Here is a 239,568-nt window from a genome sequence, read left to right as displayed (position 1 = left end):
ATTTTATTTCCGCAGCCAGCCGTCGAAGCTGGGAAAAGCACTTAAATCTATGTGAGCCAACGACACCTCCAAAAAAATACAAATGAAAAAACGTGCAAACAGTCAAGGCAGCCAAAATGAATGTCGTGCCGAGCGCAATGATAAACGAGAGCCAAGAGGAAAGTTTTTTCCAAGAAAAATGAAAGGAAATTGCCAAGATTGAGATTATACCTCAAGAGATGCTCAGCACCTTGAGCAGAACTAAGGCTGCTTAAATGTAATGAAAATGTTGTTAGAAAATGTTAATATGTTTTAACTCAACTTATATGTGTTATTAAATTTGTAATTGTGTTAATAAAATTAAGAGCTAATAAAAAGTATAAAATAGTTTTCGATTATCATCCTGAAATATGAACAAAAATCTTTCTTTATAAAGATACATAACTTCTTTATTATTTATAAAATTCAAAAATATATGTTGCCACCTCTAATCTCACCTGATTGGAAAAAGTTTGCTTCAGATAAAAAATAAACATCGTTTTGTTTTTTGCCCGCAGATAAATGCCAGAAATTGATGAGACAACTCTCGTGCTTCCACTTTTATTTGGTTTGGCATGAAAAATAAACCACTTTCTTCGCTCGCACTTATTTCAACTTGGCGGTGCGGCGCTTATTGCAATTTACTGACTCCGCACGTGACAAACGAGCAGCACGTTTTGCTCATTGTACGCGACATGCTGCGGATCGCACATACGCACCGTTGGCCGACTGGCTGATTATTTATGAGCCCAGTCTACTAAATGAGCAGAAATTCTTGCTTGCAGTGTAAGGCATAGACATTAATTTGGAGCTTGCGGCAACTTCGTTCGCTCGGTCATATTGCAAATTGATTTTATCCTACGCATTAATTAAAACCATGGTCGTGCGGTCAAAATTGGAATCACAGACCGAAATCCTGAATTTCTGCAACAAGCGCTCTGATGGAGATAAATCACAATGGAAAATAACTTGGAATGTCATCCGTATTTGATATTTTGACAACAAGCTCACATATAAAGGGAGTTACACAGGAGAAAATGTTTAAGTCAAATTATTAGTTTTAAATTCAAAAATAACACCAATCGTATCGAAAAACGGAAATTCTTACTCGAATAAGTAATCTTTTTTGTATGACATACTAACTTTCAGTTGACTATTTTCTCACCGTGCACCTTGTTTACCGACTACAAAATTCATTTTGGCCCCAAGAAGACGCACAGAGATGCAAACATGCATCAGCATCTTTGGCTAAATTGCCGTATTATGTGATACACATGGCAGCTTGTTTGCCGTCCAGCTCTCATTTCTGTTTATCTTAGCCTCGTCGATGCTTCAAAATCATTAATTTGTGTTACGGATTGCAGCTGCAGAATGCTAACTACGTGCCCCAAGCAATGGCGAACAGCTCAGAGACACATTAAAGGCGTTAAATTGCGCACTAATAGTCACGTTGCTCCGGCACCGAAAACCAATGACAACAAGAAAGAAGCCAAATAAAAATGTTGCCGTATCTGGTGTTAGCCCGAGGAAAAGCCAGAAATTGGCCCCACTATTCCGGCCGGAACGTGTGAATCGCCAGACGCGAAAAGTCACGGAGCAGCAAGCCGAAACGAAAGGGCAAGGCGAAGAGGCAAAGGAATCCGGGGAAAAGACGACGTGTCTCTGAAATATATTACCAAAGCTGAAATTGAGGCGAAACAAGGAAAAACTGCCAGAGCAGAACTAGATGCCACCAAGATGGTATTGGAAAATGGAAGATAACCGGATTATATTGACAAAGATATTGCCATCGGTACTTTAAGCCAAGGATTCAAATGAGTGAAATATTAATACTTAAAAATTAGTTAATTTTTTAAGGATTAAATTAGTTAAACTAAAGGAAATGTAAGAACACATGTCAATCTGAGTTTCAATATTGTTTGGCATTTGTACTCAAAGTTGAAAAATTAAAAAAATAAATAAAGTATTTTAAGAATAATATTTTTTATAACAAAATGGCGCTCAGAGCAATCGAGTTCAGGAACCGCAACAGCATTATCGATCCGAAAAACCCTTATGAAACATCTGCAAAACGTAGTCAATCAGCTGAAAACCCCAGAGGAACGGCAGGGTCAAGTTCTCCGAAGAACTCTATTCGGATTCGTAGATTGGCCAAACGCAAATGCAAGATCCTTGATCTATTGTGTGCAGCTTATAAAGATCGAAGAGAAAATCTTAAGCAGCTAAATGAACTAATCAAACGAAGGAAGCGCGAAAGGAAAAGGCACTCAAACAGGCGAAAGAGGCGACACTTTCATAAGCTATTAAAACAAATAGAGTTAACTATAGTCAAAGACCTGACGCTGAATCAAAGTTCTTTGAGCATAACAAAAAGTAAGCGATTTTACCTCAAAAATGAACTGGAAAAAATCAAGAATCTTGCCAAAAAGTCACCCTATTCATGGAAGCACTTGAAGACTTATATAAGAAACATAGAAAATACATTTTCTGGACTTCTACCTTTCGAGAAAGCCCTACAAAGAAGTCCTATGCAGACAGACACGAACTCATTATTCTCAGTCTATCAGAGTATTTCAAAACATAATCCTACTTGTATTAGAAGCATTCCACCTACTTCTCACATCATCCAGGGACCATATAGTATCCCCAAAACCTTTGAAAATGATGACAACATAAAATATAGTACGCACTCATTAATAAAGGAAAGGAGTAAAAAGGTTTCAAAAATATCACTAAAAGCCTTTGAGGAAAAAGAAACACGGAACTTAAGATTATCGATGTTGAGAGAAGCTTTAAGGAAGGACTGTCGCATGATATGTCGCCTCGAAGAATCTCTAATCTCGATAATAAATAAAATCCAAGGAAATCAATTTAAATGGAAATTTTTTAGAAAGACTCTTAACAATAGTTATAGAAGTCGCAGTCGAAGTCGCAAACGAAGTCGCAGTAAAGTCAGAAATCAAAACCGCATTAGAAGTAGCAGTAACAGTCCCAGCGAAATCCGCGGCCACACTAGAGCGCGAAGTCAAAGTAAAAATCGAAGAAAAAATACGAGACTAATTAAAGTTCGCCATCAAAATCGCAGCCAATCCCACAACCATAAAAGTAATATTCAAGATCGTAAAGAAAATATTCAAGATCGTAAAGAAAGTAAGAGAATTCAAAGTGAAGAAAGTAGTCACATTGTCCAGAAAAAACCCAAAAAAATAAGTAAAATACACAAATATAAAAGTCACAGAAAGAAAAACATAGATGGAGACCTTTTTCAAAAATCATCGAGTCACGAGATGAGCAAATCTCTGGAAAAGATCAATTTGTTGAGAGAAAGAGAATCCAGAACCGTGGTCTTACCAATAAACCCTCGAGGCATATTAAGAAAATCCACGGACTCTTTAGACTCAAACAGAATTGGTAAAATGGGAGTTACTCAGCGAAAAGGATCTGCCTCGAATGATAAAATTTCTTGGGAACACCTTATGGTGAAGAAAGGAATGGTAGGACTTGAACCAAGCATTGAGTTCTCTGACCACATTAACGAAGATGAGGAGGTCGATGAAGAGCAAGATGAAGTATCCCCTGAACTGGGAGCTGGCGATGGTCTACAATCAAGTCAGTCAGAAAAAACTAAATGGTTGCCATCTCATAGGAATTCCGTACCCCTTCCGTTCCTTAAGGATCTTGAGTCTGGGGTTCACGATAGCGACCTTGCCGAACTTGCGGGGCCAGAGGCTACTCAGATAAAGAAAGTATTTAGTTTGCTGCTGCGGGAAAAAACACCCACCGATCCCAAAGATTTATGGTTACTAAAAAAATATGGTGATTCGGCCAGGGCTTCTGATGGTATGCTGCAACAGCTTCATAATATACGATTGAGTCGGTGCAGTACTGCCTACCAAAGGATCTTAACCGAAGCGGAGTTCGGGGGACTTAAAGAAAAGATGGGCTCCAGACTGAAACGCGCTCTACGGTCTCAAACCTCTCTAATAGAAGTTAGTTCAGCTGATGAAATAGATGAGTTAGTGTTTGACAAGGATTACAATTTAGAAGGTAGGAATTAAATAAAAAACTTATAAAATATAACTATACCTATACCTTCTACCTGAAGCAATGCTTAAACGTTGGCAAAAGTTCTTCGATGAGCAGGTCAAAACTCCTTTTCAACTGGAACTTGAAAAGAAACGTAAAATTAAAGAAAAATTGGAACATCAAAAGAGTCGGCGATCCCAAACTCGGGAAAGATCTCGTTTTCGCAGCAAAAGTCCAAAGCGTTTTGACCTGGAGAGGCATTACAGTCAACCGCGTTTAACGGCCCGCCAACAAAAAGTTGAAAAGCGCATTACACAGTCCCTTCACTCTCTCAAGTCATTTAAAAATAATTCAATGTGCTCCATTTGCGGTTTGGGTCGTTGTAGTTCCAATATCAGTCAAGCCAAATAGCACCTATGTTCCAAAATATTTATAAAATTGAGTAAGAAATACTATTTAAATTTGTATGTGCAAAACAAAAAATAAAAAGTGAATTGTTTACGTTTTTTCTGAGCTTTTATATATCTAATTTAATTAATATATAATTCCTTAACAAAGGATGCTGATTCTTCCTTTAATCATTTCAGGTTTCTAGCCCTTTATCTTAACTTAAAGTAGTTAGCAAAAGTTATTAAATATTTTCTTCTGATTTATAAGATTTCCCACATCCATCTTCAAATATTCCGTACCTTTGATTTTTTTAAATCCAGTTAAGTGGATAGAAAACCTTTAATTCACCAAAAAATTGCCCAGCAATCTTTAATGTCTTTAGCTTAAACGTAAGCGACCATTGTATGGCTTTAATGCAATAATGCTGTGCGCTACCACATAGTTGCCGCTTCACAGTTTTCGGGATCGCTGGATATATGCAGGAGTAAAAAAAACGTGCCCCCATAAAAACAGCACCGGAAAAACGAGGAAAAAGTGTGCTGACCATGTCTTCAATCAGCGTAGCAGCTGAAGGAGATGTCGGCAAGCAAGGGGAGTAGGAGTGATGGAGGAGGTGGCAAGGACGTTTTGCACTAAATTGAAATACTTTTTACGACTTCCGGTGTTTTGCTGAGCTGCAAACATTTCTTTGTATTGCACGGTACTCTGTGTGTGTGTGAATAAAGTATTTTGAGAGTTTGCTACATGACAAATAACTGCTTATGTATGTCTTCTCCACCTCTCTCACAGGCACACACGCGCGCGTCTAACCATTTGCACACACCCATACATAGCCCCACCAACACACAGACGCTGATTCGTCGCTTTGGGGCCGCAGCAACAATGTGTCTTCGTTTCCGTCATGGCTGCCATTTCCGGCTAGCGAATTTCTGTAGAGCTTCCCCACCAAACCTTTATTAAAAAAAAGTTGAATCCCGTCCAGCACTGAGAATAAAAACTTGAGAAAACAATATCCTTAAAACCAATCGAGTTTATATTAATCGGAAATAGGTCAGAATGCATTAATAAAACCCTTTCTTGATTGCTTTAAGCGCTTTGAAAATATTTTCAAATCTACATTTGAGTAGTTAAATTCTCTCAGTGCACATACACCGCCATGCATGTATGGAACCATCCGTCTGTAGCTGCTCATGTGAGTGTGTTCGGGTAAATTGATTGAAATGACCAGCAGCGGATGTGCCCGGAGCGGAGCTCTGGCGCCCAACGGAAGAGCATCAACTGCTGCTGGTTGTTCATTTTGCCTTTTGGCCGCCTTGGAGGATGTAGCTTGTATCTCGTAGGTTGTATTTCGTATTTTGTATCTTGTGCTGCTCTTTGGCTCATTGCGGGCCGGACTTTTATTTTCATTTGTCAGGCAGTTTATTGCCTGCTTGGCTCTGTTGATTTTCTGTTCGCTTTGTCGGCATTTTCCTTAGGCCCTAAAAACATATATATATATATATTTTCTGGGTTTTCTTTTTGCCCGTTTGAACCATCCCCTTCTCCCAGCTCTTTTATACTATTTCTTCTCCTTTGTTCTGGGCCTAAACTTAGCTGTCCAATTTCCATGATTGCCATTGATGTGTGGGGGTTGTGCTGTTCGTTGTTGGCGTTGTTTTGCTGCTGTTTTCCTGTTTCCGGTTGCCTGGTAAATACCCATCATTACCATCGACTGGACACCAGCTGAGACTTGGATTAGGGACCAAGTTTCGACTGCTTAATTTGTTCGGAATTTATGAGCTTTGATTGTTTGCAGAACCTTGTAGTTTTGGCTTTTGTTACAAAGGATTTGTCCGCAAATTAATTAACGTTCGCTCCTACTCTTGTTTCAGTTTCGGCTCGTTGTCAATTTATGCTAACTGCCTGAAATGTTAAGCTCAATTAGGAATTTGGTAGCAAATACCCACGGCCAGCTAAGCTGTTTTCAGAAACAGTGGCTAATGCGTGGACTTACGAATACCTTTCTTATTTGAAGTAGAAATAAAAAATTAATATATAAAAATACGTATTTTTTGAATAACCTTTTAAAAGAAAAAAAGGAATTTTCTTTATTTCTAATAAATGATTTGTAATATAATATTTTAAAAATATATGTATAGACCACTCTTTGTATTTATAACCTAATCTGTGCAGTAAAAAATCAGTAAAATAAAAATAAAATCCGATTATAGGGAAACATTCTAAAAACCCCCTTCTCAAATCTTCTCTAACGTCGCTGGTTGGGCCTGTATTTTATGGATCAACAAGAAAATAAACAAAAATAATGCCGAAACTTTATCGTGGCCTTCCTCTGCAGAGGCGGAAAACTCAATTGAAAAGTTTGCTGTTCATTTCCGGTTGCGAGTGCGGAAGGCAATGGGCGGGTAAAGGAGAAGAGGCAAAAGAGGGGCGGCGCCCTGGCACAACCGGAAACGGGAGGTGTCGACCAACAGGGAAATGCATTTGAATCTAATATGGCGTTCAGTTTTCCGTTTCCACAGTTCAGCGACAGTTGCAACCATTCCGTGCCGCCCAGTCCCATTCCTGCAACATCCTTGTTTGTATCTAGTTGTGCATAAATTAACTTTGTCGCTTTTTATTCCCCTTTTAATTCACTTTTTGCGCGGACATCGTCGACGTCATTTAGCTCGTTGTTGGCGCTTTGTTAATTCAAAAAGTTTTAATAATTTTACTTTTCAACAACTCGTGCTCGGGCTGCAAAACCGAAGCAACAAGTTGCTATCTAAACATATATATATATATCCATGTAACGCCCTTAACCCAATCTTCTTTTAGCCTGTTTTGCATATTCTAGTGGGGCACTTTCTTTCACGCATATCTCTCTTTGATGACTTCTGAAACTGGGAGTGTCCTTAAATGCCGCATAGCGAAAAGGAAACTTTTCGACTGGCTGAACGCCAAAGGAAATGATAAGACTCAAACTACGGAACTCGGCTAAAGCTGCACTTTTAGAATAAAGTTTTCCCATTGGGAAAATAAAAAAATATATACATACATCCTATTGAATTTAAAAATAAATGAAATCTTTTAATCTGTATAATTATTTTAGCAAAGAATTAAAAAATTTTATCATTAAACAAAACAAATATTCTAGCTAAGATAATTTTATTGTTACCGCCCAACAAATATTAAATTAAACTAAACTTTAATACCTAACTTAAAATATGAACTAGTTGGTTATTTCTTCTGCTTCACATGCATTTCCTTCTGCATTGAATACCAGTCCTTGGTTCTTTTCAAAGTTCTATGGCAGTTGCTTAGCTAGCTTGATCCATCAGTAAATGAAAACACTTGACAAATGTGCTAGCTCTGACAGGCTGATCCATAAATGCCAGCCACTGACCACACGAACGCCCTCGCTAGCCGACCACTCAAGTTAATTCAATGCGAAAGTCTCACACATTGCCATAAAAACAACAAGTAAGCACTCGAGGCTTAAAGTCCTTCCAGTAGCAGACATAGGAGTAGTTCAGTAATAGGAGCAGTAGTAAGGAACATAGTAACTAGGACTGGAAGTTGACGTGGATGTGAGTGTGGATGTGGAGCATCTGCTGGACGGAAGTGGCTGCCACTCGTGTAAGTGTCGCGTGCTGCATTTGTTGTTGCCGCTCATGTAGTCGCACTCGTTCTTGTTGCTCTTGCCACTTTTTATTGTGTCCATAATTTGTTGGAGTTAGGACAGCAGCAACTTGACACTGACAGCCGGCGTTGAAGAGGACCACACACAGCAAGAAATTAACGACTGGCATTCGGTTTCAATTCGGAATTGCACCATCCATGGGTTAAAGAAATTCCAGAGAGCTTAAAATACTAAATTTTAATTGCATTATTTCCTAAATATTTTATTACAATCAGTCATTCTTTCTTTTAGACATCTCAAATTATTCATTTAGTCTCAAGTAGAACTGAGGAACACCCTTAAGGGTTATTATTGCATTATCCCTTCATATACCCTTGACTTCCCAACTGCGGCAGTTCGGTGATTCCGTTTACCCAAAACTTCGACCAAGAGTGTGACCTAATTGCCTCTCGGCTTGGCCAACAATCAGACGTTGATTGGTTGATCCACTAAATCGGCAAAAGGCCAATCCAGTTCCAAACGCAACTCAATCAGCAATTAGTCAGTTGGGAAAATCCAGAGTTCATAATTCAAAATTGGAACATGCAAATGCCCAAATGCATCCGCACTAATTGAAATTTATGGCGCTGCGGTTGAGTGGTGAGTAAAGTTTTTTCACTGCCATCCGCGCATCAGGTCGCATTAGAATCGTCCAGCGAATTTTGCCAAATTCACAATTTCCAGAACACAATGTGCCACCGAAAAATGATACTCCTGCGGATGATGATGATGATGAAGCGGACTGGTCAGCCCATAAAGCTCATCATGGGGCCATAGATTAGCGTCCAAGTGCACGGCTTCCGCTAGTTAACGAGCTCCAGTCCGTTGACAGGATGAATTAACGATTGTCCAGCTCTCCAATTGACCATTGCAGTAACTGCTCACCGAACAACTATTCATCCTTTCGACGCATCCTTATGTGGAAGTACATGTGCGAGCAAATGGGAAGCTCTGGCTTATTATCACTTATCGATTTATGGAAATTCTCTACCTTAATAAATACATTTTCTTTTTCCTGCAGAAAAGGGATTTTATTGTTTGATTGAACCTTAAGCCAAGGTATACTGTGAAGAAAATAGTGTAAAAAAAACGAGAATGCTATGATCTCTTCTCTTTCAGAGAAATCAAATAAAACAAAAAATCTATATTTAATATGATGATAATATGTTGATATGATGACGCTCGTTATTTATATCCCAAATGTTTAAATTTTTTCAAATCCTAGTCCTTAGGAAAGGGGACTTTTCCAAAGCTTACATTCCAAAAATAATAACATAAATCTCTAATCTAGCTTTGCTTTTATATTTAACCTTTCGCCAGCACTTGTGAGGTCCTTTTCCCAGTTCACCCCACTTACCCTTTCGCTTGGGCAATCCCAACATAATTCGCAGCTGATGTCCATTTGTTTATGCATTGATAAAGAGAATGCTCAGATGCCAGCTCCCACACACTTACACACTCGCATTCGTATAAACAGAAACATAGCATACATTTCGGCTGTTGCTATTTTCGCGTGGCCTTTGCATATTAAGTTTATGCTTTATCGTTTATTGCGCACACTGACACAGGCATAAACGTATATTACCCACATAATTCAACAAACATTTTCATTTATATGCGCATCTAAGTGTGTTTGTGTGGGTTTTTCTGTGTGCGGATGTGTAACATTTATGACCCCTGGGGTGGTCAAGAAACACAAACAGAGAAAAAAAAATAGTACTGATATATTAATATTTACCAATATATAGAAATATAAATAATTTATCTGAATATTTTAAGAATAATCATTATACTTTGGCATAAGTATATAATTTAATCTAGAATTTATTTTATTTTCATATTGCCATATTACACCAGCACATATAATAATATTAAATAAATAAATAAATCAACATTATATTGAAATTTAAAATATCTTAATAACAAATTTGTAATATATTTATATTTGCCGTGCACGACTCACGGCATTAAGGCAGTTGCAGATGGCCAGCGAACTTGGGGGCACATGCCCGCCAATGAGACGTACTTAATGATTATAGCATTTGTTATTTTTATTTATTTATATTTATTTATCTGACCGGCCATGTCTTGGCCATGGGCACTCGGTTTTGTTTTGGCCATTATTTTTATGGCTCAGTAGGCCGACTTCCTTCCCCTTGCGACCATTGAATTGCCGTTGACCACTCCATTTATGTTTTGTTTTCGTGGGCTTACTCGCGCATATTTACTTATTTGCTCTGGATAAGCGGCTTAGCCCGGCAGCATCGACATTTATTGCCGTCAACTAATGTCCTGCAGCCATTTGTTGGGCATTTAAGCCGGACCCGGCACATTTGGGGATTTGTTTTCGGTTGGCGAACAATGAACTCCTTGGAATCCAACGCCACTGACCTCTTTTTGGGCAACTGAAGCTTATAAATGCCATGAACAAATGAGCAAAAATTGCACATCCGCACGAGCATCAAAAGGATAAAGCGGAAATGCAGGAGACAGTTTGGACTTTGGTCTTTGGAGTCCAGTCGCCAACTTGGTGGGCACTCAAAATACATTTTCGAGCAAAAAGCAGCAAAAGCGAGTTCAAAATACCCGCCCATCGTCACTACCCATAAAAATACTTGATGACACTAGCAGAGAGATGTTTCGGTTATGGGGTCTGTGTGTCTTCCATTTTCCTTGCCATCCGGGATATCATTTAATGCTCGTGGGTTTCTCTCTCTTTGTGCAACCAAAATTGGCTTAAACTGTTGCAAGTTCATAAAACAAACAACCAAATTTGAAAAGTTGCAACTGCCAGCCGCAGTCGGAAAGTTTGCCATGCTGCATGAACTTGAATTTCACGTTAGTTAAATTATCAACTTTACCGTCTGGCCAAAAAACTTTCATCACAAGATGAAGTTGTCCATTCGTTTCATTTTATTTTTTTAAGGAGTTCACCGCAGCTGCTGAGTAAGCGGATTCCCTATTTATGATATTTTCGGCAATTTCGAATAGAAAACAATAACTTCACAATACAGAAAATAGAAAATATAATTTTGATAAAGTAAAAGTAGTACCCTATTTGTTGTTTGAAATAGTGGCTTATTTCGCTTTATTTGTTGTACCCTTTGACTCTCCCTTGCTGTATTTTTAACTTCCAGGACATAATTTGTTATAACAACAGGTGCCATAATTCACCACAACCAACAAGGTTGGTCATTCCTACCCAACTTCACCAGTAATAAGCGTCATGTGTGTAATTTTGGCTTAAGATGGCCAACAAAGTAGCCGCAGACTTGTGGGCGTGTTAAGCGGTTTAAATGTGAAACATTGTTAGCCACCCTGGCATCACTTTATTGGATTTACTCGTACTCGCCGAGAATGAGGGAAAATTATAGTTGGCAGCAGGCGACTTTGCTTCGAACTTAAGCTGCTTAGCCAGCGTAAAGCCAACTACAAATTACAACGTATTATATAAGTTGAATTAACATCGGGAAATTTCTGTTGGCTGGAAGTTAAGATCCATTTTAATAGGAAGAAACTAACAAAGTTGGCTAATTTGTACACGAGCTCATATGTTGCCGTTCTTCTTTATTCATTTACAAACATATTCCTGGCTTCATTCACGTTGCATTAAACTAGGCATTAATAGTAATGAATACATAACAAAACAATTTATAATTTTCACAAATTGAGTTTAGAAATGTGTTTCTGTGTATCAAGTTGTTATTGCCAATATATTCAGACTAAACAGCGATCGTGGGAATAGTGGGGAATGGATGGCGGGGCCTGAGGCGGTCATTTTTGGGTTATAGCAGGGTCTGTAAATACTTCTCAAGCGGTACTGAATCCACGAAGACTACTTTAGAGTAAACTATATTAAATATGCAATCGCATACGGATGTGTAACTATATTTGTATATAAATATAGAGGCGGTTTCGTTAATCCTATTCCTGATTCAGGTTCTTGATCACGTAATTAACAATGAGGGCAAATATCGCAAAGCAGATGATGATCACTAGGTTTGAATAGACGGACTGCCAGTTCAGATAGGAATTCCGTGCACTATTTTGCAGTGCTGACGCTCCACCGCCACTGGCTAAATCCACTTGACCCGCCGCTCCATCAATCGCATCCGCTGTATTATGGGGATTAGCCAAGCCTCCGGCTGCTAGATTGCCTTCTCCAGATGCCAAGGCTCCATTGGCCAGCCCATTGGAACGCTTCGCCCCGTTCGAAGTGGACGCAACTCCACTTGCCGCAGCCGCCGCCTGGGTTCCCTGCAATCGCTGCTTGATCTCATCTACCATCTCGGGAAACAGCTCACAGAAACTGGTGTTGCGCAGGTTAAATGCTAGCGATTTTTGAGCAAATACTTGCTTGTCATAGTTTGATGACTCAATGGATCCCAGTGTGGGTGTGCTCTCCAGCTGCGAAATAAGTATTATTTTAATTTATGTATACTGATAGAAATACTAAAAAAGAAAAACTTACCATAAAGCTCAGAAGTCCAGTGAGAATAGTTCCAACACACCAAGTGGGATTCCAAGTGTCCGGATGAAAGTCTAAAATGCATAGAAAAGATCATTAGCTAAAACAAAATAGGTTTCTTTCATTGTTTACTTCTGATTCATATTCTGAAGAAATTAACACATTTTTATTATTGCAATTATCGGTTATTGGCAAACGGCTCAAAACAGAAATAAACACTTTTTACACACATTGTGTACAAAGTATATAGTTAACGAAAGGCAAATGAATATTGTTCCAAAGTAGTCTACCTCGATATTAGCTGATTATATAAATTTAAAAAGCATTTTTAAAATCATTTTTTAGTTACTACAGATAAGATAAGAAATCAATATTATTCGTTACTCGTTATCAGAATTTCTGCTGCCAAATGTCTATCTAACCTGGAAAGCTTGAGTAGTAAGTTATTACAGCACATGTTTGGATAACACTAAGATAAACAATGGCATCTTATATCAGAAGTGCTTTAATCTTTGAGAATTATTTCTCTTTTATAATTGATAATGCAATTTCCGTAGAATTCTCTGTAATACCTGATATGCTTAAGCACAGTCTGGTGTTGGTTTTAAAGCGTCCGTTCGGCGTCAGCATGTAGATAGAGGGCGGCTTGAAGGGGAACTCGCGCGGGAAGAGCAAGGTGCCGTGGTAATAGCCGCCGTAGTATGGCGAGTCCTCCGGTCCCTTGACGCAGTAATGCCATTCGAGGATGTTATTGGGCAGCGGTTCGGCGGTGATGTATGGCAGGGGATCTCGCTTAAGGCGCATATAGTCCTGCTTCATGCGCGACACGGCGGTGGGCTGCTTCCGGCCGCCAGACGCCGACGACGTGGACATGATTGTTTTTGTTTTGGTTAATTTTAGGAAACTGTGTAAATTACTATTGCCCGAAACGAGGGACTGGAAATTTGGTGGCAACGATCGGGCACGACTGGCCTACTGGCTTGCTTTTATTCTTTTCTCTCAGTGCAATTGATAAGCGATAGCGACGTGGCCCTGTAAATAAATTTGCAAATGAATTAGGTCCGTATCTGGTGTTATAAATATCAATACGTACCCTCCTTCCTCAGAATTTTGGAGCTGTCGAAGGTTCTTCGTCGTTTTGTTTATCATGCAATTTCCAGTTTTTCCAACTCAATTCTTTATTGTTTATTTTTCTAGTATAAGCAAACAACCTCGGAAATAAATGCGTTTCCTAATTGTTTTTGCTGTTGTTACTGCGCTTTTGTTGATTTTTTTTAAATTGCAGCTAAATTGTGTGAGAAAACAACACACACACAAACACACACTGGCGCACTTGTACCCACACGCACACAAGCACTGGCACTAATACACGTGCAGGTAGATAATTAAGGCTGGAATTTGATTGATTTGATATATCCTCGATTTTAATCCGAAGCAATAGGTAAGTCGCAATCCGTTATAAAAGGTTTTGGGTGTGTTTTGAATCGGTTTCTTGCGCTCGACAATTGCTAAATTACTATTTCGTCGATAAAAATTTCTCTCGACTAGAGATGAAACAATAATTGCCATTTAATCGATATTGTGGTGACAAACTGTGCTAATTACGAGTGTCTTTCGCTGGCGTGTGTACTCGCTAGATATACGAACGCACTAACGCCAAAGCGATTGTTATCTGTTATCGATTTTCAAATTTTAAAAATCTTTTTAACGAAGATTTACAAGTGTTTTTTTTTTTAAATACAAGTACTTAAACGGTTATCCTTTTTTTTATTATTTTCCTATAATTTGTTCCTGTGATCTCTGTTATATTATAATTTCCAGAACCAAATAATAATTTTTCAAGTTCATTAAAAGTGCTCTTGTTTTATAAAACTTCAAGTTCATTAAAAGTGCTCTTGTTTTATAAAACTTTCCGAACTTTCAAGTTTATGAAAAGTAGAAAGTACAATAATTTAACAAGTAATATACGCGTCTACATTGTATCACTTTTTCTTATAAAAGGGTTATTTTTGTTATTCGTTACTGTTATCACACTCAACTGATAACAATCGTTATCTTTTAAAGTGCGGAATATTTTTGAATCTTGGTAAATAAGCAGAACCAATTTGACATTCCCGTGATGTACAAAAATAGAACTCCAAACATCATAATGGATCAATGGACGATTAGAGGGATTACAGGGCCACCGGAATCTCGCAGAAATTTGGACTTCGTCATGGCAGCTAATGGGTGAATGAATCCCAGGCCACAAGCAGCTCCAACAGATAAAGGCGACACAACTTCGGTAAGAATATTAGCACTTGACCGTATCTTTAAACAGTTCAATATAACAATCAACACATTTATATTAAACAAATAATAACCTTCTTAATTAATTATTTTTCATTTTATATAAATTACAAAAGATTAATTTTTATAGATTATAGTTTATAGTTTGCCCTATTAATAAGCTACAAAGAAATCATTTGTAAAGCTTCAATTTTTAATTACTAATATGGTGTGAAGTTGTTATTTTTTATTGTGCCCTGTCCGTACATAAAACCAACACACAGGAACTCCCACTGATAAGCTTTGATCGTTGGGTTTGTTGTTTGCACATCGTAGGGGGTTGGGGGAGGTGGACCGAGCCAGATTTCTTATCAGTCTCCTCGTTCTGTTTTCGGTCAACGCCGGCAGCGGGAAAACAGTTCTAAATCCACCAGCACAAAGTGCAGTACTCAGTCCACAGAATTACCCCATCATAACATAATGTCGGCCATCGGAAAAATCGGATTCCTGGGCGGTGGCAATATGGCCAAAGCTCTGGCCAAGGGATTCCTGGCAACAGGTGAGAAAATCTATTTATAGCTCATATGTAGGTACTCTTCATGTAACCTTCGGATATAGTTACAAGATAAGAAATCTGATAGGGATATTCTTTCGAAGTCTTTCATCTTTTAAGCTGATGTTATGTCATTAAAATTTCCAGATTTGGCCAAACCTAACACCTTGATAGCTAGTGTTCATCCGGCGGATAAGCTCTCCCTGCAATCCTTTCAATCCCTGGGAGTGGAAACAGTGGTTAATAATGCACCTGTTGTTGAAAAGTCGGAGGTAGTCTTCGTTTCAGTAAAACCTCAAGTGGTCCCCGCTGTCCTATCGGAGATTCAGCCACTGAGCTCCGGTAAACTTTTCCTATCCGTGGCTATGGGTATCACCTTGTCATCAATCGAATCCAGTCTCTCACCGCAAGCTCGTGTGATACGCGTGATGCCCAATCTGCCGGCAGTGGTGTGCTCTGGATGCTCGGTTTTTGTTCGTGGAACCAAAGCCACCGATGCAGATGCAGAGGTTACGCAAAAACTCCTACAGTCTGTGGGCACTTGTGAGGCGGTAGATGAATCCCAGTTGGACGTAGTTACTGCTCTAAGTGGCAGTGGACCTGCCTATGTGTTCGTAATGATTGAAGCTTTGGCAGATGGAGCCGTTCACATGGGAATGCCCAGAGATCTGGCTTATCGCTTGGCATCCCAAACCGTCCTAGGAGCCGGTCATATGGTGCGGGACAGTGGACTGCATCCAGGGCAACTTAAAGATGGGGTCACAAGTCCGGCTGGATCGACCGCAGCAGCCCTCAGACAACTTGAGCTGTCAGGTAAGTGGTGATGATGACGCGGATGACGTACTCTCTTATCGCCGGCAATTCAACCTTTGATGCCGATTGCAGGTTTTCGAGCTGCTGTGTCTGGAGCCGTGGAGCAAGCGACGCTGCGATGTCGGCAAATCTCAGGAAAGACGGTTTAGGTTTCTATTTATACCATATTTAGTTTATAAACTAATTATAGTTTCAAAGTATGTACATATAAGCAAATCTTATCAGATCGTAAAACTGGGGAATTAATATGTTATTTTATGCTTTGTCCTCAGGGAGTTAATTATAAGAATAAATTTTTAAAAATCAATTCATTATTTCTGATAAAAAATGTATGTTGCCTTGACAAGGGCCCAAAATTTGCCAACTTAATTTAGTTCATTAGGGGGACGTATATTTATAGAAATTAATCAACCCACCCTGTTGTTCCTAGCATAATCTAGGTTATTAGATTCGCAAGACTATATATGTATTTACAATTTTGAAGGTCGATTTTGTGATTTTAAAATGGGAGCATTAATGCTCTGTTCTTTACTCTCAGCTTTATGTATAGTCTAGCTAAAAACTAATTCAAGATCAACCTAACTGGAACGCGTCTAGAACTTCTTCTTCTTTTTGGCACGAGCCAGCTCGTTGAGCTCGCCCTGCTGCATGGATGCCTCCTGGTAGATCCGCTTGACCTTCTCGTGGCGCTCCTTGTCGCTGTAAAATTAGGAGACATTTTTTTAGATAAATATTTATCCCCTTAAAAGTAAAATACTCACCTTTGTAGTGTCTGCTTGAGCTTAAGCTCCTGGACGAAGGCTGTATCTCTGCGAATCTCCCGGATGGCACCCTTCTTCTCGCGCTTGATCTTGTGCAGTAGCTTGGCCCGCTCTTCTTTGGCCTTTGTCATCTTGGGTCGCCGTTTGTCATCATACACCGCCTCGAATCTAGGTTCCAGAAGCCTTAGAGCTTTTGGTTTCCGTTCCGCTGGAGCCAATGGTTTCATTTTCTGCGCAGCCAGCTTTTCCACTAATTCGGTAGCTTCCTTTTGGTGCAGATGAACATGTGCCGGGTAGGATTCCAGTGGTAGGCGGGTAAGCAATCTCAGGAATGGTTGGGCCAGGTAGCAAGCACCAACCTGCTCTTCCACGAGGTGAAGAGCTTCCTTGATAAGCAGAAGTGTTGTATCTAGTGCCCTTACCTTAAACTCTGACGTTACTGTTTGGGTTACCAAATCCACAGGCTGTAGCCGCTGCGGCTCGAAGTTCTTGCATTCAGAATTGCTTGGGAGTGACAGCAGTTTGCTCAAAGGACCATCGCGCTCAAAGGGCGGCGTAATCTCCAACTGTTCTACGTCCCTCTTGGGTATGGACATGTGCAGAACACCCTGGAGGAAATTAAAAACAGCTGGGAGCACTCTCTTAGATTGGGAAACAAACTCTAAGGCCACGGTAACCAGAAACAGACCCATGGATATATCCTGACGCGTTCGCACTCGTGCTCTGGACAAGATGTGCTGCATGAAAATAAAGCAAGGAGTTGCTACTGGATGGCGGAAGTCTGAAGTGGAGTACAAGTTGGCCACCAATTTGAAGTAAATTAGTGTGTCTAGTGAAGGATATATCTTGTGATTTTTTCTAAACTCTCCATATTTCTCCTTGATTACCTCCAGTAAGGTATTGGACATGCGTTCAGGATTTAATTGTGTTAATTCATATAAATGGGGCATGAACTTTGAGAGCAGTTGGAAGTGTTCACGAATGTCTTGCTCGCTGGCATCCTCAAACAAATCCTTGAGATATTGCAACAGGAAAGAATACAATTTAACTACATTCTCGCGGTTAACACCTTCCAGTTTGGGATGATTACATTTGATGATTCTTTCGATAATGGTGGCCTTCTGGGTAGGTGCGTGCTTGGAAAGAAGTTCCGTGAAGTTTTCATAAGTCTTGGGCATCTTAATGATGAATGGGATACTGGTGTCCAACGAGGCAGTTGTTATTTCAGTTGGTTTCTTCACTTTCTTTTTGCTTGCCTGAGGAGTTTCTTCCGCTTCGGATTCACTCTCAGATTCCTTTAAATCACTTAGGTTGTCGATCTCTGAATCGCTCTCCTCATCGGAGTCCTCATCCTCCTCTTCTTCACCCTCTTCATCTTCCACTTCTTCTCCGTTTTCTTCCGCCTTGGTTTCCTTCTTTCCATCTAAATGAGTTCCCAGATTTCCATCCAAATCGTAGGCCAACGTACCATCATCCTCGTCATCTCCACCAGCCAAAAAGTAACCATCGTCTAGGTCATCGGCTGAACGATGTTTAGGCTTTACAACGGAGGCTTCCTCATCCTCTTCACCTTCGGCTCGCATACGACGCAATCGTTCGTTTTCGAGCTTCTCCAGCCTAGCAGCCTCTTGTTTTGCAAGCTCGTCGGGATTGATGAGTTTATCGGTGACACTGCCACGCGGCTCGAAGATCATCTCCTTAAGCAATTTATCATAAGCATCTGGAGGTGGCTTGGCGTCCTGTTCATCCTTTGTGGCCTTCGCCACCAGCGGCAGAAGGAGCTTGTAATTGGCATCTAGTTTCTCAGTAAGGTCGTACACCTCGTCTTTTTCCTTGGCTATTTCGTTTTTGCGGCGTTTTTGTTCCACGATCATCTCGTCGATGGCGGTTTGTCGATCCTGGGGAGTGTCACCATCGCCGCCAAAGTGAGCAGCAGATGTAAACTCGGCTAAAAAGTTATTATAATTAGCTGTGAATTTAAAAGATAAAACATTTAGGTATACCATCTAATGCCTCGTCGTCCAGCTCTTCATCATCAGACCTTTCGTCCCTGTACTGTTCGATCTCCTCTAGAGTTTGTCCCCTGTGCGTCAGCAGTTCGTCGTCGTTGAGATTGAACTTCTCTGCCTTCTGGTTAGATCTCACCTGGGACATCTTTTCGGCCAGGTAGCGGGCATTCATCACTGACTCGGTCAGCTGATCGCCACTTAAATGTTTGCCAATTCGGTTATCCCTGAACCGATTTGTCTTGTGCTTCACGGCGAACTGTTGACCCAAGGTTTGAGCTCTTTTCTGGAGGGCCTTGGACCGTGATACACCCGGCATTCCTCTGTCATGCTTGCAGATCCTGCCCAGAATCTTGAACTTCTCCTTGTTCACATGAACATCGAACGGATTTTGATTCTGGCCCCGCTTGCTCGACTGTGCCACAGAGTTGTCGAACGGATTCGATGACTTCACCGTCTTTTTGGCATAAACCGCATCGGCGCTGGCCTTTTTCCCCTTGGCCACCATTGTTTTATATCGAATTTTAATATAAATAAATTAAACCGAGCTCATGGAGCAAAACAAAACACACCGCACACGTGCAAGCTAAAATGTACTAACGCCTTTTGAAAATGCCTGAAGTAGTATTGGCTAAAACTAGGAACAGTCACCGTTATGGGAAATGGGAACAGTTATTAAGAGAAACCACCCATTTAGAAACCAGGTAATTTCCTGAATTAAGAAAAAAGTAGGAGAAAAAAATTTATAATTTTTAGCCAACGATCACCGTATTCATGATTGTGATCAGTGATTCACTGATCATGATAAATGAAATAATAAATATTTCAATAATGATTTAAACTAACATTTAACAGTGACTTCTCCTCACGCCTAACGGCACGTCTTTTTCAACACTGTACCACGTCGCCATTTTCGCTTCGTTCCCTGTCACAAAAATTTTCACACGCAACGCCGGATACTGAAAATATCGGATTTTAAAATATAAAAATTGGTTGGATTTATTCTGACTTTACGTGTTTATAATTAGCGTGTTTTTGGTGTACGGGTTGTAAAGAAAATATGAGTGCCACGCCGCCGGACTTACTTTCGTTGGCGGTGGCCCGAGAAGCCTCAACCGCTATAGCGGCCTCTGCCAACGGCGGCAGCGGCAGAAGCGCTGATAAGGAGCGCTCCCGTTCCAAAGATCGTGGAAGGGACAAGGAGAAGGATAGGGACAAGGATAAAAAGAGGAGGTGAGTTATTCTTAACTGGGAAATGCTATACATATTAAATTTTTTAATATTTATACCTTGTACCCTATTAACAGAAGTTTTGAACAATTTCAGTTCCTTAAAGCATGCATACATAATTTTCATTGTGTATATAAAATAGGGCTTTGAGATCGTTTAAAAGTTCAAAGTCGTTGGTCTTAAAAAATAATCAATTAATTCGCTTTCGATATGGTATTACTTAAACTAATACCAAATTATTGTATTCCAATCTGGCAATATATATATACTTTATGTTATAAACTCGTTTCATGTTAAAGCCTTAACGTATTTTCTATAAAACATCGAAAACCATTAAGCATTTAGCATATTTATCATCATATGAATTTTAAGTAACCTTGTCTTCGACCACATTTGACTTTAAACTAAACTACTTTTTCTTTATTATTTATTAACAGGGACAGCAGAGACCGGGACAGCCGCCGAAGGGATGACCGCGATCGTGATCGCGACCGTGATCGCGAGCGTGAGCGTGACCGGGATCGGGATCGTGACCGAGATTCCCGCTCAAATCGCAGCAAGTCGCGCAATTATGATGACCAGGATAGGCGTAGAAAACGTTCACGCAGCAGGGACCGTGATCGTGACCGCAAGCGGGATCGTGATCGTGACTCACGTTCTAGGCGTAGCAACTCGCGCGGTGGACGCGATGATTATGACCGCAGTCGTCGTCGCCGCTCACGCAGTCGCAGCTACGAACGCCGGCGTAATGATCGAGGCAGCCAGAGGGATCAGCGGGACCCGCCAATACAACGGATCACTGGAGAACGCACTCATATTAACCCATTCGACCCGTCAAACACTCGGCTCTTATTGAATCAAGATCACGACCATCCGAGGATTCCTTCGCTGTTTGACAGGCAGCCACAGGGATTGGAAACCATCAGGGAGGAAGCAAGAGAGCCTCGCTTTGACCTATCTCAGACCATTCAGGAGCTGATGGGCAGCGCGGGAAACACCAAAGGATTCGCTTCGTTCTTTAACAACCAGAACAGCAATGACTCCAATAGCAATGGAGCATTCGATAACTCATGTGAGTATAAGAACAATTTACTTTTTGAAATATATTTTATGAACTGAAATTGCAATTGTAGTGGACAGCGCTGCAGAACGGAAGAGAAAGCGCAAGTCTCGTTGGGGTGGCAGTGAAAATGACAAGACCTTTATACCCGGGATGCCCACAATTTTGCCCTCCACCCTGGACCCAGCTCAGCAGGAGGCCTATCTAGGTAATATTATGCTCCATATAAATTCTGATCGCTACTGATCTCGCAACTAAGTTAATCTTTAAGTACTACAACTAGTCGTAAGTCTAATGATAAACATGGAAAAAACAGAGAGTAAGAAACAGAGCCACATTTCAGAATCAGACGCTGGCGACGAGCAGTTGGCGCAAAGATCGTAAACCAATCCTAAAACTGAAACCAACAAACGGAATTGAGCAACATATAATAATCTCTCGTTCTCTTTTTGAAGGGATTCCGGCGTGGCACACAAACGAAACGATACGACATGAGTTGCATTACCAAATCGGCTAGAATACTCGTATACAGAACACTTATATGGCTGTTCGGCTTATGTTTATTTTTGCAGAGATTAATGCGCAATTAAACTAATCAAATTACCCCCCACTGAAATAATTAATGAATTAACTCAATTGTAACGATCACAGCATTTTCAGTTAGTTTAGGAGCGGACACACTACGCGATACAATTCTCAATAGCCACAATTTCATTTGAAGCATCCATTTAATTGATATCTCTCATTCTCTAGACAAATCAGCATGTGACGTTTACTAATGTCGAGGTTGCGCTCGATTTTCTTCCTTCTTTTCTAACGCCTTCTAATTGCAGTTCAATTTCAAATCGAAGAGATCAGCCGCAAATTGCGAACCGGCGACCTGGGCATCACGCAGAATCCAGAAGAAAGGTTTGAAACAGTTCTATCTTCTCCACTGAGTCTCTCAATCAAAGGTTTTCCCCGTGAAAGTTACCAGACACCTAATGAGCAGCAATATCTATCCGCAAAGTCAAGGCGACCGGTCTGGAAGGATGAGTTCATGTGTCCAACAGGTTTCATTGTGGCATGCCATTGATTTGCGGGTTTCCACAAATATCTTTATTACCATTTAAGATCCGCGGAGTGTTGTTTCACTCTGTACCTAGAAGTTAATACAGTACATATCGGTAACAACATTTCTTTCAATACATTCATTTTATAACTCAATTCTGATGTACATATTAGAAATAATGAAAGAAATTGATCCAGTAACCGATAAGTGCTATATTAATTATTATTATAACTTAAATCGAAGACTCAGCGAGTAACGTTTATACCTGTAAAAAGTTTTGTCCTATCCCGTGTATATCCTAACTCAACTTAAGCTTGACGGCGAACATGTCCCATAACTCCAAAAAGGGTAAAAGAAGGCTGACTGGAAACTGGGTTTTTTGTAGATAATTTGTTTATAAAAATAATATTTTAAACTAATGATACTCTTCAAGGGATTCTAGAGACAGCGATCAATGTCTGTGATCGATTGAATGATCCCATCCGAAAAATAAGTAAGCGCCTGCAGATAACCGGAATAGATTCTATATTTTCATTAATGTCAACTCTTCTTTTCTTCCACTAAGCGTCCCGATAGTTCGGGTTTCTCGCAGAGAAATCCTGGGTGCGAGACAAACACAGAATCGAAATAGAAACCGCTACCGAATCGAACGAATTAATCAAAATTCTTCTTTTCTCAATTCCCCAGCGAATAATTATTTTCTGCTAATGCTAATTAAAAACTTAATTAATCAATTTGATTTGCAACTTACAGCATATTCGATAACAGTTTTTAGTCAGTATATATGTTAAGATCACTAAGTCTAGTGCCAATAGCATCCTACCGTCCAGAAGATCAAGATTAGTCTCACCAAAGTCGCCTCTTCCCTTTGCTCTTCTCGTCCGCAGGTCCCCCTCGCCGGAGCCCATTTACAGTTCTGATGGCAAGCGGTTGAACACGCGCGAGTTCCGCTATAGAAAACGACTTGAAGAACAACGTCACCAATTGATAGTCAAGATGCAGACGGTGAACCCTGAGTTCAAGCCACCGGCTGATTACAAGTAAGTAGTGTTGTGGAATGTTGTTTTTTCGATAATGTCCAACTAAACTGTATCTTTTAGGCCGCCCGTTACCCGAGTCAGCGACAAAGTGCTAATTCCACAGGAGCAACACCCGGATATCAACTTTGTGGGTCTGCTGATTGGGCCGCGCGGCAACACGCTCAAGGCTATGGAGAAGGATACGGGGGCCAAGATCATAATTCGCGGCAAGGGATCGGTGAAGGAGGGCAAAGTGGGACGGAAGGATGGCCAACCCTTGCCTGGTGAGGACGAGCCTCTTCATGCCTTTATTACCGCCCCGAACCCTGAAGCGGTGCGAAAGGCTGTGGACAAGATCAAAGACGTCATCCGTCAGGGTATCGAAGTGCCCGAGGGTCATAATGATCTGCGCAGGATGCAGCTGCGGGAGCTAGCTCAATTGAACGGAACCCTTAGAGAAAATGACATTCAACGCTGTACGTGCGGCTCAACAGACCATAAATCTTGGCAGTGTCCGGATAAACCGATTATCACGAATACGATTGTGTGTACCTCATGTGGGGGTACGGGACATTTAACAAAGGATTGCCGGAACAAGCGCCCTGGATCTGGAGCACCGGGCATGGCCTGTGAGGATACTCAGGCAAAGATCGACGAAGAGTACATGAGTTTAATGGCAGAGTTGGGAGAAGGTCCGCCGCCAGCAGCGGCCAAACCGGATCCGCCGACCACCAACGGGCCGCAGTTGCACCGAGCTAGCTATAGTATCTTCGATAAGAAACCGTCCCAGATGCAGGCCATCCAGTCACCACCTAGCTCCTCGTCGCGAGATCACCAACGCGACCTGGGCGGTTGGGGAGCGGCGGCGCACGATCACGGCATGGGCATGGAGCACGGTATGGGATTGGACCAGCATGGTCACGGTTTGGCGATGGATCACGGCATGAGCCTTGGCATGGAACACGCTATGGCGGCCTATGTGCCGGCACCTCCGGGTACACAAGCAGTGCCCCCAATGCCCCCGCCGCTGATGCCGTGGATGAGCGCACCTCAGCCACCGCCACCGGCTACGGAGCCACTGAATCCCCCCATACCGGGCACCTTGCCACCGCTTATCCCGCCGCCACCTGGCACCAGTGCCCCGCCCATGCCGCCGTGGGGCGGAGGCGCTTATAGTGGCTGGGGTGGCGGCTATGCGCCGCCTCCACCTCCGCCCTGCGCCCCGCCACCAGCCTTGAGCCTGTCGCAGCCGCCGCCACCTCCACCGCCATCCACTTAAGCTTTCGGACTTTAAAAGAATCGATTCTGACACCGCTCAGATTTTTAGACGATAGTGCTCCACTGCATGAGACTGTCCCTGCAATCAATTATGAACGTAATCCTAATCCCCGACTATATTATTCGCTTTCATTATAATTGATAATCGAGACAAGCCTACAAAACACATTTGTATTTTACGATGCTTCAAATAAAGGACGGAATAAAGTAATTTTATTTGATTTAACCACTAAATGTTTTGTTGTTTTTAATTCTGTATTTAAGAAACAGGATTAAAAACTTGAAAGTGCTTCGTTTGAAAAACAAAGAAAATGATAAGAAAAAAAGACTGGTAATAAGCGCCTCTGCTAACAGTTGCCACCGATTGTTTGTTTCTTAATTATGAAATGTAAATTTCCAATCTTTTACCTCTTTATTTTTCGAGTCTTTTTTTCTGTGTGGTGAATGTTTCAGATGTGTTAGAAATAATCAAATAATATTTAACCGTGCTTGTTAAAGTACTTTTTCGACTCCTCAACATCGGGCTTAATGGTGGCCGGGTTCGACTTGGGGTTCCAATTTGCAGGGCAAACTTCTCCGTGTTGCTCGACGAACTGGAAGGCCTTGATCAGGCGCAGGACTTCGTCGACGGATCGACCAACGGGCAGGTCATTGATGGAGTACTGGCGCAGGATGCCATTAGGATCAATGATGAAGGTGCCGCGAAGCGAAATGCCCTCCTTGTCCAGCAATACATCGTAGTCGGCAGAGATCTTCTTGGTCAGGTCGGATAGAAGAGGATAGCTCAGCTGACCTACTCCACCATTCTTGCGGTCAACATTGCACCAGGTCAGGTGACTGAAGTGGGAGTCCACGGACACGCCCAAAACCTCGGCATTAATGTCATGGAACTCCTTGATCCTCTCGCTAAATGCAACGATTTCCGTGGGGCAAACGAATGTGCTGCAAATGTGAAGATGTATTAGATTAGATATCAGTAGATACTGATAAGTGGTAAAAACGGCTTCATCTTACAAATCTAATGGGTAGAAGAACAGCACCAGGTATTTTCCCCTGTAGTCCTCGAGCTTCACCTCCTGGAAAGTGTTTCCTACCACCGCCAGACCCTTGAAGTCAGGAGCGGGCTGCTGGACACGAACTGCGGCTAGTGGAGTGGCTAAAAACAAATTAAAGATTATAGATCATTATGTATTTATGAAAAACACATGGATGCCGAATCACTTATAAACTATTAGTATTATCTAAGAAGATAGTCTTGCCTTTCTTGTGCTTTGAAAGTCTGATTAACAATCATAAATTGTCTTTAAATTTTAAATGGAAACTCTTCTCCAGATTAAAAAGACGGATACACTAAATATTTCTGAATGTAACGGGTAGGCAATAGGCACTTTATATGGCAGATATCACTATGCCCAGTAAAAAATGAACTTCAAACTTTCATCAAAGTGTAAGACAATTCATAGTATTAAATTATTATAGATATTAACTCACTCTGATGCAGGAGACGGGCGGCAAACTGTTTCTGCTGACTCAGGATGGCCTTGCCAAACAGCGGCACCTGTAATGCATAAAAATGATATCAGAATGCATAATATTTATGCATTGGAACGCGGGTACAGCCAATTACGTAATCGTTGTGGCATGTTTTTAAAAGTTTCCCATTATATCGATCCTCTTACGTTGCGAATGAGTGTGCGTCCCACGAAAGACATCTTGTTGGACCAAATCACGTAATGGTAATGCTTATTTTATGTCAGAATTTGACAAAAAACCGGCAGAACTTTTTCCAAAAAGAGGGAAAACAAACTTGACAGCTGTGAGTGACCAGCGGCTTTTGATGACATAAATACAAAAAGTTCTGGGCACACAAATTTCGATTTCGCTTATCGATATGTTTTGGCGCGATTTTCAAATGTATATTATTTACATGGTTTAAAACATTTAATAAAATATACACGCATTTTTAATGTTTATTAATATTTCTAGTTGCCAGTCCCCAAAAACTTCTTTATCAGGTTCTTATTATTTAACTATTTTAGAGGTAATTAATTTACAGAACTTAAACTATTTAAGGAGATAGTCGGATACCAAATAATTTTTTTAGTCTCCTTTAGCAAAAACCACAATAACGCATATTTAGTGATGATTTCAGCCCTCGTCATATGTGTAGTTTAGATTTCATTAAAGACCATCGCCCCATATCCCTCAGAAGCCATATTTGCTCCGGTCCATCTTGTCGTCCTGCCTTGCCCTTTGTGCATTGTCCACGGTGGAATAAGACCAGGCGTGGATAATGGAAAGTGTAGCAAAATATTTACCACGCACTGCACACGCCGCACAATGGTAATGAGCCTCTTACCCGTCCAACCAACCAACTATTTGCACTACATGTGTTTTGTTCGCCGCTCGTTAATCCACTAAATGCCCGAAAGCGGCTCAGATCCACAGGCTTTGGATTCTCTCCCTCGAGGAGGGTTTGGTTTTGTCTTTTCCTGGCTACAATGCCTGATCTAGATACTTTTGTATCCAGCTAGATGCCGCCGTGTTCGAATATAAAGATCCGAAACAATAAGGAAAGACGCATGTGTGTTCCAAATATTTTTGCATATTTGGCCTGAAGTTGGCAAAACATCTGACGGATGGCAAAACGCCCACACACTTAGTTTCCGAGTCCGTTTCCATTCCAAAAATCTGAACCCATATCCATAACCATTTCCCCCATCTGATCTTGACTGCTACTCACCCTGCACTGATGGTCCGCCAATGGCGCTCGACTCTCTTGCTTTCCCGCAATTAGTCAATTCCCATGTTTGCAATTACGCTCGTGCCTCCCCCAATTTCGCATCCCCCCGAAGAGGAGTGGTACCTTCCAACTCAACTCCCCACCTCGTTTACCCGCTTTTTACAATTTTCGTTGCTTTTCATCTGTAATTTGGCGCAAATTACGCGCTCCAAGTGGCTACCCACCTCGGCGTCCATCAGCACTTTTCTCTTTCCTTTAGCAAAAAAATCACTCGAAAAATTCTTTTCATTGAAAACTTTGTTGTTCATATTTTTATACTATATTGAAATATATTTTTATAATATAATAATTTTTCTTGGGTGTGGATTAATGGATCATACTATTTAAAGTATATAACATAAGCACTTTTTTACTCGAAAAGGAAATCCTGTTTCTAAATTTTGGGCTTTTACATAAAATGATACATTTCAGACTTTTAACTTTGAAGTTAATATTTCTTCGAGTGCTCTTGGTCGTTAACTTGTTTATGAGTTGGGGCCTCAGTGCTGGGGTCGTGGGATGCGTTAAAAGGCAGCGCTAAGTAATTACGGCCAGCTTGCTGAGGGGGCCCCGAAAATGGTGAGTGTGTGTATACCAGGGATTTCCAGGAACTCCGCGGGCACGCTTAGCAAATCCGTGGCCCTGCACTAATTCCCAGACAGTTGGACTACTTTTACCAATTAAAAGTGCACGTCGCTTTGTCTGCAAGGGTCCAGACCATTCCGGATCGGGATACGTATCGCTATTTTGTCCACTGGCCCGCCCGCAGGATTTGCGCAGATTTGCATAATTTAAACAAACACTTGAGCACTTGCAGCAGTGCTCGCTCGTGTGCCGAACTCGAAGAATCTCTTGAAGATGAGGAGATTCGGGGGATTCTCGGGATTTGTAAAAGGCGTTGCCGACATTCACACGCACCTCGCCATCTCTTTTCATTTCCTTAAGGGAAACATCTCCCTCGCACTTTCATTGTCAAACAGATGCCGTCATATTAGCACAAATCTGCTTAGGTTTTTGTTAACATCTCGAGTGCTGCTGGCCCAGATTCGGAGGATCTTGATATGTGACAATCGTCACAATGCCGGGGCTTAAGGTGCCGAGTGCTCCTGTTCGGGGCAACGCGTAATCCTGATGCAAATCTAGCTAATGTGATTCATATCAGTCGTATCTATTCTATATCCTTTGCCATATCCTTAGCCATCTTCTTGGGCTTGCAATTCGCCGCCTTGATGTTCTTTTTTAACACTTTTGAGTTTGGAAATTCGATATGTTCGCCAGTTAATTAACAAAGTGTGCAAGGATAAGAAAAATACAAAAGGCGTGAGAAAAAGGTTCCGTCCATAGGCACTTCACACCTGCCAATGTCTCTAAAAAGATTAAATATTCCTCTAACTTCTAGAACAATCATTTATCATTTCATCTCATTCTAAAAAATTATTCATCTAAACCTCCAATTTCTATAACATTCATACTCCGATAAAAAGTGAGATGCATTAAAATGGCGTTGAAATTACTGCCATTGATTTCTGCCATTATAGCCGGCGATGACTGCCTACGGAATCCATTCTCTTATTATTGCTACAATTTGAATACATTTATAAAAAGATCCCGCTCGACCATTAATAATAATTGCTGTGGTTTAAAATTTTAATGGCAATTGTTGGTAAACAAAAGCGATGAACGGCAGAAAGTGGGCTGCACTCGGATGCCAATGGAGCTTCTCTCGACCCGCTTAATTTGTATTTATTGCAATGGAGAATTATGTTCAATCGATGTGTGGCAGTGGCAAACAGCTAAAATGCATTTGCCACTTAAGTCGTGGGGAAAATCGGAAAAGAGATTTTACATGACATATAAATGGAAAATGGAAATCGATTAAGGTATAACAGTGACAAAAATTTGTACTCTTTAAATATCCTTTTTATAAGGCATAGGAATTAAAGAAGAATTGCTATTTTTTTAATGAAATATTAGAGGATGGAAAGGAATTTGAATGGTTACTTTTGGGCATAAGATGGACATTGAAAATATTTTATATTTTATAGCTTAGAAACCAATGTTAAATATTGTAAGTATTGCTGAACAATCCTGATTTTCCGATAAAAAAAAGCCAAGACAAAAAGGATTCATTTGTGATGTTTACAATTCTTCTGAAAGAGTTTTCAACTTTAGGCGAGAAAAAAAGACAAACTCAACTTATTTTTCCTGTTTCGCGTTACAAACGCTGGCAATTTTAATTTAATTTACATGTGAAAATGGTTCGTGTGACCCCTCTCATTGAAAATAAACACCTCATACCCTTGACGCTTTTCTTGATTTTCAAAGCAATCGCAACAATTCAATCACTTTGATGTTTTTAGCCCACAAAACGAGCGCCTGGCGAGTCACGCCCCCGCCCCCGTCCCCAACACACAAGCGACCGTATGTTAACGCCCATTTCCAGACATTTAAGCGCCATAGCCATAGTCGTCGCTTTTTAAACATCAATGCGATTGCATTTACCCCATCTGCCCGGCGTTCCAGCGGCACATCCTTCTGCTTCGATCGCCCAACACCCTCGGCACTCATCCATCCATCCATCCTGCGGACAGGAGCTGCCGGCAACAACATGTAATTTCTTTAATGGTTTTTCCCTCGAACCCACTCCCTTCCCAGAGTCTCACTCTCCGGGGCCACAATTCAAAACGAATGTGTCCGAAAATAAATAAAATCAAATTTCAAATGCATTAAGGTGTAAAAAAAGTACGAAGGAAAAAAGGCCAGGAAAACAATAGGAAAATTCGTAGGACGAAAGACGAGTGGTGCGGAAACGGAAGTTAGGAAACCATTGCCTAATAAAGGCAATTTTCAGAATGTTGTATATGCCAAACTGCAAGAGGCTTTCATATTATTTTTGCTTTTTTGTTATTTTTAGTAACCAAAATCATATTTAAAATAAATTTATTTAAACCAGAATCTTGCCAAAACTGATAATTGATTTGATCCTTATATTACATTAAGTAGAAGGTTTGATTTTCACGTAATCTTGTTAAATTTATAATATTAATATTTATCTGAGCATTCACATCACAAAATACAAGTATATCACCAACTCAGAAAACTTTTCACCATTCCCATTAAAAAAATCGTTCATTATAATTGAAGTATATCAAGCCGTAAAATGTTTACAATTTAATTATACTCCCAGATACTCCAGCCATTCCTGAGTTCCTGTGTTTGTGTGCCTAAACGCATTAAAACACTTCATTATGGGTAATCCTGTGTGACGTAACAAAAGCCAGACACGCACGCACTCTCAAGCTTCGCCCGAAACCCTTGCCTACTCCCCGGACCAAACATATGCCACTCGACTACACTTGAGCAACTTTATTAACGGGTCGAGGATGAGGTGGTGGAGGGGGTAAAGGACGAGGTACTGGGCAGGGGTGAACGAGAACGTGAACCCATTGAAACTAGCATCCGGATCGGGGCTCGTTTTAATGGCAACCAAGTTAGATGTGACTATTTGCATGAAAGGCAAATAGCAGGAATCACGGCCTGTCAGAAACCATAAAGTGAGTAAATACCTTGTTTCAACTATTAACTCATCCCCTTTGCACTGAGAATAATCTTATAACTTTTTATTCATTAAAAAATATTCTTAATTATTTCAAATTTTATATTAATATTTAGATTTTAACCCTTAACTGTATAATTATTGAAAGTTTATTTAAAACAAAAAAACAATTCAAATGTGATTGGCTTATAGTTCATAGGAATTATCAAAAGAACGAGATGAACTTGGTAGTTCGATCAATTATTACATTAGATTTAAATATTACCTATGTAATGGTTAGCAAAACTTTTAACAGTGTAAAATCAGCAGGAGTAGCAATAGCCTGTATCCTTAACATACAGAGTGCGCGCACGTGACGCGAGGCTTTCAACCACTTTGATTTCCTCCTTGTTTCCCCTTAATTTTACGCCTGATTACAGGTCGAACTCCTGACGGTTGCTGATTGATAAAAATCTCACGGTATGCCGCTGTTAGGGTACGGACAACAAACCAAAATATTCATAAACATATTCATTTGATTTTATTTAACTGATAGTCGGATCCTCCAAGTGAACAGTATTTGTTTGACCAACAGGCAGCACGCCCCTAATTGTACATTTCGCAGGGGAGAACGACTATATCTGACAATATCTGGCTATATCCATCTGCAGCTAACTAAAGTTGAGCACATAATTGCTGGAATCTGGGCGATCAGCATGAAGATTTTTAGTTTGGCTCAGACTGGCGCCAGGCGACTCAGGAATACGAGTATATGAAGTCGAGTACCGTTCTACACAATTTTAATTGCAGTAATAATTCTTTTGTGTAAGTGCCTGCGATGCAAATGTGGTTGGTCAGGGAAGAGAAAGTAGGGAAACTCTGAGATGGAAAAATCTGGTAAGGAAGGGAGAAAAGGGAAGGGTGCAACAGTAGCAATCGCACATATCTTAAGCCGATCTAACGCCGTTCTCCCAGGTATATCATCATCACCGTTGCTACTGTTTTTCGTTTGGCTACCCGTTGTGTAGGCAACAAATTGGATTACAATTAAATTGCATTTACATGCACCACTCCACCTTTGTTTGCCCCGATCTCAATTAAAGCCTTGCCATATTTTTTCTATATTTGATATGGAAACCTCTCGTGGCCTCCAGCTGCGTTTGGCTCGAGATTTGCAAGATAATTGGTGCAGGGCGACCATCGGTATATTATGGGAAACAGTATCATTAAGGCCTCGCAGTGCTCAACAATAAACTCCCAATAAAGATTTGATGTAAATATTTGGGATGATTTCGGAAAGTGCATTTAGAGAAGGGTGGGGGTTGAAATTCTACCTCTTCTCTATGAAAAAATATAGATAAAAATTGTTATGGAAATTATGATAATTTACTTATTCATTGGTTTGGAATAATGTTTAAATGAGATAAACCATATTTTATATCATTTTAATTTTCTGGTAATTGTATTTTCAAAACTAAAGCTTAAGTGATTTTCAAGGGGTTCCTAAAAGGATATCACTGGCTTTGCTTAAAGACATTTCTTTATTCCCTTGGGTAATGGGATTTCGTTTGAAATTATTTTCCAATTTCAGGTATTCCCTGTCTATCACCTGTATTATGATAATCTCGTACACGCTGGTCTAGTTCATTCGAACTGAGCCTTGTGGTTTCGACTGTGCGCAATAGCCTGGTATAAATCCAGCCATCATTAGCCAAGTCAGAGGACCCTTTGGCCACCGCCCTTTGTGCCATGATTGCGTTGGCTTTTAACATCGCCCCAAAAATAATTGAATTGTTCTTCGTTATTTATTTTATTATTTTGCTTGTCTCTTATTATTGTTCAGCTTACTTTGGCGCAACCGCACGCGTACAAAGCCACCGGCATCACTATCATCATCAGGGGCAGCTCTATGAGCCATTGTTTCAGCTTCTGTGGGGCAAGCATCAGTCGGTGGTACGAAGGGGCTCAATGGGGATGTAGACGAGGATGTGGAGGAGGATGTGAATGTGGCTCTGGACTGAGAACTTGGCCAGAGAGGTGGCTCTAGATGGGTAGCACTTTTGCGCCATCAAAACGGCGCGTCATAAAATACGCGAATTGCATTTGCCATTTACGATGTGATTCCCGTTTTATCTTTTTACTTTTTTTGTTGTGTGTGCTGCTGTCTTGCTTTTGCTTGCCTTTGCTATTGTACTCCTTGGTTAAGGCTTTGTGTGGTTCACTGAGAGAAAATATTGCATATTTATTTAATATAAAAAAAACTCTCTCAATAAGATATTCAGACAATACATGATTGAATAGTCTAAAAACCTTTAAAACTACTAAGTTCTTAAACCACTAATGCCCCTAATAAAATTTTGATAAATATAAGATTCATGAAACCCTGCCATAGTTAAGATTTTTGTTCACTGGATAAGGACTCCGTGGTGATTCCTTTGGGGATTTTGCGCACAAAGCAGTGCGAAATTGAATGTGGGATTTGGCAGAGATATAGACGGGTGGCATCCCCCAGCGTTGGAGTGTATTTGCGTGGGGGGAGGTAATTTTATTGCACTGCTTTTTATGATGTGGCGACAAATTGATATTTCGCTTTGACCAGAGAACAGAAGGTGGAGCTGGTGAATCGTGGGGAGGGGGGACAGAAGTGACTGACTGCCTTTGAGGGCCAATTGAGCTGCACGAGAGCAACCGCAGAGAAGGCAAAGACTTCTTGTTTTAGCCAGGACATGTTGAACACTCTGGGCGGTCCACCGCCCGTTGAGTTCGAGCCCCGTCTTATAAAATAATTAAGTCTCAGTCCCAGTATTTGTCCCTTTTGTCCGTCGGCGGTTTTGTCTGTTGTTCGAGTGGCTGTGTTGTGCGTGCGCATCCTAGCGAAATTAAGGACTTTAGCGCGATTTTCGCTATGTTTGCCGACGCCTTTGTTTGCGCCGCCGACACAGGCGGCAGCTACCGTTAAATTTGAAACTTTTACTTTTCATTCAGCATTCCCCATTCAGACGGTTTCGCATTATTCTGTTCTGTTGTTTCTCTCTCTCGTTTTGCTCCTTGAAATCAACTGTAAGTTAATCGCATTAATCCGCGATCGTCTTTCAAGTGCGATCCTTTGCGATCCTTTTGCCGGCGAATTATTCTGTCGGGCAATCACAAAGGGGTGCTGATCGTAAGACATAAGGGTTCGTCTATTCAACTGCCTACGTTTGATAGGAAGATCTGACAAGATGGCTGATTTATGCTAATTTCAAGGAGTACGTGGCGTATGCGTGCTTTTTTAAGGCTGTTCTTTCATATTCATTAAAAGATCTAATTATGGAACTTTATAAGTTATATATTCAGTTTACCACACTTTTCTTAAAAACTTCCTCATCCTTTAACCTTTAAGTTTAATGACTTCTTTAATTTGGCTACATATACCCCGAACCTGTAACTCAGAATATCTTGTTTTGTTCCTTTATTGCCCCCTTTGGGCTGAACAAATTAAACCAATAATTTAGCTGTCAATTTTGCAACGCTGCGCTGGCGACACAGGCATATCAAATTCATGGGCTGCCTTTGGGCTCAGGGGCTAAAACCACTCCTTGGCCATTGATTTTACTCATGGATTAAGGATTGCCGGCAAAAAGGATTCAATTTGGCCAACAATCGTAGCTGGCTCGTTGTATCCCCTTCATTCTACCAATTCAACTGTATCTTCCCATGCCACATTTTTGGCTGCCTCTGTGAGGATGCTTACTGCAAATTCTCCCCCCGTACGACTCCGCCATTCCTTCGGTCCGATTGCTGCTGCAAATTGGTAATTTTATACGGTTGGCGGCGTTGCCTGTGTTTGCTCGGTTGGTCCGGCTCGATGTCGGTCTCTCGATTGTAGATAATACAAAATAATTGTTTAAAATTAAAACGTAAATGCTTTCATCCGCACTTGTCGGTTTAATTAGTAATTTGAGGAAACTCAAATGGGGGAAAATAGGTTGTTTTGACTGCATTGGGAGGGAAAGGATTCTCCCATTAATCATAACGAATTGAAATAAAATCCCGAATTATTATTATCATCACTGTCCAAATCGTGTAGGGAAAATCATAATAACCCTATAATTTACACAAAATATTGTTCTAGCAAAATAACCAATATGGTTATCAGAAAATGGAGGTTTCACCAAAGAAAAATTATTTTTAATTTTTGTCTTTTTGGTTTTGAAGTTATTTGATATTGTTATGAAGAATTAAAATTATTTTCATGAATTTTATTGTTTAATTTTTATTTTCGATTTTACTGATGATAATCTTGCTAAATTTATGCGCCCAAGAATGGCACTCAATCAGCGAAGGTAGAAAGGATATATCAGAGAAAGGGCATGGAAGTTAGGTAATACATAATATATATAAGTACATAAGTAAAGCACAAGGAAATCGGAACATAAACGAAAACGAAAACTGTTGAACTGTTGAAATCATAAAATATTACCGTTCGCAATACAATTTATTTAAATCAAAGTCTAAAGCGTTATTTACGAGCACTGTGGGGTTGGTTGGGTTCCTTTTCAATGGGACTCAAGGAGTGTGAGAGGGTGGATCGATGGGTTTTGGGGGTTTGCGTGTGCGGTCTTTTATACTCTCATTCTGGCCATTGTTTGCATTCTGAAAGAAGACAAAAGCCAAGCCCCCAAAAGCGAAGGAAAAGCGCGTCACACAAATTTGGCTGACTAATAGCCGCAAATAGCCGAAAGGATGATAATGATGTGATGGGTGGTCAGCATAGTATAGCTATGTTATGCTCTATATATATATATATATATATATAGGTAAGCATGTATAGGGGAAAAGGGGTAGGGGGATTCACCAAGGATCGGGGACTACAACTCCATTTGCTTTTAACCATTCCATTTCACGTTCTCCACGTTTATTGTTTTGCCATGCTTTCTGCCTATTATACAGAATGCTACAACAGACAGACAGACAAAAGCGTTCTCCATTTGCCTAATGTGTTTGTGTGTGTGTGTGGGTGTGTGGGTGTGTGTGAGTTGGAAAATCGAAATTCGGAAAATTACAAAATTGAAATGGAGTGTGTCTCGGGAATTTAACAGGAATAATGTTAGTTTTTGTTCGACTACCTTCAATTGCCAAATTAATTGCAGTTAAGTCGAGCAAGCTAAGCCCAGCTAGTGTACCCATCTCTCTCACTGCCACTGTTTCCCTCTCTTTCCCATGCAAAACTTTTCTGTCTGTGTGCTTGTGGATGTGTTTTTGTTGGTGTGAGTGTGCAACCTAAAGTGGAGTCAATGAAAATTGCAACTCCCACTTTGCTCGTACGTCAATTAGACCTCCTGCTCAACCACTCTCTCCTGCTTTCTCCTCCTTTCACTCACTTGTACACACACACACACACTGCCAGAGGCTCTTGCTCCCTCTCTTTCCGTGCTGGTCTCCCCGTCTCTTTCCATTGCAGCTTTAGCTCTTTTATTGCAGTGCAATTTGTTGTAGAAATCGTTTTGTCCGACAGTTGAACAGTTTGTTATTTCTTTTAAATGTTACCAAGCAAAGGAGCTTTTCCGAATTTTTGTGGCTTGCCTTGGCCAGCGGTCAGGCATTGAGATTAATGGGATTTGCCCTCTCATTCCCTCTTTTACAATACACATATAAGAAATATTTTTGGGAACTGTAAATCAATTACCTTTCTAATATACATATATCTTTATTTGGTCAAAAACTTATTAGTCTTAGTCTTAAGAGGTCCTGTAATATGATAAAATCCATAAAAACACATTTAAACTTTGGTACCTTTTTCAGTGTAACCTAATGCTAACCCCTTGGTTAACCCCTTTCCATTTGGCCAAATGAATGCAATCAAATCCAAGTTGAAATTTCGTTGCGAAAAGAGCGAGGAACAAATGAAATCACCTGGAGGTGCTGAATAAACGCAATTTCCATTTGTGAATTGAGATTGAAATGAAAGTGGGGCAGTGCCTAAGTGTCACTATTTTTGAAAACGTCGACGTTGCGGCAATGCCCCCAATTCCCCAAACCATTGTTACCCCCGAAGAAGTCTCAACCCCTAGTCCTTTTTTTTTTGTGTTATACCCCCATTCCCACTCTAAAGTCTTACACGAAAACGAATCAAAAACAAGCAATGCACAGAGGGAAATTACGGAAAAATGTGTTACGGACGCAGGTGATGGCTCTACAAACACACGCATACGCACATATACCAGCTCCTATGGGGGAGAATTGGGTGAAAAATAGGAGGCGGTGGATGGTGGGTGGTGCCATGCCCTCAGCACTCGGAGACGCACTTTGGTAAAAGCAATCTTCTAAACAGGATAAATGTAATTGCGCATGAATTTCTACGCATATTTCGGCGTCGCTGTCTGAGCTGCAAATGTTTGTTACCCATTTGTTTGCTGTTTTTCTTTTTTTTTTGATTTTGCTTTCCCGTCGCTGAAAAGCGTTCTCCGGCGTTTTGAGGAGCGGCCACCCCATTGGCCCTACGCTGGCCACGCCCCCAGCAAGAGAGCGCTCTGTCTCTCTTTTTTTGGCCAGTCTCGCCATCTCTCTCTCGACGGGTAATTGACTCGCATAATGTTTGTTTTGTTTCGACCAAATCGTTTGCAACACTCTTTGAATGCCTCGTGGTTGTCTCATAAAAAGCGAAAGCATTTAAAAATTCAATTTGCCCTCTCTCTCTCTTTTTCTCTCCCTCTCTCTTTCGCTGAGTCTCGGATGCTCTCTGTCTGCAAAGTTTGCAGAGTTCCTTGGCAAAAATGGCCGCCTGTACTGCGCTTAGGGGAGGTTTTCTCTTTGGAGAACGGAACGTCCCGGAATGGAACATGCTATAAGGTAAAAAGCTCTGAATCTGATTCTAAAAAACAGAAGAGATACGAATGCAGTTGAGTTCTTTGAATAACTTAACAAACTATTTATATATTATATTATTTATTTTAACTTTTTATTAATTTAGATTATTATTTAATCTAAATTAAAATACCAAACATATTGCCTTAGCTTGTATACCATTTAAGACAAGGTCATGTTTATGCACATAAGTATGCAATAAAATTTAACATATTATTTGATATAAGAAAAAATATTAAATATTATTCGATTTTGAGAACCTGCTACTGTTACTTACTTATAGTGTTGTGTATGAAAGCACATATATGTCAGCATCTTAAAAACTTAATTTTCTTTCCTTCATTCTATATATAATATACATTTTCTAAGATAACATTCATTAAATCACCAACATCTTACAAAATGTAGATCCTTTTCTAAATAATTGAGTGTCCTTATGGTTTTCATAAATATTTAAAATACTTTATGCTTTAGTACTGCTACCATATACCTACAAGCTCCTTCAAAGGAACTCTAAACCGTTCAATCTGTTAACCGCAAAGTTGCAATCAACTGGTACATTTTCGCCAACACTTTTCTGGTCGAAAAAGTTTGCATCTGGCTGGCTGGGAAATTTCAATGGCGCCACAGAGCAACACTTGACCCCTGTTAGGTGGCAATTGATTGATTTTATATTGGCATTTCAATAGACACCAGCCGAGCGAAGCGATTCGAGTCCATTTTGCGAGCCGAGCCGAGTGCGCCCCCACTTTAGATGCGTTCCAAATGCCAAGTGTTTCCCGTTTGAGGGGGTGGAAAAACACCCACAACCTTCTCACCACACAAAAAAGTGCACAAAAAAAAAAAAGGAAAATCCGAAAAGTGTCTGTCGATGCGGTTGCAGTGCAATTGTCGAAATAAACGAAAAGAAATTTCAAACACTGCAAATGGAATGGAAAAGAGCGGCCAGAAAGGGAGGGCATCAGGCGGTGAAAGAGAGAGGGCTACACCCGAAGAGAAAGATAGAGAGAGAGAGATAGAGAATGAGAGCATGGGACACACCCTCCCAAGAGGGGTAGAAAATATACGCAAAGTAAGTATGAGTGTGTGTGCGTGGGCTTGAGAGTGTGGAAAACCATTTAGCGCAAAGACCAAAAGAATTTGCAGGGCTGCCAGCCAACCACCTCAGTCTCAGTTACAGTTCCATGCTCTCCGGACACGAGACCGGGGGTTAAAAATCCAGAGACTGAAACAATAAAAACACTAAACGATCGCTTTCCCACACACAAACGCAAACACAAACGCATACACATACAGAGACAGAGACAGAAAGGACGAAGCACTCAGTAGTCAGAACTCAGGACTTGTGCGTCTGTTAACAGCGGCATTTGAATTTAAATGCGAAACGTTGATCAAACGGTGCAGACGTGTTTCTCCCAACGGTAGCGCTCGGCGTTTTCCCTTAACGAGTTTTTCGTGCCACAACTGAAAAGTGAACAAAGTTTCCACAAAATTACTAACAAAATTAAACAGAACCAAAACACAAGTGAAAACTAAAGACCAAAAGTGCTTATCAAAATCATTTGAACTTAGATAAAATATAAATATAAAATAAACTATGTCTTCCTCCGAGGCTGAAGTCGATATCAGTGTGGTCTCCAGTCCGGAGCCAAGTCCTTTGGGCGCCGCCGCCCGCGAAAGTCCGATGTTGGCCCGCTCGCCGGCCCGCTCCGCCGACGGCAGTTCACCACCGGCCACGCCTACCCATCGCTCCAATACGCCCAACACGGCCGCCGGCACGCCCACCACATCCGCATCGGGCGGCAATCACTTTCATCACAGCCCCAGCGGTGGAGCTGTACCGCCGGCGGTGTTGCATCATCATCTGCAGCATCACCTGAGCACACTGGGCGGTCATCCTGTAGCGCTGCATCATGCGCTCCACACTTTTGGACATCTGCATCCCGCCCATGGAGCCACACATCCCGCTCTATTGCAACACGCCCTCACGCCCACTAGCCAACATCAGCAACAGCCACAGTTGCAGGTGCAACAACAACATCAGTCCCATGTGGAGCGTCTTAGTCCGCCGATGAAAAGTCCGGAGCGGAATGGAGGCGATGAGTTGCAAGGACATAGCCTGAACAACAACAACAGCAAGGCCCTAAATCACAACAATACTTGCGCCTCGGCGGCTGCAGCGGCCGCAGCAGCTGCAGTGGCAGCGGCCAACCTAAGCACCAACAGCAATGACAGTAATGGGAGCAGCGGCGGAGGCGGAAAGAGTACCACTGGATCCAATGGATTCACCAGCTTCTCCATCTCCAGCATCCTGAGTCGCAGTGAACCGGCCAAGAAGAACGGCACCGCCGGTCTTATAACACCAATCCCGCAGTTGCCACAGCCAGGTGCCGGCGGACCACAAGATGCAGCCATGCTGTCCAGGTGAGATAATATATTCCTTATTTAAATGGGAAATGGGGATTTGCTCAAATCAAGACGTAAAGTTTGCGTAAATACAATTAAAGTCATATTCTTATGATAAAAGTCATATTTGTTTTTCTAAAAAGTTGGTAAAACGAAGACAAACTACGAATTTGTGATTACTTCTTTCTCTTTATTAACCTTTGAATAATAAGAAAGGTACTTCTAGAAAGTTTCTGGATTTGTTGATATTAAAATTATTGGCATATCATTACAAACCTTGTTAAGTTTGCCCAACAATTTCCATGAATTTCCCACAAATTGTTTTATAAACAAAATAATTAAAAGAAAAGAGTTAAAACAGTTTCAGGGATGGTATTTTAGAACAATTTTCATTAATCCCAAAAAGTTTTAAAATAAATTACAATTTTCTTTTATAATTTCTAAATTTTTCTTAAATGTTACTCCTAAATACTGATCGCTATCTGGAATATTTTTTGTGGACCCATTTATTGCTCAGTGTAGGCGACCCAGATTAGGATGTTCGCTGGCGAACTGAAACCAAAAAGTCAAGCCTTCCCTCAATGAGCCCAAAAGAGGCTGCCATTCCACTTGTTCGCCCTCGGGTTGGGCCAATTTTATATAATCGTCCTAGGGGAAGACAAAGGAAGGTGACACAAATCCCTTCGCAGGAAATGCACAGAAAGACGAGAGGGACAGACAAAGTAGCTGGGAGATGGTCGATAAGACCGAAAATTGTTGGGCAAACGTTACACGAGACATTAAGTGGGTGAAGATGCAAATGGCCAAAGTACCAGTCCATTGTCCTTACAAAGGATCTAACGATTCCAGACAGATAAAACCAATGGAACGGTGCTTAGTAGCATTGGACACTCGATGACCTCGAATTTATGCAGAAAAAAATGAGAATGTCGGGGTTATTATTTTTTGTTCGGCAATTTGGTCAGCCTATCGAGTTACATAACATTTGCCAGATGAAATTCAATGCACCGTTTTGGGAATTAATGTAACTGAGTGACTGACTGATTGACGGACTGACAATGCTCCAGTATCGTATGCAAAACGTAGCCGTTCGATGAATGAACCCTCAGGTACTCCAAACTGACCCACAAAACAGGAACGTTCTTACAGCTGTTTGTCCTGCAAATGCAACCTATTGATACATAATATGCACTGGAAGAAATCAGAAATGTTTTAAATATAATTAAAGATATTGTTAACTTTAGTAATCAAAATGTTTAACAATCCAATTTTCCCACTGTAACAATAAAGTTATATAAAGAAATCAGTGAAAATTTTAAAATCAGTTTCGCTAAAGACAAGTTAAAATGCAATTTAGAACTTTCCACTTTCCTTTCCTTTTCATTTTCTCAGTGCATTTATGTTTTTTCTGCATATTATATGAAAAAACGTTGGCATATTAACCCCACTTAGCCGGCTTTTTAATATGCTGCATACCGAATGAGAGATCGAATTTCCAGGCAGCTCGATTAACGCATGTGTTGAATTAAAAAACAACAAAGAGAATTTATAAGTTGCACTTTCATTTCAAGCGAGGGGGACTCCCCCAGACGTTTTAGTCTTTTTTTTTTTAATAATGATCATTTTCATTTCATTTACGCGTGCCCGAGCCGCTGATCGTTTCGATAAGGGAAGTTAGTCAGGTTAGCCGAGGGTCACTACTGTCCCTATAGGGGATATAGTTGATATATCTATATGACTGCGTCTGTGTGCCCTGTGCGTGGTTACCCCAATTAAGGACATCGTCCCGTACGAGAAGTGTCGCCTCCTGCTGCTTGGCGCTTGCCCAGCTGACGTGTGGCTGCCTATGTGACTGGTTTATCAGTTGATCATCTGGTGGCATGATTAATGCCACGGGGATATACAAATATTTTGCTGAGTGATCGTTTAATAGTTTGAGCTGCATTTCTCCCCGAACTCGACTTATTTTGACAGTTGCGCTTACGTTTTTTAATTAGTCCTTGGGCTTTCTCCTCAGTCTGTACTTAATTACAATTCAGTGGGAAGGTGGAAGGAGAACTTAAAAAAGTTCGAGAGAGCAGGAAAAAAAAACCATTCAAGAGGTGTAACTCGATATGCTTGTGAGTGGACTGGAAACAATGGGATGGCAAGCGGAAAGGGTGCTCCTGCATTGTCCTTTTCTCCCAGGATGATGACACAAAAAGCAGACTATGACATTATAATTACACACACACACACACACACTCAGAGAGTGAGAGAGAGGTACATAAAACCAGAAGTAATTACAATCCAATTGCAATCGCAGTAAAGGACCTAACCAATCCCATAATATCTCTATCTGTATCTGATTTTCGGCGCTGAGGGGATTAGCGTTTAGTGGTGAAATGCCTTTGATTTCTTATCGAGATGACGAGTGCTGGGAATTTCTATGGTCGCAATTTAATCAAAACATATTCTGCGGACCATCAGTTGCATTCAATCTCGATCTGAGGCTTGACTTTCCCTTGGTTCTCCGTTCTCTGGTCACGTGTCATTTGGCGGGGCTTCCCATGGTGGTAATTCGACAAAAAAGAAGTGAAAAACTAATATTATGCTCCTTACAAATGTCACCATTTTTGGTTATATTCAGTTTAGCCATCTCAGAACAGTGGGATATATCCTAAGCCGCTCCCCAGGCTCTGTAATATTGCTAATAATCCCGTTTAGTGACAAAAGCAAACTTCGCTGCCCATTCGAGTGTTTAATATTTTGCCTACTTTTGCGGCCAGGTCGAGAACCCCTCTAAAACCCGCACTGCTAAATGTCAAAAATGTAAAATAAATTCCGGGTTACAAGAGGGGACTCTTTTTCGAAAAGGGGAATCCCGCAAGGGATGGACCAATTAGCGTGTGCAAATCTTTTATGCATGAGTGATTCCTAAGCGGTGTTAGAGCTCACTCACAGATCAGTCTTGGTCTCCCATTTAAATCTTTTTATATATTTATTTAAATCAATTTCGTTAATGCGACAATTGCCATATGAAAAGTGCGGGTAATTCTGTTTGAATTGCTTAATTCCAGTCATTGCCGCAATTTGCTTAACTTAACCCCAGCCATTCATTCAGACACATTACTTTGAACTTTCACTTAGATCTGAGGACAAAGAAAAACCCCACAGATAGCTCGAGGACATCAAAGGCAGAAAGTCAGACTCATCCAGAAACCCATGTTGAACGCCATGTTAAACAACTCAATTGCATAGCCCACTTTTATTCCTTTTGGACAAAAAGCCGTCTCAAGATGAGAAATTATGATGGGTGATCTGGGGGGAAAAGGAGCCCAAAGCGAGAACCGCAAACAATTCATTAAAAGCTAAATAACAAATGCATCAACCCCCCAATTCGCCCCACACTTTTGACAGATACGAGGGTGATTGGGGGTTCGCAGCGGTCTATGAGGGTCTAAAAATGGGGCAGGCGCACCCACTTTTAAAACATGGCGGTCCGTCCGCTTCCGCCGCAGAATGACACCAATGGAAATGGTTGTGGAAATGAATACCCAGCTGTCCGCGGTTTGCCGTGGGCAAATTTATTTTGTATTTATTTCATTTACCCTCGTCGAGCTCTTGATTTGCGTAATTAGTCGAGCAAATAGGTACAAGCTTTTGTTTTGATTTGTTATGCTGGCCAACGTAGCACAGAATTAGCCCAGTAATTGAGGCAATTTCTTTTGTCCTTTTTTTTCTGATTGCCCTCGAGGAGCTGGGATGATGAGTACACTTGGAAGAAAACGGGAGATAAATTCAAGAAAAATGCCCCAATTTCTAATCAAAATTACTTTGATATCCTTCTAAATGTTTGTCCTATGACGTTTCAGACTTTTATATATTCGATTATTGCTTAATTTTTTAAATTTCTGCTAGGAATTCCTTAGTATATTTGACCTTACTAACTACTCCTAAAATCAATACGAACATCTTTATTTAGCTCTTGATTTTTCTCTGCCTGCTTGTAACTTGAGAGGAGTTCTTCTTATTTTCGCCTTTTTGTGGCTGTTTGGGGTCTGGCTTCTGGCTGCCACGAAACTAGCCGAAAGCCAAAGCGGCTTTCTCTCAATTGCCGCTGTAAACATGAAGCCCATTAGAAGTGATTTGAGCTGGCAACTTGGGGAAGCCCCTGAAGAGTCCTCCTCATAATTTGCCAACCCAGGGCTGAAAGTAAACTTAATTGAAAATCATTACTACTGAAAGAGAGAGAGAGATACAGTAGCTCTCTTTCTCTGTTGTCCACCTGATGGCTATTGATTTCCACACCTGATGCACCCTTGGCCGCAGCGAAAGAGGTCAACTAAATGTTAATGTCACACACACACTCGGTGTAGTTGCTGTCTGCGTTGGTTGGGCTGTGCAGTTACACCCTCGAAAAGAAATCACAGTCCGAGCACGGGTCACCTGCCCAAAGGGTCAAAGTTTGTTGGGGGGAAAAGCTTAGCCCAACCGCCCGTTAAAAGCGAAATGCGAAAGCAAAACGAGCTCAAGGGGTAGCCACTATACAAAATGCAATACCATACCCAAACATTATAGTGCCAACTGGCATTTTAGAACGGTGAGAATGCATTTCGTGCGGCTTACATTTAACACCAAAGTTCAGTGGGTGCGTGAGAAGCTTAAAAGACGGCAAACAAACAAATAAAAAACGTAATGAATCAATCACAATCGAAAGACAAAAGCAACTTTGGCCAATTACGTACGGCCTGTTTTGACAAGTTCCTTAAAAAACGAATCGGAAAGGGAAAAACTCACCCCAAGAGAGCTCTCTTCGATTCGAATATAGAACACATTATAACGAAGTGTTTCGTCTTGCCAGCATAAATAAATAAAATGTATTTATAAAGATGCTTTTAAGCCAAGAAGTTAACAAGGTAACACACACATATATGCAGAGAGAGAAAAAAAGTATTTTTAATGCTACAAAAAAGTAGGTTGATCAGAAAATATATAAAATTGTTATGGGTATTAAATTTATATTTTAAATAAATAAAAATCTTCAAGAAGGATATTTTTCCATAAATCCTAACTGACTTTCTTTTCCAGTGCATTTTTCTATATACCCTCTGAAGGCAGGGTTGAGTGGGCCAAATTCTTAACAGCTGTTGTCAGTTATGGGGTTGTTAAGGGTCGCTAGCCTCCTTGATTTTACCTCCTTGCCCTCCCGAAAACTTTGATGCTTCAACTTTCTTAGGCTGAACAACTTTTGGCCGTCGGCGAAATGCCAGAATGCCTAATGGCCTCTTAAGTTTGGCCCGCATCTCGGAATGGGCGGGCTCTTTTCACGTCTTGATTTTCGGGCAATCATCAGAATGCATAATTGATGGCGTTATTAATCAATATTTTTCGTTCCTCTTTGCAGATTGGGTTTCATTTCACAATGGGGAGCTCTTGCGGGTCGTTATGCCGCCCTGTGTCCGCCCGGATGGCCCTGGGCACCCCAGCGTCTGCCCTTCCACAGTCCCACTCATGGTAAGTTGATTAAAAATGGCCAACGGAGTTACCGACTTTTCCTCGGTTCAAATTAAGACGACTGAACGAAACTGAACTGCACTGAGCACATGCCACAGCGGCTTAGCACTCGTTGCATCCGCCTTTATTTTTATTTGCACCAGGAATGCGATGTGTCAGGCATTCTTCGCAGTACACTAAAAGAAAAGTCAGGCTAGGTTAATTCTAGTGATATTTTAATATTGAAAACTTAGGATATAAGGAGATACTTGCCTAGACTTTAGGTTAAAGGCAGAAAGTTAAAAAAAAATGTAAAAATTTGAAAGCTCACTAAACTAAAATTAAGACACTCTTCGGAATCCCTTTATCTGCTAACATAGTTCTAACTTGGAAGATTTTTCGTTAGTGCTATGGAATTCCTACGCATTCGACTCAAAGCTAAGTTGTTTAGTCCACGACAGCGACTAATGCCTCAAAGAATTTCGCCCCAGAAGCAGACTACGCAAATGTCTTAAGCTCACCCACACAGGCAAATGAAATGGAAATGGAAGCCAAGTGAGACGACTGCTTTAATCGTCATTTGCAATTAATTGCAATTTGTAATCGAGTATCGGGTTACGAACAAACCGTTTGACATGTTTCGCGTTGAGTGCAACTGCAACTGCAACTGGAAATTTCAACTGCAAAGTGCAATATGGGAGAGTGAATGCAGTTTAAGCCCGTTTAATTGGCCCTTTTGGCATTAAGAGTCGTTGCAATTGCATTTGTTCATGTAAATTGGCCTTAAGTTCTTCACCTTTTCCGTGGCACTCCAACTGTGGCATCTATCCTCACGACTAGTTGAGTTTTTCCCGTTTTTCCGGATGAAAGTTTTGCAGTCAGCGTGCTATTAAGAGATTTAATTTTTTTTTTCTGCTGCCCGAAATCCATTCAAGGCAAATTACGGCAATTTAAACTTTTCAAATGAGATCAAAACTAAAAGCTTCGATAAAAAGAAAATCGGCCAAGCTGACTGACAGCCATTTTAAATGGTAATTTAATGCGCAGACAGAGCAGGGATTGCTATGCTATATTATACCATAAGTATCAGTATGGGTATATGCATATATATATATATCTATATATCTATATATGTACACTCTCGGCGTCTGCGCTTTAGGAACCCACAGCAATCACGAATGACACAAAAAATAAAAACTGTGGGGCGACAAGTGTGAGGTTAAGTGTTGCAGCTTAAATCTCTGCACACAGATACATAGATATACGGTATCTTGGAGCAGCAACCCTTAGGAGGAACCACCCCAACAGCCACCCAAAACACCCACTGAGACTGACAAATCAACTAATACAATTTAAGCTCTCGCTCTCTCTGCCAGACTCTCTTTCTAAAGTTCCTTCTCTCCCGTTTTTCTCTCTCTCTTCTTGCAGACAGTTCCTCCACGAACACTACCGAGAATCCGCCATCGCCCACTTCCATGAGCCCGAATAATAACAATAACAACAGCAACACCACTGCCAACTCGAACCAGGCCAGCAAATCGCCCTCACACCACCCACTCCACCCCCTGTACCACCCTCACGGTTCGCAGCAGCAGCATCAGCAGCAGCAGCAGCAACAGCATCCACAACAGCAACAGCATCCACAGCAGCAGCAACAGCCACATCCACACCAGCCCACCACGCCCACCAGCAGCAGCAGCAGCGGAGGCGGCAGCAGTCTTGCCCACCATCAGCATCCGCACTTGACCAGCTCACATGGCGGATACTTGCTGCCCAGCAGCTCTAACGAATCGGATGATGAAGGCGAGGAGATCATCGAGGAAGATGATGGTACGGATGGACCCTCTGATAGCTCCTCGCCACATGGCGATGGCAATTCCAAGCGTAAGAAGAAAACCAGGACAGTGTTCTCAAGGGCTCAGGTCTTCCAACTGGAGTCCACCTTCGATCTAAAACGATATCTCAGCTCCTCGGAGCGAGCTGGTCTGGCTGCCTCTCTGCGTTTGACCGAAACGCAAGTTAAGATCTGGTTCCAGAATCGCCGCAATAAGTGGAAACGCCAGCTAGCCGCCGAGCTGGAGGCTGCCAATATGGCCAACATGGCGCATGCAGCACAGAGATTGGTCCGAGTGCCAGTCCTTTATCATGATGGGACCACAGCTGGATTTGTGCCACCACCACCGCCACATCATCATCCCATGCAGTATTATGCGGCGGCACGTAACACCAGCCCCCCGCGACCACCACTCTCGTCGCTGGTATAGGGAGTGGGGTGCCTGGCGTCGGCGCCCATGTCGCTGCTGAAGCCACCCAATCCCATGGCACATCCGCCGCAGCCGCCGCCGCCCAGCATGCATCGCCCATTCTTAGCCTGCGAGCCTATGGCAGAGGCGGAAATGGATTCCGATTCGGAGCAGGAGCGAACGCATTTGGATGATGAAGATGCCGCCATCGATGTGGAAGCAGATGAGGAGCAGGAATCTGGATCACCAGTCCCATCATCAGCCATGCCCTCAAAGAGCAGTCTTTGCCTGGAAAGCAAGGAGAGTTGTGGTCAGCACAAGGAGGTCACTGCTCCTGGACAAGCGGAGAAGTCTGCCAACCAAAAGGCCTACTGAGCCAAATCCAACCAAGTGGCAGCACGGAGAGGGAAACATTCTAAAGAGTTAATGACTTTAAAAATATTAAAAGGATATTTAAAGGTTTCTTTTGATGGGAATAATTTTCAAGAATTATACCAACTGATCATTTTCATTTTCAAAAATATCTAAAAATATTCTAAAAAAAACTTTAGATCGTGTTTCTCCACTCCGTGCTAGGCCACATCAATTGGTTTCAAGTTTTTATGATAGTTTGTTCCTAAAGGCCCTCATGTAAATATAAACAACACAAGATCCTTGTAAATTTAAACGTCTCTTGCTCAATAAGTTTTAGGCTTAAAAAAAAGAAACACACCCACACCATGTATATAAACCGATGAAAAATGTATAGTGTGGGTTGCTTGATTTTATATATCGTTTTTGTTTTTGGCTTTTGAATCTTTAAATTGCTGGTCAAGTTAAGTACTAAGTTTAGTTTAATATGCTAGGCCTAGCTCCATTTTGGGGTGATGGCGATTAATGTTAGTATAGTGCTAATCGTAAGATGTGTGTCAAGCAATTACCAAATAATTAGTTAAATTATTTATATTTTTAATCGAATGTTAACATAATCCAAACTTCAACTGAAACCAAACCAAACTCATAAACGTACACAGACACATTCACAGACATGAAATGCTTATAAATATACAAATAACAAATTATATATATAAAGATATTAATAAATTATATAAACATATAGAAAAAAACAAACACTTAATGGTTGTTATTACTTAATGCATTAAGCTCATTAGGGGAGGTTTTTTGTATAGATTTTTGCAATTGCAATAGAGGGAGGTATTTAATACTTCACTTTTTTATTAGCAAGATTATAAAATTATTTAATAATATTTGTGGTGAGTGCAGTTCTCTTGATAATCGTATTCAATATCATCTACTCCTCACCTAAAGTTAAGCGAAAAGCAAACTTTTCTCTTCCAGTTTTTACACAGATCCCAACCCTTTTGTACGAATGCAGTCGACCTTTGGAAGCATCTGTCCACATATATTGTCTCTGTATCGAATCTTGTGCCCCAGCACTCATCCTGGTATCTATGCGTTGTATAGCAATTTGCTGGCATTTGATATAAATGTTTTTCCATGGATTTATCCCGCCCATTCCGACTTCGAATGAAAGGCAACGGCAAGCGCTTATTTGCGTTTAATTGCCAACGCAAATATATATATACAGATAGATATATATATATATATATATACTCGTATACAGGCATATAGACCTGGCTATAACAATGCCGGAAAAACAGAACAGAACAGAAGAGAACAGCTTTTGCCACAATTGCTGGCAATGCATGTTGGCGATGCTTTTTGTTTTTACTTGCATTGCAGGCGTTTTAAGTTGCCATTTATTGTGCAGTTTGTTGCAATTTAGTCGCGTCGAGCCCCCATTTCCTGGCCCTGTCCTGGTCCTTTGGGCCATTCCTGTTACGAGCTTCGAGTTTTACATTCTCTGCCACCGCATCGCGTGTTAAATTGCAAAAATAAATTGCGAATTGTGCGCCGGCAAATAAATGGCAATAAAAATGCATAAAATGCTTTTTTCGCTATGCCTAACAAACGGCGGCAAGTTTGAATTACCAAACGTTGGCATAACTGTGATTCAGTGGATATATCTGCCCCAAACGTATATATATATATATAGATATATTTGTGCATAATTATAGGCGATTGTGTGGAGTGTTGCATTTCACACGACTGCGCATAAATGGAGGGCGTTAAAATGTTTTTATTGTACGAATAAATGAATGTATGACTGTTTGATGCGCTTATTTTGCAGGCAATCGTTTGTTTATTGGCTTGTATTTCATCCGGTTTGTTAAATCGCTGGCCGAAGGCTTGGTTTTAGTTATCACTTTAAGGATTGCTTATTTCTGAGAGTTTTGTAATCAAAAGGTTGGCCAATTTCGAGATCGGATAAAGCTGCTCTCGGGGATTAGGCTTTCCATTTTCGTCCTCAAAATGAATTTCACTACAATGGGACCACCGTGGCATTGTCCATTTGGCCCTCTGTTAAAAGTTCTCTTAAAAAAGAAAGGGGTTCAGCCTTGCTATTTTTGTTTTGTTGATTTTTTTTGTTGTGCAAGCCAACTGAACAAATTAGGCAACCTTTTATTTGGCATTCCTCGCTCTGCCATCGGATGCTATCCGCAACATTTTTTGTATGGATGCAGTCAAGTGCTTGAGCATTTTATTTAAGCGCATGAATGGATTTGATGGCTTTCCTTCGCTGAATGCGAAATGTGCCCGAAAAAAGAGAAGAACCCAAAAAAATATATATTTCAATTCATCTCATAAAATGCCTCAAAATTGTAGCGAAATTATAAAAATTGCCTGCCCCCAGACAAGGAGCACTTTGGTTTGGATGTTGCTTTTTGGCTGCTTTCCATGAATGCAGCCTCGCCTTTCGCTGGTCCTTTTGGGCCACATTTGCTCATATGTAAAGTGAATTGTTTGGCCGGATTTGGGGAGTCAGTGTGAGTGGCTGGCTGGCTGGATTATGAGATCGCTCTTTTTTTGTAGGGTAGTGAAAAGAGGGTATAGGTTATCATTTTTATCAATATATAGTTAATATATCTTAAACTGTTATACAAACGGGAGAATCACACTTTTTTATTACATTTTTAAACTAGTTTTGGATGTCTAATACTTACTAACATATATTTTTATATTTCCCTTTGAGTTCTCCCTTTTCTTTTATATTGAAAATACAACAAAATATTTTAAACGCTTCAAATTTTATTTTTATAGGCATATCACATATTCGATTCATTTTTCCTCTCCTTTCTTATTCTCGTTTTTTTTGTAACTTTTTAGGCTTTTTTTGTTAATTTCATTTTCCGTTCTCATATGTGAAGTGGTTTTTTGCAAATGGCAGCCACCAAAAAATGAAAAAACGAGAAATGGGGGCCAATTTGGAGGGCTGGTTTTGGCGCTTTTGGCAGACGCTGTTTTGCCTGCAGTAATTTCTTAATTAGCTTGCGAACACAATGTGCTTATATACCATATAGTACGGTCTTTGTATATATACTTCAGAGTTTTGGTAGTCCTTTTTGATTTTTTGCTTGTGCTGGTCCTGGTGGGTGTGGTGGGGCAGCATTTGGCGAAGCCAAGCGGCCGGGTACTTATTTTAATTGCAGCCTTTTTGGGCATGAAGTGGCGCAACTTGGTGCACAGTTTCCACACTATAAGTTTATATATATATATTTGAGTGAAAATGTAAAAAGGGATGGCAAAGAGATAAAAATATATCTGTCTGGGATAAAGTCAAAAATTATACTTTAATGTTACATAAGTTTTGTTTTTAATATTTTATACAAAAAATAACAAATTGATTATTACTCAAAATGTTGGCTCTCATAAAGTATATATAAATATCAGATTTTTCAACATCTTTTTTCTGATAACTTCAGTTTTTTATTGATAACATTACTAATCCATTTAGGTTTTATGATCCAGGACTGGTTACAGCATAGTTTTGACAGCTCTGAGGACTCACATAAATGGAATTGACCAATGGGTTTCACTCGACATGTTTTCTGCCTCACTAGCCATTATATTTATCTATTTTCGTTGACAGTTCAATTAAGTACAATGGCCACAACAGTTAAATTACGCTTAAAAAAGGACTCGCACACATACACAAGGATTGCCATTTTTGTGGTTCGTTTTTTGGAGTGTCAGTTTGGACATTATGCCTGTCGCTCTTTGTACTTTATTATCCATTTAGCACATTTATTTTTATTTCCCATTCGCCGTCTGTTGTTGTGGTTGCTTCCCAGTGTCCTCGCATTATCCTTGTCCCTTCCTCCTTCCTCCCTCCTACTTATTCTCTTTTCCTGTTTCAGTCGTTACGGCCGCTGGTCAGCCCGCAAATGTGGGCAATTTTTCGCTCATCGCGATGTCCCTTTTTTTTATGGACTTTATTTTTTACCATGTGTGTGTTTTTGTGTTTTAGTGCGTAGTTGTCGAGGGGGTGACGGCGCTCCCCTCCCTGCAATCCCTGTCACCATAATAGGCTCATCAGCGTTGCGTCTTTTTTTATTGTAATGCCGCTTTTATTTGCGATTGAGGTGCTTTAATCAACTGACAGTTGTGTATCTGCAAATGTTTTATGGCCCTAAATGGTTGGCGACAGATACTAAAGACAGCAATTTCAATTCCAAGTTGCCATTATTTTTCTTGTCACTGTTCTTCTCTCTAATGTCCTTCAAAATGCTTCATATTTTACCAAATAGATATCAAATATCAGAAAAGAATTTCACACAGGTTCGGATATGGTTAAGAACAATCAAATTTAAATAACAAATATAAATATTAAATATATAATATTTAATAATTAACAATACTGATGATCGTTATCCTTATTTTAACCCCTGAAGTGTATTTAGACCAAAAAGTGCCACAAAAAGGTACGAAAATGGAATGTCCCAGCTCGCAGAGCTTGTACTTTTATGACAAGCCGATTGGGATTTAAATTTGGAAGTTTTATTGCTTGGCCATTTTTTTTATAAATTTATAAATCAAAAATATGAAAAATAGGAAAAATAAAGCAGTCATTGACGTTGCTGTTCTTATTATTTTAACCAATTTTCTGACTTTAAAAACTAGAAAAAGCATTGCAAATACAACAACAAAAATCAGTGTTTTGAATAAAATAATGCCATAAAATGATAAAAAATACGAAATGTAATGCCTCATTAAACTCGTAATTAAATATCTTTTTGATCTGCTTTTACACTTAAAAATGTAAATTTTTGAAAATTTTTTTGCTGTCAAAATTTGGCCAACAAATGAAATTTTCCAAACTCGCCAAAAAGGGATTAGTTTGGTTAGTTCTCGTCATTAAAACCACAAAACAGTACTTATTCAAATGTTGTTTAGTTTTCGCAGATATAATATAAAAATATTTTAAGGGTTTTTTCATAATATTTTCCTATTTCAAAAGTTAACGCATTTTCCCATCATTTCTGAAAATTCTCGCATTGCAAGATGAGCCTAAGCCGTTTAGCTAGTAATTAGGACACACAGGCACTTACGGCCGGAACGGCATTAGTTTCCAATTGCAGCGAACTGAATGGCGCTTACAATGGCATAATCAAATTCCATCTCATTACGCGCCATATTGTTGTAAATTAATGCAATAACACAAACAATGTCTCGCATGGCGGCGACCTGGAACTCGAATTTCAAACCGAAACCGGGAACTGGCAGCCAAATCGTGTAGAAAAGTGCAAACGGGGCAAGTCGCTGGCTAATTATGTGCACTTTGCCACTCGAATTACATACCCGGCTCCTAGCCACGGAGGCCACCGGAAGCGTCCTGTTTGCGAGGCGTCAACTGTCACACAACGGCAAACACTCTCTCAACTCAACTCAACTCAGCTCTCCCATCGCCCAGCTAAATTCGAATCCAATTGAATAACAATAAAAATTTGTACTGCGCTGTTTGGTTATTCGATGCCCGATTCCATTGTGTCTCTCTCTCTGGGTTTTTCAACTCCTGAATGAGTGAGTGTACCTACAAATTATGTAGGCCGTGACGATTGCGAAACGACTGCATTGCGTAACAGGAAGTCAACAATGATGTACCCAGAAGCAGGAGGAGCAGTGCATCTACATCCACATCCATTGCCAACGGATGTGCCCAGGATACGGTGTGTAAATGGTTGTAAAACGCTTTTCAAATCTCACCTCCTGGCCCGCTGATTTTGCCCCTGCTGTTGTTATTGTCGCCGGGGTATTCGTGCTATTTAATGTCACTTAGCCTGCGGCCAAATCAACGTGAAGCATAGCCTAGCTCAACCCATTCCAGTACACAGCTAAAAATGATTTGTAAAATTATAAAAAATATGACTTCATTTATAAATAATATTAATGAAAAGTAATAAAAGGGAAGCTCTTTCTTCATTAAATGAATAATTCATAGATGCTTTTTGTAGGCATTCAACATTTGTGGAGACAAGAGTTTCATATTCCAGATGCATATTTCTAGAAAGTGTTTCAAGATTCGATTTAAAAACTAAAAATCACAAAGAATTAAGAAATCAAGCAACCTATTATCTACATTTTCCTTGTGCATTCTGACTAAAATTTCACTCCGAACAGTGCCCACTTCCCCAGATCGGTAGAACACATCCGTTGTTGCCTTGACAGCCACCGGAAGGGCTTCATTACAATCACACTCACCCAACCCTCTAACACCCCCTTCATACACACTCTCAAGCACTCACACACACTCTCCTTTACACACATCCATAACAGAATCATTTTAATTGCAAAAAATTGAACAAAACTTTTTCGCCGTCTCGTTTGGTCCGCTTGTTGTTACTGTTTGTTGACGCTTCTGGTTAACGGCAAGTGGGTATCATGGCAGTCCATCTATAATGGCTACCCCACTGTGATCTCCCCTCCTTCTCCATTAATATATCGTCAAAAGAATTACATATTTATACAAAACTGCCGCAAGCACACGTTCGGTTAACGCCCATTTCAGTTGGATATTGAATAAAACGAATTGCAAAATGAATAAAATGACATCAAAAGCGTATGGTAAAGGCAGCGGCAGGGGGGGGAGAAATGGTGTGAAAATTACAGGTTACGCGACATGTTCAACAATTTCGGTGAATTGACTTTGGCAAGGGTTGAGAGTCGGTCCAGCAAATGGGTTGCATGCCGGGTGTAATTATATAACAACGGGCCAAAGGTTTTTATTTCGCTTTGGGATATATGTAGCCGTGCTTATAGCAAATGTTCTTTCTTTAAGTTAAAAATTCAAAAATATAAAAATATCTTTGGAATATTAAGCTGAAAGAATTATAAGAATTATAAGAATATTGAATGACTTTCATTCACTCTATCAGTAACGACTATAAAAACCATCCATCAATCATCAAAAAACATTATATTTTTCATATTTTTTAAGAGTTCATCCGATTTTTAAGTCAATTTTAAGGCTGGGCGCGTCCAAGTGTGAAATTGAAGATTGCCCTTGCCAAATCTTTTCATATTTGCTTAGCTTTTTCCCCATTTTTTCCTGCTCTGTTGACAGTCAAATTATGAAAAGTTCTTGGCCAATTCCCTGGAGATGGCAACAATTTAATGTAATTTATTATCATAAATGCAAAACACTTGAACTGTGCCATGAATAATTCCAACACTCTGCTGTTTATCTGACCGTTGGAATCTTTGCGGTTTTAAATTACTAATTTTCCAACGCATAAATTGGCATTTAACCAATCGGAGTTGCTGAACCCAAAACCAAATCAGAACCCAAAACCCGAACCTGATTCCGAAATTGTGAACCCAAAACCAAAACCGATTCCCCAAGCGTCGACCCGGGAAATAGTCGAGTCGAAGACAAGCAACCCACTTATCATATTAAACCATGGACAGAAGCCAGGAAGCATTTAGCAAATCTTCACGTCAAAGCCAACAAGCAACCCCCGGCACCTGCAAATGGTTTGGAATGGATTGGGATCTGATGGGTTGGGTTTTGGGCTTCCTGTCTGGGGTGGCACTGGGCGGTATACAACCCAATTAGAAGTACCCGAAAAAGCAGCAGCAGAAGCACCAACAACCGAGTCAGTCAAAACAAAATCAAGATAAAAGCGAAATTCAATCTGTCAAAAATAGATTACAGACCAATTATGTGCTCTTTAAGAGTGCCTTACCCCCACTGTATCCATATGACAGCAGGGAGTGCTTTCCCATCCATCTATGTTTGGCCATCAGGCAGGATTTTTATATCCGAGCACTCGTATGCCAACTTGTTTTTAGGGTCTGCGGCATGTAATTGTGACTGCTGCTCGGCAGGGATGCGATAACCTCGTAAGTTGTGAGTTCCTGTCTCTATTTTTATTTGGGGTTGTCCTGTTGGGCTGAGTTCATTTAATCGACACCAGACAACGAGTGAGTAATTTGCCATTTAATGGCTTGACAAAAGTTTGTCATATCAGAGAAAATGCAAGATGACAAGGCAGGCTCCCTTAACAGCAGGCACTAAAAGAAAATCAAAATTTGGCTTACTAACTAAGGGCTAATTGCAAAGGGATGTACATTTTTCAGAACATCAAAAACTACAATTCAAAAAATATTTTAAGGATACAAAATGTATTTTGATTGCTAACATATTTTTGAATATTTATATAATTTATATTAAATTGCATTTACATTTTGGAAACTTATACCAGGACTAGTTTGGAGCTGTTAAAAATTCACAAAATAAAGTTTTAGGTTTGGTTATTTCCCCAGGTGTACAGTTACCTCTAATCTAAGCATAGCTCCCCATTTTAATTACAATAAACCATTTCCCGCACTCGATTCTCTAATTCCTTGCTTATTGCCTGACCAGCTCATCACCGCTCCCTTGGATCGGAATGGGAAATCACGGCGAAAAGTTAAACAAACATCGCATACTAATCCCGGGGATATACACACTCGACTTGAGGTCCCAAACCAATGTTTTCATATGATATCAGCAGGACTATAAAAGCACACACACACACACACACACCCCTTATCCCTCTCTCTCTCTCTCTCTACCCTCGACTACTTTGTTTCCCGACTGCAGGAGCAATCTCTCCGGTTCCGAGTCCTGCCAAGCAGTTCAACTGATTTGAGACTCTGGAGGGCAGGAGGAAGAGGAGGGGAACGGGCACCGGTTCAATTCTATTCAATGCCTGGCATTCTTTGTGTGTGTAAAGTACCATTTAAGGGTGATAATCGTTCGCCATTTGAGGGTGCAAAATGGAAAAATCATTGAAAGCGAACATCAGCCGGGAAAGGATGAAGGGGAGGAATGAGAGCCAAGATTAAAAGTGCATTTAATAATAGGGCAATGGGTAGTGCGGAGGCAGGTGGCCTTGGGGAAAACGCGACTTACGTGCAACGGCCAAGGGGTATTACACGGGAAACAAAATTAGATCAAAGGCCAATACAAGTTTATATATGAAAATCGTTTGGAATTGATAGAATTTGTTAGCTTTTTATAATTTAAAACTAAATTTAATCAAAAAAACTTCTGAAAGGAACATTTTTAAGACCAAAAAAAGATTTTTACTGTTCAAAAATCTTAAATAGGAAGGAAGTTGCTTTATTTCTAATATTTATCTGCCATATCATTATGCCAAAGTTTAATAAAAGTTAAGTTAAAGATTAATCCAAGATTAGCCTATAACATATTCATTTCTTTCAGTGCACTTTCCCCCGTTAAAGCTCCGAGTGGATTATAATGAACATCCAGTTGAGCTAAATGTCTCAATAGAGCCCGTTAGCCACCCCTTCGTAAAAAACCTAATGATTCAGAATTATTTGATTGCGTGGGCGGTCTGTTGGTGGTTGGAGATTGGGTGTGCCAATGGGTGGTGATGGTTGATGGGCGATGATTCTTTGGGATCGGGATGCGACGCCACCCCAAAAAACGGCAGTTAGCGACATATGTTGCCACATCCGCCGACTGACTTATGTCGCTATAACGTGTAAAGTTGATATAATTCCTGCGGTTGCCAATGTCTCTCGATTTTCCTCAACCCCTCCCCGTGGACACAGTTGCACCCGAAATATATTTCATTTTAAAGTGCAGTGCTCCTGGCTTATCCTGGATGCCCTCTGCTCGATACGTACGGGTGGGTTGCTTTCAATTAATTTGGTCTTTGATAAATCCCAGACACTTCCTGCTTGGCTCTCTACTCTAAATTGGAAAGTAATTAACTTGTATTTGTCAATGATTGTCTTTGAATGATTAATAGCCACAAGTTTGGCCATCAACTCGAAGTGGGAATGCATTTAGCTAAAATTGGCTAATTAGATGTGCATGTGGTGGGGTATCTATCTAACCACATTAAAATTTGACAAATTTAAAATTTAAAATGGTTTAAAGTAGGATCGAATGTATTATATATAGATCTTTGTTACATAATACTCATCAAATTTCTCACCAAGTTTAAGAATTCAAATCCCAGCAGCTTTACTCAGCCATTTCAAAGTACAAAATCTGTCAAAGGAGTTGATTTGGCTGCTGGAAATTTTTATCCCTTTCCATGATTTTTTGATTTTGCGCACTTTTTGATTGATGACAGGCAGGGCCACGCCCACTACCCAATCCCCTAGCTCCCGCTCCCGCTCCCGCCCCCGCATAATCATAAATGAAAGCTATCAAAAGTGTGCGTCTTTTTTTCCCATTGAATAGGCAAAGAAATCAAAAGATATTTGCGCGCCTTTTGGCGCACGGCTTAGACAAAAGGACAATGGCACGAGAGCAAAAAGGGAACAGCTGGGCCGGGACATACATTTTCTTTTTTTTCGGGACACAGCCTTAGCCATAGCCATAGCCGTTCAATTGTTCGCGCTTCAATGGCACTGGCAAATGCAAATTTCTGTGAAAAGGCAAATCCGTTAAACAAAAGCTCGGCACACTCACACTCTCGCACGCACCGGGCGTTTTAGTCTAATGAAACTACGAGTTCCTTCAATGGGAGCAAGGCCAGCGGCGCAGGATGAAGGATTTGCAGAGGGGAAAAGGGATATCAAGGATGTTGTCAATATATAATACTATGTCAATATTGGTATATAAAATAGATTTTATTATACTCATCAGAAGTAGTTTCTTTGATTAAAAAAGTTCTTAGAGTATTTTATTATTTATTATTACAAACTTCATGTAAGTCATTGTCTTATATAAATCCAACCTACTTTTAGATAAAGTATTTATTATTTTGTAACCATTAAATATACCTTAATTTCACCCATTTTCTTCAGGTGTTTTTTTCGAAAAGTGCAGTAGGAGCGTTGCAGGTAAATATGACAAATGCGAGGAGCACTTGCTGTTTGGCGCTGAGGCGTGTGGGAATCTCAAGGCGTCGCCGGCTGCCACTTTTCGCTGTCATTAAGTAAATAGAATGAGACGCCTAGATAGGGCCAATGTAGGCGTTCTGGCCTAAGTGATTAAAACGCCGCACAAGTGCAATTTGTCAAAGGATCTGCAGTAGCTGGAGCCGGAGCTGTAAAAATAACCCAGAGGCATCCTTACCCAATGACAGGCGGCACAGTCGCCCCCGCAGTCCTCAATTGTTCGCCTTTTTTCACGCTAAAGCAACTGAAAAACCACTTTGGCCAAATTGACAACAGGCGGTGATGTGGGGTGGTGGAGATGGAGGTGGGTCGGAAGTCCTGCCTGCTAACAACATTTCGCCCAACAAATAACAGCCTTGACAGCATACCCACAGCCACACCCACACCCACATCCAATTCCAACCAGCGACTCCCGCATGCGTTTAAGACCGCGAGTGCGAATTCTTCACTTCAATGCGCCATGTTCTGGCTTTTTGTTTGTCCTGAAATCCATTAAAAAATGCACAAAGTCGAGCAGGTAGCCCGGAGGCTGTCTCTCTATAAACAATGCAGTTGCCGCATAATGCCGAACAACAAGTCCTGCAAAAAGCCGTTACAGAATGTTAAAAAAAATGGAAATATAAAACTTGGGATTACAGGAAAAGAACAGCCCCTCTATAGCCTTTGGCTTTGGATACACTTTTGTTGTCATTTTCTTGCCCTGCGCTTTGGTAATTCATTTTTCCAGGGACTCCATGTGACTGCGGCCTAGGCAATTGTTTTATGGTTGTAAAATCTACACTAACTTGGGGTATACTGAAATATGGTATAATAATAAGTCATGCGAATGATAGAACAAATGATAAACAAATAGTAAAACAATAAGTTAGGCCATCTTTATTGCCCAAAGTAAGCTGGTACCAAAAGTAAGCTATTTTATTGAGAAGTCCTTCATCATGGATACCTTAAACTTAGACGTTTTTTATATTTTAGATATTTTTATAAGGAAAGTGTATGCTATACCTCACCATTCTCCCAAAACTTGTTCAAGGCCTTGGCTATTTAAAATAATGGCCTTTCCGCGAACTACTCACCATTGTTATTGCTTGCTTTTCCAGAAATATTACGCATACGCCGCGTGTATTAGTTTTAATTAGCATACAGCTTGCAGGTAGTTTTTTCACGTTTTTCCCCATTTTCCGAATGACTTTCAATGCGTTTGTGGTTTGTTTTTTGTGTTTGTGTTGGTGGGCAGCTGGCTTTTGACTGTCATCTGGCTGGGAGGCACATTCCTCAATTAATCAGCAGAAGGCACCCAGAAAAAGATGCGAGCGGCAGGAAAACACGGAGCTAACACAGCTTTTCACTTTGGCATATTGTGAGGCGACACGCCCCGACCAGTTGGTTAATGTTCTCCCCTTTGCCTTTTTTTTTTAAGCCGGAATATAACTCGCGTCTGTGATTTGTGATTTTTTTCTGCAGCAGCGGCCTTGCTTAGATTTTTTGGTGGCGCACTGCAATGCGTCATGGTTGGGCTTCCATGTTCCATGCTTTTTTTATGCGGGCACGAGCAAGCAGCTTACTTTCATCAATGGTATTTTGCCATTTTTCAGCATTTTCGCTGACAGCTTGCCCCACAAAAAGCAAAAAACAGGGGAAAAAAAAGAGTCATGGAAAAGAAAATCGGAGAGCAGACGGAGAGGTGGAAAAACGGCCAACAAATGCCGTAATACGTGCCGTCGGCCATGGCAAAAGAATTGGCCAAAAACTGGTGCTCGGGAAATGGATTTGATTTATGTAGCTGCCGGATCAAGAGCCGAAGGGTGTGGTCCTGGGGACAGACGCCAGGTGAATGCTTTTTTGATAGACTCGAAATGGATACACGTTACAAGATGATAAAGCAGCAGCTCCAGGTACGGATGAAGCCCCTCCACCTGCCCACCACTCCACTCTGCAACCTCCCGAATCTAGCCATCCGAGTGCGCCCACAAATTATTTAGGAAATCTGCCACTCATACAGAGCATTCCATATTCATTTGGCTGCCGGTTCGTTGACATGCCTAGCCAGATAAAAAACATTTTTTCCATAGTATTTTTTATCCCGTTTGGCTCCCAAGCCCCCCTCCAGCATGTATCTGCCTCTGTCCACGGAGATATCTCTGGTTGGACGTTCTCAAATTTGAAATATTTTTTGTATGCTTGACGAACCAATAATAATTTGCATCGCACGGCTTTTAGCCATTTCTATGCCAACAGTTCGAGCTCTGTGAGGTGGACACTTGGAGAAAATAAGAATCTCTCTTGTTAAACATTGCAGATTGAAATTAATATATATTAAAGATATATTTGCATTATTATTATATTAATTGTTTAATATTTTCAAAGATTTTTTAAGCCAATTTGCTTTTGCTTTCAGATATTTCAGAAAGGAAAATTCTACTTTAAGCTATCACTTTTTGATCCAAAAGTTAATATAAAACGAATTTAAAACTAAGTGAAGTATTTAGATTCTCAATGTAGATTTTCTTTATATCTATTTCTGATATCTAGGTCTCAATTTCCAACGTGCAGGCCCAATGTCCTGGCGCACGGGCCTTATGACATGCAATTTTAATGGCATTTTCGACATGTCATACTTTTTACGCTTTGTTTTTTCTTCGGCTTTTGATTACCAATTTCGTTTGATGTGTTTTAGTTACTGGTCTATTTTAATTAACGAGCACATTTAGAAACTGATCCGTGGACTTTCCATACCAATGATTTCACCACACACACACACACTCTGCCACACACCATATATATGTTTCCGCTCATTAGGTATAGTGTGCTAATCCAATCGGACAGTCTGCCCTCGATAGACACGCCGATTGGATGAAAGGATGCGCTGAGGCAGCAGACAATCCTCCTCCCCTCCTACTCCTCCCTCTATTGTAAGTGGGTTACCTTAACCATCAAGTGGCCATTAAGAGCTTAAAACCCGACAAGGGCAACCATGACCATTAGGAGCCAGCAAGTCTGCTATATAATCATCGGCTTTTTGACGCTTCAGACGCGTGGCGATGTTGATGTTAACGTTGTTTTTGCTGCCATTATCGATGTTGTTTGCTGTCATCGGGCTTTAGCTGACACGCCCACTTATTATATTGAAACAATCCAGAATTTCTAGGGCTGCCGAGAGTTCCGCAAAGCGGAAAAACTCAAGTGGAAAATACCGAACGCGGCCCGCCCCTTTATTTTTCATGCACGCGCCCACGAGCGTGCGATAATTATGTTGTTATGCATTTGCGGCACGTGTTGGTGTTGTTGGGAAACAAAATATATACATTCATATGAAGAGGGGTGCGCGGGGATATAGCCGCAAGTATCCATATCCGTATCGACTTCCGCTTGCATAATTGCTACAAATATTTACCCAGATTTGGCTGCAACAAGAGGGTAAATATGCTTTTTGCCGGTTCAAGTGGTACTCGAAGAGGTCTCACTGGAAAGAAAAAGTTCATTGAAGTGGAGGAAAGTGCTATGAAAGTCTCTCTTATAATGAATATATTTTTTAGAATTTTTGCAATATGTTTTAATATTAATGAAATTAAGTTTGTGTTTTATTTTCTAATATTTTACTTTGAAGAGTTGTTTTTCCTCAGTGAACCAGCACCGTGAGAGCCTATCGAGAGCTCTGGAGTTCAAGAGTTCGCGGCCTCTTTCAGGTGAATGTGAATAATCGAGACCTTTTCGGGTCGCTCTTGTTGCTGTTAATTGCACTAATGTGCGTAATTTATAAGGAAGTGAGTGGCGTGCGAAAAGTTTTCGCCCTACTCTCGGTTACTGTGGGATATTTATGGATCGAGGCGAAAACATTTGGCCAGGCAATAATGCTGAAAGTGCCAAGCAGAGACTCGTAAATAGCGCCTCCCACAAATCCCAAGCCCTTGGCCAAAAATAACCCACCCCCATTACAATATCCAATGCCCCTGCCCCCCAAAAAGTTTCGGGATAAAGACCATTCGTGCCACCAACCACTGGCCACACACCCCCAATTCCTGGCTAATAGCAGACAATGCCGCATTGGCCCCCGGGGAGCATACAATTTCAATAAATATTTCACTGCATTAGCCTGGTTCTGAGGGCTTGGCCAAATCCTGGCAGCGCGTAGCTTCAAATTGCTTTTTTGGTTTGGCAATAACGTGCATTAAATGTTTTGGCCATTATCATTTCTGGCCAACATCTCCATTAGCCAAAGCTAGCAGCGCTAAGCCATATGCTGAATCAGTCTGGAAGGAGAATGAGCTAACTATAGGGGAATGGTTTTTATTTGATTTTATTTTTGGAAATTATCTATTCTCTTGTTTTTCGATATTTGAGTTTCAAAATTAACTGGTTTTTTATTTAAAAAAACATTTGGAACCCAATTTGTAATGATTAATATCTTAAATCTTTTAAACAGCCAATTATCTTTGCATAAATAACAAAAGTAGAGAAAAAACTCAGGATAAAAACTATCTAACTATTATCCCTTTTCCTAGACTAAAACTATCTCTATTTTTTCGTTCAAATGCCAGTTACTTAGGAACCCTTTTGAGCCACAAATCGAGAGCGATTCCAGAAACAATGATGGTGGGCAATAGAGAACTGCAATTGTTGCACTCTTTTTGCTTGGAAGCCAACAGGGTAAGAAGACGCACATTGCGAATAGTTGCCTTTTGGCCAACAAAGAAGCACCTTGATTGCCAACGAACACTACCAACTGGGCTCAACTGAAACGAACTAAGGGGAGAGCTTTCTTTCATTTACTGACAATAAATTTTCATTTTCTTGGTAAATCGTTTCGTTGTTGATGCCAGGATATATATGGAATCCTGATGCAGTTGCTTTCCTTTCCTTTGCCTTGCCACCGTCATGGCTTTCCTCTGCTTGGCACATATGCCGCATTTTTGCACCACAACAATTTGGTTGGCACAGCTCATTGTCTTCTTCGGTTGGTGTATTCCCGTAGTAGTAGTAGTGTATGGCCATGTCTATATGGTCCTGGATCCGGCGGCAATTGCAATTGCTCACAAGTTATCCCAAGTGGAAATTGCTCGCTTTGCCACACGTTTTGTTGTTGGTGTCTGGGCTGGCAAATCGCAATAAAACAAAAGTGATTGTCAAGTGAATGCGTTTGTACTCCCACAACACATTCATATATAGAGAGAGCTATATAGACCCTCATCCTACAGATTGTGGTTGATATCCCTCTGGCCGTAAATATGCAATTCATCATGTGCGCTCTGCTGCGTAATTCGGAGTGATTAAAAATGTTATTCATATGCACTTGATTGATGGCTGCAAGGGATTATAATCGACAGATTTGAGCTTGGTTCGGAGTGGGTTTGGTAATTGAAATGTGCTGATATTTCTAGGCCCTATTTTCACGCTTTTTTTTTTTGTATGGTAAATGGTTAATAAACATAATTCCGTTTAGGCAATTCCTTCCGCCGCAAAAGCCACACGCAATTTTCGACCAACACGCAGGTAGTTAATTAAGGGTGTGAACTGGTTGAGTTATGCGTGGACTCCTGGACTTCTGAAGAGACCCCATTTCTCCCCCGACCGTCCTGTCAGGAGTTCGGGCTTAGAGGACGGCCAAATGGGCAGTAAATAATTCATTAGCGGCTTTTAACAATACATTTTTGTTGGCCAAGCTAAATGACCTTTCCGGTCAGCTACTCTTCGTTGCACAGAGAAAAAAGAGAGTTATATTTTGTAGATTAAAATATTTACTTAGTACAGACAGCTTTTAGTTGGTATTTTTATGGATCTTATATCATTCATATCATTATGATAGCATCAAATTGCAAGCAGAACCTTAAACCTTAAACTTTTTTAGGCATTCTTTAAAATCAACCATGAAACACCACCTTCGATCTTTCTTTCTCTCAGTGTACATAACGCTCTTGTATTTTTTAGTTGGGCACTTATTTTAATGAAGCGGCAGCTAATTAGTTGCATCTGCTGTGACCTCTGAACCGGCGGCTTCATTAGAGCTGGAATTCCACGCTTTGTATTTTCTCGCATTGCCGCGATAAGAAATGTGGATAAGAGATTGTTGAACCACCTGCGCATTACAACAAACCATATTGTTGTTCGTTTTTGTTTTTTTTTATTTGGCACATTTTGCAGCGGCTGGCAAATTAAAATGCAATATCTCTTCATCAAGGGGGCTTCCCCTCGTCAAACCAAAAAAAAAAAAAAAAAAAAGAGCAACAGAAGAAACACACACGTTAACCGAGGGCAGGAAATGTGCTATAATTGAAAAATGTGGTAACAAGACGCTCCACCATCGCACCACCGTAGCACCGCACCACCGTGTCGGGCCTAATGAATGCCTCACTTTTTCCGTGTCTTTTTTGGTTTTGCCTGGTTTTTGCATAACACGCGAGGAGTGTGTCAGGTCTTTTAGTAAGACGGCTGATGTTTGGCTCTGGGCGGGGTGATAAATGCTCATCAGGCTTTAAGGCTGCGCTGGCAATTAACTTTTACAATGTTGTTGAAACGTAATCAAGTTGTCAGCAGCGGCAAAAAGCCGACTTGCCTCGCAAATTATACTCCTAATTACGCAAAACTTTTCTCAGCGCGGAAATTCCCTAGGCCACAAGCTGTCAGCAGTCTAAAGACAATACGGCGAAAAGCTGAGGAAAGCGGGTGGTTTGTCTTTTTTTTTTTGGTGATGAAAATCCACTCTCATTGGCTTATCCTGGGGGATCCATTCGACTAATGCCTGTGCCCGGAGTCGCCTCCCTCCAAGTGCTCGATTCAAATGTCTCTCAGTTGTCATAACAAACTTGGGACACTTCCATCAGGCAGGGTCTATAGAGATATACAGAGAGAAATAAAATTATGAAAAATAATTGCAATCAATCATCATAAAGGCGAAGATAAAATTTAAAAAAAATCATGAAATGAAATCATGAAAATCAAACTAGCCACTGTGAATAAAACCTCTTTTATGATAGGCTCGCAACCTCTTTTCCACCTTAGCTTACAATATGCTACATAAATATTATTAGAAATATCTATCTTTTTTAGAGTATTTTTTCTCAATGTGCAATTTTTATTTCCTCCTCCCTTCCCCCCTTCAAACAAAGCTGAAAAGCATTAGCTTTCCCCTTAAGTCTTGAGTTACAGTTGCCGGGAATTGACAATAAGCGGCATAAATTTTAAAATTTTATTTTTATCGCATTGCAATTTTCCTTCGGCCCGCTTTTCATTTTTCCTTACGCTTTTCTTCATCGGCTGTCTGTCTTTATGTCCCTGTGTGTGTGTGTGTGTGTGTGTCTTTCAGAGTGTTTGTGTGCGTTTTAAGCCACATTTAAGATACTTGGCTGGTATTATTGACTTTCGAGTTGATAAAGTGCCATAAATGTCACCCCATTAAAAGCGGGGAGCAGTCGAGGTAAAAGGTAAAGGTAAGTCAAAGGTAAAAATACGCGACGCTCCTGGGGGTTGTTGTTTTTGTTACCGGTTGTCCTGGCTGGCAAATAAAGGGGGAGGGAGATAAATGCGGTTGCTTGCCAGGATAATGCGCCTCAACTCAATTGGGAATTTCAAAAGTAAAGTTGAATTTCATGTTCGGCTGCGGCAATTGTCACAGATGGTTTAATTGAAGTAATTACATACGAAATCCGTCAGGATTTGCCCCTCTCTCTCTCTCGACGCTCTTCGTTTTTATTATTTTATTATATTATTATGATATACTAAGCAGCAGCAGGAGCAGCAGCATCATTATCATAATCCAGCCATTTGGGGCTTTTGCTGGAAAAGGGTTAATTGAGTTGTTTTCCATTGTTTTATCTGCTTTTCCGCCACTTTGCCTTCTTGACTCGTCTAATGAGCTAATGACAACAGCGTGTAATTATTTACCAACAACCGGAAAAGCGAAAAAGGTGAACACGTATTTATCCCACAAACATTTTAAGTGGGTTTTTGGCTATATTTTATATGAGCCTTTCTTTCTGGGAGGGTTTTGGAAAGCCAGTTAAACTGGTTACTGACCTATTAGGGATCATCAACGAAAGCTGTCGAGGTTAGCTAAATATATTTGCCGAACTTATTATTGAACGTAATTTTCCTACGAATTGAGCAAACATTTTAACAGCAATTACTGGTTATTAATATGCTGTTTACCTGTTTATCAATAAATTCGTACATCTGAGCAAACAAATGGATATCCGAGAAGCATATAAGACCGAGCACAGCAGCCGAAACACCAAGCAGTAACTGCATCCCTACTTCCAACTACTAATCCTTTCGATATGATAAAGTTTATCCTTGTTGTAGCGACCTTGGTGGGCGTGGCCCAGGCCATTATTATTATTACTCCCACAAAACCTGTGGAACAGACCACCAAGTGCCAGATCTATTGGAGGAAACATTCCTGGGCTCTCGAAGATTGTGTCTGCCGCGTCTACCAGAATGATTGTTTAATGAGGGAAGAAAATGATAAGCGGGAGAAGGCTGGAAAGACGCGTAAGGATGTTATTTTAAATTATAAAAATGTAAACCATAATATCGATATTCCTTTTCTTGTAGCTCTAATTCCTGTCTCAGAGAAGGTTTGCAAGAAGTTCATCAAGGCCAAATGCCTCCTTGGATGGCCTGTGGTGGCCAAGTTCCCCGTTCCCTCGCCTTGTGGATGCAATGGCAAACCAGGCAGCCTTGAAATCAAAAAGTTCAAGAGCTTGTGTGAACTGCAGAAATACGCAGCCGAGTGCTCGAAACGTAGGTTACTTTTTAAAATCTAGATAATCATTAACTTTTTAATATTAACTTTTTCAGCCTACATCAGCTACTCAAAGTGCTAAAACGTGATGACCAAAGGAACTAAGCCGACTACCTTGAAAGACTTTTGTTATTGTTAAAAATAAAATATATACGAAAATTGCAAATTTTAGCATACTTTTAGCTTAAGCTTGGGTCCTACCAAAACGCCTAGAAGGTTTTCAGACTTTAAATTTAGTTTTTTAATGTCTGTTTTTAGGAGACTAAGTTGTAAAAGCTTTTTTTTATAAATATATATATTTCTCATAGGAAATTTCCGATTCTGCAGTTCGGTCAGTCAAGGTTAGGCAAACACATATTCGCGTGCAGCTAAAAGCGCACGTTCTGCAAACATTTTGGGACATTTCGAGTGTCTCTGATGCACCAAGTCAACAAAGTGGTTTGGGACAACTGCTAAAACAATGGAGTGTATTTAATATAAATAGCCAAATGGTTCATATTCGAGAGGCAGTTATAATCGTAGTCAAATTAAGAAATGTTCAATTTTAAGTTGCTAATTTTGTTGTTGGGTATTTCGGTGCTGTCCTATGTACATGGAGTCCCGGAGCCTGAACCGGAACCCGAATCCGAATCAGAAGTTGAGGAAGAAACCGACGTGGAACCGGAGTCTGAGGCAGAGCCTGAGACTGAAACGGAAACTGAACCAGAACCAGAAACCACAACTGTTAACCCAGTAACAACGACCACTCCGAGGGACTGTAATATCTACTATAGGAACTATCAGTGGGCTCTGCAAGACTGTGTCTGTCGTTGTTTCCAAAATGGATGTCTTATGGATATTGAAAACACTCGTCGAGTTAAGGATGGTGAAACTCGTAAGTAAATAGGAACATTCGAAAATTTATATATATTTATGTTAAAATATTTCCAGCTCTGGTGCCCGTCTCAGAAGAACTTTGCAAAAATTTCATCAGCAAGAAGTGCAGCGTCGGATTCCCCGTGGTAGCTGAGTTCCCCATTCCAGCTCCTTGTGGCTGCAACAGAAAGCCAGGATCAATTGCCACAGAGCGATTTTACAGCCTGTGTCATCTGCTTAAGTTCTCATCTGAAAACAGAAAGCGTAAGATTACATCTAAATCTATTTAGTAAGTATAATATATATATTTTATATATCTTTTCAGCATTCCTAAGCTACTCCTATTGTTGGCCCATCTAATTGGATTTCTTGTATTTCTCATTTAGATTGAATTTATATTTATTAAGGGGAATTGGTAGTTTAAAATATGATGATTCTTGTTGATTAATAATTTTAATAAATTAAAATCTCTTAATAAATCTGCAAATCTAAATAAAAATCTACTTTGAATTGTTTATTATGGGATTTAAACAGGAATTTAATATATTTTTATATATGATACGTGTTTGGACCAACTTGAACCTACTCTTTGCCCGTGTTTTTCCAGAAGAGCAGTGATGAGCTATGATTGTTATTGTGGTTGTTGTTGTGGGAGCTGTTATTGTTGTTGTTATGGTTGTTGTTAGATCGCCGAAACAGAGACACTGCATCTACATCGGCCTCCGCGGCTCTTTCCAGATCTATGTTAACACTATTCGGTGGTTTCTTTTCATAAAATGAGGTATCAGCTGTTAGCTATCAGCTAAAATCGACAACAGTCGGCTGGGATTTGGCTTGCTGGAAGGTGGCTGCTGCTGTTGGGGATGCTGTGGAGGATGGTTCTGTTGCCAAATAGGGTTGCTCCAGCCAGGGACCAGATAGCCCTTGTGTAGGTTGCTATTCACACTAAAGTTCTGTGGGTTGGCACTACGTTGTGGAGCTCCCGGATTGTTTTGAAATTCCCTGGGCGAAGGATTTCTTGGCTAACCAGGACAAGAAATAATCTCAATTTATATTTTGCGATTTGTTTTAATTGATTTTTTAAAACCACTAATTAGTAGTTATTATTAGTTATTTCCTTTAAAAAAAAGCTGCTTACGTCAGTATTTTTTAATGATTTCCTATATTAACTGAGTAAAAATTTAAGCCAAATTAATTTTTCAAATATTATTAATGACCTTAAGCAGCTTAAACTTATACTTAAACTGATAAATATATATAATTTGTTTTTTAATGACAAAATGTTTTTATTATGATTTATTTTTTAGTTATTTATTTACTTATTTATTAACCAACAATTAGTTAAAACTAAGAGCTAACATTTGGTTAGGAGCCTTAACAGCTAAGGCATTCAGCTCGTAGAAGTTATTAGTTTCGTTATATATTATTACTCTATTTAAAGTAAACTATAAAACTGTTTATTGGTCTGTTTTGTGGCTATTTAGTTTAACTTCTTAAAAGGTTCATTCACCAAAAATTACCTAAAATAAATACATCAAGCAATAATATATTATGGTAAGTGCATATGGTGCAGAACCAATATGTTTACTTAATCAGCAGTGATAGCCAAAAATAGAAGCACAAATCAACTGATCAAATACAACTTAACACCTATAAAGAGCTGTTCATTATTCAAAATATCAACAGTTTCAAGAGCCTAGCAGTTTCTTCACATCGATAGCCATGTTCAATATCAAAGTTCTTATCCTGGTTGCCCTGACCATCTCCATGGTTCAGAGTTGTTGCATCGACGAACCCGAAGAAGTCCAATGTGGATGCAACAAGCCGTCATGCCCCTCATGCGGATGCAAGTCCTGCGGATGTGGATGCAAGCCCCGTCGTTGCGGCTCCTCGTGTGGGTGTGGTTGTCAGGACTAGACCACGAAACCAAGTAAGACCTGTACAAAAAAGTGTATCAAAAATATTTTATTAATCTTTACAAATTCCAGAACAGGACATTCAGAGGGCCTTCCCCTCAAGGATACATTGTTTTTAAAATTATTTGTTTTTCCTTTTCATTAAAGTATTTTTACATTTTTGCAAAACTTTCATCTTTTTCGCACTTTGTGCACTCAATTGTGAAGGCAGCAGCGCTACAATGAGCAGACAATCATTTTCATTGCATTGATCACTTTTTTATTCATATCCGTTCACTCGTTGGCAAAGTAATTTCTTTGTTCTTTTCTGCCACGCTTTCTTGATTTCCCCAGTTCCGAAATGGAAAACAAAAGGAAAAGTAATCATATCGGTACCTCCATCTCTTGTCTTTTCTTTCCCCCCTGGATATATATCCTCATTGCACTTTTCTACGTGAATTGGTTTTTTGTTCTTTTCGCTAGCTTTTTCAGTATTCCATTTCATTTGCCAGATTCTGGGATACGGATAGATAGCCAGGTTGACGAATTTTGATTTTAGACCATTTCAAAAATGCCTAAAAATTGTTTTAGAAATCCACCTTTCTTAAATCCGAAAAATAGAAGTGCATAGATTCTGACTCATTTACCATCTTTAGATTTTCTACATTTTATTTCCGAAAATTTCAACCTAGTCAATAGGCTCGTTGCTGGAATCCTTCTCATATAGAGATGTAGATGACCCACCTGGACGCCGAGTTGAGCGGCAGAATGTCTCCGTATAATAACCCTAAAAGCCTTATCGAGTCATTTAGTATGAAAACAAGCAATTAAAATGATGAATATGCAATAAACGTGGATTGTGTATACAGGACAGACAGGCACACTCTGGCACCCAACCACTGCCTCTCAAATAAAGGACAACCTCTTGCGGCCCATCCATACATTTTTTATGCTAATGAGCGGCAGACAAAAAAAAATAAAAAGAGTGGAATTTTTGGGGAATAAAATGAAAGGAAAAAGACGAACGAACATACATTTGCCTAATGAAAATAGCGCCATTAAAATGGGAAAAACAACTTTAGATACCGAAATTCGAAACACGGCGAGTTTTCGGCAATTAAAAGGATACGAATGGGACAAGCTCTCCTATCAACTACCCGCTGTGTTGTTGAATATGTATGTGTTATGAGGTATATAGTATATATATATATATATCTCCATGATCGCCTAGCAAATTAGAGATTAACACGCATGTGTCGTCCTTTTTCGGGTAGTCCTCAGACTTTCAGTTCATTGACCGTTGCCACTGGGGCAATAAAAGTAAATGACTCTGAAAACTTGGCGGCCAGTTTTATAACTTAACGAATTAGAGCAATTTGAGAAGACTATAAAAACGTCCGGAAAACCGCAGAGGTATGTTGAAATTTTTTCTCTAAAATTCTTTCAACGGCGCGTGCCAGCTCAGGTAAAGTTGGCTAGAACGAAGGGTGTGTTTAATAGGCCACAGCGGGCATTAGAACTGGGAGAGGGAGTTACGTATCAGTGGAAAATTAAGTGCATTTTGAGGAGTTAAAAATTGGATAGACACACCCGTGCCAGGTCATAATTATAGAACTGCATCTTGTTCTATACAAACATATTAATTAATTCGAGGCCTATGCGGCTGTCAGTTGTCAGTTGTTGTTGTTGTTGGGCATTGCAATCGGATCTTGGCCTTTAGCTATGCGAATGGATGGGTCAACCTGGGGTCGGGTCAACAACTTAATTATAGTGGCACTGGCTCTCTTGTTTTGCATTTCCACATCCAATTTATTATTTGTTTCTCCAATTGTTTGACCCGCCACGCCCTCCACTAATTTGATAATTGCAATTGCGTGTGTGTATGCTTGCATTTTGCGGTTGGCGGCGATGGCGGTGGCGGTGGCAGCGGCGGCTCGTTAGTCCGTCTGATGGGTTAATTGGCCTTTAATTTGTTGCAAATTTACCTCAGGGCCTATAATGGCCATCCAATAGTGTCGACATAATGTTCGAATTACATTTACAACTGTAACAGCAGAGAGCCTAGCTAATATATTATGATTAAGTAGCAGTGTTTTAAATGTGATTTGCATTTGTGATTGGCAAGGGTTTTGGCACTCTCTTTACCCGGAAATTAAACCGCACAAAAACTTGATAAGCCAAATAAAATGGTTGAGTGACAATTGGCCAAACGAAATTGATTGATGAGGCAGCAGCTCTGAAATGTAGCTAACACTTTGACAGATTGCCGGGAGATAGCTTGCAGGATGCTAACTTCGAGTAATATATAAAGAGGGATCCTTATCAGGCGAATGGCACGAGTCGAGCAAATATTGTGACAGGAAAAAGGGGTCACAAATGTAAATGCGTGCAGCTTATTGACATTAATGTAACAATTGTCAAAGGATTTATTAACAGTCCGAAGGGGATGATGGTGTGCCAAGGGGTGTGGCAACTTTCGTGGTTGCTGTTGCTGCTGCCTCTAAGTGCTATCAATCATTTGATTGATATTAATGAGCTGAAATTTGCATTATTCCAATGAGGATCACATGTTTCTAGTTCGAAATTGACTTTTAGAAATGAGTGTGTTGTCATGCCAAATGTTTGCATAAATTTCAAGCGTAATTAAGTTTTCCTAACACGATTTTCCATTACCAATCACTGAAATTCCATTCAAAAATGTATTTGCAATCAGAAATCATTCTATCTGCTGGCAAGCAAATAAATTATAACGAATTTGCAAGGACACACAAACACACAACGGAAAAATCCTCAAATATCGAAAAAGAAAAACTCAAATGTAACAAGAAGATCAACAAGAAAGCCACAGGAATACAAATTACCAGGCCACAAAAAGCCAGACAGCACCGCTCACATCCTGAATACACAAACATATTTAGGTATATATATATATATGTAGAGGAGATATATGTATATACCGCTCACTTACCCAGCCATATAAATGCACAGTTTGTGATGCATATAAAAAGCGGAAAGCAAATTTGAATTTTTAAATTAGTTTTGTTAACTTTGGCCGTTGTTGTGGAGTCGCTCTGCCAGAGCCTGGAAATGTTTAACGACTCGTAAGGAAATTGCAAAGTAAAATGTCTTCAGGAATTTCACATTTTCCGTATACGTAATAAAAAAAGCCGAAGGAAACTGGCAACAAATGCGGCAAAGGAAAGCCACAAGATGGCGTTGAGTGGGCGGATGGCTGGTTGGGTGGATAAGTGGGTGTTCCTTTATTTTTTTTTTTTTTTTTTTTTGTAACTTTGGAAGGTGGGTTCTATGGCTGAAAATGGCGAATTAAATTTGAAATTGCGGTCGGTTGTTAGGGGAAAGGGAAGGCAAATACCAAAGGAGAGAGATAGAGAGAGAAAATGTCACAGCAAGTTGAGGTAAAAGTTGCGTCTGGCATTGCTTTTGTTGTGTGTAAAATATGGAAAAAATGTCTCCTTGGCTTGGATAATGTGCGGCAAGGTATGCGACTGCTGCTTATGCATACCAAATGTGTGTGACGACAACGCCCCTGTCGCGCCCTCCATTCACCCACCGTCCCGCCCATGAAGCGCATCTGAAGCGGCAGCAAGTTTATTTGTTTTGTCAGTCGCTGCACGCAGCTCGGAGACCAGTTGATGGCTTGGAAAATAAGCTAAGGGCTTTCTTCAGAAATATTCTCCCCATCCTCTCAACTCTCAGCTCATTTGAAATGCAAAGCAGCACTTTGCTAAAAAAAAAAAAATTAAAATTATGTTATTCCCACTGCATTTTAGAGTAAAAGCAAATTATGATTAACATATCATATAAAAGAACCTTTAGTAATATTTTTGGATTATCCTTAAAATGAAGATGTTGGAAAATGTTGCCTACTTTTTGGCAAATAATTAAAATCTTTGCTTTTCTGGTTTGACCTAAAAGTTAAAGATTTCTTGAAATCTTTCAAAATAAATAATTAAATTTGTATTCCTGCTTTGTTTATTTAACACTTCTATGGGCTCAAAATACGAAACGAATTAGTATAAGAAATTCATATTTTACCACACCAGCTAAAACCAAAGAAATAAAACTTAAATGTTGACCAATCAGTACAAAGGAAAGCTCCGTAAACACACCCATCAAAAACACACACATGGCGACCACAAAGCCATTTCAGACAGCAAAAAGGATAGCACGACAAATCGCAAAAAAACGACTTTGTGCAATTTATTTTGCCAAGTAAAATTACTTGTCGCCTGGAGGGAATGATTTGGAACGTAGTATGGGTATGGGTATGGGTATCCACTGCACTTTATGTATATATGTATAAATGGAAATATAAGCATGTGGATGGGTGGGCGTTGAAATTGGACAAACAACAACAAAGGCGGTGGCACACTCAAAGTGAACGCCATGTCACGGAAAATACGAAAATTAGCTTTAACATGTCTTCGTTTGTGTGCAGTTGCTCATATTTTGCCTTTGGTGCGAAATGTTGCAATCAAAAATTGGCTGAGGACCCTCCTCATCTTTCTCTACCCCTCCAGTATGAAGATGAAAGGCATAAAGGACTAGATTGGAGCGGGCTATATAGTAAAAGCCGGAAAACTTTTGATGCTGTTTGCTACTTTTCACATTTTCCTGTCAACATCGTCCTGACCGCAGTGTGTTTCTTTTCATTTAAACTTTTTTTTTGTTTTTCTGCAGCGCCGCTTTTGATTTCAGGACGGGTCGAGGACATGGACACTTTTTCATTTCTCTCGGTTTGTCAGTCAATTTCTGCAGATTCCAGTTGATAAAAACTCTGATTGGCTCTCGGCATTGGCCAACAAATTATCATATTCTGGGTATTTTATTTATGACTTTTAGAAGGGCAGCTCCTTAAGTATTCCTCCGAAAAGTTTTCCATCTCGTGCTTTGGCCTCTGCTTTGCATACAAAATGTATAAGGTTAAAACTAATTAAATGTGGCAAGTAGGCGACTTGTTCTTGTTGCTCAGTCGGTTGGATTTTATTTTTCATTCCATTTTCGCTGTGGCACAGATTCAGATTGGGGCGACGTCTTGACAAATGGATGTGGGTGTCAAAGAGCTTTGATAACTTGCCGGCAATGGCGGCTCTAAACAAATGGCGCCATCAATTTCGAGGTGTGGCCTGTCCGGAGTTGGCGTGGCCCTTCCATTGCCAGGGAAAACCGGAGGGAAAAATGCCAGGAAAATGTACAAGCTAATTTTCATGCTCGGCACGCGCACAAATACCAGAAGGTGGTTGATTCACTTGGTTGGCTGACTTAGCTGACTTGGCTGACTGGCATATTAGAGTAATTAAATGGCAAACGCAAACTTAATTGGAACGACCATAGCGAGTGCGAGGGAGTCGGCAATAAAATAAAAAAAAGTCCCCATAAAACTTAACTTTGAACGTCGACCATTTTGCGGGGGCATTACTTAACATCGCAACATCGCCAAGAGCGGTGCGTGTGCCTATTTATTTAACAAATTAGCATAATTGTTCACAAAATAAAATTCAACTTAAGTACAAATGATGGCCGGTGCTGTTTAATTAACATGTGGGTGCAGGCAGGACATTCGAAAATGGAGGCGGAGCTATCATCCCGCAGCGCAAATTAGTTGTGTACGCCAATGCTAATTGCCAAATGGCATGTCCTTGGGCAATGAAAAAAAAGGACTCCCCGTTAACCGGGAAAAGAGGGAATATATATGAAAATTGTTTTGACTTTAGATAAGCGACAAAGTCGGACCTGGGCTGGGCTACTCAGAATGCCGTGATAGTTAGGGCAAAGCAACGACAATCAAATTTATGACCTGCAGTTGAAGATGGGTCTTAAGCGCCACTTGCCGAGTTTAATTACCATTCTGCAGGCTGTGAACTAACCATAGTTATCAACTGTAGGACAGCTGGTCGAGTGCCAGATCGCATCTTCATCATCCTCATCCCAACCCCTTTTCGTTCCATTGTAGCCAAGTATCTCAATCTGACTCCGACTGTGCGGTCTTTGTGTGTGTCCATCTGCGATAAGCTTTGTCGCCAGTTTGCTGACAACACGCAATGACAACTTTGTCGAGCTACCTATGAAGTTGTCCTGCCCCTGTTTTCTTTTCTTTTTATTTCTTTTTTTTTTTTTTGATTTTCAAGCGGCAGATACATATATCCAGACGTTCAAAGGCAATTTCAAGCCGAGCACAGCACACATACACAAGTGTTCTCGTCATTATTGTCAGTGTCATTGTCCAGGGATCGCCTTCTATTTTCGTCCTTCTCCTTTGTTTAAAGTGTTGGCCGGCGAACCATTGTCCTTGTTGTTGGCATTGAAAAGTCGCGGTTCTGCGACGCTTATCGCGCAAACAATTTAACAAATGGCTCAAATTATTGGCTAATATTATTGAGTTTGATAAGAAAAGCGAGCGGAATTGCCAAAGAACTGTTGGCCCTAATCGAAACAACTATAGTTTTACTAAATGGAATTCAGTTTTATCTAAATAGTTAGGTGGAGTGAAAACAGTATTTTGAATGTTCTTATTGATCAGATAAGTTACTGAAACTAAACACTAGTCTTTTATTTAAACATTAATATAAATGATTATTATGTTTTTTCATTTAAAAAAGTAAATTTACAAAAGTATGCAAAACTTTTTCCTTTTCACTATTCAACTTATTTATAAATCAACCTAAATTGTAACTTATTAAATTAATTTTAAGGATATTTAACTTATATTATATTAATGAATGTATGTAAATAAGTCTATTTTTGGTAAGATTTATTGGATCTACTACCATAAACTTATATCTTCTAAGGTTATGTTTGAAATACCTTAAGTAATAAATTTTTATTTAATTTTTTATTTGAGCTTCTCTGAAGACTATTATCCTTTCCCCGAACCAGAACCTGAACCTTGCTGAGCTTTTCGAGCTTTTTCGAGCCATATCCAATACCCAATGTGGGTTCTAACCAACCACCCTATGAAACATAGCGAACCACCCCCTTACGTACAAGTATGTTGCCCTGCACGTGTGTATGCGTTTAGCGCACGCATACTGATTCCATTAGCCGCACACACATGGGCAGCTGTGCGTTGAATATTCGGAATTATGCTGACATGTTGCTCCGCATCCCTTAAATCATGTTCTCCTGGTATGAAATCTACCACGAAAGAATGTGTACGAGTATGTGACGGACGAATACACGTGTCGCCTGAATACACATGAGGAAATTGTTTGAGTATGCGAGATGCTGCAACGCACACAAGGACGAGTCGAAAGACACAGGAGCAAGCTCTCTTTTTGCTCTTCGTTACAGTGTGTGTGTGTGTGTGTACGTCGCGACCTTGAGCAGGAATAGCGCACTTAATAACAACGCAAGAGCAACCCCTAAATCAGGGTTGAGCATAAACATTTGGGGTCAAAATAATAATATCGATAATATTATCGAATGATAATAAGAAGTAAATTCTTAATAATTTAAATACACTCTAAAGTTACCAAAAAGTATGCTACGAATTAAAAGCTTATGCTAAGTATTTAAAATAAGATTTAAGAAGTTCGAGAATGTGTTGGTATTTTAGAAAATCAATGTCATATACAACAGTATAAAATATATTTAGAGCTATATTTTTTACCCCAATTGTAGCATCATCCGCCCGGGGTGGGTGCGTCAATGTAAAGACGTAGTAATGGACGCTCCGGCTGGTGATTCTGTTCGCCTGGTACACTAAGGTTGCTCCTAGTTACGACGTAACTGTTAACCGGTTTGGCCCGTCGTTCGCACTACCTTAATATGTTACCGTTATGTAATGGCCTCGACAGTGGTAACGTCAAAAACGCCAGCCCATTCAGTGGGTGGGCCAGAGGCCGGCTAAACACTATACTCCGCCCCGTAGATCACGCCCTAGATGTTATGGGTTGCTCGCTCTGATTCCTGGTTGCCTGGTAATCCTTGGGCGTTACCTTAAGAAGGGTTAAACCGCTGATGGACACGTGTCTGTCTATTTGAATGTGCTGCCGCTGCTGCTGCTGCAGAGGTTCTTGGCCGGGTTCTTTGCAAAAATCACAAAGAACCAGTACGGCTGTGCGACGCTCGTTTTGGGCGCCACCCAATGCCCGTACACGCTAATTGAAACGCTCCGCAGTATTTGGAGGTTGCCGGTGCCTGTGACCCACCCACTTGGGCGGGCAGAATAGCGACCCGCCATCCACAGGGGCGTAGTCCCTGCTTTGTTGTCCCTGATTCTAGTGGTTGTCGGTGTTGCGTAATATCTGGATGGAAATTAGCTAAGAAGACTGAAGAAAAATAAACTTTAAACCAAAATGTATTTCGACGACAACAAGTAATACGATTTTTGAACTAAATGAAATAAATTACAATATTGTAATATTGGTTTGCATTTTTATGCGATTTTAAATTTAAACACTATTTAGAAACATAACTAATTCTGTTTTTAAAATTTTCAGTTTATATTTAAAAGGCCAGAACGACATCGCTGTGGTTTTTTCAGAGCTAAGGACACGCCACAGCCATCGAAACCCACCCCTAAAGTAAACTGTGGCAATGTCAAGCGACACACCCCTCGAACACAAACACATAGGCAGTCCTCCCAGTCCTTTCGATTTCAATTCATTCTTCGGCAATGTCCTCTGAGTCACACATTCCACACTCCTCTTTAGTTTGCTGTGCGCCTGGTAGCAGACTTAAAACGGAATTTCCTTTCGTTTGACTGTAAGTTTTATTTTGCTTACATGGAACATTTTTCTATGCGGGTGAAATCTTTGTTAAACACCTCAAATATAGAAATTAAAAATCACTTAAAAGCAAAAACTGTTATTTTTAGTACGTATAAATCAAACCGGACCTAATAAAAATATTCTAAAACTAAAATTATAATCTAGGAAGCTCTTAAAAATATTTTATTTTGAAATTCAGTTTATTTTACATAATACAATATTTCTTCTTATCAAACTTTTAAATAAATAACATATTTAAAAATAATAATAATTAATCTGCAATTTTTTATAAAAAGGTCAAATTCCTAATGATTTAAAAAAAAAATTAAGCTTAAGAGTTTACGCGCCACTTTTTGAATCGCATTTGAACTGAATATATCGATAATAAGTAATCGACAAATACCATCTATGAGTGTTCCTCTCATACAGGGTCACTACTCGTGATTGCTTATAAACTGTTTAGTATTTTTTTGTGCTCAATAGATTTAAAATATGTTAGTGGCCATTTTAAGTATTTCGTGAAATTATTTAAAATAATAATAAATAACTGACACCCAAGATAGTTTTAACAATAAATCGAAATGATATCCTAGTATAGTATCCAATATCATGTGTCCTCCATGTGGTAACACTAATCGATTGGTTCAGGCACCCTGAAATATCGAAAAACGATTAAAACCGATTAAAGTAATTATTCTTTTTTTGGGTTTGTTAACAATGGGGCGATCTAGACTGTTTGAGCAGCTGGCTTGAGAGCCGGGTGCCCGAGTCCAAGCCCCCGGCAACCCACTCTGTCTGGTGTCCAAAACAGAACACCTAAAAGCTCCAAACGCACCGCACGCACATCTGGCAGCCGACTGTAAACAAACTGAGGCTATGGTAATTAGATGATCCACTGATTTTTGGTGTGTGCAAATCATGCAAAAACTAGTTTCAGAGCCACGCCGGTTGTTGAACTCTTGACACTTGACTGAGAATAGATAATCGCCCGCGGGTTCAATACGAATCAGCGAATCTATCGAGTCAGCACTACTGGGAATTCAATCCGGGAGAGTCAACGCAACGCGCCACATGTATGCCTATAAGATGGGTCGAGTTCCCGAGCTGGTTATATGGTAAATATTCTAATAAATTACTGATTAAACTAAACTAATATCAACTTCAATATTAAAAACAGCTCCTTCATAGTGGTCAGCCTGCTGGTCATACACTTCTTTTCCGACTTACTGAGAGCCTCTTTAGGTGGCTACTACAACAAAGATGTGACTCTTTCTCAGCTGGTAGAGTCACAGAGTTCAGACTACGCCTGGCTGCTAAAGCTAATAGTCAATTGCTTTGGTTACAGCTGCGTCTTTGTGCCGGGTTACTTGATCTACAAATATGTGGGAAGGATAAACTATCTGGAGAAAGGCAACAAGACCTTTCTGCACAGAGCCATAAACATGTGCATCACTGGAAACTCTGGATACGATCAATTGGATGCGGGAAGTAGTTCGGCAGATAAGGAACGCCCGGCGGCATCTGTTGCGCCGAAACGAACAAGTTCACAGGAGGCAGTGCAGCTTTTATGGTGCTTTGGCGGTTTAATGATCTCCTATCTCACTTGGGGCGTACTGCAGGAGAAGATAATGACGCAAAACTATCTAAACTTCGCTGGAGAAAGTGCCAAGTTCAAGGACTCCCAGTTCCTAGTGTTCTCTAACCGTTTACTAGCCTTTCTCGTCGCCCTGGCCTATTTGCAGTGGCAGCCCTCACCTGTGCGACATCGAGCCCCATTGTACAAGTACTCCTACGCTTCGTTCTCTAACATAATGAGTGCCTGGTTCCAGTACGAAGCACTGAAATTTGTCAACTTCCCCACCCAAGTTCTGGCCAAATCCTGCAAGATCATACCAGTGATGCTGATGGGTAAACTTATGTCCAAAGCGAAGTACGAAAGTTATGAGTATGTGACGGCCCTACTCATTTCGCTGGGCATGATATTCTTTATGAGTGGCTCTTCGGACAGTAGCAAGGCCAGTGGCGTGACCACGCTCACGGGCATTTTCTTGCTCTCTATGTACATGGTCTTTGATAGCTTTACCGCCAATTGGCAAGGATCGCTCTTTAAGAGCTACAGTATGACGCCACTACAGATGATGTGTGGCGTTAATCTGTTCTCCTCCGTCTTCACTGGAGCCTCTCTGTCCATGCAGGGAGGATTCATGGACTCGTTGGCATTTGCCACAGAGGTATTTATATAAACAAATTGGTAAACGAAACAGACACATAGTATTTTGTTAATCTACTTACCTCAAAACATATTATTTATTAACTGCGATTGTTTCTATTGGAGAAATGTTTCTTTTACCGATGGATTGTGTAAATAACTTACCAGATGGTCCTACCTCACGTAATTTTTATTTATTTCCAGCATCCAAAGTTCGTGTTTGATATGGTTGTGCTTTCGGTTTGCTCAGCGGTCGGCCAGTTGTTTATCTATCACACAATTGATGTTTTTGGACCAGTTGTGTTTACTATAATAATGACACTGCGTCAGGTAAGTGGAATGGGGGTTTGTTTAATCAACTGCCTGTTCACGAGTTATTTTTTTCTGCTCCTCACAGGCCGTAGCCATTATGCTCTCCTGCTTCATTTACCAGCACAGTATTTCACTGCTGGGAATCTTCGGCGTTCTCATTGTCTTTGTGGCCATCTTCCTAAGGGTCTATTGTACCCAGCGTTTGCGGGCCATACGCAAGCGAGCCGAAGCTAATAAACCCAAAATGGCTGTCTAAGGACGTGGACATGCCCCGAATACAACGCACAGACTTCCTAGCTCAGCCTATTTTATTGTACTGATAGTAGCTCATGGTAGAACCTACTTCCAAAGCCTGAACCGAGGCTACTTGGTGTCCCCAAAAATTGTACAGTTTTGTTTTCATAGTTCTAAGTTGAATGTATACTTGTATCCTAATCGTAAGTGTAGACGCGTAAACAAACGATTTGTGTGCTTAAATAAAATTTTTATATGTATGTATAACGCAAACAGTATGCTTTTAATCGGTTTTTTGTATTTTGTATCTATTTTTCTTCACGTTTTAAACAATATTCAATTTTAACATATTTCTGGGAATTCGCTTTCGATTTTTTCTTGTTTATATCAACCATTTTTGGTAAATTGTTTAATATAAAAACAACATCGCTAAATTGTCATAAAATATCAATGGATTGAATTCACTTAACCAAATTTGTGTTATTGGTGAGATGATTCACAGTTTCAAATTCATTTTTTTTTTAAAGTTATTTGAAATGTTTAAAGCCACTTAATATTTGTCTAAAAATATGTAATTTGTAGTATACAAAATATAAATATATTTTTTAAACATCTTAATAATATATATTTGGAACACCGAAAGCCTCATAAATTGGCTTGTCACTTAAACAAATTACCTCAAACTACAAGAAAATTGATTAATGTGAAAAGCATACGTGCATCCCCTTAAAACTAATTAGGCAGACTCCCATATTAGCGCCAGTTGGTGCAGTCGGTAGACTCGACATTGACCCACTTTCGGGTTACATTTTTGGCAGAATTGTGGTTTTCGCCAACAAAAAAAACAGCGACGGGTGAGAGCTACCATCGTTTGGTTCAGGTCAATGCACATGAGTTGCCGAGTGTAACATGCTTTTTTCTACGCTATTGTTGTGCTATGTGGGCGATTATACTGATGATGATGATCAGGTTGACGATGCCGGTGGCTCGAGTGGGCGGCCTGAATTACCATATCAAAACAATGCCCTGGAAAAATTCGAGCCAATAAAAAAGGGCATTATGCAATAGTGCCGGTGTCTGCATGCCTTCTAGGGGAATGGCCACCAATTTGCCAAATGCGAGCTAACTTTTTTTGCACACGGGCAAAGGTGATAAGTTGGGGCGTACTCCGCATTAGAGGAATAGTTTGTGCCCATTCCGCCGAGCGCGCAGAAGTCTTTCAACAATCGAATCGCGTTTGCCAAAATGCAACTGTTCCTTCTACTCCTTCTTGGAGCCTTGGGCTATTCGTTGGCCTATCCGCGCACCTATAGTTACGAGTATCCCCGAAGAAGGGCTTACTCGACCTCGTACTCCGGTAATACGTATAGTTCCCTGGCCAGTCGTAAAGCCAGGGATGAAAGTACCACCACTAAATCAGACAAGGAAAATGCCAAGTTTGCCGGCGCCTCTAATCAGGAATTGGATGAAACCGGTGATGAACGAACTCTCCTACTGAAAAAGAAACTCAAGAGATTGGCGAGGCCTTACTTGGGATATGGTGGATACGGGGGTTACGGAGGATACGGTGGATATGGCGGTTATGGAGGGTACGGCGGTGGTCCCTGTTCGCCATTTGGTCGAGATGCCAAGGGTGGCCAAAAGGATCCCGATGAGCAAGGACGTTTTCTGTTCGACGTGAATGTGGTGAAAGTTTACCCCGGCGGATGTCGTGGTTATGGTGGCGGCGGCCTTGGTGGTCTTGGCGGAGGTCTCCTATCAGATCCCCTGCCACCGGTTCAACCCATTCCCGTGCCAGTGCGTCCGTATGCTCCGTTTGCCACCTGGCTGTCGCTATTTGCTCCGGGAATCCTCAACTCCGCAACAGTGCCTGGTGTTCCAATTAGAGATCCACTAAGAGATCCCGTTCATCCTGCTGGAGATGCACAAAGTGATCCTGAAGTGGATCCCAACTATGCGGCACCGCCACCAGTGCGGCGACCTGTTCCAAATCGTGTATACTACGACTCAGCCGGAGCGGTAAGTGAAAAATTTAACTTGAAAAATATGACAATTTTGTTCAAAATTTAACATTTTGATATTTAATTTACATTTTATTTTAGCCTCCGGTGACACCTGCTCAACTAGTTGGAGGCGTGGCCACTACCGTGAACGGAATTATTCAGCAATTGACGGGACAGGTTCAACCAGTTTACCAAACGGGAGCCTATCGATCAAGGGATCAGCGAAGCAGCTATGGATAAGCAGCGCCAAACGAATTACTTATGTATAGCGATTTATTTTTAATGTAAATAGGTTTTAATAGATAATAGGAACGATTTTTTATACGAAACATGTTTTTTATTCATTTGAGTTTGCTTAATTGGGATTATGGGAAAATTAAGATATTTTGTGAGCTATAACAACTGTTCATAGTTTCCCTTTTCTAAAAGGTAGTTCTTATTCATTCCTGTGAAATGGTTAGATGGTGATGTAAAACGGTTTTTGTTAGACATGAAACCCCAGTACTCTCGTAAAATTCAGAATATTTCCAATCCTATTCCTGACAAAATATTTTATGAAAACTTGTGTATGTTGAACTTGCGATAGTTACAATTTTAATATCGCTGAAAGGTGTTTCTATTTGATAAAAATCATAGCTTTTTACGTGTTCAGGTAATAGTTCACTGTATCACCAACTTAGATCGGCTCTTGTCATGGGATTGCCCAATTGTTCCTTGCCATTTGTGAAAAATACCTCCCAGCAAGATTGAAGAAAGGAATTCCCCAGACAATTGTCAAATTTGATTAGTCAGGCCTTAGCATAAATCTCGGATCTGTGGCCATTAAATTTATGCACGTCGCGTCTGCTTCATAAAAGTAAGTGAGAGAAGAGCCACAAAGGCAGCGCCAAGGACAATATTCCCCTACAGAGAAACCGGATTTCGAGTGTCTTAAACTGAGCTTATTATTTCTGGTTTTCATTTGTTTTTTTTTTATTGTTTATTTTACAATCTACAAAATGCGAATCACAAGTACTTGACTAGCTTGGCGGCAAGATTTATTAGCCGAAGAAGCCACCTCCTCCATAACCACCACCTCCATAGCCACCGCCGTTATAATATCCATTCGAGTACTGCGACTGGCTGTATTGACCGCCATAGGATCCACCCTGGTTGTAATAGGAGCCACCGCCTGGGTAGAAGCCTCCATGATGATGCGGCCTGTGTCCGAAGCCAGAGTAACCACCTCCTGGATAATAGCCACCTCCATTGCCACCGCCGCCATAGCCAGGGTAGCCGGAGTAGCCGTCATAACCGCCCGGATAGCCACTGGCGTAGCCACCAGGATAGCCGCCTCCTCCAAATCCGCTATACAGTCCACCGCCAACTCCAATGCCAGCACTTAGTCCTACACTGCCACCGAATCCGCCGCCTAGAAGGCCCAAAGTGCGACCTTCGGCCTTGACGGGCGCCGCCTGACCTTGACCGGCGATCAGCAAAAGAGCCAGCATCTGCAAGATGACCAAACCAATAAAATGCATTCCATTCGAAGCGGAAATAGCAGCCGGACTTACACAACTCACGCGAACTAGAGCCATTGCGATTTCGAGCGTTTCTTGGACGAAACTAAATTGCAATTGTTGAGTGCCCGCAGCTTTTATACCTCTGTCTCAATCTCGGCAAGAAGCTCAAGTACGCGCCACGCATTGCCAAGTGATTCTACGCAAATTGCAGAACAAACACGGCGAAAGCGAAACCAGTTTGTGACAAAATCTCGGAGTTCCCCCAAAAACAGCAAAGAGACAATTTACCTGGCGATGCTTCACTGGGCCCCCAGAACGCGTTAATTTTTAAAGCCACAGCCCCAAAACTAAATTATCATTTTTTTGAGGGTTACTACTTTAGTTGCTGGCCGATCAAGATCGTGGAAAACCCAATAAAAATAATCACTGAAGCGATCGCATACTACAATCACCGGGCGATTTTCAAGACCAACCAGAATAGCCGGTACCACGACTAGTCAATTGTACTCTAATTTATAGATGATGTTGCAATTTTAAGATTCAACTTTTATCAAAAACTACTGTAATTATTAAAGATATGAGAATCTGGATCCAAAAACTTTTCACTATATTTTTTAAATTATATATTTAATAATTATCCAGAAAACGATAAATGAATGTTCCCCATAGACTGCTCTTTGTTAGGGTATTTAACATAAACTCAATCCACTGTCAACATGCAAAACAAATGACTTAGACAACAAGCTTCAGCGAAGAACGTGTAGCGAAGCAGATCGGGATGATATGATGATATGAGACTGGCCCGCATTTGTTTGGCTCATTAGCACTTGTTACTGCTGCTATTCCGGCAGATCTAGCCAAATGACTAACTATGCTTTTGATATACGTATGTGGCTAACTCCCCTTGTTTATTCTGGTCAATTGTTACGCCTTCACTTTCGCTTTCAGTTTATTCACCTCAAGTTGACGTCAGTGGAGTTGCCAAAGTGAGACCAACCCACATCTTGGCTAGCACGGAAATTATAGCTAGACCCGATGACAGCGTGGATGAAACACAAAGATGTGTGACTTTGATAGATGTACTAAGTTGCATTTAACAAGTATAAATGGTGTTTGAAGATTGGCATTATATTTAAATTAGGTTCTCATCAAAATAGTGAACTTAAGATTAGTAGAAGAGGTTTTTTGAATAAAAGTCCATAATATAAGGTCTTTTCTTACATTTTAAACTAATTATAACATAAGACAATACCTTTTTCTTTATTTGTATGACTTTATACTAATAATATAATATAGTACTACTACTTCTACTTCGATTGATTGAGGTTAATGAACCACAATAAGTATTTACCATATTCAAAGTTATATAAATCTGAAGCTCTAAGTGACTCTGTACTAATGATTATAGTCTCGCATTTGTTCTATAATTATGCTAAATCTCATTATTGTAATTACTGCGAACTATACTTCCGTTTTTTCGGCGACTATAAGAATGGCGAACTTTAATCAGTTGCCATTGAGTTGTTTGCCAGCCATGAAGGTGGGAGTACATTAAAAATCTAGCATCTCCGCGATAAATTGCTAATTTCGATTCTTTGAAAACGTTTGCAGAATTACGCATTGTCTTTCCTGTTCTGCTGTCTGATTGCCGGAGTTCTGAGCGCCCCCCAGTGGCCAGGATCAGGATTTGGCTACGGATTCGCACCTTATGGAGGATACGGAGGAGGATATGGAGGAAGCTATGCCTCATCTAGTGCAGCAGCAAGCAGCAGTGCAGGAGGATATCAAGGATTTGGATATCCAGGATACGGTGGCTATGGAGGATTTGGAGGAGGAGGATACGGAGGAGGCTATCAGCAGCAGTACAATCAGTACAGCAACTATAATAACTACGGATCTTCAGGCTATGGCGGTTATCCATTTGGCAGATGAGTTGGGAAATAACGACTCGTAGCTGCTGGAAATTTCTGGCCCTGTTTTGTTTGATTTCTTTATTTGGCTTTTAGTGTGTGCTGGAGGTCAATAAAACTTAAAAAACCCCAAATGATTCACCAAAGTGTGCATTAATTTTTCTATTTGCATGTTTGCTATCAGATATTTTTTAAAATGCTGAGCATGTGAAAAGTGCGTTAGGTTTTGTGAATTTATTTCTACTTTTTACTTATTAAAACTTCTAAATTGGCAAAGTATTTGGCACGTTTCCGATTGACATTCATTGGTTTCCAGTTCATTCATTTTTTTTACATTTCTTTTCCCATGCCCAATTTTTCTCATTTTGCTCTCAAAAAACCTGAATTTTTCAGGGGCAAATCATGTGCATATGGCAAATATAAACCACAGCCTGAAGTTCACATCGCCAGCAACAAGAAAACAAAAAAAAAACCAAGACAAACAAGACCTCTTCAACGGCTGATTGCATAAGGGCGATTCGAATCGCTCACAAAACGCGTCAACGAGATAAAAACGCGTCGACCGCCGTGCAGCCGCTTCAATTGATCGCGCGTCGTTGTCCAAGTCCAAGTCCAAGTCCAAGTTAAGAGACCAACTTCGTCATCGGCCCACACAGTTGAACTTGAAGTTTTTATTTTACAACAAGATATAATAATTTTAAAAATATAAAAAAAAAACCTGTGCTCATTTCCCAAAACAGATTTAATCAATTAAAGTCGCGTTAAATCTTCATAAAAAGACAAAATGCAAATCATTGTAAGTGATAGATTGTGATGGGTTTTAATTGGACAAGAAACATTTATATATTTTTTAACTGTGTGTTAAAAAAAGTGAATTATAATAATTAAGAAAAACACAAGACAATGTATTTTTGTGACTTGAACTCAAAACTGTAAAAATGGTTTTATCTCTGTAAATTAAGATGCTCTTATTTGGAATAATTCAAAACTGAGCTGAATGTATTTAGTTTTGAAAGTTTTTAAATTTTAAATATGATTGGATTGTACTTTTATCGAGACTACCATATGTTCAAACATATTCCTATATTTTCTAAATATTTTCAAAATTTTGAATATTAGGAAAAGCATTTCTTCTAACAAATATGTCAAATTAACTTTTTATTCAAATTACAGCGTTCGAGTGTGCTCCTTTTCCTCGGAATATGTTTTATGTTCCTTCTCCAAGATGCCTCCGCCGGTAAAATTAAATTGCTGGCCTTTAAGGGACCACGTGCCGGCTTTGTAGGTCTCAAAGTACGCACTCCAAAGCTGCTTGGCCTAAAGAGCGGATTGGTGGGAGGAGCAGCTGGCTTTGGACTTGGAGCGGCTGTGGGAGCAAAGCTGGGTGCTGGTCTGGCAAGCAGCCATGGCAGTGGCATTGGAGGCGGTTACGGCGGCGGATATGGTGGCGGATATGGCGGCGGATTTGGCGGAGGATACGGTGGAGGATACGGCGGAGGACTGGGAGGGGGGTATGGAGGTGGCTTCGGAAGAAGCAGTGGCTATGAACATCACGAATATCACCAGGAAAGCCATTACAGCGGAGGAGAAAGTTTTGGAAGTGAACAGTGGGGAAAATAGGCTTTAAGCTGTTATTAGTGAATTATCATTTCCTTGCCATCAGAATGCAAAATTATTTGTTATTTAGTTATAATTCATTTGTTCATCTTTGTTAGTAATAAAATTGTAGTTATAAACAATTCACAATCGTCCCTAACATACGTGCATTTTTCATTTTGAAGCGACATCTAGCGGTATCTTGTGGAGGCTGTCAGCTTGCCAAGAGCAAAGTAAACTATAAAACCAAGTATAGGTGGCGGCACTGATTTAATACGAATAGGGTATATTTTATGGTTTATTATTGGCTAGATGTCAGCTAATTTATTTAATTTATTGTTGTTAAAAACTAGATAAATATATTTTATGGCATCAGTGGCTAAAAATAACAAACACTTTACAATTATGTTGAAAAAAATTTTGTTATGATTAAATCTTTAATGAAATTTAATTAATATAAAGCTTAAGTGGCCTTTTATTACTTAAATATAATATAACAAAAACACATATTGTGATATTAAAACCATCATTTGAAAAAATGGTTTCGTAAACATAATAATAAATAAAAAGTTACGTCGGGCTCAACCGGGATTTGAACCCGGGACCTCTCGCACCCAAAGCGAGAATCATACCCCTAGACCATTGAGCCTCATGCCATGTCGATTGCAGAATGGTAGTTTTCAGCCAGGCAGAGCAAATTTATCTTGTGCGCAATTCTAGCTAAAAATGGAAAGAACCCATACATACATATGTATGTGTCTTACGACAATGATAAATGCATACATCAAGTAATTAAACTAAGTAAAATAAGTGTATTTAATAAACAAAATTAACAGATTAACGTCTCTTAAAGATGCCACCACCGAAGCCCCCATAGCCTCCGCCAAAAGAACTGGCAGAGCTGAAAGACGAGGCAGAAGCAAAGTTCTGATAGCCACCAAATCCACCTCCATAGCCACCGCCAAATCCACCAAGGCCACCAAACCCACCCTTCCAGCCGTGCTTAATGGGAACCACAACGGGCTGGGGCACTGGAACGGGAATTGGTTGAGAAATAGCCACAGGGACTGCAACAGGCTGCGCCACTGGAATTGGCTGGGCGACAGGATAGGGAACAAAATTGTTGTAGACTGGTGCATAACCTCCTCCAAGCTTTCCACCAAATCCGTGGGAGTTCACGAGTCCCAAGCAAAACAACAGGGTCAGACCCAGAATCGTTATCTGCAAAGGGGAAAAACATGTCATCCAAGGTTCAGATATGAAAGTAACACAACTCACCTTGTTTTGTCTCATGTTCTGTCTTGAATCTAAGCATTGCCAAGTTAAGAACGGCCGTATTTATAGCAACCTCTAGCACTTCCTGTACTTCCTTTTCTCACCGAGTTCAAAGAACTGTCAAAAACTTGATCCACAACCAGTTCTCGAACCTATCAATTTTTATTGTGCCAAAGTTTAGTCGCAGCAACTAACACAAAAATATAACAAATCGTGAGAAAAACATTGAAATCGGTTAAGTCCAGTAGAGTTGAAGGTCGTCTATCTGCCGTGTTCCGGGACAATGTGGGCGTTAGTTTTTAAGAACATTGCTATAAAAACTGAAACAATCGATGGCTAAGCAAGTCAGTCAAGTGCAAGACAAACTAGAAACATGGTCAATATTAGCTTCTCGGTTAGTTGTGCCAGATTATTCCGCTGTTCGGATGTTTTTAAACTTATTTATCTTTTTATTAGGTGGTGGTGCTCCTTTCGCTCTGCGCCTGTTCGTATGCTCAGTATGAGTACCCACAGCAGAGACCCTCTCCGGTAGCTGGGGCTCAGCCCGCTGGTGGACCAGTGGACAATCGAATCCTTGGAAATCTTCTTGGTGGAGGAGGACTTCTTGGTGGCGGCGGTGGTGGTGGCGGTCTCTTTAGTAACTTATTTGGCGGTCTCTTGGGAGGCAATCGCCCACAGCCGCAGCCATATCCCGTGCCGGTTCCCGCCTATGGTGGTGGATACGGAAGTGCATACCCAGGATTTGGAGGTGGATATGCTGGAGGTTTACCTGGTGGCTTTGGTGGCGGGTACGGCAACCCTTACGGCGGTTTTTACGGCTAAAAACCATCAGTTGTTGGACTTCCACAAGTATTATTTGATTTTTAAGTTGTTGACATTGACTATTAAATTAAAATTCATGTAAAAAACTTGTCCGGCATGTTTTGATTTTGTCTGTCCAAATGACACAAGGGGATGTAGCTCAGATGGTAGAGCGCTCGCTTAGCATGTGAGAGGTACGGGGATCGATGCCCCGCATCTCCAAATAGTATAACTTTTTGTTGAGAAAACATTTAGTTTTCATGTTTTTAACCAAATGGATTTTTCTTGTTTATTTACAATCTGATTTTGTTTTTAGACCTTTGCATAGAAATGAAAAGTTAACACTGCAATTTTCTTCTGAGCTGCCAAGCGGCTCAATGGTCTAGGGGTATGATTCTCGCTTTGGGTGCGAGAGGTCCCGGGTTCAAATCCCGGTTGAGCCCGTCACTACCTTTTTTAGTTTTATATTTTTTTTATTTTTTATTTTAAACTTATACAATTTTATTTAAAAAATTTATATTTTTTAGATTACAAAAAACTAATTTCAACTGGAGATGCGGGGCATCGATCCCCGTACCTCTCACATGCTAAGCGAGCGCTCTACCATCTGAGCTACATCCCCGTTATTCCCGTTGGTGGCAAAAAACCAATTTGAAGGTCGTCAAGGTACAACTACTGTTATTTTGGACATTTTAATTTGCTGACTGCCCAACATAACTTGTTTCTTGGCCGAGATATCTGGTTTCAACCTTGAGTGCTTGAAATAGATAAGACATGAGAAGTGTAGACTATTTGAAACAAACTTATGCATTTAATTTCCGTTTCCGGTCAGTGAAAGTTGACCAAAAGAAAACACAAACACCTGGCAAATGAGTCTAGGACAACTTCTCGTCGCTATTCCTTGTTGTCGCAGCACAAACACAAATAAACTCCCGGACCAACCCATATGAAGTTGTAGAGAATTGGACAGGAGTCAACCAAATGCCTCAGCATATGGGAAAGCAGATTCCGGTGGTCAGATCCCTTCACTATCTGCACTTTCACACTTCTGTTTATTCAACTGTCCCTTGGTTGTTTGCCTCTGCCACGCCCTTGGGCATGGGCGAGAGCTCTATTATTATTTTCGCAAGTTATATAAAAATAATAACAAGAGCGGACATGGAAGCTGACCGACCAAGCCAATGGATGGCCATCCATTATGCTGCCGGGCATTTATTTGCCAAACAATTGAATCTCTCCCCGGCTCCTTGGGCAGCTTGCAACCACTTCATCAGCCATCCTCGTCTGCAGCTATCTTATGGTTTATGATGGAATCAAAACAAATGCCGGAGCATAGTGGCCTCAGCTTCTGCTCGTCCGGAACCTCGAGCTTTTCCTTTGGCTGGTAAGGATGATGAGGAAGTTGATGATGATGAGTTTGTTTATGCAGATTGCTTGTGGAGTTCTTCCTTTGGCGTTAATGGATAAATGGATGTGTGAGTTGTGTGCGTGGGTAACCCTTTTTAAGGTTTTTTCACGGAACTGCACCACTTTCAAATTTTAGTTTGTTATGTAAACAAAATGATTTTAATTGCTCAGCTGAATGGGTTTTGTTTAATTTTATTGATTTGAGGCAACTGAAAGATGTTACATTATAATTTTAATTTTGTTTTATTCAAATTTAATCGATCCTTACGTTTTCTTATGTAAGGCCACAATTTTATATATAAGTTTAATACGTATTGTAATGTAAAATTTGTTGTACACGCTATAGGGATATTTGCTATACAGAAGTCTGTGTTTGGGTACCTTGATTTTATCTCTTTTTACTTAATTTTTTCGACGAACACATTTCAATTAAAATTGTATTGTTTTCTTTTACTTTGTCTGCCCTGTTTACTTAGGCGAGCTTTTCTTCCGGCTCCTTGTTTTTTCCGTTCATCCCAGCTGTGGCAAGGGTATCGGATATGGCCCTGGCCGCTGTCCAGGTCCAGGTCCTGCTCCAGGTCCAGAATAGCCAGTGGCAGTAGCAGATGCCGTTCCCACCGTCGGAGGCGGGGTCATTCCGGGAGGCGGCAAAGGCAGAGGAGTGGCTGGTGAATATCCATATCCATATCCAACACCCAAGGGACTTGCAGCTGATGCGGAATTTTGATCACTCTGATAGATATAGACATTGCTATTTCCTTGAGCCTGTTGACCCTGGCTTAATGGCATAGTGTAGAATCCAGCGGGTGTGGCATAGTAACCAGGTTGAGGACCAATAACCGCCGGATTGCAGCCGTAGGCGGGACAATTGTAATAACCAGCTATAGGATAAGCGGGGCCAGCAAACATTGGATCAGGATTGTGATAGGCCATCCATCGATTACGCCAGCGGCGAAACAAGGTGCCCAGAAAGAAGAAAGATTTCCCATCGATGGGTTCTGGTCCTGAATGATTCAGTTCCTCAGTCATATACTGATCCAGATCCTCATCCATATCCATTTCTATATCCTGACTCCGACTGCTTTTGATCAAAATCAGCAAAAAAACAAACTGGAGCACTGACATCTTCCCAACTGCATCTATTGAAGTCTCTGGGCGAACTACTTTAAATCTGATCTCAGCTCCAACTCGGGGAGTCCCATGAAGAAAGGCTGCCTAATGGGCCTTGTAATGAGCATTCGAGTGCTGTAACTTCGTTAGAGCCAACAAACCATGAATATTTATTAATATTATATGCTTTCAAGGCTGCCCTGGTTACCTTTGGAAATCTTTTCAAGTTTAATACGTTACTTTTTTATTTTTACTCCCCATCAACTGCATGTGCTTAATACATCCATGGTATAGATTAACAATATTACACACTAATTTAAAATTTAGCTCTTTTCTTTCTTTATTTACATTAAGTAATCAATATATATGTGAATACTTTTTTTTTTATTTGTTATACTAGTCTTGTGTCTAAAAAAATAAACTTTAATCAGATATAATAAACATAGCTACTTAAATGAATTCCCAAAATAGCAATTCAGTGTCCAACAATACAATTGGTGTAACCAAAACTTAAACTAATCTAATTTCAATGCTCTATTACTAACCAATGATGCGTACGGTGCGAAAAAGTCAGCGCGGCCCACATCGGGGATGTAGCTCAGATGGTAGAGCGCTCGCTTAGCATGTGAGAGGTACGGGGATCGATGCCCCGCATCTCCAAAGGTGTTTATTTTTTTATTTACAAAACAATCTATAAAAATAAAAAAACATATGTACTTAATCACAGAATGCATTCCCATAGGCGCTGACTTACGTATTCTTTTAAGGTTTTAACTTTTCTGAGATAAATGCTTGAACTTCCAACCCGCACGTTTCAGCAATTTTTCATTATTAAATATAGAGAAAAAGTTGAAGTTTTTAACTCTTGTTGCTGAATTTTGCTTTGCCACATTACATGCTTTTGTGGGGGCACAAAAAACGTTTTGAGTTATGAGTTCTTCGTGCCAGGTGTACTAAAAATATACTGAAATTCAGATTACACGACACGCAAACACCCTGTAAGGCAAGCCGCCAAAGGACTCAACAAACAAAAATCATGAAAGGCATGACGTATACAGCAGAAGCCTTATACCCCTCATTTACCTGGAGAAGGCCTGCGAATAAAGTGTGCAAAAAACAGGTGACAACAATCAGTAAGAGTTGAAATGGGGAGAGGTGCCCGTCCGTGTCTGGAAAAACAAAAACAAGAACCCATAAGGGCTGTGAAAATTCACGCGCCCGTGAAAATTTCGCACGTTTTTATGGCCCATGAACTCCGTACACCCCGAACCAGATATCCTTTCAAAAATTGAGTAATGGCCACATAGATTAGCAGGCGACCATTTGATTTCTCCAACCAGAAATTCATTTAATTAAAAAAATACGCAAAGTCAACAGAAAAACTACAAACGAAATTATAGTCTAGAGAAACTTTCCATAAACTTTGTTGCCATCAAAACAATAAAAACCGCAATCCTCGGCCAGACTTTTGCCTTTGTTATCGAAGCTCGAAACGGACAATGGAGTGTCCTTTTTTACGACAAAGCCAAATCCGGCGGAACCACATAAATTATGTTAATGCCTAAGCTATGTACACGCCCACTGTGTGCGACTCCGGCCGGACTGTCCGTCCAGGATAATCAGAAAAATACACAGCACACATAGAGGGACATTTGCTTAGTGGTTTTGTGCGATAGTTTCTGGGCTGTCCATTGCGAAAATTGCTGACAATTGCTAAAAACCTCGGGTGACGATGAGGTCTGGATCAGCATTTTTTGGGGGTGGGCGTCATAGCATTGCAAATGATATATGTTTGAACACATGTTTCGGGGCAGCTAGAAATGAAGCTTATTCGGTTGGGGAAAGCAAGTCTGGGCAAATATTGGGTGGATTGCCAAACTTTGAGATCATCAAATCGTACCATCCAACTAAGTTTCGTATCCGATAAGTGAAATTCAACAGCAGTCGCAGAGATATTAATTCTCGGGAGGAAATTAGAAGAGGACATTGCTGTATCCGACTTACAAACAAAAAGGACGCTGTAAATTAAATTCATAAAAATAATATAGCATTGTTCAGCTTGTCAGAAGTTTGTTTCTCCCCATTGTTACATAATTATATGCCCCGGAGTTATCGGTGGGCTTGAGTGCGTTTGGGTATAAAAAAGCAAGATAAGCCGGAGGCGAGTGTATGTAAATAAATTGAAACAAATAAGCTGGCTGCTGAATGTTGGCTGTCGGCTAATTGCAGGCAGTCCCCTTTATCGCGAAAAACGAGTGAAATTGAAAAGCCGTTCGTTCCATTTGCAAGGCAAATATGCGAAGCCCCCGGATCTCCGGACGGTTTTTTCTTTCACCTTGCGGTGGACAACATCGCAACATGCTGTCGAACATTTCCGCCGGACTGTTTCCGTTATGCAACGCCGTTGCAAGGACAACAACAGGTGGATGTGTGGAAGTGTGTGAGAAAGGATGGCGAATCTGAAACCCTGGCCACTGTTTACGTCGACCAAACTTTTTGTCAGCTGTCATCGGGGCAGACATATGTACAAAAGGAAAACGAGAGTTTTCTCTTTATTCTGATTCCAACAAGTCGCCAGCACCAAGAATGACAGCTGCAACGTATTGCACTGGATGTGTGGCAGACAAAAAAAAAAAAAAAAAAAAGTACTTCAACACACATGTAATGTATTGTGCTCGAAAGGCCCCGGCGAGATTCGAACTCACGATCTCCTGTTTACTAGACAGGCGCTTTAACCAACTAAGCCACGGCGCCACTTGCGGTACACCCGAAAATTTCGAAACTTCTGTGGTAAGAATTTTTAAATATTTATGGGTGGCTACAAAATACTAAATTAGTTAGGGGTCAAATATTGTTTTTCGATTTGATTATATATTTGAGTTATTTGTTAATACTGAATATAAAAAATCTTTCTAACATATAAAAAAAAGTTAACACAATGGAACAATGTGTAGGCCCCGGCGAGATTCGAACTCACGATCTCCTGTTTACTAGACAGGCGCTTTAACCAACTAAGCCACGGCGCCATATGATTTTGGAGGGACCAAAGAGCAATTATTGCCGCGTCCAGTTTAATTTTAAATCGATATCTAAATATTTGAAATGGAAAATAAAACATATTCTAGTAATACATTAATTTCGTAGTTGTAGAAAAAGTTTAAGACTTTATGAAATTTTTTTAAATATGAGTACATTAAATTTCGTTTTAATGGGAAGAACCTATTTTTTTCAAAGAGTTGTGGTTAGTAAACGCTATAAAATATGCAGGGAGTCCCCGCTGAGTTAATTGACACTTTTTAAAGGGGAACAACAAATTCATATAGTTGTGTATCATTGGCTGATTAAGATATGGACAAATAAAATTCTAGGGGAATGTACCAAAGATGCCTGGGGTACTTTTGCGGCAGAAGGCATCTGACTATAAAAGCGAACTTGCAGTCATTCAAACTAAGAAAAACAGTCAAAGTAAGAAGATTAAAAGAAAAAAAAAGAAAATGGATTGTCAGGCCACAGGAAACCCAAAGACCGGAGAGGCGATCGCCCGATGTGGAGTGAGTGTGGGAGACGATCTGAACAATGCTCGAGCTGGCGTATTCGCTTCCACTCCGGGCGCTGGAGGACCCGTCACCAAGGGAGTTTACGGAGCGGTCAACGCGTAAGTTAACTCTTTCAATTCAATTCAATTGCCTAACAAACATATATTTTTCAAACGTGAATTTCCCATCGCACAGCAATGGCCATAGTTTATCGCTGCAACATGGTCACATCGAGGGCGTGGGCAGCACCACCACCGCCGCTGCTCAGGCCAATCTCCTACAGAGCCAGAGCACTTCACTCAATGCCACTGGCTTCCACAGTCACAGCAGATCCCATGATCAGTTCGGAGGCGGGCTTAATATGCAGACGGCAGCGGGTCACCAAGCGGCACTGGGGGTCACCAGGGTTCCTCAGTTCGATGTGACCACCATTCAGACTTCTGGCAAGGCCAACCTGTACACTTCCCCAAGTGGCAACCTCAACCTAAATGCCACCGGGACTGCAAACCATCATCTGAGGGGACCGATGCGTGGCAAGACCGATTTTGGAACCGGACTTAACTTGCGATATGATTTCTAATTTATTTGGAGTGGATTTGGGTTTCGGATGGCTCTACATGCCACCTCGCAAGATCGATGCAAACGCCAGATCGTCGTCCTCTATCCAAATGTAAACCCCTTCGACGATCTGAACAGCGAGTTAAGAGCCTACATGTTGTTTAATACTTATTTAGAAAAGAGCAATCCAAACTTCTGGAACAAGCTAAACTTCCTAGAAGTTAACATTTCAGTAGAATCCTTATACTCAATAAAAAGGTTTTCTATGCTGCACTATTTATAAAATCGATTTTCTTAGTCACAATGCAATATCAGTCAACTACCATCGATTTCCCATAATTTATCAAGATAAAATTCACACAATAACCGAACCACTTGGAGGAAATCCTTTCGAGTGCTAGAACTCATCCTTCCACAGATGAATTTTGCCTACGAGAAACCAATTTTTGACTAGTCAGCTTTTTCTGGTTCTTTTTTTTTTCCTCGGCAATGTGTGCAGGCAGCGCGACCGTTAAGTGCCATAAAAATAATTCAAAATAAATTGCTTTACATAAAAATTTGGTTTCGGCAAAGACGCGCAACTGTTTTATAAGGTGTATAATTTGGCCATAATAATGCGCATCATGGCAGCACCCAACGCGGGGTTGGTTATTAATTCTCGGTCGGCGCGTCGACGGGGACGAGACATAAATAAAACGCTTTATTCGTGAATATACTTTGCAGACACGACGGAGTCCTAGTTAAGCCGTAAAAATTACACCAACCAGTCAAGAAGCCCTGACTTTGGACTTTTTGGAAGGGCCAAAGCAAGTCATGTCAGCTGGCCTAATCCCCAGGTAGATATCCGCCTTGATTGGCCGCAAAAGAAAGATGCCAAGTCAATACATTTGATACGCCCAAGGGATCTTTGTGGGCGTTTGGTGAGTGCGGATAAACGCTGACTTGTAATGTCATGTAATTAGGGTAATAATCGGCTTGCCACTTGCCTTATCCCGCGGCCAAAACGACTTCGTTATGCAAATTTCGAAGGAATAAAGAGAATATCTTGCGGTTTACACATTTTTCAAGGTTAAGAAATTTAAATTTTGCAGACTTGAAATTATCTTTAAGGGCTATGGATTTTCTTTTCCATAATTATTGGTCACAAATCGTTTTTATCATTCATCTTCCCTTTAGAGAAAGAACCCCATCATAGCACCCTTTGCAATACTGAAATATCAACAAAAAGGTCTTCGTTGACAACCGTTTCCTGGCAGCCAAAAAGCCGGACTAATAAACATTATTTATCTTTCAACTATATCACTCTCTGAAGTTTGCATATTTCAAGAAACTACATTTATTTCAAAATGGATTTCACGTACTGCGAGTTCCCCAGCACCGTTTCCATTGACACCTTCAAGGCCTATTTCAATCTCGCCGATGTCAAGTTGCCCAAAGTCGGCGGTAAATCATTGGACACCATCCAGATCCCAAACGAAATCCAGGAGGGCCAGGCAAATCAAGCGAAAAGTCTGCGACATCTTGTGCTCGATGCCATCGTTGAGAATTGGAGTGGTGAGCAAATGGCTATAAATTCGCCATAATGTATTAAATTAAATTAAAAAATATTTATATTATTATTTGTTTAACAAGCCAAAACTTAGTTTGCTTTAGGGGAAACTATTTATATTCCTGGATAGTATAGTATATCGTATCTAGAATAAGTATCCACACTGACAAATTCTGAAGGAATTTAAAATATTCAGACATTGCTCATCCGCAGAGTTGCCGCTGTATCGGCAGCTGAGACGAAGGGAGGACCGCAACTATCTCCTTAGCCACCTGGACACACAGCTGCCGCTGCAGATGCTCAGCGCTCACATTCGCGAGGACTTCTTCTGGCAGCGCTGCTACGGCCAACGCTGGCGGAGCGCACCACTTCAGGCGCGGGGCAGAGAGCGGCCCTGGATCAACATCTACATGGAGCGACATGTGCAGGAGTTTATTGAAAACATGCAGACGGGCGACTACGAGCAGGAGGGCAACGTGCAGGTCGTCCTGGACATCTGTGCGGCGTACATAAATCAGTTGGAGATAAGTTTCCTTCAGCCTGCCCCGCCCACAACCGATGCGAATGGTGAGTGGAAGGATCTGGAATTGAGATTACCGTGGGATTATATAGAAGATTGGACTTAATCTGATTCGCTTGAAGTTATATCTTTAACTTATTTAACTCTAAGCTTGAATAAAACCCTTAATGTTTGCATAATTTCTTGATGAACTGATTTAAGATAGTTTCGATATATTCACCATATTCCAGGGTACATATTCCTCGTCCTTAAAACAATTCTTTGACACCCTTTTGCAGATCACATTCCGCTTGATTACCTGCTGAGCAATCTGCCGGATTTACGCCAACTGCGACTGAGTTACAGCACCAAGACGGTCGGCTGCAATTACCAAATGGGTTGCAATCAACTGACTGTCAGGGATATTCTGCATTTGACCAAGGGACTCAGTCAGTGCCACGAGTTGCGGAAGTTCTGGTGAGGATTGACTTCTCTAAAGGTTCTTATTTAATTTCTTTGCTTAACAGCCTGCACAATACCAAGCTGATGCCGTATCAGCTGCAATTCCTGGCCCATAGTTTAGATAAAGGATGTCATCACCTGACCGAAATGTCCTTGCTGCACTGCGCGGTGGGGGATGCGGGAATCCGTTGCTTCCTAGAGACCTGCGGCAAGGAGTCCTTTGGCACGTTGACTGTCCTTGATTTGACCAATAATAAGATTAGTGGGTGGAAAATCTGTAGAGATATATGATAAATATGTTATAATTTATATGTATCTTCCAGCTGAAGAAGGTGCTTACATCCTAAGTCGCACCTTGAGGCATGTTCCTCTCAATCAACTGGTATTGCGTTTAAATCCCATCCAAAGCGATGGAGCTGCCGCCATCTTCAACACCCTTCAGGTCATGCCAATCAAGGAGTTGGACTTGGGTACCTGTGGTATTTCGGAGACCATCACCAAGCTGTTCATGATGCTGATCTGCCAGCACACCACCTTGCTAGATATTGATTTATCGAATAATTCCCTGGGAGAAGACTTTGGAAAACATCTAATGAAAATCATTAGCTGCAATAAAATTCTTGAGAAGCTAGATCTTCGGAACACTGGTCTATCGCTGGACATGCGTCGGAAGTTTCAAGAGTTTCTAATCAAAAACGTGGAACGCAAGAAGCACGAGGCTTTAAAGCAAAAACAACGCGATAAGTTTAAGGCAATGATGCAGCTATAAATAAATATCTTTATGTGATATTTATAGATGTTTTGCTTATTGCTAGGGTAAAGAAAGTATATATAAGATAAAATAAATTGTAAGGTCTTCTATTACAAGAACCAAACTGTTGATAAATCAAAAATACAAAAAATTATTGCAACTGTTTCCGCCCGGGATTGAACCGGGGGCCTTCCGCGTGTTAGGCGGATGTGATAACCACTACACCACGGAAACTGCGATGGCTACCGTTTCCTCCCTAGACAATTTAAGTTAAGATATCAAATAAGATAAGATATAAAAAATAAATATAGATTTTATTTTTTAAGTATCCACATACGAGTACATAGTGGCTTCTTTTAGCCCTTTTCCTCTCAGAGGTATGGCAAGAACTTGAGCAGCAAACCGTGAAGCCACCTCGAAGCTTTCAAGCCAACTTTCATTAACCCTCGACCTTGTTGACTTAAGTCAACAAAAACAATGCTAACCCCATCAAGATTGCCAAGGGCCCAACTCCCTGAACCCAGTTGTCCCTTCCTAATGGCTTGGCCCAGCAACTACAACAACAGCCAAACTAAGTGGAAACACTTGAAAATGAGTTGGAAAAAAGGTAAAAAGTTGTTGAGAAAATAAACAAAAAAAAAGAAAATTCAGTTTGTTGCTATTTCAGTGGGTGTTGTTGCTCTTGTTTTTGTAGGGCTAGTTTGTTGTTGTTTGCTTTTGTTGCTCTTCTTGGCACGAAAAGTGTAAAAATTGTTTGTGCTTTTGTTAATGGCATTTTAAGTGCGGTTGGGTTAAGGGATACGACGGTGCGAAAAAGGGGCTAAGGTCTGGTTAAAAAGTATTTCTCATTAATTGGATTAATTTCCATAAGCTTCGAGGTCAAAGGTGGCAGCTTCTAGCCGGAATTTTGTTAGTCCTTAAAATCTTAATTTTTATTCACATATCCTTTTAGTTTTCCATTCTTTAACACATCCACACATATCCCACCCATCTGCACCTTTATTTCCCATTTTCCGGCTTGCTTATGCTGTTGTTGCTATTTTTCAATTAAAATCAAATTGTATTTTTGTCTGGTGGAACTTTTTACTCATTTCGTGCTTATTCTTTTTCTCATTTTGTTTATTTAGGACCTTGTTTTGTTTATCTGCGCAAGTGAAAAACAACACAGAAGAAGAATACAGACTCTTCGGCAGGATACAAATGTATATTCAGAGCAGCTATCATACAGACTTACATACATATATGTATGATAATTGCGTTTTAAAGTTTGATATGTGGCTAAAGTTTTTTGGCTAAAATGTCCTGGCCACGACCCTCGCCTGTTGTTTCTCCAGCATATTTAGCAGCTCATAAATCTTCCATGGATTCAGCTTGTGATTTATGCCAAGCCAAAAACTTGAGCCAGCCAAACAATAAAAAATATCTAAAGAAAGAATTAGATTGGGGGTGAGAAAAAGTTTTTGAGCTTTAAGGTGGACAAAAATTACACTAAAAAGTTGAACATTCTAGAAAAACATCACTGGACAATTTTAAAAAATGTTAAATAGTGTAAACCATTTAATTTATGGTTTGACCTTAAATTAGTAGGTATATTTCCTAATAATATCTATATATGTCTGTATATATTTAAGAAGGAATCATTATCAAAAGGAATATAATTTACTTTATCTAAAATTTCCCCTTTCCTTCAATATCCAATTTAATTTCTTCTTTCCTCTTTCTAATCCTTTAAAATTTCGCCCTGCCTTCCCCAATTAGTTTTCCGCCTAATTGTCATATTTTTCTTCTCGGTTTTTGCCCTCTGTCCAGTTAATTGCATTTGGTGTGGGCGTCGGGAGTGGCTATTTGTATACAGAATGCCTCGAAAACTTTAGACAGTTATCATCATTATTTATGATATTCCTTTCCATTTTTTTCCATCTAATTTTTTTTTTTTTTTTTTTTGCCCCTGAGGCCACGCAAGGGGTTAAATGTGCCAAATGGGCATGCAAAACTTTTTAAATTAAATTAAAAGCATGCCAAAAGCGCCGGAGACAAAACAAATTTTGATGAGTCAGCTGCCGTGCTTTGGAAAATAATGGGGGCCAACAACTGCAGTGTTTAAAAGTCAATAAATCAGCGATCCACTGATGAGGGTAAGTTGCCCTTCAACCGTTCTACCAACTCTAATTAAATAAAAATAAAATGCGGATCTGATGATAGAAAAAAGAATATCCTTTGGAGATGCGGGGCATCGATCCCCGTACCTCTCACATGCTAAGCGAGCGCTCTACCATCTGAGCTACATCCCCTTGATGAATTTCGCTGATTTGGAGGCCTTTAAAAGAAAAACTATAAAGGTTTTATAGTTTTATGATGCTTAACCCTTTATGGGTTAACAAAAACAAAATTTATTTTGAAATGCAAGTTTGTTTGTTAATAGAAAGAGTCATTATGCCTTTCCCAAGGAATAAATAGGTCTGAAAATAGATTACGTTTGGGGAACTAATTAAAATTTTTAATGATCTTAACTTAATTTGTTTTTTTAATTTTAACGTAATCTTTAGATTGCTATACCCAACAGTTAGTTTTCAATTTCCTTTTTTTATAATGTCTAACAACCTCATAATATTTCCAAGCATTCAAAGTCAGTTATTAAGAAATAATCAAATATTACCACACACACTCGTATTACCATGTATGAAAAGGGTATTGTTTTTAGTTTCAAATAAAATGGGTTAACATTTATTGAACCAAATTATGCATGCATTCAGCTTGTTTAAAAGAAACGATTGAAACCGGTTGACCCTCATTTCAAGTCCATCAATTCACTTAATATGCATGTCGAAAAGGTGTCTTTAGATGACCAAAAAGGTGATATGAATTTCAGATTTTGAAGTTGAAAAACCCAAAAATTTTCACCTTTATCGTAGGCGGCTCAATGGTCTAGGGGTATGATTCTCGCTTTGGGTGCGAGAGGTCCCGGGTTCAAATCCCGGTTGAGCCCGTTATTCAACTTTTTGCTCCTTTTTTCCCTACCAAGGATGCTGAAAGGGAAAATATAGGGAGAAGGGTATGAGAGTAAACAATAATCATTTTATACATGCTGTGACAATGTGACTTTATTGCCAATACAATAGATAAAAATTCAATTCAGGCTTGTATCAACACAACCAACTTGGAAGCCTGACGTTTTTATGATTATTTCACTCCTTTATATGTGTTTTCTGTTTGGTTTACTGGATGACAAATTTGCATATCCCTCGAGTCTCGTGTGTGTGTGTGTTTGTTGTCCCCGCATATGACAGCCCTGGGAATTGGCCGATACGAAAGACGCAATCTCAATGCCAATCGCATGATGTGCGAATTGCCACAAGGACTCTCGTCCTGCTCGTTTTTTCATGCCATCATCTAAACAATAAAGAATAATCTCCTAGGGCTCTGGAGTCTTGTAGCAGAAGTTTGCCTAAGCATTGGAATGTGCCACGTTTTATTGCTTGTAATTTGCATGCAAGTTGGCATTGAGAAAGTTTTTTCTTTCTTTTATCGCTGACTTTAAGACGCTCAAATCGAGCGTGTGGCTATGGATGAATTGTTACAAGGAGTTAAGGAACGCTAAGTCTGATCGGTTGGCATGACCCAACCTTGGTTTGATAGGGTTAAGGGTTTTTACTATGTTAACAAACTACTAACTAATATATAACTCCAAAAACTATGATAATAACATATAAACTTTGCAGATTTTGATTTTATGTTTAAGGGATATATTTTGATTTATTCGCAAATACCCTTCTTCTGACAGCTCCTTTAAACTTTCCCCGGGAAGTCCTTTTTCCAGTTGAAACCCCCTTAGAAAGTCCTTTTTTCCTTTAACCCTGACTTGCTGTCACTGCGTATTAATCAACAAACCTTTTCGCCTTAACCATTTGGCCGGACAATATTTGCCAATCAATTGCCACAAACACAAATTGTCCATTTTCCTGTGGCCCTTCGCCTGTCGCCGGAGCGGAAGGAATTTTAAAATTCAAATATAAAATAAAATGCCCAATTGAAAGCGGTTACAATGACAGTGTCAGTCAGTCACCGTCCGCAGTTTTCCACGATTTCACACCCACAATGGACCCAAGATGATGGTAGCAGATGGCCAAATTGGTGGGGGGTAGAAGGATTTTTGTATATCGGAAGACCGCAGCAAATAATATTGAAAATCCGTAGACAATTGTATACACACCGAGGGAGACAAAATGCCGGAATGCCGGTCGAAACCCGCACTTGAGGTCGCTGGCTAAATGGGCAAATGAAAATGAAAATGAAAATCAACTGAGCTGGAATGAAGAGAGGTTCGGTTTTATTTCGACTGGGTCTTTATTAAAAAACTTTCACCCAAACCTCGCCCACAAAAATGCCAATTAAATGCAAGAATCTGTCCAAAGCTTTGGTTTTGAATTTTCCCATGAAATTCTAGATGTAAAATCGCCCAACCCTCTGTCCTTCACTCATTAGCACAAATCATGGCTGAAGCATGCTGGCGCATATATCATGGCCTAAATAAGCAAAAAAAAAAAAAAAAAGTGGACGAAAATATATGCAGGCCTCGCAAATTATGAGCATTATCATCAGGAATCAGAAGTTGATGGTCAGGGCATAGAAGCTGGCCAAAACCGTAATCCACTGTGGAAATGTACAAATGATTTGCCAGCAAATTGCAACAGCTTTGGTCCTAGCCTGGTCCTGTGGTCATTCCTGCTAAGTGGACAAATCTACCACAAATACGAAAATCACCCTCATTATGGCCAAGAGCGTAAAATTCCTCCTTTTTTTTTGTGCCATCTTTTTTGTGTGTATGTTTTGTTATCGCAATGTCGACAAGACCACTGGCCATGTTAAGAGACAACAGCAGAGTCCAAGCCTCAACTCCTCAAATCCCCCATCGGGCAAAACAAAAAGGCGACAATGTTCACGAGTCGAGGCTGGACTGGACCGCTGTCAGCGGGACTGACACTAAAGTGGTTTAGGGCGATAAGATGCCCGTGGCTAGCTGACTCTTTCCATCTCTCTAACCAAATGCCACTGCCACTGAGTCCGGGCTGTCTGCGGGTCTTTGTGTTTTGGGGGTAAGCTGCGGATCTGGACAAGGATTCCGCTACGGCGCTTCATATGACACGTTTGAGGAGGATGCATGGTGAGGTTGCTGCCAGTGAGTGAGTGGATAAACCAATAGAAAGGTGTTTGAGCAGACGAATTTGAATATTCTATTTTGCATACAAAGAAGACATTTTTTTTAGCAAGAGGTCTGCTCACAATATATTTGTTAATCAATATTAAAAACCAACTCTAAACATCTATCAATAGAAATTTGTTTCATTGAGCATTTACATAACTTTTACTTAATAATCTTTCACTCGAAAAAGAAAAACCTCATCTCGAACAGCATTCGACACGCACTTCCTATATCGACAACCCCTGAAAATGTTTTCCCATTTAATGACAACTGTAAATTACTTATTGGGAAAACTGCTTGAGCAAGCAGAAATCAATCGATTGCCCTTAGTAGCTATCCTAAAATCCAATTGCTAGACCGGCTCAACCGCCGCTCCTTCCCCTCTAAGCCCCCTAAAGCCGAACAGAAATTATATGCAACGCATTGTGGCCAGGACTCTTCGTCTCTCTCTCCCGCTGCTCCTTGCGTTTTTCCATTTATTACAACTAAGTAGACACAACAACACGAGTTGGACCAGTAGGTTGGGGGTCTTAAGGACTTCGGATTTGCTCTTTCTACTTTTTTGTGCTCTTCTTTTGGGTAGTTTCTGTGGCTAAATGGTTTGAGCGATAAATAATGTCCGTTTGTACTTTTAAACGACTTCCTTTCATTTGTTTTTTTTTCTTTCTTTTCGTTTCCCCTCTTTTCGTGAGACGCCGACGACTACTGTTGTTCAAATTGTTTCAACGCCAATACATAATAGCGGCCACGCCCCCGCCCAACGCTCAGACCCCGGATGGGCAGGAAAACAAGCCGTCAAAGATAGCAATCTTCGATTTTACTTCGGCATTTTTTTCCTGGATTTTCCAGGGGTTTCATTTACTAGATGTTGTTGCTGTTGCGGCTGTTCGATTGATGTTGGTCTGGATAAGGAGAATAAAACGACAGGATTCGCCGTATAGTGATGACTACAGTGAGACAAAATGTTGCTATGAAAATGTTCTTAATAATATTTATGTTTTTAAAAATGTTCAAAATTATATCGTTAGGATTCCTGTGCCATTTTAAGGTCTTAGAATATTAAAAAAAAATGGTTATAAATTTGAAAATTCTTTCGTTCTCCAAGTGCACTTTGGATATCTGTACCTCTATTGGATTTTTGTTGCTGTGGCATATAAATCGTTTTATTTCCAAAGCGGTATTATTGAGGATTGGATGACGCCTGTAAGTAGTGATTGTTGTAGTACCCTGTTGTTGCTATTGCTGTTATGTCGCGCTTGAGGTTCCACCGAAGATAAATGGCTCACTTAGCCATCCGCACTGTGGAACAACAACAACAACAACAACAACAACAGGAGTAAGAACAGGAGCAACCACAGAACCAAAAAAGAAAACAAAAATAAGAAAGGGAACATCATCATCATCGTGATAGGTGTGTGCGGTTTAACGCTTCAGGATTGCAGGATTGCCTGAAAGAAAGGCCAAAGGAACGTGCTTCCTATAAAAGCAGGACTTGACAGTTGACTTGGGGGAGCCTAAGACTGACAAATAAAGGTGACTTTATCTGGGGTTTCCCTTGACTGCTATTGTTGCTTAGTAGGGAAAACTGATGGCGGAGGATTAGCCAGGGAAAGATGGTGAGAGCCTGAAGAAGGTGGACCAAATTAAGCCATGAAAACTCAAAGTTCTGAGGAGTTTTAAGATGAGTTATGGGTTGAGCTCTAAAATTTATTTAAGGTTTTGATTTAAGTGTTATATATTTAGAATTATTAAATTCAAAAGCTAAATTTTAATAAATAATCAGGAAACTTATATTGTACGACTGGTTTTGGCTAGTTTATGGACTTCTCAAAAGCCTCAGTTTTAAAAAGCATTGTTATTCTCCCAAATTTATTCAATTAGTCTCATAACAACTCAATTAAACCAATGATATGAAGAGTCTGTCAGTAAGAAAGGATCTTCTCTTCCATCTTAAAACCAAAACACATAGCTCATCCTTCGCCTGGGCAGCTTTGTGCATACACAGACACATAAATCAAACAATAAGTACTCTTTATTATTATTATTTGCACTTTTTGCATACATGGGCACACGGTATTTGCTTAAGCAGCTACGGCCCACAGCCACCAACAAATATATAATGGAGCATACTTCAACTTGGCTTATTGAATAAGTCAGCAGTGAGCAGTCGACAGACGCCACCTAGCCAAAACTTCAATAACAAAACACTCCCCCAGTGGTACTCCAAAAACTTTCGAACGACGCCCCGTCGTTTTGTGTGAATGCCACGCCCCCCCAGCACCCAGCGAGACATCCTCCTCCCGCTTAAATGGAAATCTCCAAGCGAAACAACATAATTTGCATAAAATTGACGTTAAAGGTTACCAAACAGCCGCAGTAGCAACAGCAGCTACAAACATTTACTTAGGCATCTACGGGAATTCTTTGCCTTTCTCCATGTTACATTTTTCTTTTTTTTTTGGGTGCCCAGAGTGCTCATATTAATAACCTTAAATCAATTCCATTATGCTGGGACCCAGGAAAAACACGCGTTAAATTAATTTTGCCTTTATTTGCGGCAAAAGTATGCGAAAAGTGCAGGAAAAGGGTTGAACAAATTTCCCACAAATTACATGCGTGTAAAAACGCGCGCGTGTTTTCGCTGCTCCCTTACTTTTTTTTGGCGTTTTTTGCCGCGTCTCTGTGAGTCACTCATAAAGGCATTAAATTAGGGATGTTATACAGTATATCCTTACGAAAGCAAGTGAAAATAATATTAGATATATGGAACATAACTCGATTTCCATTATAATTACATCTTCGGTTAGCCCTTCTTGAGCATTTAAACTAATTAATTAGCAAATTTGCAGGCGTTAAAATGTTCGCCGACAGAAAAAGAAAACATACATAAATCTTGTCGCACACCAGGACATCAACCCATACACATACTCATATGCCACAGAGAAAATGCCCACGGGGCGTATGTTTTTGTGTGTGTTTCGAAAGGGGAAGCAGATTTCTCATACGCCGTGTGGGCTGGTCCAACATTTCCGTTGATGCGAGCCAATTTCAGATGGGAGAAACGCTAGCTAATGAGAATGGAAGGCAAAGCAGACAGAACATTTGGAAACCTATACTTTAGACTAAAAGGAGTTTTGTGGACCGGAAATTGCTAACTAAAAAAGGTTGATAACCTTTAATTTAACTATGAAAATACTTTATTTTTAACACCAAAACCATTGTTTTTTATTTACTATGACTTTTTGCTGATCAAATAAATAATTATTTTACGAAAAACCTAATTTATTTAGCTAACCTTTGACCTCAAGCCAACCCGAAATAAATCTCGAACCCGCAGCTAATTTCAGCTGAAGTCAAGCGTGGAAAAGCGATTACCAAAACGGATTTTTGCTACTGGTTAAAACAGCTTTTTGGCCAGCAACAAAGCGATAAGCGGGTATAAAAATAAAGGACAAAATAATAAACTCGCTGACCACGGACCAAAAGTGTTTCGGTTCGCTCAAGAGTGAAGGAAATGCGATGATAACGCGCTGATTGGGCACAAAAAGGGTCCCTTCGCTGGAATATATATATAAATAAATAAAGATACAGATAGAGAAACAGGGCATAAACAGTTTTCGGGGGCTCCCCGGGGAACCATTTCAGCCAATTAGGGGGCAGTCAGTATCCTTTAGACCCATGCAAATGTCTGGTCCTTGTGCGTGAACAGATTATCAAATTAGCGTAAATGTTATTGGCCTCCTTGGGAATCGGAATCGCTGACACTTCGGAACCCAACAAACACACACACACATGACTTTTTGGTGGAAATTTTCAATTTCCTGTCAACTTCTGGTGAGGTGATACCACCAAAAAGGCGATGGAAAACCCAAAAGCCTGCCCCGAGACATGATAAAACGCAAATCCTTTACATGATTTAGGCAGCCTAGTCTCAACCTTGCCACTTGTCAGCCATAAAAAATAAAATTCTCGTTCATTTTATTTGTATACCAACATATGAAAAACACTTTTATATAGAATTTACAGAGGGGCATCTCACTCTGTAAGCCAGAGGCTATCAAATGGCCCACAACTTTTGCCCAAATCCGCTTAAATGTTATAGTTACTTGGACCGCACTTTCTCCACTTCTCTCATCTTTTCTGTAACATTTTTGCTGGACAAAGGTGCTTAAGGGGCTGTGTGAGTGAGTTGCAAATGCTGGGATCAGAGTGTGACGGTGTTGATAGCAACTGTTATTTAAATACATATTCATTTTTATTGTTTTTCCCTTAAGGGTACTGCTGAAAGGGTTGGAAATGCAAAGAAAAGTTGAGGAAGAGAAGTAAAACTAGCTAATGTCATAGTAAAATGTAGTTATGGCGAATTATCAGCTTTAAATTGGACTACCTGAAAGGCTTTTATATAATATTTTATTGTGGTTAGAATATTTTAAGGAAAGTAAATTTTTTTTTTTTTATATAAACGTCTTTAAAATTAACTTAATGACTTAATCAGAAATATGAAACCATCTTAATGAAATGATTTCTTTTTTGGTAATAACGCCATTGTTCTCATTCCACCTTTTCTTTTTCCTTTTTTTTACCCCATAGGTCCTTTACAAAATCCTAACATTTCCCCCTTTTCAACCATTTCCTTCTGACAAAACAATTAAAATTAATGTTCCACTATTTGCACAACAGCTGTGCTGCATTTGATATTTTTCTCGTACGTCCACAAAACATTCGTCATCCTCTGCTGGTAAACTCTCTTTTTTGGCAACTCCACAGGGAAAAAAGGTAAGCACTGTGGCTCCCTTTGGGCCAACAAAATGCAAATGTTGGTAAACAGAAACCTTTTGTTACTCACTCGCGACAGCTTCCACCGTTTCGGTGTGACATATGAGTCGAATATGTTGCAAATTCAATATTTGCCAACAATTTTGCAATGTTTCTTCTTGTTTTTCGTACATTTTTTACTCCGACGTTACCTTGTTTTTTCTCTTCTTTTTTTTTGATTTGGACCTTGTCCCAAAACGACAGTTGTAGCTGGCAAACAAAAGCAGCAGCGGCAACAACAACAACTCCGCCACTGCCATGAACAAAAAATGTTTTAAACAAATAAAAGTTAAAAGCATTTGATGGATCATTTACAAAAGATGTCCAATGGGGACTTGGGTTTAAAGAAGTCGAAATGCCCTAAAATTTGTGTATTTTTTTTGAGATTATCTAAATTTTTATTTAATTTTTAGGAAATATTTTGTTATTAGTATTGATTTGGATTTTTATAAAATTTTTAAAGACCCTTTATGGAGTTGTGCTTTCTTGTATTTAACTATCATTAATTTTATGATTAAATATAGCTTTTTCCTATAAAATTTACCTTAGTAAATAGTTTAGTTTAAAATACAAAAGGCTTAAGTCTTTACGGTTATCATTTTAAATCTTAATTAGTAAAATACTTTTCTTAGTTTTCCAAATATTCACATTAAAAGTTAACCACAAATATTCGAATATTTCTTAAAACAAAATAGTTATCCTCTAAAATCCTTAGAATTAATCACTAAGATTTTAATAATTCCTTCTTTATTACCCAAAATATTTCATAAGCAAATGTGTTGCCAAAGCCCTCTCACATTAACCCTCTGATGGCCGGCGGGCAACTGCTGAAACTGACCGGCCGAAATGTCTGTTTGTCCTTACACCGCCCCCTGACCACCACCCAGCCAACGTCCTTCGGTTTGCTCCAGTTAACGTGTGCTTTGTTTAACGAATCGTGCAAATGCGGGTGGAATCGGAATCGGAATCGGAATCGCATTTGGGAATGGGTTTGTTTCGGGGATTGTTAAGGGACCCGGAACTGCAGGCCTGGAAAATGATGAGCAGTTTATTTTGCACACTTTTTTTTTTGGGTATTTTTTTCCAGAATGGCTGTTGTTGTTTGGGCATTTATTTGATTATGGCGAGTATTTTATTTTTCAATCAAAGTGCGGCGCCGCACATTAAATTTTGATTGTTTTTCGGCTATGAAAATCACAGCAAAAAGTTTCCACCGCAACAACAAGTTATTTTGATGGCTACATAATGGGCATGAACTCCCCAAAGACAAACCTCCCTCGCCTTCGATGCCATTGAAACTTCAGAGCATAAAAACCCTGACCAAGGCAAATTGCTTCAGGCATTTGGCCAAAATGATGATAATTAGCCGGCAAGAACCGAAAAACCCAGCAAGTACAAAAAGTAAAAGTCAAATCAAAAACTAAACAAAAGTGGCGAGGAAATTACCGCGACTTGGGGTGTGGAGAGAGAATGGGTGTCAGTCATGTCCCAATGTGAAAATTAACTTGTAAGGATGACTGGAGAGCAAACACCTCCGAACTGGAGTCCTGCGAGGATAACGATTTACAATCAGGAGCCAGCACTGAAGGCGCCAAGCGCCAAGCACAAAGCGTCAAAATAAAAACTTTTGCATTTCATGCTCGACTTTCTGGCTCGCGAAGATTTTCTCGAGTGCGATTAAATTGTTTTAATGGTTTTTGTTTCTTGGCAATACAAAAATGTTCGAAGAAAGTGGGAAGTTGAGGTGGTAAGCCGCTTAAAGTTTTGACTTTTTAATGGTCCACATTTTGTGGTTGTTATGGGAGAAGGGGAACTAATTGTGGCCAAAACAACAAAATCGTTTAGAAGCGTCGCCGCGTTAAATTATCTTTTATTGGGGAAGGAGTATTAGGTAAGAAAACGAGGATAGAGGAAAGATTTGCATAATTTTTAGGTCTTAAGATTGATCGAATTAATTGAGTTTAAAATGTCTAAAAATATATCTAAAACTGTTTCTTATGTTTTTTTAATTTAAATTATATCCAAATTTAAACAAAGTTTCGGTATATCCTTTTAGCCTCAAGAACTCTCTTTTATTATTATAACATTCCCTGTCAGGCAATCTCTGGCAGTGCCAAGTTCATTAAAAGCAACCAGAATTCTTTTACCCTTTTGTGTAGTCATCTTCAGTGACCAGACTGACCATTCACATGCACGACTCTCCTCAATCTTTCCACCCTTATGAACAGGACATCCAGCGTAGCAGCAGGACATTCAGTGGAAGCAACCCTGGCACTTGGCTCTTAATTAAAGTTAAGCCCCAAAGAAAATGCCAGCAAGTGTTGGCAACGCACAACAGAAATTAACAATTATGAATTTAACAAGAAATTATACTACAACTTGGGTCAAATTAGATTTTTATTGTTTAGAGCAGAATTATGCAAATGCGACAGAGACAAAGGCAATTAACAAAGGCTGCAAAAAATAAAAAAGCAAAATAATTAATGTTACTGGGCAATCGTGCGTATGAGTAATCTACTCAGTCAGTTCTTCTCCTTGAAAATCTCAACCATCATCATCATCATCATTATAGCCATCGTCTTGGCCTTGCGGTTAGCCTGGCTTGAGGTTTTGTCAACCTTTTTGGAGCAGCTGGTCAAAGTTTTTGCCACCACCAGGAATTATTCATGGCAGGCCAGGACCAACAGGACCAGCAAGACCAGGATATGAAGGCACGCCTCGAGCGTGTAGCAAACTAATTACCCCCAACCCGAAGATATCCAGGCACTATCCCATCCCCTATGTTTGTTTGTTTGCTTGTTTGTGAGACATGTGTGCCTTGTCTGCTCGCCTTTTAATAGTTTCATAAGCTCCATTTAAGATTCGCCGACACATGTCCTATGGAATGGTGGCGAGGTTCGCATACATTAGACCCAATCTCCAGCGAACAACAAAGAAACATTTACATTGACATAAATTGATATCAGAGCGTTTATGTCTTCATTGAGATAAGACAGACAGACTGAATGGAGGGCGGAGGGCGTGCCATTAATTGACATATTTATGAGGGTATCCTTGTAGCCCTGATTTGATTAAGACGTTGAGTGTTGGTTCTGCTGGTTGGGAAGGTAAGGTCCTGGACAGAGAATGGCTTGTTTATCTTTTTCTTGGTACTAAAATAGTTTACGTTTTGTGATTAATAAGAAGGAAGTATATTTAATCAATTATATTTTAGTATATTATTGCTTTTAAATAAGAATATTATTGTCTTAAAGAACTTTTAAGAACCACCAAGAACATTTTTATATATTTTTTAATTTGTATGTGCTTAGATTCTAAGCTAATCCATGCCATTCTTAACTTTCTCCTTACTAAATCCCTAATATTAACATTTAGCAAGCCCCATAAAGCACGGTCCCCAAAGGGACACAATAATTGCCCTAAGCCGAGACGTTATTAAACTAATAATTTACATGGACACACATTGTCGTTAAAAACAATTTCGTGCACATAAAGATAAAACCTTTGAGATTTATAAGCGAGTTGGTCGAGTGCCCCCTCCTCAAATCCAAGTCATAAACATATTTAAAGCGATAAAAAGGTCGAAGCTCACTCCACTTATATTTTTTTTTGTGACTGTTGTTCAGTTTGGCGTAAGTAAACTTATTGAATGTCTTAAGTTTAGCTTTTCCCGTTTGTTGACCGCCTTCTGCTTGTTTTCATTTCATTTTTATGACAACGTTTAGAAATTTGTTGTACATTTTCCTGTCGCTGCTGTTTGTCTTTCCACTGCCGCCTCTTTTGGCCACATTTAGCCGAATCTTCGACCCCCGGATTCCGCTTGTATTGACATTTGATCTTTATGTTGGTCCTGGCTCTATGCTCGTGTGTCGCTTTGTTTGTCTGCAGGCATCTTTTTATGACTCGAGTGTGTTTGCCTTTTGGCTTTTGTGCATGCCATAAAAAGCGGCGACAAGAAAAAGCGTCTTCGAAATCAAACTTCTGGCCAGAATGCTCGGAGGGTGTGGGTGCCACAAATATGAGGTCATCTGTTATGAACGCCTTCGGATGGCTTGAGAAGCCCTTGGGCAAATACAACTTGGGGTCGAGACGAAGTAAACTGACTAAAGATGGCAAGGTTCAATGAGTTTGACTGCGGAAATGGAAGCTTATTGGGGGCTTCCAAGAATCGATGAAATTTATATACAAGAATCTTAAAAAAAAAATCATATGGTAATCAACTAGTTCCCTAACAACACATAGCTTTACAATAAGTAAAATAAGAAATCTACATTTCACCAGCCCCACACCAAGCTTTCAAAACTTCGTTTTCAATTAATATGAAATCAAGCATTAAAATTGAATTAGCAAACCGAAACTAAGAACAAATGTTTTCTCGGTCTGTCTGGTTTTTGGCCTGGGCGAAAAACTTGGCAGCAACTTTGGCCAATTAGAAAATTATGTTGTTCGGCGTACAAGGACAATATGTTGCCCACTTTGGCAGCGTCTTGAGACATCGTCTGAGTTCCTTAGATATGGTCCCACGAAAACCGACCGCCCCGCTTCCTACAAAATAGTAAATATTGTTTAGTCATTTTGGTGAGCGCTAATTTTGTATGTTAGCCGGCGGCCAAACCTGCCAAAAGTTCAGCCAACAAACAAAAGCGATAATTACAAGAAAACAAGCCGAGAACCAGGAGGATTGGCTGGAGTGGAGGAGCACTGGAGCACTGGATGCCAGGACAACTTGCCGTCGAAACTTTCTTTGCATTAGTTTTATGTGCTGGCGAATGCAAATAATTTCTCAAAAATTAAAAGCAGAAGGAAACAACTTTTTGACTTCTACAGAGCTATTCTTTATTTATTTTTGAGGCTTATCGGCACTGAGTAAATTATTTATTTTTGATTTAGTTTTGTGATTCATTTGTTTCTTTGTAATTATACTTAAACCAAGACTTCTTGGTTATAGATAACCTCATAGCTTTAATCTCTTTAGCTATTAAAATGAATTGAAAAAATAATCATTTCTTATGTTCGCTTTTAATTATCTGGAATTTCCGTTTCCTTATCTAGCCTTCAAATTTAAATTTTCTAAAATTCCAAGTACTATGACGTAATTTGAAAACAATTTATACATTTTAAAAGTGATATGAAATCAAAGAGTCAGTGGTTTTTAAGACCTTAAAATCTTCCATATAATTAATAATAAAAATTTCTTGTATTTTTTTTCAGTGTGTGCCAAGTCGTCTGTCAGAAAGGGTTCGCAGTTTATGTGGCTGTCTAACGGCATTTAACCTACGCCACTATAATTCACGCCATTCCTCGACATCCCCGGCATTTAAATGCAGCTTGCGCGGGTCCTTCCCCTTACAGAAATCCAGGATCATCGTCCCGGGAGTCCCACGATAAGCCAAACATGATTTTACGACAATGTTATTACCATCAGCGGTAGCAGCCAAGCACAGCAGCTAAACGTTGGCAGAAGTCGGAGGAATCCCCGCGGCATCCTCTCCCCCTGTTTTCCTGTATGTTTGTATTGTGTTTGTTGAGTCGAAATCGGAGAGTGAAGGCTGGTGCGAAGGGGCTCGAGACCCTGGGGTTATACGGATGATGCTGACGTCGCCGTGATTGTTTAAAGTTATGAATAATTAAATATTTGTGCAGGTTATGGGAGTCGACAACTCTCAAACTTTATCCAAGGGTTTCATTTCATTAAAATGAGGTTGGTATGGTAAAAAATGGTAGGTACAAAATTAACAGAATTTCTTGATCAATCTGTGATGATCTACTTAGTTGTTTGAACATTTTTGTAACCTTTTTTATTAATTAAGAACTTATTTTTCTTTTTTTTTTTCATTTCAAAAAGTATAATCATAAATTCCGTAAATAATTTATAAGAAATCTCTGTTCAAGAGCTGACGGAAGTCGTTCTTAACATTTTTAAAGCTTTAGAAATTATAAAAAGATTTCTATTATAAATTTTTTTAATCCGAAAATGATTGAATAAAATTCCCTCAATTAAATTCAAATGTGATGACAAATCTAGAGTTAGTCATAATTTCAAATGGGAAACATTTCGTTGAGCTAAAAACAGATTAATATACTTTCTACAGTGTTGAATTCTGAACAGATAAGCGTAAGCACTCAGCACACACTCACACAAAACCACATTTAAAACGAGCTTGATCTCAACATAATGCAATCAGTTTTTAATTGAGCTTCAACCATGGCACACTGGACCCTTGCCGTTCTTCTCACGATCTCCGTTCTTCTGGGCCTTAGCCAAGCCTATTCAAGTTGCGATGCAGATGGAAACTCTCTCTGTGTAAAATCAGAAAATTGTAAGCCGGGTACCTATAACTCATTCGAGTCGGGATGCGTGCCCGGTGCAGTTTGCTGCACTTATGAAAACGTAAGTGCTATATGAAATATTTCATTTATTTTTTAATTTAAAAGAATTTAATTTTCAATGTATAGATAAATATACCCTGTGGTGTGCAAAAACAAGACAAATGTGTCATTAAGGGCAGATGCACATTGCCTTTCAATTATCGCTCAGGCGAAGATTGTCCGCAAGATTTTGAGTGCTGCCAAATTACAAAAGTAAGAATTGAGAACCAAAATGCTGTACTTTTATTAATTTTTGTATTTTCCTTTGTAGAAAATTCCCCTCACCATTAAAGGCGAACGATTATAAATAATTGATCAACAAGAAATACAAAAAGAGCGTTAATTAAAAAAACTTTTGAAGTTATTTATTCTTATTATGTTTATAAATTTATTGTTCGTTTTTGAAAAACAATCTAATAAAGGCGCATCTCAAAAATTAAAAAAATACCTCAAATATGTTATCAGAAAAAATTAATTAGCCTTATTAATGGCGATCTCCCTTTGGTGAAATCACTTAAGTACCAATGTACTAATTATAATTATGCATTGTAAGTTAATAAAGATCGGTTCAAAAAACTGAATTACTTGGAGATGCGGGGCATCGATCCCCGTACCTCTCACATGCTAAGCGAGCGCTCTACCATCTGAGCTACATCCCCTCTTGCACTTCCGCTCCCAAAATGGTGTTTCAAAATTAATGGTATCTATATAGATATACCTTCTAAAACATGCAGTTTACCTTGTACACAGATAACAAAAAAACAACCAAACAAGTTGTCTGCATTTAATTTAAACTTCACTATTTTGTCTAATTTTAGCGATCGGTCGCTCATTTTGCCTTCTTGGCCGCGCTTAAAACAAGAGGCTCAATGGTCTAGGGGTATGATTCTCGCTTTGGGTGCGAGAGGTCCCGGGTTCAAATCCCGGTTGAGCCCGGAATATCCTTTTTTTATTCTTGGCATTACATTTTGCTATGTATTGTATTTGTTAATATTTGTTTTTTTTAAATGTTGATCATATTGTTTCCATAGTGTTTTCTTTTTATACTATAAACTATTTTTATAATTTTAATCATAATTTAACCCTAAATATCTGAATTTAGGGCATTCAGTTCAATAGCTAGCCTAAAAAAATTGTTTTCTAAAATTCCATTAACCAGTTTTCACTGCTATTGTTTCTAACCATCGTGTCAGCCCATAAACTGGTTTGACTTAAGTTGCATAATAATGTCGTAGCCAATTTCACAATATGTTGACAACGAAATTAAATTGGTATCGAATCAATCTGTGTCATTGCATTAAACACTTTGAATGCTTTTAACGTGATATGTTGACCAAGCGAAAAACTTATGATCGTGGTCATGAATAGTAAGCAAGAAATCTATTTATAGGCCTATATATAGGCTTATATTGCATTTGGCCACAGTGTTGGCCCTTAGGTCCTTGTAGCACTGAAAATCGAATACCGTTATATGGGGATGTAGCTCAGATGGTAGAGCGCTCGCTTAGCATGTGAGAGGTACGGGGATCGATGCCCCGCATCTCCAAGGATATTCATCTTTTTTATATTAATTTTTTTTTTTTAAATTAACATTTGGAATGAATATAGGTTTCTATTAAATTTTCTTGTTATTTTGCTCAAACGTTAAACATTATGTACCATCGTTTTTCGTTAAAATAAATTCTCTAGTTATCATAGGTTAAATACTAACTGTCACTCTTAAAAAATATATTGAACAAAATGTTTCATGCTTTAGGAATTGGTGAAATCTCATGTATATTATCCTGCAGTACTGAACATGTTCCTATGATATAAAAACTATTTTATTTAATTATTAAAATTATATTTAAATTTATATTCTTTTAATATTTAAAAATTGTTCAATTATAAATAAAAAGAAAATAACACCATTGGAGATGCGGGGCATCGATCCCCGTACCTCTCACATGCTAAGCGAGCGCTCTACCATCTGAGCTACATCCCCTGTTGATCGCGAGCGGCCAAAATCGCTTCTGGCTTCACAACATCAAATTGGAATCACTGCCTGAAACGATCTGAAATGAAACGCTCAGAGATGCCCGCAATAACAGCCACCCAATTAATTTCCACAAGTTGCTTATTTCTTCTTTCGCTTTATTATTTATTCACTTTGATTATAAAACTGTCAATATTTACACTTTTGCACAGGTTTATTCTGCCATAAAAATAACGAAAGCACCGCCGCACACACAAATTTTTCTCGCCGGCCCTTCTTTTCATTGTTTTCCAGGATTCTTTCCTTGTCACGACTCGTCCTTTAGCTTTTCCATTCAGTCACCTGCCAGCTGATGCATATAATTATGGAAATTTTAAAGCCCCTAACAGTACACCCCGAACAAGCACAAACAAAACGAAATGAAAAATCGACGCGCAAAGTAAATACGCGAAGCAAAGCAAATGAAAATTTTTATAAAAATAAGCGTCAAGATATTAGCATAAAGTCGAGACAAAACAAACGAATATACAAATTTAGCATGCATATTGATTACTTTATAGATTCTTCAAGTTCAAAACTATATATGGGGTTGATTGATTTTCCGTTTGTCTGTGTTTTGACGAATAAATATATTTTCGTTTATTTTTTATTATATGAGATATTCTTTTTAATACTCATCATAACTCATCAGTAATTATTAAACGTATTATTGCTTCGCCAGCAAAACCTTTTTCAGGAATATTTTGTCAGTTTGAATGGCCGCCAACCGGTTGCACGAGGTGGCAACACCGACAGTCGATTCCTCTTCCTTATTAAAATCGATAACAGAACAGCTGTTTTCGTCGCTCTCTCGGGAATTTTATAAACGTTCTTTTTATTTATTTTGCAATTTATTTATTTTCTGTGAAATCTTTCGGTTAAAAATCAAAGTCGAAACACATTAATATTGTTAGGAGGCTTTGAAATTCAAAACCGGTCGATTTGAAGCACCAACTAGTACAAAAGTGCTTCATTTGTCAAATGTGATTGGCATATGCCTTAAATTATAATAAATATTTCCATATCGGAGTCGAAATGTCATTCGATTGTTAAGTATTCCAAGTTATGAGTGAACCACAGCAGCCAGGAGACTCGGCAGGAGCTACCTCAAATGCCGGTGAGGACTCAGGCAATCGGCCGGCAAGCAGTGCTGCCGGCGGAGGATTCGGCAACTCGGCTTCGGGTTCTCGAGGCTCGAGTCCCAACAGCTGGTGAGTCTTTCATATTCTCAGCAAATGAAGAACATGTTTATTTACAAATCAGACATCTTGGTATGAAAAGGGTTTTAAGAAACAAATTCATTTTAATTATTTTCTTTAAAAACTCAGTTCCCTAAGTTGAGAAACATAAACGTCTAGCTATTTTTGAAGAGTACTTACATTAATTCAAAATAAAAATAAATGTAGTTTTATTGCCCCTTAATAAATGGTGATATTGTATTTCGTTGATTCTCTAACTTCTCAAAATCTTAGACTAAGGTTGAATCCTTACAAAAAAAAATGCTAACGTTCGCAGTCTCCTGACTTTTCCCGGCCTTTTTTCTTTTATGATAATGAGGCCAGGCCACTCACGTGCCTACTAATTTTATGTCGCCCCATCTTTTCTCAGTGCCGCATAAATATAATGTGTTGCGTACGAGATTTTTTTCAGGCTGCCCTAACGCCTCGTTAAATAGCTTACCTAAACGAATTTTTTCGCTCTGTTTTGCATATTAAAGTGGTTGTATCCTGCAACTTTGAAGTTGCCATCTAAGCGTATTCAATAGATACATCCTTAGAAAAATGTTAAGACTGTAAAGTAATTGATAATGTGATCTTAGATATTTCATAATGATGGTTAAAGCTGATTAAATATTATGATAATTAGAGTTACTTCAAACTATATTGATATTACATTTCGTATCTAACATCAGGTATAATTATGTATTATTAATATCAAAAAATGTTTAGTGCTATGATATTTTCCCTTTAAAAGAACACCCCAAGTCGTTTTCAGCCCACATTTTCACCCATGAAATATCATCAAATTATTAGGTTTATTGCCATTTAGCACCCATCTCGCACCCTGACACGTTTGGCAACATCTGCAGGCATTCGCTTAGAAAAAAAAAACTGGGAGAAAAAAAGGCTCATAATAAATATAAAATGGCAAAAACGTGTCGATTTCCTTTAACAACTTGAAAATGATTTGTTTCACAGTCTGCAGAGCATATTAACTTCGATTTTCAATTCACAGCAGACTTTGCCACACATCAAAACATGGCATATGGAGAAAACTCGAGGGTGGTACCCTCATCATCAGCCTCCCAACTACTTGGGCAATTTTTTGCCAGTTAGGCAAACGCAAAATTCCATTTTGGCCGCAAAAGTTGCAAACAATGAAATTTGGTAGAAGGAGACTCGGTTTGTTTGTTTGTTTGCTGGGCCAAAAACCAGCTTGTCTCAATGACGTTGGTCCTTAGCCATAACCTGCGGCTCTGTCAGCTCCATCTTGTTAACCAAACAGCCCGAACTCCATCGTCCAAGACAAAGGACATACAGAGGATCTGGCGATGCCAGCTAAAAAAGTCTAATTGATGGCCCTGTTCGAACCTGCATCTTGACCATTTCCGTTCGTCTGCGGATATGCATGTCTACTCAATTTTCCGGCAAATGAGTCTCCCCCTTATCGTCCTTAAGAACAACAAAAATTGATTGGAATTTGCAACAAGCGGATACAAATTTTTTCCCTTCACCTCATTTCTCACATTTTTCTGCTACTGTTTTCCCATGTCCTATTTTTTTCCCCATTTGTTTCTTCCCTTCGACACGTCAACACTTGTCTTTTGTGGCTTTTCCTGTTGTTGCCTTTTTTTTTTGCCCATTCTATTCTCTATATGTATTTTCCTCAAAAGGAGGCAACACTCATAAATGTCTAAAAGTGAGAGGTGCATATATCGGTTTTTTTGAAAAGGGATTTTAGGAAATTAATACTGAAAAACCATTACAAATTTTGGGATTTATAAAATAAGAGAAAAAACCAATCCTATCATTGGATTGTTTATTCATAACTATTTGCAATGCAGGACCTATAATAAAGTATATAAAATCATATACATCAAAAGGTATTTCAAATTCCAGTTGTTATTTTCTTCCCTTTTATCAAAAAGAAAAATTGACCAACGGAATTAATGCAATTAATAAGCTTCAGCGTCACATGTTTTCAAACCTGAACGCTGTTTTTTTTCTATGCTTAAAAATGAAGGAAAAACTGTCGGAAAGGTAAAAATTAATTATAAACAAATCTTTTCATGTCACCAACGGAATTTTCGACACTTTTGGCGCATTTTTCAGCTGCCCAGCCGAAATTTCACAGCAATTTCCACGGTTTCTCCTTTTCCTCACATTTTTTGCTTTAACAACAGCTTCCCCTTCGGAGCAATTGTTTAGGGTCACTCAAAAGCACATTTCACTTATTATTAGCTCATTTATTACCCACCAAAAGGCGCCTGACCCTGGCAGCACCTGGAAAAACTTTGTGAAAAATGCTGGCCAATACAAAAAAAAAGGCAGAAAAAAGTACAAAATATAAAGGAAAAAATCCCTCCTGAACTTCCCCATCTGCTCCTCTCGTTGGGCACCTTAAAATTAACACATAAATTTTCAAGTGGGTGGCCAATGGCCTGCGGCTGGCTATCCACGAGATACTTTTAGACCTGATGGGGATTTTTTTTAAATCATAAGCGTAGCAAAAAGGGGATGGAGGGAAGTAATCAATTTCAAAGGGAAGAAATAAAAGGTTAGGATGAAAACTCAAAAAGAGATTTCAAATCGAAACGCCATTTAATATTATATTTTTTTGTGAAAAAGCATTAAAAAATCTGATTTTTCTAAATAAAAAAACTCTCCTTTAGCCTACGCCTCTGCTTGTGGCTTGGCTGTCATTGAAATTTCCGTGTGAGTGCGTTCAATGTTCAGGACCCAACATCCATTCCACAGAGAAAACCCTCCGAACTGGGCAATTGACGTTGAAACTACGTGACGTACAAAAGTAAATTGTATCTGCGGGATTTCCAATGACAGTGACTTTCCTTTTCTCGTTTTTTTATTGTGTGCAAATTGGCCACCTGACTTTCCCCTCAACGCATCTCTTTTAATTATAGACCACTAAATTAAAATCCGCACAGAAAATAGGAATGGGGCATATTTATAATGTCTGCCTTCATTATCAACTCAAATGCAGGCCTTAAGCATAAAAATCAACTTTACCACTCCCCTTGAGTTCAGATAACAAAAGAAATCCCCAAGACTGTGAAGGGAATAAAAAGTAAGAAAAGGTTCTTAGCAATGCGGAAATAAATAAACGTCGCAACTTTCTTGAAATCTCGGGATGGGAACATTTTGAATAACAAAATTAACAGCAGCCCCAACTTGCAACCTCTATTCCTTGTTTAGTTATGCATTTCCTATGCCTTCGTTTTTTTTCTTTTATTTTAATTTTTTATTTATGTTTTCCACAGGCGGAAGAACAACTCGCGACCCTGGAACCGAGGACGTGCGGACAGGCAAGTTTTTCCTTATATTTTTCTTCGCTTTCCCTTTGTTTTGTATTTTTTATCCCTTCGTGTCATTTGTTTGTCTCTCCCTCTGTTTGTTTGCTTTGCGTGAGCTCCTTGGCTTAACGCACGCTTGCACCTTTCCCGCCTAACCGAAACCCAAAAGTCGGGCTATAAGCACTCATCCTGCCACAGGGACGATCCCCCGGTGGCAGCCACATTATTAACACTTGACTAAATATGCATTTCTTGGGTGGACGCCGTTGACAGCGCCAGAAGCGTTAACAAGGTCTGTCCGCTGGCGTGGGTGGGGAAGGATAGGCAATGCCAAAAGTCGCCGCAGGAAGTCTCTTGAATCTTTTTAAAAAATTGTATATCCATTTTTAGAGAGATATTTCTATCAACCTGATTTGTTTTAGTCAAAAGTTTATTAATATCATTTACTGATAAACTTCTCAACCACTAATTGATCCCCTTGCTAACCATTTTTAGGAATGTCATAACTACCTATTTAAAGTTTTTACTCTTAAATACAACCTATAGATGGTCTAAAGGGATGTAGCCTCAACCCTCATTAAAATATTCTATTGTATGTTATGAGTTCGGTAAGAAGAAAGTAAAATATAAAGAAAATATCAATTACGTATACGTAATTTTAGTTCACTTTTTCATAAAACAGCAACATGCAGCATGCTCAGTGAAGATATGATATAGATATAGATATAGGTCTTCTACAATTATCGTTGTAAGTCTCAGTTAAAAAACGCGATATTTTTAACGAACGCATTCCCAACGTGTAACTGTAAATCGTTACCCACCACCCGCCCAACCGACGCGAGGGGCGACAGCCGCTTGACGTACGGCTCGTAGCTACCGATTACGGCAAAGGTCCGGACCCTGGCCTTCATTATGATAGTTTCTTATTCCACGTACGCGATCAGCAAGTTCAGACACCCATCTCAAGGATTTCCCGGATAATTTTGTTTGGAATCGTGACATTAAAGCGGATCACAAGCCCCGGATCAAGCGGACTAGGCCAATGTTTAGCTCTTGGAACGGGATCATATGAAAAGTTAAATACGAACGATACCAATTGGTTGTCTTTCTTTGAGCCCTAAGTGTTCGGATTCGGAGTCTTACAGTGAATGTTATTTAATTGTAGTTGATCTTAAAAACTAAATTGCCTATTTAGATGCATTGTCCCTAGTTGTTTGTGATGGTTTAGGTAAGGATTTCTAGATTCTGAGAGATATGGCTAATACATTGACTATTGGCATACATAGTGGCCCTACCATTGATTACATATCGTTTGATTGTTATATTTAGTTGATTATATGACATTATTTTTCTATTGCTTGATTTTTGGCCCTTTTAGGGTTTGATTTCGTTGATTTGTACCGCTTTAAGAGATCATTTTTGTATCCTTGCGTTTGTGGTCGTGCAACCTGTACTTTCATCTGCGAACTCATGGTGTCGTACTTACAGTAGGTTCGACCCAAGCGAACTGACTGGTGGTGCGATGAAATGGTTGTAGTGGCCTTAGAAGCCTTAAAGCTTAGTATTCAGAATGTTAGTAGAATGCGATTTCTGAAAATATATTTAAAATATATTTTTGAGCATAGTTGGCTATCTATAAATGCAGAATAAGCTTGGGTTAGACCAGTTGATTCGGATAGTTCAGTCACATAAATATAAGAACTAACTTAGAGGTCTACGAATATATTAATTGGAATGAGAAAGGAGTTGAATTTTTCATTTATTACTTGTTTATTATCTGTAGTGTATATTATGAATCTGGTCTAACTTTTCTGAATGTATACATTCTTATAATATAACGTTATTCTGTAGTATTTGTTAGCTTAAAGATCCACCTATTATCTAGGCTAATGTAATTGTTATTTTTTATCACTTAATTTCAATTTAACGTATGATATAAATCACGATGAATCACATTTTTCCTTAACTTCGATCTCATACTGTAAGTGATCCGAAAAATTCCACCACTCCTAGCACTCTATTTACCACACTCACCACCCATTCACCTTCTTAACTTTGTAACTCACCTTGCTGAGCGCGGGGCTCACACTCGCGTCCGAAATATTGGGCGCACCCAATTGCCGTCGCCTTGGTGAAGCTGCTGCGGAACTCAAGGAATTTCGATATGATTCTATAGAAACACTTTTTTAGTTTGACTCTTTTCCGTAGTTCCCTTATTTTGAGGGGTTCCTTTTTTGGCGGCTAGCTTCTTGGGAGATGGAGTTAAACTCGAAGTCGGGACTCTGGTAGTTGAGACTCAACTGAGCCCGTGCACATGGCCTAACTGACTTTTATAGCGAGGCCGTCAAATGGCATGCGCCGAAATTTCATTCATGCTACATAGAGCGGTATGTAAAGGACACCCAGGATCCCCATTCCTCCAGTCGGTGTCTTGCTTATTGTATTGTTGTATATGCAGTTTACCAAACAAAAATGCCAACACACACACTCTCACTCCGACCATGGCGCCGAGAAGCATGCAACAGCCAACCAGAGAGGCATCTCGGATTGCAACGGTACAACGGTACAGCGAAGAAGTGAGAGAGATGGTTAGAAAGAGCGAGACCGAGAGAGCATCTATTAATTGCACGTGCTGCAATTGTTGTTATTATTGCTGTTGTTGGGTTTTATGTTGTTTTGCTTGTATTTTATTTTATTTCCAGCAGCATTGCTCTTTATCTCTCTCTGTCGCACTTTCTCTCTCTCTCTCCCTCTCCCTCTCTCGGCTGTCGTTCGTGAGAGGCGAAGTGGCTAAGCTCTCGTTTACTAGGATTTCTCTGCTCCTTCTTGGCCTGTTTACCGTTAGTCGCACTCGGTCTTTCCAGCTCGCTCGTTCGTCCTTCGCTCTGCCGGCGTTGCAAGCGAATGGTAGAGGGGAGGGGGTAGTTGTGGGTGGTTGGGTGTGCTCAATAACCCCTCCCATCCTCTTCCACGGTTGCATCCTATTTAGTTACATTTTGTTGTTGTTGCTGTATTTTGCATTGTTTTGTGCTGTGTTTTGTTTTGCTGCAGCTCTCGGGCCGTGACTTCGTGTTATGTACCGTTATGATCGTCGGCTCGTCTCTCGTTCGCTGCAAGCGTTGTAAGTGTATATGTGTGAGTGCTGTTGTCCTGTTGTATAGTTGGTTATGTACTTGCTGTTGCTGTTGCCGTTGCAGCTATATTGCCATTGCTGTATGTTGTTGTGCTCTCTAAACTTCGCCCGCCCCCAATTGAAAAAGGAAAACACCGAAATCGTAACCGAAGCCACTAACGGTACTTCCCCCAAAACGAGCTGTCCGGCAGTATTGTGTTGTGTAGTGTTGTGTATTGTGCTGTTGTTGTTATAACGGTAAATGCTCGATTCGATTTGGAATTTCCCTAAATTTATGGACTGAGTTACTAATAAAGGCAGATAAACGTAAATAAATAATTAAATAACTTTGGAAATTTTAAATTTTTGGAAAGATTTAATAAAACACATATTCTATATTTTAAGAAAATATACATATGTATATATCATGAAGGCGTTAATCTTGCTCTTAAAACTCTATTCTTATAAAAAGCGTTTTGCAATTTGAAATCATTTAAATAATTTCAGGTTAGAATATGAAATATTTAAAAAGAACAACTGGTTTTATACATTTATTACATTCGCATCGCAAATTCATTTCTTTAAAAGGAAAGTTATATCGCATGATATTTCCCTACTGAACTTTAAAGAAATATCCTTAAAAGGTGTGAAATTTTTGGTTATAAATTTGAACAAAATACTATTTCACCAAAAAGGCAAAGTCGCCACTAACTTTAGATTACATTTTTTTATATTAAATTTCCCAATAAACCTCAACTCCAATGAAAACTCTAAAACAAACAACCAATAACCGCAGAAAAAGTCAATCACAGCGAAACGTCAACAATCGCAGGCGACCAACACACCAACTTCCGTTTCCGGTCTGTCACCGCAACAAAAAAAATTCATAGCCTAACACGCAGGCTGATTTATATTTCACTCACACAATTCCACACCCACACATTCGCACTGCCACGCACACGCCGACAAATAGGGGCAATTCATAAACAATTAAGTGACACTTTGAGTTTGACTGGTGTGTGAGTATCGCAAAGGGAGGCCATTTAACGCCAATGCAATTATTGTGATTGAGTTAACTTTGCCGGATTTCTGAATGTGCTCGTGAGTGTGTGGTCAACAAACGAGTTGTTTTTGCAGTGTGTACAAAGAGAACAAGTTAATTGCGAATATATTTTATTTATCATTGTTTAAGTGATTGACAACCAAGTTGTTAAGTTAGACATTTTATGAAGATGTTTAATCTCTGACTGAGCTTGACTGGTTTTCCCCAAAATAAGCCTTTTTTAATGCTCAAAGAAAATCATTAAAAATATTGAAAAAGTCTTGAGTTTTTATGTTAAAAATTTACTGAATTCAAACGAGTTATCTGTATAATATATGCTTAGTTTATACAAACATTGAAATCTGTAGAGCATTTCTTATATTTTATAGCCCTTCAGAATGAATGTTATCATCCCTCTCCCTAGAAATTCCAATCAAAAAGCTGGAAAATTTCCCCCATCGAATTTCTTTAAGTTTACTGTCATTCTTCACAGTTCCACTCTAATTAACGTAAACAATTTCCAAAGCTCAGAAATAATCATAAAAAATATCCTGCTGAAATCCGATTAGGCGAGAGGCTTGTCGGCGCATCTGGCAATTGAAAAGTTTGGAAATTTTGCGTTTTTCTTATTCTTAATTAAATCCAGAGTACTTTCATAAACTTTTATTATTGTTGCCCATCATCTTGGTTGTCTTCCATTCCTTCTTTGCCCTTCGTTTCAGCATTTGTCAATGTGGCAAAAGTGAACAATTTTTCATTATCGAAGGCGATAGGAAAATGACAGTAGCACCAAGTGCCTCATCTTCATTTTCCTTTTCCTGCCCGACAAACTGCTGGAGTGTCAAATCATAAATATGCATCTAACGTTTATCTAACGTCTTTATAGCTCAATCCCCCTGGAATTGTCTCTGTGTTTTGCTAGGGAGCAAAAGACAAGTCCTTGGGCCACAGATAGAAGTAGACTTAAAAGTAATTTTACGTCTGACTAAACATTAATGTGCTCAATATTTTATTGTTTGTTTGTTATTTCGTACTTTTGCTGTTTCATGGAGTCTTCCCTGTTTTCCCCAAAAAGTCTAAGGCACTGAGTTGATTATGCGGGAAGCTTCGAAAACTTTTTGGGAAGCTGCAATTTTTAAATGGTTTTATTCTTTGGTTTTGGTTAACTGAACAATAAATAGCTGGGATCTAGACTTTACTTTCTGGAGTAAAGAAACAAAATTGCAAGGAAGTTAAACTTGGAAGCCTAATGGATAATGTTTTGATTTGATTTATTTATTAGGTGCAGACTTTAATATTTTTTAATTAACATTTGCTTGTTTTGTTTATTTTATCTACAAATCATAGTCGTTAATGCAATTGTTCTAAAATACTCTGCGAATGAACTCAATTTGTGCTGAAACAAGCACCTTGTCATATCTTGCATAACTTCCATTTACCTCCCCCACTAAAGCCGAAAATAGCTACCAACGAACCAAACTTGACCACAAGTTGCCTTTCACTTGGCCAAAATGTTAATTTGGCTTGTCTTGCAATTTAGTCGAACACCTTTTTTGGACACTCTTGGCCACCCGTAATGCATATGGGGATGTAGCTCAGATGGTAGAGCGCTCGCTTAGCATGTGAGAGGTACGGGGATCGATGCCCCGCATCTCCAATTGGATTATTTCCTTTTTTTTTGCCAAACAAAATACGCAGACGTCGGCAGTTTTGTCTATTGCATTCTGGGACTTATGTGTCGGGGAAGAAGTTGCCACTAATGAATATTCAAAGGTTGCTTTGTAGCTGCCAAGCGAGCATTATCCGTGGAGTCTCATTTCCGCATCCCTTAGATGCCACCCCCATGTCGACAATCAAGACGCGTAATTTGATTTGCGCCCTCATCACGTTATTACACTTAGAAAATAAAGGAATGAGATTTTACTTACTAACTTCTATTAATTGGGAATGATTCATCAAATAGTTAACTAGTTAACTTTTTTATACGGAAGTATTACATTAAGTGATGATAAAAACATAAACGACACTTTTTAGTTCAACTGTTTGAAGGATTACATGATGCTTTTCAAGTGTAGTTCAAAGCCTGGTGAAATGGCTGAGAGAACACATTGTCGCACATAAATCAGCACAATATGCCAATGTTTGTTTACTTCCCTGCATCGTTGAGAACTTTGCCAGCAATTAACCAGACAGCCGCAGCAGTCAGAACAGTCAGCATAGTCCGATTCGGAATCTGTACAGGAGTTGGAGTTGTCAAAGGGCGAAAAACATGGTCCCAGGACTCCACTGGCAACTTTACAAACTCCTCGAATGTCTGCAGTAGCTGGGTTTGGTGTTGTAAATGATACATGATGTGCTATTTATGAGCAAAAGCTTTTGTTTTAATTTTTTCCCTACCTTGGTTTTTGTTTTTCACATTTTCTGCCAGGACTAAGTTTTCGCCGTAAGCTAGTTAAGCTTGCGTTGTTTTTCTGTCGTTGTTAAAATTTATGTATTTATTTCTAGATTTTTAATTGTTTTAAGTGTTTGGCCTGTCAGGGCTTGTAGTTGATTTTTGCGAGTAAAAAAAGGATATTGGAGATGCGGGGCATCGATCCCCGTACCTCTCACATGCTAAGCGAGCGCTCTACCATCTGAGCTACATCCCCGTGTTGTGATTTCCTAAAAATTGGTTCGATATACACTACTTTACTCGCTCAAAGGTGGACAATTACCGGTAGTTACCTTCAATTGGTATGCCAGTCGACAAATGACCTGGTTACCGTTTCGTAGGCCAAGTCTGAACTGGTTTGCAGCTCAATGTTGTGCTTGGGGTGTGGCATTTGAAAGACATGACCACGCTTCAATTAAAGACAGTGGCGCTGTTTAAGGGGGGCTATCTATGGGTGTTTTCTATTATATTTATAGACTGAAAATCAAAGCAACTAATACCAAAGATAGCTCCATGATTTTTCTAAGAATTCTTTATAAATATATGTTCAATTAATTTATTCAAAATTTATTTCACTACCAAAAAAAAAACTCATAAGAAAAGGAAATCACAAAATTCTCCTTATACTTTTGGGAAAAGTAAGAAAAATCCGAGTTTTTCCTGCTTTACTTTAGCATTTGACAAAAAAATTAATATGCATAACGCATAGCGGAAAGAAAAAATAAACTTGGGAAAATATATGCAGTGATGAGTGAAAAAGGATGCCAGTTTGGTCCTGTTTGGTCCCAACAATAACACGTCCCCTTATCGGAACCGGAAACGGTGCTCAAGAAAAAGAGCCTGGGAAGGTCCGTAGAAGTCACGGTGGCGTATGTGACAAGTCCTTCGTAATGAGCAGGAAGAATGCACGTAGACAAGAGAGAACCTACTGCTCAAATCAAGCCAAAAAGTCGCCCTCAACTAATAAACTTCTCCCAGGACCAAAGTCAATTAAAAAAAGGAACAAAAATTGTACGTGACACCCCGAGAGATAGACAGTCCAAGAAAAGGCATGGAATGAATTGAAGTTTGAGGAATGAGAGTGTGCTGCTCAAGTTCTGAAATACTTGAACTAAAAAGACGCAGACTGAAATTAAAATTACACGACGCTTGAATAACTTTGACTGTACTTCCACCTCCCTTTCGTTCCGCTGGCAGGTAAATGCTGACAAAAGTTTTTGAGGTAGCATTTCTTTTACGATTCGCCAGAGAACGAGAGTGGAACCAGCTAAGAAGGAGATGTGCCACTTGCTACGTTTTTGTCATTAATTTTGTATATCATTGAGTTTTACGAGGCTCATAAATATGAAAACGTTTAACTCTTGCTGCCTGAAAACAAACTTGTCGTGGGGGTTTCCTCCTCCTTAAACACTCTCTCTCCTTTGCCGCGTTTTATATGAGACAAACTAATTGTCTTGTACTTGTAATGTGTTTTTAAGCGCAGCCACGCTTCCCACATGTTTTCACAATGTTCCGCCGATAAACAAGGGGGGATTCGAGATTTTTGTGGGGCGGCGGCAGGGGTTGTAACAATTAGTGGAGTGACTTGAAGGGTTCGGCTCCTTTTCTCGTGTGCAACAGCTTGAGGTAATTTTCAACTTTTACTCGATGCTTTGGCGTTGACAAGAAGCGTGTTGTTTTGTTTGGTTTTAATTAAAGCCCAAAACATATCCAGCTTGAATGTTTTGGGAGTCCTTCGAAGGAATCCCCCAGCAGGCTTAGCTTTTGTTCACAATTAGAAAGGAGATGTGTTTGCGGCAATGAGGTTTTACTTGAGTTTTAGTTTACTTTATGGTTTTTAATTGATTTATATTTGTAATTCTTTTAAACTTGGTTATTATAGCAGCTCTAAACTATCAAGTTGCTGAAGCGAATCAAATAAATTCTCATTTAGATTCCATAAAGATTCGCAAGACTTAAACTTTCTTACTTTTAAATTTTTAATTAGTTCTTGTTACAAACGACATTAACGAAAAAGGCAACGGCTAAGATTTGTGGTCGTATATTTTAGCATTTCTTAACGAGATTTTTCGAGGCGAAAAAAAAAAAAAAAAAGACCAAAGGAATTTGCACCTTTGCATACACAAACAGCAGAAGAGAAGTTTTGGTGGATGGGAAGTCCTGTGGCATGGGGATGGGGTCAGCAGTACTGTGGTTATAAATTTTAAATCTGTTAAATTAATGCAGCAGCTTTCTTTCATTTCGCCGTCCGAATTCTTGCGTGCCAAAAAGTTACGAGTAAACTCCGCCGAGCACGTAGCTTGATTACATTAATTATTCCTTTATTGTTTGCAAAAATTTTCACCTTTCGCGGCGTTTGTAATTGTAATTAATTAGAAAAATGGGTTTACTTACAATGTATATTTTTTCTATATTACTTACAGTGGTCCCTTTAACAAGAGAGGGGTAAGTTAAGAAAAAAAAACACGTTGAGTGCGTAATTATTCTAACCAACAATAACATGTTGTAGAGGAATTACAATCAAAAGCCATATCCACGTTCAGATTACGGAAATCAGGATCAAACTGACGACCCTAACCCAAATCAGCAACGCCAGGAGAGAGATTTTACCAAGAGAACTGATTTTCAGGAAAGAAATCCTCGATATTTCGATGAAAGATTCTCTGGCAGGAACACAGATTATAACTACAGAAACTACAATCGGAAAAAGAAGTCTAAGAAAAATCGAGATAAACTCCGCAGATCGCCTTATCAATGGAATAGACGAGATGGCGATAATTCCTTCAAATCACCTCCTCGTTATGATGAAAGTGGTTTAGACTTAAACACAGTAACACCAAATGACTTAAAAAAGGAACATAGCTGTGAATCGAAAAGTGACTCTCAAACTCAAGAACACCAATCTGATCAAGTACATCACAATGAACAAGTAGCAAGTGAAAGAAACGATAAAGAACAAAGTACAGTTGCCTCAGAAGAACGAACCATACCCTCTCCTATCACTAACAACGAAGAATTTGAAAAGGCTCATGAAGCTTTGCAGGCTGCAGAAAACACTCCAAGTAGAGAAGAACCATATCAAAGATCAGGAGCACAATTGTTGGGAGAGGAATTAAGTCTGTCCAACTCCAGTGAGAACACTTCTACTACAGAGTCTAGTCAACCAATTCAGCTTATCAAATGTCGTCCCCTAACCCAGCTACTGAGACAGGAGCTCTTTGCAGTCACTCAGGAAAATCATCAATCTAAACCTTTTCTTCTTAGTCCATCTCCATCCGCCAGTCCCATTCGCCCAAACTTTATAGCCAACCAGAGATATCGTCGAAGGACGGTAAGTCGCTGTAATTATAATGGTGGAAGTTTCGGTCAAGCTGAAGATGATGAAGAAATCATCAATGATCGTATCGCTAGTATGGATAAGGAGAGTCTAAAGTACATCATCAACAATAGTGACACCATCTACGAAGAACACTTACAACTGCAAGCCAGGAGGCGTATACGCGACGTGATTCGTCAGCAGCTAAAGAGTATTGAGTTGGAACAGCCCAAGGATAATTGTGTAGAAGATCTGGTCGAAGACGAAATTGTAGATGCCATTAAATTGCCCGACCTCCTGCTGCAGGAGATCCAAAAGTGTTTCGGCATAAATATATCTGAGGGTCAGAGAGCTACGACTTCTAAAGTAGATAACCAAGCTAAAACAAAGAGTAAAAATTCTGTGGAAAGTTCGAGATCAGTCAAAGACAACGAAGGATCTAAAAAGGGTTGTAACGAAGCAGTGAACTTTGCAGGAACCAGTAGGGTTAGTAAAGAAGTAACGAATGTTAAAGAGTCTAGGAATACTATCAAAGATAGTACAACAATAGAAACTAGTGAGGATAGTCGGGAAAGTACTATTAGTAGTGAGAAAAATAACTCTATCACTGCTAGTATTCAATACAACAAGTTAAATAAAGTTAACCATCATCAAAATAAAGAAGTTGAGGAGATCAATAATATTATAGAAAATGCTAAAAATGTTCAATATAACTCTATAAAATCTATAAGGGACAGAAAAAAAGATTTACAAGAAAGAATTAGAAAGAGAAAGGAAAGGCAAACCAAGAAATTAGGGAGAACCATTCAAGAAAATGATAACACAGTAGAAGATAAAAGTAATGCACAGATCCCCGAGGGCAATGACCCACACAGAGCCCGAGCATTTGCCACAGAATCCACATATTCTTTGAAGAGGTCCAGGTATCTGGCACCAGCCGATGAGGTCAATACATTGCCAGGGTTATGCCAAGCTAAGACTCGTACGGCGCTATTGCCAACTCCCACAGAAGGAAGGTTGCCAAATTGGGAAGAATGTTCGAACTCCAAGAAAAAGAAATTTAAACCAAGTCATTCACCTATTAAAAAGGCCAAAAAATTAAAAACATCTATTGAATATCCAAATTTTAATAAAAACGAAAATAGTAGTTATCAATCACCTTTACCGAAATCCAAAAACGAAACAACTGTAGTTTCTCGTTCTGAAAACTTTAAACCCATTGAATGTCCGAATTCTAATCAAAAGGACTGTAAACCAAGTCAAACACTTAACAAGGAAACCAAAAGAAATTCTGATGAGGAAAGCACTATGTTACGTTCGCCTTTTGAAAGCATTACTACCATTAAAATGAAAATCAAGAGTGAATCTAGCAGCTTACCAACAAAAGACGATCATGAACTGCCGAGCTTATCTAATAAGAAGATTACATCCATCGAAAGGGAGTCTAGCAGCTCACCAATCATAGTAGTTCCTTTACCCTCAATGGATGTTATTGAGCTGATGAGCTCATCTGATGAAAATGATAAAGAGGATAATTTTGGTGCGGTGGATATGGACTTAGATGAAACTGAAGAGGAAGCTCTAACTCAAAACGGAGAGCAAAGCTTAGAAGTATTACCTCGACCTGAACCTCCGGTTATGGATAATGCTGATAGTAATCATTCCACCAGCTCCCAATGTAGCAGTGAATCTACAAAAAGACGCCACAAGCTGAAGCTTCAAAGCGACGCAGAAAATGTGGTGGACAGTTTCGAGAAACTGATTCTCCCCAATCTTCGAGAAGCTCTCACAGATCGCTACCGCCGGCAGCATTCTAGTAGCCTCCAAAGCCGACTGCACTTTATCTCCTGCGTCGTAACAAGCTCCGAACACAACTCGCGAAGCTTTAGCAAAATCGAGGTAGCCAAGATGCAGATGAATCTCAAAGCAGCTGACAATGGCAAAGCCATTGAATTTCTGCTAAAGGAGATCGTCAATGTGGTAAGTCTGCAAAAGCAGCGACGTCGGGAGCAGGATGATGAGCAGAAGCTTGCCAATTCTCTTAGTCCCAAGAATACGAAATCTCCTGTTAAGGCAGCCCCTAACGCGTCATCGTCACCGTCAGTCGAGCGGAGTCCAACAGCATTAAGCCCTCACCAGTGCTCTTCAGCTTCAACATCTCATCAGAGCACTCAATGTTCTCCAGCCCTTCTAAGTAATACCAAAGACGAGGATATACGTCAAAGCCCTTCACCTAGTCGGAAAAGTCCTTCATTGCTGCCCAACTCCCAAAAACATGATCATATTACCATAGGACTACCATATTTAACCTTGGATCCCAACCTACACCATTTTCCTTCTGGTACTTATCCACGTCTAGGTGTTGGATCACATATAACCGAACCCTTGGATCAGAGTTTGGTTGATATCGATCGGCGTTTGCTAGAAAATCAGAATCGCCGCAGCATTCTCGAGGAGATGATCATGAAATTCCAAAAGGAAAAGTCCGATCTGGAGATGGTCGGTCTAGAGTTGCAGAGTCGGAAATTTCTCCTACTGAACTCAATGATTTCCAGAGGTGTTCCTTCTGCTGCATCAACTGTTAGCACCAGGATCTCACCACCTCCAGCTGAGAATAGCCAGGATTCAACGCAGGAGGAGAGTTCTAGCAGAGGAGGTATAGCCAGACGAACTAGAAGCAGGACTAGATTAAGAACTAAGGTGGTAAAACTGTTGCCCAAACGTCAGGTTAGAATACAGAAACGAGTTGTCAAAAGAAATAAATCGGCCGAGCTAATAGCGCAATTACAGGAAGAGATTGCTCATCAGGATGAGTGTAATAAAAAACGTGAAGAACAAGACAAGGAAAAGGATTTAAGACTAAGCATTCAATCAAATAACGAGGAAAAGCCAATGAATGAGTCAAATTATGAACAAAAGACCGATTCCTTGCCCAGCGTCAAACCTACGCAATCGCGTCTGAACAAACCAAAGGCCAATCCGACCCATCAGCCTCTGGCTATAATACCACCGCTATCACCACCTCCACCGCCACCCGAACCAATCTGTCACATGTCCTTCGACATTCCCCGCGGTCACCACTGGTCAGAACTTAACTCACGAGAGCAATACAGAAATGGTTTCGTACGGAAGGGAAAACTGCGCGAGGTGTTAAGCCCTATAACCCAAATAAAGATCTACAGGGAGTATGTGATAGCCGCGGCTGAGGATGGGGATATCTACATGTTCCACCTGGTCAGTCACAAGCTGATACTACAGGTTACCAAACACAGTGAGGCCATTACGAATATGTGCCTCAACGAAAAGGATTCTACTTTGTACACCACATCCCTGGATGGCTTTTTTAAGAAGTCTTCGCTGCAGGTGGATTACCTAGATTCTCTCCGAAAATCGTTTTTAACTATTTTGAAATCCTTACAGAATCTGGAGCGGGTTATAGAAACGGTGTACTTCAAGGAGCCACTGCAATCGATTGACATCGCTTGGGGATTGGTTTTCATTGGCAGTCGATGGGGTATAATCTCTACCTTCAATGATGTGGTAAGTGCAATCGCGAAATTTAAATATATTTTTAAAGGATCAAGACATCTAGAATATTCCCTATTTTAATCGTACTACACACCATATTAGTTTCTAAGTAAAATCTTCATACAATCCAATCCTTTACCCTCATATAATCGAGACATATAACTCATTTAGACCTCCCATCTTGCACAGGTCAATCAATCAGTCTCTCAATAAATTTTCGCCACTTAATTTGACTCATTAAATATTTATCTGTCAAACAAACACTTGAACAATTTCAATTAAAATATTGAACTGCGACTTGCGAGTCCTGCCAAAAGGACAGCCTCCACCACACACAAGACGACTCCACACCTTGCCCGCGCGCCAACAATAACACCAGGAGTTAACGAATTGGCAATGAGCAAAGCCAAAAACGAAAGTCTAGACAATGGAAATCAAATCGAATTTATTTTTCATTTTTTTCACTCTTCGCGAATTTAACAAATTGGATAGTAAGAAGAAGAAATGCGTAGAAAGGGAGCTTTGGTCCTGAGCTGATACTTCATTAGAATATTTCACATTGAGGGTAGAGTAGAGCTATAAGTCTTAATTCTGGCAGAAATTCGATTTATGGCTGCGACGTGCTGATAACTCATGGCTGGAATTTATACTGCGTTTATTTCTTTTGTGCACGACTGTACTTGTTTAGGGAAGGAGAAAACTGAAAAAAGTACAATTTTACTGAGGTAACACTAGAGATGATGGCTTATATGGGTATAATTAGGTATAGTTGTAGAATGGGTACAATATTAGGAAGTAAAGAAACTTTTTATATATTAAGGTACAATTATAGCATTAATAGTGGGTAGGAAGAATACTCCATCCTAAGTATTAGGCTTATATGGGTATAATTAGGTATAGTTGTAGAATGGGTACAATATTAGGAAGTAAAGAAACTTTTTATATATTAAGGTACAATTATAGCATTAATAGTGGGTAGGAAGAATACTCCATCCTAAGTATTAGGGGTAGGAGGCTAACACTATTATTTAAAGAGAAGGGGGCAGAACAACTAAGTTTTTAACTAAGCTAGAGAGAAGGCAACTGTACTTGCAATTGTATTGCGAATGAAGGCAACTGTACCACCAATTGTAGTGTGGGTGCTGGCTACAGTAGTTGAGGGTCTGGTACACGTAGGTGCCGTCAAGAGCTTTAGTTATTTGGTAAATATGCGAGGATGCCACGCCCCATATAGCAGGAAGCACATAGAGGGCGTTACTGGTATTGCAGTTTAAGCCAGCCTTGCTGCTATTGCTTGGTATTTAGCTTTGCCTGGTGTTTTGTGTTTTATTGTGCCCTGTTTGCTGCACGTTGTTTGGCCGAGAACTACGAGTCCTAGGAGTATATAGCCTTCTAGTTAAAACGGGGTATATGTATATGTATGCACCTAGAACCGGGGCTGGGGGTTAGTTGCAACAAACAACAGCAAACTGCAGCACTAGCGTTCTGTCTTGCTCCCACACTTATTGGGAAGAAGGATATTGCTTTCTTGCTCGCTACCTCTCTCGCTCTCTCTTGACTCCCCAGTGCTCTCTATTGTTGTTTATTTAAGTTTTTATGTGTGCCTGTTTAGTTAACGGTATATTTTGCCGGCACTGACTCTTCCTCTCTCTCTCATTCGCTTTTTTTCTGCGCATGTCTTATGCGCTGCACTTCACCGTTAGTTGCATATAGTTACTGCCATTCGTTAGTTTTTTGGCAGCAGCAAATAAAATGTTTATATGCTATTTACTCAAAACAATTTTAAATAAAATACAAGCCGACGAAGCTCTCTCTGTCTCTCTTTCCAGGACTCAGGCAAATAACGGGACTGCGCTCTCGCCTATTCTCTCCGTGCTGCAAGTGGGAGAGAGCCTTCCAAGGCGCTGCAATTGGAATTGTCTTCGTGCCTGTTGCTTCCTCTCTCATTCTTTCTCTCTCGTCCTCGTAGCTCCTGTTTTTGTTGTTGTTGTGGCGTGGGCTTTTCTTGCTGGTTGGCTCCTGTTTTGTTGTGTTGTGTTTCTGGAAACTGACGCCCTGTCTATGGGTTGTTGTTGCCAATGTGTTGGTGTGCTGGTGCGCTCGTACCGCTCTCCCATTGGCCGATTTGGCCAACTCGGGTTGGTTGTTTGTACTGTTATGTGTGGTGCGCCCCCCTCAAGTGACTGTAACTCTTTTTTCGTGTTTATGTGAGCTTTTCTATTGTTGTTCACATAGTTGGGTGGGTGTGGCAAAGTGGTATATCTCCTGCAGGCTGCAACCACTAAATAAACTCCACAGCGCCTCCACCACTGCAGTGTATCTAATTTCTTCTCCCACAAAAGCAATTTATTTGTATTTTCTTGCCTTGCACATTGCGCCTGGACGCCATCTTGCCGAATGGCTAAAGACTAACGGTAGATAAAACTGCACCATATCGTTCCATCTCCTTCCATTAACCGTACTTTTTGATAGTAGCGTGGTCGATACATCATTGGTAGTTTTCTTTTTTATGACATTTTTAATGGTTTTTGGGTATACAAAATGTTCTTTGCCAAAAAACGAATTTTCTCAGAAAATGAACACATAGAAGTTTTAGATATTTTAATACAAATTTTGATTAGACCAAAATATTTAAGCTTTAGAAAATTATAATTTTTTTTTGCGTTTAGCTTCAAAAAACAAAATGTAAACTTTAGATAGGAATCTATCTTATCTTATAAAAAATATAAAACGAATAAAAAGTCAAGTCAAATCCAACAGATATTCCCCTACATTTTCTTCACCTTTAGAAATGTATAAAAAGGTAGCTTATCTAATCATATCAACATATAAATATATACCCAAGTCTTTAAAAATAGTCCGTACAAAGGCAGTGTCTATTTATAAAGCCAAAGAAAATGTTCAGTAGACATTGGCATCTTTTGACCATACCGCTTTGTTTACGATTCCACACGCATAATGTCATGACAATGCACTTCGGGAATTTTAATGAGCACGTAACCCTAGTAGGTGCAAAATCAAAGACAGGCAAATAAGTGACCAAACCTTGTAAAGGGCAATAAAAGTGGTAAACTCACAACGGGGATGTAGCTCAGATGGTAGAGCGCTCGCTTAGCATGTGAGAGGTACGGGGATCGATGCCCCGCATCTCCAGAAGGATTTTTTAGTTTTTTCTTTTGCACAAACACTTAAAAAATGATTCCAAGTCATTACATTTTCTTAAAGAGATTTTTAGAAACATCATCAATAAGAAATATACCATAAGTGAAAAAATTATAACTAGCAAACTTATATTCTAACTTAATCAAAACCATCACCATTATAAACTAAACTTTTGATTTCCAGACCAATAAGGTGATGGATATGCCTTTGGTTTCAACCGGCCAGTCCATTATTGCAATTAAAGCCACCAAGGAAGGTGTACGAAAGATAATTGTTCTTGGATGCAAGGGGAACTTTGTCCAAATACATGATGCAGCTAACGGATTACTACTACGTCGATTGTGTATTCCAGACGGTTTAAATGTCTACAGTTTGCTTTTAAACGATGGGCACATTTACTGTGGTACTCAGAAGAACGAGATCTATCAATTGGAGTTTAATGTAAATAAAACAAACTAAGTTTAAGTTGACCTGCTATTAACTCTAGGTTTTATTCCCATTTTAGACTGGCGTTTTGGTTAAAAAGCTAAGCTGCGGCAATGGAGCAGTAGGCATTGTATCCTATAAAGAGCGTTATTTGCTAGTTGGCTGCTACGATGGCTTCATTTATGTCCTAGACAAGGTAACTGGAGCTAAAATGGGACGATTCGAGGGTGCTGGCCGTTTGGTTTTAGCCCTAACAGTTGCAGGCGATAAAGTAAGTCAATTAGTAGTAATGACTTTTGTTAACAAAAAATATTAATATAACTTTCTCCAATCACACAGATCGTCACATCTTCAAAAGATACCTCACTGGAAATACTGGAAGTGCCCGCAGCCATGATAAATGGCCATTGAGACGCGTATCATTAATTGTATAAATCAGTTTTAATATAATATTTTTACACACAATTGTTTGTATAATACAAATCAATGAAAATAGTCTTTGATCGAGGATTTATAATTGATGTCTCTATCTTTACAATTGATTAATTAATTAATTAATTTTTTTCGTTAACATGCAATTGCAATTTTGCAGTTGATTTTCTTGAAGAATATTTCTTCGTCGTGAACAAAATATTTAGCAATAAAAAGAGAACCACCAGTAATAATATGATAATACGTATAGAAATATGTAGTCACTTGATTTGTCTTTAAGGAATTTGAGGAGCCCTCACCGGTCGTACATTGGTCTGCATTTGGTGAAGCTTCTGGTTGAGCTTATGCGTGTGGTCACGCAGATAGGCAATTAAATCGGCCTGCTTCTCCAGCAACTCTTCAATATCGCCTCCGGGTTGCATGAGGCCCAAAGAACCACCAGCACGGTCTGCACCTCGTAAAACGTCAGGGGGCATCTTGGCGCTGTTGAACTTACGCACCTTGTCTGGAATAAGCATGGGCATTCAATTTATATTTATATTTAGCTGAGAACTAATTAAAAATTGCAGTAGAACACCTAACTGGTTTTCAGCTTACTGACTCATGTATTTAAAAACACGAAAGCCAACAAAGAGAATAGCTTATGCCAACTTAATGAGTCAATCCCTTTCTGAGTTTGTAGATAATGTCATTATTCAAAATCTAATTTTATCACACTAAATGTGAATTATTTCCTAAGGGAAATATAATAAAATAATTCCTGGTCTTAAAGATAGGAACTATTATTAAATACCCGAATTCCAGAATTAAGATTTTCTTTGCATCCCTAGCTTTCTTTAGGCGACTTCTTACCAATGTACAAACTGTGAGAAATAGCCAGCACCAGATTCTCGGCTACGGTAAAAGCGGTCACATAGCTGACCGGGGACAACCAACCAGCGGCGCAGTGCTCCCAGAAGTTCTCCGCGTAAAAGTGGTGTATCAATGCCTGGACGGCCAATAGCGCTGAGTTCCACAGGGAGACCAGCTGAAGGGGAATACCCTTCTGCATGTTCGTCTCGCGGTGGAAATCGTGATAGCCTTGCATGCGTAGATTGTCGTGTTGTTTTTTCACAAAGTGATCGAAGAGCTGCAAAGCGAAATTGACATTGAGGCAGGTCTAGATTAACAGATTTGCCGATCGGTATACTTACATATGTGATGACCCAGAATGTGGCACGTAGGTAGAGCATTATGAAGTAGGCATCGCAACGCCGATCCGTCGGGAACGATGCTGCCAGTACGATCCCCACAATTGAGATTACAGTGGAGATAACCAAATGTAGACTGTGGGAGAATAGGGAATAGGCTTAACTATGTGCATTATCGGCTTTTTAGAAGCAGCAAAGATGATTCACTGCCGCCGGCAGAAGTCACTATGATTACCCGTCGCCCCCTAAATCACCTAAATGCGGGCACTGTTTTCAGCTTATAGCTCCCATTGTCGTTAGAGAATAGTACAGGGTCTAGAAGATGATCCGTATCGTGGATGTGTGCGGGGGATACGCCCGGTTGTATAGCGGCTCCTCCTGTTGTTGGTGGCTCCATTTGCACGGTTTCCAAATGCGTATATTTCGAATTAGATGTGCTTTGTTTATTAAGGCCGCAGGAAAACAACACTTATTTTCTTAAGATGTGGCAACACTACAAAATGGTGGCATCGCTCTTATGTCGTTCGGTTACTTGGTAACCCTGAAGTGTCAACAATAAACTTGCTGTTATAATTTGAATGTGAAATTTAGATTTTTAATAATAAAATGATTTCCTTTGTAAGCATAATAAGATTAAGAGATCTTAAATGTATTCATTTTTTTTGTTTACAAATTGCTTGGTTATATTAAATGCCTTTTAATACATTCATAAGCGCGCTTTGGATTTTTTAGGCTTGAGCTCTGGTCACACCTAATGGAAAACAAATTTGAACATTGCATTTAAGCAATTGGATATTTTACTATTTTTCGGGAAGAATAAACTGGATTAAAAGATGACCACCCCTGTGCCACGTCGCACCAAGGATATGGTGGCACTAGGATTGGACTCGGAATCAGAAGACGACCTTAATACGCCTTACCGACCGCGACCAGCAACGGCGGGAGAAGTAAAACAGCAGCCGATGGCGTCTTTCCAAATCATGGCGAGGGGCAAAGAGAATGATCCGCATCCAATGCCCATAAATGTGCTGTAAGGACTGCGTTTACCTTTGTCGGGCATGTTACACATAATATAAGAGTACCTGCTCATTTACAAATTCTGTGGGACTAGGCTAACGATCGCATTTCACTTCAATGTCTTCCATAAGATTCTTTTGTAAACAAATATTTTGGAGAATCCTTTACATGCTATATAAAAACATTCTCTAAAAACTACTGTATTTACTATTTTTCTAACGCGATCCCTAAAGCTACTAGAGCTAACTCTACCTCTCGTACTGAAATGCACCTATTCAGTAAATATTTTACGGAGATCATAAATAATTTTAAATTTATTTTTTTATATTCATCGATTTATCTTTTCCTGATTTGCAGTCCACGCCGAGTCTCCGAGTTGACTATGATAGATTCAAGCAGCGACGAGGAGGATATTAAGAGCAATCACAACCTGAACTGCGCCATCCTAAACGATTCCTTTGTACTCAGCCCCTCCCAAGAGTTAACGAACAGCAACAGTAACATTACTAATCGTCGATCACCCACTGCCGTCCCCCTGAAGCAATCGGATTCGAATCTCTCATTCCTAGGACGATTTAATAACATGGGTATCAATTGCAGCAGCCAGGGATCACCAGTTGCGAACTCGGAGAATCAGGTGGCCAAAAAACCAGTGCTCACGGTCCAAACCGTCATGGAAAGACGACCGCTCCATGAAACAGAAAAGCGGCCACTCCATAACTCAGAAACACCCATGCGCAATGAAATATCCTCGGCAAAATCGGATGCGGACTTTATCACCCCTCAAGTGCGAACCATTGGTTCCACTCTGGCCGGAAAAAGCCGAAGTGCGGCAACCAATGACTTCCGTGCGCAAAAGGTGCTCTTCCAAACGCCAATGACAGTTAGTCGTGCTGCTCCTGTTGCCTGTGACAGTATAAGTTTTTCGCTTTGCGACACCATAAGCGAGAGTCCCGACATTCCAGAGCCGCCAAAGAAAGCAGATCCTCCGAGTGGCCATCAATCCAAAAAGTCTCTCGATAATGCCTTCCAAGAGTCGGATAAAGATAACGTACCAGATAAAGTAGAGGTAGCAAAGCCAAAGGAATTGGTGTCGGTTCCCGCACCTAATGTACATCCTGTTCAGCCTTCTAACTCCTCTAAAACTTCTAATATATTGAAAATTAAGAATCATGAGTATACGATTGCCAAAAAGCTTGGCTGTGGCGGTTCCAGCTCGGTTTACTTGGCACGTCGTTCGGATTCAGGAGATGAATTCGCCCTGAAGGTAGTGGACCTCCAGGCCGATCCTCAAGTGGTGCAAGGCTATCTCAACGAAACTAAGCTTCTGGCCAAGCTCCAAGGAAACGTTTGCGTTGTGGCGCTGTACGATTAGTGAGTGGTCCTTTTTTAAAACTTTTAGCTTATTCCAGATTTTAAAAGTAGTCGTATAGTTATTTACTATATGTAAAATCGATCGGTCAGTATTGGTTTGAACTATTCTTGTTATTGATTTACACGTTGTTCCTATTAATGAAGTTATTTTGTTTCAGTCAACTTGTTCGCGAAGAGTCAAAGCTGTACATGGTGATGGAAAAGGGTGATAGTGACCTAAACAAGATCCTCCAGACATACACCACAAACCTTCCGCTTTACAGCCTGATGAACATCCTGTACCAAATGTTGCAGGCGGTCAATTACATCCACCAGAACGGTGTTATTCACTCGGATCTCAAGCCTGCTAATTTTCTGATGGTTAGCGGCAGACTAAAGCTGATCGACTTTGGCATTGCCAGCAATATCTCTTTGGACTCGACGAGCATAATCAAATTTTCACAAGCGGGCACTTTCAATTACATTAGTCCGGAGGCACTGACAGACACCTCCACAGGCAACAGTCCGATGCGCGGAGCCAATCAGCCCAAGATCAAGATATCAACCAAGTCAGATGTGTGGTCGCTGGGCTGCATCCTTTATTTGTTACTCTACCAAAAGACTCCCTTTGGGCACATTCGGAATATCTATGCCAAGATGAGTGCGATCGCTACTCCGAGCACAAGCATCGAATTTCCCGCTATTCCTCCCTACTATCCCATCATGCTGGTTCATGTAAGTAGGGCGGGAATCACTATTACGTATGTACTTAATATGAATGAAAAGTAACTAGAAGATTCTAAAGGAAAAACAAATTTCTTTTCTATAAATTAAAAACTTGTATGCTTAAAGCTTGAAATCATAATAAGATACAAAAACTACTATATCAGTCCTGGATGTATTTACAGATGGCCAAGAACTGCCTTCAGCTGAATCCAAAAAAGCGGCCGTCATGCACTGAACTACTTCAGTATCCATTCCATATGATTATTCCGATACAGAATCTGCAGATCCCCAGCAGAGCCGCCAGTACCAGTAATTAAGCATGAAAGCTCAACTATTTATTAGTCAAATGTCAAAGGTTCAATGTCTTTCTCATATGTGTGTGTATATATTTAATTCTCATTTATCGTAAATTAAACATCATAATTCCTTATAATGCAGCTATAGCTCATTCCTTTTTGTGTTTGTTTGTTGTGGTTGCTGATGGGCTTGAATTTGTTTGTTTGCCTAAGTTCTCAATATATGTCGCATGCAACAGGTTCTCGACAAATAATTGCTAATTAGCATTCGTGTGTTTAATTTGCGTTTACTTATAAGATAGTTTCTCATTCAGTTTTTATATAAAAATAGTTATTTACTTGTTTATATACGCTTAATTAAATGTTGCTGCTGCCGTATACACTTTCTGGGTTTTTCAATACTTTGCGCTGCTCCGTGGCGAAAAATTAAAAATTACATAGAAACAGAAAAAACAATTATGGAAAACATGCTAAATTCACAGAAACCCAAAATACAAATACATACATTCATACAATTTAGTTTGATTTATTTTTATGGATTTGCCGTTTAAGTAGCTGGGTTTTAAATTCATTTGCTTAACATAACATACATATACAATTGTTTAGAGCGCGTTTTTAAATGCAAGTGTAACACAAAAATAATAATCGCATGCGAAGTATGGGATAAATAATATTTTAGAAAGTAGCAGCAGCAATGGATTTTGTTACGATTTTTTCGGGTTGTTTGTTTTTCTTATAGGGAGGGCTTGGTTGGAAATTGCCTACTACTGTCTTCAGAGCCTGGCTTTTCCTTCTTCGCTAGCTTTTCTTCTCTTCTCGTTTAACATTGCACAAGTTTCGATTGTTATCATTATCATGCTTTAGTTATGTGTATATAAGTTCTTAAAGCGTTCCGTAGTTCTTCTCATTCTCATAATTGTTGGTTTTTGCTACTATAAAATGTTAAATGTTGCTGTTGTTCTTGTTCTTGTTGTGGGGCATGCTTTACGTTTACTTATTTTTCCTTGCCTTTCTCTTGTTACATTAACTTTAAACTTAATAGATTGTTAGAGTTGTTTGTTTTTTACTGTTGCTGTTGTTATGGAAGTTGGACAAACTCTAAGGTTGCCTGTCAGTTTATCGTCGTTGTTGGCCTCCTTCTTCTATTTCTTCTCTTCTGTCCTTTTGACATTAAATGTCCTAAATAACAAAATTTTTTTGAATTAATTAAATTTAATATGTTGGCTCAATAATAAATTCTTACCTATTCCCCGTTGGAGGCATGCTGTTGCAGTGTCTGGATTAGCTGCTCTTTCTGGTCAACGATGCCACGCCAGTGCTCGTCCTGCTCGCGAGCTCGCTCTTCCAAATCTATCAACGTGTTGGTCTGTACAAATAATAAAATATTGTTTTTTAACCACCGTTTAATTATATAATTACGGAAATTCTTACCGTTTTAGTGACCAACTGGGTGAGCTTGTCGTTGCACTCCCGCAGCTGCAGGTTCTGTTTGTGCAGCTCCTGCTGCTCGGCGGCGGAGGAGGATTGGCTATTCGAACTACTATTATTGCTACTAATATTGTTGTGGGTGCTATTGTGGTTGCTACTGCTACTATTGTTTGATTGTGTGGACTTATGACTACTGCTGCTGCTCTGCTTCTCGGGCTTCTCTGCCCCGAGCTTTTGCCGCAGCTTATCCTGTTGCTGCTTGACATGGGTGGCCAGGACCTGTTCCAGCCACTGGTCAAAGGATGCTTGCAGGGCATTTCCCGACTGCGCCTTAACGGCATCGGGATATAGACGCTGGTAGAGATCCCGGATCCTCTGTTGTTCGCTCTTTGCCGAACTGGCACTGCCTCCTCCTCCGTTGGCAGCGACCACTGCCTTCTGTTGCTGCTGCTGCAGCTCTTTGTGTTGTTGCTGTAAAGATTAATAAGTACACATATTTTTTAAAATGATTTGATCTAAGAGAATTTCTAGATGAAATCATAAAGGAAAGCAGAAGGAGCTGGCAGAGATTCATGCACTTACGCCTACGGATTGCGCTGTATTTGTTTTCGTCTTAGCCGTTGCCTTAGCAGTTAATGCTTCGGCATTTTGCAATGCTTCGATCAACTTCCAATTTTTCATACGCACATCCTGACGAAACACAAATACGTGGCAATTAGTAAAGGATGCAAAGGACGCAAAATGATGTGGATAAAACAGACATTAGCAACAACGCGAATGCCAATTTATAACTGGTGAACATTTATATTTTATTTTTATTAATCCTCTCTGCTTTATGATTAGTTAGTTAACTGCCTATATTTTTTGTATTTAAGAATTCTTTCTAGTTACGATAAAAATATGTATAAAGTGAACTAAACATTCAAAAACATGAAAAAGCAACAACAAAATAAATAATAAAGAAATAAAATACAGCAATATAACTAATTCTACTTATATAATTGATTTCTACTCACATTATTTTTCTCTCGCTGCTCCTGAAGCTCCTTTTGCAGCTGTTGCTCCTTAGCCTGAAGCTGCTCGGCACGCTGCTGTGCCTCCTGAAGCTGCGACTGCAGTGCGGAGGCCTGCTTCTGCTGCTGCGCCTGAGCATCAGTTAGTGAACCAACCTGCGAGCGCAGAACACTCAACTCCTGCTGCTTCTGGGCCAGAGCTTCGGTCTGAACCTGAGCCTGCTCCGACTGGGCGGCTGTGGCCTGAACGGCGCTGCTGGCGGCTTGTGTGAGCTGTTGGCCAAGGGCCACATTATGAGCCTCCAGGACGGACAATTCCTGTCGCAACTTCTGCAACTCAGCGCCGTGAACGCGCTGCAGCTCGGACTGGGCCTGCCTGACAGTGCACACCTCTTGCTTGAGTTCAGCGTTCTCCGCATCCAGCTGTTTACGCTGTTCCAGCTCAAAGATGCTGTTATTTTGGCGCGCTTCCAGCTCGTCACGTTGCAGCTCTAGAGCTTGCAGCTGTTGAGCCTGCTGCTGAATCACATCATTCTTCTGCTGAGTCTCAGCGTTTACGAACGCGGTCATGTCCGCAAGGCACTTCTCCTTGTGTGCGAGGTCCTGCTGCAAACGTTGCAATTGCAACAGATCCTGTGAGTTGGCTTGCTTCTCCCTCAAAAGGTTCTAGAATGGAAGGAAAATAATAAGATGTTAGATTAATATTTATATTTGGCTTCGATGCCATCAATTTAATTAAAGTTTATGTTTCCTACCTGGTACTGCTGTCGCTCAAGTGTCAATTTGTCATTCAGACTAGACAGCTCCTGGTTGAGGGCAGCTAGCTCCTGTTCCTTGCCTTGCAGCTTGTCAACGTAGGCCTGATTGCGTGCGTGCATCTGGGCGCGTTCAGTGTTAACCTCCTGTCGCAGCTCGCGAAGTTTAGCCTGAATACCAATGGATGCCTCCTGCTCCTCGACCAGCAACTTTTCCTTTTCCTCCAACTGGCGCTTTAGCTTCTGGCAGATATCATCCGACCACTCGGAGTGCGAAGAGGGCATGTCTTGTTGCTTGTTCAGCAAATAGTCGATGAGTATCTGAATCTCTGAGCGATTAAGCTCGGCTCGGGAAAACACGTTCATAAGCGCGTTAACGCCAATAGTTTGGTTCTGGTGATCGGCCAGTTTGTCCAGAGCCAGAGCCAAATCCTTGGCCGTAAGGGTGTCCTTTTGATTCTGTTTCTTATTTTGCTGTTGCTGCTTGGTCTTGTTATTAGCCTGGTTGTGCTGGGTTTTGGGTGAGCCATTCTGCTGTTGTTGTTGCTGCTTAAGGATCTGCTTAGTGACAACCGGTGCCTCTGTTTCAGCAGCAACGGGCTTTTCCTTCTTGGCTACATTACCTCCACCAATCTTCTTCTGCGTCTGTTGTTTGTTGTTGTTGTCCTCCTTTCGCTCCTTCTGCTCCTGCTTTTTCAATTCCACCACATCCTTGGGTACCTTGGTCTCAAAGTTGTTCAAAGATGGTGCCTCCTCGGAGGTGACTGTCGCTTTGACAGCAACAGTTTCGTTCTTGTTGACCAGGATACCGGCGGTCTTGCTGTTGGCTCCGTTGCGCTTATCCTTCTTGCCCTTTTTGCCGGATGGTTGGTTCTCCTTTTCAGCAACGCTACTGGGTCGACGCTGCTCATTGAGGATCTCTGCATCGGGTTCGAACTCAACATGCTGTTTGGATAGACCAGGTTCCTCATCAGCCACCGATCCCTGACCCTCCGATTGACCATCGGAGTAATCTTCGGGTTCCTCAGGTTCCGGCTCAGTGTTCACATCGCGTTGCTGTTCACGCTGGCGTTGTTTCTTTTCGCGTTTAAGTTCCTTCTTCTTAGGCTTCTTAGCAGCTGCTCCTCCGGCCGCCTTGTAGAGATTAGCGCTCAGTGCACGCTTTTCGGCCACTACCTCCTCAAAAGTCTTCCGCCTGAAGATCTTGTTGATGAACAGGAACGAGAGCAGCGAGGCGCTGACCACACAACCGATGACGATCAGTATGTGGAAGTCCATATTTGCATATCTTTCCGGTTCAGCAGTGGGTTATTCTCAGGGATCTCCTTTGCAAAAGCTATGGATGAAGTAAGAAAAAATTAGTTAATGTGTTGTATTAATGAAAAGTAAATACTTGGATGAAATCTATTTTATTTTAAATACAAATTAATGTGATAGCTTATTTATAAATACTGAATTATAATAAAAAGGGGAAACCCTAATTACAGCCACGTTTTCTCCGCCTTGTTTGTGAATAAAGGAATCAACAAAGCAAAAAATAATCTCAAGTGTGGAAATGTTAGAAATGCTTTTTAGGGTCACTCTTCTAAACTTTTACTATCAAAGAAATTCTGTGTATACAGCTTTCAGTTCCTTTAGCTTATCAGCTTTAGGTACTTTAGTATTGCTACTTTGTGGTACAAACTGATGACGTGGAGCTCAAAAGCCGAAAAAATGTTAAAGAAAGGCCCAATTTAATGTCAGATCAACGACACTACGTTTAATGGCAGTTATGCTATATATAATCGGATTGTTTGAGTTGTACGTGCTTATCGGTATACCGGCCGGAGAATGTCACTAAAAGCCTGTGCAAACTCTCTTTTTGTATGACTAAGTTGTTTTGCAGTTAACTGTGGTGACCGCTTGACGTTTTATTAATAAAAACGATCCGCGGTTGATAATTTTATTGTTGTTTGCTCTGCCGAGATAAACAAATGCACTGCTGAATGGCTGAATATTCCTGGAATTCCTACACAGTAGACATCCGCTTGCACAACTTGCCATTAAATTCACATGAATTTTAAATTTAGCCAAAAAGGTCACTTGGATGAATTTAGATTTTGCGTAGGACGAGAAGGCGAGAAGAAATCCCAGCTGGGATTATCGATTCCTCAAAGTATTTATTTATTCCGGAGGAGCCGAAGAGAGCTGACAAAGTCACAAAGAATAAAATTAGCCAATGGAGCAGCTGCTGGGCAGCCTTGAAAATAAGTTGGTAGACATGTTCTGCACCCAAAAGGTGTTGACGCAGATTGAAAACAAAACTCACAAAAAGAATAACAATTTAAAATAACGCAATGTCAAGATTCTGACGCACACGTATGCAAATTTGAAAATTCGCTCACTGGAAAAAATCAGCACTGGTTTAGTCTTATCCGTAAAACTCCACGAGTCTCTTTCGATGGACACGAAGCGAATGGCAAAAAGCTAGTGAAAAGATTCGCATTCGCAGAGCTGGGCTCGCAATACGCGATCTCTCTTTGGCTCTCTACACTTGAATCAATTTTTATAATCGATTAGAAGTAGAAAGTCTCATTGAGTTTACATATGTTTCCGTTAATTATTAACAAAAATAGAAAGAATAAATCGCTTCTCAAATAAAATAAATTAATGTTTATTTCTTACTTTACACATTTCGGATTTTATAAATTCTTGCAGTCTTTTAATAACTAACTAACAATTTATAACACTTTAAGAACATACAAATAGTTTGGCAGAAAACTGTTTTGTACTTTTTCACATATGTAAATCCAAACCTTTTTTTTTATTGAATTTCTTATTGCAATGATTGTGATCAATCGAACATAAAATGAATAAAAAATGAAAGTTTTATTTTCCGTGTGCTTACGCTCTGTAGACTCTCTCTGTCCCTACTTTTCTCTCTTCTCTCCCACCACAAACAGTTAGAACAGAACTTGAAATTTCGCTGGCTCCGGGAGCTCAGTGGAAGAATTCACAAATTGCAAAAATTTCAATTCAAGGTTGTTGCTCTCTACAGCGATAACTGGCAACTGGCAGGTCGGGTATTTCTTATTCTTTTTGTTAATTTCAAACTTTTTATTTCTTCTGCTTTGCTTGCTGGCGTCATGTTTCTGGCTAAAACATTTCGACTGTGTTTCGGTTTTTTATCCGCAATCAAACTTTTCTAAGGAGCTTTGAAAATACTGGCTTTCGCGATATTCTGAAGATAAAGTGCTCAAACAGCAGATTTACACAAGTTCGACAGGTATATTTTTTATTTTAGCTTTAAAAGCAATTTATTTATTTTCAGGTTAATTTTTAGTTTTTACTAAGTTACTTGATTTTTATTTAATTTTCTAGTTATATCGGAAAGATGCTGAATTTCCCCTGCAATTGAACAAAGAAAATCTTCTTAGGGAAAATTTTACAGGTCCTTTGTTGGCAGTGAAACTTTGACAAGTTTATTGCAATCCCTTGAAGAATTTACAACTTCAGTTCGACAATGTTTACCGAAGGCATATATTTTTTTGTTTGTCTATTTGCTTATAAAGCCGACAACATTCATTGCCTCGGATGGCTGAACTGTTCAAATAGCAAAGTGTATTTGCGCTCTACAAAGTTCAATTAATATTTAATGACACAATGAGAACGGGTTTCCATCAAACAAATCGATGGCGTTTAACGGAAAGTAAGTAGAGTAAGTCCGGACAGTGAATTCAGTATTGGGGATTCAAGATTCCGGGCGTAACGTGGCTGGGAAAGAAGCAGCAGAAGAGAGCCAGAGCTAAAGCCAAAGAGAATAAAGCACAATAAAAACGCCGGTAAAGGTCATCAACCGGAAGAAAAGCGCGCGTGTGTGTGTGAGTGACTTGCCAACGTCTGAGGGCGTGTGTGTTTATGTGAGTGTGTGAAAGTCGAAATCTTGCTGCCAATTATCATTATGGCCATCTATAAATAATTATGTATTATGGCTGAACAGCATGCAAAACACGCTGCTGGCTGCTCGGCCTCGTTATAACCAACTGACAAACCGACAAACTTACAAACTGCCATCGAACTGCACAGTTGGCCTAATTTTCCCGTTTTTCCTTCTATCTTTCTGTGCCGTTGTTTCGTTTGGCCTCTACACCTCCCTTTCCGACTCTCCTTTGCGGCGCCCCAGTGTTCAATTAGCTGCCTGCCCGTCGCGCTCATACACAGGCACACACACTAGCATTTGCTGGCACATGGAATTTCTCTCCTGTCGGTGAACACCGGTCAGAAATGAGAAATTGGCAAGTTTTTCTTATAAAAGCAATGTCTTTGTGGGTCAAGTATACACCTTATTTATCTGATTTAGAGTTGATGAATTTGTACAACCTTTACGATCTCAACCAAAAACATTTTTAAACTTATCTATGCCTAAATCAAAATTGAATATTAAGCAGAACTGAATGAAAAAAGGAATATTTAGATCCTGAAGATGAACATATTGTATTAAAATAAATATTTTTCTAAAAGTAAAATTCGATCTGTGCATGATGCAAAGCTCTGTGACAACTTATCACAAGTTTGCTAACACAATTCACTTTCAATATTATCGAATTTAGAATCTAAGTTTTTAGCATTCTTTTGAAGCAGCATCACTGATTACGGTGCAAGTGATTTTCTCGCTCTCATTTTGCCGCTGACAGCGAGAGCGTACTCACACTCATTCATTATTTTTCTTTTATTTATTCATAAATGCATTTTTGCCCCTGCTTTTTTCAGCGGCTCAAGTGTTTTAATTTTAGAAAGCTCTGCTCCCTATTTTCTTCTGTTTTCCCGTAATATTTATGCAACATGCTATGTTCTATTTTTCTCTGCGCGAAAGAGAGCGTGGCATCTTGTTATTTTTTTTTTTCATTTCGGATTGCGTGGGAGAAGCGTCAAGTTCCAAGTTCGATTCCCTAATTTTATTTGGTTCACAGATGGAAAGTTGATTTTTAAAAATGGAGTGAGTCATAATGACTATAAATAGGCAAATTTATATTGTCTAAAGTTGATGGTTAATGATTATTGATTGCTGACGTAGACGACGTTGGCATTTGTTGAATATCAATTGGTTTTCCCCGATGACGAACGTTTTTGAGTCTATGATTTATTGGACGAATGCAAGCCGCTCTCTTTTGCTTTTGGTTCACCCCACTCTCTCTTAAGCTATCCCCTCTTCTCTTTTTTCTTTGATAAGCCCGCATATGCTTATGTGTGTGTGGTGAGGTCAGCGCATCAATTATGCTAATTTCTTGTCTTTTTCTTTGATAAAATCGGCAAGAAATATTAAGGGGGTAAGGAGGGGCAAGCCAGACGGCGGCGCCCGAGATTTTTGGCAAATCAAACTAGTCAGCTGTCCCTTTTGCTCATAATTAAGCAATGAGAACCAGTGAAAGTATGTCGGCCGCTAATTGGCAGCTTGAATAATTGCACACCGATAAATAAAATAGTGGCTTCCTCTTTCCTCTCAAGACAAAAGGGCGTCGCACTGCACTTACACACACACATAGACCGCTCTCCCTTTCAACTTGCACCTCTTTCTTTATCTAACGGTTTTTGTACCGATTTTGAGCCACTTGCAACGTCAACAATTTTCACAACATTTCACATTTACAATGCAGTCTTTCTTTTTCCTTCTTCTTTTCTTCTTGTTGGAAACGCATCCGCCATTTGCAAGCCACTTGTGTATGTGGTTGCCGGAGTATTCTATGTATGTGCGCGTGGCGTTGTCGCGACGCCAAAATTTTCTTTACTTTTCTCGATTTACATTCGTGTTAACCAAACCAAACCTTACTTGCAACTTTTAAACTTTTCTTTTCTAACTATCTTAAGCCTTGCGTCTACGGACTTACACTTTTTCGTTAGTGGGAAAATTGAAACATTTACAACCAGAGTGACCGTTGTGATATTTTGTAATAACCATTCCCTTCATAAAATGACCATAAATATAGACATTTAGCAATGACTCAAACCAGACAAAATAAATATGGTACTCTTTAAATTTGTTTTGTGACATCATTCAACTCGTCGATTCTAAATGTGCTTTTGTGTTTTATTTAAAAGTATACCTTTTATTAAGCAATATTAAAATGTGTTATTTATACTTTTTGTTTATTGTTGATAAAGTTTGAAATTTAACGAATGTAAGGGTCAATATGCGCCTTGGCATTTTGTCGCGATCGCGGCATGGTCTCACCATTGTCTTATTTTCCTAACGTTGACGGAATATTTGTATTTCTTCGTAGTTAATAAAATTTCATATATTTTCCTGACAACCATGGTCTCGATTGGCAAGTCCATAGTTTTGCTTCTGTCATTAGCAACATTTTCGTATTCCTTATACGTTGTTGGACAACTTATGTTGTTCCTTTCGACTCCTCGTTCAATTTCGAGGGCTCACACCTGGATCTTCAATTTATTGGACAATAAGTCGCGCCTGGAGACCGCCTATGGACCCGTAGTGTTTGACACTCTTTACCTAATCGGTTTCATCTTTCAACACAGCTTCCTTAAGTCAGCTTTGGTCAAGAAACTGCTCTCTAGTTTGGGTTTGTCAGGGGCAGAGCGAACTATTTATAGCCTGACGTCATCAATTTGTTTACATGTTTGTACATCCCCGATTTGGACAAAAATAGATATTAACTATGTTTTTAAATATTTTAGTATTTGATTTTAAACTGGCTGCCCGCTCAATCAATTGTTCTGTGGCAAATCGATTTGGACGATAGTACATCCCTTTGGTGGACCTTTGTTATTACCCATGGAATCTGTTGGGTGGTGATCTTTGGTGGCAGCCTGGTGATGGATCTACCGGAGCTTTTAGGTGTTAAGCAAGCCTATTATGACCTAAAGGCTTATGGACCGCCTATCAACTACAAATCCGGGGAATTGCGCAATCTGTATGCTCATGTAAGACATCCCTCTTTTGTGGGCCTATCAGTCATCCTATTCGCCACCAATGTAATGAGTGTAGATCGCCTGATTATGGCCCTGCTACTAACAACCTACATGTACCTGGCCTGGTCTACAGATCACAAAGATGTGGCCTACCAAAAGATCCAGCTGGAACGAAAGAAACTCGAACTAAAGGCCCAGTAAATTTAATCTCCATAATGTTCTCACTAAAAATAAGTTTTAAGGTTTTGTATTAAATTATAATTTTCTAACACAAACAAATGAAGTGTTAATTTTTCGTCAACGTAAAAAATAAATAAACTAAATATCGTTGAAAAACGAACTTTAATATGAAATGAAAGTATACGTATACAAATACGAAAGTAATCAGTTCACTGTCAGATTGTATATTTATGTATTACTCACCACTATATTTATTTAAATATTAAAAATCATAAATATTAACTCATTCTCACAATAGATGGATCAAAGGGCTGACCTTTAAATGGGGAACCTTCAGCATCCCAGGCACTTCTTAAACGATCTAAGGTTTTATTTTGTTCGGGGTTCGAGGACTGAATTTCACTTTGTGCCTTATCTGCTGCCAGTTGCTGGAACCTGAGTTTTTCAATTGTGGCTTGTGTATCCTCCGGTAATTCGTCAATATATCGCTCGCAATCTATCTTCTTGGCATCTATTTCTGGATCGCCTTCAAAGAGTCGTTCCCACCAGAGCTCTTTGGACTTGTCTAGGGAACATTTGTAAAATTAATTTTACAATTTTCAAATACCTTTATGTTGTTACGAACCACAACTTATGATTAACCGGTTTTGGTCTATAGTCCACACCGCCTCGTTGTGTTTGATACGCTGACTCAGGTTTCCCTCGAGGATTATTATCTGGGTATTTAGCTTACTGCTTACTTTGATTTGTTGGGCTTTGATTAGAATGTTAAGCTTCTTTGCCGCTTGAAGGTCCTTAGGTAGCCGAACTTGCAACTCCACATCTTTGAGGGTCTGTGACCAGCAATGGTTTTCGAACACAGCTCCATTTTTATAGTCGCTGGCGGAGAATGTTTGCTCATCTATTGTTTTTTGTGGTTGGGGATTCTCGTTGAGAATTGTATCTTTCGTACTTATCAGATCTTCACTTTCTATGGTTACTTCTTCGATGGCGGGCGGAGCAACTGCACCATCGTCTCCTGTGGCACCATCTTCAGCAGTCATCGTTTGAAGCAAACAATCCGGATCATAGCGCTGCATGGCTCCATATAGAATCTGATCTCTCATGCCCTTAGGGAATCCTATTTTATCCGATTCATCGCGTTTTGTGTGATAAAAATCAGTACTGAAATGAAATCATTTTTAATAAGTAGGTAAATTTGTTTTACAAATTTTTACTTTCGCCGAAGGAAGCCGAAAATTGTGTCCAGGAATCCGGTGATTGACTTCCGGTTCTGCAGAATTTCCATTAGCATAGCATCGTTTCGCTGGAAATCCATTTTGCAGAAATAGTTCGTAGTTGCGAACAAAACAAATGCAAGCCGGTCAGCTGTTTCGCTTACCTATCGATAACTAAACAAAAAGCTATAAAATGAGAAGTTTGTTAAAGTTGACAGCTCTGACACAAAACTTGTTATCGGTAGCAATCGCACGGCTTTGTATTTCTATTCCTAAATTACTTATTATTTTAAATATATAGCTTCAAAATGATCGGTAGATTGTCTTTTTGGTATAAAGACAATGTTTCAAACGAAGTGGACTGTGTGGCGTGCCGATTGGTGAGTGGAATGGGTCTCCTTGGAATCGGTGCATTCCTTTTGGCGCAAGCGAAGAAACGGCCAAAGCCTCTGGAAAGCTACACTATGAAAGGCTTGGCAGCAGGTAAGCCTTTTGACTTATTCATTAAAATCCGGTTTTTTTATTTTTTCTTTTCCCCCGCCCACAGCCGTTGGTGTTATAGGCGTCGCCCGCTTGGCAGATGCGAATTTTCTAAAGGCGACGGTCGAGGAATCAAAGGAACAGGAAACCAAGACTTTGAAGGCTACCAGTGATCACCAGTTCTTTGCTAGACGTTAATAAAGTGGTTTTAAATTGTAAATTCATAATATATTTTTTCATAGAGCCTATACAATTATTTGACAAGACTATTTATTAGTATTACCTTTCTAAAACCATTAAATATACATAGAAGTGTAAATGTCTACATATTGTTGTTAGTTGGCTTTTAGTTGAATCTTTCAAATAATTATTGACCACTAGGGACTTCGAGAATCTTAGTTTAAAGATTGGAAAAATAATCAATAAATTATATGGGCCCCTTAATATTGCTTCGCTCCAAAACCATTAAATTCTTGCATTTTAATTGCATTACATCTATAACCTAGATATAAATATTTGTTCTCTTTGTTATAGCTTGAAACATGTATGCGTATAAGGATACTTGGCTTTGTTCTGTTGATTTTTATGAATATTTCTAAACGATATCTGTAAGAAGTCTTCTTGACTATAAAATGTTGATCATCATAGTTTCATAAGAAGCTTCAATTATACAAATTGATACATAGGCCCCAATAATCTTATTGATTTCTTTTCCGTGCTAATTAAAATCTAGCGTCCCACCTTGCCCAACTTGGTGTCAGTCTTTGGATTGGCTGTGATGTTTTGAACTGCAACAATTGTCTCGTTGATGTGCGTCTGGAGTTCGCGAAGGCTTTGAATCTGAAGAAGGCGTAGAATGCGCATGGGCAAATCAAGGTCGCGATCGTTGGATGAGACCACATCGTTACCCTTGTCGAAAGGGAAAGGAGTCCCTATGATCGGCTTCCGGCCTTTGGCCTCAGGCGAAAGACGTTCGTGCACAATCCGGGCAACTGCCTCCAGCTGCAGAAGGTGGTTTGGATGATGCGGGACATTCAGTTTGCTGGCCAGCAGTCGTACAGCATCTACGAACGCTTTTTCCTGAACTGGTAGAGAAACGAGAATTAATTATCCATAGTTCATTCATTTCGCTTACAATTCATTTGTTTCGTAGCAATTAATGTTTTTAGTTTCAACAGATAAAACTAGAACGAATTTAAAATAATAAGCCCTTACCATTAATCTTTCCTTCGAAAATAGATTGAACCTTCTGGTGGACCTGTTTGCCATTGCTTTGGGGTAAACCCTGTTTGCTATTGATGGAGGTAAACTGTTCGGGGTCATCCAGAAACTCGAGGCGCACGGCGTGACTGAGGATCCACGCCAGCTGCTCCTGTTGGGTCTCCAGAGGCGGCATGTTGAGATCCGCACAGTACTTCATGTAGCCCTCTTCCCATAACGTGGGATTGTCTATATTGCGCAGGTTTTCTCTATCCTCTATGGTGTAAAGCCGGATTTTCTGGTCCTCCACCCAGAGGATTGTGCTGGCGAATTCCTTGCGATCTGCGAGATTTAACATTGATTGCTGTTCCGAATACTTAATTATAGCACTTACTGGTAAGCGCCACATCGCTGGGTGTGGGATGACCTAAAGCTTCTAGTTTCAGCTTGAGCATGGTCTTTTATACTTTAATACTTTTAATACAAAAATCGATACGCTAAATAGCAAAACCGAACAGCACAGCCGGTAATGCTTCTTCTTGTCGCCCGGATGTATTGTTAGAGATGGTACTGCTGATTTTAGGAAACAGAAGTCGGACTGCCAACTTGCTTCTATACCAGTTTTTTTGTAGCTAAGTATAATTTAAATTTAAAGGAAAGTAACGATATATATATTTTTTAATTTTGCCATGTTTTCCTTTTTAATATAAAGAGAATTCGTAAAATATGGGAACCAGTTAACTAAATACTTGATTTAGTGATCTTGCTCTAATAATTGTACAAATTTAGCAAAATGTAACCTTTTTTTTTGTGTGAAATATCCAATTAGGTTTTGTCGTTTTACCAACTGAAGGAACTGAAGGAAGGAAGGAAACTCCTTAAATAATGATTTTTTTAAATATAAAATAATATCAAATCTTACTCTCCCAAGTTTATCAAAGATCCACAATGGGGTTCTACTAGTCATCACAAAAATATAATTGAAATGGAAAAAAAACAGGATGTATGCACATCTATCACATTGTTGAAATTAGAAATGATGTTGATGTAATTTCGAAAAAGTTCATAACTTTTAAACATTATTCCCACCATGCATATGCGATAAGTAACGACAAAGACAAAGGCTGTATTGTATATCATATATGTATGTATATTAATTAAATAATTAAATTAAGTTTGAGGGACATACATTTACATCCTAGCAAATTATAGACTAATAACTACACGTTATATATCGAGATGCTGAGTTATAATATTTGTTTGCAAACAACTACACGAATACACGTATCAACAGCAGCACTTTTCTATTATCTCTTAACGTCTTGCAGTTCCTCTTGATCTATGTAGGCAATCGCTCCCGCAATACAGGAGGATCACTAGAACTAGAATCTAGAGACAGACAAGACAGTTCATGTTCCTTCTCTCTTATGTAGCACGTTAATTATATGTGAGAAAGTTTAGTATACAAATTGGTGCACCCACCCATATATGGTTTTGCATTTATGGTTTATTGGTTTCCTAACGCCAAGCATTTTGGGTGTGGGTGTGTGTTATTAGTCGTTTTGCGTGCTTCTCTACAGCTTTAGTTCGATTTGCTTCGCTTCGCTTTGTGTTTTATAGCATTTATGGTTGTGTTTTGTTTTGTTTTTTCTTGGTTTTATTTATTTAATATTTTAAATTAAGATTAAGATAAAAACCTAATTATTTATCTTGTCATTTACGCCTTAAGTAAGTCCGATATAAAATAAAATGAAGCAGCAGCACTTCCAGCAAATAATACAGTTAACATAAAATTACAGCATTAGGGTGTTTCATTTTTCGATTTTTCAATTTTTTTTTGTTTTATATTCAGTATGTATGTATATGTTATGTATATTTATATATTTATATCACCTAATTTGATTTTAATTTAAATTGTTTGTTTGCCATCATCTGTCAGTTTGTTTGTTTGTTTCGTTTAATTTCGTTTCGTTTCCCCTCCGATTTATGCGATTAAAACTAAGAAATTGGAATTTTTGCAGACCATCCACACACAACATACACATAAACATAATACGAAATGCAGTGCTGCCACTTACATGTGCCTTATAACATTGCGTAAAAACAAAAATACAGTGAAATTTACATAATAGTTAAGTATGTACAATTGTTTTAATCCACTCCTAATCTCCTCCTCAATTTTTCTGCGTTGCCCTGTCCACATAAAATCCATTAAACTGCAATACATATACTCGTGTATTGGGCTCGCACACAGTGTTGGTTGAGTTTCTTTAACTTATTTTTTTTTTTAATATTTCCGTATGATCTTTGCTTTTCAGTTTGTTCAGTTTATGAGTTCCTATGCTGCACATTGTGGTAATATGTAGGTATTAGTAAGTGGTAGAATTTAAAAACTATTCTCTATATATTTATATATCAATGTCTATATGTACGTATGTATGCACTCCCTTTTTACATACACAATTCATTCTCATGTACTTTAATGTTAATTTATGCATTTATTTATATATATATTTAATATACGATAAACCATAGCGTGCGTATGCATATGTATGTGTTAGTTATTCTTCATCCTTTCTCGTCCCTTCATCTTTTTTTTTGTTTATTAAATTTAATACAATAAGTATGCTGTGTGCTTAAATTTCGATCTTCCCTTCTTTATCTTCCGCATCATAATGTTCGTCACAATAATAATTCCCGATCGGATCTTTCGATCGGTCAGTATCAGTTGATCTGTTCTAGCTTTCGCCCGGAACAGTTTCCGTCTCGTATTATCATAATTTTGCTGTTGCAATTGCTTAATGCTTAGGGTTCAGTTATCATATTTACTATTTTTAGATTTGAGTGAAAAAATATACAGTTGTTATTGTATTGACTGTTACAGTGATGGATAGGTGAGCCATTCCATCGTAGAGACATTGCAGGCGTCGCTTCCGCTCCTGCTGCTGTTGAGTTCCCGTTTACGTATCCTTGGAGCTCATACACCGCCTTCTCCCCCGTCGTGACTCTACATCCTAGGCGCCATTTAAGTAAATTTACATGCATTCTTTACACCGATTCAGGGATCATTTCCTGATCTTGCACCTCGGAGTTGCTCCTCGGCCCGTTGTTCTTCCTTCCAACTCCAGCTTAGTCGACTGCCCCTCGGGGGGTACGTGGCCAGTAGTAGGACGCTGGCATCATTGTTGTATACTACGCAACGGCTGTCGTTGTTCCTGCATTGGTTGGCGGCGGTGCCGCTGGTTGTGCAACTGCAGCTCCGGCAGACACATTCGTAGACGACGTGGGTGGTGCAACGGAAGCGACTGCCGCAGCTGCTGCTGCCGCTGCACTGGCATTGCTTAAGGCCGCAGCAGCCGCCGCCGCTGCAGCGACTTTGCTCACCTGCTGCTGTTCGCTGGCCAATGAAGGCGGATGTTGCACTTGGAGTTGCTCCTGACGTGGCAGCCACCGTAAGCGTCGATTGGCTGCTAATTGCACTGCTGCTATGACTACTATTGGTGGTGCTGTTGTTCGTCTGGTTACTACTGGCCGTGCCGCAGCTATTGCTGTTGGTGCTGCTGTTACTCACGTCGTTAAACGTCGCTGCTGGTGGCAACTGCTGGCTACTGTTGCTGTTCTCATCGTTTACCACTGCTGTGCTGGTTGCTGTTGCAGATTTCGCTTCAGTTGAACTTGTTTCCGCCGATGTAGACTCCGTTTTCACTGCCGTACCTCCTCCTACACTAACAGCTTGCTTCTCTGGCGCACCAGGACGCAGCTGTTGCTGCTGGCGCTGCTGTAGCAGGCGAAACTCCACAGAGTGTATGGGCCCTGTTCCTCTCGATACTTGGTAAAGCACTCTTGAAATAATCAAAGCCACCTGCTGATCCAAGATGTGCGACATAACCAGGCCAAGCAGCCGCTGTTCTTGCTGCATGAAGAGTGACCTGTTGTCCGGATGTTTGGCCAGATGGAGCAGGGTGCCGGCTGCTCGCCGCAGCATGTCGAGACTAGTGCCCATCGAGTCGGGGTTTTCACGCAGGTAGTTAATTCCGTGCTGGTTCGCCACGCCCAGAGCTGTCTGCTCAGCCTGTTCGATGAAAGCCACCAGATAGGATATACACGGGGACTGAAGAGCCACAGTACGAGCCATGGCGCTGTCGGCGGCGGCAAGGTAATGCAGCAGATTCACTGAGAACTCTCGAAGCACCTGATCTTCGTTACGGCACAGATGTCGGGTAAGAACGGCGCAAAGCTTCTCCAGTCGTGAGAATGGGGGAGTGGCAATAACCAGATCCACGTTGGCATCCGTTACGCACAGCTTGCAGAGCGCCTCGAGAGCCAGGCGCTGTGGCGAAAGTGCCGTGTTTGGTCCACACGATGGGAACGGATCCTGCCCGTGTGCGCTCGGACATACGGCCCAATGAAGCAGACCATCAATCAAGGGCCGGGCAATGAGCTCATCGTACCGCGACAACTCCAAATGCCCGGCTATGTTAGCCATGGCGACCAGCATGTTTTCGCGAATTGTGATCAGGTAGTCCCACCACCATTCACGCTCCCCTTGCAGTGAGCTGCATGAATCACTGAAGTCTGTATCCTCCTCGCGATCGTAGTTCCTCGTCTTCGGAGTGCGACGCAGGTGCTCGTGGTTTAGGAGTAGCAGTCGTCCTAGTACCGCCAAGAACCTGGTTGACTTGGCCAACACCGTCTCGTTGCCGGGCACGAATGTCAGGTTGCGGAAGATGTTGGAAAGGGCAATGCAGCGACGCGCTAACGAATCTTGACTCTCATTGACCAGATGTAGGGACGCTTCGTCACGTGTGTAGCACTCATCCTCAAAGCTAGAGTCACGTCTTCGCTGAAGCACTTGCGCTACATCTTTGGCTGTTGCCCGGGGATCGAAACCGGCGGGGGTTGATGAGCTGGGTGCCACACCATTGGTCAGACGTTGCTGGGGTGCTTCGATATCCATATCAATGGGGCGACAATCGCTGTCCACAGTTCCAGGCTCTTTTTTGACTTCGGCATTTGGTTGGGCAAATTCATCATTCGTCAATTTGGATTTTTTACCCTCGGCATGCGCACCACTGCTACTGCTTCCGCCGCTGACCAGCCGCCTCTTTTTATTAAACGTCTGCTCCCCTGAACTATTTTCTTCCTGCTTTATATCCGGCTTCCTTGTTGTGGTCGCCAACTCCGTCCGCGTTTTCGTCTTCTTTTCAGAGCGAACGTAGCGTGCAAATGGAATGTTTACAATCTCTGACTTGAAGACGTCAATAATGCCATCGAGAGGATCAGGTTCAGTGAAACCATATGTCCAGGCATCGCTGCCGACGGGTTCCAGCTGTTCGTACAGGCGGTTAGTGTCAATGTCCCACGCCTTTTGGCGCTCATCCACGAAAATGTCGTTCTCGGCTGCCTGGATGCGCACTGGCACACCCTTTCGCGTGACCATCGTGTAGTTGGGTGTGAAAGAGAGAAGCAGTGAACGCTCCTCAGGATTGGGCTGTACTCGCACCTGGCCCAAATCTATGCCCTCATCGGCGTCTTCAGAGTCGCTACCTGCTCCAACCTTTCCACTGCGATCCATATTTTCGTAGTGTCGCCTACGGTTGTAACTGCTGATGCTGCGCACGCATCGGGACTGACGTCCGCTGGACCGAAGCTTTTCGCACATTACAGTGCCGCTGTCCGCATCGTCATCCACTGTCTCTTCAGCTAGCAGCAAAGATTGCTCCTCGTTTTCCCGTTCATCGAACATCTCAGCGAGATTCTTCTGAAAGTGTTCCAGCAGCAGAGTCAGCAGGCCGGGCAGGTTTGAAATGCCAAAGAATTGCACTGTAGAATCATCGAACAGTAGCACATTCAGCACATCTAGCGCCCAGGTGCACTCGGTTAACAGACCGGATCGCATGGCCATAAATATTCGCCATGGATCGACTGGGCATACGTCTGCCTTCGTAAGCCGTTTTCTTCGATACAACACGGGTGTAGTGGATTCGACGCTATCGTGCGGAAAGATCAGCTCCTTCTTCACTAGCTGTGCTCCGCCACCGGGCATTCCTGGCGGGCCATATCCACCGGGTGCTGTCTGATTGGGTGGTATCTGGTGCGGATGAGGGTGCTGCGGATGCTGATGAGGATGCGGATGTTGATGTGGGGGAGGCTGCTGTTGTAAGGGCTGCTGCTGCATGACCTGGCCCGGCATCGGTGGCTGCTTCTGGGACATCATACCGCTAGGAGGCACCTGTCCCACTTGCGGACCCACACCTTGTTGCGGTGGCGGTGCCATGGCATAAGGCGGCTTAACCATTCCCCCGGGTCCCACTTGTGGCAGTCCTGGCGATGGAACGCCGCCATGCGAGGTCTGTTGCGGTGGTGGTTGCTGAACACCACCTTGTTGTTGCGATTGTTGCTGCTGCGGCGGCATTCCGGGCATCCTTTGCTGCTGACCTGGTCCGGAGGGCGGACGCAGTGGTGAACCAGGTGGTTGTATTCCTGACTGCGGAGTTTGTCCAGCGTTCATCTGTGCCCACTGAGGCGGCGTCTGTGGCGGTTGCTGTCCAGGAGGGCCAGCCACCTGCTGATACGGCTGTTGCTGCTGTTGTTGTTGAGGTTGTTGTTGCTGCTGAGGTGGCGGAGGGGGACCCTGCTGCGGCGGGTAACGGTGCTGATCCCATTGGCCCACTCCTGCCGGCTGCTGTATGGGAGGCCCGTGTGGTGCTCCTGGTGGTGGCGCTGCACCACGTGGTGGTGCACCACCCCAACTTTGTGGAGCAGGCGATGTTGGGTATTGTGGCCGATACTGCTGAGTACCGCCTTGCCAAGCACCTGGTTAGATACATTATTAGTAACCATTTGCTGTACGCTCAGTGCTCGATGACTTACCATAAATCTGGGGCCGAGCATTATAGCCTGGATAGGGCTGTGAGTCTTTAATGAAATCAGGATGCCTCCGTGGCTGTGGACTCTGTAAAAGTTAAAACGCATTTATCGTTAATAAAAAGCAATCGTTAAGTTATAAAGACGATCGACTTACTTGATCTGGTGGTGGTTGATAGTAGTCCTGCTGAGTGGGCCTGCCCGTGGGATAAGAGCCGCTGGGCGGTGCTCCAGGAGCTCCGCCGGTAGGCGGTCCACCCGCAACCGACTGAGCTGGCGGTTGGGGACCACCTGGCGGTGGCTGACTGTAGGGTCGGCTGCCGTAAGGGCCGTATTGATTGGCACCAGTTGGAGGACTGTGAAATAGACGAAAGAAACAAGAAGTTAGTACTTTTTCTCAGTACCAAGCTACAGCATCAAATCTCAGGTCCAGTGAGTGAGTTTTTATCAGGCAGCTACAGTACAGAGAGTGGTGAGTGTATAGTGAAGTAAGTGTCTGGATGTCGATGTGTTTGGGGGTATGATGAGGGTTAATTGGTGCACTCACGCTTCCCCCTCCGGCCCATAGGGAGGGTACATGTTGCGGTTCTGCGGCGGATATTGTCCTGGACCCTGTCCAAATGGCTGGCCGGGTGGCCCAGTGGCGTTGTACTGGTCGCTCGTGCCGTACTGCCCGTAAGCTCCGGGCTGTGATGGATAAGGTGAGCCTGCAAAAATGATCCACAAAAAAAGTATGATAAGTTGGATTCTAAGAAAACTGAGAATTGCTTGCTCAATACAAATATTAAAACGTTAACGAAAAGACGGCCTCTAAAATATCAAACATCCGTCTGAAACTAAGAAGATGAAAAGAAAATGGCATACAATTTGAAAAACGAAATAAATTAAAGGTAGTGTTAAGTAAAATAAAAGTACTTAAATCAAATAGAAGTTAGGTTTGTCCAAGAACAAATTTAGAAGAAGGGTGTTCAGTATAGAAATACCAATAAAATAATTTTAAAAAGGTGCTTAAAATTAAAAGAACAATCATAATATAGTAGAGTAGATTATATATAAGTTTTAAATGCATTAAACTAGCCATGCAAACATTAAAAACTAGTTAGAATATTTACAATCAATAGTTAAACTTAATCCTAATAGTAAGCAACAGATAGACGAACAAAAACGATGGCACATGAATGGAAAATGTGAAAAATAGGATAAAGAAAGAGATGAGGGAGCAAAATAAAACATGAGTATACCTGGCGTTCTAGACACAGGCGTTGGGTAGCCGGAGCCACCTGGCGGATAAGGTGCTCCGGCGGCTGGGCGCACATGCTGCTGAGGTGACGGCGGCACCTGACCAGGCCCATGTTGCTGTGGTGCTGGTGGTGGCCCACCGCCCACCGACGGTGGTTGCTGCTGCCCCTGCTGCTGTGGCGGTGGTGGACCCGGCAGTCCAGGATGCTGTGGATGCTGCTGTTGCTGTTGGCCAGCCGCCTGTTGGACTGCGGTGTGCGGTGAATGTGGGGGCGGTGGATGTGGTTGTGGGCCACCGCCTACAGCAGCAACAGCTCCGGCACCACCGGATCCAGCACCTGAACCTGGGCCAGGACCGGCTCCCGAACCCGGGCCACCGGCAGCAATGGGATCCTCGAAGGGATTGCTCACGCTTATATTATCGCCGGCGGCAACAGCTGCGGCAGCGCCTGAGGGGCGGCAAGCGACGATTTGGATGATTTGGTTTGGATGAATCGAAATGAATGAGTCAATGAATCACACAAATGAATTGTTTTTGTTGTTGTTGTTTTGGTGGTGGTGGAGATACATGGAAGCATCGTTGTTGTGATGGTGGTTGGTGGTGGTGGTGGTGGTTGTGGTTGTGGAGTTATATATTTTAGTAGTGCGCCCACACAAACGTTACAAAAACATAAAAATGAATAAACAAAATACACACATCAAATTAATAATTATTGATCAACATAAACATTTAAAGTCGTATATGGTACTTAAATACACGTATATATATGTACAGAAAGTTGGGTATTAGGCGAAATACGTTCGAGAAGAAGCATATCATCTATCAGATAACAATTTAACATTAATCAAAAACAAAGATACCAAACACAAAATGTTTACCACAAAATTAAATCAACATAGTATGTATCATAGTGGCAAGATGAGTAGTAACTCTTGTAACCAGAGTACAAATCGACATAGCCGCCCTTTTACTATATCTAAACTGTTGATAAACATACATTTAATCAACTCTTATAGTGACTCTAACTTAATTAATATAAGCGGACAGCTATGTAATTTGTACAGTGTTAATATTAAATGATCTTATGCCATTATAAATAAAATAAATCAAAGAAACATTTAAACTGATTCTTACCGGGATGAGGAGTCTGCGGGTTGTTCTGGGAGGGCGGTCGCTGCATCTGACCAGCAGCCGCATAATCAGGCTGCGGACCGCTGGCTCCCGGGTATGGACTGCCACCCGGATAGCCGGGATAGCCGTCGATCGCCGCATTTGGAGCGGAGCCTGGCGGGGCCGGGAACGAGTCCTGAGAGTTCGACGAGCCTGTGGAGTTTGTAGTTCCAGCATCCAAATGTCCACCACCGATTGGTTGCAAATTGTTTGTAGATTCGTTTTTTTCGTTGTCGTTTTCGAAATTGAAAGATTGAGCGAGGAAAAAGTGGTGAAAAAAGTTGTCAACGCGTAAATCGGGAAGTGCGCCAAAACATAAAAGAAAAAAACGAAAATAAAATTTAAATTAAGCATCGGGTGTGAAATGAAAATGGTGGGATTGGAAGCACACGCTGCACTTGCTAAACACTTACCTGGCGAAGGAACCGACGCAGCCTTGGCCGTCTTCTTCTTGCTACCCGCCTCCACTTGCTGAATGATGGGCAGAGGATCGATGTCGCCGCGGTCAAAGTGGCACTCAAAGGTCAGTAGGTTCTTGGTGTAGTGTTTTCGCAGCGTGTATGCCGCACTGCTACTCGCACCGATGCCTAGGAGTCCAGCAATATCTTTCCAGGTCTTACTCTTGGTCACCTGACGGAGGGAGAGAATCGCATCGATTTTAGTTAAGAGACTACGGTATAGGCCTCCAAAATTCATGACTCAAGTGTCGATCGAATAAAAGAGAATCAAAAGGTTGCGAGCACAAACAGATTTTGTGTGGATGCATTTTTTTTTTTTTTTGTTGTGGTTTGAGCAAACATACTAAGGTAATCAAAGAACTACGTACAAAATTTGGACAAATAAGGATAGGATAAGGGAACTACTAAAGATTAAGGAGTAGCACACGCTCAATAAAGAGTTCCAATTAAAACCAATCAATAAAATAATAATAGATTGCATAATTTCTTGTTAAAATAATTCAGCATTTAGATTTAAAATAAAGCATAAGACTTTAAAAATTAATATGCCAAATTAAAAGGTTAAAAAACAGGACAAGCTGAGAAAAAGATAGCAATCAATAATTCAAATCCTTGATAATCTATTGATAGATGCTTTCGATGAGTTTTTGAATTTCAGGCTTCAGCTAATAATTCTCTATCAAAGTGTAAAAACCGAAAACGTGGTATGCATATTTTAATTGTAATTTTAGCAAAGAAATAGGTCTTTAACCTTTTTGAAATTGAAGTAATAAATGTGAGGGCATGCCTGATACATATTAAGGTATTTGAGATCAAAAAATATTTTTAGGTAAGACCAAGTTGTGCTTGGATTCGGCTTAGAACATGCAATCTAGGGGAAAACCAAGGCTGTACAACATTTGCATTGGCTTTTTCCTAAGGAAAGCTTGCCCATGGAAAGCTAAGCTATACTCAGGATGCAGCTATAGTTTTGGACACATGGATCGGAGGCTGATGCTGGGTCAAAAGGTTGGTACATAAGTAGCTGGGTGGCTTGACTTTAGTTTGCTGTAGCCGAATCACAATATTGATTGTTTCTATTTATGTGAATATTTCTTTAATTTGGATATGGTTTGGTTTTGGTTCGTGTTAACTACGTTGGTGGTGTTTTGGTTTGGTTTGGTTGATTTGGTTTTGCTAGTAGTAAATCTAAAAAGAAGTTAGTAAAAGGAGTTACTACGGCACCTTGCATACCTCGACGAATCCGCCACGTTCTTTTACATAAATATATAACCTATATAAATCGAGTGGCTGTTTTGAGATGGTGGGGCAGGCTGTGATCGGCGTGCGCCTTTCCTCCATGAACGCCCGCAGCTTATCCAGCCAGCCGCGTCGATCCGGATTGTCGTCCATCTCGTACAGCTTACACAGCGAGTCTGATTTCTTGGTCGTGGTGATGGTGCTGCGGAATGGCTCCTGCGGCACCGGAACATGATTGAACACCTGCTGTACAAATATAAATATAGATAGTCAATAAGAAACTTTAGTTTAAAAATGAATTTTTACTTACCGGGCTACCAGCCGGACGTGGCCAATTGGGAGGCGAACTCATGTCATATTCCTCGCCGGGGCCACCGCCTCCTGGATGCATCACAACTGGATGAGGCGACGTGCTCGGCGGGGCTAAGTGACTTTGGCTATAGGGATCATTCTTGCGCGACTTTGGTGTGGTGCATTGTGGATCTTCGCCGGATGCTATATAAAATAAAAATCAAATCAGTCGATAATCTTTCGAAGGCGTACAACCCATTTCTACTCACCCGCTGATGCATTCGAGAGCGTGCTCTGCTGACTGACTTCGTCCATTGGAGTTCCATCCGGTCCGGTAGTAACCACCGCAGTGACCGCATGCATTCCTCCGGCTCCCGTTGGGCCCGAAGAGCTGATCCCGTTGTCTTGCGATATATGCTCGGGGCCCCCGCTTTCGGGTCCGCCGCCGGGGCCTTGTCCCTGCCCCTGGGGCTGACCACCCTGGAGCATCTGCGATTGCGGGGGTGTGCTAGTAGGCGGACCCATATTGGTGGGTCCGTGCGGAGGTCCCATGTGGTGGGGTGGGCCCATCGGCATACCTGGATGCATTCCGGTCGGCCCGTTGCCGTAACCCTGTGGACCTTGTGGTGGTGTCGGACTTCCTCCATAACCGCCCTTATGCTGTAAATGCTGCTTCAGATAGTTCAGTGGACGAGGTGATCCACTACCCTGTGGAGGTGGAGGTCCGCCCACTACTGGCGGTGGTGGTGTGCCCTTGCCCTGCACATGATTCCCAACCATAGCACCACCGGGAGCTCCGCCAGGTACGGCTTGCTGCTGTGTTGGCGGCACCCACGGATATGGCGGATATTGGCCAGTGTGGTTGGGCATGGCCCTACCTGGATAACCGCCAGCTTGGGCCCCTGAGGGCATGCTGTTGGCACCACCGGCTCCTGCTTGGCTTGTGGGTGGCGGTGGTGGTCCGGTGGCGTAAGCGCCAGGCGGATACTGTGGGCGTGGCGGGTAGTTGCCTGGAAATAAGCCAACGATTAGTTGTGTTTCAGATAGACGGATAGCTGCCATCTTATGAACAAATCATAAGTTGAAAAAAACTTTAGGATATTAACTAGCCTTTTTTAGTTTTGCATTTAAAAAAAATAATGTAAATTACCTGGTGGATATTGCTGTGGTTGCTGCGGCGGATATCCTTGGGCACCGGGACTCTGTCCCGGTCCGCCCATCTTGTAGCCTCCGTGCATGTGCGGCGGCATCGGATAGCCTCCTCCTGCCGCTCCCTGCGGTGGTGGTGGGGGCGTGGCCATGTTGTTCATGCCCTGGTTGGGCGGCGGACCCGGTGGCGGCGTCTGCTGTGGCGAATTGCTCGCCGAAGAGGCTGAATTCGATGCTTGTTGCTGTTGAGATTGCTGCTGCTGGGGCGGACCTCCTGGCATTCCCGGATGTGGTGGCATCGGCGGTGGGCCTCCCGCTCCAACCGGCGGCTGCTGCATGGGCCCGCCGCTGCTCGACTGGTTGCTCGCTGGACGCGAAATTGGATGGTTTTGGGCTGCAAAATAAATGGGTAATTAGACCGATTCGCATCGTGGACAAATCATAACTCAATACTCACCGACTGCCGGGGACATGGAACGCGAACCGGATGAGCCGGTAGGCGAGGGTGTGGGTCTCATCACCTGTTGGGGATTGGGAGTGCCGGGTGGACCAGATCCCATGCCACTGTGCGCCCCGCCGCTGGAGCTGTCGTTGCTGTTCTGTCCAATTAGCTCCTGGAATGGCAAAAGAAAACCGGAACCAGTTCCGCTATTAATGTGCATTCAATCAAGTGCAATGGCAGCAAATGCCGGCCGGCAGGTGGCATTTTTTTTTTGTAGTATTTATTTATTTAAATGAAAGTGATAGCAACTATGAATTAGCCAAGCGGCAACCGCAATTAAGCAACTGCCAACGCACACAGATATGTACGCTAGCATATGACTGAGATTGAGTTTGAGTTGGTAGTAGTAGTAGACCACCGTAAACATATTCATGGCAATCAGATGTTTCGGGTGGGTGTTTTGGGCCCATTCTGATGCCAAATGTTGTTTGCAAACGACGACGATTCCGGGAAGTTGGGGTAAAACACGGCACAGGTCCCCCCGCACGTCCCGCGACCTTTCCTGACATTGCCTAAGGAATTTGCGACTCCTTCACCGTTCCCACTTACCCGTAGCTCACAATTATTATAACCCGGTCAGGGGGGAGTAATCCGAATTCATAAACGCCAAGCTGCTCGAACAATAACAACTCTTAAAACAGTCTGCAGGCACCAGAAACTCGGTGCGATGCGACACGACTTTAACTTTTTGCCGCCTATAACTTATAAGAAAATCAAGAAAAAGCTCCACACAAACAGCCCCACACTCGCACACTCGCATATTGGCACACACATGGCAGCTACAACAACAGCGGCAGCAGACGTGCACATAAAGCTTAAGTCGACAGCAATTCGAAACACTCACACACAGGGCCATGGCAAAAACCCCAGAGGAGAGAGAGAGCTCAGTCGCAACAGGGGCGCACTTAAAAGGGGTGTCAAATAATATATAAAATGTATTATATGTCCAAGAAAAACTATCTTTAACTTGGAAATGGTTTAAAATTAAGATATTTAGATGATAGAATGAATGATTTGGAAAAGGTACAGATAATTTTTAGACCTATAACCGAAAAACCCATTTCTGTACCGATAATAAGAAATATTTTTAATCAAAGTAATTAAAAGTATCTGAGACATGGAAATATTTTAACCAACCAACTCTCAAACCAAATAGCTCTCTAAATATTTAGTTACCCCCTAAAATATATATAAAATAAGCCACTGAACAGACACAGCGGCAGCAGAAAGAAAAATACAACGAACGAACGAACGAGCGAACGCTGTTCGTTTTGGTATCTGAGAAATTAAGTGAAGTGAAATGAAATGTACGACGACGAACTGACGGCACAAGGCGGCGGCATGGGATGGTATGGTATAGTATGGTGTTGTATAGGATGGCGATATGGATGAGGTGCGGGGCGACATAGCGGAGCGGGGCATAAAAGCTATGTGGAACGAACCGAACAACCAAGCAAGCAAGCAACCAACCAACCAACGAACGAACGAGCAAGCAAGCGACAACAGCGTCGGCGACGGACGGCTGCAACTTGAAGCGTTCCAAAGGGGCGGTTGAGAGAGGTTGAGCAGAGGGGGAGCGCTTAGGCGACGGATGGAGGCTACGACTACCCGGGGATCGGGCAAGTGGCTGTGGTAGTTATGGCGCGCTCGAAGCGAACGAAAGGCAACGGGCAACGGCAACGGCAACGATGACAAAGACGTAGATAAGGAACAGAAACATGCACACACAGATACACACCCATACTGTGGCACGTACACTCTAAATGTTGGAATATAATAAAATGAAATAAGCAACGACGACGGCAGCGGCACTGGCAGGCAGGCAAGACCAGGCCATTCGTATTCGTATTCGCATTTTTGCAAGGGGGTTTCTCAAGGGGGGTGTACCACTTGAGTTGCGAGACGATGACGAGAATAGCAAGCAAGCAGCAAGCAAGCAAACAGGCAAGCTGGCAAAATCAAAAGCAAAAGCAGTCGGCGGGCAGATGAAGAAGAAGCAAAGCTAAAGGCCAGGCCGGATAGAATGCTTTGTCCAAAGGGGCGTAGAGGGGTTAGATGTTAGGAGGACAACAACAAGAAATACAACAAGCGGCCCACGTTTGTATTCTGAATGTGTATCTGTGTGTGCGCGCGTTTGTGGTCGCGTAGAAAAATTACTTGGAAAGAAAAACAAGCGCTGCGGATACAACAACAATGAAATCATTTATAACGAAAATAATGCGAAGCAAACACAAATAACAAAAAAAAAAAAAAATACCTCCCACACTCTTGCCCCTTTGCCGTCACTCCCAATTCATCAGCGGCGAAATAAGGTTCAACCCAAGATTTGCGCGCCAAAAGTGTTGAGTTCGATTTTTGGGCACGATTTCGGAGAAGGGGAATCTCGCCCTTGGACCCCACTTGAAAAATATAAGAAATAAAAAACCCATCATCTTTCATCTTTCGTTCTCAAGATGCGATGATGATGTAGCAGCATTGGCCACAAGTTCGACTTTTGGCCCTCGAAAGCGCACTTCACCGCTTTTTATGCCGTGTCATCTGTGGACGTTCATTTAAATAAAGAATATGCATGTTGGTCGGTTGGTTAGTCGGTTGGGTTGGTAGGTATGTTTATGTCTGGCTGTCAGCTGCTGCTGCCGATGGAACCGGCGGTACTGGATGCTCTGGTGGGACCTTTGTGGCTTATCACCTTAAAACCTTTAGCGAATGAATGTGGCAAGCGAGCGTTGCAAAAAGGTAGGAAAAAAAAAACCGAAAACAAGGACTGGCATACATGTGCTTGTTATGCGGCCAACGAAGAGATAAAAAATAAGAGAATTAAATGCACAAAGGAGCGGCACACACGAACCCATCGAAAGGGGGAAATGGGGGCCAGGCAGCAGGGAATTTATAAACACAGCCAGTCGTCGGAGAGGAAAAAAGTAATAAACTCGGGGATATAATAAAAATGAAAACAAGAGGGAATGGCCAAAAACATTCATATCGTAGCTTGAAATACCCTTGCCATAAGGTTTTGCGTTACTAATTAGAAAATTTTAAATAAGCTGGATAATGGTGGGATATAAAGTTTATAATTCAAACTATTGCTTATATTATAATACCAATTTGATGGTAACTATACATTTAGTTCAACTAAAGAGAAGATAAGAAAGTTGTTTCCATTAAATTTTATCTCAGTAAAAATTATAATGCCCCACTGCAAGGGTATAAAAACCTCAAAAACTGTAGCAGCAGTGAGAATGTGAAACAAACAGAAAATAGTTCACCACATCCCACATAGTCGTCGCTCGCAAACTCCACCCCCCTCAAGTGCAATGGTTTTCATTTTGCTCAGCTTGTACGACTACGGATCGGAGGGGTTTAACCTCAGAGCCAGGGAACAACGACAAGATATATAAAAAGAACACAGCCCAGCTGAGCGACAGCCAGTCGGACTGTCGCTCATTAGACATCTTCCAAGTGTGGGAGAGGTTCTCCGGGTCTACGTTTCTCCGTCTGGGTTTGGCTCTGACTCTGGCTGTGTCTCTGATTCTGAATGCGATTCTGAGTTCCACCGTTCGACTCCATGCTCATGCAATTTCTGTTTGCGCTTGCTGGAAATTTTATGAGCGAATCGAAAGTCTGTGTGGAGATTGTGTTGAGTGTGCATGGCGTACATTGCACAAGGGAACTCAGGCAAATGAATATACAGTCAAACTTCCTTGAGAAGATCTACAAATTCAATCTTTAAAATTCACGCTTTTGAAGTAAAAACAACATTGATGTTTAATGTTTATCAAAACCACAAATTTTGTTTTTTTTTAAATGAACTCGATAAAGGCTTTTTGATAAGAAAAACTCTTTTGATGTTTTCAAATCTTTATAAATAGCAAATGTATTTTATTAGAATTTGTTTGATAAAAATCCAAAGTTTGATATTGAACAAATTCCTAAAACGGAAATCTACAGTATTTTTATAATTTCCTTTACTGAGAATTGTGGCTGGCAAAGTTTGATTGAAAATAATCAACATAAAAAACATAATGGGTTTTCAGCTTATCCCAAAAATGTCTGATTCTTTGTTTATGATAATCATTCGAGTTATAGATGTTTGACTGTATATAGAGACACAGACAATCTACTCTCATATTCGTATACCAGCAGCAGCAGCAGAAGTCGCTTTGGATCTGTTCGCTTCGGTTGGGCTTGGTTTGCTTCGTTATGTTTCGTATCGTTTCGTTCGTACGTTGGTTGGATTTGCCAGCAGAGCAGAGTCAGTCGGCCCCAATCCCTGCCCTTGCACCTTCCCCCTGACCACTTACAATATGGCAAACTAACAGACTGTCAGACTGGCAAGCTGACAGACCAACAGCCCGCCACTGCCAGCAGTAAAAGCGAAAAAAAACAACAGCCAACGCTGGCAGTCAACCACTTTGAGAGCTCAGACAAATGTCCCATGAATCGCACACTGGGCTCCAACCGAAAACACACAGCCCAGAGTCGCAGTCAGAGCCGCCAGAACCGGCAAGAGCCAGAGCCCGAGCCCCAGCCAGAGCAAGCAATAGCAATGGCAAAAGCCAAAGCCCCGGACCAGACCGATCCAATCCGACCCGACTCGTTCGCAACGTTTCGTTCGTGGTGTGTATCCAAACGAGTGAACTGAAAAACAAGCGCACAATCACACGACTCTCTATACGATATAAATTCGTATGCGTTCAAAACGAAGCAGTACACAGAAAGATAAATAGCGTAGGCTTTTAATAAGATATTTTAAATATAGATAAGCATAAACCTTTTTAAATCATTATCCTTATTCTTAATATTTAAGTACTCAAGAAATGTCTACTAAAGAACAAACCACAAAACAATGATGGAGCTTAAGGCTTTATCTTTTAGATAAATAGAATTAATATTTCCTTTATCAAGTAAGGCAATATTTAATCAAAAGTTTACTAATATAACCAAAAAATAAACTAAATAAGTTAAGGCTTGATTTCTCGCTGTGCAGCTGCGGCAACTGAAATGAACGTCCGTTCTTTTTATTTAGACTTTATTTTTGCCTTTTTTCCTGGCTGCGCCGCCTGTTAAAATGAAAAACGATGATGATGCCGCCGCCGCCGCTGCCAACAATAACAGCAAAAGCAAAAGCAACAACGACAACGCAGCAATGAGTGGAGCACTAAAATCCCAGTAACAACGGACGGAGAAAAACCGGCAAAATTGTTCATTGGCAGTTGGCAGGCCAACTGGCAGAGAGAGGGGCCGGGCGGGGCCAGGCCAGGCAGGGACCGGGCCATGTGGCTCAGGGGGCTTTTGGGTTCGCAATCGCAATAGCATTCGTATTCGCATGCCGGTGGTTCGAGTTCAGACCCAAAGTCCCAACCGTGTGCACTGCACCACACACAATTTCGGCTGGTATTAAATGAATGCAGCAGTTGTGCTGTGCTGCCTGGCCCGCAAATTTCAGATGCTGATAGGCATGAAGATAGTCATGCCAATTGCCCACAGAGAATATATGTATTTATATGATCATACGTATTTGACGCAGAACAGTCATCTTGAAATAAGTTTTTAAAACTAGGACACGTCGATGGGGCACCTCCATCCATACATATGCTCTTGAAAATCAATGGAAATGCCAAATGGTAGCTTAAATAACACGCTATAAAGGTGTGTTTACTGCAAAAGCAAATGGTTAAAAGCCATCAGTAGTTGAATATTATTGCTGCCACAGTTGGCTTTTATTCTGCAAAATACAGCCGCTCGGAACAACGCAGCACACGTCGAATTTAAAGCAGCTTACAACAAAATGCAATACGAAATCGACCAGCTTAAATAACAATGGCCGAGGCGGAGGGGACTTCCCCCAAAACTTTGAAACGGCTTAAAATGAGTGTTGGCTGCGGCGGTTGATTACCGTTTTTCGTTCGTTTCGGTTTGATTCGTTTTCAGCTGGTTTCACTTTGAATTGGCCAGAAACGCGGATTTAACCTTGCAACATCCAATTATAATGTAAAGGAAAAACGATTGGTTTGATTTTGTAAAGTAATTTGAGTGCAATAAAGTTGAAATAACTATTTTCCAATTTTTTTTTTTTTTCCTCAATTATTAGGTAATTCAGTAAAATTTCTGGCTTGGAAAATAAGGAGTTTTTAAGGTCCGTTCTTGGTTACATAAAGAAAAATAGTTGTGAATAACTATTAGAGATATTTGAACTACAGTTTTGCCTTTTGTGCGTTATGTTGCAACCTTAAGAAAGGCTAAAAAAACTGATGGATAGCGACTAAAGGGGGCCTGAGTTGATGAATCGTAAGTTCAAAATGAGAGTACACATAAAATGTAAACAACCCGCTAAGCAACAACAACAACAACGACGACGACGCGAAGGAGATGGAGGTAAAGCAAGAACAAGAACAACAATGACCTTGGCATTGACCCAAATATATGGTAACAGACGCTTTGTGTGTGATCTTGAGTGTAGTCATGCGAGTGTGTTGGTTGCATACACATGCCACATACCAAATATAAAGGGAATGAGGGGGAAAAAACCAAAATACGAAATAAAGAAATGGTATGAGGCACAGGAGGATTGTCGACCGAACCGGGGGTTGGGGGTGGAGCACGGCAAACCAGGAGGAGGAGGAGGAGGAGAAGAAGAAGAAGGGGGCAGACACGACGGTCGCGGACATGCTGAATGAATAAATGGGGTACAAAGCAAACGCACACATCCGCAGGCCCAACATCACATGCACAGCTGCGGCCAATATAATAATACTGTGGCTTTGAAAAAGTATTTACATATCGGATATATCGAGGGGTAAAATCGAATCAGACAATTCAAATAGGTTTACCTATAAAAAAAAAAAAAAGAACAACAAACCATTTTTGAACCCCTTCTTAATGTTGAAATCCAGCAAATTTAATGGCGTCGATATGATTTAGCAAAGAAATAAATCCACAAATGCTGATGACACGTGCATAAACGATCTCACAATGGTGAGGTGGGGGTAACCAGACTGTCGGCGATGCGAAAAATAAACCAAAAGACAAAAGGGGAAAATGCCGCCGCCGAAAGAAATAGTAATCAAAACAAAATAAAAATCATTAAAATTCATAAAAACAAATCAAGGCAGCCGACAGCAACAACAACAACAACAAATACAACGATAAGGCTAAAAGCAATTTTAAAGTTAAGGTAAAGGGGCGGCATATGGTGCGGATGTGATAGCGGTTCAAGTTCAGGGGAAAAGTGGGAGGTTTTTAGGTAAAAATAAAAATATATACACCATAAACCACACAAAATATAAAGACCCAAAGGGCGTTGGGTGGAAGACAGGGCAAAACAGCCGGAGGAGAGTAATCTCAACCCAAAAATGAGTGCGAGTACCGGGTACCGGGCGGTATGAGTACCAGTATGAGTACAAGTGACTACGAGTGCCATGGCCAGGCATAAACATTTGACCTGAACAACTTTTGTAGACTGCCTGCCTCTTGTGTTGGGCAAGGTGGCGCACGAGCGGTGGGTAGTGGTGGCTGTTGGGGATTGGGGTACATTTTTAGGGTGGGGGGAATGAGAATCGCAGGTAAAGAGTGCGACGCCAACGTAGACGTATGTGTGACGTCATGAGTCAAGTTCACGTGCTGTTCACGCAGCACAGTTTATTGACCCACTTTCAATGTGTATTATCTAGAAAAGCTGCCAACACGAGTCGTCGTGAATGGGGGGACTACTACTGGGTGGTCCCATGGCAAAACATCCAATGAATGTGCAAATAGCAAATGTGCTTGCCCATATAAAGCTGTTATTATCATAACATACTATGGGTAAATATACAACAGTGTCCGATTAGAACTTAATACCATGTGTCTTCTCTTTCAAGTAGTACTGTTATAGCTACTATTATAGTACAGGTATAGAACATACAAACAACTAGCAATGCAGTAGCGGTATTTCACATTCTAAGCTATTCAGAAAATGGCATTTTGGCTGGAAGTATCTATAGCCATTTATACCAACATTTAGTATATTATATAAATGAGAACATTCATATACATCCGTAATATAATTGGGTTAGCTATTTCCTCAGTCTCGTATTCTATATCTAAGTGTATACTGAGAAACGTAAACAAGGTAGGGAAATATCCTAGGCATCTGGAAGATGGCTAAGCCGAAATAGTAATAGCACTCCGTGCCTTATTATTTGTACTAATCATAATGCTTAAACTTTCTAGAGGAAAACATTTCCTCTTATTAAAGATTTTTCCTCCTTTATAAGAATTAAAATTGCTAACATTCCAATAATAATTATTTATAAAGAATGAGTTAGCTTACCTGGTGCGGCGAGGGCGACGCCTGCGAGGGTTGTGGCGACGGACTGGGCGCATGACCAGGACTGCTGGGCGGCGGTCCACCGGCGGTGACGTGTGGCGGTGGTGGCGGCTGCTGCTGCAGTGGTGGCACATGGTGCGGCGAGGCGGGCGGCAAGGGATGTCCGGGACCGGGGCTGGGCGAGGACCCACCTGGCCAAGGTCGATTCGGTTCGGGATACTGTAAATGAAGAACATTGATCAGTTAACTCTGAATTCTGCAAAGGGACATTGCTATTCTAACTAACAAAACTAACCTGGTGCGTCGAGTAGGCAGTTCGATGGTTTGGTCCGCTCGCCGGTAGACCCGGCGGAGTCGGATAGCGTTGCGGGTACGGCGAATATTGAGATGTTGGCGGTGTATTTTGCTGCGGCGGCTGTTGTCCGGCGCCTGGCGGTGGTCCGCCCGGCACAGGACCGCCGGGCTGCTGTCCCGCCTGCTGTTGCTGCTGCTGCTGTTGTTGCTGCTGCTGCTGCGGCGAACTAGGATAGGAACCTGAATTTTGACCGTGAGCTGGCGGATAGGGTGACTGACCCCTGGAAGTGTTTGTCTGTGGATGGGAAATCAAAATGGAATCAATAAAAGCCGAAGGATACTCATAAATATCCAATGAGTGTCAAAGTTTAACCCTTTGCATACATTTAAGGGAAAACTTTCTATATTTAAAATAGATTAAACATGTTCTAGAAAACATAAAACAAAATTATAAAATAAAATAAAATTTAACACCTCCCCCTAAGGTATTTTAATTATAATTTTCTAACATGGCAGGGATTTGTCACGTGGGTCTTTAGAGGGTTAAATTCGGGGAGAGATAGAGACGGCACATGGGTTTTTAATTACAGACATCTCGCTCTGTCCCTCTCTCGCTCTTAGCTTCTCTATTTATATCCTCCCACACTCTTTCCCCTTGCAATTCATCAATTATTTGCGTTTGGCTTCGCCAATGTTGTTCGTCTGTGTGCGAGCAGCACTGCACATTCCATTTTATTGTATATATCATTTTAATCGATATTCCACAACCAATTCCCGTAAATGCGCGCACAAATACACACCCTCTCGGTCATGTGTGTGTTAGTGTGTGTGTACGCTTACAGTGGATGTCCTCGGATTAGGACTCTCCACATTGGAAAATTTCCAGCAATTAATATTCGATTGTGCAGCTGGGAGGTAAAACTAGAAGATAATTGGAATTGACCCCGACTGCACAAGTGCCCCTAATTATTTGGCGCCCACTGTAGCGTGTGTGTACACTGCACAATCAAAGGTAGCAGGGGGTGAAAAGGAGCGACATCGACGCACCCCCGGGTGTGCTGTCACTTGACAGTCACAAATGCGCAGATTAAAAGGAGACAGCAGTTCAAAAAATATGCTGCAAAAGGAACCTAAATGCTGGCAATAAAAAGTTGAAATATTTACCACTATAACGGCAGAAAACACCCACACATTCGATTATACAATTAAGGACAAAAAACTAGCCATTCCAAATTTTCAAGGATTCAGTTTTAAGGGATAATTTTTAATATAACTAGTAGAAATTATTGCGTTTATACACTAATAAATATATCAATAAAACCAAGTTAAACGATTTGTCTAAGAAATAATATGAGTTAGAAGAGCTCAAGAGGCTCTTACATAAATTTGAACGATATCTAAAAATCTTGGCTTAACTCCACAGTGCTATAAAAACGACCTGAGTTGTGTATGTCCTTTCCAATCAGTTCAAATTACGAAGCAGTGTCCTGAAGAAGGACGCATAACTTGGGACAGGGACGCGGGCAGTCGATTGCCTGCCACTCCTGGCTCATGCTCTGGCTCCTGGTCCCCTCTGCCACTCCGTGACCCGTCACAGCACCAGAAGAAGAAATCCACTTGAGTGGAATATAAAGTGAAACTTACGGACGCACATGTACATGTGCATGTGCAAAGGCGTCCAGGCCAGGCCAGGCCAACGACAAAGTTGCAACAAAGCCAGGGAAAGGAGCTACGAGACGTAGAAGACACCTCGCTGCGGAACGTGGCCTGTGAGGCACAGACAACTGGAGCAGGACGAGCAAAAACCAGGCATGCCATGTGCCATGTCTGTGTGTGGGAAAGAGCTTTGGATGCCATTAATGAAAGGATTTTCAACTTGACGTGGTGCGACAAGGCGGACCAAGTCGCAGCACACAGCACAGCGAACGTCTGACATGGCAAGTGGAGAGGCGCTTGGCAAGCTCGCACAGACTTACAGTTCGCCCTCGCAAACACAAAACCCCACAGCGACGTACATACAAATGTAGCCGGGCAACAACATCGCTGCGAATGCCACAGCCCGGAGTAAAATGTGGCAATAAATCTAATGGAAACTCACAGCAATGAGGGAACGAACGAGAGAACCAAAACGGCAAGGAAGTTCTGGCCGTCTAGCTACTTTTATGAGAAAGAACTGGATATATTATGTGGCGAACATTGTGAAAAGAAGAACTGGGAGTTGTTTTAAAAGACATTCTGAAATGCCTCAATGGATACTTAAAATAAACTTAATATGAATGTTAATTAAATTCTTTTATTTTAGCTTCCCTTCAAAAACTTTTCATTTAGAACTTTTAAAGTTTTTTGATGGTTACTAATGGCAGGTGAGTTTGTGTCAATCAACTGTTTTTTTGCCGTTTATTATACATTAAACAAATTTTATTGACGTATACCCACCCTTCCAATACGTAAAAATATTTGTCAAAGACACCCCATATTTAAATACATCCGAACACTTGGTTTAAAAAAAAGGTAAACTCTTCAAGAGTTTTATGTCGAGGACATACTTTACGCTCTTAAATTTAAATGGCATACAAATGTTGTTTCCAAAACAATTTGATCATTCAGTTTTATTTGCCTAATTAGAGAAATTTTAAAACTATACTACATAAAGGTAGCCATTACTAAAAAGGCTTTATTTCCATCTTAAAATAAGACAACACTACCATTAGCAGAACATAGTTGCCCTGGCTAAAGTAAAGAATGACAACCCAAGGCAAGAAAGCCAGAGCTATATAGCCAGAAACAGAGACAGAACCAGAACCAGAACCAAGGGCCAAAGCCAGATCCCGTCGTTCGGGCAACGAGGACAACAGCAACTACAACAATCGACAACGACGACGGTCGGTCGGTTGGTTGGGTCGGTCCACTGCAGGGTGACAGGAAACATGAATGGATGGTTTTCGTGCTCTGCTGTGTGCGTGTGTATCTGTGTGTGCGGAGCGACCGAACGAGGCAACGAGAAATAAAGTTAAAAAAAAAAAAAAAAAAAAAGAAAAAGGGAAAACTCATCATGGATGAAAATCAAAAGCAGAAACGGCAACGGCGGGTAGAAGCTGAAGTGGAATTTGAATTAATGCAGCAAGGGTCGTACGGTGGCACAGACATACACACACACACACACACACATACAATGAGTGTAACGAACGAATGACGGTTGGAACGACGAACGTCGGTCGGAATTAAATTCGGTGAAATCGGAGGGGGGAAACAACAGAACGGCCTGATGGTGGTTCTGAGTTCTGGGTTCTCTGGGTCTGATGGTGGTAGGTTTTCCAGCTAAAAGCCGGCTACATGTATTAAAATATCGCGGGAACAAAAACAAAGCGCAGCAGCCAAGGGAGTGGTCCTGTTTGCCTCTCTTCTTTCCACTCTTCCGTTCTCCTGATCCTGGGTTTATAATTTCATAACCAACAGACACAGATACATACACACACACCCACGGACGAGGGGCGATTGCATATAAATTGTGCGAAGGGAAAAACGTGGTAAATGCGATTTCGTGGCAGTAAAGGTAAAGCCGGCAGTTGTAAGGGTTGTATGTATGCGTGTGTGTATTTGTACAAAGAGGTGGACAAGAGAGGGTGGTATAATAAGGAATAGGGCAATGGGAAGGGGATGTCCCTGCAGGCTGCTACTGCTGTTGCTGTCGGCAAATGGGAGGAATTACGTGCACAACTCTCGAACGGGCGTAATTTTTAATACAATGTCGCACTCACCATGCGCCCATTCACATTCACAGCATTTGCAGAAAGATAAACAAGGAAACTGAAAATAAACCAATGCAATACCGACCACCACCAACTGTCGCAAAATGTTCCACAAAAAATTTGACCGATTACTTTTAGCTCCTCTTGTAATAGTATTTAATTAAATTGAAGTGGCAATTTTTGAAAGGGACTATTTTATACAGTTTGAGGCTGGCTGCTGATTTGGTTTTCTGAATCAATAATAGGAGATAATATTTTTATTGTCCGTAATAAAAAACTGAAAATATAATTCAGTCTTAGACTTTGGTAGAGTTAGAGTTAGAGTAAGTAAAGTAAATTCTTGCAAATTCTTGATTTTCCAATGGGATGCATCTGAACAGAGAAAAGGGGGCAAAAAAAAAAACCAAACGAAAGGCAAAGAAAAGGAGGCAGAGGCAGAAGAGCCACGGCAACCAGGGACAATAACAGTTAAGGCAAAGGCAACGGTTTTGTGTGCTCCACTTTTTGTAGGTCAAACTTTAAAGGCACTCCCATACAATCACGCCAGTCCATACATACATGTTAAGAAACAGCATAAACAAGCCGGCACAAAGACAGCAGCTCTCTTTCTCTCTTAAAAAAAAAAAACAAAGCAAGAGGTAGAGGAGGTGGAGTAGGAAGGCCAAAAAGGAACAACAAAGACACAAACGAAAAGAACGCTGGTTAATGCAATGCCTTTTGCCTTTTCCCAAAAATAACAAATATAAAGGCGGGAAAAACACCCAAAAACGAAGAGGCCTTTTAGATCTTTAATATATGCCAAAATGTGGTTGTTTGGCTTTGCACCTGTTGACCTCAAAGGGGAATCAAACGTGAAGGATATATGAGAAGTAGTATAACGGGATGCAGCCAGCTGACTTGCACTCGAAGAAAGAGATGGCCAGAGTGAGCCAAGGCATGTCATCATCATAGTCGAGCCCTCCTCCACCTCCACCTCCTCCTCTCTTTTGACTGTGCGCGGTTTCACTTGATTTTCATTTTTATTTTGTTTTGGTTTCTGCTTCCTCCACAGCTTGCCGGCTAACCCCTCCTCCTCCACCACCTCCTTCTTCTACCCTAAAACAGAGACCGTGAGGGAGGGAGAGTCAGCTGTGACAACAACAAGTTTCTCTGTTATTGCCTTTGATTACGGTGCCTACTTGGCCATTGTTGTTGTAGTTTCGGTAGTACCCATGTTTGTGAATGTATGTACGTATGTATTTATTGCATGCACGCGTAAGTCACACTCAACCGGCAATTTGATTTCTTTGTTTGTGCACACAAACCCGCCGAGCGAGACAAAAACAATCAAACACATGACATTGGATAGCAGCGGTTCCTATACTTTTTTTTATATTTTTTTTTTTATCTCGCACTATCCACACAAACACATTCTCACCCATAAACAAAAGCTCTCGAAGGTCGCATCCCATCACATCGCATCGCACATGTCTAACCCTAGCGGATCGCTTTGATTTGTGTGCTCACACATAGATTTGTTTATATTTCTCTGGCTAATCGTCGGCATCAAAGTTCGTTGACTCGCATTCGAGACATCTCATCTACATCCACACACCACACCATTCATGAAAATAAAAACAATCGATCCGATTGCAGCGACATCAAAAAATATGCCAAAAGCAGACCGACGACTACATAGATACGGAATCGGCGCACTGATATGAGTTGGTACGGTTAGGGGTAAGCCCCTCTAACTGCCACAGTTCCTCCACTAATAAAACAATTAACCGGTTTTCGTTTAAATCAAAACGTGAAATCATATCACGTGCTACTCCATGGGGCCAATAAACCAAACATTAAACAAAATGTAAACGCCAACCGCATTATCGCTTGACATGACTGATAGCAAACTCTCGATACCAGGGATTACAATGAAACGAAAAACTCTTTGATATATATTTTTTTGGTTCTTTCACCTCAAAAATAGAGATAAAAATGAATCCGAATGCAATAGAAAGTCAAGAAACTTGAAGCTTTTGTCGATGATTTGATCATTCACCTTCACCAACATTGTTAAAGGAAGTTCTGTTACATCATCATTGTAATATTTTTAATGGATATGTGCCACCAAAACAATAATTGCTGATTTTTCTTCAACGCCTTTGGAAACAATACTCCAGAATTACTTCCAGTTTATTTGTATTATCTATCTATTATCATATAGTTATCAATAATATCTACGATTTATTCTGCCATTTCCTTTACTTCGATAGAGTGGTAAAACTTTTAACATAACTCCAATCAGATCTGATAGCCTTATCAGACATCGAAAATGTTTGACTAGAAGAGGAGGAAAACCCAAAACCCTAAAAAAAGTGAATGAATGCCTCAACGTTGTGTATGAAACTCTTTCTTGTTCATCCACTGCTTCTTCTTTATTTTACCGTTGCGGAAAGGCCTTTTGTTGTTATTGCTTCGCGGCGGCAAGTGCCGGTTCTTATTGTCCGTCTCCCTTACTCTCACCCGGCTTCACCCAACAAAAACAGCAACAACATTAACCGGCACTTAAACAGCGAAATGTCAAGAAGGTGGGGGAATATGGAGGAAAGAAAAGAAGGAGGGAACTAAGGGGGAGGGGCAGGCGAAAAAGGCGCGGAATCTCTGTACAATGTTTTTACTTTATGTATGTCAGTGTGCCTGCTGCTTCTGCCCTTTTTTTCTTCTTCCTTTGAGTGGGACTCTTGGCAAATTTTCAGTGAACTGAATGAAGTGCGACCAAGACGAAACCCTAAAAAGTAACAGTAAATATTGCAGCCTCCCTCCCACACACACTCATACACCCTCACGAATACATGTGCACAAAACGTGACGAGCCCCTCTCCGTGGAATGAGTGGGCAGTGGGTGGAAGGAGAGGGAGATAGCTAGCACAAAGCCACCAGCGACAACCACAACAAGAAACACATGAAGAGGCCTGCACATGGAAATGCCCCTGTGTATGTATGTGTGGGGTCGATGGAATCAAAATCAGTGTCAATGTCAAGACAGCTCTAAAATAAAAAAGAATATACTTATAAGGAAACCCCAGGCGATAAGATTCCCGGTATTCAGTTGCTAATTTGTGGCAAAAGAAAAAGGTTGTCTCCAGGCCCTTCGATTCCTTCTCTTTTGATACAAATCAATATCATTCCATCCATTTATTGGTGGAAGACGATTAAAATTTCTGTGAAACGGTTCTTCTGTTAAAAATAGGTTCTATGTGTTATAAAGATCCTATCATAGAAAAGTCGCAAATCAATCGTAAAGTCGTTTCACTACTTATAGTACAATACTTGCATTAAAATAAAATTTATAAAAAACGTTAAAAGGGATAAAATTATATCTATTTTAAAAAATTACTTCAAAATAACCATTTTTGAATTTTCAAATACGGAAAGAACAAACAAGGTATCTAAAGACAATATATTTATACGGACTACATAATTCCATTCATTGATATCTTTAATCTTTTTATGTGTCGTATTTTGAAATCCTTCCATCCTTCTTATATAAAGTAATTAATTTAAGGATTTTCTGCATAACCACCTGATTCTACCATATATTCTTATATTTGACAGAGAGGCTGATCTAAGATCGTCCAAAAACAAGGTACACTTTTGGAACAGTCTCATCAGGAACGCCTGGTAACCCCATATTGCAGCACTTACCGGTGGTGGTGTCCTGTACTGCTGCGACGGTCCCAGTTGCGGACTATAGGGCCTTGGTGGCGGTGCCCAGCCCTGTTGCGCCCCGTACGGCGATGGCTGGTGTTGCGGTGGTGGCGGACCATGTCCTGGGGGCGGAGGTCCACCAGCCTGCTGCTGCTGGGCAGCCGCAGCCGCTGCCGCCGAAGCAGCTGCCTGTTGGGGATCATAGGTGTTGGCGTAGCGATGCTGTGGCGGTGGTGGCGGATTCGAAGACTGCAGCAGCGAGTTCAACGTTGGCGTGGGTCCCTGCGGCGGCTGACCGGGTATGTAGCGTTGCTGTGGTGGACGATTGGGAGAGCCACCTGGACCCGCTTGCTGTGGCGGTTGCTGTTGAGGATGTGGCTGCTGCTGTTGTTGTGGAGGCTTTCCACCTGGTAGCGGTTGGCCATAGCGATAGGGATCCATGTTGGGATCTGCATGGTAGCGACCGTACGCCGGATGAGGATGAGGAGGCGGCAGGTGAGCGTACTCCTCCTTTACGCCGGGCGCATGCTCAGGTGCTCCTCCTGGCGGTGGTGGTGCAGGTCCGCCGTGGTGTTGCTGTTGCTGTTGCATGTGAGGTGGTGGCGGATGCTGCTGTTGCTGGTGCAGATGATGATAGTGCATGACTGCAGCTGGGTCCGGTCCTGGTGGTCCTCCAGGGCCGGAACCTGGGGGCGGTGGTGCGCCGTATGGATGTGGGGCAACATTTTGTTGCTGCTGCTGGATGTTGGGATCACTGCCGTTGTTACTGTTGTTGTTGGGTGTGGGCGGGCCCGAGGTGGGCGGTGTGGCACCACCAGGAGCTGCTCCAGCCGATGGGGGCGTGGCAGCAGGGGCAGGAGCGCCACCTTGCTGCTGTGTTTGCGGCGACTTTATTTTTTCATTCATGGCTGCTCATCAGCTTCTGGCTGCGCTTCCGATCTTCCAGATATGCCGGATCGGATTTTAACCAGATTTGTGGTGGCTACTGATGGAGCACCGGTAACCACCAACAACAACAACGCTGACGCTGATGATGACGACGACTGCAGCGGCGATTTTGAGGTTATGTTAGCTGCAAGTTATCAAAAACGGGGGATTAGCATTTGGCAAGGGGGTCTAGCTTAATAGAGGGGGTTTTCTATATCACTGGGCCTAAATCGGGCGGGTTAAACATAAATAATTTGTACTCGTTCATGTATCGTTCTGTATTGAAAAGTCCGCTACTAACACACACACATATGCTCACTCGCAAAGGCAGCAGCACTAATACCACAACAATAATTTATTTTCTGCCGCGTACGGTAAGCTATTCGCAGTGCGTTGACAACCCTGCCACTGCCGCTCGCACAGTTTGAGCGCAGCCACTACTCGCTCTCGCTGGGGCGCTCTTTCTCTCTTTACATTTGGCGGCTATACACGCACACGCCGTATCCCTTTCCGTCTCACTTGCACTTGCTAGCTAACCAGGCAACATGCATATGTCGCTCTCGCTCGCTCTCTCGCTTTATTAGTTTCTGTGTGAAACGAATGAAACGGGCAGCAGCAGCAGCACAGTAATGATTTTTTCGTAATTATTTTCTATGCCGATTTTTCGCGTTTACACAGCACTGGAATGGAATGGCCAAGGGGCATCATCATCTCACAATTTAAATATATTTCTCAGATGCGGCAATTGTTTAACATTTGGTATTGGGATTTATAAATAATTGCCGCGCCTGCTTGGCCGCGTTTGTTGCGCGTTCACTTTTGCCGCTGCCGATGTCTTGGGAGGTTTTTTTTTTCGTTTCTCCGTTTTCGCATTTTTTTGCGGTTTTTCGCAAAGAGTTTAGGATAATGATGATGATGATGCAAGGATTCGACATCCAATCATTTGCATATGTATACACACACGCACGCACACACATTCACAGCCTCCAAAGTGCATCGTCGAGAGGAGAGAAACTGAATTTTTCACTCGCCCTCAGGCGAAAGTCCGGCGGCAGATTGTTGTTGGCCAAGACTCAATATATTTGTGGGGCTTTGGTTTTTGGGGCTTTTCTTAACCAGAAATCTACATACACGCACACCACTTACACATAGAAGAATATTCACGCATTGACGACCGTCCACAGACTGGCTATATATACTAAAAACGAACTCGCGTGAGAAGACAGGGACAGGGCAGCAAACTCGGTATACGAACGGAACGAAATGAAACGATTCAAGTAGTAGTGTATGCAAGTCTTGTCTGTCTGCGCCTGGCGTTCTTTTTTTTTGTTGGTTTTTCGCAAGGCTGGGGCTCTGCCAAAACGCTGCTGCGACGGCTAAAATCACACGCGGCTGATCGCCAGATGGGCCCTGCACGGGCTGCACATACTTTTCACTTTTAATGCGCTGTATTTCACTTAATTTTCGAACAAATTCGCAGCATGACGAAGAAGCGAGCCTGTACAAATTAGAGCGGGTACCACTCACGATAGTATCGATACACCGAATATTTGTGTTTGCGATACACTGGCGAAGCTTTAGTTTCGATAGTAAACGATAGCGTCCATACTTTAGATCTACGATACCCTATTATGCTTTGAAATTTTTCATGTTGTAGAAATATTTATCCTTCATTTTATATGTGTTATTTGTTTCAGCATTTTAACCATTCACGATTAAGTACAGAAATGCGATAGTTGCATGTTACGAGAATATGAGCATATACAAAGCGAGTCTGGCGGCGTTGCCAGAGTAGCGCATTTATGCATACAATATGGCGGCAGTGACTGACAGTTAGGTAGTATGGCAACTCTCTCGATGTACAATATTTATCGATACCACTTTTTAGGCTTATAGGCTGTTATTTTAACAGCTCTCCTTGCACATAGCACTGCTTCTAGCAAACACTGCCTGCTTCTAAACTAAATTGTAACTGAATTTCGAATTTACAAAATTCGAATATGAGGGAACCGAAAATGTAATAGCTTATTATCCTTATATTTAAGAACAGTTTTATGTTTTTTGTTTGTATTTATTTGTTTTTTTTTCTAACCTTATATAGAATAAAGAAGAACGGGTTAGCTTAGATTGCCTGAAATCTGTCTTTCTATTTCTTACTCTTTCTTCAGTTTTTTTCCCAACCAAATTTGTTGGCATATTTTGATAATAAACAACAAACCTAATAGAGGCAGTCCTAATAAAACTGCCAAAGTGTCCAGGCTGTGAAGTTGAATAAAGTTTAGATCTCTAGAAGCTGCTCGAAGATGAGGGGCCCCATTATGCCTGATGATATATTCCGCCCACCATATAGCCCGATCAAGTGGCGTCTGGGGTTGATCATGGAATCGTGTGGAAGCCGCCGCCGAAGCATTGGCGAAACTTGGATTAGTTAACAGTGTTTGGATGGCGTGTTCCAGATCTCTTTGGTTAAGATTTTGAACATCCAATCCCAAACCGATTCCCATATGACGAGCTCGGATTACATTCATATGTTGATCAAAGTAGCAGGGCAGTCCCAATATAGGTTTACCAAAGTACACGCTTTCAATGGTGCTTAGCTGACCACCATGAGTAATAAATATCCTGACATTTGGATGGGCTAGAATATCGGATTGGGGATACCATTTCCTAATCATTACATTTTCTGGTTTTCCTGTCATCTCGTCGTTTTCGCATTTCCACAGTATACGCTGATTTAATTTCGCAAAGGTTTTTAGCAGTGCATCGCGAGTTTCCTCTTTTAGATCTGAATACTTTATATTAGATCCCATGGAGAAGTATATAACACCATCGTGGGAATCCTCAATAAACTGTTTGATGTCCTCGGGCAGTGGTTTGGGCTCATGGTTAATGTGCAGTCCACCGACTTCTATCATATTGGCCAAATAGGGACGTGGATGACTCAGGGAAAAGTGCTGACCTATTAAAACCATCGCAAAACTGTTCAAAACTTCCTCCATGGTTTGCTTAGATTTCGGGAAGTACTTGTCAAATATTTTACGCATAGCAGGCAGGTGAATCAGATGGCGATGTATTTTTTCCACAAGATATCCGTAATGGTTAAGCGGGCGTTCCCAAAAGGTCATCCGATTAATGCGGGAGGAGCCTACTAATGGGTTATATGAAATGGGTGAAATATTTCCAAAGGCCTCATCAACCCGGTGATCCGTTCCATAACTAAGGAACCCAGCCAGAGTGGCATTGAAATGCTGGGCAAAACCGTACAAGGGTTCCACTTGCTCCATCTCAGCCAACACTAGGTCGAAAGTTTCTCCAGATTTAAGCAGCTTCTGAACATCCTCGTTCCCCATTGTTAAATCCATCACTTTGGTCACAATTTTATGCCATGCATTTAGAGCTTTCCACAAAATAGTTTCGTTCAGCAGATCCATCATTTCTTTGGATATTATGTAAAAAGATAATGTTAGTGAATTAGAAGTTTAAAAAACATATCATAATTTAAACAAGTTAGAAACCTTCGTGGTGATCGCGCGCATTATAAGCCTTTATAAATCGCATATTCGGAGTTTCCTTGTTATTAAAGGCATTGATCACTGTTACTTCGTGACCTTTGGCAGCCAGGGCTTTCAGAAAGGTCTCCACAAAAATGTACTGAGACGGTCCCGGAAATGGCAGAGTGGCTAGGATTTTTGCACTGTCCGTTAAAGGGATTTTCGCCCCAAAAGAGCAAATGATAAATGAAACCAAGAGATATAGCTTCATAGTAGTTCAACCAACGTATTGCAACTACTCACTGATCAGATTACTTATGCTATATATAATGATATATGTAGATATGGGTATTGTTCTAAACAAAAACTGATAACAGCAAACGGCAGTTAACAAAATTGCGTTTAACAGCACTGTGTTATTTGCAAACAGCACACTACAAAACATTCTGGTTTGTTATCGAATAAACGTATAATCGAAAGAAAAATGGCGGCATTTAGAGTTTGATATTTAACCGGCTTCAGTTGAGCTTAAATTTTTTATAAAGTGTAGTCAATAAAACTTTTAAATTAATAAACGAAATGAGGGACATTTTGTTTATTTCGCTGTTATTATTTGCGATCCAATTTAGCGGGTCACAGGCAGCGGCATTTTCTGTGCGCCAAAACCGCTTTGATGAAATCCCAGATTTGCAGACTCCAGCGCCAGTGGCCAGCTCTACAGAAACCACAAAGAAAGCTGAAACAGGTGAACATGGGATATATAAAATTAAAAAAATTAAGAATACTTTGTTTTCAAAATGGCGTTTATCCTAAACGGTACTTCTGTGGCTGATCAGTCGTCTCGTTCTTTCTGCTTTATTTTCTTACTCTTTCTCTACAATTAAATAAAATAAATAGCAAAAAAAAATTGAAAATTGTGATTAATAGAATTTTAAATATTTAAAATTGTTTTCAACTGGTGGAAAATGTGGTCAAATAAAACGCATACAATTTTTACTTTCCGTGTAGCTACCAGCGCTTTGTTGAAAAAATGTCTTCCCTGTATCAAAGGTGTAAAATGTGTGCCTCAAATTCAGTGTCCCGCTCACGTTCGCATGGAAAGCCATGAAAAGCCCCAGATCTGTGATTTGCCAGCTGGAAAATTCGGCTACTGTTGCGTAACGGGACAAAATCATACTGCTCCAAAACCAGAGATCTCAGACAAGGAACGGAGATCTTCATTTTCCACCATCCTGTCACCTGCAGTTCTGGATGAGGCACGTCGAAATTTTGAACACCTGATGCACGGAGTGGCTCAGATTCCGGTCCGCCGAGGCTTCCCCGACTTTGCCCACGGCCTGGTATTTCATTCAACGGCCAAGGATGATCTTCACAACTTTGTTATCTCCAACAGTGCTATTGAACAGGTTATAACCACCCAGTTGTTCGGAAAGAAGGAGCAGGTGCCCGTCGACGATTTCATAACAAATAATGTGCCCATCAAGTTTACGGAGACTCCTTTGGCCCAGCACTGTCAACCCCATCCAATTTGTAGAAATATTCGATCAGTATATCGCAGTTTGGATGGTACCTGCAATAATCCTTTGCCACAGAGGTCGCTGTGGGGCGCTGCTGGTCAGCCCATGGAGCGCCTGCTACCCCCCGCATACGAAGACGGAATCTGGACACCCCGGGCACACTCCTCCGATGGGACTCCCTTACTGGGTGCTCGCAAGATCTCGCGAACCCTGCTCACGGACGTTGATCGTCCTCATTCCTGGTATAATCTTCTGGTAATGCAGTTTGGACAAGTTTTGGTATGTTAAATAAAGGATATATTATAACATTTTGTTAAAATGTATTTTTAAAATTTTTTTTCAGGCACACGACATTTCACAAACATCTTCAGTGCGACTCGAAAATGGGGATCTCGTGCAGTGCTGTTCCCCTGAAGGCAAAGTCGCTTTAGGTCCGCAAGAAAGTCACTTTGCCTGCATGCCGATCCATGTCGAACCGGATGATGAATTTTACGGAGCTTTCGGAGTGCGCTGCTTGAACTTTGTAAGGTTGTCCTTGGTGCCCAGTCCAGATTGCCAACTCAGTTATGGCAAGCAGATGAACAAGGTTACCCACTTTGTGGACGCCTCTCCAGTTTATGGATCGAGTGATGAGGCTTCTCGTAGCTTAAGAGCTTTCCGCGGCGGTCGTCTGCGAATGACGAATGACTTTGGACGAGATATACTGCCATTGACAAACGACAAGAAGGCCTGTCCCAGTGAGGAGGCTGGAAAATCTTGTTTCCTCTCAGGTAAAAATATAAAATGGAGATTATTATTATATATATTGTAAATTGGCCAATAAATTACAATTTAGAATTACGATATTATTTTGGTTCGTTTTCAGGTGATGGTCGAACCAATCAAATCATATCCCTGATCACCCTTCAAATTCTACTGGCTCGGGAGCACAATCGGGTGGCTGGGGTATTAAGCCAACAAAATCCTTCTGCCAGCGATGAATGGCTTTTCCAGGAGGCTCGCCGCATTGTCATTGCTGAGATACAACATATTACCTACAATGAGTTCTTGCCCATTATTATTGGCCCGCAGCAAATGAAACGATTCCGTTTGGTTCCACAATTTAAAGGCTATGCTCATGATTATAATGTTAATGTAAATCCAGCGATAACCAACGAATTTTCGGGCGCTGCATATCGTATGGGCCATTCTAGGTAGGAAAACTGACTATAAAAATTTCCAAATATAATTATTTATTCATTCACTTTAAGTGTCGATGGAAAGTTCCACATCCGCCAGGAGCATGGTCGTATTGACGAAGTGGTCAATATTCCTGATGTGATGTTTAATCCTTCGAGAATGCGCAAGCGCGAGTTTTTTGATGACATGTTGCGAACTCTGTACAGCCAGCCAATGCAGCAGGTGGACAGCTCAATCAGCCAGGGAGTAAGGACTACTCTATTCGCTAGTTTCATGCGGTTTTCTAATCGGTTTTACCTTGAGTAGCTCAGTCGTTTCCTGTTTCGCGGGGACAATCCATTCGGGCTGGATCTGGCTGCAATTAACATTCAGCGAGGTCGTGACCAAGGGCTGCGTAGCTACAATGATTACTTGGAATTGATGGGTGCACCCAAACTGAAAAGCTTTGAACAGTTCCCTAGTGAAGTAAGTAAAAGCATATTAAGCTTTTATATAAATTTCTTTTTAATTTATTTTTTAACCAAAAGATTGGGCAGAAACTAGCCCGTGTTTATCGTACCCCCGATGATATTGACCTGTGGGTTGGCGGATTGCTGGAAACGGCCGTCGAAGGTGGTATTGTGGGAGTAACCTTTGCTGAGATTATAGCCGATCAGTTTGCACGTTTCAAGCAGGGCGATCGCTATTTCTATGAGTACGATAATGGAGTTAATCCCGGCGCATTTAATCCTCAGCAGCTACAGGAACTTCGCAAGGTCACATTGGCCCGCTTACTCTGCGACAATTCCGACCGCCTCACACTTCAAGCGGTGCCATTGGCCGCATTCATACGTGCCGATCATCCCAGGTAAGTGAAGTGTGAAATGACCAAAACAATTTCTTTAGTGACTTGCTCATTTCTTTATAGCAACCAAATGATTGGCTGTGATGATCCCGGCCTGCCTGCCGTTAATTTGGAGGCATGGCGCATTTAAGATAATTTTTTAAATCCATTTTTAATTTATTTATCGAGTTTTTAAAGTGTATTTATATATGCGAATGTCTCGCCGAATTGTATATCCCCGTTTTATGTAACTGCGGCTAAAGAAGAAACCAAAATAAAGCCGATCGATTAAGCTGGTTTCCATTGCTAATTAAGCGCAAATTTCTTTGTCCCCGAAGTATATTTTTTATTTGTTTAATTTGAAGTTCTCTTTTTCGCTCCCTCTCACTGTCTGTTTTTTTTTTTTTTTGATATTACATTGTTGATTGGGTGACAAATGTTTATATCAGATAACCCAGAAGTTACCATGTATTTTCGGCATCTTACTAATTTCTTATTTAAATTGACTCTAATTTGTTTTGCACTTCTGTTACTGTTATGATATATGTAGATACGAATGTGTGTGAATGTTTATATGTTTGTTTCTGGCGTGGATTCGCTTTGGATTATCTAGTCAATTAGTAGCTGTTCGCATTTGTAAATAACATGATATGCAAATATCAAGCTAAATTAAAATGTATAACAGAATATTATTAAACGTCTATATCAATTCCGCTCCATTTCACAGTGAGCTTTGAGTCGACATATATCTGTGAAGTCTTGTTTAACCTTAGATATTCGTTATTTGAGCTTCTATTTTTACAATCTTTACGTAAGTCATGTGAACTAATCAGTTTCGGAAAATATACGCCGTTTGCAATCTGTGCTGCGACACTTAAATAACTTGAATGTTCAACAAATTCTTGGAATATAACCAATTTGTTTATTGAACTTTCCAATTTATAAGACATTTCAATATATTTTTCAAATAATAAACTTGATTATTTGGGAAATTTTTGCGGTAACAACACGATATGTAGATTAATACAATAAACAAAGGTTAGATTTAAATAAGTTGTGGGTGTCTAGCGGAATAATACCGGTACTATAAATTCTTTTCTATATTTGTTTAAAAGTTTCCTTCGCTAATCCACCAGGGGCACGGCGTCAATAAGTTTGTCAAACAACTTTATTTTGATGCACCACCACCAACCAGGGCGACTTCGATTTTTTATTGCATGCTTTCGGAGCACACTTTTGCTCGATTTAAACTGGTTTTTTTGTCTCATATTTTCACTAATTAGTAAACTTAAGCACACCATAACAACAAAAACCGATGCCTACATTTAATTTGTCACCGCTCTCAATGGAACGGGCCATCTCGATTTGTGAATTGTAATTAAGCCTTAGCCGTGAGTGTTCACTAGATATTTTTTTTTTTGAGTATTTCAATTAATTTTTGTTTTTTCCAGAGACCGGCGAGACCAGAAGCAAGGGATTAGCGAATGCGAATGCTATACCCCTCTCCCAATACAGGGGAAGCACATACTGTGATAATTATTTTACCCAGCATGGGTCATGATGACGACGTTAGTAGCTGCTGGTTAGCTGGCTTAAGACCAGTCATTCTTTATTGATGAACTTGACAATTGAAACTCAAGCGACCACCAAAACGATTACTCGGGGCAAACCCCAAGTCTATTGACGTCCGTAGACATTCTCATCGGAATAGGAAATGTAGAGGAAGTAGTCCTTTTCAAAGTTCTCCTGGTATAGTGCTCCCATGGTGGCCGACGTCGGAGGTATCACATTGTTGACGAAGAAAAAGAGGGCATCGTCGGGACGCAGATTGATGCGCTTGCGGATGAGGAAATAGAACTGACCCACTGTCAAGTCGGCCGGCACCAGGTACTTCTTTTTGTCCAATTCAGCGTAGCGGGTTTTCGGGGCCTTCTCGACAATTACGGGCACACGGTCAGGATATTTGCGTCGAATCTTGTCACCTTCGTTGCGGCGCTTTTCGAAAGTGTGATCCTTCTTGTACTGAAAGATCATGTCCATCTCGGCAGATTAGTGTTTGGTGCAAAACGGAGCGAAACAGGATTTTTCGTTTTGGATTTGGTTGGATTTTTTTTGTAGCTGCCAGTTACAGTTGTCAGAAATATGGTTTCTCCTTTCAACTACAAGGCTAACTTTGACGGATAAGGAAGAGCTATCTTGTGACTTCTTACTTTTTAAAGTAAGCTAGTTTTAGTAACATTTTCTTTTTAGTCTTTAACTCTAAATTAGATCAATCTAATCTTTCTCAAAAGTATATTTCCTAATGTTATCTTTTATACTTCCCAATTATTCGAAATATTGGATTATTATAACATTAAAATCAGTCTGTAAATATAATTCAAGGATATAGTATAAAACACCTCGACATTATGCTCCAAATACGTATCCTATACTCCAATGACATATTCCTTTAAGACATTGACACTACTAACCGCAGAGCTCAACAAGTGCGTGTATATAGGGCCACCAAAAGCGAAAGCTTTCACCTGAACCGTCCGCAACGACAGTAATACACACAAAGCTAAAGCAAATATGTTTGGTTCCGTCGTTACGGGTGGCCGTCTCGTCGTTCGGACCAGCTCTTAAGCTCTCATTTCGCTACAGCTGCTGGAACTGCTCGGTTGTTCGCGCTCGGTGCTTTGTCGTCGTCCCACTTCCGTCTATACTGGAACAGTTCGTAGCTCAGTGGCTTCCGGTTGTGGGAAGGAATTATTAGCAAACCCCTTGCAACAGGTGTACTAAAGTTTTGCCAAAGACAATCAGAAAGAAAAAATCAAAAACATCAATTGTTCCGGTGAGCTAAAATATTTTTGGCAAATTCCTTTGTGGCTTGAATTGTTTACAGAAAGAAAAAAGAAAAATTAATGCGAGTGTGCGTGTACTAAAAATTAACAAACAACAACCGCCTGACCAAATGCACTGACAACGCTCGGAAAATCCATTATAATTCAGTATTTATTGGCCCATGTGATGGTCGGACAAAATTTATTTCACGATCCCTCCTTTGACGGCAACGGTGTGAGAATGCTTGTGCTAGCGCCTCCTTCCCATTAAATTATCAAATTTTATTTCGCCCAAAAATCTATTGTAGATTTTAGTGGCCGATTAGCTATAAATATGGACAGCTAATCTATGTGTCTGTGTCGATTGTGTATATGGCAATTACTAATTAAACTCACGGGTGCGAAACAAATCACCAATTGTGTTTCGTAATCTAAGAACTAATCGGGCTAATGGTTTTTGCTATAGTGCACTGGAACTATGCAATCTTACAATTTATTTTGCTCAAGTCTGTGATGAGATGAGCTGAGATTTTATGGAAATGGACTGATTTTGTGATGTGTGATTCGTCATTCGAGTGTCAGCATTACCATGTATTCGCTAATAGGTTGATATTTATAGATTTCAAGATTCAACAAATATTTCTTGATATCATACGAAGATGAATAGCTTAGCAACGGATTTTTGAAACATTGATAATAAAATTTCATTAAATCTGAAAATTTAATTTACTGTCAACAGACCACCGAAACAGAAAGTTTCTTCGGCCACTCAACTAGAACATTCTAATTTGATTTGTATAAATATTTTGCCGCTTTGTGGTCGCAAATTCATATAACTTTTTTTTTATAATGTTGTTAATACGGTAATTAACATTAATTCGTTAAAAACGACACTAGAACTTTCAGAATTGTGTTCATTGGGCCAGAATCTTTTGAATTCCTCCCACTTAATCGTGTGTGCTTTTATTACTTCAGTTTTATTAACGCCATTCGAAGAGTACAAACTTTGTTAAATCGACTTGTGCGTCAAACTAGATTTAATTCAATTGAAAACTGTTAACTATCCGCTCTGGATGCGAATGCAAATAATCAGCCAAAGCTGCCAATCAAGCAAAATATTGTGTAAATAATTGACTTAACTCATTTTCTTGGCTTTGTCGAAAGCACAATGAGAGATTTTTGTATACTCGAATGATTTTTATTATCGTTTTGTAAACCAATTGCGTCATTTCCACTGGATTTTCGTCAAGATTATTGTTAGCCAGTCTGTTATCATTTGAAAATCTGTTCACTCCTTCATCCAGGGTCAAACTTTGCCTTTTGAATTTCGACTAAAGGGTTCATGGAAACTTGCGCGTTCCGGCGGAGGTTGACGACTAGCCGAAGGTGCTAATTAAATTTTTACATTTTCCCTTCGTGAGAGGGCGCAGATAGCCAGATTGTGCACTCTGGCCAAAAGATCGCGGCTATAAAGCTAGCTGGAGCACATGCGAGAACAAATATTTGTTAATTAAAAGGTAGAAACATGGCGCACACCTGTCGGCAGTCTTTTGAGGTCTCAGATAAGCGGGTGGAATTAAAGTAGTTGGGCCCAGAACCTAGGCATATGTATATCTCCCGAATCTGCGCTCCCAGCCAATCTGGGCTTATGATATTACTAATTACGCGAAACTGAATGTTTCAATTAGCTGGTGAGAACTAAAATTAAGCACAAACACAGCCGTAAAGCGTCATGGCTCGTGGGGGCATTTAAAATAAATTTATATAGGGCCTGGAAACGTGATACGATGATATGAGATATTGACAGACATATAGACACAGACCATTGAATCTAAAAATAATGCAATAGGTTAAATATGAGTTTTATGCCTGCGATAACATATGTTAATTAACAAACTCCAGTCGGTTGGAATCGGAATGTTTGCATTATTTCTGTTTGCCTGCGTCTCTTTTTCCCGAGTCAGTGTCCTCCCGAGTGTCAAGTGTGATTTGTTTTCCTGCCACCGCAGGCTTCACTGTAACGTTGGTCTTTTATACGCGCGGGATTGATTGCCCAAGAAATTTGCTTCGAATACTCTTGGCTGAATTCGATTTTGATTTGTCGTTCGCTTTTTGTACGGTTTTGAAAATCAATCAAACACGCGTGTCGCGCCTCAGAACGTGACTGTCCAATTCACATTATGCCAAATATCTACGGATCTGCGGCGTTTACTCGATGCTATTTAACTTTATCATTCGCCAACTGAACGGGCAGCTTGATGGCTTCATTACGCAGTTACTGAGTCAACCATTTCATTTCATCCCCGACAGACTATCCTCTACAAGATGCATAAACGCATCCAAAGCTAATTAGAGGAAAACTACGGATATTTACCCAGGAAATGAGCCGCACATTATGTACTTAGGATCAGTCAGTGGAAACGACAGAGAGCAATGGAAAAGCACACAAACCTCTGCCGAACGGAGTCCACTTGGCGACCAAAGAAGGGTCTAAAGTGTCTGTCATTCGAGTACCTCTTCCGTCTGCTACTGCACCATCTGCTTCTAACATCGCTGAGTGGCCCGCATTGCGTATACGCCACGAGTGACATTGGCGAGGCGCTGAGCGCAAGCAACTGTCACGACATTCACCATGGATTCGATGTTTATCCCAATCCCAACGCGTTGTCCCTGGGTCAATCGACGGACACGCCTCTGACCCAGACATTGCCGCCATCCGCCTGGAAATGTTGCTGTTGGAATGCAAGTAATCAAGTAAGTGACTGATAGCTGAACACTTTCAACTTAATTATATATATTTAATAGTGAAGGTAGTAATTCAATAGCCTCTAGTCGGGGTTAGTTTAATGAGGACTTAAGGGCTAAAGCTAAAAAGATAAAATCATTTTTAATAACTCAAGAAGAACTCATCTACATATGTATGTATATAAATAAAAATGAATGTAACCATGTATGTCGAAAACGGCTGGACCAATTTTGATAAAAACATAAAAAAGAAAGTTAAACAAAAATTTAAATAAGAAAAATTTAGTAAAGTTGGCAGTTTTGATCATTTATAGTTGGTTGATCTACATAGCTCTTAACAGCTATGGCAACTCTCTATAAATTAAGTTGGCAGCCTTTTTTAAACGGATAAATTTTAAATTCTGTTTATTTTTTGAATGTGATTTACGTAAAAATGTATGTAAATTTTGAAATTTCTGTATACAGAAGATACTGCGGGTGGACATCGAAGGTGGAGGTTCAAAAAAATGAAAAAAAATTGTATTTATAGGCACGGCACGGCCGTCCTTCTCATTGAAATTACATCATTAATACGAGTAGAAAATAACTGAAAAGCTGAAGAGCCAAAATTATTTAAACCTTATTTGATTCCACTAAAATTTCTTAGAAGTGCTCTAAACCTAAACAATGAAGGCTTAATTGGGAAAATGTAGTCAAAAGGGCAATATTTCCCGGAATATACTTATAATATTGTACTAACATCTACCGCAGATAGAAGTTAAACCTGAATCATATTCTATTTTCTTTTTAGAATTTTATAATCCACGACAACGCAAAATAATATGATACAGAATAGGGATAAAACTGCATACATACATTTTTCATTATATTATTTCAAACCTACATAATCTCCCCCACCTGTCCTTCTCTATTCTAACTATCTACTTCCTACCTAACTAACCTTCTCTCTCCACAGATGGAAGAGGTGGAATGCCGTTGCGAGGGAGACGGACTAAACCGCGTACCACAAACATTAAAGTTGCCCATCCAGCGGCTAACTATTGCATCTGCGGGGTTGCCACGCTTACGCTACACGGGACTAAAGGTCTACGGACCCACATTGTTGGATGTGTGAGTTAAAGTGGTCATATTATCCTTGGTGCATATTTGTATTTTAGTGTTGACCCTTTACTCGACAGGGCTTTCACTGACTGCCAGCAGCTGGAACTGATACAGGATGGCGCTTTCTCTAATTTAACACTATTGCGCACAATGTAAGGCCTGATTATAAGTAGCAGCTTCAAGCAACCGAGCCCGTGATTATATATCTATTCTATATATTTACAGCTACATCACCAATGCACCCAAGTTGACCTTCCTCTCAAAGGACGTATTCCTTGGCATTTCGGACACTGTGGAAATTATGTAAGCCATTTTCAATTACCAAATCTCGCTTTAGGGCCCCATATGTGACTGATAGATAGATAGATGGTGGTGGCCAAAGGCAATAAGCACGCACAGCTGTGTGGCTTTATTAGTACAGAAAATGGGGTTTATTTTGTGCCATCGGTAAATATAGCACTTAATGCCCACCCACGCGGGGTCATCAGCTGAGTTCTATTGAAGTAGACAGCATTTTTTTGCTATCCACTTCATTTTAACCGGTTGGCAGAAGTATATAAAGCTTCTGAGAAAGAACTATAAACAGATTAAAGAATGCAATTACATTATGCTAAGTCCTTCTGGTAAAATAAAATATTTTAATCGAAATATTAAAAAGTAAAAAACACTTACTTTCCTTATTCCACGTAATGGGATTCAATGTTCGCACAGAAAAGTTTGATTCAAATGTATTCTATGAAAGCATTGAATTTCAACAAAATATAAATATTAAATGTACATACAAAAATTTTCCACTTCATTCTAAGTAAATATTTAATATCTTTTCGCATTTATGTTTAACTCATCCTGTGTGGTAGAAGCTTAGGAGCGATGTGGGTGTGGATATTTTAGTCTGTAGTGGGCGCGTGTGAGTTTACAATAATATTTCCTTTTCCCGACAGACGAATCATAAACAGTGGGCTCACCAGAGTTCCGGACTTGAGCCACCTTCCGCCGAATAATATTTTGCAAATGATGTGAGTAAAGCAATAAAATATCTAAAATATCTATAGTAATTATCTTTTTATATTGTTCTTTTCCGTCAGAGATCTCGATAATAATCAAATCACTCGAATAGATACTAAATCCATAAAAGTTAAGACTGCCCAATTGTAAGTGTAAACTGTTTGTCTTCTAGAATGATTTGAAAAACCCTAACATTTGCAGAATTTTGGCCAACAATGAAATAAGTTACATAGATGACTCAGCTTTCTTTGGATCCAAGATAGCCAAATTGTAAGTATTTTTTAAATTAGGAGACTTATTAACTGGAAAGTAATACTAATTATTAATTATGATTTGTTCAGGTCCCTAAAAGACAACCTAAAGCTTGAAATGATGCATCCAAAAGCATTCGATGGCATTATAGATATAACTGAACTGTATGTCTTCGAAAAGCATTATCTTAGTTTACAATACTAACTATCTAAAAATATATATAACAGCGATCTCTCCAGCACTTCGTTAGTTGGCCTACCATCAGTCGGTCTGCAGACCATCGAAGCTTTATACATTCAGAATACCCACACTCTGAAAACTATTCCATCAATTTACAATTTTCGGGTGAGTAAGATAAGATTATTTTTTGAAAATGTTTTCCAATAAGCTTGCTTTTTATTCTATAGAATCTCCAAAGGGCCTACCTCACGCACTCGTTCCACTGTTGCGCCTTTCAGTTCCCATCTCGCCACGATCCCCAGCGACATGCCCAGCGAATGCTGGAGATTGAAAAATGGCGAAAGCAATGCAAAAGTGATTCGGGATCCCGGAAGGAACGATCCACTTTGGACGGTCTCGACAATCAACCAGAAGACTTTGGCAGTTTTGGTGGCTCCTATCAGTCAGCAACAGACATATCGCCCATCACATTCTCTTCTATCGATTATATGGCAGATGATACAATGAACAAAGGCACATTTCATGAAAAGATCACCCTGAATCCAGAGGATGACATGTCAGCCGAACTTTGCGGCAATTTTACATTTAGGTAAGAATATACTTTTAAATTTAATAGTTGAGTGCTATAAAAAGAATTTTGTTACTGCAGAAAGCCGAATATAGAATGTTATCCCATGCCAAATGATCTCAACCCTTGCGAAGATGTCATGGGCTATCAATGGCTTCGCATTTCCGTTTGGATTGTGGTCGCTCTGGCCGTGGTGGGCAATGTGGCTGTGCTGACAGTAATTCTATCGATTAGGTAAGTCGTTCTTTGTCGTAAATTGCTAAAGATCTAAAACACTAAAAAAAATATTAAAAATAATTTAAAAAATTATTTTCCATAAACTTTCGACTGGCTTTTAAAAAGGGTGTTTTAGAAAGATGCTTAAATTCTGTAGATATATGTTTGTATATTGATGAAAATGTTTCTCCAATTTCTTTAAGTGCTTATAATCTTTTTCTATTACAGACCCGAAACGACGCCAGTTCCGCGATTTCTCATGTGCCATCTGGCCTTTGCCGATTTGTGCTTAGGAGTGTATTTGCTGTTGGTGGCCTCCATCGATGCCCATTCCAAGGGGGAGTACTTCAATTTCGCCTACGATTGGCAATATGGTGGGTAAAGCGGTTTTCTTACTCGGATTTTGATTTTACTGTCTTCGTTAACTATTTTCCACAGGGCTTGGATGCAAAGTGGCCGGCTTTCTCACCGTGTTCGCTAGTCATTTGTCGGTGTTCACGCTGACCGTGATTACTATCGAGCGTTGGCTTGCAATTACACAGGCCATGTACTTGAACCATCGCATCAAGTTGCGTCCAGCAGCGCTCATCATGCTGGGCGGCTGGATTTACTCGATGTTCATGTCCTCGATGCCCCTGTTCGGTATTAGTAACTATTCGTCCACGAGGTGAGCAAGTAGATATATCATTCTGGACTTCTATTCAACCTTAAACTCATGCCTTGTTTATTACAGCATCTGCCTTCCGATGGAAAATCGCGATGTATACGACACCGTGTATCTGGTTGCTATTATGGTCTGCAATGGCGTGGCCTTCTCCATCATAGCCGTGTGCTATGCCAAGATCTATCTGTCCTTGGGTCGCGAGACACGGCAGGCCCGTCATAATAATCCGGGCGAGTTAAGTGTTGCCAAGAAGATGGCTCTCCTAGTTAGTATATTATGATTCTTAAACTATAGCTATACTATAGCTTTTAACTCCTTTTAGGTCTTCACAAACTTTGCCTGCTGGTCTCCTATTGCCTTCTTTGGACTCACTGCTTTGGCTGGTTATCCACTGATTAATGTCACCAAATCAAAAATATTGCTTGTATTCTTCTATCCATTGAACTCGTGTGCCGACCCCTACCTTTATGCCATATTGACATCGCAGTATCGACAGGATCTCTTTACCTTGCTGTCAAAGTAAGTTTTATGAAAGTTATCCTGTATAATCTTAATTAAATGAAATCATTTTTTAGATTAGGTTTGTGTCGGCAGAGCGCTTTAAAGTACAAGGATAGCCTCTCTGGTCATCCCACATCTCGGTTCACCATTCACGGATCCATTCAGAGGCACGGTTCCCTCACGTGCAAAATGCAGACGACGATGACCACTGAGACACAGAAAATGCTGAAGAACAGCGAGGATTATGTTTAAACCGAAGCTTGGGTATTGTGAATTCACTTCTTCCCACCCCGTTGTGATATATACATATACTATTAATTTACGCTCTCTTGATTTGTTCCGCTATCTGATCCAGTATTGTTAGCATCCCATGATTAATGATATTTTTTAGCTTATAAGCTTGTTATACATTTTCTTGTCCTACTTAAGCCATTTAGTGTAATGTATACAGTTGTACCTAAGAAAAGTATTGCTAATAGAAAAGAGCTTGTCCCAGTCAAAGTATATATGGATAAACATGAAGTGGTTTCCTATTGGTGCATATATACAGATTTATTGTGAATGTTTTAAGTGTGAAGATAAAAAAGTTCTTAATGTTGATAAAGTATTTTCTTGTTTTTGTTTTAATAGATAAAGCTGTTAAGACTCATTAAACTACTTTAAATGTATGTGGATAAATGCGGAAAGTGTTTTATTTTTGCTAGTATTGCTAGTATAATAATGCTTGATAGATTAAAGTATCGCTAAAGTCCATTAGGATCGAAAGCATAAACTTTTATATGGCCATAAAATTTTACATACATTCTACAAAACTTTTCTACAGTACTTTTCTAGCGCCATCTATATTTGATAACTTTACATTAAAAAGACTGAAATTTCCCTTTAGTCAATCGGTAAGAACATAAGGACTTGTTTTTCCATCCCTGCCGAACAGCTGACTTCAGAAAGGACCAAACAAGTAACGGCGAAACGATGCGTTCTGCAATTTTCTTTGCTGTCTGTTTAATAATATTGAAATTCGCTTATGGTTACAAGGAGATGCACGGACTAAATGGAAAGCTTTTCCCAAAGGCTGCAACATTCAATTTTCCCGAGTATGCCTATAAGGAGACCAGCAAGAATGTGAGTCCACGAACATATTGATTTTTCTTGTCAATTAATCTCTTTTAAATGCCCAAAACAGGAAATAACCTACCATGAACTTGAAGTGACATGTGACCAGCATGCCCAATGCATAAATCTAACTCCTGTGGGCGTGGCCAAGATCAACTGCATCAGGCAGTGTATATCGCCTTCCTGCTACCAGGACATCTATGCCTTCAATGAGCTGGAAGAGGGCGAAATCGATGCCAGGCTGAATTCCTTTAAGGGCTGCGTCATCCAGCGCATGTAGCAGCGACCCCAGTTGTTCAAGGAGTGCTTCATCTTCAAGTGGTTAGAACTTACTGGGATTACTTATTAAACGAAAGCTATGTTGATCTGTGCCCAAGAGAAGCATTTAAAGGACTTGTAATGGCTAATATTAACCCTCTTGTGAGGCTTATATACATTTCTAGGAATGCTGTAGAAACTGTTTCTATAGAACTTTCACGGACTTGTTGCCTAATTATGTTTAAAAAGGATTTCTGTAACTTTTTAGATAAAATGAAATTTATATATAGATTGGTAATGCGATCAAGGAACTGTCTTTAATGTTAAAGCCAAATTTAGTAATAAACTTTTTCACTGAAATCAAAACTCTAGAAATAATGTTTATATGGAAAAATCCAACAAATTAGTATCAGTTAAGTAATATTTTTTATTGCTGTTAACAACTATTTTTGAAAATATTTGCTTATGTTTCTTAATTCTTTCTTTTATAATATTAGAATCTAATTTTTGAAACTCGAGTGCAGTAGTAGCCAAGTCCTAACCCAAAGACTCCTTAGAAATAACAGCTTCTTTAGCAAAAATGTTAATTAGCTATGCATTAAAAATTGGGTACGAATTCAACTTATAACTTAAATACTAATTACTTTTTTAAGTTCAGTGAAGGAGTAATGACTAAATCAATCTTTCTATCATCAAAAAGTGCTCCTGTCAACCAGCCAAACCAGTTTTGCCCAGACTGAATGTTTGATTTGAATTCAATACACATTCAATTGCATATATTATATGTACAACGGAGTACGTGAAGCAGGAAAATATTGTAGTGCTCAAACGGTTACAACGGCAATTTCCGAAGGAAAATACAATTTAACTTTACGACTCTTGCGCCTATGACAACAATTGGCGTTGGCTTCCACCGAATCCCCTTGCATACCCTTCGAACCATCAACCTTTTGATATTCCATACGCATTCCTAGATCAATCAAGCCAAATCAAGCGTGTTGTATAAATAAACTACTCACCCACACACCCGCTAACCACACACACACACACACACCCATACAGTGATACGCACATATTTGTGCTAGTGCGGCGTTTAAGTTTAGTTCGGTAATTAAAAGCGAAATGCTCATAAAACGAAAATTTATTAGCATTGTCTAAGCGAGTGTGTGTGTGTGTATGTGCTTTTGTCGAGCACACAAACTATGTCACTTGGTGCTGTGCGTGTGTAATACAATTGCACATGGAAGAGGCGTGGCATGGGCGTAAAGGGATGGGGCGTGAGCGAGGGACGGCGGAGGCAGCTACATGTGGGTGTTGAAATCCCTATGGATTTTTAATGTGCTTAATTTGAGTGACAGCTCCAAAATGGGCACGATCGATTTCTGTGTGCTAACACGCCCATCGGCCCCGCCCACCATTCAAGTGAATGTCAATGTCCACGCACACACACACCACACGGCGAGAAAATGACTCCAATTGGCCATCATTGGGTTATGTTACCATATGAAATTATAAGGATATTAAACTGGATTTACGTAATACAATTTGTATTGCATACTTTTTGTCTACTTCTGAAATTGCTAAAAATTCCTGGGCAACTAGGATCAAAATTAGTTTCAAAATAAAATTATAACTATTAAGTCGATTCTTGACTATTCTTGTTTGCTAAAAAATCGGATCAAAAAAGATTCTGATATGATTACCTCGTGAGTTTCTCTATTTTTCTTTGTCTTTGTGAAGTCACAAATTTATTAGACTAGAAAATTGTAATAAACATTTTTTTAATTTATATTTAATAAAAACATGTTATAACGTGAGATTTATTTCCATTTCTTAAGAAACTTTTACAGACACAAAGAAACAACAGAGATTAAATCGTTAATTACTTTGTTTAAATTTTAAACTTCCTTAATCAAACCTAACCATAACCTATCTTCCCTGTGTACCTCCAAATTGAGATGACAATATGGAACTGATAATGCTAATTTCCTTTCACAGTGCACACACAGCCGCGCACTCCCTTCTGTCTTATCAATTACATGAAACCCATTTATTACCATCTGCATATGCAAACCAATGAGTGACGATGCTACCAAACCTCCAGAAAAAACCTCATGATAGCCCCAACTCCCTTTGAATTTTCATCCTAAGCCAAGTTCAGCTCATCTAATTTCTGGCTTGCTAATTCAGCGGAGTGTCGCACAGTCTTTAGAATGAATCCTCCTGGCAAGCACAAAGTAAATTCATAATTAATACGTTTGCAAAGAGTGATAAAGAAAAGAGAAACGAAATTAACGCGAACGACTTGTACAGTGAGCCCTCTGTGTACACAAACAGTCAACAGAGTCGCACGCACACACACACAAACACACACACACAGAAGAACGAAACGAAGCCAGAGCGTTTGGCAAATTAGCCAAATGCGTTATTTGGCCCACAAGCATTTCAGTTCAGTTTCAGTTTCAGTCGCTCACGGAACGTCCTGGCGTTTGGCCGCAAAAAAAAAAACCAGAGAACAAAATTCCAAAAAAGCCAAGAAAACCAAAAGAGCCAGTAAAGCCACAAAAAGCTCGAGGAATTCAGCGTGAAAGTGATATAGAAATTCAAAACGTTAAATGTGCGAAAAGTGTGTATTTAATTTAATATATATATATCTTTGGTGATCTTTGCAACATCTGGATGTAATCAACTGATAAATTTATCAATTAACTAGCTGCTATCTGGCCAAAAGGCTAAACTAATGAGGTTGTCGCGTTTTTTTCTGTTTATCTATGTGTGTGCAACAAGTCTGTGATCTGACATTGGTATACTCATATATATATATTGTCCTGTTCACCCGGCGCGAACTAATCAAATAAATACGCCGGTTAATTGGGAAATGCATATTAATGAGACTGGGGCCAGTAACTTCGCCCACGCCCCCTCAAGTGTACCATCCACCCACGATGCCACCACCTATCATCAATCGACGGGTTCACTGGCAGCTGTTACCTCTGCGCAATTCACCTTTCTTTTCTTTTTTTTTTGTTTTATATTTTTTGGCCTTATTTATGGCACCATTACTTTGAGCCCCGTTGTCTCGATGGCAATGCCAATGTTTTGATGAATCATAGAGAGTCGTGCGAAAATCTAATCTAGCCAATTGCTTTTATGTTTGCACTTAATCCGCGGGCTTAGCACTTCGATTAGTCAGTTTCGGCAATCCCCCGTCTTCTCACGCAGCCACATGTATTTTTAATTTTATATCAGAATTTCCTAAATATTTTCCAAACAAATCCGGCAAATGTGTGTTGTGCGCCGTGATAAAACAATAGCAAATAAATAGAAAAAAATATGAAAGATTGTCTAGTTTCGTAGGTCGAAGTGAGAATGCTCTTGTGGATCTATGGTTTAAGCGGTTTAGTGTTAGACATTTCTGAAAAAAATAACTTTGAAATCATAAACAAATTTGATCAAACGTAACTTTCAAAGGAAAATTCATTTTAAACATGAAACAAACTTAAAGTTTTTACTTTTCTAATCTAAAGTAGCTTTTCATTACATTACAAGTTTGAATAATGCCGAATAATTAATACAAATTTGGTTATAAATTCTTCTGCTAAAAGAGAGATATTTTAAAATAATATTTAAAGAACCATCTTAAAGGTCAACATAATAAATATCGTTTTGAAACAAACAAAGTTAAACAAATCTTTAGGTAAACGGCTTTATAATAAACTACAAAAATTGTTTACCAATTCTTTTTCAAAACATCAACAGCAGAAGTTTTATTCAAATATCATTAAAAATATAAAAGATTTTTAAACAAATTTTAGACAAACCAGAAAATATCTCCCACTTCCTTATCTCTACTTATAATACCCTCTAACAGGGTATAACAAATAATAAATCCGAAAAGTATGAGCCGAAAGAAATAAAAAATGTAAAGCATTGAAAGAATTTTTGCCCTGCCGACATTTGTGTACTTTAATCGACAACACAAAAGAACAACAACAACAACAACAACAAAAGCTACCAACAAAATCTGAGAAAAAGAATCGCGTATACGCCACGTTGACTATTCCGTTTCGCGTAGAGCATTGGATGCTGTTAGAGGGGGTGGTGGTAGGCTGTCTGGTGGATGGGGAAGCGGGAGCACCGCATAGCATCTCAGGTTGGACGTTCCGACAACCGACAGCCAACTGTCAGTTTGTAATCAACGCGTGCCAACAGCAGCAGCAGCGGCGGCAGCTGTGCGTGTGCATAAGAAACTTTTGGGGTCGCCCCACCTACAATCTATCCGAACCATCCGCCACCTCTCCACCTTTTGAACCAACCATCTGACCTCGTGATCCTGTTCGTTTCCGTGACCTATAACCCATCGATGGCTAACAAATGGCAGCATTACATTGCTGACGAAAACCCATTGTGCAAAGCCGGAGACTAATCACTTAACTATTTATAAAGCAACGCACATGCAAGTGTACACGGAAAACAATGTGAATTTGGCTAAATATCGATTTGAATTTGGTCAGGCCAAAATGGAATCAGTGATTAAAGTAACAGTTGAAAGATAGAACAGCCTTTAATTAATGTGATAAGAAAACGTAAGAAAAGTTTAAGGAAAAAATTTCACGGCTCATTTCGAAGTCTATACACTTTTAACAATGTGATAATTATTAAACATATCAAAAGTGAATAATTATTTAAAGAAAGCTAAACAAATCAAGAGACTAGTAAAGATATTTTTAATTATTAATATCAATGAGTATCTATAAGGGGATAAATCTTTTCTAAATGTGAAATATTACCATGTTTTCATGGCAATCTCAAATTAATTTTTATTCTTCTATCAATTATGAGTTTGTTAAGTCTAGTGAACTATTAAAATGTTATTTCCGACCGCAAGCTTAAGCCGTTTATGAGATATCTAAGAATTAATGCCCCAATAAAACATTTCTCATAAAGTGTTAATCTGACGAACTTATCGTTATGATCTATTTTTATAATCAGTTGATGTTGAGTAGGTCATCAGAATAAAAGCTTATGATTTCTTGATGGTTTCAAATATATATGCCAATAGTGATGCCAATTTCTCACTGTGCATTCTGAGAGATACTCAGATTTGAGAGATGCAGTTTTGTGTACTAGTACTCTCGGTGGCAAAGTGTTTATCCAATCTGTTTGTCTTACGGGTGTGGACGAGCAGACTTCAGATGTGGGAGCCGGAGACTGGCTGTAGTGTCATCCGATCGAAGGTCGCCCAGCACTGAGATTCCGAGATTTCAATTCCAATTTTAATGCTGATTCTTCAGCCGTAGGAATTCCTCTGGGTGAGAGCATGTGCCTGATTTATTTATTGCCAGTCTTTCAAGCGATATAAACAGAGCAATACGAAAACAGACGAATATAAGTTTTTCTTTTGCAGTCGAGACTATTTGCCGGCTGGTCTCGCAATGGAAATTGAAATTGTAAATTGCAATATTAATTGGAAATCATTTAAAATTGTTTTTTTTTGTCGGTCTATGCATGTTTGGCGGCATAATTTATGGGCGCTAATTACTTTCGCCCCCGTTGTTGTAGTATTCGGTGTGCTGTCCAAGGCCAATTACGCTTACTTATTGCAATTTATGTGGCCACAGTCCGGCCGTAATTGGAAATTGTGTAAGGTCGCAGGCAATTCCATTATTTGTATGCAGTTCTGGTCGTTCTTTTCTTTCTAATGACGCCATCGCATTTGGGAACTGGGGACAGAACCTAGCCCAGTTTGATTAAGTGATCTTCTTTCGCCCAAACAGAATCAATTTGTTGATGTCGAATTCGGTTCGAGGAAAGCTCCACGCGTAGAGCCTAGAGTTATCCGTCGGAATGGGGGTATCGGAAAGCGGCCTGCTCTACTCCAAGTTCATGTCCAATGCATTGAGTGTGGCCACTGGCAATAGCTCCTCGGATGGGACTTTACTCCTTATCCAAACCACATCGTCCTCACCGCCAGCTGGTGATGTGTTGGCCACCGGAGCTAGCAAGGTGGGTGTGCCATCGATGAACTCCTACCTGGTCAGTATGGCATGGCCGAAATCGCTGGCGGTGGCCGTCTTCCTTATCCTCATCCTAGTCACCGTGGTCGGTAATACACTCGTCATCCTAGCCGTTTTGACCACACGCCGCCTGCGCACCGTCACCAACTGTTTCGTGATGAACTTGGCCATCACCGATTGGCTGGTCGGCACCTGTGTGATGCCTCCATCGGTGGTCCTCTACATAACAGGTGAGAATGGCACCGGACTGGGGACCTGTCCATGCCCATCGACTTCTGAAGATTTATGGCCCTAGTGGGGGCATTACACTTACCGGGCAGGAAAAGGAATCGGGGAAAGTGTTTACTATACGGACCACTTCTGTGCAAAAGTTCGTATAGTAAACATTTACCGAAATCAACGGGGAGCACATTTGCTCGATTCCGATTCAAAAAAATCCCATAAAGAAAAATTATACAATTTCCACTTTGCTAAAAATAAAGCACTTTTTTTTTTATTCGTTGCAAACATTTTGCGAGTGTTGCACGTTTTTTATTGGTTTCGGTGGAAAGACTTTGATAATCTTTCTAAAAATGAAATCAATTCTGAAGTAGTCTTGATGTGTTCATAATTTATCGAAATTTAAATTTATTTCACTTTTTTTTACGAATTAACAAAAGGTTTTTAAAGCGAAAGAGCTTTTGGTAGATCTTCGTTTTTAACCTAATACGTATAAAGTACAGATTTTCCATAGAGATTTCTGTTTGTTTTGTTTAATAAAATGTTTTTATAAGTGAAGTAAAGAAATATACAAAAGAAATTAAACAAATCATCCTTTTAGTAAATCTCTTTTCTAACTTTCGAGTCAATCGAGGATCAGAAAGTTAAAGCTTCTCCATTATAACTTCCGTCATTCGGGAAACAACTTAGAGTTATTTTTTGTTAAAGAAACAGTGCCCGTGTAATGCCTCCTTAATCCCAGGCCAGGTGCACAAACCGACTCAAGCATGACGACAAATATTTATATTCTGCAGGCACTTGGCGCTTCGGCTGGATACTTTGCGATATTTGGATCTCGCTGGATATCCTGCTATGCACTGGGTCCATTCTCAGCCTGTGCGCCATCAGTCTGGACAGGTGAGTTGGCCAACTAATTTCTTAATTTGTCGTTGATGTCATAGCAATGGCCATAGACTGTAGTCAGTCCTTAGACAAAGCCATGGCAAGGTGCAAAAACAGTGCGAAATAATTTATTTGTTGACGTTTTTATTGCTGCATGACCGTTGTCGTGGCCATTCGTAGTGCATACCCTTTGAGTGTCCGACGCCACAATGGCAAGGATTGGGTTGGGCTGACATTGCCGGGGCTTGGATTCCACCTCAGAACCTCTCATCCACCCCGTCCATAGCTTTTGTTGGAAGTTTCAATTACATTTTAATGGCATTTCCAAGTTTTGTGTTGTGGCTCCGGCTCCTGCACACCGAGTTGAGCTGATCCAGCTGAGCCCAAGCCCGAACCCGTTCCCGTTCCCGTTCCCTGTTACTGGAGCCATGGAGCTGAACCTGTGGACAGCGTTTTGTTTGCCTTTTGGCCTGGCCAGAAAGCCGCCTGCGGCTTTGCGAACAATATGTTCGCTTGGCTTTTGTTTTTTTCACCATTTCTCTGGTCATTTCTGTTGCGTTTATTGGCCAGGCCTTCTTTTTTTTAACGTTTTTGTTTTTTTACTTCGCAGGTATCTCGCCGTCACACAACCCTTGACGTACTCCAAGAAGCGGCGCTCCAAGCGACTGGCCCTGCTCATGATACTCGTCGTGTGGATAACGGCCCTGTCAATCACATGTCCACCCTACTTGGGCTGGTAAGTAAAGCTCCCACCAGCTGCACGGAAAATAAAATGATCCTAGCTCATAATCAATTAGCTGTTCATTTATGAATAAATTTTCATTATTATTTGTAATTTGAAAGATTTTAAGCTATAAAAACATTGCATTTAAAATTAGTTACCAAGAAAAAGCATTCCAAATTCTGTTTTTAAATCTGATTACATATTAAATATTATATTAGTTTGTTTTTTTACAAATTTTTTTAGTACAAATTTCTTATTTAATTTTTGTTTTTTTTTCCTTGTGTACCCCTCTCCTCTTTGACTACTTTTTTTCCTCTTCCGGAGGCGTGACGAATTTTCGTGGCTTTTTGAAGCTTGGGGTCTTATTCCGTTTTTTACTTTTCGCTAATGGCTGTGTGGCCCAGTATAGATAATGTGTTATAAAAGGGTCTCGAAATACATACGTTTATTTATATTTATATTTGTGCGCCTTCAGCTGCGCCTTCAGCTGCGCCTTCAGCTGCGCCTAAAAAACATTACGTAATTGCGAGAGTTGTTGTTGGTCTTGCAGCCATTACATTGAAGTTTTAATGAGTTGTTAATGACTTTGTTTGCCGCGGCGCATTTGCTTTGTTCTCACCTACGCACACATGCTTAGCCCGAAAAAGCCGCGCACTTGTGTGTTGCATACTTCCAGGCGCCCAAATTAACCAGCACTCACTAGCACACACTCGCACACAACACCACAAAGTCAGCATGTCCTTAATGCCATCGGCCATGGCTTAGTTTGCCGCTCAGTTTTCCCCTCTTCCTAGCACCGAAAAACATGGCTTAAAGGGCACATTAAAACGGTCTGAGGCCGAATTATAGCCACAGCTGCAGGACATTGGAAAATTTCGAAAATTTGTGCTAGGGGAAAATTGCAATTATACGGGCAGCATCTGGCTGCAACTTGCCATATTTCAATTCTTTAAGCGGAATAGTTTAATAAAAAAACTTTGTACTTGGTGGTCCAATAAAATTCCAATGCAAATTTATTTCATTTTTGGTAGCACTTTAATTATCTGTAATTTCGTTTATTTGTTATTTTAATGCTAATGGGAAAGTAACTTTGTTTCATTTTGTTAATTATCTAAATGCTCTAAGTGCAGGCGGAAAGGTTTTAAGTAAGTTTTTTAGTAGTGATTAATTAACTTTTAGATTTGTAATAAGTTTTCAAAAATCTTCAATCTTTAAGTTACTAAAGTGGCAGTTAAAGTTTTTGAAATATATTTTGGTTAAGCTAAAAAATGAGAAGAAATGAGAGAAAGGTTTTCTCTAATATTTTTGTTTTCATAAAAACCCATTGGCCTCGTTAGCAGACTTATAATCATTTTTGTTCGGATAATTCCCTATCAGGTCATATAATTAGCCTAGCCCAATGCAATGGTGGCAACAAACAAACACACAAAACAGATAATTCATGGCTGCCACAATAGAATATTACAACACCGGAAAAATTCCATTCTATGTGACATTTTTACCTATTTGTCATTCAATCCCCCGAAGAGTCCTCCATAGTTGGTGCGTTCCTCCAACTCCGACTCCAACTCCAGTCTACCATGACTTTACTTTGTTATCGTTACTTGGGAATCGTTCCTCTGCCATATTGATTTAAAGTCATCTCCGATTTGTGTTGGCTGAATGACCATCACAGGAAGACGTACATAAATAAAAGGCTTCCACCAGTTGGGACTACAAACTGACTTTGGTTTTGGGCTTAGGATTTGAATTTGAATTTCGCCCTGCTTAGCTCAGGCGGTTGTCATTCCCAAAACTCCCAGTAACCAGTACCCAGAAACCGCAGCTCCAACCGCAATCATAAGACCACAAGAGCCACCAAGCCACCCAGCCATCATCTAACCATATATGCCATCCCAACTACCATCCCTACCAACGTAACCACATGCAATTCGAACTGGAATTCAATTTGCCATTCACAGGTACGAGGCGGGCAGGCATCAGGAGGAGTTCGTGGACTGCCGCTACAACCAAAACAAGGGCTACGTGGTCTTTTCGGCAATGGGATCATTCTTTATCCCCCTCACGGTGATGCTGTACGTCTACGTTAAGATTGGTTATGTGCTCACATCACGGCGACAGCGCATTGTGCGCGATGCGGTAAGCTTTACCACTACTCTTACACCTTACCAACATACATACTTTCCATTGAAATGTCTCTCTCGAAATTTATCATGTCACACCATCTAACCAACTAACCACCTGACTAAGTTGTCAACCACTGAGGAAAAAGAAGCCAGTGATTTATCTCAGATTGCTTAACCCATCAAATGCAGATCTTCATTAAGTTGGAGTATCTAACTAGAAATGGGTATTAATGTATAGTCTAGTTTTATTCTTGGTAGCTCTTAATATTATAAGTACTTATCGCTGAGAGTTCTTGGTGATATTTTAAGTAGTGAGCTTTGATAAGGGATGTCTTGCTAATGCAGCGCAGATAATAATTCACAAGCTATATTTTCTACAATGTTTATGTTTATTTTAAATAACAAAAAGATGAGAACTGAATAAAAAATAGTGCTGTGTTTTTTATTGTCATTTACAAACTGCAATATTTGCATTGCAAATTAGCCAACTTATTGACTTAAAACCAATCACAGATTCATAATTTTTGTGACTTTAAAATGTGTTAAATGTGTTTAACAAGTTTTTGCTTTTAAATTATTAAATTATTTTTTTAGTAATGGACAAATATCCCCTCCCCTTAACATTAAATCCACTCTCTACAAAACCTAAAGTAAATGTAAAAAGAAGTCAAGTTAAAGCGGAAATAAGTAATTAAAGACGTCCAAGGCAATCCTAGTAGAGACCTCCTAAGCCTAGACATGCAATCTAAATTATTCCTTACTTTTTTGTCAGTGCCTTGCTTACATTTCTTCTCTATTCTTTCCAAACAGAACTCAGAGCGCACGGCGGACTACGATGTGGATGGGGACAACTTCATCTCGGAGTCGGAACATTATCACTGCACGCCAACCAAGTGGCTGCCGAATAGAAAGTCCCGCTGGAGGTTCAGCTCACTCCATGACCCACCCAGCAGCACAAATACGACTAAAGGACAGCAGTCGTCCGTCAAGTGCTCCAAGTGTTCCACAGCAACTGGAGTGGGTGTGGGTGTTGTTGGAGGTGTCCCAGTGGCGGACAAAACGCTGACGTTCAAACACCAGCCCACTTTTTACGAGCTCGTCGAGGTGTCGCGTCTCTCCTCGCTCATTCACTGCTCGGCAATTAGCTGCAAGTACGGCGGACCTTGCATGCACTCAACGCCCTCGGGATTGCACTATGTGGGCACGGAGGCCTCCTTTTCGGAGACACCTGCCTGGGTGCCACGAGTACCAATGCCACCACGACACTGGAGGCCACTGAGAAACTGGAGGCGGAGTCCCAACAAAAACAGCAGCAGCAGAAATCCTTCGATCTACCACATGGCCATCATCATCCACATCATCATCATCATCATCATGGCTCCCAGAACCATCATAACCACCATCATCGGATGCCGATGCGAGTTTCGACCACGAAACGTGATAGCAAGACCGCCAAGACCCTGACAATTGTGATGGGCGGCCTAATTGCTTGCTGGCTGCCCTTCTTCGTCTATTATCTACTGATACCCTTCCTGCCACGACCCGCCGTCCTTGAGGACCTCATGTTCGGCTTCACCTGGATTGGCTGGGTCAACTGTGCCATCAACCCGTTCATCTACGCCTTTTACAATCCCGACTTTCGCACTGCCTTCTGGCGGCTCACCTGTCGTCCCATCTGCAAGCAAAAGCGTCCGCCCAACCACCTGGCCATGTTTCGTGGCTAGTTCCCGGATCCGGTTTCCAGGTTTCCAGCTCTCCAGTGTAACCTACTTGAGCGTGTCACAAAGTCCGCATTCGCACAATCAAAGCTCAGTTTGGTAGGGGAAATATCTCAGGCATATCCTAATGTTTTTTCATCCTGCTGGTTCATTAACTTTTCACTTTTTAGAGTTTAGAAAAGTCAGAGCTGGGCTAATTAGTGGAGAATCTTTTTACAAGAGGTTTGATATTCAACTTCTTAGTATCTCACAGTATTGCTTATGAAAATCACGTTTCATTGTCATTGAAAGAAAGTACAAATAGTGCTAGTGTAGAAAGAGTTTTAAGCTAGCTTAAACCTTGAATTTAGTTTTTGAAATAATTGTAGCTTAAAATAAGCAAAGACCAATACAATTTTTGTTGCCAATTAGGGGAACTTCTTGTTAAAATGTAAGATAAGAAAATTCCATTGTATACGCATTGCTTTTTTAATGATAATAAAATTTAATGGCATTATAATTAACTCAGCTTGATGATAAGCACAGAAGATAGTAAAATGTGATGCCTTCGCATTTTATTCTTGTAAAAAAACTACAAAATTCCAAACTAAATTCCTTTGAAAAATGAAATTAATATTTGAAAAAACTACAGTGAACTCTTAACCTTTGAGGATCTAAGCTGTTTGTTATACTCTATCATCTCCGCCAAACGCGGCTACTAAAACTAAGAGACTTTCGGTCAATATTGATTTAAAGAAGATTGTTAAGCCTTGTTAAGCCGAAAACGATGCCAACTTTTGAAGCTTCTGAATTTAGCAAGTAGTATCTTTAAGGCCACTTCCTTTTTGGGGCAGTCTCTTTAAGACTCATTGGACTTGGCCGGAAGTCGAGATTCTTTCCCAGACCCAGATCACATTCCTATATATACACCAGTATATATAGTATTTTTTGGTATCTGTGTGCGAGAGTTGAGCGTTGATTGTGCGAAGAGCGAAACGAAACAAAAGACAAATTATAGTATTTGCGAGTCTTTGTTGCCTGACGGCAACTGTTGACCGTCAGGATGATGAGGATGATGATGTCCTCATCCTAATGCCTTTGTTGTGTGCGTCTAGTTTGTATGTGTGTGTCGTCCACGCTCTACACACTAGTAGCTGTAGCTGCTAGCTGCCAACGACATATCTGGCGTATCCTTTGTTGGCCAAGTCCGGTCAAGCTCGGCCTAACCCCGCAGGCACGGTACACAATGTCCGGCCAACCCATTTAATGTTTAAGCAATCGCAATCGCACGGCACACGTTGCTCCATGCTCCGGTGCTCGCAGAGGCTCTCCAGGCAGGCGAAAGTGAAACTGTAACTAAAACTAGACCGGATTTGAAGCTGCACTTGAGCCTGCTGGGATTTTAAATGGCCTCCAGAACCCCTTTGTCCATATCCAAACACACACACACTAGGCTTGTTAAGCATTTTAGTCCAACTAATTTGTATATATATATTTATATATATAATATTATGTATTATACTTGGAACCCCAACTATTTATGTTCTTTATAAATGTTCACCTGGAATGGATCTCTGTAAAAGAGCTCTATCGGCCAGCCGAAGGAGTTCTATAGTAATAAACTTTAAGTTCAACTCGAAGGCAGTTTTATTATGCTGGCGAAGGTAGGGAAAGGTGAGGTAAGGTAAGGAAAAAAAGCTGACTTGAACAAGGGTAATATGCCAAAAATATAAAATATGCTCACAACTCACAGCGGTGGTTTTCGCCATTCACCTATAAATTGTCACACAAAAGTTTTATGGACAATTTTCGGTGAACACGTCTTTTCGTTCAAAATGCAGGTAGTACGTGTTCTTTGCGGAAAATGAAAAGATTTCCCAAGTTAATGCCGCTATAAATATGAAGTACTTTTTATTTATTTGGAAATATTTTTAGCACTACTTTTGGGATTTAACAAATATTCTCTTAAAAGAAAATTAAAAAGCAAAAGTACGAGTATGTTACTCCCATTTATATCCTTCTTGTGATAAGTATCTGTAAGTATTTCAATGTCTAAGCTGCAGTTCGTAGTTCGGTTGATAAAAGCTTAGCTGAACTCGAAGAGAAGTCTTAATTTATTGGTCAGAGAGAGGGCGGCGGACGGGAGAGTCAAAGAGGCGTAGAGCATAGCGCACTTTTCAGCGCCAGCCTTGACTTCATTTTTTGTGATTTATTATTGGAAGTGGTAACCCGATGGCCGCCACTAAGTTGTTTACGGCCAAGAGGACGGAAGCAAAAGAAACGCTGAATCAGCCAGCACCGGGAATATGGCTTCAGGAATACGGCTGTGACTACGGTTACCAGCTGGGTCTGCGGTGGCGTTACATTAATTTTAGCTGGAAATAAGGCGTGAAAAAATATGCGGTCATCATAATTACATATAACCACCAACACCAACACCCCCATCCAAAAAAGAACCCCAACAAACGCGGACCGCCCACACACATGTGACTAATATAAAAGCATGACAGGGATTGGCGGAGCAGAAGCCGGGCTGGGATGGAGGCTTTAAGGGCTTCAAGGGGCCATCCACCCGCTCTCTAATGAATTGCAACACATTTCGCTGTCACATTTCACTTTCGAGTCGAGCTCAGCGGAAACGGTCTCCCTTAATGCCCCCTGTCAACGGCCTGAAAACTCCGTACCCTCTCCGTACTTGCCTTTCAGTAATTTTTGGCTTTTTATAGCCCGGTGCTTGTAGAAACCAAACAGGGTATGTTCTATTTCTGGCCACTCAGGTAACTGAGGTATTTCGGTTCTAATTAAGTTGGTAATTATGTTAATTGATCGATGGGATAGTTGTCCTACTATATAAATACCAGCTAAAATCTTTATCTTAAGAAGGAAGTAGCCAGCTTTCATTTGGATTTTAATTAATTAATGTTGGTATAATCGATATTTTTATTATTATTTATTAAAAATGTATTAGATACAAAGTGAGACAAGCTGCTTCAAAAGCAAAAAGAGTCATTTAGAGCTATAGAATCAGAGTTCATGGGCTTGATAAGATTAACCTCATCTTCATCACTATAAACACCTCATTAGGTTCCAAAATAATAAACATTTTAAAATGTGGAATAAACAGCAAATTAGTTAAGAGTTATATAATTCCAAAACCAACTTAATCTGCTTTATAATTTGTTATTTCCCCGATTAAATGGTATATCTCAGTCGTAACTCTGGCCTGCATAATTTTTTGTTATTCGCCTGGAACCCTTACCTTACCCATTTCACCACTTTGTTGGCTGATATCGCATAATGTGTTAAATTAAATGGCAGCGGTTCCTGGTGAAAGAGGCCAACAACCAGGTATAGCAACGGAGTAGGAAGAGTTGGTTGCCATCCTGTCATCCTATTTTCAGCACGCCTGCCACCTGACAGGGTGCTTAGGTTAATGTTGTTTGTTGGCCCAAGATTTTCGGTTATGTCATCGCAGCATTTGTGGGTTATGAACATCAACAAAAACGAAAACAACTGAAAAGGAATACTACATCGATATTTTTTGGAGCATTTAACAAGTGCTTGGGAGAGGAAAAGTTTGCAATCTCTCATGACAAATGCCCTGCAAATGTTTTTCAAATGAACTTTGGTTTTATTTCGGCTTCTTTTGTTTGCGTCGCCAAGTTGTTTTCTGGCTTTCTTGTTTTTGTGGCCCAAATGAGTCTCCTCAAGTGCCCAAGCCCAGCCCCATCTCTCTCTGGTGAAATTCGAAGTAACTTTGGTTGCCTGCTCAGCCGATCAATTTATGTTATTCAAGTTGGGCACGGGCTCAATTAGAGTCTTAAAACTCCATTTAGAGGATGCTCAGCTGAATCTCCATCCCCCGCGGGATGGATGGATGTGGATACATGGGTTTGGGATTGGGATTGGTAGATTGGGAGATGTGGCAGCAGCTACAATGAAATATTCATGACGGTATGGCGGGGTTAGCTCTTCGTATTTATGGTTATTTTCCACACCAAACACAACTTTGCTCTCTAACCGTGCAGCTTGGTGTATTTCCTCTTCTCAGTTTTTTTTTGTTTTTTCCGGGGTTTTCCCCTTGAATTCGTCGACTGACTGGCGGCTCCTGGTTAAATATAAATATACAAAGAAGAAGTACGGAAAAGCACAAAACTCGTATGTGAAAGCGAACGGGGGGAGTTCAGTACTGTTCCGCACTGTACAGTGTATCTGCAGTTGCGAATTCAATTTTGAGACTGATCAATAATTCACGTTACCCGCACTAACCATTGTTCCAGGACTAGGAAGTCCCTTCTACTCATCCGGCACCTTAAAGTGCAGAGAGAGAGAGAGCGAGGGGGTGCTGAAATAATAAAAAACAATCTCTGGCTGTTTTGGGAGTTTTTGTCTTTTCGAATTGTCTATTTATTTGTTCGGTTCTTCCACACAAAAATTGTCTGTTCGTTACACATACACAACTATTAATATATATCTAAATATACATATTTGTATAATATATATATGCAGATTATGCTGGATTATGTATATGATATATCAGCCGGAATGAGAGTGAGATGCGTGATGATAGACGGGCGTGCGATGATGAGCTTCATCCGCCGTGTTTGCTTTGCGTTTTTTCGACGGGTCGGAAGCCCTCTCCATCCCAGAGCATCTGTTTGACTTGTTAGGCCTGACATGTGAGTTGCTGAAATTTCGAAATTCAGAAGGATTGAAGGGATGTGACGAGTTTCCCAGGTTATATAGGAGGATATGAGATGAGCTGAGCTACAGTACATTATACATATGCTGATGAGCGTTCGTGTGTGACTTAATCTCTATGTCGTAGCATTGCTTGATTGCATTGATGATGACTTCACATCACATCACCGCCGGCTAAATGGATGGAGTTAGAAAAAGTAGATTGCTTGGTACAACACGGAATTTAGTCCTACTAAGAAAAGGGTTAGCTAAGCTGTTTGATGGCCTGAATAAATTATGCCTTAAATTATACACAATTATACCTCATTCACACCTACTCTCAGTCACTCAATCACACAGGCACGCCTATTTATATTTCAATTTTTTTTTAAGACTAAAGGAAAACTCTTGAAGTTCCAGCCGCCTTCAACTATAAACTAAATCACAGTAACTGTTTTTTTTTTTTTTTTAACTGGCATTCCGATAAAGCTGATTAAAGCTACTTCTCGACCTGATCCACCCACTAGATTCCACTGATTTCAGTACCTTCTAGTCATGTAAATCATTCGATTCGTATCTCTGGTCTATAGTTTATGATGTTTTGATATCAGTTATCATATATAGACAGTTATATACCGATATATGCCAGCCCTAAATTCATGTGCCATAGGGAGGAAGTGCATCGTAAATTGGCAAAGAGAATGCGGAACTCGGTTGGACATCGGTCGGGGTCGCCAACGAAAAGGTAACCGCCCCACAAGCACGCCGCGGCTGAATTTTGGAGCACGACCAATGTGCGCAATTTCGGTGAGCCATATAAACAAGTTTTCTCATCCATCTAAACTGTCTCAGTGCCAAATGGCCAAGTCGCCTCCTGTCGGCTGTCTTTGCTTGGCCCACACACACAAAAAAAAAAAAGAAAACAAATATAAGTCCAACATCCATGGCAATGTTGCCATTTTAGAGGCGCCGCCCGCTGAGCGGAAAAGTCGCGCGGAAATTACTAAATCGATACGTGCCGCCGCGTATCAGATTTTCCCTTGGTTTTTCGTATGCAAAATTCCTTTCTGCAGAAATACCTTGAAATCGTGGCCCTGCATTCGCATATATTGCAATCTTTTTACAGTCCAACTTCCGTAAGTCAAACTTGGACAAGTTAATTTTGGATTGGAGATAAAGGAAGGCTCCATAACTCACTACTTGAAGTTAGCTTTTGATCTACAATTTTTACTGCTAAATTAGTTTGGTTAAACTAAGACCAAAGGTGATTTGAAATCCCAAAAAGAACTTAAATGCTTAATAATTCTTTCTTAATTTTTCAAATTGCTAAAATAAAATCGCTCGAGTGCCTTTGAGCTTAGGAAAGCTAAACTATGCCCTGCTTATGCCAAGTCTGTCATTTCTAAAAGGTCAACTAAAACCAATGGAATTCGTAGTGGGCGACATGGTCGTCTCTTACGTGGCAAAATGATCCAGAATCGGAAGTAAAACCCTGACGATGAAATAAATTATACGAGAAACTAGAGAACAATTACACACTGGACTGTGGGTGCAATTACGGACCACACCTTTTGCCGCCGCCGCTGCCGCCGCCGCCAACGCGTCGCTGCTCGCCTTAAGTTAATGAATAAGTTAATAATATGTTATGTGCGGGCAATTTGTTCCAGGGCTTGAAGGGTTTAAGGTTGAGAGGGTTTTTTCTGTTTTTTAGTTGATATGAGTGAGCTCCCCTATCGCCTGATGGACATGGTGTTCGTGGGGAACTGTGGCTTCTGGCCGGCACTGAAGAATCGCTTGCAGGTGAGGCGCCAGAAGGCCGCCCGGAAGTCTACGCTGTAGAAGGCGTAGATGAAGGGGTTTATGGCACTATTGAACCATCCCAGCCAGGTTAGAGCCTTGGCCAGCATTTGGCTGGCCTGGTGCTCGGCCAGAAACGGTGTGATCAGATAGTTGACGAAGAAGGGCAGCCAACAGGCAATGAAGCCACCCACCACAATGCTCAGGGTCTGAGTGGTCTTGTTCTCCTTCTTCAGCGACGTAATCCGGTTGGACAGCGATTTGCTGTTGGTGTTGGCATTCGTGTTCCCGCTGGTCGATGTGGTGGTATTCACACTCGCCTGATGATGATAATGAGGATGATGATGATGGCTCCTTAACCGCTCCCTATCCCGATCCCGATCCCCGTGCGAATGCCTAAAGCTATGCGTTCGCGGTGGCTGTGACAGGGAATGGGTTTGGGTCTGACTATGACCCGGCGGCTGGGATTGCCACTGGGCATCCAGGAGACTACTGCCCGGACCCATGCCACTTGTCATTGTGGTAATGGTCGTCGAGGCGGTGGAAGTGCGCTTCAGCGAGGAAGGTCGTGTGAGTTCGTAGCACCCGTTCTTGGCACAGCCCAGTGAGGTTGTTCCACCGCCGGAGGGCAGGGCCAGCAGGGATTGACAATGGGTGCCTGTGCTTCCAGTGGTGGCGGCAGTACCTCCTCCTCCTGCTCCCCCTCCTCCTCCTCCTCCTGAACCACCTACTGGTGCACAATTGTCGCTGTCGCTCAGCATCATGTCGTGCAGCTCCTTGGCTATCGTCTGATTGGAGAAGGTTCTCGAGGTGGCCTGTCTTTGGCGCTGGCCAACCGAACTGTGCTGCTCCTGCTCCGACAGCTCGTTCTCCACGTCCGCCGCCGTGTAGCGTTTGAATTTCTAGACACGCAAAGTGCACAAGGCGGTTAAGTCAATGTGGATGATAAATAACTAAAATGAAGTCAATGGGCGGTAAAAGCGGCGAAAGATGAAAGTGTGTTGTGTGGGGGGGGTGCTAAAACAGGATGTCACGCGAGGAAAAGCCGAAGCTTTAAACACTCTGGCAGAACATCATCATCTTCTCTTAAAGGAGCTATGTCAGGATATTTTAAGCTACTCACATTTATATAACCAAAAAGCTGTGTTCTATAAACTGCATGATGCGCTAATCTCTTTAAATTTTAAATACGATTTCAGACTGCTTTTTGGATCTCATGGAAAATCTGGCATGGCTTTAATTCAGTGGAAGTGAATTTTAAGCCCATTTGAAATTGCACACCAGGCATATGTGCAGGCAAATTCTCGAAAAAGACTCCATTTAATGTTAGCTATTTAGTGAGGAAATTAAAAGGAAACCAAAGGGTCGAAGAGGAGATTACCCTTGATTTACATGCATCAACACCACTAAGAGGTTTTGTACTTTTTACATTATTATAAGTTATCAAAATTTAACTTGGAAAAACAACTTTTAGGTTCCTTCTTATAGATTTTTGTAATATTAAGAACCTGTTCGTTTGGCAAGAGGCATGTAAGATTTAGTTTAAAAAAAGTTATCTTTAAGGCAGTAGAAAATAGTCCTTTTCTATAAATTCCAATAACCAGTTAAGTTATAGAAACCGATTACTGTTTATCAACCATCTCATAACTAACCACTAAAATGGTATTAACCCCCCAGAGGCTTGTAAGCACACCTCTTAAAAAATGGCTAGTTGAAAACTCATTATATTAGCTACATGTGTGTTGCCAAACTTAGAGTGAAAAACTTGTTTTATAGCTCGGTCAGTGAACCGGAAAAACGGAAGTTGGCCTGCACATACCCCGACGGATGCCAGGGTATGGTATTTAAATCTGTGTAAGCTCCTGGCGTTTGGGAATTATGAAGCAAACGTGCCGCAGTTTGTGCCGTACGTGGAGTGGCCTTTAAGCCGGAATGGTTTGGAATATAGAGATGATTTTGGAGGGGGGAATGAGGAGGAAAATGTAAGGGACCTGAGCTGGTCCTGGACAGCGTTTGTTGTTTGTCGGTGCAAACTGCAAACTGCAAACTGCAAACTGCAGTGGTTTCCCTATTCCGTATTTCGTATTCCGTATTTGTGCACTTTGTTGGCTTTTTGGGTATGGGCGTGGGAATCGTGGGAATGTTTGCCGATGGAGTAGGGAGGAGGATGTTAGGTGTTAGGTGGGGGTGCCTAGCTTACCTTGTTGTGAACACTTATGTCGGTCATATTGTCGTGCCTGGATGCAATGACACAGGAAATTCTTGCATACACATAAATCATGACTGCCATTGGTATGAAGAAGGATCCCATGGCCGAGAAGATGACGTAGCCTTCGTTTTGGTTATACCGACACTCCCTTAGGTCCCTTCGTCCTGGCTCGTACCTGCAGGAAATGGTAATGAGTGGGTATACAATTAATGGCCCAACGAGTCCGCAAATGCAGGAAGTTCTCAATTATTTGACTCCACAGCGACTGTTTTGCAGGTCACAAGGGCAGACAATTTGCCACCTAATTATATTCGTTTGTTTTTGTTTGGAAGTCTGCTCAGGAGTAAGTCTGCCAGAGGTCTCGAATTTTATTTTAATTAATTTTGTTTATGCAGTTAGAACAATTTCTGGTGCTTAGGAATCGTTGAAAATAACTAAGAAATAACTTTAATGGGCCTACAAGCTTAGGATTTGACTTTGAATTTGACTCCTTTTACTCTATCGAATCTTTCTTTCATGAAAATGAATGAAAGTTCTTATGGCAGGCTATTAATAAGAATTATTGGCAATATAAAATATTAAGCTTATGGCACATTAACAATAAACTGAACTTAGCAAGAGTTATAATGCCCAAAAATTCTCTCACAAATACTTGAAGAAGCAATTTGATTCAACTTCTTGGCAAATCTTTTGATTTGGTTGGCTGTTAGCTATGCCTTTAACACTTAACAAAATAAGGTTTGCCAAAAAGCACACAGACATGTCCTTAGAATCCCCACAAAAAGTAACTTTATGTATAAACTTCTGAAAAATTTAAAAACTTGCAAGATTTTACTGCCTCTTTGTCTGACATTCAGTCAGATATTAAATATTTCAAATTCCCTTTCAAACACTTTTATATATTTAAGTAAAACTCTTGAAGTGTACTTACCAACCCAGTATAGGAGGACAGGTGATGGCCAGGGCCAGCAGCCAGACGATTAGGATCATGATTAGGGCCAATCTTTTCGAGCGTCGTTTACGGGAGTACGTGAGTGGCCTGGTCACGGCCAAATATCTGTCGGATGGATGGGAAATCCAAAGATTTACGATTTAGCAAAGGGGAGAAGGGAATGAATAAAGTTAAACGTTCTGACAGCAGCTTCTCACCTGTCCACACTGATGGCGCACAGGCTGAGAATCGAGGCCGTGCAGAGTAGCACGTCGAGGGAGATCCAAATGTCGCAGAGAACCCAGCCCAGTTGCCACGAACCTGCAATCAAGAATCCAAATTAAAAACTTTCACCAGCCAGAGCGAGCGGCGTGTGCAGGACAACTTAAAATTCCGGTCCAAAGTCAATTTGATTAGCAACATTTTGCGACGGGCTTTCGGCAAATGCCTCACCTAAGGCCAATTAAAGCGGCCAGCTCGGCAAATTTTGGCAATGTTTTCTTTTTGTTTTTCACTTCTCTGGTTGCCCATGAACCCGTGCACATAAGACCCCTTAGTGGGTTGGCTTTTACTCCAAGACCACGTCGTGGTACACTCCGATGGACCTCAACTCTTTGCCCTGTTGGCCCAAGAAGCCATTGAATTTGTGGCCACTTTTATGGAGTTTCCTCGTAGTCTGCGGCCTGTCAAGCGATTAATTTTTAAATCAAGTGCCTGTCGATGGTCTCCGAGCGTCAAATGAAAAGTTGTTTTTGTGAAAAGCCAGGACCAAGGAGCTAGCTCATTAGTTGGATATTGCCTGTGGGCCAGCACACTTGGCTTGGCTTGGCTCAATCTTAGGTTGGCCTATTGTTCTAGCCAAAGTTCTCAAATTAAATCAGTTAAGGCACAAAATTGGCAGAGAATTACATAAGTATGAGAATTTTGTACTCACTTAAATCAGACATATTGTAGTGGTGGTTTTGTATTTTAATTAATTCGAATTGGTTTCATTTTTAAGCTTCTACTTCTCTGCTTAAAAAGTGTCCGAATAATGCCTAATAAACTCCAACACAGAGATAGTCATATCAGTATTTTTAGTACCTACCCCAACTTAAATTTACTTAAGCTTTAATGGCAAACTATTAATCCTGACCAGGGGGGTATATTACGACCTAACTTTATAATGAATACTTTGAAGAAAAATGTTGGACCCAGTAAATTGTTTACCTTGAGGAAACCTAAGGGCATGAGTAATTATGACTGAGAGTCAAAAGGAATTTCCACAGAGAAAAACTTTTCATGTAAATCAGCAAAAAATAAATGCAGTTTCCTAGCTTCCAAAGTCTAGCTAGTGTAGAGCAGAAATTGTTTAATCAAGAATTAAGCAATTTCCATAATTTTTTATTTGAGTTTCAGCTCTATGAATTAACCAACAAAGATGAACTATTTTGGAAAGGGGAAATGTGATTCCTTTCTGGGATGGTGCGGATGATTATGACAAACTTTCAAAATGCCGTTGCCTTTTAAAGAATTCCACAAAGTTGGGCTCGGGAATGTTCCCTTTTTTTGAGTTTTTTCATTGCTGCTGAGGAAATTGCACGAGAGCTGAGGCAAAAAAAAAAAAAAAAAGAAATTCTTTCGGTTCAAAGAATACAAATCCATAAGGCGAGAGAGATACATACTCGCATATTCCACCTACCAGCATTTACATAAATATGCGGGGCGTGCGCCCCGCCCCCTTTTCCTGCCACTCCTACTACTCCTCCTACGCGAAATCCTGTCCGTGTCCGTGCTCCTAGTCCTGTTCGTGCTACTTTGTTAGGCTACACTCAGACTAGGATTTTTCTAGAATTTTCTTTAATTTTCTTTTGATTACAAACAAAATCTGAAATAAAACACTTTTTAGTCCCTGTTAATTACTTTTAGCTTAACATTTTTACCAGCTAACTAAACTAAAACAGTTCTTCTTTGTTTCTAGCACTATTTTCTCTTAGTGCATCCTGGTGGGTTCTTGGTGTAAAGCTTTTGTTAGCAATTTTTTGAGGGATTTACCGGAATGGCATCTTCATCTTGTAATCACGCGAAAAGCCCTGCAAGCGGCGCCTCCTTTCGCGGAAGGACCCTAATGCCTTAATGGCGCTGCCATACACTACCCACTCACTCACACACTTACCTATGAGATGGACGGCGACGGCAGGAGGCATAACGAAGATCCCGACAAGAAGGTCAGCCACCGCCAAGCTCATCACAAAGCAATTGGTGATGGTGCGCAGGCGGCGAGTGGTCAATATGGCTAGAATCACCAGGGTATTCCCGATGACGGTGACCACAATGAAGGTGGCAAAGACTGCAATCAGTATAATGCCCTGCCAGGATAAAACCAGATCGTAGAAATGTTCCCATTCGGCTGCTGCTGCCGACTCGTTGTAGTAATTAAATGTGGTCACTGGGGCCGTGGGTCCGGGTTCGGTAAGAGCCACTCCATCCACGCCGCTGCCAGAAGTTCCATTGGGAGCATTGGAAAAAACACTTCCTGTCCCATTGGTCGCATCCTCGTAAACGATGGTTATGTTTTCCGGCAATATCCCCGCATTCGATCCTGAGCCTAAGCCCCGCAGGGAGGATGAGGATGAGGAGGCGGAGGCGGCCACATACATGAGCGATGGATAAATGGCGCTTAAATTATTCAGCTGCAAGTTGACAGCCATGGATCGGCCGGTTGAGTTCGCTATCGAGTAGAGCTATCTCCGCCGGCAGCCAGCCTAAGCCCTTCCATATCCATCCATAAACCAAGAGTTGGTGGAACAGGAACACAGCCCAACTGTGGTCATTGCATTGGAATTTTCCCGTCCGGTTAACTGCAATCAAACGAAAGTGCATCGGTTAGTAGGTATTCAGGAGAAGTCCTTTGCTATTTTAATAAAAACAGAGTCAAAGGTGCGGAAAAATAACAATTTGTATGGGTTTTTAATCTGAGATCTAGCATATATATTCTTATTTTCACTTTCCAGGCATTATCTGATTTTCTCTTCTGACAATTTCCGAAATTAAATTGATTTCACTGAATGCAATAAAGTTTCTTTGTCAATCGAAATCAGTGAAATTGTCGTTTTCATTTGCAATTAAGCTGGTGGATCTCATTGAATTTTCACTTCTTTGTAGTTTTGTAGTGAAAAGAAGTCAATGGGTTAAGTAAATGATTAAGAAAAACTTCAATTAGTGTAGCTATCTTAGTTACAGGTTCCCTTTTGATCCTAAAAATTACAAGAAATTAATTTTCCATTCCATTTTTAAACAAGCACTGAAGTTTACTTTAGAGTATTGTAAATAAAGAAATAAATCGAATCATGTTTACTTTGTTACTTATTATTAGTCCCAGGTAGTTCTTCGTTTAACTTCAAAATATTTATTAGTTAAAACTAAGAGCTAACCAATGGTCGGAGAAATAGCAGCTAAGTTAAGTTAGAATATGGCTTGTGAATGTTTGGCTTATGAGTATATACAATATATTACTAGGGATTACTAATTACATTTTATTTACAAAAAAATTGATTTAGTTAGATTTGGGAGGTGATATGGGAGTGGTTTAGGAACATGACGATGTTTAAAGAGTTTGTATCTGTGGGGTTAGCTATGGCGGTGATTGGATCAGGATTATTGAGGAATAAGAATCTTTGCGTGGAAAGGGAAAGAGAAATAAAGAGAAAATACGGCATATTTTACAGTACTCTACGATATGCATCTCAAGCCCCCAATAAACTTTGTGCAGTTTATGGACCCGATACAGTTTCCATTTCCACCGCACAACGATGGAATCAACGTTTTCGTTCTGGTGTAGAGGTGGTCGAAGATGCGCCACGCTCCGAGTTTTTTGCCAATAGGGAAGCGAGCTTCTATGAGAGGAGCTTTATGAAGTTGGCATCTCGTTGGGAACGCGTCATCGAACAAAACGGCGCATATTTGACTTGAATCGCAATATTGTAACCAATTTTATACCGCAAGACTTTTTTGACAGCCTAATATTTGCTTTAAATATTTTATTTAATTCATAGTTCCACGCAGTTACAGTAATTTTGGGAAACAAAAGTGTTATATATTTATTACATATTTTTCAAAATTAAATTCCTGGCCATATTTTTGGTTCTTATAATAATTACATCACAACTACAATGTAAATATATAAGCCATGTGCTGGCGAAATGTTTTGCAATTTACAAGTCATAAATTCTGCATAAGAATGGTTATTGCTGGGAATATTTTGTGGAATTTAAACCATTAAACAGGTACATTATCAAGCAAAAATAAATGTAATAAATATATATTCAAAGGTGGTGGATTAGTTCCAACTTTTAGTCAAATTTATAAAAACGGAATTCAAATTAATGGAAATTTATATATTTTCTTGGGTTAAACTTTCTATTATACCTCACTGTATGGCTTTGCCTGCGATTTATTTACACTCCACACTTGCAATAATAAAAAAAAAACCTTTCTTTCGGATACCAATACCCGAACCGCTCCAAACATGATTGTCGCTCGTCTGCCGGATTGTGCTATTCATCACCGAAACTTTTCCACCATTCACAATTTCCACAACGCCCGGACCCTCCACGTGCACTTGGGCGATAAGATTGATACTCGACGGGCGCTCTATTAGATTTCCGCTCAAATTATGTACGGCTATATGGCTATATGTATATAGAGGTGTAGCTCTATTGCTATTCCGCCGGAATAAACGTCGCCCGACAAGCGGATGACTCTTGACTGAATGTGCGAAAGTGCAGACCGAATGGCAAGGGCTGGCAGGCAGTTCGACACTTCTTGCCACTTCTGTTGACAATAATTTGGCATTAAGTATTATTTATTTAGCGTTCGATAGTGTGAGTCTCTGCTGATTGCGACTCCTTGTGAGTTCTCTGCTCTCTCTGTGTGGGTGAGATAACCAAATTAAAACTGATATCGCAATAGACTAGGTGGCGGTGGTTCGAAAGGCGAAGGCATAAAATTACCAGATGTGGCCATTGGAATGGGAATGCGAATCGGAATCCGGAATCATGCCGGAGGCTATGGCATTTCCCCCCACAAAAAAGGGAATAATAATTTAGCTTAGCAATTTGCATATTCAAATCCCCGCCTGTGTGTGTGGGATGGTTGAAATATTAGCTTAAAACTTCAGCACCAAAAAAAAGGCTGTAAGTAAATATCTCAAGGAAAATGGGAAGGATAATAATAATAAATTCCATGTAACCAGAACATTTGAAACTAACTTTTAATTAATGTATGATTTGCTGTACATTTCCCTTTTAAATTATGCCCCGTTTAACATTTAATTTGGCCTTTAATATTCCGGTTATGTAATTAAGGCTTGCTATTTGACTTTTAAACAAGCACATTTTGGCAGAGACTTTGGAAATTAGGCTGCTATGCTAATATATTTCATTTTCACTCGTAGTTTAATTCCGATTTAAGTGTAAATTGTTGTTAAAGCTGGCAATTAAGGAGAGGTAGAAGCTGTTTTGTAGATTTTCTACCTATGATTTTATTTAAGATTAGTTTTAATGGCAAGTTTCCTTTTCCTTCACTGAGCTAAAACCTTAGGGCAAAGGTTTATAAGACTTGGCTCTCGGAAAGAGTATCCCCCAATTCGTTGACCCTTATTCACCCCTTTTTTTTTGAGGCTTTGAACGCTGACGCGGAATAGCCATAAAGGCGCTTATCGCTCACATGATAGCAATCTGGATTGGGGGCGAGGTGCCAGTATGGGAACTTTTACTTTTTTATGCTGCGGTTTATGTGTAAATATTTACCCAGCCTAGTGACGTACTCAAAGGTGAAACTGATTAATTAGATACGATGCCAAAGCCCATGGCTGTCTGTCAGGGACAAGGTATCGATCGGCCTGAACTCGTAGGCAATGTGTCATCCCCGATAGATAAGGTTCTCTTTCATTTGGCCATAATTGTGGTCTATCGATATCTATAGGTATTGCTTATAAGACTTCCAATCTCAAGTATGCAATTAGAAAGGTTGGAAATCATGTGTATTTCGAGAGGGCTTTGGGCTGAAAATAGATTTATGAACTCATTATTAAGAATGTGACTTGGGAGACCGGCCAAGTAGCCAAGGGGTTGGCGATCTTTGGCGGCAAACCCATCCGACCATTAACCACGATAAGCAATGGCGTTTTTATTAGCACTTTGATTGATAATCTAATTTCAACTCAATTGCCAAGTTTGCACGAGCGGAGCGACCTAATCTTCTTGGTTCTTGGTCGGTGGTTCCTATTTCATATTTTCATTGCCATTTCCATGACAATGGCAGCAATCAACTCTAAAGCTTTACCCTTTTTTCCACAGTGGTGGGGGTGTATTGCTAGTGGGTGGTTTAAACTATTTCTTCAAAGGCAACCAATTGAGTTGCCAAAATCAAATTACTTTGTTGGAAAGAACCAAACTTATGAATTTATAATTGATATCAAAAGGCGAGCTACTTCTTTTTTTTTAGCCATCTGAACTTGAAAGATCGGGGCATAAGTTTCCGCTGCTCTTGGCGGGAGTGGGTCATCAATCAGGGCGGCACTCATCTCCGGCATTAGATAAATCTGTATCATTGATGTTGGTGTCCATGGAAGATTTATTTCGCACTAAAAGTTCAACCCAAACGGCGGCCAATAAACAATGGACCAGAATGATTTTTGTATACTCGTACAGCAGTGATGGCATTGCTATCTGTTTTAGAAAACTAGATAGATCGGAGGGAAAATTTCGAAAAAGGGTTCTATCTGTTAAACAGAAACAGCTTTTAGTTAGTTAAAGTTGTTTTTATGTCCACACCTTCCCCTTTATACAGCATTTACTTCCCTTTGATATCAGCATTAATGGCTTATTCTTGATTGCTGCAGAGCGGCTTTAAGGCCTTATCTATTAAGCAACATAATACTTTCTAAATTTATTTCGTTTTTCGTATTTTTAACCTTAAAAACTCTGAATTTAATATTTTTCATTATGTTTATATGGAATTAGGATGAATATTAGTAAGCGAGAAAGAAATGTTTTAAATTACTTTTTAATTTTATCATTGTCAGGAATTCATTGCGAACTTATTTTTCCCCATTAACATTTCCATATTTTATTCCACAGACTCATTTTAAATAAATTTTCTAGCAATTTCCAATTAAAAAATAAGACATATCTGTCCGCAAAAAACACAACTCGCCATCGCTGGTCCACATATTTACACTTTTATGCTGCTTCATTGTAGCCTATTTTTTAGAGATTTTCCAGCACTTGGCAGCTGTCGGCCTTCACCTTATTCCGGCCTTAATTGACCAAGCACCATTTCATTCGCGTTATTAAGAGATATTTTTCGGAAATGCCAGAAGGGCACTTCAAGTGTGACAATTGCAAGGCCAACCGAAATGACTTTGGCAACTAGAAATAGTTTCTGACTTTTTCCGAATATTTCGCATGTGATTTTCCAGGGTTTCTCTTCTTACCATTACCAGCACACAGAAGGAAGAAAATCACAAAAACGAAAAAAAAAAAATGCTGAGTTCCGTTAAAATTCATTCGACCGCCCACACCAGCATCCCACTTCCGTTGAACATTTGTTGCAATTTGCGGCTAACATGGCGTATGGGTAATGTGCATGTGAAATAATATTTCATTTGCATTCGGTGGGCAAATAAACGTTAAGGGATGAGGGTGCTCTATGGAGTTTGATGATGGAGGCATGGGTGGGTCACCCATTTGCGCCCCCAGGACAACGGACTACCCGCTGACGTCAAAACCCACTGTCAGCCAATAGAAGCCACTATTTATTGAGACTGTCAGACACTTATTTGTCCTCTTTATTTGGCAGTGCCATCGAGGTGTTTAGCGTGAAAGCATTTATCCATTACCCGCTCCTGCTCTCTCTCTCTGATCTATGCAAATGTCACTGCCCTGCCACTCCGCTTTAAACACCTGAATTGGGTGAAGGTAAAAGGGGTTCTGCGAAAAAGAAGAGGGTCCTTCCTCTGTACAAGGGTCCTCACCCTCGAGAAGGGTCCTCGTCGCACTGTTTACTTACTTAATGCAATCGCTTTCCTGCGCACTCCTTCGCTTTCATATCAAAACATTCCGCATTGTTTTATTGACACAAAGCTGTTATTATTTTTATATTGCCAGGTATATATATATTTTTTTTATTATTATTACTGCTGTCTGAGGAGCCAGAGTCCTATTTAATTGGATACTTTATAAGTGCACTACAAATGCAGTTGAAGGAGACGATGCAGCTGCAGCCACTCATTCACTTTCATTGTATATTATTTGATATTTTTTTTTTTTTATTTGTTTGTTTATTTTTTGTTGTATTTTATTTTTTATTTTTAACCGCGTGACGAAGAACACTTGAACACAAAAATTCAAATTGACGTTATCGGTCAGGTAAGCCGGCGGCTGATCAATTCGGTTTCTCCGTTACGGATTCGGATGATTGAAGACCCCCACGCGGTATTTTTGTGCGACTCCGAACGTTAGACCGATAGACAACCGACTCGGTTGAGCGCTTGAGGAAAACTAAAAACTGAAAAGCTAGCGACAACGACGACGAAGCTGACGCTGACGATGACCGACCAACGGAGAGTCGGGACCGAAGTCGTCCGTAGTATTCTGTCACACTGGGTTTCCAGTGAATTTCTGTTTCTTGTGGATCCCAAGTTGGCGGGCATGCAAACACGCGACTTTCAAAATAATCCTGCAATTCTCCTACTCGTCTTGTATTTAAACAATTGTTCAAACAACCGTCGAAATTTGAATATTCAAATGCTCAACGTGGCAGGGCAAAGCCCAGTTAATTCCAAGAACAATGTTTAATTAAGCCGTGTCTCTAAACCTTATGCCGTTGATAAGGCCCAGAGAGCACTGCGTATATGTTTTTCTGTCCGAGGTCCAGTAGACTACTTGATCTTTTTTACGACGAATTTCCAAATGAAAACATAAACGATTTCGCGGGTACTCAGGAAATCTAAATTAAGACTTTTATGGTAGCCTTATAGACATAGATATAGCAAAGCGTGTGTGCGGCCCGGCTCTATCTGTATGGATATCAAAAAATATATATATCTATATTCGTTAGGTATATATATATTTTGGTCTGTGGGCCTTTGTTTGTACATTTTATAACTTGCAGATGCGTCTCCACATGGATTTCGCAAATGCTCTTACTACACACTCATAATGAGTAGTGTCAACAGCTGCTGCCAGAGGTTAAATTCGGTTGTATTCGATTGTGTTCCACACAGGTTCATTGTTCAAGGTGAATGTGTTCCACTTACAGTGGTGGCAAAGTGTGCAGAACGTCCAAATGCCCAAATGCCTAAATGCCCGATATGGAAGGTAAACAAAGGCATGCGCTCTTCGTTCTCCATTCGCAATTCAACCGAAATAATGGCATTGGCACGGCGCGAAAAGGCTGAAAGGAGATTTGCCAGGTCGGAGGGCAAGTGGAACCGGCTGAAGTGAAACAAAGAGGTCCTAAAGGTCGGCCAATTCTACCGCCAATTCCTGATTTCAAAAAGAAGGTCTGTGTTTGTGATCTAAGTTTAAGAAAAAATCTACACATTATCTCGGTTGAAGAAGTTTAAAAATTAAATTGTTATATTCCATTTATAAATCAAATTAATATTTCATGAAATAACGTATACGACACGTATGCCAGAATTTAGTTCATTTTAAACATTTATAAATCAAAATTACCTTAAATATTAGTTTTCGTTATAAAAATAATTTGTTTTTTTTATAAACTCTTAAGGTAAGTTCTAGCCTTGTGGATCCGAAAAAGTGCACTTTTCCTAATTGTTTTTTCAGAAAATGTTAAAAATAAAACGTTGAAAATTTTTTTCTGAATGTGAATAAAATTTTTAGAATTGAATAAATTTATTATGGGGGGAGAGAGGACGCCTAAGGACTAATGGCGGCATGTTGGTCTGAAATTCAAAAACCAAAAACATTCCTAATTTAAATTAGTATTATTATTATCTTTTATTATTATTATTATTATCTTTAAAATGAACTAAGATCATAAAAAAAAAACAAAATTTCAAAACTTATGAGATTTTGAAAAAAATGAAGATTATTGCACTTTTTTCTCATTCATTTTCTTTTAAGAAATAATTTTCGATATTTATTAGAAAGACGCCTAAAAAACATTTTTAAAAAAATTGCGGCCGTTTGGCTCATTTAAGCGTCTCAAATCACCTCCGTTGCGTCCAAAAACGTGGTTTAGAGAAAAACGCGTTTAAAGTTTTGGACTAAAAAAGCCGCTGCTCGACAGTGAAGGATAGTAAAGACCTGTAACTTTTGTAATTTTTCAGATTTTTATCTGAAATTTCTAGAGCACATTTTTGGAAAATGTATCTACACGACAAGGCAAAAAAATCTATTTTATTTCCTCCCAAAGTGATATCCTGCATTAGTTTCTTTATAGTATTTTTTGAAATATACATTTCTTCTGCTTACAAAAGCGTCACAGGTCCTTCTAAGTTATGATTATTAGTTATAATATTTATTATTTTAATAATCTTTATAATTTATATCCCTTTATTTCTTTTTTTTTATGTTTGTAGTTAATCTTTAGTTATCTTTTTTTCATTTTGACTAAACATTTATTCTTTAATGCTTCTTCTTCATCAACATGCTGTCTTAATTTTTAATTTTTTTCAGAAAATATATATATATATATATTTTAAATACATATACCAACAAAAATTACTAAATAAACTCTC

The 239,568-nt window shown here is 40.5% G+C and overlaps 37 protein-coding genes and 17 non-coding genes across 61 annotated transcripts; 31 read left to right on the top strand and 23 right to left on the bottom strand.

Annotated features, from left to right (window-relative positions):
• Window positions 1-1,889: 1,889 nt before the first annotated feature.
• Window positions 1,890-4,549, top strand: LOC121530417 (uncharacterized protein PFB0145c-like). Its single transcript, XM_041819482.1, has 2 exons — window positions 1,890-4,065; window positions 4,124-4,549. Exons 1-2 carry the CDS (start codon window positions 2,013-2,015, stop codon window positions 4,453-4,455), a joined length of 2,385 nt encoding a protein of 794 aa, XP_041675416.1. The 5' UTR covers window positions 1,890-2,012; the 3' UTR covers window positions 4,456-4,549.
• Window positions 4,550-11,623: 7,074 nt separating this feature from the next.
• Window positions 11,624-14,124, bottom strand: LOC108107644 (ubiquitin-conjugating enzyme E2 J2). Its single transcript, XM_017215265.2, has 4 exons — window positions 13,654-14,124; window positions 13,133-13,592; window positions 12,564-12,634; window positions 11,624-12,499 (listed from the first exon to the last, which is right to left on the bottom strand). The coding sequence occupies exons 2-4, from the start codon at window positions 13,431-13,433 to the stop codon at window positions 12,017-12,019; spliced, it is 855 nt and encodes a 284-aa protein (XP_017070754.2). The 5' UTR covers window positions 13,434-13,592; window positions 13,654-14,124; the 3' UTR covers window positions 11,624-12,016.
• An 876-nt stretch (window positions 14,125-15,000) lies between these two features.
• LOC108107557 (pyrroline-5-carboxylate reductase 3) lies at window positions 15,001-16,501 on the top strand. Its single transcript, XM_017215148.2, has 3 exons — window positions 15,001-15,387; window positions 15,529-16,194; window positions 16,267-16,501. The coding sequence occupies exons 1-3, from the start codon at window positions 15,309-15,311 to the stop codon at window positions 16,341-16,343; spliced, it is 822 nt and encodes a 273-aa protein (XP_017070637.2). The 5' UTR covers window positions 15,001-15,308; the 3' UTR covers window positions 16,344-16,501.
• Window positions 16,502-16,563: 62 nt separating this feature from the next.
• Window positions 16,564-19,547, bottom strand: LOC108107458 (nucleolar protein 14 homolog). Its single transcript, XM_017215038.1, has 3 exons — window positions 18,959-19,547; window positions 16,956-18,903; window positions 16,564-16,893 (listed from the first exon to the last, which is right to left on the bottom strand). The coding sequence occupies exons 1-3, from the start codon at window positions 19,467-19,469 to the stop codon at window positions 16,788-16,790; spliced, it is 2,565 nt and encodes an 854-aa protein (XP_017070527.1). The 5' UTR covers window positions 19,470-19,547; the 3' UTR covers window positions 16,564-16,787.
• A 306-nt stretch (window positions 19,548-19,853) lies between these two features.
• Window positions 19,854-24,810, top strand: LOC108107251 (splicing factor 1). 2 transcript variants are annotated; one of them, XM_017214719.2, is made up of 6 exons: window positions 19,854-20,194; window positions 20,629-21,263; window positions 21,325-21,459; window positions 22,085-22,160; window positions 23,190-23,342; window positions 23,403-24,810. In XM_017214719.2, the coding sequence occupies exons 1-6, from the start codon at window positions 20,022-20,024 to the stop codon at window positions 24,598-24,600; spliced, it is 2,370 nt and encodes a 789-aa protein (XP_017070208.1). In that variant the 5' UTR covers window positions 19,854-20,021; the 3' UTR covers window positions 24,601-24,810. The 2 variants fall into 2 exon arrangements, with proteins under 2 accessions (XP_017070208.1, XP_017070291.1); XM_017214802.2 differs by lacking the exons at window positions 22,085-22,160; window positions 23,403-24,810 and having other exon boundaries at window positions 19,855-20,194; window positions 23,190-23,337.
• A 182-nt stretch (window positions 24,811-24,992) lies between these two features.
• Window positions 24,993-26,424, bottom strand: LOC108107375 (peroxiredoxin-2). Its single transcript, XM_017214924.2, has 4 exons — window positions 26,279-26,424; window positions 26,091-26,157; window positions 25,614-25,755; window positions 24,993-25,541 (listed from the first exon to the last, which is right to left on the bottom strand). Exons 1-4 carry the CDS (start codon window positions 26,309-26,311, stop codon window positions 25,079-25,081), a joined length of 705 nt encoding a protein of 234 aa, XP_017070413.1. The 5' UTR covers window positions 26,312-26,424; the 3' UTR covers window positions 24,993-25,078.
• A 12,535-nt stretch (window positions 26,425-38,959) lies between these two features.
• On the top strand, window positions 38,960-47,921 carry LOC108106361 (homeobox protein Hmx). Its single transcript, XM_017213385.2, has 3 exons — window positions 38,960-40,186; window positions 45,555-45,664; window positions 47,072-47,921. The coding sequence occupies exons 1-3, from the start codon at window positions 39,360-39,362 to the stop codon at window positions 47,905-47,907; spliced, it is 1,773 nt and encodes a 590-aa protein (XP_017068874.2). The 5' UTR covers window positions 38,960-39,359; the 3' UTR covers window positions 47,908-47,921.
• Window positions 47,922-55,684: 7,763 nt separating this feature from the next.
• Window positions 55,685-67,964, top strand: LOC108106109 (salivary glue protein Sgs-5). The gene is made up of 4 exons (XM_017213026.1): window positions 55,685-55,823; window positions 67,441-67,629; window positions 67,693-67,881; window positions 67,939-67,964. Exons 1-4 carry the CDS (start codon window positions 55,685-55,687, stop codon window positions 67,962-67,964), a joined length of 543 nt encoding a protein of 180 aa, XP_017068515.1.
• Window positions 67,965-68,416: 452 nt separating this feature from the next.
• Window positions 68,417-69,097, top strand: LOC108106186 (salivary glue protein Sgs-5). Its single transcript, XM_041819499.1, has 4 exons — window positions 68,417-68,470; window positions 68,549-68,756; window positions 68,813-69,001; window positions 69,063-69,097. The coding sequence occupies exons 1-4, from the start codon at window positions 68,417-68,419 to the stop codon at window positions 69,095-69,097; spliced, it is 486 nt and encodes a 161-aa protein (XP_041675433.1).
• Window positions 69,098-70,459: 1,362 nt separating this feature from the next.
• On the top strand, window positions 70,460-70,654 carry LOC108107155 (keratin-associated protein 5-9). The gene has a single exon (XM_017214602.1). It carries the CDS (start codon window positions 70,460-70,462, stop codon window positions 70,652-70,654), a length of 195 nt encoding a protein of 64 aa, XP_017070091.1.
• A 9,392-nt stretch (window positions 70,655-80,046) lies between these two features.
• On the top strand, window positions 80,047-82,392 carry LOC108107724 (adenosine 3'-phospho 5'-phosphosulfate transporter 1). 2 transcript variants are annotated; one of them, XM_017215480.2, is made up of 5 exons: window positions 80,047-80,243; window positions 80,302-80,479; window positions 80,542-81,595; window positions 81,778-81,903; window positions 81,971-82,392. In XM_017215480.2, exons 2-5 carry the CDS (start codon window positions 80,436-80,438, stop codon window positions 82,139-82,141), a joined length of 1,395 nt encoding a protein of 464 aa, XP_017070969.2. In that variant the 5' UTR covers window positions 80,047-80,243; window positions 80,302-80,435; the 3' UTR covers window positions 82,142-82,392. The 2 variants fall into 2 exon arrangements, with proteins under 2 accessions (XP_017070969.2, XP_017070884.2); XM_017215395.2 differs by having other exon boundaries at window positions 80,296-80,479.
• Window positions 82,393-83,253: 861 nt separating this feature from the next.
• LOC108106928 lies at window positions 83,254-84,492 on the top strand. Its single transcript, XM_017214230.2, has 2 exons — window positions 83,254-84,138; window positions 84,222-84,492. Exons 1-2 carry the CDS (start codon window positions 83,365-83,367, stop codon window positions 84,360-84,362), a joined length of 915 nt encoding a protein of 304 aa, XP_017069719.2. The 5' UTR covers window positions 83,254-83,364; the 3' UTR covers window positions 84,363-84,492.
• Window positions 84,493-84,801: 309 nt separating this feature from the next.
• LOC108107070 (pupal cuticle protein Edg-91) lies at window positions 84,802-85,713 on the bottom strand. Its single transcript, XM_017214481.2, has 2 exons — window positions 85,676-85,713; window positions 84,802-85,612 (listed from the first exon to the last, which is right to left on the bottom strand). Exons 1-2 carry the CDS (start codon window positions 85,697-85,699, stop codon window positions 85,163-85,165), a joined length of 474 nt encoding a protein of 157 aa, XP_017069970.1. The 5' UTR covers window positions 85,700-85,713; the 3' UTR covers window positions 84,802-85,162.
• A 1,403-nt stretch (window positions 85,714-87,116) lies between these two features.
• Window positions 87,117-87,751, top strand: LOC108106265 (neuropeptide-like protein 31). Its single transcript, XM_017213268.2, has 2 exons — window positions 87,117-87,164; window positions 87,236-87,751. The coding sequence occupies exons 1-2, from the start codon at window positions 87,117-87,119 to the stop codon at window positions 87,554-87,556; spliced, it is 369 nt and encodes a 122-aa protein (XP_017068757.1). The 3' UTR covers window positions 87,557-87,751.
• Window positions 87,752-87,991: 240 nt separating this feature from the next.
• LOC108106434 (protein suex-1) lies at window positions 87,992-89,273 on the top strand. Its single transcript, XM_017213514.2, has 2 exons — window positions 87,992-88,330; window positions 88,708-89,273. The coding sequence occupies exons 1-2, from the start codon at window positions 88,319-88,321 to the stop codon at window positions 89,152-89,154; spliced, it is 459 nt and encodes a 152-aa protein (XP_017069003.1). The 5' UTR covers window positions 87,992-88,318; the 3' UTR covers window positions 89,155-89,273.
• Window positions 89,274-89,707: 434 nt separating this feature from the next.
• Trnap-ugg lies at window positions 89,708-89,779 on the bottom strand. The gene has a single exon. It is a non-coding gene; the product is annotated as a tRNA-Pro (tRNA).
• A 113-nt stretch (window positions 89,780-89,892) lies between these two features.
• On the bottom strand, window positions 89,893-90,769 carry LOC108106735 (protein FAM98B). Its single transcript, XM_017214010.2, has 2 exons — window positions 90,409-90,769; window positions 89,893-90,351 (listed from the first exon to the last, which is right to left on the bottom strand). Exons 1-2 carry the CDS (start codon window positions 90,421-90,423, stop codon window positions 89,968-89,970), a joined length of 399 nt encoding a protein of 132 aa, XP_017069499.2. The 5' UTR covers window positions 90,424-90,769; the 3' UTR covers window positions 89,893-89,967.
• A 4-nt stretch (window positions 90,770-90,773) lies between these two features.
• On the top strand, window positions 90,774-91,227 carry LOC108106841 (eggshell protein 1). Its single transcript, XM_017214116.1, has 2 exons — window positions 90,774-90,799; window positions 90,862-91,227. The coding sequence occupies exons 1-2, from the start codon at window positions 90,779-90,781 to the stop codon at window positions 91,225-91,227; spliced, it is 387 nt and encodes a 128-aa protein (XP_017069605.1). The 5' UTR covers window positions 90,774-90,778.
• Window positions 91,228-91,355: 128 nt separating this feature from the next.
• Window positions 91,356-91,428, top strand: Trnaa-agc. Its single transcript has one exon. It is a non-coding gene; the product is annotated as a tRNA-Ala (tRNA).
• Window positions 91,429-91,577: 149 nt separating this feature from the next.
• Window positions 91,578-91,649, top strand: Trnap-ugg. The gene has a single exon. It is a non-coding gene; the product is annotated as a tRNA-Pro (tRNA).
• A 106-nt stretch (window positions 91,650-91,755) lies between these two features.
• Trnaa-agc lies at window positions 91,756-91,828 on the bottom strand. The gene has a single exon. It is a non-coding gene; the product is annotated as a tRNA-Ala (tRNA).
• A 1,181-nt stretch (window positions 91,829-93,009) lies between these two features.
• LOC108106985 lies at window positions 93,010-94,571 on the bottom strand. The gene is made up of 2 exons (XM_017214362.2): window positions 94,478-94,571; window positions 93,010-94,414 (listed from the first exon to the last, which is right to left on the bottom strand). The coding sequence occupies exon 2, from the start codon at window positions 93,736-93,738 to the stop codon at window positions 93,124-93,126; it is 615 nt and encodes a 204-aa protein (XP_017069851.1). The 5' UTR covers window positions 93,739-94,414; window positions 94,478-94,571; the 3' UTR covers window positions 93,010-93,123.
• Trnaa-agc lies at window positions 94,311-94,383 on the top strand. The gene has a single exon. It is a non-coding gene; the product is annotated as a tRNA-Ala (tRNA).
• A 1,365-nt stretch (window positions 94,572-95,936) lies between the features above and the next one.
• LOC108106504 (attacin-A) lies at window positions 95,937-98,096 on the top strand. 2 transcript variants are annotated; one of them, XM_041819492.1, is made up of 3 exons: window positions 95,937-96,513; window positions 97,092-97,378; window positions 97,455-98,096. In XM_041819492.1, exons 1-3 carry the CDS (start codon window positions 96,310-96,312, stop codon window positions 97,837-97,839), a joined length of 876 nt encoding a protein of 291 aa, XP_041675426.1. In that variant the 5' UTR covers window positions 95,937-96,309; the 3' UTR covers window positions 97,840-98,096. The 2 variants fall into 2 exon arrangements, with proteins under 2 accessions (XP_041675426.1, XP_017069131.2); XM_017213642.2 differs by lacking the exon at window positions 95,937-96,513 and having other exon boundaries at window positions 96,958-97,378.
• On the bottom strand, window positions 96,404-96,477 carry Trnat-agu. The gene has a single exon. It is a non-coding gene; the product is annotated as a tRNA-Thr (tRNA).
• Window positions 96,676-96,749, bottom strand: Trnat-agu. The gene has a single exon. It is a non-coding gene; the product is annotated as a tRNA-Thr (tRNA).
• Window positions 98,097-99,072: 976 nt separating the features above from the next.
• LOC108106563 lies at window positions 99,073-101,096 on the top strand. The gene is made up of 5 exons (XM_017213772.2): window positions 99,073-99,371; window positions 99,580-99,933; window positions 100,165-100,342; window positions 100,393-100,589; window positions 100,651-101,096. The coding sequence occupies exons 1-5, from the start codon at window positions 99,164-99,166 to the stop codon at window positions 101,094-101,096; spliced, it is 1,383 nt and encodes a 460-aa protein (XP_017069261.2). The 5' UTR covers window positions 99,073-99,163.
• A 143-nt stretch (window positions 101,097-101,239) lies between these two features.
• Trnav-aac lies at window positions 101,240-101,312 on the bottom strand. The gene has a single exon. It is a non-coding gene; the product is annotated as a tRNA-Val (tRNA).
• Window positions 101,313-103,296: 1,984 nt separating this feature from the next.
• Trnaa-agc lies at window positions 103,297-103,369 on the bottom strand. Its single transcript has one exon. It is a non-coding gene; the product is annotated as a tRNA-Ala (tRNA).
• A 623-nt stretch (window positions 103,370-103,992) lies between these two features.
• Window positions 103,993-104,064, top strand: Trnap-ugg. The gene has a single exon. It is a non-coding gene; the product is annotated as a tRNA-Pro (tRNA).
• Window positions 104,065-117,269: 13,205 nt separating this feature from the next.
• Window positions 117,270-117,860, top strand: LOC108106643. The gene is made up of 3 exons (XM_017213895.2): window positions 117,270-117,484; window positions 117,550-117,675; window positions 117,734-117,860. The coding sequence occupies exons 1-3, from the start codon at window positions 117,299-117,301 to the stop codon at window positions 117,767-117,769; spliced, it is 348 nt and encodes a 115-aa protein (XP_017069384.1). The 5' UTR covers window positions 117,270-117,298; the 3' UTR covers window positions 117,770-117,860.
• A 188-nt stretch (window positions 117,861-118,048) lies between these two features.
• On the bottom strand, window positions 118,049-118,121 carry Trnaa-agc. Its single transcript has one exon. It is a non-coding gene; the product is annotated as a tRNA-Ala (tRNA).
• Window positions 118,122-118,325: 204 nt separating this feature from the next.
• Window positions 118,326-118,397, top strand: Trnap-ugg. Its single transcript has one exon. It is a non-coding gene; the product is annotated as a tRNA-Pro (tRNA).
• Window positions 118,398-118,935: 538 nt separating this feature from the next.
• On the top strand, window positions 118,936-119,008 carry Trnaa-agc. The gene has a single exon. It is a non-coding gene; the product is annotated as a tRNA-Ala (tRNA).
• Window positions 119,009-119,373: 365 nt separating this feature from the next.
• Trnaa-agc lies at window positions 119,374-119,446 on the bottom strand. The gene has a single exon. It is a non-coding gene; the product is annotated as a tRNA-Ala (tRNA).
• A 765-nt stretch (window positions 119,447-120,211) lies between these two features.
• On the top strand, window positions 120,212-141,522 carry LOC108111566. Of its 3 annotated transcripts, XM_041819474.1 has the most exons (8): window positions 120,212-120,687; window positions 123,975-124,019; window positions 133,016-133,037; window positions 133,102-137,271; window positions 137,329-137,448; window positions 140,782-141,039; window positions 141,104-141,295; window positions 141,364-141,522. In XM_041819474.1, exons 1-8 carry the CDS (start codon window positions 120,542-120,544, stop codon window positions 141,433-141,435), a joined length of 5,025 nt encoding a protein of 1,674 aa, XP_041675408.1. In that variant the 5' UTR covers window positions 120,212-120,541; the 3' UTR covers window positions 141,436-141,522. The 3 variants fall into 3 exon arrangements, with proteins under 3 accessions (XP_041675408.1, XP_041675409.1, XP_017076577.2); XM_041819475.1 differs by lacking the exon at window positions 123,975-124,019; XM_017221088.2 differs by lacking the exons at window positions 120,212-120,687; window positions 123,975-124,019 and adding an exon at window positions 126,850-127,128.
• Window positions 129,746-129,818, top strand: Trnaa-agc. Its single transcript has one exon. It is a non-coding gene; the product is annotated as a tRNA-Ala (tRNA).
• Trnaa-agc lies at window positions 130,737-130,809 on the bottom strand. The gene has a single exon. It is a non-coding gene; the product is annotated as a tRNA-Ala (tRNA).
• Trnaa-agc lies at window positions 140,517-140,589 on the top strand. Its single transcript has one exon. It is a non-coding gene; the product is annotated as a tRNA-Ala (tRNA).
• LOC108111567 (transmembrane protein 192) lies at window positions 141,447-143,130 on the bottom strand. Its single transcript, XM_017221089.2, has 4 exons — window positions 142,901-143,130; window positions 142,650-142,782; window positions 142,309-142,585; window positions 141,447-141,961 (listed from the first exon to the last, which is right to left on the bottom strand). The coding sequence occupies exons 1-4, from the start codon at window positions 143,041-143,043 to the stop codon at window positions 141,732-141,734; spliced, it is 783 nt and encodes a 260-aa protein (XP_017076578.1). The 5' UTR covers window positions 143,044-143,130; the 3' UTR covers window positions 141,447-141,731.
• Window positions 143,131-143,384: 254 nt separating this feature from the next.
• Window positions 143,385-146,175, top strand: LOC108111559 (dual specificity protein kinase TTK). The gene is made up of 4 exons (XM_017221083.2): window positions 143,385-143,676; window positions 144,021-145,037; window positions 145,196-145,751; window positions 145,925-146,175. Exons 1-4 carry the CDS (start codon window positions 143,480-143,482, stop codon window positions 146,057-146,059), a joined length of 1,905 nt encoding a protein of 634 aa, XP_017076572.2. The 5' UTR covers window positions 143,385-143,479; the 3' UTR covers window positions 146,060-146,175.
• A 373-nt stretch (window positions 146,176-146,548) lies between these two features.
• On the bottom strand, window positions 146,549-155,163 carry LOC108111558 (putative uncharacterized protein DDB_G0271606). Of its 3 annotated transcripts, none has more exons than XM_017221080.2 (7): window positions 155,099-155,163; window positions 149,235-150,570; window positions 148,483-149,145; window positions 148,049-148,156; window positions 147,470-147,937; window positions 147,282-147,404; window positions 146,549-147,217 (listed from the first exon to the last, which is right to left on the bottom strand). In XM_017221080.2, the coding sequence occupies exons 2-6, from the start codon at window positions 150,510-150,512 to the stop codon at window positions 147,282-147,284; spliced, it is 2,640 nt and encodes an 879-aa protein (XP_017076569.2). In that variant the 5' UTR covers window positions 150,513-150,570; window positions 155,099-155,163; the 3' UTR covers window positions 146,549-147,217. The 3 variants fall into 3 exon arrangements, with proteins under 3 accessions (XP_017076569.2, XP_017076570.2, XP_041675397.1); XM_017221081.2 differs by having other exon boundaries at window positions 155,041-155,107; XM_041819463.1 differs by lacking the exons at window positions 148,049-148,156; window positions 155,099-155,163.
• A 252-nt stretch (window positions 155,164-155,415) lies between these two features.
• On the top strand, window positions 155,416-156,422 carry LOC108111554 (nurim homolog). Its single transcript, XM_017221075.2, has 2 exons — window positions 155,416-155,850; window positions 155,910-156,422. Exons 1-2 carry the CDS (start codon window positions 155,524-155,526, stop codon window positions 156,342-156,344), a joined length of 762 nt encoding a protein of 253 aa, XP_017076564.1. The 5' UTR covers window positions 155,416-155,523; the 3' UTR covers window positions 156,345-156,422.
• Window positions 156,423-156,601: 179 nt separating this feature from the next.
• LOC108111553 (nudC domain-containing protein 3) lies at window positions 156,602-157,734 on the bottom strand. Its single transcript, XM_017221074.2, has 3 exons — window positions 157,541-157,734; window positions 156,949-157,487; window positions 156,602-156,888 (listed from the first exon to the last, which is right to left on the bottom strand). Exons 1-3 carry the CDS (start codon window positions 157,639-157,641, stop codon window positions 156,602-156,604), a joined length of 927 nt encoding a protein of 308 aa, XP_017076563.1. The 5' UTR covers window positions 157,642-157,734.
• A 30-nt stretch (window positions 157,735-157,764) lies between these two features.
• On the top strand, window positions 157,765-158,343 carry LOC108111556. Its single transcript, XM_017221077.2, has 2 exons — window positions 157,765-158,023; window positions 158,088-158,343. The coding sequence occupies exons 1-2, from the start codon at window positions 157,849-157,851 to the stop codon at window positions 158,216-158,218; spliced, it is 306 nt and encodes a 101-aa protein (XP_017076566.1). The 5' UTR covers window positions 157,765-157,848; the 3' UTR covers window positions 158,219-158,343.
• LOC108111555 (RNA transcription, translation and transport factor protein) lies at window positions 158,227-159,791 on the bottom strand. The gene is made up of 3 exons (XM_017221076.2): window positions 159,615-159,791; window positions 159,236-159,562; window positions 158,227-159,105 (listed from the first exon to the last, which is right to left on the bottom strand). Exons 1-3 carry the CDS (start codon window positions 159,673-159,675, stop codon window positions 158,750-158,752), a joined length of 744 nt encoding a protein of 247 aa, XP_017076565.1. The 5' UTR covers window positions 159,676-159,791; the 3' UTR covers window positions 158,227-158,749.
• A 2,509-nt stretch (window positions 159,792-162,300) lies between these two features.
• Window positions 162,301-189,084, bottom strand: LOC108111552 (trithorax group protein osa). The gene is given in 16 exon segments (XM_017221073.2): window positions 162,301-162,629; window positions 162,631-166,036; window positions 166,094-166,175; window positions 166,245-166,443; window positions 166,635-166,794; window positions 167,329-167,775; window positions 168,462-168,650; window positions 168,911-169,127; window positions 170,189-170,440; window positions 170,505-170,689; window positions 170,755-171,495; window positions 171,636-172,028; window positions 172,092-172,248; window positions 180,448-180,663; window positions 180,740-181,033; window positions 188,172-189,084. Coding segments are annotated over 16 exon segments (8,064 nt in total). The 5' UTR covers window positions 189,081-189,084; the 3' UTR covers window positions 162,301-162,412.
• A 1,676-nt stretch (window positions 189,085-190,760) lies between these two features.
• On the bottom strand, window positions 190,761-192,998 carry LOC108111569 (UDP-glucosyltransferase 2-like). Its single transcript, XM_017221092.2, has 2 exons — window positions 192,617-192,998; window positions 190,761-192,537 (listed from the first exon to the last, which is right to left on the bottom strand). Exons 1-2 carry the CDS (start codon window positions 192,861-192,863, stop codon window positions 191,255-191,257), a joined length of 1,530 nt encoding a protein of 509 aa, XP_017076581.2. The 5' UTR covers window positions 192,864-192,998; the 3' UTR covers window positions 190,761-191,254.
• An 81-nt stretch (window positions 192,999-193,079) lies between these two features.
• On the top strand, window positions 193,080-196,421 carry LOC108111568 (chorion peroxidase). Its single transcript, XM_017221090.2, has 8 exons — window positions 193,080-193,337; window positions 193,601-194,388; window positions 194,453-194,879; window positions 194,975-195,302; window positions 195,360-195,534; window positions 195,595-195,753; window positions 195,816-196,135; window positions 196,196-196,421. The coding sequence occupies exons 1-8, from the start codon at window positions 193,172-193,174 to the stop codon at window positions 196,260-196,262; spliced, it is 2,430 nt and encodes an 809-aa protein (XP_017076579.2). The 5' UTR covers window positions 193,080-193,171; the 3' UTR covers window positions 196,263-196,421.
• A 1,267-nt stretch (window positions 196,422-197,688) lies between these two features.
• On the bottom strand, window positions 197,689-198,282 carry LOC108111570 (gamma-aminobutyric acid receptor-associated protein). Its single transcript, XM_017221093.2, has one exon. It carries the CDS (start codon window positions 198,149-198,151, stop codon window positions 197,789-197,791), a length of 363 nt encoding a protein of 120 aa, XP_017076582.1. The 5' UTR covers window positions 198,152-198,282; the 3' UTR covers window positions 197,689-197,788.
• Window positions 198,283-198,763: 481 nt separating this feature from the next.
• Window positions 198,764-206,837, top strand: LOC108111573 (lutropin-choriogonadotropic hormone receptor). The gene is made up of 17 exons (XM_041819503.1): window positions 198,764-198,944; window positions 201,244-201,687; window positions 202,634-202,788; window positions 202,857-202,931; window positions 203,005-203,082; window positions 203,721-203,795; window positions 203,865-203,930; window positions 203,986-204,054; window positions 204,126-204,200; window positions 204,264-204,381; window positions 204,444-204,805; window positions 204,866-205,018; window positions 205,229-205,374; window positions 205,439-205,667; window positions 205,734-205,929; window positions 205,987-206,183; window positions 206,240-206,837. The coding sequence occupies exons 2-17, from the start codon at window positions 201,367-201,369 to the stop codon at window positions 206,415-206,417; spliced, it is 2,493 nt and encodes an 830-aa protein (XP_041675437.1). The 5' UTR covers window positions 198,764-198,944; window positions 201,244-201,366; the 3' UTR covers window positions 206,418-206,837.
• A 193-nt stretch (window positions 206,838-207,030) lies between these two features.
• On the top strand, window positions 207,031-208,489 carry LOC108111551. Its single transcript, XM_017221069.2, has 2 exons — window positions 207,031-207,287; window positions 207,349-208,489. The coding sequence occupies exons 1-2, from the start codon at window positions 207,138-207,140 to the stop codon at window positions 207,556-207,558; spliced, it is 360 nt and encodes a 119-aa protein (XP_017076558.2). The 5' UTR covers window positions 207,031-207,137; the 3' UTR covers window positions 207,559-208,489.
• Window positions 208,490-213,288: 4,799 nt separating this feature from the next.
• LOC108111550 (octopamine receptor) lies at window positions 213,289-220,798 on the top strand. Its single transcript, XM_017221068.2, is given in 6 exon segments — window positions 213,289-213,783; window positions 214,567-214,669; window positions 215,265-215,390; window positions 217,340-217,517; window positions 218,315-218,725; window positions 218,728-220,798. Coding segments are annotated over 6 exon segments (1,719 nt in total). The 5' UTR covers window positions 213,289-213,383; the 3' UTR covers window positions 219,229-220,798.
• A 2,757-nt stretch (window positions 220,799-223,555) lies between these two features.
• LOC108111571 (D(2) dopamine receptor) lies at window positions 223,556-237,383 on the bottom strand. Its single transcript, XM_041819506.1, has 6 exons — window positions 236,871-237,383; window positions 230,974-231,658; window positions 229,037-229,139; window positions 228,819-228,944; window positions 227,879-228,062; window positions 223,556-226,580 (listed from the first exon to the last, which is right to left on the bottom strand). The coding sequence occupies exons 2-6, from the start codon at window positions 231,506-231,508 to the stop codon at window positions 225,612-225,614; spliced, it is 1,917 nt and encodes a 638-aa protein (XP_041675440.1). The 5' UTR covers window positions 231,509-231,658; window positions 236,871-237,383; the 3' UTR covers window positions 223,556-225,611.
• Between the last annotated feature and the right edge of the window lie 2,185 nt (window positions 237,384-239,568).

This window comes from Drosophila eugracilis, unplaced genomic scaffold (genome assembly GCF_018153835.1).
Source record: "Drosophila eugracilis isolate 14026-0451.02 unplaced genomic scaffold, ASM1815383v1 contig_75, whole genome shotgun sequence".
NCBI lineage: Eukaryota > Metazoa > Arthropoda > Insecta > Diptera > Drosophilidae > Drosophila > Drosophila eugracilis.
The sequence above is the reverse complement of the archived record's forward strand: the minus strand, read 5'-3'. Positions and strand labels throughout refer to the sequence as shown.

Excerpts from the sequence above, each read along its gene's own strand:
- LOC121530417 (XM_041819482.1), top strand. The coding sequence starts at position 2,013 with ATGGCGCTCAGAGCAATCGAGTTCAGGAACCGCAACAGCATTATCGAT. Across the intron at positions 4,066-4,123 it reads CAAGGATTACAATTTAGAAG|CAATGCTTAAACGTTGGCAA; the intron begins GTAGGAATTAAA and ends TTCTACCTGAAG.
- LOC108107644 (XM_017215265.2), bottom strand. The coding sequence starts at position 13,433 with ATGTCCACGTCGTCGGCGTCTGGCGGCCGGAAGCAGCCCACCGCCGTG. Across the intron at positions 12,635-13,132 it reads ACTGTGCTTAAGCATATCAG|ACTTTCATCCGGACACTTGG; the intron begins GTATTACAGAGA and ends TATGCATTTTAG. Across the intron at positions 12,500-12,563 it reads CTGGACTTCTGAGCTTTATG|CTGGAGAGCACACCCACACT; the intron begins GTAAGTTTTTCT and ends CTTATTTCGCAG.
- LOC108107557 (XM_017215148.2), top strand. The coding sequence starts at position 15,309 with ATGTCGGCCATCGGAAAAATCGGATTCCTGGGCGGTGGCAATATGGCC. Across the intron at positions 15,388-15,528 it reads CAAGGGATTCCTGGCAACAG|ATTTGGCCAAACCTAACACC; the intron begins GTGAGAAAATCT and ends TAAAATTTCCAG. Across the intron at positions 16,195-16,266 it reads CAGACAACTTGAGCTGTCAG|GTTTTCGAGCTGCTGTGTCT; the intron begins GTAAGTGGTGAT and ends TGCCGATTGCAG.
- LOC108107458 (XM_017215038.1), bottom strand. The coding sequence starts at position 19,469 with ATGGTGGCCAAGGGGAAAAAGGCCAGCGCCGATGCGGTTTATGCCAAA. Across the intron at positions 18,904-18,958 it reads GGACGACGAGGCATTAGATG|CCGAGTTTACATCTGCTGCT; the intron begins GTATACCTAAAT and ends ATAACTTTTTAG. Across the intron at positions 16,894-16,955 it reads CTCAAGCAGACACTACAAAG|CGACAAGGAGCGCCACGAGA; the intron begins GTGAGTATTTTA and ends CTAATTTTACAG.
- LOC108107251 (XM_017214719.2), top strand. The coding sequence starts at position 20,022 with ATGAGTGCCACGCCGCCGGACTTACTTTCGTTGGCGGTGGCCCGAGAA. Across the intron at positions 22,161-23,189 it reads ACGCAGAATCCAGAAGAAAG|GTCCCCCTCGCCGGAGCCCA; the intron begins GTTTGAAACAGT and ends TCTCGTCCGCAG. Across the intron at positions 23,343-23,402 it reads AAGCCACCGGCTGATTACAA|GCCGCCCGTTACCCGAGTCA; the intron begins GTAAGTAGTGTT and ends TGTATCTTTTAG.
- LOC108107375 (XM_017214924.2), bottom strand. The coding sequence starts at position 26,311 with ATGTCTTTCGTGGGACGCACACTCATTCGCAAC. Across the intron at positions 26,158-26,278 it reads GACGCACACTCATTCGCAAC|GTGCCGCTGTTTGGCAAGGC; the intron begins GTAAGAGGATCG and ends TATGCATTACAG. Across the intron at positions 25,756-26,090 it reads CGCCCGTCTCCTGCATCAGA|CCACTCCACTAGCCGCAGTT; the intron begins GTGAGTTAATAT and ends ATTTGTTTTTAG.
- LOC108106361 (XM_017213385.2), top strand. The coding sequence starts at position 39,360 with ATGTCTTCCTCCGAGGCTGAAGTCGATATCAGTGTGGTCTCCAGTCCG. Across the intron at positions 40,187-45,554 it reads GATGCAGCCATGCTGTCCAG|ATTGGGTTTCATTTCACAAT; the intron begins GTGAGATAATAT and ends TCCTCTTTGCAG. Across the intron at positions 45,665-47,071 it reads CTTCCACAGTCCCACTCATG|ACAGTTCCTCCACGAACACT; the intron begins GTAAGTTGATTA and ends CTCTTCTTGCAG.
- LOC108106109 (XM_017213026.1), top strand. The coding sequence starts at position 55,685 with ATGGACAGAAGCCAGGAAGCATTTAGCAAATCTTCACGTCAAAGCCAA. Across the intron at positions 67,630-67,692 it reads GGAGAAGGCTGGAAAGACGC|CTCTAATTCCTGTCTCAGAG; the intron begins GTAAGGATGTTA and ends CTTTTCTTGTAG. Across the intron at positions 67,882-67,938 it reads CGCAGCCGAGTGCTCGAAAC|CCTACATCAGCTACTCAAAG; the intron begins GTAGGTTACTTT and ends TAACTTTTTCAG.
- LOC108106186 (XM_041819499.1), top strand. The coding sequence starts at position 68,417 with ATGTTCAATTTTAAGTTGCTAATTTTGTTGTTGGGTATTTCGGTGCTG. Across the intron at positions 68,471-68,548 it reads GTATTTCGGTGCTGTCCTAT|TCTGAGGCAGAGCCTGAGAC; the intron begins GTACATGGAGTC and ends GTGGAACCGGAG. Across the intron at positions 69,002-69,062 it reads CTCATCTGAAAACAGAAAGC|CATTCCTAAGCTACTCCTAT; the intron begins GTAAGATTACAT and ends ATATCTTTTCAG.
- LOC108107155 (XM_017214602.1), top strand. The coding sequence starts at position 70,460 with ATGTTCAATATCAAAGTTCTTATCCTGGTTGCCCTGACCATCTCCATG.
- LOC108107724 (XM_017215480.2), top strand. The coding sequence starts at position 80,436 with ATGTATGCCTATAAGATGGGTCGAGTTCCCGAGCTGGTTATATG. Across the intron at positions 80,480-80,541 it reads GTTCCCGAGCTGGTTATATG|CTCCTTCATAGTGGTCAGCC; the intron begins GTAAATATTCTA and ends TATTAAAAACAG. Across the intron at positions 81,904-81,970 it reads TAATAATGACACTGCGTCAG|GCCGTAGCCATTATGCTCTC; the intron begins GTAAGTGGAATG and ends TGCTCCTCACAG.
- LOC108106928 (XM_017214230.2), top strand. The coding sequence starts at position 83,365 with ATGCAACTGTTCCTTCTACTCCTTCTTGGAGCCTTGGGCTATTCGTTG. Across the intron at positions 84,139-84,221 it reads ACTACGACTCAGCCGGAGCG|CCTCCGGTGACACCTGCTCA; the intron begins GTAAGTGAAAAA and ends ATTTTATTTTAG.
- LOC108107070 (XM_017214481.2), bottom strand. The coding sequence starts at position 85,699 with ATGGCTCTAGTTCGCGTGAGTTGT. Across the intron at positions 85,613-85,675 it reads CTCTAGTTCGCGTGAGTTGT|ATGCTGGCTCTTTTGCTGAT; the intron begins GTAAGTCCGGCT and ends GTCATCTTGCAG.
- LOC108106265 (XM_017213268.2), top strand. The coding sequence starts at position 87,117 with ATGGCGAACTTTAATCAGTTGCCATTGAGTTGTTTGCCAGCCATGAAG. Across the intron at positions 87,165-87,235 it reads GTTGTTTGCCAGCCATGAAG|AATTACGCATTGTCTTTCCT; the intron begins GTGGGAGTACAT and ends AAACGTTTGCAG.
- LOC108106841 (XM_017214116.1), top strand. The coding sequence starts at position 90,779 with ATGGTCAATATTAGCTTCTCG. Across the intron at positions 90,800-90,861 it reads TGGTCAATATTAGCTTCTCG|GTGGTGGTGCTCCTTTCGCT; the intron begins GTTAGTTGTGCC and ends TCTTTTTATTAG.
- LOC108106985 (XM_017214362.2), bottom strand. The coding sequence starts at position 93,738 with ATGTCAGTGCTCCAGTTTGTTTTTTTGCTGATTTTGATCAAAAGCAGT.
- LOC108106504 (XM_041819492.1), top strand. The coding sequence starts at position 96,310 with ATGACAGCTGCAACGTATTGCACTGGATGTGTGGCAGACAAAAAAAAA. Across the intron at positions 96,514-97,091 it reads AAAATTTCGAAACTTCTGTG|GGGAATGTACCAAAGATGCC; the intron begins GTAAGAATTTTT and ends ATAAAATTCTAG. Across the intron at positions 97,379-97,454 it reads GTTTACGGAGCGGTCAACGC|CAATGGCCATAGTTTATCGC; the intron begins GTAAGTTAACTC and ends CCCATCGCACAG.
- LOC108106563 (XM_017213772.2), top strand. The coding sequence starts at position 99,164 with ATGGATTTCACGTACTGCGAGTTCCCCAGCACCGTTTCCATTGACACC. Across the intron at positions 99,934-100,164 it reads GCCCACAACCGATGCGAATG|ATCACATTCCGCTTGATTAC; the intron begins GTGAGTGGAAGG and ends ACCCTTTTGCAG. Across the intron at positions 100,590-100,650 it reads TTTGACCAATAATAAGATTA|CTGAAGAAGGTGCTTACATC; the intron begins GTGGGTGGAAAA and ends TGTATCTTCCAG.
- LOC108106643 (XM_017213895.2), top strand. The coding sequence starts at position 117,299 with ATGGCACACTGGACCCTTGCCGTTCTTCTCACGATCTCCGTTCTTCTG. Across the intron at positions 117,485-117,549 it reads TTTGCTGCACTTATGAAAAC|ATAAATATACCCTGTGGTGT; the intron begins GTAAGTGCTATA and ends TTCAATGTATAG. Across the intron at positions 117,676-117,733 it reads AGTGCTGCCAAATTACAAAA|AAAATTCCCCTCACCATTAA; the intron begins GTAAGAATTGAG and ends TTTCCTTTGTAG.
- LOC108111566 (XM_041819474.1), top strand. The coding sequence starts at position 120,542 with ATGAGTGAACCACAGCAGCCAGGAGACTCGGCAGGAGCTACCTCAAAT. Across the intron at positions 120,688-123,974 it reads GGCTCGAGTCCCAACAGCTG|GCGGAAGAACAACTCGCGAC; the intron begins GTGAGTCTTTCA and ends TGTTTTCCACAG. Across the intron at positions 124,020-133,015 it reads AACCGAGGACGTGCGGACAG|TGGTCCCTTTAACAAGAGAG; the intron begins GCAAGTTTTTCC and ends TATTACTTACAG.
- LOC108111567 (XM_017221089.2), bottom strand. The coding sequence starts at position 143,043 with ATGGAGCCACCAACAACAGGAGGAGCCGCTATACAACCGGGCGTATCC. Across the intron at positions 142,783-142,900 it reads AAAACAGTGCCCGCATTTAG|TCTACATTTGGTTATCTCCA; the intron begins GTGATTTAGGGG and ends ATTCTCCCACAG. Across the intron at positions 142,586-142,649 it reads CATTCTGGGTCATCACATAT|CTCTTCGATCACTTTGTGAA; the intron begins GTAAGTATACCG and ends TTCGCTTTGCAG.
- LOC108111559 (XM_017221083.2), top strand. The coding sequence starts at position 143,480 with ATGACCACCCCTGTGCCACGTCGCACCAAGGATATGGTGGCACTAGGA. Across the intron at positions 143,677-144,020 it reads CCAATGCCCATAAATGTGCT|TCCACGCCGAGTCTCCGAGT; the intron begins GTAAGGACTGCG and ends CCTGATTTGCAG. Across the intron at positions 145,752-145,924 it reads ATCCCATCATGCTGGTTCAT|ATGGCCAAGAACTGCCTTCA; the intron begins GTAAGTAGGGCG and ends ATGTATTTACAG.
- LOC108111558 (XM_017221080.2), bottom strand. The coding sequence starts at position 150,512 with ATGGACTTCCACATACTGATCGTCATCGGTTGTGTGGTCAGCGCCTCG. Across the intron at positions 149,146-149,234 it reads TTGAGCGACAGCAGTACCAG|AACCTTTTGAGGGAGAAGCA; the intron begins GTAGGAAACATA and ends CTTCCATTCTAG. Across the intron at positions 147,938-148,048 it reads ATACAGCGCAATCCGTAGGC|CAACAACACAAAGAGCTGCA; the intron begins GTAAGTGCATGA and ends TAATCTTTACAG.
- LOC108111554 (XM_017221075.2), top strand. The coding sequence starts at position 155,524 with ATGGTCTCGATTGGCAAGTCCATAGTTTTGCTTCTGTCATTAGCAACA. Across the intron at positions 155,851-155,909 it reads CGTCATCAATTTGTTTACAT|TATTTGATTTTAAACTGGCT; the intron begins GTTTGTACATCC and ends TAAATATTTTAG.
- LOC108111553 (XM_017221074.2), bottom strand. The coding sequence starts at position 157,641 with ATGGATTTCCAGCGAAACGATGCTATGCTAATGGAAATTCTGCAGAAC. Across the intron at positions 157,488-157,540 it reads TTCGGCTTCCTTCGGCGAAA|TACTGATTTTTATCACACAA; the intron begins GTAAAAATTTGT and ends ATTTCATTTCAG. Across the intron at positions 156,889-156,948 it reads CCGGTTAATCATAAGTTGTG|ACAAGTCCAAAGAGCTCTGG; the intron begins GTTCGTAACAAC and ends AATGTTCCCTAG.
- LOC108111556 (XM_017221077.2), top strand. The coding sequence starts at position 157,849 with ATGATCGGTAGATTGTCTTTTTGGTATAAAGACAATGTTTCAAACGAA. Across the intron at positions 158,024-158,087 it reads TATGAAAGGCTTGGCAGCAG|CCGTTGGTGTTATAGGCGTC; the intron begins GTAAGCCTTTTG and ends CCCCGCCCACAG.
- LOC108111555 (XM_017221076.2), bottom strand. The coding sequence starts at position 159,675 with ATGCTCAAGCTGAAACTAGAAGCTTTAGGTCATCCCACACCCAGCGAT. Across the intron at positions 159,563-159,614 it reads CAGCGATGTGGCGCTTACCA|ATCGCAAGGAATTCGCCAGC; the intron begins GTAAGTGCTATA and ends TAAATCTCGCAG. Across the intron at positions 159,106-159,235 it reads TTTCGAAGGAAAGATTAATG|TTCAGGAAAAAGCGTTCGTA; the intron begins GTAAGGGCTTAT and ends TTTCTCTACCAG.
- LOC108111569 (XM_017221092.2), bottom strand. The coding sequence starts at position 192,863 with ATGAAGCTATATCTCTTGGTTTCATTTATCATTTGCTCTTTTGGGGCG. Across the intron at positions 192,538-192,616 it reads TGCGCGCGATCACCACGAAG|AAATGATGGATCTGCTGAAC; the intron begins GTTTCTAACTTG and ends TAATATCCAAAG.
- LOC108111568 (XM_017221090.2), top strand. The coding sequence starts at position 193,172 with ATGAGGGACATTTTGTTTATTTCGCTGTTATTATTTGCGATCCAATTT. Across the intron at positions 193,338-193,600 it reads CACAAAGAAAGCTGAAACAG|CTACCAGCGCTTTGTTGAAA; the intron begins GTGAACATGGGA and ends CTTTCCGTGTAG. Across the intron at positions 195,754-195,815 it reads TTGAACAGTTCCCTAGTGAA|ATTGGGCAGAAACTAGCCCG; the intron begins GTAAGTAAAAGC and ends TTTAACCAAAAG.
- LOC108111570 (XM_017221093.2), bottom strand. The coding sequence starts at position 198,151 with ATGGACATGATCTTTCAGTACAAGAAGGATCACACTTTCGAAAAGCGC.
- LOC108111573 (XM_041819503.1), top strand. The coding sequence starts at position 201,367 with ATGGAAAAGCACACAAACCTCTGCCGAACGGAGTCCACTTGGCGACCA. Across the intron at positions 204,806-204,865 it reads TGCGGCAATTTTACATTTAG|AAAGCCGAATATAGAATGTT; the intron begins GTAAGAATATAC and ends TTGTTACTGCAG. Across the intron at positions 205,668-205,733 it reads AGTAACTATTCGTCCACGAG|CATCTGCCTTCCGATGGAAA; the intron begins GTGAGCAAGTAG and ends TGTTTATTACAG.
- LOC108111551 (XM_017221069.2), top strand. The coding sequence starts at position 207,138 with ATGCGTTCTGCAATTTTCTTTGCTGTCTGTTTAATAATATTGAAATTC. Across the intron at positions 207,288-207,348 it reads ATAAGGAGACCAGCAAGAAT|GAAATAACCTACCATGAACT; the intron begins GTGAGTCCACGA and ends TGCCCAAAACAG.
- LOC108111571 (XM_041819506.1), bottom strand. The coding sequence starts at position 231,508 with ATGGCTGTCAACTTGCAGCTGAATAATTTAAGCGCCATTTATCCATCG. Across the intron at positions 228,945-229,036 it reads TGCGCCATCAGTGTGGACAG|ATATTTGGCCGTGACCAGGC; the intron begins GTGAGAAGCTGC and ends TCCATCCGACAG. Across the intron at positions 226,581-227,878 it reads ACATAAGTGTTCACAACAAG|AAATTCAAACGCTACACGGC; the intron begins GTAAGCTAGGCA and ends TTGCGTGTCTAG.